The 243,793-nt window shown below is 43.5% G+C and overlaps 1 protein-coding gene and 1 long non-coding RNA gene across 62 annotated transcripts in view; both read left to right on the forward strand.

Moving 5' to 3' along the window:
* The window catches only part of Dst (dystonin), a 410,574-nt gene extending 369,905 nt beyond the window's left edge, over nucleotides 1–40,669 (forward strand). For 14 of the 31 annotated variants that reach the window (XM_074081831.1, XM_074081851.1, XM_074081852.1 and 11 more), the window contains 27 exons: nucleotides 45–146; nucleotides 992–1,165; nucleotides 2,059–2,214; nucleotides 4,613–4,810; nucleotides 5,103–5,231; nucleotides 7,665–7,835; nucleotides 8,705–8,860; nucleotides 9,037–9,243; nucleotides 11,970–12,089; nucleotides 13,769–13,938; nucleotides 15,432–15,591; nucleotides 17,808–18,002; nucleotides 18,492–18,620; nucleotides 21,747–21,890; nucleotides 22,448–22,636; nucleotides 24,207–24,336; nucleotides 26,579–26,742; nucleotides 27,364–27,526; nucleotides 28,548–28,702; nucleotides 28,876–28,950; nucleotides 29,828–29,845; nucleotides 32,510–32,627; nucleotides 34,386–34,457; nucleotides 35,341–35,540; nucleotides 35,907–36,017; nucleotides 38,836–38,959; nucleotides 39,695–40,669. In XM_074081831.1, the coding sequence (XP_073937932.1) occupies nucleotides 45–146; nucleotides 992–1,165; nucleotides 2,059–2,214; nucleotides 4,613–4,810; nucleotides 5,103–5,231; nucleotides 7,665–7,835; nucleotides 8,705–8,860; nucleotides 9,037–9,243; nucleotides 11,970–12,089; nucleotides 13,769–13,938; nucleotides 15,432–15,591; nucleotides 17,808–18,002; nucleotides 18,492–18,620; nucleotides 21,747–21,890; nucleotides 22,448–22,636; nucleotides 24,207–24,336; nucleotides 26,579–26,742; nucleotides 27,364–27,526; nucleotides 28,548–28,702; nucleotides 28,876–28,950; nucleotides 29,828–29,845; nucleotides 32,510–32,627; nucleotides 34,386–34,457; nucleotides 35,341–35,540; nucleotides 35,907–36,017; nucleotides 38,836–38,959; nucleotides 39,695–39,957 (3,993 nt within the window). In that variant the 3' untranslated portion in view covers nucleotides 39,958–40,669. The remainder of the gene's footprint in view (nucleotides 1–44; nucleotides 147–991; nucleotides 1,166–2,058; nucleotides 2,215–4,612; nucleotides 4,811–5,102; nucleotides 5,232–7,664; nucleotides 7,836–8,704; nucleotides 8,861–9,036; nucleotides 9,244–11,969; nucleotides 12,090–13,768; nucleotides 13,939–15,431; nucleotides 15,592–17,807; nucleotides 18,003–18,491; nucleotides 18,621–21,746; nucleotides 21,891–22,447; nucleotides 22,637–24,206; nucleotides 24,337–26,578; nucleotides 26,743–27,363; nucleotides 27,527–28,547; nucleotides 28,703–28,875; nucleotides 28,951–29,827; nucleotides 29,846–32,509; nucleotides 32,628–34,385; nucleotides 34,458–35,340; nucleotides 35,541–35,906; nucleotides 36,018–38,835; nucleotides 38,960–39,694) is intronic. The other 17 variants (XM_074081834.1, XM_074081846.1, XM_074081864.1 and 14 more) reach the window with 4 other exon arrangements.
* Nucleotides 40,670–101,223: 60,554 nt separating this feature from the next.
* Nucleotides 101,224–242,865, forward strand: LOC109684445 (uncharacterized). Of its 31 annotated transcripts, none has more exons than XR_012450602.1 (25): nucleotides 101,224–102,872; nucleotides 106,887–106,941; nucleotides 122,673–122,720; nucleotides 131,482–131,807; nucleotides 139,244–139,304; nucleotides 140,665–140,758; nucleotides 140,856–140,959; nucleotides 142,960–143,208; nucleotides 149,433–149,506; nucleotides 150,197–150,304; nucleotides 151,835–152,004; nucleotides 156,200–156,301; nucleotides 157,164–157,274; nucleotides 157,868–157,973; nucleotides 162,861–162,962; nucleotides 164,223–164,294; nucleotides 165,030–165,102; nucleotides 165,768–165,977; nucleotides 181,076–182,468; nucleotides 183,489–184,072; nucleotides 184,176–184,355; nucleotides 184,606–184,669; nucleotides 184,781–185,448; nucleotides 186,375–186,508; nucleotides 187,319–187,806. It is a non-coding gene; the product is annotated as an uncharacterized lncRNA (long non-coding RNA). The 31 variants fall into 31 exon arrangements; XR_012450596.1 differs by having other exon boundaries at nucleotides 101,229–102,872; nucleotides 181,076–183,598; nucleotides 183,959–184,072; XR_012450600.1 differs by having other exon boundaries at nucleotides 101,229–102,872; nucleotides 181,076–183,598; nucleotides 183,977–184,072.
* Nucleotides 242,866–243,793: the final 928 nt, after the last annotated feature.

Here is a 243,793-nt window from a genome sequence, read left to right on the forward strand (position 1 = left end):
GTTTCAAATGTGCTGTGCTAACAGTGACTGATTGTGTCTTTCAGGCAGTGTTTGACTGGATGGACATTGCAGGTAGCAAATTAGCGTCCATGTCCCCAGTGGGAACAGACCTTGAGACTGTCAAGCAGCAGATTGAAGAGCTGAAGGTGCGTATGGAGGACTGAGTGATTTATCAGAGGCGTCCTCGAGTTTGTAAGCTCTTCGGACACAAGACTCCTTACGTAAACTGATTTACTTTACACAATCGAAGTGTTACATTTTGATTTTGAAACTTGTTTAATATAGTGCCTACCTATAGTAAGCAGCAGATAAGTAAGTACTCATTAAATGAAATACTAGTTGTCGTCTCTATATTAATACTTGTTTATTATTAAAGTTTTTTTTAAATCCCAATCAGCAAAAAAGGAGAAAAACCAATTTTTCTAGGTCACTCAAAATGTTACTTACCCACAAGCAGCTACTCTTAGGATTCAGTGTATAACCTTCAGACACCCTCATGTTGGGCACAGCATGGAGTGTGCCTGCATGTGTGTGGGGGGGGTATGGGGTGTGTATGGGATGTGTGGGGGAGGGGTTTTAGAACAGGACATGCCAAGTGTCTTAGAGCCATTGCTTCCCTGGTTCTGTATCTGTTAATCTCTATTTTATTTTATTTTCTATAGTTTTCAAAACTCATTCTTTGAATATATGTAGATATTTGAATAAGATCAGCCTTGAAATTTGATGACTTTTTATTGTAGAGAACAAACAAATATGAACTAACCAGATAACAAATTGAAAGATCTTTCCATTACACAATTTAAAGGATGATTTCCCTTTTTCTGTCTATATTCTTTCATTTAGCATAAACTTTATGCCAGATTTTTGTTCCTTTTGCTCTTCCCAGTAGGAAATGCAGATTAAGAGTAAAACTCTAACCCATAGGATGTTTTTGGTTTGAAGTTGCTGATTGATTAAAATAAGATTCCCTATGTATCTTTTTTTTTTATAGCAATTTAAGTCAGAGGCCTACCAACAGCAGATAGAAATGGAAAGACTGAATCATCAGGCAGAACTTTTGCTGAAGAGAGTAAGGGAGGAGAGCGCCAAGCACGCAGTCCAGGACCCACTCACGGAGCTGAAGGTGATCTGGGATGGCCTGGATGAGAGAATCGTCAGCAGGCAGGTGAGCGCCAGACTGCACTGTCAAAGGATGACTAAAAACACAGTCAGGCGCTGGGGTTTGACCTCAGGGCCTCCACCACCGGAGCCATGTCCCCAGCCCTTTTGGTTTTCATGCATTTTTCAGACTGGGTCCTGTGCTTTTTGCTCAGGGTCATTCTCCAACCGGGATCCTCCTACTTCCACCTGTCAGCATGTACTACAATGCCTGGCTTTTTTTTTTCTTTTTGGTGGCACTGAGGTTTGAACTCAGGACCTTGCTCTTGGTATACCAGGCAAGTGCTCTACTTGAGCTACACCTCCAGCCCTTTTTTGCTTTGGGTTATTTTTCAGGTATGCTGCCTAGTGCCAGCCTCAGACCTCAGTTGTCCTACTTAGGCCTGCACAAAGCTGGATGACAGGCTTGTACTGCAACACCCAGCTGGTTTGGTTGTGATCAGAGTTGGGGGAGGGAGAGCCTCTCTAACTTTTTGCCCAGGCTGGCCTCGAACTACAGTCTTCTCTGTTCTCCACATCCAGAGTAGCTGGGATCATAGGCGTGATCTGTAGCCACTGCATCTTGCTGTGGTTCATTTGTTGAGATAGAGTCTCACTAACTTATTGGCTTGGCCAGCCTCAAACTATGATATCCATTTCCTGAGTAGCTGGGATTGCAGGCATGAGCAACCCCACCCAGCCCTTAAGTAAACTTTTGAAGCACGCACATTCTCTTATTTCATCGGAACTCCCCCTGCTTGGGCCATTTTTTAACCACAAACGACAGGCTGAAGACGTAGAAAGCTGTGATTGGGCTTCACGGGGTGTGCTTTCCGACTGAGATGGCATGAAACGATTGGATTTTGCTCTCGACCGCGTCAGGTTCATAAGTGCCTTTTCTTCCTCTCTGCTTCCCGGTAGCACAAGCTGGAGGGGGCCCTGCTGGCACTGGGTCAGTTCCAGCATGCTCTGGACGAGCTCCTGGCCTGGCTGGCGCACACCGAGGGCTTGCTGAGCGAACAGAAACCCGTCGGAGGAGACCTGAAAGCCATCGAGATCGAGCTCGCCAAGCATCACGTACGTACCGCACCGCTTCTCTCTGTGCTTCTGTGCCGTCTGTTTTGCTCTGGAGGCTTCTTTTCTTCTCGAGGCGTTTCTCAGGCTTTGGTTTTAGCTGCAGTTGATAGTTCACATTTATAATGGAGTGTTAAGCTACTTGAAACACACTTTTTTGAAGAGATTGCAATGAAATTTCTTTTTCTTTTTGTTCAGGGCAGTTATCAAACACAGCAAGGAGGGAAATTTACAGCTAAATTTTGATAGGACTGCATGACAGGCACTAAAACTTAAGTCCCTAATTTTACCTGTCATTGAATTAACTTTGGGATTTTTTCTTTTGGTTTGTTGGCAGTATTGATTAGGATTGAACTCGGGGGCTTGCGCTTGCTAGGCAGGTGCTCTACCACTTGAGTCACATGCCCCTGACCCCTAACTTCACCTGTTTGTAAAAGTTGTTGGGGATAGCCTAAAGAGATACTCCCCTCCACTCCAGGTTTTGTGCTTTTCCTGTGGCCACCATGTCTCTGTGTCTCTCTTAATTAGATGTTAATAATTAATAGTCTTCAGCTATTACTATACTTCTGTCTGTCTGTCTGTCTGTGCGTCCCTCATATTGTAGTTTGTCCTTTAGTCTCTGTGTTACTCTTATCTTTGGCTGTTTGCATTGTACTACTTTCTAAACCAGCTTTTGAAAATATAATATTTAAGAGTTTTTATGTGTCCTTCATTTGAGTTGAAGCTTATAAGTTGGAAGTTTCTTATCTTGAGATATAAGCAGAATAATTTGAATGTCATATTTGTGACACTGGATTGGTCATTCTTAGTAAGTCACTCCCTATCCCTAAGTCACTTGACTTAGGTAAAAGTTTTTGCCCAGCACAACACATACCCTCCCTTCCACGTGGTTCATAGACTTTACGTTCTATTAATGGTAGTATCTTCAAAGTTCCATCCCAACCTTCAGGAAATTTGCCTCGATTATCAAACAGAAACTGATTATTTGACATTTATTCACATTTTTTAAACTAAAAGGCAGATTTAAAATCTACAGTTTTTAACTATTCCTGCATTAGTTCTTCTGCCTTTATACTTTTTTCCACAGTAATTCTTCGCTAATTTAAAATTTTCTTCCTCTTTACCTGATTCTGTCCACCTGGATAGTCATTGCCCAGCCTTATCTGATTATGACTTTGCATTTATTTTGCATGTTGCATAGACGCACGCCTCATCATTCAGTGTTGTAAGTCGTGCCTAACTGGGTTGGAGTAACAAGGAATGACTAGTCAGGCTGACTCTGAATAAAAATGAAGCAAGATATTCTCACAGTACGGGTCTAAGATGCACTTACATTTCCAAGAACCTGCGCCCTTGGTGAGGCCATGAATTACATAATAGAGATTGGGGGCGGGGGGCGGGGAAGAGGCACCTAAATCCAGTTATTTTGGCTGGGGATGTGTAGGGACCCAAGGATCAAAAGTGAGAATTCCCAGCGGAGTTGCTGGGGGGAAGGAAGGGAATGTCTCTGTCCCTCTCCTGCCGTCCTCTCCTGGGCTCTGCCTGTGTAGTGGAACTCAGAACATTCAGAAGAAATCCTGTCGAGTTATCCTTTCAGCTTGAACAAGGAGAATTTTAAACTCTTGCATCTTCAGAGAGTGGTTCCTACCCTCAGCATATCAGGCTTCGTGCTTTCTTTAAAGTTAACTCCTTACTCCATTGGTTTTCGAAAACACTGCTTCACCAGATGCCTCTGAAAGGAGTGAAGAGTCAGAGAAATGGTGCTCCCAGAAGTGGCTGCTCTTCCCTGAAACCCTCCCTGGTTGGGATGCCCCCCCAGATTGTAGTGTCTTACTAGGACGAGGGTGGCTGTTCTCTCTCTTCATTGTCACCAACCCTGAGTCGATGAGCGTGGGGTAGGAGGATTACAGTATCGTGAACTCTTCTACCTGTACAGAAAAGATTCCTTTAGAATTAGCAGTTATTCTGGCATCCCTGTGGCTACCTTCTTCCCTTTCAGAATGCTAATTGCAGAATTTGTTGGTCTTAGACATGGTTATTTCATATTTGAAAATGCATAAAAAGGAGTAAAAATTCCTCTTAGTTACTCAGACATGAAAATTAACTTCAATTAAAATAAGCTTGAATCAAATGAAAAATATAAGAACCTTTTAATTATACTCTCTGGATATTTAGCATGTCATTGCAAGGTCACGCTGGTGGGAATGACTAGCCAGTGTCCTTACATGGTCCTTTCGGGGATGTGGGGAGACTAAGACATATGTAGGAAAGCTTTGAATTGAAGGACAGGAAGTCCATTTTAAAACCTGACATTAAAACTCCATTAGGAGGTTTTTTGTGTCAGAATACTTCACAAGCAGAAAATAAAACCAAATTCATTAACTAGCCGACACTTTTTCAGGTGCTCCAAAATGACGTCTTAGCCCATCAGTCCACAGTGGAAGCCGTCAACAAAGCAGGACAGGGTCTCATTGAATCGAGCGCGGGAGAGGAAGCGAGCAACCTGCAGCACAAGCTGGAGCTTCTAAACCAGCGCTGGCAAAACGTTCTGGAGAAAACAGGGCAGAGGAAGCAGCAGCTGGACGGCGCCCTGCGCCAGGTGAGCAGGACTTGCTGAGAGTGCAAAACCAAAATGGCAGAGACTTCTCGCACAGTTTAACTCTTACACGGGCAGGAGAGGCGGAACAGTAGCGAGAGGGGAAGGCCGTGCAGCCCACTTCTTAGCATCACGCGCTTGCCTGCTGAGCCCTCCTGGGGTGGGAGGAAAGCAGGCTCCTCTGTGCCGCTGGCTTTCTTACCAAAGCAGAGAGAGGCTGAGCAGCTTAATCCCGGTTTTCTGCCTGAAAGTGGCAGTGTCCTATGGCCCAGACTTAAAACTCCTCTCCCCTCAGGCCAAAGGGTTCCATGGTGAAATCGAGGATTTGCAGCAGTGGCTCACCGACACGGAGCGGCACCTGTTGGCCTCGAAGCCTCTGGGAGGCTTACCCGAAACAGCCAGGGAGCAGCTTAACGTCCATGTGGTGCGTACAGCATTCCCTGCAGCTCGGGCTCTGGGTTAGCAGGCTGACGTTGTGTGCGAGCTCTGGTGATGTGCAAATGCGAATGGCAGGAGACACAGTTAAACCATAGTTTTACAGCAGAAAACACCCCATGCGAGTGCTAGAAACATCGCGACTTAGTGATTAAACTTTTCACGTCAGAACCTGTGTCAAAGGTTAGTGCCAGCACAGGAAAAGAGGTTTTAGCAGTCTAGACTTCTTTGAGAAGCAAACCTTCCCCCGCAAAGTGATAAGGCTTGTAAGGGTAGTAATACCACATCGTGCAGGTTCTGAACTGTTGTACCTTAGAAGAATGAAGAAAAAAAAATCTCCAAAATAATCAGATTGGTCCAGGCATGGTGGCACACACTGTTACCCTCAGCGTTTGGGAGACTGAAGCCGGAGATCTCGAGTTCAAGGCCAGCATGGGCTATGTGAGACACTGTCTTCGAAAACAAACGAGCAAATCGGATTAGACTTAAAAACGATTGTCTTGATGCTGTCGTCTGGTTTCATGGAGAACTGGAAATTGCTCTTATTCTCTTAAAAGTATTTGTTTGCCTTAATGCTTTATCTTCAACTTCACACCTGTGCCTCCTGGCTCTGCCCACCCAGATCCTCTGGTGCTGTCAACTCTTGAGAATGACATTTGAAGCTGGCTTTCTTTCCTAGAAGTCTGACTGCCATTAAATTTAGAGCCTGTTGACTTATTTGACATTTCCTAATCATGTCAGCTCTGAGAGTTCTGAGACAAAGCAGGCCTTCAGATTTTGAAAGCTGTTCATCTGATTTTTACCCCTGTGAATTTGCATCTGATTTGTTTTTTTAAAATACTCAGTATTGATCATTATAGCTGGAGAAGTAGGGATTTGGACCAAAGCATGGGTACACGAAGTCTGCACTCTTTTGTAGAAGTCTAACGCTGTGACACCTTAGTAAAACCACACTTATTTGGGGAGAGTTCTGAATTTGGTAACTTGGAGAATGACCGTCTTAGTAGATGTTGTGAGAAAACAAAATAGACTATGCTAGCTAGCACTTACTCATTTCACAGTTAGCCCTGAACAGCTGGCGTAAGTCCTGTCATCCAGTGTAGAACTGCGTAGAACTCTCTTAAGGTATACTCATTATTTTAGAAAACTGTTACATGGGTTAGTATTTTGCTATCCATTTTATTGTGGTTTTCTGGTGCCACAAGAGACCCATTTGTTTCACTGACAAAGTAACGGACTAAATAATAACTCAGGGGTTACTGATGTTTGAAATACCATTTCAGTCATGTTCTTTTGATCTGGCTGTGTTAGAAATGAAATGAAAAAAATCTAAACCATTACAGCTTATACACATATATGTATATAGATACACATACATGCATATGTACATCCACGCACACACATAGACACAGAAAGAGTTTAGCTATACGTAAAAGGTTTGCTTTAGGATTTAAAGCTTTTAGTAGGTGATACTGTAAATTTGCTTTGAAAGAGACTAGATTTTTTTCCCAAAGACTGAAGAAATTACATGGTTTTGAAATAATGAAGTTGTTTTAGAATTAGTGGTAATAGTCATACAACTTTGTGAATATACTGAAAATGCTGAATTCTATAAAGTAGTGTGTTTTATGGCGTATGAATTATGTATCAATTTTTTAATTATAAGGATGAAAATATTAATAAGGCATAAGTATAATTTTTCAGTGGTAACTGTGGTTTGACTCACATTATAATTGAATTGGTGGAGTGAAACTGGTCTTAATTTTCTAAATGCATTATGATGGTTATTTCATTGACCTTACCTTTTGTTTAAGCAGTATTTTCTTACATTCTTTATAGAAGATACACACTGCATTCTGATCTGAGGCTTTGAAAATGCCAGAAACCAGAATGACAGTCAGCAGTACAAGTGCAGCAGCTCTTGTAACTGAGAGCGTGAACAATCAACCTATAAGTCTTGTCTTTCTATTCTGTATCTTTGCTTTCATGTGTTCTGAGCCCAGGATTAAGTTATATCAGTACATTTACTGCAGTTGCATCACAGTACAAGGAAGGAGTTAGAAGAACCCCTCAGCTTACAGGGGCAGAAATCAAGGTTCATAGTGGTTAAATTACTTGCCCAAGGTCACAGAGCTGCCTAATTCCTGTACAGCGAAACCTTTCTTGACAGTGTCTGATAAGCTCACTTCAAACCTGGGCCATCCAGAATGCCTTGACAATGAGAGCTCCGTTTCTGGGATTTCTCAGTGGACATGTTAGGCCTTACAGGTATAGGCATTGTTTCTACGGAGTGGAAAGTTTAACTGTGTGTCAGAAAGATAAATAGATACATCACGAGGGGCCTGGGGTAGATGGCCTGACAAATGGAACCCATAGATTTCGTTCTTTGAAAGTCCTGTAACTTGAGGGTATTTCAATTTAGGAACTCTGCGCTGCCTTTGACGTTAAAGAAGAAACGTACAGGAGTCTGATGCAGAAGGGCCAGCAGATGCTTGCAAGATGTCCCAAGTCAGCAGAGACCAACATTGACCAGGACATAAATAACTTGAAAGAGAAGTGGGAATCCGTGGAAAGCAAGCTCAACGAAAGGAAAGTATGTGCTCTGATTGCCATCATAGAACCAGCGTTTTTTGCTTGTTTTTATTTCGGAGTAGAACTTTTAAGAGTAGAACTTTGTAATGGTTCCTGTCTACACATGTTTGGTATACATTTGGGGTGTTTTGAAAATAGTAGTCTAACATGAGGACAGAGCTAAAGGGATCTCTTCGGTATAGATAAAGATGTATCACACAGATCACACAGATGTTATTCATGCATTTTTAAATATTATAAACCACTCAAATTCTATGTTGTTAAGTAATTCTATTCATCACACTTACTAAACAAAGAGGGAGAACGGGGGTGAGGTGGTAGTGATTACTTTATAAGCACTTACATAAAAATGATGAGAAAGGGATTCCAATTCATGTTACATTACAATTTTTGTCACTTTTTAAAAACCACAGAATAACAATCTAAGAAATCTCAGTAATTCTGTTTCCTAGTGTAAGAAAAAATTATGCTTGAAATTATAAATTTTAGGTCATTATTGGCTGAGCAGAAAATATATTCCATAGGATTGTGACCCCCAACAATTAATTGTATGTCAGTTTTTCTTTTTATGGGTTCTACTTAGTAAACTTGGGGCCTTTTGTTGTTAAATGCCAAAAAAAATACAGTTTAGTGAGCGTGAAGTATTTCGTGGCTGCAATGAGTTGCTCCTGAAGTCTCAAGGGGTTTGCTTTGCCCAGGGTTTGTGTTTTACTGGAGGTCCATTGCACTAACGAGCTAGTTGGTTAGTGTAAGAACTGTGCAGACAGGGGGAGGAGAAAGGAGCCTTCCAGAAATGACTAAATTGAAACAAAGACAATCGCCCAGACTCCCAAGTGCCGTGATTTCTTACTAAATAATCTGTCTTCACAGACGAAGCTGGAAGAGGCCCTCAGCTTGGCGATGGAGTTCCACGATTCCCTGCAGGACTTTATCAACTGGCTCACACAGGCCGAGCAGACCCTGAACGTGGCTTCACGGCCAAGCCTTATCTTGGACACAGTCTTGTTTCAGATTGATGAACACAAGGTATGCAGTGACTCACGTCAGGCCATTCCAGTGTCAGAAGCAGGAACTGGGTCATTTGAAAACTCTCTTTTGTCCTTGGAAACATGAGCCTTAAGACACCAGAAGCATTTTTTCAAGATTGATCCTTTTTGTTTCCTTGTTTCTAATTGTGTCCTTTTGGCGGGTGTGCTTTTAAGGTCTTTGCCAACGAAGTCAATTCTCACCGTGAGCAGATAATAGAACTGGACAAAACTGGAACCCACCTGAAGTATTTCAGTCAGAAACAAGACGTTGTCCTAATTAAGAATCTACTTATCAGTGTGCAGAGTCGGTGGGAGAAGGTCGTTCAGAGGCTGGTTGAAAGGGGAAGATCTTTGGATGACGCGAGGAAAAGGGCCAAGCAGGTGATCAGCCTTTTATAGCATTTCTCTCAGCTTGGTGATAAACCAGTTGTAGCTCTTGAAATGTACACCCATAAAGTACTTTTATTGCAGGTTGGATTAGGTGTCACCATCAGGAGGAAGATGTTTATTTCCTGGGAAGATGGGTTCGACCTTTGGGTGCTGACATCACCCCTTGGCTTGCAGCAGCCTCAGGCCCTGGGGACTCATCTTGAAAGACTGGTTGTTGTGTGACTTCATCCCTGGGTCATTGTCATGAAGCCTCCCTTCCTCCTCCCCTGCAAAGTTCCAAATTTTTCTGACTGAGTGTTCATTTTGCCTGGTCCGTTCAACCTCTCGTCTCGTGCTCAGACTGACATGACGGACTTTATTATATTGTTAACTTTTGTTTGCTTCCTAAGCAAATGATCAGAGCCAGAAGTCAGACAAGCAGCCCCCAACATGGCTTGCCAAGGGCCTGGTCTGGGTCCAAGTTGTTTGGCACCCCTCGCCTTTCTGAACCCTTGCTGACAGGCCTTCATTTTGTCCTGAAGATTTTGGCGCAGCTCCATGTCACTTTGAAATCTTCTGAATCTTTTGGGGCTGTTTGGTTGTTAAACCCAGAGTGTCTCACCAACCTCCTGAAGACCTTTCCTTTGTGTTTACCTGTTATTAACATTTCATTCTAGACTAAACACAGCAAAGGAGTAAATGATACATCTCTGTATATTCCCTGTATATACCCCCTTCCTGGGCATTTTACTTTGTTTTTTTTTTGAGGTTCTGGGGCTTGAAGTCAGGGCCTACGCCTTGAGCTACTCCACCAGCCATTTTTCATGAAGGGTTTTTTTCAAAATGGGGGTCTCACAAAACTTATTTACCCGGTCTGGCTTTGAACAGTGATCCTCTGATCTCTGCCCCCTGAGTAGCTAGAATTACAGGCAAGAGCCACCAATGCCAGGCATGATTCTTTTTTTTTTTTTATTGAAAACTTAGTGTAATATTGAGGCTGAATTTTATGATTACTCTTTTTGACTCACTCAGTTGCTTTTGTCTGGCACTGATGTTGTAGTGAACTGGGCTCACTTGGGTGATGCAGAAAGCTGTCACGGGAGCCAGACGTTTAAAGTCAACAGTATAAACTTTTAAGGGCTTTAGAAATGACAGGCTGCATTATTATAGGACTGTATCCCTTTTCAGTGGTAGGAATGACACCTTCACATTACAAGTGAGTCTCTGGAATCGCTTGGGTCTCTAGGGCTTCTTTGAGAGGGTCCATTCTACCCCTGGTGTTCTCCTGTGCATGTTATGTGGCACGGAGCCATCAGTAGAGCAGGTATTTCTTGAGCTATGGGCATCTGACTTGCAGAGGTTTCTTGGGTGCATTCAATAGCTTACCCTTTTCCTCCTTTCTCCACTTAATCCATTTTATTATCTCATTTTCACCAGTCTTTAAGGATTTTCCATTGTTTTATTGCAAATGGACAGCATTTCCTCTCTTCAGAGGGCTTAAGAATAGTTTTGAAAGGACGACCAGTCTTGGAACCTGTGCATTTGTACCACTGAAATGGCCACCTACCCATTACAGTGTCCGTTATTTAGAATCAGACTACCTAGCACCTGCTCCAGCTATTTCTTTTCTTTCTTTCTTTCTTCTGTCTCAGTTTTTGGCTCAGATGTTGATCATCGTTCTCTGATTTTGGCATTCTGTGTGCCTATCTTGGCCTTGCTTTTTTTCACACTTAAATTGACTAGTCCTGCTGGGATGAGGGGTGCTGGTCAGGGCAGGGAGAGAGAAGGTTTGTAACGAGGTGACCTCCAGCAGACCCTTGCAGCTCTGCAGTGCCATGCCTGGATCGTGCTGTCACTGTCACACATCTTTGTGTTACTGCATTATTGCTGTGCTGTGCTGCACAGGGTTTTATGCTTATTGCTTTATCTTTGATTATGCATCTCTTCATTTAAGTTTGCTTTAAGGAAAAACTTATAATTGATTTCACAGTTTGCTACCCAGAATCAGTACCCAGTCATTCTTCTGTAAGGTAAACAGAAAAGAGACAGTGGCTGAAATGAAATATTCACCCGGAATATTTGTGAGGCTCTAGATGGTAAAGAGAATTAAGTGTTACCAGAATTAAGTGTCATGGATACTTACTTGTGTGAACATGCGAGATAGTAAGCATTTGAGGATTTTTGATAGCAGTGAAGATACTGAACTGTCTTTGTATTAACAATGAAATGGCCTCTTTTTTGTTTTTGTTACTTTTCAAAAACAACTTACAATTTTTATACTCCTCCCTTCCCTTTGGTTCTTTTTTTTTTTTTTTTAAATGTAGGAGTTAAATACCTTATAAGTAAACTCAGATCTGTCAAGGGACAATAGTAGACCAAAAACCAAACCAAACCAAACAAATCTGAGAGTTTATGTTAATTATTGAGCAAAAAGAAAGGGAAGGAAGGGCAAGAATTCTCCCTGGAGCTCTTTAACTCTTTCTAGACTCATTCCTGTTGTTATGAAAGCTGATGTGCTGATGAATTACAGCAGAGGATGACAAACAGAACCACAGATGCCACACGTTGAAGCCTTATCAAGTCATTGTGTAATCTGCTGATGAGAGCATTGCTTTTTTTCTTCCTAAACAGAATTAATTAATGATCTTCTGCATGTCTGTTAAAACTAACTTCCACTTAGAAATTTCAAACAGTACACTTCAATTTTTGCTGGACAAAGATGTGGATTTCTTTTACAGTTCCACGAAGCTTGGAGTAAACTTATGGAGTGGCTAGAAGAGTCAGAAAAGTCTTTGGATTCTGAACTGGAAATTGCCAATGACCCAGACAAGATAAAAACACAACTTGCACAGCACAAGGTGGGTCTGTTCTTAAGAACAGTGTATGTCTGAGTGTGTATTTCAAGATCACTTCCAAAAACCGTTCCCCTTCACGTTGGTCAATAATGTCGTTATTTGTAGTGATTGCCTCATTCATTAATGATTCAGAGTTAATTGTTTAAAAAAAGTCAAACAAAATTAAAACTGGAAGTCTTCTCCAACCTAAAACACACACACACACACACACACACACACACACACACACACACACACAGATATATATAAAGGGTTTGTGGTGGTTTGAACATTGACATTTTAGTTTTTCACAGCAGCTGTCTTGTCAGACAATTTTTTTCATAAACCAAATACCACCTTGAAAAGTAATCCTGTAGTGAAAATGTGAGAGTCAGGTGCAGTGGTATGTGCATAGAATCCCAGCTTACTTGGGAGACAGGGACAGGAAGATCTCAAGTTAGAGACCAGCTTGGGCAACACCACAAGACCTCATGTAAATCAAAAATAAAAACTAACACAGATGTTTGTAGTAGAGGTTTTTGTTAGTTTGTCTTTTGGTGGTTAGGAGGGTTAGAATTCGGGGCTTCATGCTTACTAGGCAGGAGCTCTACTGCTTGAGCCATGCCTCTCACCCTTTTTGCTCTGGTTTTGCGATAAGGTCTTGCTTTTTGCCCAGGCTGGCATGTACTGTGATCCTCTCATTTGGGGCTGGAATGACAAGTGTGTGACACCATGCTCAGCTTTTTTTTCCAAGATGCAGTCTTGTGAAATTTTTTGCTCCACTGGCCTTGACACTTCATCCTCCCAATCTTAGCCTCCCAAATAGCTAGGCTTACAGGCATGAGCCACTGACACCCAGCTATAAAGATTCTTTTAAACAGTGAAGCAAGAAAAATAGATACTACATAGGAAGTGGTAGTGTTTTATATATATGTGTGTATGTATAAAATCCCACACCTATCCTGGAAGATACACAGTGGCTTGTTTGTGTAGACTAAAAGTATGTAGAAACATTGTCATTTTTTTTTAATGTTTACCCTTTTCTTTTCCTTCCACACGACATTCAGAGAGCATCCCCACCTACCCTCCAACTCTCTTGAATTTGCCTCACTCTATAATTCTGCTTGTAAAGTGACCACCAGTCGTCAGGGTGACCAAGTTGAAAGGACAGTGATTCCTACAAACAGTTTTACAGTTTTAGGACTCTACATTTAAATCACTGTTTGAAATGTGACCATTGGTAAAGGCTAGGGAAATGGGACGATGGACGAGTTGCCGTAGAAAACTGTAGCCCTCATCTTGACACGGGTCAGTCGCCTCCGCCTGTAGGTCTCTCCTTGGATGCTTGACCAGAGGATGAGGGAGGGAATGTACGAGCACCAGCTCTTTGGCCGAACAAGGGCTCAGGAATGGCTGGTCCAGCGGCAGCCTCTTCCTGTGAGCTGCCACATCCGGTCGTGGAAGCCCAGTGACAGACAACAGCTCCTGCCATACCTTCCCCTCTGATGGAAGCACATCAGCCTCCTTCTCAAAACAGAATGTCTTATTTGAACCTGAGCGTGGATGCTCCGTAGTCTTGTGAAAATAATATTGCATACTAAAGCTAGAGAAGTCTAGAAAAAGATTGCTCTTTTAACGCCTTTTATCCACGTGTTTATTAGTCCCAAGTCCAAACCTGTGCTGTTTTCTTGTCACTTACATAGGAGTTTCAGAAATCGCTCGGAGCCAAGCACTCTGTGTACGACACCACCAACCGAACCGGACGTTCTCTGAAGGAGAAGACCTCCCTGGCTGACGACAACCTGAAACTGGACGACATGCTGAGTGAGCTCAGAGACAAGTGGGACACCATCTGTGGCAAGTCTGTGGAAAGGTAGGGTGGCCCGTCGGGCAGCATGGTGATCTTGTAGACCTCCCCACATGCCTGGGAGTGGAGGAACCTTGAATACGTCCTCTCCTCCGGACGTCTGCTCACCCTAGATACCCCCACACAGCCCCTGCACTGGAAGGCTTCGCTGTGTTACTGTGACTCTTCACTGCTCCTCACAATAAGCGATGACACCCTTCTCCGAGCTCTGTCATCACCTGACTTGGCCAGCTGTCTCCCTGCTCTTACTGCCCCTTCAGTCAGACTTCCACATCCCTACTAGGATGGCTTTGTAAACCTAGACGGATATTTTTATGTCTCTGCAACATCCCCTTTAGTAACGTGCATTTGGGTATGATATGAAACATGGGCTCCCTACTGATCTTCCCCCAGCATTCCCTTCCAGCCTCCATCCATTCTTTTCCTATCTCCCTCCTTCTTACCATGCTTTTATAAAGGGGTGCATTCAAGTGTTTAAGAAAGTCCAATACTAATAGAAGAGCTCAGATATTTTATAAATGTTTTCAGATTTTTCATTGACCCTTACTTCTACTTACTTTTGGTAGAAAGGTTGAATATCCCTTATCTGAAATGTTAGAGACCAGAAATACTGAGATTGTGGATTTTTTCTGATTTTGGAATATTTGCATATATATAATGAGATATCTTGGGAATATTTGTTTCATATACACAGAGCCTAAAGGTCATTTTTATTTTTGATAATACTGTGCATGGAACCAAGTTTTTTTGGTTGGAACTTTCCACTTGTAGCATCATACCAATGCATAAAACGTTTCAGGTTTTGGAACCTTTTGGATTTTGGATATTTGGATCGGGATTCTCAACCCATATCAATATTAAACGGAACATTGTATTTAGTTCTAGGGAACTTCACAATGAGTTTTATGATGTTTGTTTTTGAAAAAAAAAAAAAAAAAGTCTTGACTTCACCAGTGTCAGAATTTTACATCCTTTTAACAATGTCATTTAAAGGATTTCAATTGTGACATTTATGTTAAAAAGCAAAAAAGTTCGGTGCCATGAAACACATGGCGGAATGCCAGAGGTTAGGGGCAGGGCGTGACTATGAAGAGGTACCAGGAGGGAGATTTCAGGAACAACGAAGCAGTTCCGTACCTTGGCTTACACGAGTCTATACGTGTGTTAAAATATTTGGAAAGGCATGTTTGTTGTCTGGCTTTTTAAAAACACTTGTAGTCTCTTTTTTTTTTTAATTAAAACGTGTTTTCATGAAGGATTGGTGATTTCCAAAGTTGGTAGTAAGGGAATTGTCCCGTAATAGATGCCATGTATCTAAAGGGTGAAAAGGGAAATTTGAGGCGTTTTGTTGTTTTCAAAGGAGAGCAGAGAAGGAGCAGTGAATACAAATCACTCTTCTTCCCTTTGAGTACCACCCAACTGCATAAATGCACGCCAGCTGATCACAGATGTAAGGGCTGCTTACTAAGACTAAATGCTTCACCTTTTGTTTCCTCCAGACAAAACAAATTGGAGGAAGCCCTGTTATTTTCTGGACAATTCACAGATGCCCTGCAGGCTCTCATTGATTGGCTGTATAGAGTTGAGCCCCAGCTGGCAGAAGACCAGCCTGTCCACGGAGACATTGATTTGGTGATGAATCTGGTCGATAACCATAAGGTATTGCTATCTGCACAGCTTATTTTGCCTTGGTGTTTGGTTATCCTGAGAATCGTGAAATATGTGTACATTTGAGCAGAACCAGGGAGCCAACTTTAAAAGTGATGGGGGAAAATTACTTTGGTTATCAGTGAAACACAGTTGTCTGTAATTACCACGTCTAAAACCATCTTAGGATGTGATAAGAGATTACTTTCTCTAGCACTTTAAAGCATGTGTCAAGAAGGTTTTACTGTCTTTAGCTATTAATCTAAACAATTACGTAATAAGAGTTAAAATCATTCATGCGGTGACCTGGAACCAGGTCATTGCCTAAGTGTATAGATTTCTGGTTTGACCCATGGAGGTCATGGTTAGATGCTCTTCTCTTCAGAAAACCATTTTAACTTTGTCTCTTGAGCTGTAGCAATTTGAGTCAACAGCCTGTGCTATGAGGGGTTTGCTGTTTATTTCAAGAAAATTGGTCTCCTTGCAATCTCCTCATGCATTTGTTAAACTGTTTGGAATGTCAAGGATGTATTTGAGGTGTCCAGATGTTAATAAGTCTGAGACTTAAAGTATGACCAGAGGATAGGTACAACTTAAAGAATAATAGAAACAACGAGAAGCAGGAAGCATGGTCCTAACGTAGAATGGATGGACCAGAGTTGACCCTATGTACAAGTGTCCTGTAACAGTCTACCTGAGTTCCTAATGTGTTTCTTCCCTATGATTTTTGAGTTCAGAAAATTTATTTCATTTTAAGAGATTCTCTTTACACTTCTCTAGCAATGCTATTTTGACATTACCTGATCTTTTAAAAATAGTTGGTCCTCTCGCACATTATTTTCTCTCTTCTGTTTCTGTTTTACAGCTATACTCATAAAAGAGAGTTTGTTATGCTTGAATATTAACAGACAATACAAGAATAAATAAAGAACATTGATGAGGGTCACAAAATTTCAATTTTTTAAAAAAAGTCCATTGCTGTGCTTATATTGAAACAAATGCTTTTGTGCATGATTAATACAAACTTTTCCATTTCCTGGCCCTCATTCATTGAGTAATGAATAGTGTAATGTTATTCTTTACATAAATGGCATTTTTATAAGCTCACTCTCTAAATATTTACCACCCTAGACACTTGCCAGACTCTTTTAATATATTAAAGGTCATGAAGAATGAATTAAACATTTAGCATTAGTAACACAATTGGAAGACTCAGGAAGTACATTGGAAGGTCTGCTCAGAGCTATGGGATGAGTCCTTTTTACAAATGGTCAGTTCAGATATTGTGCCTTTTGCGCACGTGTGTGTATTTTTGCATACGTGTGTATTTTTGCATGTATGTACATCTTATTTGATGCTGTTAGAGTGAACTTAGTCAAAGAATTCATCACATTTTGGATTATTTTGGATGCATTCCCTTTCATGATGATATTTTTTTTTTGAGAAAGAAATTATCTTTATTCTAGACAGAAGATTGGTTATTTGAACCATCTAGTTTTATGTACAGGCTCTTGGATCAGAAATGAAGAACCCCAGGCTCACTTCTTAGAGTAAGTCTATAGCCAAAGGAAGCCAGCTTTACTCTTGGCACGTCAAATGAGGCAGGGAAAAGCCCCCGACACTTTTCCGCTAAGACAGCAGATAAGAATTTGGAACTATGGATTAGTACCCAGGATACTATTGAGGTGAGGTACCTTGTAGACCTCATGCCAACTCTCTGTGTGATTCCTTGTCCTTGTGTCAAGAGCCCATGATGTACTGCAGGATAGTTTGTCTTTTCAGTGTGTCTGTTGGAGAGGTGTGGTAGCCAGTACTCCAGGCATGTGGTACTTACACTAGTGACTTGAGAGGAATTGGGACACCCCATTAAAAGGCTCATGTAATAAAAATGAGTTTGATGCCTTTTGTGTGTATGTCTGTGTGGAACTGATGTAAAGAAGTACAACCACCACTGGTTGAATCCAATGTGTCATTTAAAAAATAAGGTATTCATATCTTGTTCCATCATGAGAGTAAAAACTAAACAAATTTATATAAGACATTAACGTTGATCAACTAGGAGCAGTGGGTCATTTCTCACTGAAGATTCTGCCAGAAACATGGTCTTTACGTTGTAGGTCTTAGATGTCTGCATGTGATGTTTTCTACATGTTGTATTTTAAACAGTATGTTTTGTTGTTGGGGTTTATAATTAAAAGTTAACTTTTTAAAAAATATGGTCATCTTAGGTCTTCCAAAAGGAGTTGGGGAAGAGGACCAGCAGTGTGCAGGCCCTGAAGCGCTCTGCCCGAGAGCTCATCGAAGGCAGCCGGGATGACCCGTCCTGGGTCAAGGTCCAGATGCAGGAACTGAGCACGCGCTGGGAGACCGTGTGTGCGCTCTCTGTATCGAAGCAGACTCGCTTAGAGGCTGCTCTGCGCCAGGTAAAGCCCTTGGTGACAGCTGGGTGTAGCCAGAGAGGCACTAGGCCTTGCTCAGCAAGGCTGGCTCTCAGGAAGAACTGGGAAGTTCCAACCCAGAGTCAGGAGGAAGCAAGTTGTAATGAAATGGCAGCATCCCCTGGAGCCTCCTCCTGACTCCCTCAAATTTAAGTGACTCACAGAGCGAGGGCTGCTGCCTTCCCATGGAAATTCTGCCTGAGCCATTTTTCAGTTTGAAAATATGACAAGCTGGGCTGCCTTCCCCTAAACCCAAGTCGTTAAAATGGCACCTTAGTCTTCGTGCAGGCTGTTTTGGTGTATGACATGTCCTTACATTTGCAAAATGCAACACCATGTATCTTTACCTTTTTAATGCAAGTGATGTGCAGAATTTCAAGTTAAGACTTATGTCATGAAGGGGAAGAGGCCACTATTCGTTTCTGTGAACTTTGCTAACCGGCGTATTTCTGAATCTTACGTGTGAACTGGTAGGCAGAGGAGTTTCACTCGGTGGTGCATGCTCTGTTGGAGTGGCTGGCCGAGGCAGAGCAAACCCTGCGTTTCCATGGTGTTCTCCCAGACGACGAGGATGCTCTCAGGACTCTCATTGATCAGCATAAAGTGAGTAGTTTCAATAGACTCCCGATTACAAATATCAAATGCATGAGAAATAACTTAATATTTACTACATTTCAGAATGTATCTTTCTTCATACCTGTGTCCCCACAACCCTCTACACACATCTGTGTAGCTGTCTTTTTAGGGAAGGTGTTTATTCTAGAATTAGTCATGGTTTCCTATCTCTAGGAAGCACACTAATTTTTCTACAGGCTTATTTGACTTTTGACCAAAAGTGGTCCATTTTGTTGTGCTTCTAGGTAAGTTTCAAGAATGAAACATCCTTAATGAGCAGTTTGGCATTTACAAAATTGCACCAGTAGAACTATAAATTAATAATTTTGACCTTTATAGGCAAGACAAACAATTTAATAAACTTGAAGTCTTTATTTGTAAGTCTGTGCCATGTCTGTTTTTAATCAAGAGTCTTTTAAAATCCTTTTTAGAAGTAGCATATACTAGAAACTATAAATGTAAACCATGAATTCTGTAAGTAGATGCAACGTTGAATGACTAACCAAGTAAAAGACTAGCCATGGAATATTGAGGCCAAGATCTTTCCTGTTAGCAGGGCATGGAACTTGGGAAATCCCTTCAGAGGATTCTCTTAACACATGCTGCCCAACCTTTGACTCGAAAGGTCACAAATTTACAGTGCTAGCTGTCAGTGAGGAGGTGATGTCAGCACTTTCTATTCTAAAAGATCTTTTTAACACCACTAAATAACCTTGCTGTTCAAGGTCAAGTTGGAAATCCATCATTCATCCCAGTGGAGCATATATGACATCATCTGTAGAGAACCCTTATTTTAAAGAATGCCCTCTCTCAGAGAGGGGCTGGCTAACCTATAGTGATGAAATCCTTCTTTGTCATTAATAAAAGTGAGGTGAAGATACACTGTTACATACATCTATTAACATTCGAAGCTAGGCTATAGGAAAAGAATAGGAAAACCCCACAAAAAGCATAGAAATTTTTTTTTATTGTTACGCTGGTTAAGGGTGCATTGCAGCATTTACAAAGGTTCTTACAGTGTGTCATACTTCATAGTAAATTTTTGATTGAGCTCAGTCTGGCTTATTACTGCCATCATTGATGTACAGAGCAGTAAGTGTATCCCGCTGACACCCACCGTGCAAATCCTAACGCTCTATAGAAAGGAGCCCAGCCTGTCTGTGGCACCATCACCCTCACAGCAGGATCAGGAAATCCCAGGAGCCAGGTACTCAGAGCAGGGATAGTGGGGGGTTTTTGTTTGTTTGTTTGTTTGTTTGTTTTTTTAACAACAGACTATTTTTAAATCTTTTTAATTGGCATAAAGCTACCTGTAATTTTATAAAGTGTGTCTTTGTAATAACCTTTTGCTGTAATGTTATTCATTCTGTTTTCATTTCCTCTGCTTCCCTTCACACATCCACCAAAGGAAAACAAAATGTTTAATGTAATTGCTTAGCACCAGGACTAAAGGCTGATTAGTATAATCCAATTTCTTTTATGAAATCAAGGCCAGACATGTGGGACATGTCTTGCCTGTGATCCCAACATTCTGGAGACTGAGAAGAGGATCAGGAGTTCCAGGCCAGCCCTGGCTGCATAGTGAGTCTCTGTCTCAAAAAAAAAAAAAGAGAAAAAACAATCAAGCTTTCTCATGTGAATGCAAACCAACAAAGCGGTCACCATCAAGGGAGACGTGAAGAGCAGGGAGTGAAGTGGGCAGTTGGCAGTCCAGCCCATTGGGTTCTGGGCGTGGCCCTGGCTCCTCTAGGAGCCAGGAGTCCATGTCAGCTGCCCTCTGGGAAAGAGCAGCAGCTGTTATTAACCTGTCTCTTCCTAATAGAGTGTTGTTTGATTTATTTTTTTCTCTTTCATTTAAGAGGGTCTGTACCCAGGGAAAGGAACTATATAACAGAGCTGCTCCACAGAGGTTGTAAATGAAGGCCACCGTTTATTATAGTTAAAAGATCTAATTTAAAAAACAACAACAACAAAAAAAAAACACCCCTGTTCACATGGCCTGGGTATCAGGAATGTCATCTTTGTGTGTTCATTGTCCCTCTTACTGCAGAGTCCAGATAGACTGGTTGTCTCTGGATATTCTGAAATTCACTATGAGGTTTTGGAAACATAGCACATTTAGGGGGAGGAGAAAGGTCCCATTTTTAATCCCACTTTGAGAGTTATCTGTGTACTAAGAATGTAGTTTTGATGGTAGAAGCTACAGTTACATCAGTGACATTTGTAAGTAGGGTATTCAGAAGATCGTCCTTGGCCTGTTGTGGCTTTGTTCATCCGCTCCCCTAGAGACTGGCTAGAAGTGCCCCCAGCCGAGGAGAGGCGCTCTTACAGGGCTTTGTGAGGGACAGCTCCCACCCAGGCCAGCCTCCTCCTGACTGTGGGTCCTGTATCCCACACTTGTAGCTCCTCGTCAGCCTTCTCTAATTTGGTCCTTTTTTATAATACATATTTTTCCCTCACCCAGCACCGTAAACAGTATTTTAAGTACTGACTTCCTTATTTTTGTTGTGGTGGGGAATTTTTGTTTTGTTTTAAGTTTTAGCAAGGGTTTATTTTAGTCTTGCAGGATAAAGTAGGGGAAGACAGTTCCTGCTCCCCACATAGGAGATACGAAGTAAAGATTCCGTGTTTTGTTTTTTGAGATGGGAGTCTCAAAAACTGTGTTGTCCAGCCTGTTCTCAAACTCCTGGGTGTCATCGATCCTCCCAGGTAGCTGGGATTACAGCGCTAGCCTCCTTATCTTATTGCCAGAGCTTTATTTATTTGTTTATTTATTTTCAATCAGAATTGTTTCTATCTCTAGTAATACTGTCTGTCTCAATCCTGCCTCCCATTCATGGCACAATTACCGTGTATCTACATTTTAGAGCACTGTTTCATTTATTTTGAAGAATGAAATGTTTTCCTGCATCTGCACTTTGACATACATATTAAAAAGTACTTGACTTTGAGTTCCCATGCTTTCCCTTTTCCTCCCCAGTTCGTGAATGACTTTAACTATGACTAAACCAGTTGGAAGTTCTTGTTTGTTTAACAGTAAATGAACGCCATGAGTTTTGAGTTTTGTTTTCAGCTAGTGTCGACAGCTAACTGAAGACTTTGTTTTTGCTGTAGGAGTTCATGAAGAAACTGGAAGAAAAAAGAGCTGACCTGAACAAAGCCACCAGTATGGGCGACGCCATGTTGGCCATCTGCCATCCTGACTCCATCACCACCATTAAGCACTGGATCACCATTATCCGGGCCAGGTTTGAGGAGGTTGGTGGCCCTCCGATCTCAGAGAGGTGGCAGCTTTGAGAGTTGGGGGTGGGGCACTGTGGGAGGAAGAGACCCCTCTTGTGTGCGTTACCAGTCTCTGAGAGCCACTGTTCTTTGAACAGCGAAAGGAACATGCAGCTCCATCCCTGAAACCCCAGACAGCAGATTCTTGGGTCACTGGGCAGCATTTTGTCCAGCTTGCTCATGAGTTGTTATGTGCAGCCAGAATGAACTCTCTACTTAAGATCCTGGCGCTTTAAATTTTGTACCTAGTGCTACATGGAATAAAGCACACTTGATCCTTCAGAGAATGCATATTGAGTGTCACTTAGGGAACGAAAGGAAGCCTGGGTTTGAGGTACATCTTTAAACTTTGGATGGTGACAAACCTCAAGGACCCCAATAGCCTGCTTGGGCCAGGCAAGAAATCTAGAAAGACCAGACACATTGTGAGTTCTAATCCCGGAAGATCCCAACTTAAAACTTGTGCATTTTATGTTAATGCAGTTGTTCGCTAAGTCGGGAGAAATTCAGAGGGTCTTCTATTTCTGCCACAGGTGCTGGCCTGGGCCAAGCAGCATCAGCAGAGACTGGCCAGCGCTCTGGCTGGGCTTATCGCTAAGCAAGAGCTGCTGGAAGCTTTGCTGGCTTGGCTGCAGTGGGCTGAAACCACACTCAGTGAAAAAGATAAGGAAGTCATCCCCCAGGAGATCGAGGAGGTGAAAGCCCTCATTGCAGAGCACCAGGTGAAATTCGTTTATTCTTAGCCTTGTTAACTGTTGTCTCAGAGAATTTTCTCTCTTTCCCTCTGGTACTTCTCAAAAGATTGCTTTCCTTGTGTTACCTCCACACTCCCAGCTCCAGACAACTGGACTTCTAATTCCGCAACTGCCTGACACTTCTCTGCAGTACCCACTGGACCTTTGCAAATCTCATTCCTCCTTTACCACCTGTGAAGCCCTACTCAGGTGGCACTGCCTCACGCTGGCTTCTGGGCTTCTGAATGCCAACTCCAAAATGCCCTTCCTCCCCCTCTTTATCCCCAGCTCATCCTTCTCCTTCTTTTGCCAATCTCACTCTTCCCCATGGATCTGACTTGTTTTATTGTTTTTCCATGTTGGCATTTTTCTGTCCTCCAGTATTCTCCCCATATTCCAGCTATATCCTATCTGAAAGGGAATAAATACAGTGTCTTTCTCAGAAATTATTACTTCTCCTGTACATACTACCCTGCTTGAACTCTGAAATGACGGGCCTCACATGCATTCTGATTTAAAGTTTGTTTTCATGTGCATTTTTACAAAAGGAGCGATTGACTGTCAGCCCGACCGGCTGAGCAGTTAGCGTGGCCATTGTTAGATTTTAATGAAGACCAAGGTTTCAGTGTGTGCTGTGTCCCTAAGGGCTCAGAGCACATCCATGAGATCAGCGATATCACAGTGGTAGGAGTTTCCCAGTATGGCAAATACTCCAGCAGTATGTCACTTACCCTTTCACTTGTGTCAGCCTCGCCTCTTCCCCATCACTTTTCACCTTTCCTCAACCTTTGCCATGCACTCCCCACATAGAGATGCCTGGTCAGCAGTAGTAGTAAGCCAAGGAGACATGATAAGAAATGGTAAGATAGTCAAGCCTTTTAAATAGGGCTGTAACAAACTTTAACTTGATAAACTCTTACCCACTTGAAATAGCATGTTTAAGACATCTTAATCCATCTGCCACAGATGCACGTGGACTGTGCCACAGAGACCACCCCAGCTGTTAGTTCCTTTGCAGGCAAGGGCCCTCTAAACACTCTCTTGCAGAAGAGCTTGGCGTTTGAGCTTGGTTGTTGCTTGTGGTAGTCTCATGACTGCTCTCATGAGCGGTCTTCAAGCTAAGACAAATTACTGTTTTTAAATTTTTAACTTACTCTTTGCTGGCAACAGCATTTTGCACGCTATAGAAATCTGTTGGTGCTGGTTCCTGTTGCTTCAGGTATAGTCCACCTAAAGGTAAAACGTAGTCATTTTTCCTTCTTCAGAAACAACATAGTTAGGTGACGCACAACCTTAGTCACAGCACTCAGGGCGGAGAGGGGGCAGAGACGGGAGGATGTAACTCAGTGGTAGAGCACTTGCATAAGGCCCTAGGCTCAGTCCCAAGAAAAAGAAAGGAAGGGGGGAAAGAGGGAGAGAAAGAGAGAGACAAAAAGGGAGAGAGGGAAGGAGGGAGGAAAGAAGAAAGAGAGAAAGAACCCTCTTATCCTGTGTCTTTCATTCATCCCTGCTGACCTGGTACATTCTTACTGAACTGGCATCATTTCTCTCATTTCAGACCTTCATGGAAGAAATGACCAGAAAGCAGCCTGATGTTGACAAAGTCACCAAGACTTACAAAAGAAGAGCGGCTGACCTGTCTTCCTTACAATCCCATATTCCAGTCTTGGATAAGGGAAGGGCAGCAAGTAAGCAGTGGACAGGTTCTTTAAAATGGAGAGTCCAGGCTGGCAGAGTGGCTCAAGTGGTAGAGCACCTGGGCATAAGGCCCTGAGTTCGAACCCCAGTACTGCCAAAAAAAAAAAAAAAAAAACACTAAACTAAAGCTGAGATGCCTGCACAATGGAACTAGTTTTATTTGTGGCTACTGCTTGAAATTTTAGAGCAGTTAGTGATTCTGCATGAGCACCCCATCAAGGATGTTTTCTTGAAAGAAAACATGGCTGAGGTGCTGTAGCAGCTTGCTTAAAAATGAAGCAAACACTGTTTCCAGGTTTCTATATTTAACTTTGTTTGCTTGAAGCGTATCTTTCAGATTAGCTAGAAGAAACTGGGAAAACTTTCCAGAACAGGAACCACCACCCTCTTTGATGGCCTCATTTTCTTCTATTATATAAATAATCTTAAAGCTGAACATAACAAAAGTGACTGTGACCTGGGTAAGGTTCCCTAGTGACCAGCCAGCATAGGTTTTGTTATATTCACATGGTTTTAGATTCTTATTTCTCAGGCAATCTTAACACAGCAAAACAACCTTAAAAATAATAGTAGTTAACTGAGCAAATATTTTTAAAAGCACAGATAATACTTTGTGTATATATTTTTTAGTGGTACTGGGAATTGAACTCAGGTTTGCTAGGCAAGCACTCTCCCACTTGAGCTACACACCCCAGTCTTTTGTTTTGTTTTGTTTTAGTTTGTTTTTCAGACAGAGTCTCACACTTTTGCACAGGTTAGCTCCAGATGACAATTCTACTTCTGTCTCCTGGCTAGCTATGATTTCAGGTGTGCATCATCACACCCAGCCCCATTTTGTGTCATTTTTTTGGTGGTACTACAGTTTTAAACTCAGGGCTCCGTGCTTTAGGCAGGCATGCTTCTGCCTGAGCACTTTTTCCAGCCCTTTTGGCTCTGGTTATTTTGGAGGTAGGGTCTCGCTTTTTCTTCCAGTGGGCCCGCACTGTGATCTTCCTGTTTTATGCTTCCCACATGGCTGGGATGACAGACACGAGCCACCACATCCATCTTTTTTCCGTCAAGATAAATTCTCATGAACGTTTTTACCCAGGCTGGCCTAGAAGCTCGGTGCTCCTGATTTCAACCTCCTGGATAGCTTGGGATGACAGACACATATCTCTGAACCCAGCTATTGGTTGAGATGAGGGTCTTGTGAATTTTTTACTCAGGCTGGCCTTGAACTGTTTTCCTCCTGATCTCAGCCTCCCAAGTAGCTAGGATTATAGGTGTGAGTCACTGGCCCCTGTCTATTTTGTGTGTTTTTGAGTATTGTCTTAATTTTTTTAAAGTGAGGTCAAAGCTATTGTAATTGCAAGGTACTTACATGACCGAGAACTCTGGGGCATTCTCTCTGCCTAACCTTACCACTTACCAACTGGGAAACATAACCTTGCCCAAGTTGCTTAAACTCCTCAAGGCCTCTGAGTCCTCATCTGCAAGCAGATCATTTTAATCTCACTGGTCTGTAGTGAGGATTATGAAGGACATACTTCAGGCACACAGTTAAATCCTCAGCAGCTACCCATGTAAATCCAGCTTGGACACTAGCACCCTGTATGAGCTTAGGGTGATAATGTTTCTAGGCCATATGTAACCATTTAGTTAGATGAGGAAAATATATGCAATAATTATTTTGTGGAGTTACAGAAATTTGTGAAAAGCAGCCAGAAGAGAGAGAAAATTTTAGTGGCTTGGTGAAGATGGGTCTGAGACTAAGCATAGGCAATGCAGTCTAAGTGGAAAATGGACTTGGGAGAACAACTGGGGTCCTGTACTCCGGTTTCCTGTCTCGAATGGGATTTGTGAAGCATCTTACTAACTCCAGTGACTGCTCACCATGTCTCGCTCTTGCCCGCTCTTCTTTGGGCCATGTTCTCTCTATAAAAGGTGGCTGGGTTTGCTGTAGTCTGAGTTAGGAGATTTCTTTCTCTGGACAAGGAGGAGGATCCCAGGTCATGGAAATGGCATGGATTTTAGGCAGGAAAATGTTTTAAGCCTAACTGTATTGAAAGAGCTGTCCAGTATTTCGGTGCCCTGTCAAGGTATTTTTTTCCCTAATTTCTGTAATCAGTATGTGATTTGGACCTTGACGTGACGTTTTCCCTAAATTGGGATATTTCTGCTTACAGAAGTCTCAACACATATTAGAACCCTGGAAACTCTGCTGTCCTGACTGGAGTTGTGTTTTAACAGGAAAACGCTTCCCGGCATCCAGTTTATACCCCTCTGGGTCCCAGACACAGATTGAAACCAAGAATCCCAGAGTGAACCTGCTGGTGAGCAAGTGGCAGCAAGTGTGGCTCCTGGCGCTGGAGAGGAGGCGGAAGCTGAACGATGCCTTGGACAGGCTGGAGGAGGTTGGCAAAGGGCGGGTTTCCCTTCTGCAGGGTGGTGTTGCTTTTACAGAAGCAGACTCTCGCCCTTGGGCTGCAAGCTTTACTTCTGAAATGAATACTAAGAATATGTTCTTGTAAAAAGAGAAAAAACTTAAAAACCACACTGTTAATATGGGGTTTGGAGCCAGGGAATTGATAAAGTAAAAACTTACGTTTTTGTCAAGCACAAGCTTCCTGCTTAAAAAGCTCTAACTTGACGTGACATCGAGGGAAGGGAAGAGGGGTGAATAGATAGGGTGGAGGGGGCAGAGGGCAGGTTTGCTAAGAGCTTAGAACAGCCCTGTGCCTTTCGCCAAACACAGGGCTAGTGCTGGCTCTTCGGGGAGGACCACCTTTGTGACTTTGGTATCATGAGATATGATAAGTTTACATTTTAGGGATTTTATTTGTAGAGAAAGGTCAGTGACGTCAATGAAATAAGGTTTACAGAAAGTTGTTTCTGAGTCCTGTTTTCACCACCACATCTGTCTTTGCAATGGGGGAGAGGTGGGGAGGGCCACTAAAAGTAACTTTGCTCAGATCCTACATGCTGTAGTTTGCACACAGCTTTAACTCAGCCAGCACACCCTTTTCCCTTCCCAGCTGAGAGAATTTGCGAACTTCGATTTTGATATCTGGCGTAAAAAGTACATGCGTTGGATGAACCATAAGAAGTCTCGAGTGATGGATTTCTTCAGGAGGATTGACAAAGACCAGGATGGCAAGATCACCCGGCAGGAATTCATCGATGGAATTCTGTCCTCCAGTAAGTCCCACGAGACGTGACTTTAACTGATGTCATGTTTAAAGAAAATAAGCAGAGTTTGAAATTCTTGTGTTACTAAAATAGCATTGCCTTTAAACTTGGCTAGGAGGTCACCACATGAAGGAAAACAAAGTGTGTTTGGTAAAATTTATGGAGTCAGGCACAGTTACTCAGTAAATGTGTGACCTCGAATAGGTTCATTTCTTCCACTGAAGCTGGGTCCTTGTTAGTATACTAAAGTTAGCAACATCTGATTCTTAGGGGTTTTGTGTGGCTTGGTGTAGAATAGGAAATAAGTAACATAGGTCTCTTTAGCATTCTAATTATTGTTCTTTTTTTTTAATTAATGTTGTACTAGGATACATTGTAACATTTACCAAAGTTCTTATAATAGATCATAGTTGAATTCACCCTCCTTCCTTCTCCTTTATCCCCCACCCCCATTCCTGGAACAGTTTCAACAGGTCTCGTTTTTGCATTTTCATACATGAGTACATATATTTCCACCACATTCACCCACCTACACCCTTCCTTGATATCCTTCCCCTCGCCCACTGGTGCCAACCTGCAGACAGGACCTGTTTTAACGTTCTGATTTAACGTTCACGTTAACAGGACACTAGAGCCCTAAATGACCTTCTCGTTTGATGGTTCGGTCATTTACGTGTGATTTCGCTGACAGTTGTCGCTCAGTCATTCTTAATGAGAATTTCATACAGATTATTCCTTAAGGAGAGTAGTGGTTGAAGCATACGAAATTGCTAATTTTGAAAAGTTTTCAACCTAGAAAAGCAGCATTTTTACCCTAGTAATTAAAGATGAACTTGGATCACATATATAGGATCACACATCTATCTGTACATTTGTTGTGGTATAAAACATTTTTTAAAAAGAATCTTAACATGTTTGATCACCCTGCTGAACTAGCCAGCCCCCCTGAGGTTTAAAACGCGTTGTCAAGACTGTCTTGAGGTAGAATTCGTAAGGGATGGCACTTCTTACTTCGTTTTGTAAATTTTAGAGTTCCCAACCAGCCGCCTGGAGATGAGTGCCGTCGCAGACATCTTTGACAGAGATGGTGACGGGTACATTGACTACTATGAGTTTGTAGCAGCGCTGCACCCAAATAAAGACGCATATAAACCTGTCACAGACGCCGACAAGATCGAAGATGAGGTACTGGGCTTCTCCCACTGCCTGTGGCCACAGGCGTGCGCTCTGCCAAGAGTCAAGCGCAGTCCACGCAAACCATTTTCTTTGCTTTCATTTGAGTAGTTGTGTCAAAGTTTTAAGGCTTCCACTGTGAGATATGAACATTAAAGTGAATATTTCATCGTTGTTTTTGGCAGGTCACAAGGCAGGTAGCTAAGTGTAAATGTGCAAAACGATTTCAAGTTGAACAGATTGGTGATAACAAGTACAGGGTAAGTTTTTCCCGTGACTTTGTAGTTCCTTTAAAGGGTATAAATTGAAATTTGTGTACAATTTGATTTTGTTTTCTCAGGGTATTTACTTATTTTTACATCAGCTCACAATGTAAGAGTATATGAAACTTCAGCTTTTTATCACCGTAAATCTGATAAACACACCTCATGTTTTGGATATTAGGACATCTTTGATATTTACAACATGCATGGTACTTTTAAGGAGAAAATTGTTCTCCACAAAGCACTCAAACCCCATTCACACCACTTGGCTGTTTCATATTACTTTACAAGTAATATGAAATATTTTGCTATGATAAGAGGTGAGTTTCTAGATTTTGAATAAGAAAGCCACTACAAACCAACACCATAAAGTTAAAAACGTTGACTCATTTTTATAAATATGAAGAAGAGGCAGTGTTTGTCCTGCCTCTTTTATTCAAAATAAAATCTCAATTAACTTTGCTCACCTTCCAAACAGAAAAACAACGTGATGTCATCACTGTCTTTTTTTTTTTTTTTTCTCTGTTTTGGAACATCTCTCGCATGTGGTAGCTAGATAGAAAATGTGCCGAGTTTTCCAAATACAGTGTGCTAGTTACAAGTACACCTTACTTATTTCTCTGCTGTCACATTAAAAAATTCATCTACACACTCAAATTTTTAAGTTTGAAATCCTAAGATTTTCCAATACATTGGTAGAGGAATTTCTCCAATGTTTGTTGGAAGTGTGAACAACTGGGTACCTGCCCATTTCTAGGCTAGATACTATATCCTGAAGCCCAGAGTGTGAGTGTGTGTGTTCTCAAGCCATACAGAGTTTCCTGCTGAACTAATTGTGCCTTTCTCCATTTTTCATTTTTTTTTTTTTTGTCAGTTCTTCCTGGGAAATCAGGTATAAACCAGCGGAATGTGTTCTCCAGTCCCCAATGATTTTTAACCTTGATTCCTAGTCATCAAGCTTGCTCAGGGCCATCTTCCCCGTGCCCCCCACCCCACCCCCCTTGCTGCTACGTTGTTGGTTGGCGTGGTGTTTCTGTAAGCGCTAGCTGTAAGGATCCCTGATCCGGGATGCCTTTGTGCTTTGCCTTTCAGATGAGGAGGTTACTTTTAAGCAAACCAGATAATGAGTGGTAGCTCGATTGGCTACAATGATACAAATGCAATTTTTAATTCCCATTTTTTGAACAATGCTATGAGCACAGATTTTACGCAGACAGTCATTGGAACACAGATTTGATTCTCCATGTCTCTGTTATAACTTCTTAGGATTGTGACATACAGTAGCAGAGAAGGGTTAGCATCGGGCCGTGACATGGAGGGCAGAGAACTGAGAGGTCTCCATGACCCTCAGCCTGGGTCACTGACATAGGCGTCTCAGCCTCTGAGTAGAAGTGTTGACTCTGGAGGTTTGAAGTGATGTTGTTCCTTCTGAAGAAGTTGTCATCTGCAAATTATACAAAATCTGGAAGGTGCATCCTATGCCATCATGGCCTCATGTTTATATTGGCGTTTAAATGGCCCTGCAGCAGGGCCAAAATTTTAAAACTGAGGACAATACAAATTATGTTTTGATTCCAGCACCTCTGCATATTTTTTACTGTGTTCTTTTATAAGGAACAGCACTGCTGTCTGTAGTTCCTGACCATTCATGCGAGCTGTTACTCTTCTCCATTTAAGCCTTATCACATCCTAAGCTTCAAATGACCCCATTTCTGGCAAGCAAGTAATATATTTAAAATCATAAAATTCCATTGCATTGGGTAGATATTTCCAAGAAACATTTTGATATGCAATAATTGTACAAATTACATGTGCTATTTTGATGCATGTATATAACATGTAATGATCAAATCAGTAAATTTTCTGCTATAATACTTAAAATGTTACTTTTATTTTTATTTTCTTAGTCTGGGATAAATTCTTTTATTTGTGAGGAGAAATACCTCAAAAGACTTTCATTTTTTCTTGTCTCACAGTTTGGTTTTTGGGAAAATTAGAGAAATTCCAAAATCAGTGTTGTCTGGAGAATACCTTTCTAAATAAAATTTTAAAGTGCCCACTACTTAATAGAATTGAAATATTGTCTCTATGCTGTACTTTTATATATCCCCAAAACTGGTTTTGCATATAATCTTGAGCTGAAATCTTCTGGTCCAATTATCTGGTTCCTTAAGGGTAATTTTCTTTAAATCCCCTCCTTTCCCTCTGCTTACCAGCAGCACCAAATTTTTTCTAACAAAATAAATAATATATGTGTATGTATTGATTTTAAAATTTGCATTTACATTTCCGGAGCAGGTTCACTTTATAGGCATATTTAAATCTCAGTTTTTAAAGATCAGATTTAGAAATAGAGGTTCACACAGGTCTGATGTAAAACACCCGAGTGCTCCTGATGTGTTTCTCCTATCTCCTGGGTCCTTGTGTGTTTTAGGATGCCAAGTAGGCTTTGGCTGGCTTTGTGTTAGGCAACTCTTCCAAAATTCAGTGCTAAAGCTTACTGAAAATAAACAGTGTTTCTACTTAAAGTTTTCTGTCTATCACAGGATGCCAGGCCAATAGTCCAAGGCACAGTCATGTTCTCCTGGCTGTAAAAAGAAGTTACCTAGGTTAATTGACTGCTCATTTTACTCTGTTACCTGCTGGGTTGGCAGCCATGAAATTCAGTATGGTGGTTTTGATAAGTTGGACACGAGCCTGTTAGAAATAATTCCAAACTATAAAATCATTTCTCACAGGCTTTCAAAACAAATAAACCTGTGGTCAGAACTGCCTGCCGTGTCACGGGCTTGTAGAATTTGCAGCACGTCCAGTTGGCTGGACGAAGGAGCAAGGAAAAGATGAGTGCTAGTTTAGTGTCAGCAATTAGGGTCCATGCAGCGTTGAGAAAACCATCTTAGGTCTGAAAGCTGTGTCATTGCTAATCTGTCAGCAGCTGTTCTAATATTACAGTAACATGAAGTGGTATATTAATCCAGCCTTGAACAAGCTGGTTTACTGGACAGTTAGGGATGCAGACTGAGGCTAAGTATGAAATTTTTATTAGTCATACTCATTTGACGACTTTGTTCTCCACAAGTCAAAACTTTCTCAGGGAAGACAGAATGAGTTTCTGAAGCTCTCTCCCAGCGATTTAAGTGGAGTGTAGCTGAAGTGCAGGGGAATCGGAGCTTATTAACGTTCCCTCATACTTTGCACAAGCCCCAGGCGAGTGGGCCAGTGCCTGTTTTCATGGCTGCATTTAATCTCTAGAAACACTTTTCCGTTTGCTGCCTTGCTCCTCATGTTGTTTTTACTGTAAGAAAGAGAGTTTCCGTTTTTAGGATGAAGCTTCAGCTTTCCGCTCGGTGTTCTCCGTAACCTTGTCTTTAAACCATTTCCCTGGGGCTCAGTCAGCATGCAGTGCCTAACGCAGCCATCACCACCCACTCCTAAGATTTTACTAATCACTGTGAACGAGGCAAGAAATTCAAGTTGGTGGCGTGAGCTTCTGCGGGTGGCATATCCAGGGCTGTCACTGACCGTCCGAGGCTCTTTCTCTCTTTCGCCCCCACAGTTTGGAGACTCCCAGCAGCTGCGACTGGTCCGGATCCTCCGGAGTACCGTGATGGTCCGTGTTGGAGGCGGATGGATGGCACTGGATGAGTTCTTAGTGAAAAATGATCCCTGCAGGGGTAAGGCCACGCTTATTACGTCAAGGTGACAGCACCGTGAAAGCACACCGTGTTGCCCTGTTTTCCGGGCCCTTGAGCCCAGTAGTCAGTGCTGCACCCAGGTCTGCTGACCTGAAGTCGCGGCACGCATGTAAACCCCGTTCTCCTCGTTGGGTTTATTATTATTATTATTATTATTAATTATTACTAGTAGTACTTCTGGGATAAATTTGAGACAGTAGGCAGTAAGTACTAGACAAGATTGTCTTTATGAACTCGTCCTGTCTGCCATTTTCAAAATGAATACTCACCAAGAAAGGGACCTTGACTGTCATAAAATAGCAAGGTAGCGGAACGAAAATTGAGGTGATAAATACTGAAAATTCTGGATAGTAAAAGTTTAAAAGCCAGAGTTTTTATGAAATGGGGGGAAGTTATGAAAGCAATACTTATATTTTTTTAAACAATAATGAACTGTAACTTGACTCTTACTTATCCGAACACACAATCCCTCCACGTCTACCAGCTCGGGAGGCCTGGCTAGCTTTAATTTGCCTATTTTCAGATTCCCGCGGTCAATAGTTGAGTCCTTAATTGATTTATATTGCAAGTGAGCACTTGATTGCAGTTTCGAGTGAGGTACCATCTACTCAGCAGGCACATTTTCTTACTTTGAGAAAAAAAAAAAAAGGAACAGTAGAATTGTTACAACTATCTGTGAGGTCGTCTGCTCCAGGCATTGCCTGTTACACTACCAAATGGGGACCCAAGTGGACCCCGTTGGTCTCAGTGCTGGCACTGAGTGCCCAGGTGTGTCAGCGAGCAGGCCTGCCTGGGCAGGCCACCATGGATCGCTATATCACCATATACCTGATCTCTGTTGGCTAAGGACACACCTAAAAAAGAAAGCAAGAAGAAAAGCTTGTTTGATTTTTATCAGTCATGTATTGCTTAATGATAGAAATGCCTTCTAGTAATTTTGTTCTTCTGCAAACGTAAAGTGTGCTTACACAACCCTAAATGGTGTAGCCTGCTACACACCCAGACTATATGACGTGTGTGTATGTAGTCACATATAGGGCATGACGTGTTCCTAGGGTCATGCATGAGTAAAACTATGTGATAGTAAGTCACGTACAAGAGAAAATAGGGCAGCCAAGAGCCACAGTAATGCCAGGTGTATGTAGCTGTTGCTGGCATGGCATGGCAGAAGATTTTACGGTGAACGTTTTTTATACATAGGAGGAAAACACTCTGACAATAACAAAAAAGGCAGTACGTCAGGTATGTAGGTGAGCAACAGGACTGCCGTTACCGTTAGAGAGCGGGGTGTCCTGTGTTCCCCGTACTTTTACAGTGCAGTAGGCTGGCATCTGCCAGCATCATCAGATGGCCGCAGTGTCAGCTAGGTGGTAGGAATTTTTCTTGTGGGACCACTGTCATACATGCAGCCCATCACCGACCAAAGCACCACTATGCGGTGTGTGACAGAGCTTGGAGGGTACACCGCCGCCCTGCTTAGGAAACAACGAAATGAGAGTGTGTGCCGTTCTGCTGGGTTGCTTGGGAGAGGCAGCGGGACTGGGGCAAAAGTCTTGCAAACACGTTTTGCTTGTGGAGTCAGATCTTTGAGGGCTTCTTTTCCTGGTGTGACTCTTCTTCTAAAACCTGTGCTGAAGGCCGGATCTGAGCACTCTGCGTATTCAACCCCTGTACTTGTTCCTTCTTCTGCTAACGGTACTCTTGAATGTGACTGGTATCCTGTGTCATTTTTTCTAGTTCATCACCATGGGAGTAAAATGTTACGTTCGGAATCAAACTCTTCAATTACTGCTACTCAGCCTGCTATAGGTTGGCAACCCATCTCTTTGCCTCTCTGCTCTTTCCTTTTTCTCTTCCCTTCTTTGACATTCTTGCTTTAATCGTTTGTTTTAATATAATACGCTTCATTCATTGCGGATGGCTTAACTCATACCCAACTGAGCTGGTGCTTCCACACTTAAATCCTCTACTTCAGACACACTTGCGGTGGGCGTGTTGCTAGTGCAAGTGTCGTGAGTGATCCAACACACACTGACACGTGGCTATCGCGTTCTCGTGGCGCGTTCTCCGTGTGCACATGTGTTCGTGCAAGTGCTGGATCCTGGGATCTGGTGTTTGACGTTGCATGTTGGTAAAACAGTCTTTGAAGGCATAACGTTCAAATACTAGCTGCCTCCTTGCAGTGAAAAACCTGGAAGTTTATGTCGTCCTCCTGACTAACGAGCCATCTCTGAATCTGTGTGATTCTTTCGTTGAACGAATCCCAGTGTTAAATACTGACATTCTGAGCTCAATCGTACATGCAGCAGACACAGTCCCTACCCTCCCGGCTTGTCCTCTCAGTGTGGCGGAGAGGTCCTGGGCCTCAACAGCTGCTGGGTTAACAGTCTTTTGGCATGAGCTTTCCATTTTCATGCTGGCTCTTTCTTTTAAGTGGTTATTCTCGCTGGCGTCTAGTGTTAGAATAAGCACACTTTGCCCCACTGTCCCCAGACTCACTCGTATCAGAGAGGAATGCATTGTGAAGGAATGCATTTAACTTTTTGTGATGCTGAGTTGGAGTTGGCATGGCAAAAAGGCGTCCTTGAAATTCTCAGTGTGATCTGTGGTGTCAGCGGTCACGTTCTTTCCGTTGAGTGCCTCTTTTCCTCCTTTTGTGTGCATCCCTGTCTCGTGTGTGCACCTGATCCAGCTAAAGGAAGGACCAACATGGAACTGCGTGAGAAGTTCATCCTCGCCGATGGGGCCAGCCAGGGCATGGCTGCCTTCCGACCACGGGGCCGCAGATCCCGGCCCTCATCACGAGGCGCTTCGCCCAACAGGTCCACCTCTGTGTCCAGTCAGGCGGGCCAGGCGGCCTCCCCACAGGTCCCTGCCACCAGCACACCCAAGGTAGGACTCCGGAATGGAATCTTTTCCTCCTCCAGTGTAGCCCTGTGCTAAGTATACGTTTAAATGCTTTCAGTCCCTAGAATTCGTAAGACCTGCTGTCCCCATTTGTGTCCTTGTCACGATACGTATTTCTAATTCATGCTTTTCGCTCTTCCATATAGAGGTTGTCAACGGAAGGGCCTTGTTATCTTTCAGATTGATTTTTCTTTTTTATTTCTGGTGCGTGTGATCCGTCATCAGACCTTCCCGCTTACTTTCAGTAATTACGCTTTGCCTGTGACATGTGGCCTTCTGCTATGATTATCTTTCTGTGGCTTTGTTTGTTATCTGCTGCCTTTACATTTGATTTGCCATTGTTCCATACAGATTCTCCATCCTTTAACACGCAATTACGGTAAACCATGGTTGACAAACAGCAAAATGTCAACTCCTTGTAAGCCAGCAGAGTGCTCAGACTTTCCCGGGTCATCTGCAGAGGTATCGTAAGGCCCCAGAACCCAGCCTTAACAGACCTCTAACTCAAATTCCCGCCCACTAACACCGCCTCACCTCCCCTTTAACATACGGACTTCTGAGAACACACCTTTCTGTAGGCTTCTATAAAATGAGGGTGGACCTAGCACCTGGCAGTCTTAGAAGACGTGAGAGTAAGGAGCTAACCGAAAGGACATGTTGACTTGGCATAGTCACATGTGTGGGCTGTGGCTTTTTTATTCTTATTCCTACTTACTGCCCCTTGCATCTCTCGGAAGAGTAAAATACAGGAGGTCATACCCAGACCTGTGTAACCTTTCCTTTAAAACTGACGGAATGCTTTTGCTAGTAGAAATAATTTGGGCAAGAAACACAACTGCTACATCGAGATACCCCTCTGAACATCAATTTAAATATTAATAAAGAAAACCAGGACTGTAAAATAGACATGGCAAGGGGGGGGGAGGGGTACTAGTAGGAAGGGGGAAGGTGAAGGAAGGAGATTAAGGTGACAGTATATGGCTGATGGACTTCACATACCAATATGAAACAGAACTAAAAAACCTCTTGCAATTGCTTTTGGGTGGAGTAGAGAGGAGGCTGAGGGGAAGAGACGATGGGGGCAATGTAAATAATGCACAGTATAAGTCTGATTGGAATTGTCACTTTGAATCCCCCACCCGTATCATCAACATACCCTGATAACAAATTTTATAAAAAAAGAAACGCAACATGCATCCTTTACATGGGAGCAAGAACACCACCTAAAGGAAGAGGATTTCAGTGAGTGTTCCGTGTGGACGTGGTCCTTCTGATCGTCTGCCCTTTCTGTCCAACAGCCCCGCATGGATGTGGCCCAAGTTCTCAGGTGTCAGTGCAGGAGATCGGGGTGGGGTTGGGCGTGGTAGGCACAAAGTTATATCATTTCCAGAAGGTATCTTTATTAGATTTTAAGAACTAATATTACCTGAGCGTACCGTGTTCTCAGTGTGACGTGCTATATGAAGATAAGATATTTAGCAGGAAGAAAACTTGCCAAGATTAACTCACACGTCAGACTATTTACATTCAATTAAAAGTCAACCAGGCATCTTTTTAAGAAGCTGTTCTGTGAAATGGCAAACATAAGTACCAAATAATCACATTTTGATTAAAATCACAAAGATTAGGGGGAAGGGAATCCCTTCTTAAACATTCTTGAGATGAAAGAGGTCTTTCACCTTCCCAATTATGTATAACTTAAATGAAAGATGGTCCCTTTAAAAAGCCCTTTGTGCTTTTCAAAACACTTTCTTATCTGTCAGTCCATCCTCACAGCACTAATGAGAGGCAGGCAGAGGAAGCTCATTACCGGCTTGATTAAGTGGTGGGGTTGGGACGGAAACAACCCATTCTTCAGCATTTCCTCATCCCTTCCCCTTCGTTCACAGGTTACATAGAGGCGCCTGTCTGTCATTTTGACTCAAGTGTAGCAGAAACCAAGAAGGGTTTAAGAACTTCAAGACATACATTAACATTCACCTTAACTATTTAGGGCGCAGGCCAGGGGTGGTATATGCGCCTGTAATTCCATGGGGATTGTGGTCCGGGCTGAAAAATAACTAAAGCAAAAAGGGCTGGCAATGTGGCTCAAGTGGCAGAGCGCCTGCCTAGCGAGGGTGAGGTCCTGAGTTCAAGCCCCAGTAATGAAAAAAATGAATCTTTTTTTTTTTTTTCATTTGAACATAAGATATTTATGTTCAAATTTCTAAGAAGTAGAAACTCCCCAAAACTAAAGTGATGTATTCTTTGGACTAATACAAAACTGCGTTTCACATCAAATAACCTCATGAAATAAAAACCAGGCACTCAAGCAGAGTAAAAGTGTTTTCTGTGGAAAGGTCAGCAAGATCAAAACAACCAGGGTGTTCAGAGAGTGATTCTGGTCTTCCTGTTTTGTGCCCTGGCCGTGCTGGACCCCAGTCCTCCTGTTTGCTCTGGAATAATAAACACACCACTGCAGCCAGCTTTATCGGTTCAAATGGGGTTTTATGAAATTTTGCCTCAGCTGGCTTCACACCACAGTCCTCCAGATCTCTCCGTCCTGAGCAGCTAGAATTACAGGTGTGAGCCACCATGCTTGGCTTGCCTGCTAATGTATTTAAGACCCATAGAAAATGACAGTCAGGTTGGGCGTGTAACTCAGTGTGCCTGGTATGCACAAGGCCCTGGCTTTAACCCCCCAGAGCCATTAAACAAACCCCAAAACTAGAACAGGGTGGAGTCAAGAAGTGACGTGATAAAGGTAGGAAGTTATAAAACGTCATTCTTTTCTCCCTTTTGCAGTTGCTTGTTTCCGTGGTGGCTGTCTAGGCATTACTCACTCAGTTCTGTTTCTGTTCCTGAAAACATGGAAGGCGTCCAAGCACAGTTTTTCAGAGCCCCCATCCCCCTGTCCCCCTCTCTGCACCAGGTGTTCACCATTCTTTGGCAATGACTTACCGCTCTAACACTCCCTGCCAGTCTGGAAGATACTAATGTCTCACAGCCTCATTTGCGTGTCCTCCTCCCCATAACTTCGGGTATACTGTTGGGGACCCCCTCCCCCTTTTTGTGTTTCCTCTTCAACCATGAATGCATCTTCCTCAGAAGTTTCCTTTGGGCTGTGTGTGAGAACAGGAAGCTGGGGAGGAAGGCGAGTGAGAGCCCCATACGTGAATTGAAAATCTGGACACCCAAAGAGGTCTCGTAGAGGTTCCGTGCATTCGTACAGAAGTGGTGTCGGTGGAGTGTCACAAAACGGAAGCGACGTCTTACCATGTCTTTTCACTGGTCACTACAGGGAACACCAATACAGGGAAGCAAGCTGCGACTTCCAGGATATTTATCAGGGAAGGGCTTCCATTCCGGGGAGGACAGTGGCTTGATAACCACAGCAGCTGCCAGAGTCCGAACCCAGTTTGCTGGTGAGTGTGCCCTCTGTATTTTGGGGGTTTTTTCCCCAGTGGCTTTTGCAGCGTGAAGATCTGAAGGGTAAAGTCCCTCTCTTCCTTGTTGAGAAAGAAGTTTCGAATTGGCAGTGCCTTATTCTTTTGAAATGACATGCAACCCCAATCCCCCAGCAAAGATAGGGGGTGAGTGAGGAAGGAGCCCCTTTTAGACAGGACCAGGAAAGACGGGGTGGTGACTGTGGTGCAGAAGACACAGTCACAGCCCTCTCCCCGTGGAGCTGGGAGCCTCTTCTGCCAGCTCAGAGGTCACACGGGGCTCTGTTTGAGACGACTGGAAAAACCTGGCCATACCGAGCCTTCTGCCAGAGAAAATGCGGATTTCTCAGAGACTGAGTTGAGTTCTCAGCGCGCACACAAGGTTTCTTTTAAGTTTCAGGTGTGTCCTTTGGGGCAAGACACCTAAGAGCCTGCTGCCTGTGCCGTGTCCGGCCAGACTGGGGACAGCACCGTCTCCAAGGACGGTGTGTTCTTCCAGTCGCTCACTTTAAGTGGGGTGAGGCCAGGGTCACCTCTCGCGTGTAAGTCTAGCTGTCGCTGCTTTGGGGCTGTGTGATAGGACAAAGCCATGGATCCAGGGATTCTGAGTGCTCCTAAGTGCAGGAAAGAGATGTTGACAGACATCCAAGGTGGTGTCGCTGTAGCTGGACAGTAGTCAGGATGCCCATGACTGACCCCTGCTCCTCTCCTCAGACTCCAGGAAGACGCCCAGCCGGCCGGGCAGCCGCGCGGGAAGCAAAGCTGGCAGCAGGACCAGCAGCCGCAGGGGCAGCGACGCCTCGGACTTCGACATTTCGGAAATCCAGTCGGTGTGCTCGGACGTGGACGCGAACCCCCAGCCGCACAGACCCGCTCCCCGAGCCGGCTCTCGGCCCGCCACGGCCAAGCCCTCCAGAATCCCCACGCCCCAGCGGCGATCGCCCGCCAGCAGAGGGGACAGGTCCTCCAAGAGATAGTGTCGCTCCAGGCTGCTCGCTGCGTGTACATAGGAGGTGGAGATGCTTGTGAAATGTCGCAAGAAGCGAGTTTAAAATGCTGCAGATGGCCTTACTTGTGTACTTGTCTTTTTATTTGATCTGTATCATTTTCCGGTCAGAGTTTCTGGGGTTGCAGTCACAGCCTGTGTGACGGGGGAAGAAAGCGCTTAACATGAAGCCACCTGTCCACACAGCGCTGTGCTGCGTGTACAGGAAGGGCGGTCACCTGTCCAGGTAAGTCCGCGGCCTCTGATGACCACAGCTCCACGCCGCCCCCGGTGGTGGGATACCTCGTGACACCTGCTTGTCTCCGTGGGGATTGCAGACCGCGAAAGAAACACAGCGGGGCTGTCTTCTGAGATAGTTGCAGCGCAGACGACAATTCGGACGGCGGAAAGGAAACACACCCGCCCCGGGTTCTTGCAGCTGTACCTGACCGAACTCACGCAGGTTACTCAGCAGGACGCCCGAGCGCCTGCAGCATCTCTGTGCCATTGCTTTCGTGCGGCCAGAGGCGTCCTGGATGCTAGACCTACCACGCCTAAGACTGCAAGTATAAAGTCCATCCTATAAAACGTGAGGTTTTCTTTCGCTTGAGTGGACAGCAGCACCTGTATCATTTGAACTCATTTTGTAACAAAGCAATTTCGCTTGCAGAAAGCTATGAAATAAAACATATCCCTCAACTACACTGCTATGGAATTAATTGTTTTTTTCCCCAGGGAAAATTGGTGTATTTTTTTATGAGCAGTATCAATTTGGAGTGACCAAACGATACTTAAAAATGGGTTTATTTTGATTTCTCATTTAAAATAATTATGTTCTGAAATTATATCTACCTATATTTAATAAATCTATACATTTTAATTTATTATGTATACTCACATACTATAGAAGGATATTAGTATGCATTTAATAAAACATATTCACTTGACTATATGGAATACCTGACTATTTAAAGTGAACTTTTTTCTGTTGTTTGCTTGTTTATTTTAAATAAAGGTTCTGTGTATATGGCTTCTAGTAGCATGACAGGCTACATTCAGGGGACATCAAAAAAAAAATTTTTTTTCAAGTGCCCGTTGGACAAGTACTTTTAATGAGTACTATCCATGAGCTACCGTCGCTGACACCGGGGCTCCAGGGTTCCTGCCCTCATATAATCGGGGCAATCACTTAACAAATAAATCACTGAAGCACATGAACGGAAGCCAGGGGACGTGTGACAGGCTCTGTTATGGTCTCAGAGCGATACTCGTCTGGCCTTGTGTCCCTTTAAAATCAAATTATAGAACTTATAATTCTAAATTAGAGAATTTTCCTAAATAAGAAAATAGCAGATAGAGGACTGGAGGTGTGATTTGAGCAGTAGAGAGCCTGCTGAAGCAAGCATGAGTCCCTGAGTTCAAACCCCAGTACCCCCACACACAAAAAAAAGAAAAAGAAAAAAGAAATATAGACAGCAGGAGATAATCTGAATGAGAGTGAGAAGCTGGCAGGCGGTTACTTTGGGCATGACAGGTGACGAATACCTGTATAATCTTGTGGGTTCAGTTCCACGAACGGCAGCGGGGTATCCAGGTTCAGGGGAACAGAATTAGGGTTTTCTTGCATGACCTTTTTAATGCAGGCTGCTATTTAAGAGTCTAGAGTTTCCAATGACACAAATTGGTACCATTTCTAAGTGACAGCAACTTCTCCTTGGTCAAGGCGTGGGTCTCAAACGGGGGGTGGGGGGTGCTCGATAGAAAGGGTGCGAGTCATTCTAGCTCACTGTGAGACCAGAGGCTGCGGTCCACTTGTTGGGTTAGGAAATGGCCATCTGAGAAGGCAGGTGACATGGTTCTTATCCTTTACTGCTCTGGCGGTGATCACATTTCCACTTCAAGTACAAATTTAAGGGGGTGATTTTATCTCAACCTGTTTGAGTGCTACCCCATTAAGTAGCCAAGGATTTCCCTTTTCATAGTCGTAAAATAGGCTTTTTGAGAAAGGCGCGTAGTATACATTTCAGAGAAGTCCTGAGGACCTGCTCCCAGTTCTCAGCACCCCCTCATGGGAGCGTCTGAAAGCACAGACTGGAGGCCCCTCAAGAGTGATACGAACGCTCCTGGAAAGCCTGACCTGAGAGTCCACTGAGTGCGACACAAACAGCTCTTCCCCACCCTGTACGTGCTTTCTCTCTCTCTCTCTCTCTCTCCCTCTCTCTCTCTTTTTCTTTAAAGCACAGGACATTGAGCTGAGCTGAGGTGCATGCCTGTACTCCCAGCTGCTTGGGAAGCTGAGACTGAAATGAACCTCAGCCATCGGTATCTTAACTGGTGGGTTGGCTTTTGAGCATTAGGCAGTCGTGAGGTAGATGGTTAAAAAGTCAAAACAACTCATTCTGCACTGCTGCCTCTTTTGAAATGACAGATCTTTGACAGAGTTGTGGGAAGTGCCTGGACCTGGGCAAATCTCAGATCTGACGCCTGTTACGGCAAATAGAGGTGAAAAGGCTTAGGAAAAGTTGAGGGGTGAAGAGGTGAAGAAAGGACCTTTTGCCTCGTTTTGACCGTGTGAAATTGTACTGTGCTTCAGCTACACACTTGTCCAAGAGGTGCCCTGCAGACCACTCTTTATTGTCAGGTGGGTCATCTGACACCACAAACTGCTTTTGCAAGTGCTACAGCATCCCCACGTGTCTCCTGACACTGCCGCCTGGGGTCCCTCCAAGAAGGCAAAGACACCTCAGCTTTGTCCTTTGTATTTGTAGTCGTGTCAGGGTTTAGCAGATCATCAGGATCTGCTTGGAAGTGAATCAAGCCATTGACAAGGTGGTTTGCACATGAGATACTTCGTGTGACTATTTTAAATTTCTGACTTAACCTACCAGAATGTAATGCTGGTTGACTGCATTAGCCTTGCGTCTATTGGATATTTAGTAACCATGAGAAGGAACAAAAATACCTTTTTTTTCCTTACTGCTGCTTCCAATTGTGCTAGTTGAGAATATATGAACGGATGCGAGACAAAGTGTGTCCAAAGGAATTTCGCTTGGGTTGGTTTGGTCTTGGTTTTGCTGTGTTGTGGCTGAACCCAGGGCTTCACACGTGTTCTGTGACTGAGCTTTCTCCCCCGCATCCCCTGCCCTTCAAAGACATTTCATGTTAGTTCACCCACACCTTTGTTGTTCCACTTTACTGGAAATTAAAGACGGCCTAGGAGAGGAGAAAAGAGGTTAAGAAGTTTGCAAAAGTTTTCCCCAAATAAAAAACAGTTCTCTTACTCTGTTACTGTTCTGAAAGCTCAGCTTCTTTGCCCCAGGGCAAGACAGGATTTAGTTCCCACAGTTTTGGAATCTAACTTCTATGCCAGTGATCTCCAGATTTCCTTGCTGGCATATTCCCAGTAAGAACGTTTGAGCTATGCATGTATATTGATTTCTTCTAGGATATTGTTAAAGTAGAAGGTGTGGTTTCTTTCCTGGAGTACAGAAAAGGTCGTGGGTTATGGTCTTTAAGTTGAGCGAGAAGGTTTGGAATAACTGAGGCCATAGGTTTATACTTACCCTGAGCTCCAAGGTGCTGTGTGATGTGGGAACAGAGGGGACAAAAGTTCCTTGGCCTGGGGCTGGAGTCTTCCATCAACTTCAACAAGTAGAGCAAGGAATTTAAGCAGTGGGAGGAAACGAGGATGTAGGATGGGGTTTACCTTAGAGTCGGGTTTTACGGTGTTCAGAGGAAAGAATTGGAAGTCACACAACACATCAGGATGGCAGAAGCCTGGGCAGTAGGCATGAACATAGGGGAGCAGATGTATGACCAAGGGAGACTGCTACTGGGACATGGACTAAGAGTTGGAAGAATTAAAGATCTTTGGTGGCCTCAACACTCAACATTTTTTAAAAATGAGCCTCAGCTGTTGCAAGTGTTCGACGATTCCGCTTGTTACAGCATAAAGAAAGCAGTTAACAATCACCCCTGGAGCGGGGAGAATGGCGGAGGCTGCCTCTGAGCTGCAGTTGGTTGAGCAGCTCTGGCTTTTCAAGGAGTCTCGGGAGTATAGCATTTGGGGACATAGTAGACATGTCTCTGAGCTTGAACTAAAAACAAATTACCATACAGACTACATTTCTGAAAGGAGACCAACCAGGTGGGAAAAGCACATGGTCCTGTTTTCTAATTCTCCAATCGCAAGGGGCTCGTTTCAGAAGTAACCAGCCAGTGAACTTCGGTGCTTCTCAGGAGTCTAGTATACCTGCTGGAAAATTCAGAGGAATAAAACAGGTTGAAAGCAATGTCGTCTTAGACTTCTTGGTGACATCTGGTCACAAGTTAATTTTGAGTTGCTTCTCCTGGGGAGACTTGTATCTTAATTACTCGATTATGTTAATATTGATATCTTAAGTCTTCCATTTGTGTGTCAGTTTTGGTTTATAAAGCTCTCACCACATACAGCTTACATGACATTCCCAACCAGTCATTGGAGCAATGAGTAATTACTACTTGAATTTTGTGAATCATTGAAATGACACATTTAAATAACGCTAGGGAGACTGTTTTCTGTCCAGGACTACGTAGCGAGAAGAGAACTGCGTAGATGGGGGTTTCCACATGGGGACCAGCGGTCCTCACAGTGTACCTCACCATTACAGAACTGGAGCTTAACACCTCCTTTTCTAGAGGTGGTGACTAAAGACATCATGAAGGACTCAGGAAGCCAAACCATACCTGGATTTTCCAGAGTGCAAACATCCTCCAAACAGAGTGGTAGACTCTTCGGAGTGTTGCAAATGTCATATGTTCCATAACTGCACTGATTTTCCATCGTTTCATGTCTCATCAAATTATTTGGTTCCAAAAATGTAGTGAACTTGTAAATTTGATACGCTGAGTCACATGGTCTGATTTGAAGCAGCTAATATTTCATACCCTCTTCTGCTTCAGCCATTACACGATGCGTGTTGAGTTCCTCTGTGAAGTTACTTTATCACTTAGCTATCAGAGTCCTGAATCTTCCTGTGCCGACAAACAGTATCCTGAGTGACTGGCTTGAGCTAGACTTCTGGTTTTTTGTACCGGAGTTTGAACTCGGGTTGGCATTTGCACGGCAGGTGCTCCACGGCTTGGGCCAGGTCTTGAGTTAGACCTGTGACTGCCCCGCCTTCTGCTTCAGTTCATTGGCAGCCCCCACGGATAGATGCCGAGGTTATTCACTGACTGAGGCTCGGTGTAGTATTTCTCAGGTCAGGTGGTCTCCAAGGACATGTTTTCGGTGCAGAGTCATAGACTGTCACCTAACCAAAAAAGGTCTGACGGTATATCAATAGAAGCAGTGTTCAGATTTTCCTGCTTCATTTTTGGTTTGAATACGGTGATTTACAAGGTGGTCTTCATTTATCCTGATTCTATCACTCACATATATTTCAAGTTATGCTGGTGCTTCTGTGCGTGAAATCTTTGTCCACTTTTACTCCCAGCGCCTCTGAAAATGCATCTTTTGAATCTCAGTTCAATGCATCAGTGGTGTCAGGATGATTTGCCTTTGTGAAACAGAGTTTGAAAGGCAGCTTGTTCAGTGAAGAATTTTTATTCAAAACATTCCTTAGACTCTGTTGATTGTGGGGTTATTATACATTCAGAGATATATTTTATTCTGGACCTCTGATTCTAATTCTATATTGTTTCATTGTAGAAACTTTAGAAAATACATAAAATACTAAGAGGAAAATCAAATCACTTACCACTCCAATGCTCAGAATAAATCTGATATATCCAGGCACTATTCTTATTTTAAGGGTTTTTTTTGGGGGGGTGGCAGTACTAGAGTTTGAACTCAGGGCCTCATGCTTGCTAGGCAGGGGCTCTACCACTTGAGCCACTGTGCCAGCCCTGTTTTATGCTGGGTATTTTCAGATAGGGTCTTGTGAACTATTTGCAAGGGCTGTCTTTGAACCACAATCCTCCTGATCTCTGCCTCCCCAGTAGCTAGGATTATAGGTGTGAGCCACTGGCACCCAGCCCTTACTTTAAGCTTTTATATCACACTGTGCTTTCATTTTGGTATCCCCAATTAAGTTTTTAAACTGGAAAAGATCAGAGTCTATAAGGTAGTTATCAGTAATCATGCTAGTGTTTAAACTGAAAATAGGATGATACTTCTATTATTATTTTTTGTTGGATGACAGATTGCCCTAAAACTGGCTGACTTCAAATAACTTCCCTCACAGTTTTTGTGGTTTGAATATCTGTGTCCCTCTGCTTCAGTGATGTACACAGGCTGCAGTTGGCTCCAGTAAAGGTACTAGCCCCGGGAACATGGTCATCTCAAAGTTCTCCTGGGGCCAGATCTGCTTTCAAGTTCACTCATTGGTTGGTTGACATAAAGATTCTGCTCCTCCTGGGCTCTTGACCAAGGGCCCCAGTTCTTGCTGGCGGTTGACTAGGGCCGCCCTCAGTTCTGTGCTGCATGAGCCCCTCTGCAACACCGCAGCTTGTGTCATCCAAGTGTGCACACCAAGAAGGCAGCGGAGTCCACCAAGACTGAGTCATCATTTTTCATGACTTAAGTACAGAAATGACGCCCCATCCTATTATCCACATTCATTCACTTGCCGTAGTTTGTTAGTCAGAAGCAAGTCACTAGGTCCTGCCCCCACTCAAGGGCAAGGATCACACAGGGTGTGGTTACCAGTAAGCAGGGACCATTGAAGGCCGTCTTTGAAAACTGCCTACCACAACACCAAATCAGAAAAGCTGACCTCTGCCTCCTTTACGCAATGTAGAGACCGGTTTAAAAGGTCTGTAAGAAACATCTCTAAAGTCCCTTCCGTCATCAGTGTTTGAATCATACCGAAATTCAATGGCTAGTTCGAAGTAGTTAGGTTGAAAGGAACATTTCTTCAAAACTTCATCTTACTGAAGAAGTTTCTTACGATGTCCGACAACGATAATTCAGACGTCAAGGTAAGGCTTGTCTTTTCCAAGCCACAGAAGCCTGTCTGGTATTCAAAATACCAAGCTAAAAGGTTTAGAGTACAAATGGGCACCAGCTCTCACAGCGACAGTGGAAATCCAAACAGATGCTCTTCGAATTGCTCAGAGGATGGATGGGGTGAAGACCAGGTTGGGAACTCACTAGAACCCACCTCACCTTGTTTTAGTTAAATGCTGCCTTACCTCATTCTGCTTCCCTTTGTGACCCTGGTGGCTCTAGGTTGTTCCATGGAGACATGAGATTCTCCCCACCTTTTTTTTTTTTTGTGAGGCAAGTGCTCTACCTCTTGAACCATGCCCCAAATTAACTCTGGTGACTGGGAATACATGCCCATTGTTCCTGACACCTAAGTGGCCCTCTGCTGGCCTAGAAGTTCCACAGATTTAACTGGTCAGGGTTGATCCCGCCTTCAAATTTCCTTCCAGAGGATCCCTTATTTGTGGGACGCATATCTTAGTGAGGCAGGGAAGGTGAAGGACATTAGGTTGAGCCCTCCCTCTGGCCTGTCTCTCCTTGTATGCACGTTCCAGCTTGATTCAGCATTTGCACCAGCGAGGTCACTTTCCTACTCAGAGGGACCACTCCAAAACGCTCTAGAAGGCCAAAGTATACCAAAGACCGCAGGAGCAGGGCACTGTTTTGTGGACCTCGAACTGAAGATTATCCAAGAGGCTACACTGCTTAGAGACTGTGCAGCAGCCCTGAACCAGCCTGCCTAGTATTAGTTGTTAAACAATCGATACACAGTTAAGATAGAGTTTTCCATTCCATGCGAACACATCCAGCAGCTTTTAGCTGTTTTCCAGTTTTTATTGCTTCTCAAGAAAAGCCAAAAAAAGACTGAAGTCATTCTGGAGAATTGCATTCTTCGTTCCCCTGCCCCAAGCACACACCCAGCTGGCCTTGCAGGTCTCTCTGCGCTGGGAGCCACGCTTTCTCAGTTCACACTCAACACTTTGAGGTAGGAGTTATCCCAGGTTGCTGGTCAGGAACTTAATGAAACCGAAGCTGCCCAGTACGTAGAAAGTTCATGTTCACTTGCTCTGCTCTGGCTGAACTCAAAGCCCATGGTGGTCTTCCTCCTGCACCATGTTTCTTGTGCAAAGCAGTTAGCTTTATGGTTGACCTGTTTCTTGCTTTATCCCTAATTTGAGTGCTCTAGAGTCTTAAAGAAACTAAAACCACATCTTTCCACCCTGCTTCCCCCACCCAACAACAAAAAAGAGAGAAGACATTTTGTTAAAAATAGAATTCACCTAATTTAGGCAAACATTCCTTACTCGAGAGCTTAATAGGAGAGAGAAGGGAAGGCAGAAGGATTTAAAATGACAGTGGGGAAGCAGCAAGAGCTGTGGGTCTTTGATGTTCTGATACAAATGCGAATGTGGTCTTTGTAGGGAAATCCTTGGCTTTGGTGGATGATGTGTAGACACTGTTTAGGATTACTCCGAATGATGGAGCGCTCGTCCTGTACCAAGAACCAGTGATCTTGGCTTACACTCGCCTCTTATCTCTCTGCTAAGTGGTGCTGAGCCTCTGAAGATCACGGATGGCCTTTGGAGGAAAGTGCCTGTTTCTTCTCTCTGACAGGCAGAAAGCGGCTCCAAAACCAGATTTATGATTCTAAATGTCAGAGGTTCAGCGCAGTGTGATGTGTGCTGACCAGGTTTGTGGGCAAATACCAGGGAAGAATAATCACCTCTCTCTAGCACCATTCCAGAACACACACGTCTGAAAATATAAATTGTGGTGTTTTTTTTTTTAAACCAATCTCAGAATACCTCATAATCCTTCTTTCATTTTTGTCAACTCCCTTCCCTCTGTGACCCTCCTGTGAGGCTGATGCTCCAGAGCCACTGGTCACTGTGGTTACCAGGTTAGTTACCTGGGTGATGGCCATGAAGCAATGCTTCTCCCAGACAGCCTCGCAGTGAAGGTCGTCCAGGTGTCAGCTAAGATTCCTCAGCCATCTGGGTCTCAACATTTGAACTTCTGTATCAAGAAGCATTTTATCAATCCCTATCACTGAAAAAAATTTTTTCAAAGAGAGAGAAATGGTGACACATGACGATTTAGGAGAATGCACCAATAGTCTGGACAGGCTAGACTGATAAACTACAAATAAAAGTTAACGTGTCTAATAAGTGACTGGGCACTGGTGGCTCATGCCTATAATCCCAGCTACTTGGGAGGCTGAGCTCAGGAGGGTCATAGTACAAGGCCAGCCTGGGGTAAAACTTCACAAGATCCCATCTCAACCAATGGCTGGGTGAGGTGGTCCCGCCTGTCACCCCACCTCCACGGGGAAGTACAAATAGGAGAAACAGGTTCGAGCCCAGTCCAAGTATAAAACCACACCCCAACCCCCATCTCAAAAATAACCAATGCCAAAAGGGCTGGTGGAGTGGCTCCAGAGGCAGACAGCGCCTGAATCAAGGAGCATTTGATTGATTCCAGCACCAAAACCAAACGCATTTTAAAAATCAATAAGTGATGACAGAGGAAGACTTGGTGCAAAGATGTCTGGACGGGGTAGATTGAAAACCTACAGATTTAATTAACAAGTTTGATGCATTTGGGGCTGAGACAGTAAAAGGCAGGACATAAGAGAGTGTGTCCCTCTGTGAGCTGATGACATGGCTGTCAAATGGCCTGGCTTGCAGTAATAGAAACACAGTGCCCGACAGGAAGGCAGAGAAAGTTCTGTGCACCAGAAGAAGACGTGGGCAAGGGTCTGGGCTGTGGCTCGGGCACTTTCTAGCAGGTCAGCGGGGTCGGGAACAACCCTGACTTTGGTACACGGGTTCACTTAGGCTTTGAGCCAGCGGACAGGAATTACATTGCGACTTCCCCCACTTTCTCAGGAACTTGGTGTCCAGTGAGAAATAAGTGTCGAAAGCTCTGACGGGCAGGAACAGGACTGCTGATTTAGGAAACTGCCTTCCCAATGCCCAGACCCGGGATGAGGCAGAGTTAAGCCAAACTCTGCGGCAGTCGGAGGACGCACTGTGTCACCTTTTCCTTATATCCCTCCCTGTCCCCAAGAATGGGGTCCCACCCTCCTCAGGGGCTTCCCCTCCCAATTCCACTGGGACCACGTGGAATCGTGTCCGATTACAACCATCCCTGTAATAGGCACGAACTTGATGCGAATGGAGTAGTGGTTTCCCTGTAATACGGCTTGGTTTTATTGTTCCTTGGCAGTTCTGGGGTTTGAACTCAGGGTCTTGTGTTTGCTAGGCGGGTGCTTTACCACTTAAGCCATGTCTCTAGTTCTTTTAGGTTTTAGTTTTCAGGTAGGGTGTCGTGTTTTTCCCAGTGTCAGCCTTGAACCTTGCTCCTCCTACCTTTCCCTCCTGCCTAGCTGGGATTGCTGGAAAGTGTCACCACACCTGGCTTATTGGTTAAGATAAGGTCCTGCTAACTTTTTGCCCAGACTGGCCTTGAACTGGGATCCTCTTGATCTCTATGTCTAGTGTAGCTGGGATTATAAGCATTGACCACCACTCCTTGCTTGTAATATGGGTTTTAATATCCTAGTTTATTGAGGAGACACAGAGAAGTTGGCTAAACTGGCCCAATAGCAGAACTACATCCAAGTCTGTCTGCTTTAAAGTGGGTGTTATTTCATCATGAGCAAGAACTTTGTAAATTAATTACAGCAGTCCTAAGGCTCCCTGGGAGAGCCTAATTACCAGATAAAATAGAGGACACCCAGGTAAATAAGAATTTCAGACAAATGTTGAAAAAAGTGTAAGTATGTCCAAAATATTGCATGGGATGTTCTTGTGCCAAATATTAGGCATTGTTTATCTGAAATTCAAGTTGAATTGGTCTTCCTGTGTTTTATTTGCTGAACCTGGCGACACTATTTGGAGAACAATTGTTTCCAGGTGTCCATATCCCAACAGTAATGGGTGACAGAGACATGGCAGTGAGGACCTGAGTCAAGGACAGAGCTGGTGCTGTGCTGAGTGGGTTGTCACCTCCATGGCTTTCTCCTCTGAGTCCAGACCTGGGCTGGGTGCTGGGGGACAATGGACGACTGCGCAGCTCTCGGCTTTGAGAAAGAGAAGTTTTCATAGCATTCTTCCATCTTGTTTCTATTCTTTTAGAAGAATTTTCTCAGTGGTTCCCAGTCCCTCGTGCTACATGGGACAGTGGAGGATGCAAAAATGAACAGTTTGCCCCTTATTAACGTTTCTTGGGCTAGAGTGGTGGTACATACCTGTAATCCCAGCACTTGGAAAGCAGAGACAGGAGGATAGCATTTTGAGGCCAGCCTGGGCTACTAGGGAGACCCAGTCTCAAAAAAACCAAAAAGATTTCTTAGACCCTTGGAGACACATCTGTATGGAGGATGGAGAGCCTATCAGGGATTCTGGAATTTTCACCATCAAGAGACAGCCTGCCCAGTGGATTTTGCTTTGTTTAGGATAATTTCTGGAAGATCCTTCAACTTACTCTGCTGGTAAGTATATTTGGCCCATTTTCAAGTTGGTGAATCTGCTGCTACTTTGGAAACATTTCATAATATTACTGAAGAAAACACTTTGGAAGAATTCTTTTCTTCTTCCTTTGTGGTGCTGGGGATTAAACTCAGGACCTTGTGCACGCTAAGTGTGAATTCTCCCCCCAGCCCCCAGGGGAATTCTGTAGTCATTGTCTTTCAGCACACCATGTCAATGGCCTGTCACACGAAGTCCAGAAGTGGTTCCATGCTGACAATGGACCAATACTGAAAGGTCAACCGTGTCCCCTTTCCAATTCGGTTCTCCCACACAGCGCGATCTGTTTAGTGGAGACTGTTGTTAAGACAGGAAACACAGTCTCTGTGTCTGGGTGCAGGAACAGAACAGAACACAGGCTGTCCACGGCTGTGTTTCAGCGTATTTCTGAGGACAGTTTTAGCTCACAATCAGGAGCAATAGCTGAAACTGCCCTAGACAGGCAGGGAGAAACCCAGGTCTGGTGGAAGCAGTGTGTTAGAGAGAGCTCGTGCTCGTGGGGTGTTTTCATTGTTTGAACTGGTGGCAGGCTGCCTTTGTTCAAAATAAGATTCTGTTCATGTTCCCTCCCCGACAAGCCGAGGAGACCTTGCAGCTCTAAGAGAGAATTTAAAAAGCCTAACGGTAGCGTGGGGACGCATTTTTCAAGTAAGACACAAAACCCAAGAACCACAGAGGACAGGAAGGTAGCAGTCAAGAGGTGACACAAAACGGAAAGCCGGACGAGGGGAGGGCGTGCACCACAAGGCAAAGGGCAAGATTTTCCCAATGGGCACAACAGCGCAGTTCGTGGTAGAAGACTAAGTGCCCCTCTACTCAGACTTCAGGGCTACAAGGTCGCATTTCTCCCGCAGTATTCGGCAAATACGGAAAAGTCTGGTTGCACGCGCTGTGTTGGTGACATGGCGGCTCAGGTCTGTTTCCTGTAGTGGCGAGGAGTGCAGGTTGATGTGCTCTTCAGGACACAATGGGACACAGGTGCCCTGTGACCTGGCAACGCTACTTCTGGGAATGAACCAAAGATCCTGTGGGGCCCTAAGGCATTTTCTTTCTTTTTTTTTTTTGACATGAGTTTGCTTTTTTTTTTTTTTCCAATTTTTATTTTATTTTGTTTTATTTTTTAAATGTATTTTTTTTCATTTTTCTTTTATTATTCATATGTGCATACAAGGCTTGGTTCATTTCTCCCCCCTGCCCCCACCCCCTCCCTTACCACCCACTCCACCCCCTCCCTCTCCCCCCTCAATACCCAGCAGAAACTATTTTGCCCTTATCTCTAATTTTGAGGCATTTTCAAGGAAAAAGAACTTTGCCTCACCAGCATCGCCCGCGGAGGAAAGAGAGGGAACTGCAGAGCACAGGAAGGACAGCCGTGGCTTCACCTGTCGGGATGGCCGGTTAAGCTGACCTGCAGCGCAGAGCTAGAGGAAGGCTTGCAAACTCAGTTTCCATGGACGTTCTGTTCTATCCGGGTCACTGTGCTTCCGTGTGGAGGCAGGGGACCCCTGTGCACACTGGATCCTCTTGTAAAAAGTGACATCTGAAACACTCCAGGATTTTTTCTCTGTGTATGTTGTCCAATACTTAAAGTCCCTTATTTGTCCCTTTTAAGTCCTATGTTCCCTGCTCCTCCAGGCTGACACGACCAGCCTTTGCTCCCTCTTGGGATGGGACCATGGTTCCCTTCACATGTACTATGTAGTTCTTCTGGCACATTCCCACCCCTCCTCCATCCTCAACAAGATGCTGGCCTTGCTGGTCCCCTGCCGGGGTCGCCGCTCCTCTGCCTCCTGCTTTGGAATTCTCAGACTTTTGCAGCCTGTCTCCTAGGAGTGTTTCTCTTCACCTCCACATTTATCTCAGCCAGATACAAGTGGAAGCCAGAGACGCTTGGAATGAAGCCGCTGTGGGTGCGCCCATTAAACCCCAGGCCCCTCAGAGGCCCAGAAGCACCTGCCCTGTACACCAGAACCCCACCTTTGCCTCTCCTCAACTTGTCTTTGTAGTATCTTAATTGTGTTTAATGTTCAACTGTGAAAACCATAAGTAACACCCCCACCGTCCATCCCACTGCAGTCATTTCCCATTTGTTTTAATGGTTCCTGACGTGACTGTGGGGAGTGCAAGCAAATGAAGCAAAACATAACCCAGCTTATGGAGACGCCGCTCCCCCTTTCACCCAAACACGTTCAGTTCTCCAAGGTGAACTAAACTAACTGCACCTAAAACTATCAGATTATATATATTTAAAAATTTTTTAAATTGTGGTAAAATGCAAAGAACATAAAATTTCCCAGCTTAACCATTTTAAGGGTACTGTTTAGTGATATTATATTTATTCATTTGAGTTCAAACCATCACCAGCATCCATCTGGATAGGTCTTTTTATCTTGAAAAGCTGAAACTCTACATCCATTGAACAACACATAATCCCCCCAAATCATCTGGCAACAACCGGTCCACTTTCTGTCTATGAGTTGACTACTCTAAGTGCATACACACGTGGGGCTGTACAGTATTTGTCTTTGGGTGACTGGCTTATTTAATTCAACATAACATTCTTACGGTTCATCCGTGATGTAGCAGGTGTCAGTTTCCTTCCTTTTCAATGGTCTCTAATATTCCATTTTGTATACACACACATTTCATGTTCCCGTTCCTCTCTGGCTGAGTACTTCGAGCTCTTTTACCTCTTGGCTATTGTGACTATGCTGACTTGAATGTGGGTGTGAAAATATCTCTTTGAGATTCTTTTTTCAATTTCTTCAGGATATCTTCCCCAAAGTAGTTACTGTCCATATGATAATTCTTTTTTTTTTTTTTTTAAGTTTTTGAGGAAATTCTATACTGTTTTCCATAGTGGTTGCGTAAATTTTCCAAAATAGTGCCTGTTATTTCCTGGTTTCGTTTTGTCTTTGAGTAGCTATCCTAGTGGGTGTGGGGTCTTATTGTAGCTCTGATTTGCATTTTCCTAATGATCGCTAATGTGAAGAGTCTTTTCCTGCTGCCTTGTCATTTTGTCTCCCGCTCTTGTCAGTTGTACACCTCGAGAACTTGCTACAGCAGCATTGGGTTCCTTGTTTGGGCCGCGTTGTTCTCTGTAGCAGTGTGACAAAACTCCTTTCAGCTGAATGCTTCAAATCTTTGCCTGCTCTTCCTTGGGTGAGCCAAGGTGTCTCTCCCACTTCAGCTCCCCACACATTCTGCTGCCACAGGCCCCACAGTGAGTGGACATATGGTCAAGCAATTCTTGATCTGGTGAAAAGAGCCACTGTCTAAACAAACCGTGTTGACAGAAGAGGCTCTGCTCCTCAGGCTGAGATCTTTGTCCTCCTGCTGCTCTGCTGGCATGCCTCACCTGGATGATCCCCAGAAGGTGGTTTCTGGGCACATCCCCCTGTAGACAGGTGATCAGTACTTCCAATCTCACCAACTTTTGCACTCTAAATACCCAATAATATTTCAAATAATGCCTGTTAGTCGGCTCACTCCAAAGATGCTCCAACCAGTGGTTCTTGACTTTGACTGCATGTCAGGAGAGACTGGGGAGATTTTGAAAAGACCGCAGTAAGTTTACTGGACCTTGTTAAATGCTTTTGCTTAGTTGGCCCAACTGTAGCCTGGACACTGGGATTCCATTGTGCAGCTAGGGTTGAGAGCTGTTGACCTAGACGTTTGGAACTGCTAATCAATCTTTTTAATGCCTGTTATTCATAAACCTTACTGACTCCCATCTATCACTAAAAGACTTTGTGCAATTAGTAAGCACTAATCTAAGAAAAGAAACAATGGGGCTTGTTGGAAAGGTAAAGAGCAATTTCACAGGTGCCACTTTCTACTGCAGTAGAGGTAGATGGACATTTGAGAAATGGAAAATCACAGACCACCACTTCCTGACTCTGTCTCTCCCCATCATTTCTGCTCCTTGCAGCATTTTTCACTCCCCTGTCTTCCTTTAACAATAGAACTCTTTTGTTTATCAGGATGCTAGTCTCCCAGCTAAAGGTCACATTTCCTGGACTCCCTTACAGCTAGGCTTGGCCACATGACCAGGTTCTGATGTCATGTGAAAGCACTGTATGCAACCGTGTGAGCACAGGAAGGGCACAATCCTTTCTCCACTGTCCTGTCTGGAACATGGATATGAGTGAGCTATTTTGGAACATGCAGTTCTAAGAATGGTCATTCACAAGCTCAAAGGACCCTAGCTCCTTAGCAATGGGGAGTTGCTATATCAAGTCTGACTATTTATATTCAGTCAGTTACCTGGGAGAGAAAAATAAGATCACCTGCCTTGTTTCAGGCAATCTGTTTTTGTCTTAGAGTGATTGAATCTATGTCCCTAATAGATGGGTCACTTACTCTCAGTGACTTGTGTGGCTTTGGCCTCCCTTGGCTCCAAATTACTGTTACCAGCATTCCCAGGTGTCCAACTGACTCAGTCTTCTAGTTTTCATTTCAATATGGATGAGAAGGAATCCTGTTGCCTCAGCCCACATCTGCTATCTAGCCTGGTTTGATCACCTATGACTTGGGATCTGAGCGAGGAGGAGGGTCAGGTGATATAGAGTTGCCTATCCAAAGACTGTCAATGTTGCAAGTTCCACTAATAGGATGCAGATCTAACGAGAGTTATTGGCATGCCTGAAACCCTGAGCCTTTGTTGATGAGAAAACAAGCTTCCAGCATATTTTCTGGATCAGTGCATATTTCAGCCAAAGCCCCAAGGCCCTCTCCTTCTATTGTACTGTCTAGTAATAGCTGAATTAAATTAACATCCTGCACAAGTGAAGATCCCAATTCTCAAAACATGTTTCAATTATGTGTATTTATTGAAATAACAAAATATGCCTACAGATATTATAAATATTTTAGCCTAAAAAGTTATCTGAACCAGGAAACTCACTATATTCAAATTTAGGTTACTCAAGATTTCACCATCCCTGGTGTTGGTTACCTGTGACATTGTCAAAATCTCTTTATGACAATATAATTGACTTAGGTGTGATTTGAACATTTATAATTTCATACTAAGTTAAAGTGTTAGATTTAAACTGCAGACCAATTCAAAGGGCAGGGTGAGACAATCGGGGACACGGTCTCTGATAAGCAACTTGTGTTCAGCAGGGAAACCATTTTACTTCTACCAGCTTCTGCTAAGCCCATATGGCAGCAGTGTGTTCTGCAAACCCTTGGTTCTCATGGATACTCCAAGACAGAGGAGCCTCCATCATGAGACAAACTTGGAAAACAGGTTGCACGTTTTCGCTTCCTGTGGAGATTGCTAATGTCATGCACAGTGAAGGCCCTGACACGTGGGACCGCCATCCACCCTGGCTTAATCCCTGCAGGATGCTGTGTAGGAAGTGCAGTCACACCGGGAGAGGCAGATGCGATAATGGAGCTGTGGACACAATGTAAGAAATGGAGGTCAAAGTAGCTGAAGCAGAGATGAGGCTGACAAGAAGAACCAAGTTTTCGTTCTTTTAAGCTGTAAGGGGTTATATTTATTTCTATATTTATAGAAAAAAAGTAGTAAGAGATACGTTTATCAATTTTTACCACCAGAGATATGGCGATGCCTAAAAGGACAGACATTTGTATAATAATCCATCACTACAGGCTGATTGTATGTATACACACTTTTCCTTAGAACTTATTTAACCCCATGATATAAACCGTTCTGTTTTTAAAAATGGGAAAGCTGAATGTTAGAGTGATTAGGGACTGTGCGTAGGACACAATGACAGAGTGAGGAAAGATAAAGTGAAATTGGTCTGCAAATAAAGGCTGTCTATGTTTGGAGAGGCGTGGAGAGGCGTGATAAACAAGTGAACATTCTAAAACTTTATCACGAGAAACACCCCTTTACCTTTGATTTCACTTGGCTTGCCAAACCTATTTGCTTATAGGCCTTTTTAGGAGTAAATTTTTCCAGATTTATTTCCTATCAACTTTCTATGAAACACACTTAGAAAATAGCTGATTGAATCACTGGTTTCTCACTGGCCAAGATGAAAAGTCATGTCCAGGGCCCTCCCCTAAATCTCAGCCTGTAAACCAGACTGCAGACGCTGGAAAATGGAAATTGACAAGCGTTCCTGGAACTGGACTCAGGGTTACCCTCATGGTTTCCATGAAGAATGCCCTGGGTAATTAATCAGTATCAACGTGACTTCCTTTCCCACTACAATTTGCCAAATTGTTGGGTGGGACTCAGCTCACAGAAGGCTTTCTCTTGTTCATGCGTGCCTTTGAGAATTAAGCCAGGTTGATGCCTGCCATGGTTGCTTAAGGTATTTGGAATCCTATGTACCCTCTGAAAAATGAGTGGGAAATCTGGGCCAAACTCTAAAAATGATAAAAATAAACTGATAACCATACCCAGATGGAGAGTCTCAGGTGACGCCAGTGCAAATGCAATCCCTGTTGGTAGGCCAGCACCGGTAACGGTTAAACACTACCCCACTCCAGCTGAAAGCTGAGGCCCCTTGCTGGAGAGGGCCAGTTTCCTTCAGTGGCCATTTTTAATTGGATCAGTCTCCAGACAGTCTCCAGAAAGTCTCTGCAAGCACATCAGAGCACAATTCTGGCAAGGGACCCTTGGAGCCCACTGTAAGCATGCAAAGACACAAACCACCATCTTTACCTCTAGGGACATGCTCTCTGGGGACACACCCAACTCTGGGTGGGAGGGTTCCACTCTCCACTTCACACTTTTCTATGTCAATAAACTCTCCTGCTTTCCACTTAAGGAAATCTTTCGTCTGATTCATTTTCATCCCTGAGTAGTCACTCAGAACCGGGACTGTTTATATGCCTGATTTTTAAGTGTGTTTTTAAAATAAAAATCTATAGATCGTTTCTTGTGTTCCTTTTAGCTTTGATTTCTAATTCGCAGTTTTGATTAAAATAGTGTAACACTTTATCAACTTCTGTGAGCCTGTTTGCTCACACCTAAAAGGAGTCAATGGGCTAGAAAGGGTTTAAGGTCCCCTGGGCTCTATGATTGTCGTGTGGTCCCTGATCAAATGTAGGTACTGGACAAATAATTGTTGAGAACTTCTGGATACCCAGTCACATATTTTGACCTTTATCAACACAATAATTCCACCTGTCAGACCTAGGTAATACCCTGGATCCACGCTTCGTTTGTTCTGTGAACTTGAATAAAGTACCCGTTCCAGGCTCTGCGGCCATATTTATTACACGGATGAATAAGCGCCCACCTGTTGAGGTTAGCAAAGGAGCGATGAGATGGATTCCAGCCCTTGGCAGGTGCAATGCCTTTTACAGAGAAAGCAGGGGCCGGGAGCGGTCAGTGTTACCCTATCAGTAGGTACGTACAAGAAAAAGTACTTGTAAGAGTTGCTCAGTGGGAATTTCCGCAGGGCTGGACCGGTTCTCTTTAGGAGTGTTGTCTGCCTCCTGCCCATTACACTGGGGGGCGTGTGCAAAGCCATAAAGTTCTGGTATCTCCATGCTGCTCGGTCCTAGACAATCACCCGCCTCATTGTGAATGTTCCTGGGTTCCTTTTCTCCACCCCACATTCCCCATCTCCACCCCACCATCCGCCTGCGGTCACTTGGCCCATCCTGCCAGTTTGTATGCTGCCCGCTCCTGACGCTGGCACCTTCACACTGTCCTGCTCTGTCCCACTTGATGCAAATTGACTGCCTTGATTTTGCGTATGTCACCCTATCCCAAGCACCTAATAATAGGTGTACAACAAATATTTGTTGAGTAAACAAACAAATACAACCAGGCATCCTCTGATATTCCTTATTTTAAGAAAACTTGGTCCCAGATGGATGTTTTAAGATACAGAGACAGTCAGGTCTCAGTTCTTCTCATTATTAAAGAAGTTCCCGGATAGAGACTGTACAAGGGACATGTGGACTCTTAGGCCAGGTGCAGTGTCTCACATCTGTAGTCCCAGCTACTTGGAATGACAAGGTTCTGAGGCTAGCCCAGGCAGAAAATCACAAGACCCCATCTGAAAAATAACTAAAAGCCACGAGGGCTGGAACCCTTGCCAAGCAAGCATGAGGCCACGTTCAAACCCCAATACCACCAAAACTCAATGAAACGTATGGACTCTACAGCTCCCACAGCCATGGCTGTGCTGGCACATGGCTGCTGTTTGGGGGTATGAGAAGACAAAGCTTCATCTTACAATCTGACTCAGAAGCACTTGTTCAGGTTTTTCCATTTCCCTGCCCCCCTTTTTGGATATGACACAGCAATAGCTCTCTGTGACTAACGCACAGCCTGTCTGCCATCACCCTGCCGTTAAAGAACTGGAGGCAGGATAAGATTTGAACTGCAGAAGCTTTCCTCCTGTGTTGTAAAGAGACAGAGAAGATCTAGAGGTCATTGCGTCATCGCTTAGGTGAAGTTTAACTTGATTTTGCACTGTGTATAGACAGACTAGATGACAGAAAGTACCTGAGAGCAAACTGCAAAACTGATGGTTTAAAAAAAAAAAGCCAGGATTTTCTGTCTTTGACAAGGGGAAGGAATTTTGCTTATCTTTGTCTGTCTCTGACAGTTGTTAGACTGGCACTTTTGGAAAAGGAGTACAATCTTTGTTTGAAGTCACCTGAAACTCCTTTTAATCTTTGTGTGTGCCAAGTTTCCATTCTTATTATATTCAATAAATTTATCTGAAATCCAATTTCAAAAGAACATGTTTTAGCTTAGCTCGTCCTCAATATAATGAATACCTAAAAAATATCTTACTTCTACTAATGTCTTATTTTCAGATGTTATTATCTTTTGTAGCTATGTAGCCATATACACGTAGAGTTTATTAAACCTATTAAAATGACTAAGAAGATGTTCGTGCTGTGGTGACATTTTGTGACGCTAGAAGTCAGCGCCACGCCGAGGTGATTGTGAATTTAGGAGTAAGGGCAGGTTCTCGTTGAGAAGCAGTGATTCATTCATTCCCTCTTGGCTAAAAAGGCTGTGTTCTGTTAGACATTGCACAGTGATCATGACACACAAGTCACTCATTCATTAAAAATCATTTTTTCAGTAGTCATTGAATCTAGATGTGCCAGGCACAATTCTAGATGCTGTGGATAAATGAGTCTCATGATCCCTTCCATCAAGCAGTGCACATATGTGATGGAGAAAGATGGGAAATCGAGATGTATACCTCAGGCTAGCTCTTCAAAGAGCAGAACCAGGACAAACAGCTAAGTTTTCAAAAAAAAACCTTCCAGTCCAGAATTCTATATGCTGAAAAGATAGTTGCAAAAATTATATCAAACTGAAGCCATTTCCAACGAGTTAAGACTTGCTCAAGGTTGTCATTAGTGTTCCTATAATAGAAGAAAATCCTAAAGTGATTTCTTGAGGTTGAGAGAAAATAATCCCCCATCTGCAGGAAGGAACGAAGACTCCCCAGGATGGCGAGTGTGAGAAGACGTGTGCTCCATAAAGCAACGACACTGTCTTGTGGGATTTCATCAGTCATGGAAGTGAAACAGTTAAAAGCAATAGCCAAAGTCAAGACGATGGTAGACAGCTAAATTGCTTTGAAGTTCTTGCGTTATTCATAAAACTGAGATCAGGAGGGTCACAGTCCCAGGCCAACCCAGGCAAAAGTGCAAGAGACTCTATCTCAACAGAAAACAGCCGGGTACACCTGTCATCCCAGCTATGGTGGGAAAAGTAAACTAGGAAGACTTCAGTCCAGGAGGGCTTAGGCAAAAAGCAAGACCTTCTCTCCAAAATAACCAGACCAAAAAGGGCTGGAGGAGTGGTTTGAACTGTAGAGAGCCTGCTTAGCAATTGCAAAGCCCTGAGTTAAAACCCTAGTACCATCAAAATAATAATAATAATAATAATGAGATATTATAATCTTTACATTTTATATTCACTAGAAAAATAATGCAAAAAAAAGATTAACTGAAAAACTAACCAGAAAGATAAAATGGAATGCTGAAACAAACTTAAATACAGGTCAAGAAAATAGAATTAAACAACAAACACCAAATTGTAAAATAGATACAAAAAACAATATAATGGACATATTCTCGAATATTCAATAATTGAATTAAATATAGTAGATTAACCATTACACTTGAGATACCAAGAATAAAAGATTAGATTTAAAAAGTTATCTCAAGTACGTCCTGTCAGCAAGATATACATTAAACGTCCAGGCACAGATGGCGCGGTAACACTGACCAGGAAGATCTGGCATGCTGTATGACCACTGGAAGAAGTAGACCTCATCCAGACACATTCTAGGCAGAGAAAAAGAGACATGTCAGTAATTTAAAAGGATCAACTCAATAGGGAAACAGTTCTAAACGTATGCCTCTAATAATGTAGCCTTAAAACAAAAATCAAAGAACTAAGCAAAGCCACAATCATCTGTCAGTTTCAACATATCTTTCTCTCCAGACCTGATTTTAAAAAAGGAAAAGAAAAGTCAGTATCCCAAACTGCAGTATGCCTATTATTTTTATATCAGCCCTGGAAAAAAATCTCAAAAACTCAAAATTGTATCAACCTTGATGAGCGAGACCTAACTAACGTACTGATGTTAAGCCAGAGCTGAATCACGGGAATTTGATTATGGTAATACACTCTGGGTGTAACCTACGAACTAAGCTAATTTGGATAAAAACATAGAGACGAGATGAGGCCTCTTCCTCTATGACTCACCTAATGACACTCAGCACCGAGGCTTCCATAACCCTTCTTGTGTGCCAGGAACTGTTCTAGCTGCTTTCCCTGCGTTAGTACCTTCAGTCCCCCAAGGACCCAGTGAGGTGGGCGGTTACCCCGGTTTACTGAGGCATCAAAAAGCTAAGTAACTCATCCAGGTCAACACAGCCAGTACGTGGTAGACACAGGCATTCTGGTTCTTCTGCCCTACACTTCTTAACCCTTTTTGTCCTCTATGTGAGGCAGAATTTCCTTTCCCACCAGGATTTAGGGTTAGGTAGGCGTATTTTAGGAAAAGGAGATAGGGGGACACTCCTTAAAGATGCCCTAGGAACCCCTGTTTTGAGCTTGTTAAAAGCCTAAGTTCCCTGGGTAGCTAGGGCAAGAGTAGCCATGTCAGCCCCCTCTGTGGAGGGCTGATAGTAGGACGCGATCTCTAGACTCACAGCCTCCAAGAAGGTGGGTTCCCGAGCCATGCATCTGTCCTTCTTAGTTTAGCCATCCATCGTGTTTTATCGTAGATGATGTAGTCCCTCATTCTAGAACCTCAGCTTACAGCACACAGAGATAGCTAGCTAATAGATTTTCCTAAGTGAATTTCTGGGAGAGGCTGGAAATTGACTCTTCCGTCCAGCCCACCAGCACCCAGTAATTAGATTAATTTGATAAATGCCACTGCTGATTCAAGGAGGATTTTAAACTTGATTTTATTGTGCTGCGTAGGCTTTGTTTGTTTTAGGCTTTATCACTGCTGAGGTTTAATTTATTTTTCTCAACTTTACACAGGCCTTTCTCCTGAGGAGTCTGAGAGGGACTCCTTCAATGAGAACTTTTTGTTTATTTTTTATTTTTGGTACGGGAATATTTCTCTTATATTGTTGCTGCAGAGTTTTTCGATGTCAGCAGTACTGACATTTTGGATCATATACTTCCTTTGTTATGGGAGCTTTCCTGTGTCTTTTAGGATGTTTTGGTAGCATTCCTAGATGTACCTCTAACACCCTGATGTCACTACCACCCACATACCAGCTGTGACATCAAAATGTCTTCAGATAATGTCAAAGGGAAGGTTCCCCTTCTATTTCTTTAGTCTATGGTTCAGAACAGGACGAAAACCAAGTATAAAGTCCCAGAGTCTCGTTCCTATGTGACACCCCCCCTGCAAATAGTGATACCCATATGCTCCTATCACTGGCTAAGTAGGAGCTCTTTTCTTTTTTGTCAGTGCTGGGTATTGAACACAGGGCCGCATGCATGCTAGGCAAGTACTCTACTACTGAGTGATATCCACAGCCAGCCAATCGTGAGCTCTTGAGGGCACCAATTCATTCACCTTCTAGCCGTGGACCTGGCACAGAGTCTTCATATAATAGCTGCTTAATGAATGAAATCAGTAGAGTATGTGCTGGGTGGTACAACTCAAGTGATGGTGCCCCTACCTAACCAAGTGCAAGGCCCTGAGTTCAAACCACAGTACTTCCAAAAAAAACCAAATAGCCAAAAAAAAAGTAGATATGGCCACATAAACATTTTTCCTAATGCTAAGGCTGTCAAGGAAAGCAAATACTAAGCCTGGCTTGGTTAGCTTTACGTGGGATTGGCTGGCTTGCATTCATTCCATTGCATGTTCATCCTTTCTTTGACTCAGCAATCATATATGGTAATCTGGCTATGTAAGGCAGCCTGGCCTAATAGATCCTGGCACAGGCAGGTACCAGATTGCCTGGATGCAAGTCCTGTTATTACTGCTTATTGGTTTTGTGACTCAGGCAAGTTTACTGACCTCTCTGTGCCTTGTTTCCCTCATCTGCACAACTGTGAGATGAGTACTCAAGTAAAACCTCGTAAGTTACTACAGGATTCACTTACTTCATATGTGACAAGTGTTAGACTAATTCCAGACACTGAGTAAGTGCTTGGTACATTTGCTCTTATCATGAAAAGAAGTAAAGTAAAAGGTAGGCATCAGAAGAGTTGCAATTTGAGGTCAAATTTAATATGTATGGTAAGACAGTTTCCAACTAAACGGGAGCAAGCGAGATCACAGCCCATGAAAAGGAGAAGAACGCAGAGCTGGGTTTAGGATAAGAGATGTCCTGAGGATGGGTGGGTGGAACAGGGAACCACGCTGAGGGAGCATGATGAGGCAGCAGCAGAAGCAAAGGTGCGGGGACATGAGAGGAGCATCCTGGTGGTCTTGTCGAGGGGAGTTTTTGGGGATGGAGAGAGACAGGTTTGATGACACAGGTGAGGCCCTGACTGGAGTTGTTCTTCACAGTGCAATAGTGAAACATCTGAAACCCCCGGGGGCCTGACTCATTCCTAATTTCATTATTACTTACTGTGCTCTAGGCGTGCCATGAAATGCCTCCAAATCAGATTTCTAACTTTACAATGGGCCAAACAATGCCTGCCTCACAGAATTGTGAAAATTAGTAGAAATAAGGAATATAAAGAACTTTGTACAGCCCCCATAAACAGCATTAATTAGGTTTAGTTATTTCACTACTTTTCCAAAAGAGGGCCAGAATTGGGAAAGAAAAGAAAGAGAATGCTAAAATTTAAATGTAGTAAGATTTAAAGGAGGTTCTAGAACTGGGCAGCACTCCAGACCAAAAATGACTGGGAATACCCCATCCCACAGGTTATTTTATAGCCAGTGAAAAGAAGTGACATACAGAATCCACCTGATAGACTGCAGTTGGTGTTTGCCTTCTATGGGCATGGCATGATGAGGTGTTTGCCTTCTACGGGCATGGCACGATGAGGTATTTTTGCCTTCTATGGGCATGGCATGATGAGGTATTTTTGCCTTCTATGGGCATGGCATGATTAGGTGTTTGCCTTCTATGGGCATGGCATGATGAGGTATTTTTGCCTTCTATGGGCATGGCATGATGAGGTATTTTTGCCTTCTATGGGCATGGCATGATGAGGTATTTTTGCCTTCTATGGGCATGGCATGATGAGGTGTTTGCCTTCTATGGGCATGGCATGATGAGGTATTTTTGCCTTCTATGGGCATGGCATGATGAGGTGTTTGCCTTCTATGGGCATGGCACGATGAGGTATTTTTGCCTTATATGGGCATGGCACGATGAGGTATTTTTGCCTTCTATGGGCATGGCATGATGAGGTGTTTGCCTTCTATGGGCATGGCATGATGAGGTATTTTTGCCTTATATGGGCATGGCATGATGAGGTATTTTTGCCTTATATGGGCATGGCATGATGAGGTATTTTTGCCTTATATGGGCATGGCATGATGAGGTGTTTGCCTTATATGGCATGGCATGATGAGGTATTTTTGCCTTATATGGGCATGGCATGATGAGGTGTTTGCCTTATATGGGCATGGCATGATGAGGTAGCTGCCTCATATGGGCATGGCATGATGAGGTAGCTGCCTCATATGGGCATGGCATGATGAGGTATTTTTGCCTCATATGGGCATGGCGTGATGAGGTGTTTGCCTTATATGGGCATGGCATGATGAGGTATTTTTGCCTCATATGGGCATGGCATGATGAGGTGTTTGCCTCACATGGGCATGGCATGATGAGGTAGCTGCCTCACATGGGCATGGCATGATCACATGGCAGCCCAAGATTAGCTGAAGCTTGACTACTGTGATTGGCTGAGACTCATTGGCTTGGTTATAATTTATTTACTTATCATCAAGCCAAGGTATAGTTCACTGTCCACAGAGGCTGCTTTGGGCCAGACTTCATCATAGGTTTTGGCCAAACATTTCAGTTTAAGAAGAGAAATGGCTCAAGTACTTGGGAGAGGGCTTGTGAGTGCTGGTCAACTGGAGACGGTGTCTTTCAGTGCTTTGTTAGAGCCAGATGGTGTTGGCTAGAGCTAGAAGCCAGCTAGCACTTTCTTGGTAAAACGAAGTGTACTGACTGCCCCAGGCTAGACATCCAGTGCCTGTCCTAAAGGAATCCACAGGTCAGTGGTGGACACAGCCCTGACAATTAAAAATGGCGGCAGTGTGGTGTTACAGATCATTCTGCCCCATTTCCTGTAACTGGCATAGTAAACATAGACAGAAGAAGACAGGGATGAGGTGGGGAGAGAGGCGAGGACAAGGACAAAACTAAATACTCTTAAGATATCTTCCAGATGTACTTTGTATAATGCTCAGCTGTCACGTGACAATAATTTCACTCCGGGGGTGACATTTAGAAAACAGACCAGCAACAATGGCAAATAGTTAAAAGGAACTGAAGTCTTTCCCACCACCTTCCCTAAAACACTAAGAAAGCTTACTTTATCATCTTTTGCACTGAGGGCAACTGCACTCCTTGTGGGGTATTCCAGTAAAGGGGTATTAGAAAGGACTTAGGATAGGATGGAGCTTGTGTTAGGTGATTTTGGTAATAGTTCAGGAAGCATGGCTTCATTCTGGATTGGATGATGTCAAAAGGCAGAGGTGATTTTATAACATTTTTCTCTAGAAGCGCAGAAATGTAACTTTATAATGCTTTAGCCATCTGCCACCTAACACCTTGCTACACAATGCCAGAATGTAAACATCAAAGAATCGCTGAGCTAATTTATGTTGGGAGGTTCTTTAAGACCATCCTCATTTTGACCTTTATCCTATAAATAGAATGCTAAACAGAATCCAATAGACTCGTTGTTCAATGAAGTACCTAATTTTTCTTGTTGTACAGCTACTCCAGAAAATGATGAATTTCCTTCATGGGGTTGGCCACAGTCCATGCCTTGCTGGGTAAGTTTGGGTTAAGTGGGTGGCAGATGAATTGCTTGACAGGCCCAATTTTCAGGGAATGGCCATTTAAGAAAGCTGTGTGACTGTTCTGTCATCTTGGACACTTTGACCTCAGGAATGCTAGAGGGAGTTGCTTTGTCTCTGGCATCTCAGCACATCTTCCTCCGGGCCAATTCTTTTTGGAGAAACTTTCCTCTGGCGTGTACTTTGTTGTACGGCTCCTTTATGGACCACACTGCCAGCCTAATGCTCCCGAGGGTATGATTGTCCTTTAGCAAAACACTCATTATGCTTTCCACAAATAGATTATACTGGAGTGGTGTCCCCACACAGCTCGTGACCTCCTCTTGAACTCGGTGTCCAGTGACTTCCCTGCCTTTGCCTCACACAATTCTGCTGTCCCCTGACTGCTGGCTGATGGGGAAAATGGCTCTTGAAGAGGTTGCTCTACATCCGTCACCTCATATCCCTGAAGGATTATTTGCTATACACAGTCCTGACAAGGGTTCAAGGGCCTTCCTGGGCTGGTGGATGGACTCACAGACAGAAAACAACAGTCTTTTAAACTTTTGTATATGCTGTTATCTTTTGAAGGTTGTTAAATAAGTTTGCATCTTTTAAATAATGTCTAAGATGATTTCACAATTCTTTTCTTATCATCAGCCTTTTATAACAACAGATCGATCCCAGGTGACACCAGAGGAATCTTGTTGGCCTCCCTGCAGGATTCCTTTCTAGAACTGTAAGGAAAGCAGTTGCAACCAGGTCCTGAATGGATGCTACAGGCCATGGCTGCTTGGCTCCTGCACACTTGGCTTTCTAGAACCTCTCGGGTTTTATAAATAAAACCAGGGCTTATCTAGTATTCCAGCTTTCCGAGGAAATGGCAAATTGCCGACGGACAAGCAGTGGGGCGGGCCTGGCACCTTCAGTTCTCTGAGGATGAGAGCTCTCAGGCCTCTCCCGTGTGAAGATGAGACTGAAGCAGGCCATATGCAAACACAGAACTTTAACCTACAGTCTGCAGCAACCCACCCAGGAGGCCAAGCGTGGCTCCAGTGACCCCTTCCTGGGAAGAGGTTCTGACACCCCGAGGAGGCAGCAGGGCACTGCTCACTTGATCACTTCTGTCAGCAACACCAGAGCCAGCTACAAAGAAGCAAAGCCCTCCTATGAAGACTTCTGGGGGGTAGGGGTGGGGCTTGTAAGGAAATGTGGGCCCCAAAGTGACCCCGTGGAGAGGAGTGATCTGGCCAAGAGATTCTTTATTGCAGGGTGGGAGAGGGAGAGAGCCAAGGGAGAGAGAGAGAGGCAGGAAGGGCAAGGGCTTAAATACCCTCAGTGGGACTCAGCATGATCTGATTGGTTAGGATCTTATGGTTCATGCTGATTAGAGGTTGGGGCAGGAGGAGGATTCAAGCTGGACTTGAGGCAGGACTGTGACCCTGGGAGGCAGGACCGTGACCCTGGAAAACAGAAGCTTAAGGGTGCAATAAGAACCGAAACCTATTGGCGCCATTACTGCCAACATTCTTCCCTTTTTTGTTTGTTAAGGAAGGGGGGCGTTGTGTTCGCTCTGGCTTCTTCGAGCTGGCAAGGGGCGGCGTAGGGGAAGAGAGGGTCAGTTGGCAAACAATGTTGGGGTGCTGAGCCTCTGATGGCGTACACCCAGGCTCCGAAAATGAAGATTTCCTCTTCCCTGAAGTTGATGAAGTTCCCTTGCAGCCACAGGTCATAAAGAGTCTCGAGCCAATCCTCCGACCTCCGCATGGTGGGTGTCAGCCAACTATCCTCGTGTTTGAGAGGTTGGTGTCCCTGGAGGTTCAACTGGTTAAATTTTTGATTAGCAATAGCAGGCATGTGGTATGATGCAAGGGAAGAAGCTTAAGAATAGGACAGCAAGAACATAGGCATTAGGATGGGCATTGGCCAGGAGAACCACTGTGAAATGTTCCCTGGACAATTTCAAGAATCCTCCAACTCCCTTCTCCATTTTCTAATTGTTTCTTGAGAGGTGCCGCCATTGGGGAACCCATTGAGCTTGACAGCAGTGGGTGTTGTGAGAATGACCAGATGAGGGCTGGTCCATTGAAGTCCCAATGGAGAGGGTAGAAGATCCTTTTGGAGAACAAGATGCCCTGGTTTAACAGAAATTGTTATAGGGTGGGGCAGGATCTGGATTGCATGCTCTCTGAGAAGTTCCCTGAGAAGGCAGGTAGTCAGCCAGAGGAGCAGGGTCTGTTGGAGTCAAGTTTTTCTAAGAGAAATGGGTGGCCATACATTATCTAAGACCCAAATAGGAACATTAGGAGGAGCATAAAAAGGTGTCTGTTCAGGGACTGCATACCTAGGGATCTAAATTCTGCAAAATCCTATAACTGCCAGGAAAGCTGTAAGCTGTCTTATGGTATAGGGGGTTGGGAAACAGAAGATTGGGTTGATGCATTTATGACTCAGGGAGTGAGTCTGTCCCTTTAAGGCCACACCTAGGTAGGTGACCTGTGGGAGGCAGGGGCTGTCAGGACTTAAATGTAACACTCTTGGATAAAAGAGAGCTTTAGCTCATTATTTTATATAAATTGACACTTTTAACCTTTTAAATGTTTGTACCATATTTAGATAAAGTATAACATAGCACTGTTACAAGATGGTCATGTAAGGCACATAAGCAAATATGTAAATGAACTCTGATTTAGTAGTACTTAAAGCTTGACAAGATCAGCAGAAAACACAAATAATTTCTTTGATAAAATCTTTCTCTGTAACGGTTTTTTGTAGATGTTACTCAGAGCAGAACAATATTAAGATAACCTTGTTATTTCATAGACATAGAGGATTTGATTTTAGTTTGACATGACCCTAAAAATCTTTTAGGCAACTCTTAGATTATATTCAACTTTAACTTTATCACACACCGAAGCTTTTATTATACACTTTTAAAACTTACTTAGACCTTTATATAACATACTAAACCCTTTGATGGCTTGTTTTTATCCCTCCTATTTGAAACAGTCTTTAGGATAAACCCTCTTTTTACAAAATCCTTTCTCATCCAAAAAACCCATTCCTTTTTCTTTTGGGGCCTCTGCAGACTGCCAGTCCCTGCTCAAAGAGTCCCATGAAAACCCTGTCACTGACCATTGAAGGTGATGCCTTTGAACTGAGGTGTATCTGAAATAGCTTTCTGGGTATCTATCTAGCAGGTCCATATGACAAAGTAAAGACATGGATACGAGTCTCCTGGATAGGAGTCTCTCAGATCTGGCAAATGTTTTAGTAATTAAAATAAACCTAAGAGAATGGAAGCCATAGGACAATTTTGACAAAGTTTTGCCTCATGGAGGGGTAGGAGAAGTGACAAGAGTACTAAGGTTAATTCATTTTGTTAAGATTATTGATTTTTTTCTCCCAAATAGAAGAGCCTATTTCTCTTCTTCTGCCTCAACTGTGCTTCATCACCAAAGACACTCCTGCATATAGGTTTTGATGAGCATTGCACATGGAAGGGAACAGAGCCATGGGTTTTGCATCTCTGAGGTTTCCCATTACTGCCTATGACTCTGTCACCCAGAAAGGATGTAAGATAAGGTAAGAAGAGCGCAAGCCCCAGAAAAATGACAAGTCAGTCATATTTGTCTTTGGTGATTCCCAGCCTTGTCTTGGCTGTCCTGAGGGTGGGACTTCACCCTTAACTGGCCTGTCACTGGGACCTCAACCTTTCCCACATAAAGGGAGCATCCTACATTTTCCAAACCCTACTGTTCCATTTTTAAAGCAGCAAGTGGCTCATGGCTGCTGCCCACTGGCTCCATTTTTGTTACCCAAGTTAAGCGTGTCTCAACATGACACAGAGTATTCTAGCAGTGGCAGTCTAACATCACGCGTGCAGGGCAGACTGGACGTGATAAACCTGCTGTGAAGGTATCAGTCTCTCTGAGGAGATTACACTTCCAGCTTTGACTGTTACCTCTCTGGTCCTCCCATTTTCTCATGTTTAAATTTGGTGACATAATGACACATGACATTCACTGAATGCTTACTCTTTGTCAGGTATTGTTCCCAGCATGTCGTGTCTAGGAATTTACTGAATCCTCACAATAAACTCATGAGATAAGCTAACTGAGGCACAGAAAGGTTAAATACTTGCACAAGGCCATTCAGCAAGCAGGTAGACACAACTGTCATCAAACCAAGGCAACCTAGTTCTGGGACTCAGCGCCTGACCTTTACACATACCCAACCCCTCACTGACCTTCCACCAGTGATCCAAACACCTAGAACTGTACCTAAACCTTCCTAGCCAATCTTTCCGTTCTTATGTTCCCTGGGCAATCTCAGCTCTCCTTTGGTAGGAGATGCATGGTGGAGTCCAGGACTTTTTAATAAACATTAACACAAACACAGTCACTATTCATTCACCATTCCAGACTGGATGATTATACCATGTTGGGCACATTCCAGGATGAGGACTTCTAGTCCCAGGGAAGGCATGAGACAAGAATGTCAATAAACCTAACATAAGATTGGGTGATAAATATCTCAGAAGGTTCACAGGAAGCACATGTTAGAAGGTCAGTGGAAAATGAACTTGGTTTTCTTCTTATTTCTTCAGACTTGGAAGTTTAAGTTCATGTGTATCGTGGTCCTCCAGAACGGCAAGAGATGGCGGGATAATCTGGTCTGCAGCTATAGAAGCCACATCTGTGATGTGACTCCGCATTGTGTGCGTGTGCGCGTGTTCATCTGGAAGTTCTGGGTAATTTTACTGACTTGAATGTTGATGTGAGTTCTCAAGTGAAAAATGTAGCACGCTGAGCACATCAGGAGTCTGTGCGATGAGTGGCTTTAAGAAGTACTCTGAGGTTCACTGTTCTTCTCTTGAGTGAGAAATCTACTTTCTTCCTTCAGAAGTACTTACTTCAAAGAAGCATGGTGGTTATGTTTTTCTGCAATGAATGAACAAACGTTCCCCATATTACACAGCAGGTGCTTATTTCAATGTATTAGTGTTTGTGTCTTGCTCCTTCAAATATTTCCTCAGACTCCTTTCAGACTTGGCACAGCATGGAGGAGCTACGCTATGGGCTATTGGTGAGTCCACCTCTGAATGGAAATGGTTGGACAATTCTGTGTTCAGGACGATGGAAGCCCACGAGGACAACGGTTCTGTTTCTTTTCTCACACTCTTCTCAGAGTTTAGAACAGTACGTGCACACGCCGGGGAGGGAGTGCTTATTGAAGGTGTGAACGAATGCACCCCATTGCTGAGTCACCCCTTATTCTTGTAGAGCTGTCAGAAGCTTGTTGAGGTTGTTGTCTACCCACTGAGTTCATGCAAGTGAATTAAGGCACGCTCTTGATCAGGTGAATCCCATATCAGAATCTTGAAAATTATAAAGTGTTACAGAATAAGGGTTGCTGCTTTTATTGCCTTCTAGGAAAGTGGTTGGAGGGGAAGAGGTTCTGTGGGGAAAGTCAGACTTCGTAAGATTTGTTCTGAGTTTATTTACAGAAAATGCGTGTGAGCAACAACTGGAGGCCTGTATTCTATTTGAAAATTGAAAAGAGCCCAAGAAGCCAAATGTGAGGAAAATCTGGCTTCTCCGATGCTTTACGGAGTGTGTGGCAGATGTGCTTGTAATTCGGCATAATTGTCCCCACCGAAAGCGAACGCTAATCTTTTAGCAGCTTCTTCCCACATTAGCTCCAGTCTTTCACTTTCTATCAACTCCATCTGAAGAGTCAATGTTGTCTGTTTGAAAGAAAGCAGAGTGACATGCACCCAGATGTTCCAGGAAAATGCAGGCGGCCCATGGGACCTGGTCCTCCACGCCTAACGTGGGTGCCGGGGAAGTTTAGCAACAAGCAGAAATCCGGGCCCTGGCCCCACGTGTAGCTCATCTGAAAAACCTTGTTATCAAGGGAAGTCGAGACACCTGGCTCTCTATGCCCCCCACTGTCCAGTAGCCTGCTTAAAGGAGCACGAATTGCCGACTTTAATGAAGACAGTGTACAGCTGGTGGTGACGTTAGTGGCCTTATCTATTGACGACTTGCAAATGCCGTTACTTAAAAGGGAAATCTCTGGAGCAAGGTATTTTAAGGTTCCTTGTTGGACAGAGCTGGTTCTGTGTGATAATATTTGCTTTTCTTTTCTTGTTCAAATTGTACCTCCCTTCTTTACTCGTGTTTCCGTGACTTCTGGATAGTTCTCTTTCGCATTCTTTTGTTCATTTTATGAACTGTCACTTCTTTTTCTTTAAATCCCCACATGAGTGGAAGTAATTGATGGCATGCTCACTCTAGAGGCGCCTTCTCTAGTTGTGATGTTTTCAAAGCTGTATCTGGAGGTTTTCGGGAAATCTGACCTAATGACGTTAGGGAGGCTGAGTGTCCTGGCCTACAGTTCCTTTCCCTGTGGTTTATCGCACTGCTTATTAGTGGGCTGGGGCAGGAATTGTGAGAATGCTAGGAAAGAAGGAGCACAGAATGGAGCAAAGCTGTCCAGGTTTATCCTCTGAGTGTTAGGCAGCCATCTGGTCATCTACTTTTGTTGTTGTTGTTGTTTTTTTTCTTTTATTCATATGTGCATACAATGTTTGGGTCATTTCTCCCCCCTTCCCCCTCCCTTCTCCCCCTGCGCCCTTAGAGAACAATTAAGGGGAGACTGTTGAAGGACAAGAAAGGTAAAGTGGGTTCTTGACTTGTTCTGAGTGCTCATGTGTGGTCCAAAAGGCAGAAAGCAGTCTCTCTGAAGTTTGAAGTAAAGAGGAACTAGGGAACACTAAAGCAGAGCTTAAATGAACTTTGATGGTCATGCAGTCCAAGAGAGAGTTCTAGCTCTAAAAGGTTTGGAGCCCTGGTCTATCTTACAGTGAGCAGCCAGCAGGTAAGAACATAGGCGAGAAGCTTTGGTGCTCAGTGAGACCAAGAGTTAGGAAGAGTTCATCTGGCTGGGCCTGGTGGCAGCTACTATAATCCCAGAACTAAAGAGGCTAAGGAAGGAGAATCATGAATTCAAGGCTAGTCTGGACTACATAGTAAGACCTTGTCTTAAAAAAAAGAAAAAAGGAAGGGAGAAAGAAAAAGGAAGAGGAGTTAGAGGAGGAGGAAGAGGAGAAGGAGAAGGAAGAGGACAAGGAGGAGGAGGGGAGGAAGAAGTAGAGCTCCTCTGTTTCTTCTCTCTCCACTCCCCACTAATTAAGCATGTTGAAGATTCTTGCTAATTACCCTATTCTGGGTAGAGAGGTGGATTAATTAAAAGGTGACTGGAAGAATCCAGATGGGTGCTGCGGACAGTTGTCCTCATCTAATTCTGAAGGTCATGGTGACTGCAGGCCATGGGGACTGGCCAGAGACACTGTCTTCTGAACTGTTAGAAGAGCCAGCTCCTCTGTGGTAACAGCCTGGTGTTTTGCTACTTCCCTACAATCTCATTACCTGTGATTAATGTATAACTTGTTAGATTTTCTTCTTAATTCTTACTGGATTCGCTTGGGGCTCCCTATTTTGTTCAGTGAGGGAAAACATGGAAGCAGAGGCCCCTTAACTGATAGTGAAAAATAATTGCATCAGATATTCCCATTCACAAGGCTCTTTTTTGGAAAAAGCAAAGAAACTGAAAAGGCTGTGGTGAAATTCTCTTGGATACAGGCCCAAATATGGAAATTTAGTACTTTGTGAGGTAGCCTTTTTTGTTTCCAGGAAAAAAAAAAATTGAGAGGAAGAGGTGCTTTGTAATTAGCCAGTTCCAAAAATGCTGAGAAATAAATGAAGTTTTCTTTCTTTCTTTCATGTCTGGCAAAACCTAACTTCATTTCTTTCCTTCTGGTGGGCAGATCTGCCAGCATAAAAAGAGACAAATTTCCTTTGCATTTTGTCACTGCTGTCATTGGCACCTTGTTCTGAGGCAGATCTGTATGTGAACAGCAGCTTCTGAGGGGTAGCAAGTAAAGTCTTACTCAACCAACAGCCATGGTCAGCCATTCACAGCCGGGAAAGCCCACAGGGTTAAAGTGCCCTTGCTGATGCCGTACCGGGAACTCTTCATGGAGACTTTTCCTTTGCATGACTTCTATAAGCTGCCTCAAAAACCCCAACATGGAACCCCACAAGTTACTCAAAATCTGGAAACTCTGCTTTGCCTCGGTAGTGTTTTGAAGACGTTCAGTGCTAACTGCAAACATTCATATACCAAATTCCATGGGGCCTTCATCATTTTTCATCTGAAAAGAATCTGGTTTTGGTTGCTTTAATCTTTTTTATGGCCAAATTGGGTCCAGAAGGTGAAACTGTGGACCTGCATTCTCTAACTAAACAAAGCTCTGCTAATGGAGGAGATGTGTGGAGATCCCTCATGGTCAATCTCCAATGGATCCCTTCTTTTACTCCTGAAATAAAGACCTATTTAATGCAGAGGGAAACGGTGGCTTCTGGTCTTAAGACTACTGAGAGCAGGAAGTAATCTCAGAAACTCAGAGCCTGGCTTTATTTGAGAACTACTTGGAACAGCTGCAAGGCTCTGTCCTTGCCATGTGGTCAGAGCCAATTCTATGACCTACTCAGGTGAATGAAGACACCATTGCCAGGTGGCCCATCTCAAGACTTTGGTATAATTATTATTTTCCCCAAAACAAGGTTCTTAAATATACAATAACTTAGTGTGAATTAGTGTGAGCAGGCTTCAGGAAGAACTCTGAAGTTTTGACTCCATTTTTCTTGGTAAAGAGGTCTGAATTTGCATCTGATTGTGAAAGGAGTCACTAATCACTGATGGAAGTTTGTTACCAAGACAAACTCAGCCCCTCTCCCTGTGTGCAGCTGACTCTTAGGCAGCGATTAAGGTTGAGTTCTGAATGTATTTTTCTGAGATTTTCAAAAACGTTTTGTTTAACAAAAAGTTAAATATGTACTTTTTATTTTTTGGCAGTACTGGGATTTGAACTCAGGGTTTCACTCTTGCTAGACAGACCTCTTATCACTTGAGTCATGACGCCATCCAGTTTTTGCTTTAGTGATTTTCCAGACAGAGGCTCAAGTTTTTGTTCAGGGATGGCCTCAGACCATGATCCTCCCAATCTCTGTCTCTTGAGTGTACCACCTTTCCTGGCCTCCTTCCGAGTTTCTTAACTTTCTTTTGGAATTTAAATCTGTATTTCTAGATAACATATTATATTTCTAGTGTTGGAGCTTGCAGTATTAGCTGTTATCTGTTGATGTACCATTTAGAAAAGGTAAAGATTTAGCTCTTTTAACTTCCTTCCAATAGGCCGGAGATACTTTGAATATGTACACAAGCACACACACACTCAACTTCCCCTCCCCCACTCCTCTAATATATTTGCATAATAATATGTGGTAGCCTTGCTTATGGTACTTCCTTGTTACGTTGCTATTCCTACGCAAACTTTACTTATAGCTAGGTCACATAGTATACTGATTATATTGCTTAATTTGTGCAACATTGTTTCTCTTGGAGCTAATAATTGGTGTTCTAGAAAAATATTTATTTGGGGGTGTCTCTTCTAATTCTTCCTCAACCTTTCCTCCAGATCTGCAGACCTTCTTAAAATGTTCTTGTCCATCCGTCTGTCCACTGGTAGCATTCATTATTCCCTGGAGAAGAGTTCCTGTGTCCATGTCCTGGGGTTCCTCCCTTTGTCGTCCGGGGCTCCCTTCAGCTCTCTTCTGGTTGGGTGTCTGCTTGATGATTTCTCCCTTCCTCTGTTTTGATTTGTTCCTCTCTGTGGTTCGAACATATTCTCTGATCACTTCCCGAGGAAGTTTGCATGGGCAGCAAACTGGGAATGTCCTGGGCGGGGGATGAGCACAGGGTAGAACAGTGCTTGCCTTGCCGGCCAGGGGCCCTGGGTTCCATCGCCAGCTCCACCAAAAAAAATAAAGGAAAGGAAGCATAATTCTACCTTCACAATTGTTTGGTATTTTGGCTCCTTTTCCCTCAGAATTCTTGGAAATATCCCAACAATAGCATTTTGCTGATAAAAAGTTAGGTCGGTGGGTATAAAATTACTGTGTAAAACACGTGTTCCCAAAATTCATCTTTCTAAGTAGAAATTAACCTTCTCTTGGTAAGGAACATAAAATCCAACACTGTTGGCAAATTGGTATTTCTGCATCTGGGTGCCAAAACAAATATTGACGGGGAAATGTACCCCGCCCCCCGCGATATGATCAAATGGGACCATCCATTGAGGAAGAGCTTTGCCCAAACAGCTCGGGGTTTAGTTTATAGTGGTAACTTACAAATAGATTTTTAAAAAAACTTTCTCGAATATGATTAACAAATATCACAATCAAAATAAGAATTCCTAAGTGGTTCACCTGTAATCCTAGCTACTTGGGAGGCTGACATCAGAAGGATCATGGTTCGAGGCCAGCACAGGCAAATAGTTTGTGAGACCCCCATCTCCAAAATAACCAGGGCAACATGGACTGGAGGTGTGGCTCAAGTGGTAGAGCGACTGCTTTGCAAGTTCATAGCCCTGAGTTCAAAACTCCAGCCCCAATTAAAAAAAAAAAGAAGTTAAAAAAACCCAAACTGTCTTTAGAGCCCTGTGTGGTGGCTCACATCTGCAATTCCATTAAGGATGCTTACAGAATAATCAATGAAAATTAGTATTAAAATTGGTGGTTAAGTCGGAAGGAAGTGGAAATAAGAAATCCACACCACTAATAAAAACTGTAATATTAATAAGTACTTTTTAATAATAAGTACTTTTTAGAAAAGGTTCTTTCTAAAGATAACTGGCACAGTGATTCCCCTTAATGTTTCTGAGAATTTAAGTTCATTTTAAGAGGTGAAATGATGGCACAAGCCATCTTTTCATTTATATTAACGTCCCTATTCTGAGCAGAATTGTCTAACTGAAATCATATAAATATAGTTTTCTGTGACTGTTCCTTCACTTATATTATTTTACAGGTTCATCCATGATACAGATACAGTATCTCATTCCTTTTCCTGGCTGAATAATATTCTAAAATAGCACTTTTGTTCATTCATCACTTAATAGACGTTTGGATTATTTCCATTTTTGGCTCTAATGGAGGATGCTGATATGAACACGTGAATACATGTTTTCGTGTGGGTATATGCTTTCAGTTCTCTTGGGAATATACTGAGGAGTGGAATTTCAGGTCATGTCGTAGTTCTGTTTTAACATTTTGGAGAACTGTCAAGTTGTTTCCCAAATGGGCTGCACTGCTTTAACTCCTCCCAGTAAGGTACCAGGATTTCAACTTCTCCATGGCCTGGCTGACTCTTGGTATCATCTGTCTGTTCTGTGACGCTGTCCTATCATGTGGGAAGTGGCCAGCCTGTAATGACAGGGACACTGAGCATTTTCTCCTGTGCCCATATCTGTGTTGGAGAAATGGGTATTCAAAGTCTTTGCCAGTGTAATGACTAGAGTAGTGCTGGAGAAAATTGTCCCAGCTAGATGTTGATATCTTTGTACACTGGAGGGAAGTGAACCAGAGATGCAGAAGAATGCAACCAGCAGGGGTAAATAGTAGAGTGTGAATACCTGAGCCCAGAAAAGCCGAGGGTAGTGAGAGGGTGACCCGCCTGTCCTCCAGACAGGCGTGGGGAGGTGGGAGAGGACACAGCCACTACTGGACCAGGACATGTGGAAAGCATCTGTGACTAGTTTAAGGGTGTGTGTGGACATCAGCTGCCATTCTGTCTTCATGCAAGGCCTACAGGTGTAGACGGAACAGCAATGGGCGATCAGGGAGGGTGGTCCCTTGCCAGGAGCCCCCCAAGCTCTGAGCGCTGCTTCTCAGTTCCACCTGTGTGGTGGGGATGTAGAAGGCATCAAGGAGGGCGCGGGGAATCTCTTGCAAGGTTGTTCTTGCTGGAAGCACAAGAGACTCCGAGGGAGGGAGCCTAGGCCAGAGGAGAGGCAGTGTCGCTGGAGAGGTGGCTTCATTTTGGATGTCTCTCTCTCTCTCTCTCTTTCCTCCACTGTCCGTATGCATCAAAGTTCTTCTTTCTATTTGCAGGATCTGTGGCAAGAATGCATATGGAAACCCACACACTTATGTTCATAAGCATAAAAATATACATAGATACGTAAAGTTTCTTCCCCCCTTCCACCTTGACATGTACACCATAGTAACTTAGACAGCCAGGATCCAATATGGAATTCTCAGACTCCTGACTGGGGAGGGACCTGGGGACTCACCTCCCGGTACAGACCAGAAGGCCAGCATGCCACAGAACTCTGTCCTTGCCTGAGGTGCCTGGGCTCCCTATGCACAGTCTCCTTGTCCACACTCTTCAAACACTGCACCACCGTTCTACCTGAGTATCCCGAAGCCTGTCCCCGCCATGCTTTGGGTCAGGAGGCAGGTGTGCACATCTGCCTGCTCTCTCTCCTTTACCTGGCTCTTCCGTTTTCAGCCTCCTCTGAGCTGTGCTCGATGTGCTGACTGTTGAGCCTTCTGTGATCTGGCTTGTTCCTGGGGCCACTGCTTCCTCCTCTGGCAACTCTGCTCTTGTCCATCTGCTTCCCAGTTTCCAGAGTACTTCTGCTGTCATCTCTTCTATCACTCTTTATGCTGGTGAATTTATGCCTAAAGAAAAAATTTCTAGCTAGGTGGTGGTGATTGGGAGGCTGACATCAGGAGGATTGCAGATCCAGGCCAGCCCTGGCAGAGTGTTCTTGACACCATCTCAACCAACAGCTGGGCACAGTGGTCTGTACTTGTCATGCCAGCAACAGGAGGAAGCTTAAAATAAAAAATGATCCTGGTTATCCTGGGCAAAAAGTGAGACCTATCTCAAAAATAACTAGAGCAAAGATGGATAAAGGTGTTGGCTCAAGCAGAGTGTTCCTGCCTAGCAAGTACAAAGCCCTGAGTTCAAACCACAGTACCGCCAAAAAACCAAACCAAAACAACACTTTGCTGAGTTTTGGGAACACATATGGGTAGATGTGTGACTTTAACTGTTGATTTATCCTTTTCTTTCCATTGGTGATGATGACTACAGTATACCACTGCTTTGGTTGCCAAAGGCTCTGCATGTATGATGGTAATGTTTGAAAAGAGAAATGCTTGAAATCTTGATATCTCAGCACAGGACAAGTTTCAGATGACTAGCCCTGACCTGACTTGCTGATGGAGCCATTTAGCTCACCACGCATAGTCACTGGTGAAAGGCCAAGAGCCAGAGCTGGGTTTGGGAGATGCTTGATTCTCCAAACCGTCCAGGAAGCACAGTGGACTTTGATGCTATATACCTGCTCAGAAGGCTTCCCCTCTTTTGGCAATAGGTTTTATTTTCACATTGGGAACCATCCCCTACTGTTCTTTGCCCAAGTATTTTGGGGGGCCTGACCCACCCTTGGATCCAGGAAGTACACATGACCTGGCCCATTCAATGAGCAGATTACACTCTCTGGCCACAGTGGCTGGTCAGGGATAAACATTTGATCCAAATAAAGCAACTTTCTCTGGAAATCTGGAGGAAGAAATTCCCTGTCTTTTTGTGGTCCCTGAACTGGCAGCTGAAAGGTCAAAGGTGATGATGACCACAAAACCCTATGCAGGCAAAAGCTGATGAGGGAATGACAGGAAGGGGGTGAGAATTAGGCATGATTATGTTGCTTGTTGCTAGAGGCCCTGAGTACATCAACCCCCAAAAAAAGTGTAACCTGCACTTTTTGGTTACATGAATTTTCAATGAATTTTCTCTTGCTTAAATGAATTTGTGTTGGGTGTATGACTACAGGAGTCATAAAAAAGTAAAGAATACACAGGCCATATGGTGTGTGTGTGTGTGTGAGTGAGAGAGAGAGAGAGAAAGAGAGATCCAAAGAATCATTCATCATTGATGCTGCTCCCTTCCTTAAGTCTAAATATAATTGAGCTTTCAGAAATAAGCCAAGTTAGATTGTTGACATGAGTTTGTACTTTTTATATGTGAACAAGATAAGAAAGGATGAGGCTGGAGGTACAAGTGTTTGATGAAGTTCTTTTCAGAGGCTTTGGGGATGATTTCATCCAATGCTAACAGCTCACAGGGGAGTTTCAAAGGATAAGAAAAAAGTGAACATTACATGATTCTACCAGATGTGGGCCAAGGGGATATTTATAGAATTTAAATACCTAAAAGTGCCTCTAATGTTTCAGTCTATGCAAATTATATCTTGTAGGCTGCACTGCATGATATGGCCAATGTGTTTGTGTGGGGGGTGAACCTTAATTGAAAGCAGAGGAGAGGGGCTGGGGGCATGGCTCAAGAGGCAGAGTGCCTGCTATGCAAGAGCAAAGCCCTGAGTTCAAAACCCCAGTCCCACAAAAAGAGAGAGAGAGAGAGAGACAGAGAGAGAGAGAGAGAGAGAGAGAGAGAGAGAGAGAGAGAGAGAGAGAAAAGAAAGCAGAGCAAGCAAACAAGCAAGAAAGAAGAGCAAGCAAGCAAGAAAGAGAGCAGAGCAAGAAGAAAGCTGGGGTTGAGAAGCACAATCTCCAGTTCCAACAATAACAACAAAATGTATATTGCATATTAAGAACAGTCCATGATTTTAAACAAAATCACAAATAGATAAATAGGAAAAAATTCATTCCAGAGAATAGGAACAGATTGAGAAACAATAAAATCCTGTATAATTTATAATCATTAAATTGTAAGTGAAATTATTGTGCACATTTTTTAAATTGCTCATAGAGAAAGGAATTAAATAATGCTAGATTGAGAAATGCAACTAGTATGAAACACTATCAGAACAAACACCATCTTGCTTGAAATGTTCCTGTGTTTCTAAGTTACTTTTAATCATATTTTCTGCAATCTTTGTATTGGATTCAAACATAAATGCAAAAATGTTGACAAATTCCTAAATGAGGAATTAAAGACATTTGGACAGAATTACTCCTATCAGGCAGGTGAGGGCATGGATTTCATTCTTGTAGGTTCTATATTTTATATAGTTTAGATTCTTAACTACATATTTTTAATACTACATAGAATTCTATAATATTCTATTTATTATACTTACAGGTCTATAAATAGATTTAATGCATTATATTTAATATTTTCTAATGCTTGCAACATGCAGTCCCTTTCTATGTCTTTCTTTTTGTATTAAGAAGTACGCTGGAGCTACTAAAGTTAACATGAAGCAAGGAAGGTACCACTGTGAATTGGTGTTTGGGAGAAAAAGTAATGAAGAATTCAGTGCATCCACTCGAAACAGCACACTGAGAAACAGGCAGAGTCTCTACTTTGAACCACGGCAGCCATGTTTGTGATTTCATAATTGATGTCACTCAATGGCTGGATTCATGATTGTGGCAGCTAAAAACAGGACTGTAATCATGAATTGAAATTGCACGGGCAAGTCTTTCAACTTTTAACCTCTTGATCTTTTGTGATGAGCTATCGAGAGCTCCAAACTTGAGTTGTCTGGTTGGGTCTTTTACATAATTGATTTTACTGAATCAAGACTTGGTGTGGTGCCATTATTTATGTCAGAGATCTGTTACAAAGTGGCCCCGGGGTGACCTGCCAAAGTGTTTACCACAAGACTTTCATGATCAGCAGAGCTAATGGCTCGTGACCGCCAATGACCAACCAGTCTCTGGTGGGTCACCCAGGCAGGGTGTCATCCATCACTGACCTGTGGAGAGTTCCAGGAATTGTTCTGATCACCTTAATCCATACTTAAGTCATTTGGTCTCACTGTGGTTCTTGGTGGTTGAGGCTACGGCCCCTAGTTTTACAGAAGAGACAGAAGTGGGTAAGTCAGAGCCAGTGGGGATCCTCTCAGGAAATCTACAGTGCAAGTTCCTCTCCATTCTTAGGAGCAGGAATAGCCAGGTTTCTTCTGAGATGCCAATTTGATTTCACTTTAAAGGCATTCTGGTTCTGTAACATTTGTTATTTTCTCTTTTAGTTTACACCTTGGAAAGCAGTGAGGCAACTTGGTGGCCTGTCACTAATAAGAAAATGGGACTCTGTGGTTCTTTTTTTGAGGTATTGTGAACTGAACTCAAGGTCTTGTGCTTGCTAGGCAGGTGCTCTGCCACTGAGCCTGGCCCCAGTCCTTTTAGTTTTACGTATTTTTGAATAGGGCCTTTCATTTATGCCTGGGCCAGTCTAGACTGCCGTCCTCGCAATTATGTGTCCTGAGTACCTGGGGTGAAAGGGGCACGCCACCATGTCTGATTACTTTTTTTAATGGGGTCTTGCGAGCTTTTTGCCAGGGCTGGTCACAATCTCTAGCTCCCAAGTAGCTAGGATGACAGATGTGAGCTAATGTGCCTGGATTCTGTGGTTTTCTTTTTTTGAATGATCTTCATTCTGACTACCATTTTTTTCCTGCTCTTGATACACAGGGTAGCCATAAAAATATAAAACCTTAGATAGCATTATTTATCATGTAGTGCATTATGACACCAGTAACACTTGACACGTATTTGCGTCTAGACTTCTATTGATATTCCACTCTGTATTTATATCTTGGCTTACCAGGCATCTTCATGAATGCTCTTGCAGTAGGCAAAAGGACATAAAAAATCTGGGACAATTTTGCAGTAGCTACTCAGAAACCTCAAAAATATATATCCCTGCCACCTGGAAATTTCATGTCCATGAATCAGTTGAAAGATAACAGAACCTTGTGTTTTAGTGTATTAATCATAGAACTATCTGTACAGCAAAGGAAATGATTCAAACATCTAATAATTCAGATTGATTAGGCCAATTATGGTATATCTGCAATGCAAGGTTTTAGATATATATATGCTGTAAAATACACACGGATCAGGAAAATATTCATGACATCTAACTTCATTCAGCCACAAATGCTCATTGCTACAAATGGTATGCATTTTGTTTAATAGGTGTATTTCAAGAATATGCTTCTGAGGGGTAGCACACTTGTGTGAAGTCCTGGGTTTGATACCCAGCACTGAGAGAGAGAGAGAGAGAGGGAGGGAGAGAGAGACTGAGAGAAATAGAGAGAGACTGAGAGAAACTGAGCGAGAAGGAGAAGACAAAGAGGAGGCGGAGGAAGGGGAGGAAGAAGGAGAAGGAGAAGAATAACATTTTATAATCTTTCTTGAAAGTGATTCATCCTTCCCTATTTATTTATTTATTCAACTATTGATTTATTTGCTAAGTTTCCCAGTGGTTTTAAAATAAGTTCAGGAATTCTGTGACGTTCTTCCTAACGAAGAGGGTTCTAGCTCCTCCTCCCCACGAACCTGAACTGGCCCTGGAGGCTTTTCCAAAGGGTAGAACAAAGTGAAATCATTCTATGCTCTTGCAAGGCAAAGTCACAAAAGGTAAAGCAGGTTTTCTCCCTTTCTTTGTCAGTACAGAATCCTTGGGATTGTGACATGTAAGGTGACATATAAAAAGCGTGGTCCACCTGGAATTTTCACGCTGGAAACAACAAGAGAGGGTGCAGAGAGAGCAAGAGGGAGCCAGAGACTCAAAGTCATCCCTGTCCTGCTCTTCGGTAGTCAGGCTTAGGCACCAGGCACACAGGAGAGGTGGCTGTCAGATGACACCAGCCACTAAGTTTTGAGGTGGTTTCTTATGCAGACTTAGATCACTGGAACAAATTCTACTAACCCACACCTGACAGGCAAGTTACAAATAATACAGGAGATCTCTCTCTTTCTCGTTTTATCTCTGTTTATGAATTATGAGAAGTCACTAGAAGCACACGAAACAAGGCATGTTGGTAGGGTTGCCTTTGGGAGGTGGAATTATGGGGAGTTTAGGTAGGCTATTCCATTGTGCTTTCCTGTTATCTACAAGATGATACATGGATTATCTCTATCACTAGAGGAGAAATAAATAATGAATAAATAAACAGGGAAGGGTGAATCACTTCTGAGAAAGGTCATAAAAGTCTTTCAACACTAATCACCTGGTGACACATGGTAGCATCTTATCCCTGCAATACACCCGCTAAAGGAAACACACACCTTTGTGACTGTGTGCTGAGCATCTGTTTTCATAGATGCTGCATTCTAGGAAACATGACCTGGAGGAGACGTCACCACCCCAGATGGCTGCCCAGTGACTTGTATCCACCAGAACTGTCATCGAACTCATTTTCATCGGTATTAGCTGCATTTTGAGAAAATCACTGGACTGTCTCTAGGCATTAATCGTCACGTTCTTCGTCCTTCACAGAAAGAGTCACAAAAAAGGGATCTCCACCAGGCTCAGGAGATACCTTGTTTATGGCAACACACGCTGACCGGGTCTGAAACACGTTCACCTAGTGCTGGAGAGACCACAATTGCTGCACACACCTCGGATGTTCCTTGCAAACACGGGAAGGTGGAATTATGAAAACAGCTCTAGCCTGTGGGCTGTGTGTGCTGAGACTCTGCAGAGTGCCTGGTTGGTGGTGACACTTGCTTTCTGTTTCTATTCAAACAAGGCAGCCAAACACGTTGGGGAATCTGCTCTTAGTTTTTTTAAGAGCAGATTTTTTTCCTCCCTGGGGAAAGACATCATGGACACAGTGGGCTCGGACTTGGTCTAGAAACACTGGGCAGTTCTGGTCTAACCTGTGAAAGCGTGGTGCATATCATTACAGCATCGTGTGGGGGCGGGGAGCATACCAACAGGAGTGTACGATTATCTGTGGTTTCACAGCCCTGGAATGTGTCCCTTTTAATAATGCTTTAGGCAACACTGGACTAGTTTCCCAGCCCAGCTATAAATAGCTGGTGCTTTGGTTTGAATTCAAGCTGCAAAAGGTCTTTGGGCTTGCTGACCAGCTGGGCCCACCCTCCCACAAAACTGCAGCAATCGTTTCCCCCTTTTGTTTCCTTATATTATCTGTAAAAATGTCAGCAGCTGTGTGACATCAAATGCCCCTAGGGATGACAGCATTGGAGTTTACTTATTTAGAGATCGCTGTGTGCCAGGCACTAAGCACTTTGTATACATGAAGTCCTCACTTAATCCTCACGATAGCCTTGTAGGGTAGAAATCCCCATTGCCTTCACTTTACAGATGAGAACGCTAAAGCAAAAAGCACACAGAGATCACCCAGTGAGCATGTGGCAGAGCCAGGGCTGCAAAGACAGAAAAACAAATACATGATTGCTTCTCGAGCACTTCTTATGTGGTAGGCTCTGTGCTAAACACTTGATGCATTTTATGAAAAAAAAATCCAAAATTTAGGATTACTACAAAATGATGCCCGTGTGTCTTGATGGAACAATGTCTATCTGGTCCTCCCAAGGGTTATGCAATTCTTTAAGAATGCATCTTTGCTTGGTTTTCTGTTTCTTAATATTGATCCAGGCCCAGAGCCTAAGAAGATGCTAACCTGTAGAAGATAAATATATCTCAAGCAAAATTTGGATGATAGAGTGCAAATAATTCCTGTAAGAAAGACACAAATGTTAAGTTTCATTACTCAGTAGGGCATTGACCATCTTTGTAAACACTTTTGGATCGTGTCACTGTATCTCCTTTCACCTACTGTGTGTGTCAGTCTGTCTCAAACTCTTTTGAACCAGAATTGTCATCAAGCCTCTTTCCTCATTAGTGAACTATCTTTTTGCTTACTATAGGTTTAGATGATAGGCAGGTTTTTTTTTTTTTAATAAATACTGGAGTTTGAACTCAGGGTCTCATGCTTGCTAGGCAGGTGCTCTACCACTTGAGCTACACCCTAACCCTTTTTGCTTTAGTTATTTTTCAAATAGGGTCTCACATTTTTGCCCAGGTCTGCCTGCTTCAAGATCCTCCCATTTACACTTCCATGTGTTAAGACTCTATTTTGAACAGCTATTGGTCAAGATGGAGTCTCACTAACTTTTTTGCCTGGGCTGGCCTTGAACTGAGATCCTTCTGATCTCCACCTCCTGAATAGCTAGGATTACAGCTAGGCCACTGTGCCTGGTTCAGTTAAAATGCCATAGACCTGGATTCTAGTCATTCATTTTCTGGTTAGATTCTGTTCAATTCTCTTGTTTATTTAAAACAAAAGTGATGACATTTGCCTTGCAGACAATAGAGAGCTGTAATAAGAATGCAATGATGCTGATCAATCTCCCATGAAAGTTGACAAGGGCCAGAAATCCCCCAAGAATGAGTAATTGAGGGTCAGCCTTGAGTCATGTCTAAAAGGTGGAACTAATGCTGGGTTTAGAAGGAATTATCCAGGCAGGAGGCCAAGAGCTACTTCTATAGGAATCCATTTGAGTGATTCAACAAGTATCTTTGCTGGCAGAAGAAAGAATCAGCACACTTAAAGGTGGACCAGAAGAGATTAGACAATCTGAATAACAGAAAAAATGACTAGTCTTAGAGAAAGGTAGGACAGCACTGAACCCCCCAAAATATGTGGAATGGGAATGTCAGGGAAAGGAGAGTGGATTCTAAAAAATATTCAAGGATAAAAGGTTGAAAATCTCCAAAACTTTTAAAAAACATTTTTATTAATGCATAACAGTTGTACAGGGGATTTTGTTGTGACATTTCCATATAGATATGTGATCTATAAAGGAGGGAATGATTCATCGGCCATATTCACCCTCCTCTACCCTCTTCTTTTATCCTCCCCCTCCTATTAATACCCTCCCCTTCACATCCCGTCCTTCATTGTCTTAATGTCTGTTCCTTGTTCAGTGGGGTTTTGCCTTGGGATTTTACCTGTAAATACATTGTACTTTAATCAGCCTAACCCCTCTATTTCTCTTCCTTCCCTTTTTTCCCTCTTCAACAGTTTTCAGTGTATAAAAATAAAAAATAAATTAACCCACCTCTCAAGAAGGTCAGCAAGCTCCAGGAATGGTGGTACACACCAGTAATCACACACTTGGGAGGCAGAGGCAGGAGGATTGCAAGTTCAAGGTTAGCCTGGGCTACAGAGAAAAACCTGTCACAAAAAAAACCCCAAACGAACAAAACTAAAACCAAAAAAACCATACCTGTGCAAAAACGAAAACAAGCAAACAAAAAACCCCCAATGAGTTCCAAACAAAAACATCTACACTCAGACTCATCATAGTAGAACACAGAGAAAGAGCAAATCTTGAAAGCAGCCAGGAAAATGACCCATCACTGTCAAGTGATTCTCAAAACAATTGGCAGCTGATTTTTTTTGTCAGAAACAGTGGAATACAGAAGACAGTGGGATAACATATTCAACATGCTTAAAGAAGAACACCCAACAAAGCTGTCATTGAAAAATGAAGGCAAGATAAAGAATTCGCAGGTAAGCAAAAACTGAGACAATTCCTTTATAGCAGACCTACTTGATAAGAAATACCAAAGAAAGTTCTTGAGGCTGAAAAAGATTAAACTGGAGAGCAATTTAATACACTTGGAAAAATGAAACAAGGAGTGTTGATAATTATATAGATATCTATAAAATCGTTATTTCTTCTTTTCTTAACTGATTTAAAAAATACATAGAATAATAGTTATGAAATTATATTTTTGGTCTTGTATGTATAGATGTGTAATATATTTGACAATAAGTTTGACCCAGAATGGAGAAGAGGGAATGAAACTGTGTTGAGATAAATGGCATGAATGACAGAGAGTGAATGACACTGAAATGCATCACATCTGTGCAGGAACAGGACACAAAGAAATGCACTGAAAACCATTGAACAATGCAGGCTAGAAGGAAAGGATAAGGTAGAGTAGCTGGGAGCGTTGACTGACTGAAGTATAATATGCCTACAGGGAAAATATCAAGGCAAAACCCCACTGAACAATGAACAGACACTCAAAGAAGGACAGAGCTGTAGAGCAGTCATGTTAGGGGGACGTTAAGGGGGGGATGGTAAATGAGGAGGTAAAGAGGGGTGAACATGGTGGAGGTGTTTTCTACACATGTGAATAAGGAACACTGAAACCTGTTGAAGTCATTTTAAGAAGGGGAATGGGGAAGAGGGAGGGATAATGGGGGAATGAACCAAAGCGGGGTAGAATAAATGTGTATATGGAAATGTCACAATGAAATCCCCCATATAACCATCATATACTAATAAAAACAATTTTAAAAAGAGATGACATCACATGGTAACTCAAATCTACAGGAAGAAAAGAAAATAGGAACTCATTAATTAGAAGATTAATATAAAATATTGTATGAACACTTTTTTTCTTTCCTCTTAGCCGCTTAAAAGACATAAGATCACACAAAACTTCACATATAACACCGTGCTTGTTCTTAAGATTCATAGCATGCATAGCTTCCATCTGTCTGACAACAGAGCTGGGTGTGGTAGTGCGTGCTTGTAGTCCTAGCTACTTGGGAAATTGAGGCTGAGGGTAATGAGCTGGAAGCCTGCTTGAGCAACACAATAATACACCACCTCAAAAAAACCCCAAAACCCAACCCTACACACATGCACACACATACACACATTCATGCGTACACACACACCCCTTCCAATAACAGCACAAAGACTGAGGGAGTGAAAACAGATCCATATTGAAATAAATGTCTTCCAGGAATTGTCAGTTAATAATTTCAAGTAGACTCTAATAAGCTAAGATATACATTCTAATCCCTAAAGTGAATACTAATTCACTAGCTCAAACTTACAATCTAAAAGTCATTTAAAAACTTAAATCAGGCACTAGAAAATGTCCACCTAATACAAAAAGATTACATGCAGCTTATTTCCCCCATATACAAATATTTATAATTTTCTATGTCAGTTCTCTAAATTTGAGACACCATCTGGGTCTCCAGCAATTCAGTCCAGTTCTGCTACTATCATCTTGGAGTTAGCATCAGCTCCTGCACATTAACGGGCTGAGTCTCAGCCACAAGTAGGGCTCACCAGTGACTCAAACTGCCCAGCCAACAACAAAGCCAAGGCCTTCTAATCCCGTTCAGATTCTGTAATTTCTAGAACAGATCACAGAACTCAGGAGAGTGCTGTACCTATGAGTACAAATGGACACAAATGAAGTGCCTTGCAGAGAGGTACATGGGGCAGGGTCTGAACACAGGGGCACCTGTGCCCCTGGAGACCAGGTGCACCATCCTCCCAGCACTGGGACATGCTCCCGAATTTGGAAACTTTCTGAACTCCACTGGTCGGTCAAGTTCAGTCTCTAGTCCGACTCCCTTCCCTGGAGGTGCAGGAGAGAGGCTGGCTGTAGTCCTGTCACCAGCTCCCATCCTGCAGTCACCCCATTATGACTCCCAGCATGAGTCATCCCACTAGCATATAGAAGATGGTAAATTCCAGGGTTTTAGGAGCCCTAGGGAATGAAGAGCAAGTATTTATTTTTTATTATGTCACAGATGGAGAAAGATATTCCCTGCAAATAGTAACCATAGCAGAGCTGGAGCACCTATGCTAAGATGAAACAAAATAGACTTAAGGCCAAAAATGTTCTAGAGACTAGGAGGGAGGTTTTCTCATTCCCACTGTCCTGTAAAGAGGAGCTGGCAGGAGGAGGAAAGAAGGGTCATATCTGGTTAGGGTGTTCTCTCATTCCTGGAGGGTTGGGTCAGACTGGGGCAAGCCTCAGCTTGAGGACAGCCCATTAGGGTAAAATGTTCCAGGCATCTGAGTGGAGAAAGACAGGGTGGGGGAACAAGATACATTCCAATCCTTTTCCTCACCAACCTCACAGCTCAACCTTTAACCTTTAGCCCTATCTCCCTATGAGCCCTCAGTGAAACTGATTTCATGAGCAAGTTGGGTTCTAGAAAGACAGACTTGTATATCTCATTAGGGTAAAACTGAGAGATTAGAAGTCACTTGGTAGGATGATAATTCAATTTAATGGTCGAATGGAGTGTGTGCTTCCACCAGGCTCAGGAAAAAGTAACTGTGATGGATGGGAGAAAAACACTTGAGAAAAAGAATATTTTAATACAGCTTTAAGGACAGATCCTTCCACTCTTCTGCCACCCTAATGACCTAGCAAACCAAAGAATTCATCAGTCTTTGCAAGAAGATAGGCGTCTTACAGTGATTGTCTGGGTCCTAGCACATAATCGCATGTCACCATTGTCAGTGGCATTTATTTAACACTGCCACACACGATGAAACTGTCATTTGTTTTTTGCAGTGCTGGGGGTCTTGTGCCTAACAGGTAAACACTGCCACACAGCTATACCTTACCCCTATTTTTATTTTTGTTTTTGAGACAAGGTCTCACTGTGTAGCCCAGGCAGGCTTGAATTTGAACTTCTGATTCTCCCGCCCCAGCCTCCCAAGTGCTGGGGTTACAGGTGTAACCCACCATGCCCAGTTCCATTACCTTATTTTTTAAAAGTAGGTGCAGTTCTTGCTTGTTGAGATCATGCCACTTAAATTTATCCCACAAATTTAGATTTATTCCTAAATTTTAAGAGAATTGTGTAATGAGCAATTTTCTGTTCATTCAGTTGTAGCTTTAAAGAAGTGTTCCTACTGGAACAGTTTTGGCTGTAGATAGGTCAGGTCTAAAGTAAATTTTGAAATGAGCCAGTTTTAGCATTTTTCTTTGAGTGGAGAGACTCAGAATCCCAACCAGAGAAGCAGTGTATTGCAAATCTTCTGATTCTGTTGTAACACGGCTCTTCTCATGAAGGAGCTGTGTTGTCTTAAAGTGAAACATGTATGCCTTTAACTGGGAATGAAACACCGACATAATCCCATTGCACAGACCTTAAATAATAATCCCCACTCGAATTCCTCTGCCATTCTCATGGCCAGTACAGCTAGTACTGGTGTGTCCTTGGCCCTTGTGAAGCATCAGGTAAAATAGAATGAATAATGTTTAGCAGTAACGCTGGTTTAAATTAATTAAGCTAATTAACAATTAACTGCATCGTTCCAGTGGAAACACTGTCCTGTCTCCATTGTCCATGCAACACGAGGCCCGTGCTGAGAAGCAGCTACTGTGTCTATGGAGCCTGAGTGAATTTCACCTGATGGGCCTCCTGACACTCGTGGGGTGAGGCCACTCTGGAAATGAATGTCACCTGGCCCAACCCATTCATGTTACAGGTGACAACAGGGCAGGGCTTGGCCTCTCTCTTTTCTCCAACCCCTCAAATTTAACTGGCCCCAAATCCTTTTTACCTTCTAAATTTGTCTCTTCTCTTTCCCTACTTCGACAGGTTATTCCTGGTATCTTCAGGTCTAATCTGAAGACTGGTTTTCTTACTTTTTGCTTCCTTTGCAATCCATCTTTCCTACAAATTCTGGATTCAGTTATTTATAAACAAGATCCTGAAATGATTCTTACCACACTTAGTCATTAGGGAAATGCGGGCGGCTACCGCCTCACACTCACTAGGCTGGCAATAATACAATCAAAATAAACAAACAGGTGTGTGAGGAGTCTGGAGAAACTGGAAACTTCATACACTAGTGGTAGGAAAAGGAAATGGGGAGCTGTTGTGGAGAACAGTTTGGTAGTTTCTTCAAGGGTAGCCATGAGGCCTGGCGCTTTCACTCCAGGGCTGTACTAAAGAAATGGCCAGGGAATAGCTCAGTGATGGAACACTTGCCTGGCATGTGTGAAGCCCTGGATTCGATCTCCAGGAGCAAAGAGAACACCAGGCATTCAAACACCTGTACACAAACGTGCACAGCTGCGCCAATCACCTTAGGCAAAAGGGGGAAACCACACAAATATGCATTGCCAAGCGAGCAGATAGGCGTAACGTGGTATGTCTACACGGCGGGGTATTGTGGATTCATAAGAGGGAGTGCTCGGTCTTCCACATGGTTGAACTTTGAGAGTGGAAGAACTGAGGCACAAAGACTAGGTGTGATATGACTTCGTTGATGTGAAATACCCAGAATAGGAAAACCCATAGAGACAGGAAGCAGAGGGGAGGGAGACCAGTGCTGGGTGTGGGGATTTTTTTGGGGTGATGAGGATGACTTAGAGCTTCACACAGGTGGCGGTCACACACTATGGATATACTACAGCCACTGAAATGCACACGTTACAATGGTTCACAGCACGTGACTTTCTCCTTAACAAACAAAAGTGCAAAACAGAGTGGATGAGGAAGGTGATCATCAGGGTGCACCGTGAGAAGACTGAACTCGCCAGTGCCGGCCGTGGGGAAGGAGGAGGAGGCCCTGAGCTAGGGAGCATGGCAGCCTCTGGGAGCCGGGCACCACAAGGAAATTGACTCTCCCGAGAGCCTCCACGAGGGAATGTGACCCTGGCAGTACTGGGATTAACCTACTGACAACTGTCATACTTCTGACCTACACAACCTACAAATTTGTGATGCTTGAGCTGCTAAAAGTATGCCAATCTTTTCACATCACCCTTCTGCCAAAGCTGTGACATACCCACTGCTGTGGGAGAGTGCCGGCTCTTCGCCATGTAAGACATAGGGCACAAAGACCCCAGGTGCCCACTGTCTCTCCGGCGCCTCGTCTTCCAGGGTGGCCCTTCTGTGATCTTGGTACACTTGTTTCCTCCTGCAGGACTCAATTCAGGCTGCTCCCTGCTGGCCACGTGAAAAAACCCAGTCCTCAAAACCCCATGCCACTTGGCTGTGTCTTCCTGTGTGCCTTTGTAACCGTCGGTGCATACACCAAGCTGTGAGCTCCAGCTAAGACCTGTACTTGAAGGTCCTGAACCTGTACCACAGTCCTCCCAATTCCTGTAGTGCTTATAAAGGCTTGTTGAACGACTAAGTGGACACACCTGAGTCCAGAGGCGGAGCTAGGCAAGTCTTCTTGGCCACTGCTCTTACCAGCTGCCAAATACTACTTGGGAAGGAAGTTTGTCTGGCAGTTCTGTCAGACATTTCTATCCAGGACCTGTTGTTTGTGGACCAGAATAATCTAAGAAAATATTATGGCTCCCACTCCGACCCTGTATTGTTCCTTTCTGGTTCTATAAGTGTTCTTTCTGAGAGAGTTTTTATCATTGCATTGGTAAAAAGATTTCTCTTCCTGCTTTTGTTTACCCAAAGCCTCAGCAATGACATGTTTTTGCTAAACTCTTGTGGGGTTTTTTGTTTTGTTTTTGGCAGTACTGGGGTTTTCGACTCAAGATTTCCTACACTTAAGCCACGCCCCCAGCCCTTTTCTGCTTTAGTTATTTTTCAGATAGAATGTCACATTTTTGCCTAGGCTGCTGTTAAACCTTGATCTTCCTGCCTGTGCCTCAGAAGAAGCTGGGATTACATGCATGTCAAAGCTATGCTTGGCCTTTGCTAAATTCTTATAAGGACAAGTGGAGGGGAGAGATTTTTCTTCTCAAAATAAAAGGGTATATATGTATTTTGAGAAGGTGGAGGGGGAGAAAGAAAACCCATGCACCAGTCCATGGTCAAGGCCTGTACAGTTGGAAAGACCTGGGAGACAGAAGTGTGGTGTGAGTGGTGGTTGTGACTTAGGCACTGACCCTTGCTCGTGATGTAGAAGCAAAGAGATGCCCAGCCAAGGAAGCACAATGGACTTGGCTAACAAGGGTGCCAAGAGTACAGAGAGAAGCTGATGGTTGTGTCTTTCCTGCAGTTTGTGTGCATTACATAGCCTGCTGGACTCTGGTGTGCCTGTGTGCTGAGAAGGATTTTGTTGATAGATGTCACACCAAGCTAGCAAGAGAGGGGCTGGGAGTTGCATTTAGTTTACTCTAAGGGAGAAATCAAGTCTATATGTCTTGCCCCTTTGAATTTATAGATTAAGATTTATACTCACTTTAGTAATCAATTTAATAATCAGAGAAGTGCACCATGGGAGACTGCTGACTTGGAGGCCCTTTCCCCACAGCTGTGGAGCAGCTGTGAAGGAACAGCTTGCCTTCCATGTGAACTCTCCAGGGCGCTGCTTCCACTCACTCTTCTGCCATCTCCAGAATGAGCTGCGTGCTGTCATTCCATCCATGTCAAAATTGCTATGAGGGACTTGGATGGGCTGCAGGAGATCTGCTCTGTCCCTATGTGCCTGGGTTGGAAGACAGAGGAAACAGAGTTGACCCATCAGGTCACAACCAGACATTGACACTGTAGCATGGACTGGTTCAGGTCACCCACCACCTAAGAAAACCATGCTTGCAGTGGACTGTTTGGTCCTCCAAATGTGTGGGGCAAACCTAACCCCAATGTGAGAGAGCTCAGAGGTGGGGACTGGGAGGCAATTAGGTCACAAGGGTGGGGCCCTCACAATGTGAGTTAGATCCCTTATGAGAAGAGGCTAGAGAGCTGACTAGCTCTCTTCCTACCATGGGAGGATCCAAGGACACAGTGGTTGCTTGTAACCTGGAAGTGGGCCCTCACCAAAGCCCAACCATGCGGCACTCTAACTCAGACTTTCAGCTTACAGAACTGTGGGAAAATAAATGCCTGTTGTCTAAGCCACATGGTTTACCGTCATTTGTTATAGCAGCCCAAACTAACCATGACAGTTCTGTAAGAGAACAGGAGCTAGGAGGGAGAGAGTTTGGTGATTGGGAGTGGGGAGAGTTACCTGGAAGGATTAGGACTGAGGGTACCATGGAGGTGGGAGTGGAGGCATAGGAGACTGGTAAGAACCAATATGGCCAAAGCCCCAGGCCCTTTGGATTAGGGAGAGGTTGTGTCTTAATGTGTGTTGTCATAACAAAATACCATAGTCTGGGTGTCTTGAGCAATAAATACTTATTTCTCAGAGTTCCAGAGGCTGGAGGTTCAAGTTCAGGGTGCCAGCACAGTCTGGTTCTGAGGAGGGCTGTCTTCCTGGCTTTTAGACAGAGACTTCTCACTGTGTCCTTACATGAACTTCTCCTGTTTCGTGCACTTGGAGAAGGAGAAAAGGGAGTGAGGAGAGTTAGCAGATGGAAGAGAGGAATGGGAGGACAGGAGAGAGGGAGAAAGCGAGCTTCTCTTCCTCTTACAAGGCCACCCATCCTATCAGATTAGGGAACCACTCTGTGAACTCATTTCACTTTCATTGTCCCTAAAAGCTCTGTCTCCAAACATAGTCACATTGGGAATTAGGACTTCAGCATATGAAATAAGAGGAGAGGAGACACAGTTTAGTCTATGCCAGGCAGGGGAGTGGGGTGGGGAGAAGAGAACCTATTTCCAGTGTCACCTCCCCTACACCCACTGCTCCATAAGGCTATCTTCTTTGAGAACAAATCTGCCTGGTTTTTCTAATAGAATCATGGGTGTTTAGATACAGTACACTTATTTCACATGGAAACAAGTGTTTTGGAATAACCAGTGGTAAAAATAGAAGGGAGGACTTGAACATTCCAAACACAGTTCTAGAGCATGAAAACCCACAAATGCAGGATGATACACAGTGAGACTTGCCAGCTCTGGCTGGTGTAACCTGCTTGCTGCCTTAGTGGAGGTAAAACCTAATGCTTATCAAATTGGATGCCTTCATCAGTCCTTTTTACACTTTGGATCATGTCATTGGAGTAATTTGCATGTAGGTCACAGATTCGTATCTGTCGCTGAAGTCAAATTTCTGGCAAAGAGGATCGTGGGCAAGGAGAAGCCTGAGCCTGGTGCCCTTGTAAGGGGGTTGCTATCAAGGTCTGAAGTCAGGCATCACCAGAGCTTTGATAAGCTGAGGTGCCATTAAGTGTCACTTCCAATTTAGCATCATTTTGTCACTCTCCTCTTTGTTAAAGTACAATTTGGGGATTATCTTGGCTGATAGTTGACAGAATACTCTTCCTGTCCCACTGAAGGTAGGTCCTTATTCATATCAGGGTGACCCAGTCAAACTCAACTAAAGAGACATTTTATTTTATGATTGCCTAAAGCAACTTTTGAGGCTCATGTGGGTGAAAGTAAATGTGACACCAAAAATATAACATTATCCCCACTGAAAATTTTGTAGAACAAATTCCAAGTGGTTTCAAGCAGTCAGTCTCATGCCAGTCATAAATAAACATTTCAAGGACAAAGTGAAACAGTGAAGGACAGTCATATTATCTCTCTTTGCCTCTCTACTAGGTGGATTTTATGAGAGTGGATAGAGAGACACCTTGTCTCTGCTTGGGTGAAGCTTCACAGACCAGGCAGCAGCTAATACCTGGATTCAGTGCTCATTTCACTTATTCGTTCTAACTAACTTACTTTGTAACTAATCCCTTTGTAATGAACTCACAATAACCAGAGGTGTATGGTAAATATAACTGCATAAAATTGACCACATAAAAATTATATGAACATATGTATGTATATTCTTGCCCCTAAACAAAAGACAAATGCAAAGCTTACAAAATAATTGCAACCCTAATCAACAAAGAGCTAGTCTCCCAAATACAGTTGGTTGTCATTGTTCTTGGTCGTTATGTTCCATGCAGTCACTGTGAACTCCAAATTAGCAAATACTGAATTGTGCCTAGGGAAAGTACACTTAGTTTCTTGTGAGACCCCTGGTCCCAAGAGTTTTGTTTAACCAGTCAATACATAACATTGCTCCATGTGTACTTATGTTTAAAGACACCCTGATTAATACAGTCATAGCCAACAGTGCTGTAACCCATGCCCGAACAACGCTAATCTGCCCAGGGAGTTTTTCATCAGGCACGTGACATGTCTTCTTGCTCCTAGACACATTAAACAGCACTTCAGCCCTTGATTGGCTTATGGGCTTTAAAATAGCGAAACCCCCGATGAATACACAAATAAAGAAAGTGTGTCACTCAATAGACAGGAGAAGGACACTTGCTGGCAGTATGAGAGCTGAAACAAGAAGGCAGGGTGTGGCGTACTCACCCCGTTGGGACTGACGTTTGTGCTCTGTGCAGGTCTTTGGGTGACAGAGGCTCTGTGAGTATTGATTTGGGGATTCCAAATACCTTTCAAGAAGTAGGTGAATCTGCAAGAATGGAATTCATGAAAAGTGAGAGGACTGATTGCATAGAAAGAGCTTAAGAAAGGCAACACTAGAAAAACCAACTGCCCAATAAAAAAGGAGCAAAGGTAACAACAGACAGATCTCAAAACAGGAAAAAGAACCCCAAGAAGACCCCATCTCTCTCATAATAAAAAATGCTAATTAAGTCAAACTTTATTGTAATGTCATTTGAAACCCACCAAAGCAGCAAAGATAAAAACTGTTTGGTAAAATACTGTGTTGGAGAGGTGGTCAGGAAATAGGCACTCTCTCGGGCTTTGCCTTGGGATCACAAGATGACCCGATGTCAAGTGTTAAGCCATTTCAGCTGTCCACAGTTCCTGTCACCCTATTCCTATTTCCTGAACAGCCTCATCTGACAGTGTCTCCTACTTCTGACATGTGAATGACTCCTAAGCCTCCCTCTGTGAACAGACCCCTCCATCCCCATGTAACATGGAACGTTGACACATGTCAATGTCCTCACTCCCATTCTGCCTGCTTTCTTCCTGCCTTTGAACTCACCCTTTGTTCTCCTCCATGCCCACCTCATGCTACATGTGGTCAATCAGTAAGGTTTCAGAGAATATTTTGATTTTTGCCTTATCACAGTCCCAGCAGGATCCTGATGGCGTGCTCAAGTGGTAAGACTAAGTGTGGGGACTGATTACAAAGTGGGCAGTGAGGACACCAGGGAGGAGTGGTCCTGTGCTAGGGACAGGACACCCTAATCCAAGAGGGCAAGGAGAAGAGGCAGCCACCAGAACCTGGAAAGGGTGGCTGCACACAGACAATGGCCTGGTGTGAGCTGTTGCCTGCCAGGAGGAAGCAGGGAAGCTGAATCTCAGACTCACTTCCCTCCCACCCTCCTCCCCTCCACTGGTCCTGACCCCTGGCTAAACCCCACCGGAAGCAAGAGAACAGGAGCTGACTGATGGGGTCCACATGGTCACAGCACAGCTTGAGAAGCAAGAGAACAGATCTGGGGCCCAACAGAAACTCCAGGACAATTCCTTCTGCAGGCCACAGCAAGTGCTCTGTTGACCTTGTCACAATACTATACATGTCTCTTTCTCATCTTTAGCATTGCTTCTTTCTCATTCTCTCTGAACCTGGTTTTTTCCCACTTTACTTTTAAATTGGCTTTGTCTCTTGTAGAGCCCGTGTGTCCCAGAAATTTTGGTATCATGCAAGAGTCTCAGGCATGCAGTGGATCCCTGCTCTCTGAGGCACAGTGACCTGATGGGACAGTTAACACTGTTCATTTCCCTCAGCAAAGACTGGGTTCCTGGCAAACGTCTGTAGGATTCTGAAGAAAGTCACCAAGTTCCTCACGGGTGTGAGCTGATAAGCAAAATACAGTGAGGTGGAGATTTTGCCTGCAGGCCAAGGTGCCAAAGTGTTTTCTCCAGACTTGCCAAGGTTTGCAGGCAAGAAAACATAATTTATCTTACTTCTAAATTTCACACACAACATTTGTTCTATTCATCACATTTCTTGGTTTCTTTACTTTAAGATATTAAATACAAAGAGGCTATCAAAGAGATATCACATCTACCGTTACCCGGAAAAGAACTGATTCATACCTTTCAAAATTAACATAATTTCAACTTAGAATTCTCTTCTCAATCAAACTACCACAAGACTATAAGAATAATAGCATTCTCATGACAACAAGGTCTAAAAAATGAACACCTTTTTTGAATAGGATGTGCGACAGCAAAAAGAGGAAGTAATCTAAGACAAAAAAGAAGACATGGTGTGGCACCCATGAGAAAAGAGATCTAATGAGGAGAGTAATCAGTGAAAGCCTGGGATATGAGACTGCACAAACAGCCTGGAGAAAAACTAACTCTAGTCGGAGACAGAGGACTGTACAAGGGGAAGAGGACTTACAGGTTATCTGATGTGTCGGCATGTTTGAAGAACAATATTGACTGGTAGTCAAGAGATCTACTGGCATCTCTGGAAAATTTTAGCAACGAGTACACAAACAGTCACAAATTTTCTTAAAAAGATGATTATTACCCCTAGGAAAACAAAATAATATATGAGAAGTTAACTTAATCACAGTTCACAATTTGGCCCAGAGGGTAAATGCTATTTACACAGTCAGAATAATACAAATACTGACCAGAGGTGTAACCAAAACTGTGAACTGGTTATATTGAGAGAATAAGAAGGGAATGAATGAAGGGTGGAGTTTAAGGGCTAAACTGCAATCAACTATGTCAGAAACTTAATACGAAATATCTAAAGCTGTCTTAAGAAATAGTAGCATGAGTGTATTACTTTTTAAATATGTGAAAATACCCAAAGTGACTGCCCCTAAAAAGCTGGGCTTGGGAAGTCAGAACCAGAGGATGGCTTTTTCTTTAGGACACTTTTAGTTGTGTTTTACTTTGATTAAAAAGTACTAATAAAAATAAAACTAAATTAAAAAACAAACAAAAAAAGATTTATTTTATCCTGCTGGGGGAGGCAAAGCTACAAAACAAGACTTACTATTTCAATTCTTCACAGTTTGGCACATGTGAGTTTCGAAAGATCAATGAGCATCAGGGAGAATATTCTATATGACATGAAAGTGCTTCTGGTGGACATGTGTTTTCTTTGGGAAACACCACCTCCTCCATTCCATCAGCAGATCTTTGAGGTTGTCTTTCATGAACTCCACTGTCCTTAGCCACAGGTGTGGACATTTCACACAGGTTAGGCCACAAACAAAATTCTATTTCTTGAGCAACATGTTTGGGGTAGAATGGAGCTGACCCCCCAAGAGATCAATAAGAATTCTTGCCTGAGCTGGGTGCAGTCATTCATGTCTGTAATCCCAGCTACTTGAGAGGCTGAGATAGGAGAACTGAGAGTTCAAAGCTAGCCGGAGCACATAGCAAGAACTCTATTTTTAAAAAATCCTGGGGTAGAGGTGTGGTTCCAGCAGTACAGCACCTGTCTAGCAAGCATGACGTCCTGAGTTTGAACCCCAGTATCATCCTTTCCCCGCCCCGAGAAGAAATCCTTTCCTGGATTAACATGTGCACAGAAGACTGGGGTTGCCAAGCTCAGATGGTGTGCGCAGAGGGGCACAGCTGTTTGTAGTCAGGTTCTCAATTGCAAGTGATTTAAGCAGAAATTTATTAAAAGGTAAGTGAGTAGCAGACACAATCCCGGGACGACTGAAGAATCGGTGCTGTGTTCAACAACTGGGAATATGTCCCCAAATCATGTCTGAGGATGAGCCCACTGAGGACTGTGTTGCCATCATGGCTGTACGCGAAGCTCCCCAGTCCCCAGGGCTGACCCTGAGGACGGACCTGGACATCACCACAGAGCTGCTGCGGCCAAGGACTGTGAGCTTCCTGGGGAGAAGTCCACATCTCTGCTTCTGCCTGGCCTCCCCCTTCCCCTGCTTTATAATTCCAAATTTAGGAAGGCTGCGTCTGGGCTATCTGCCTGAGCCCCAGCTGCAAAGGAGTTTGGGAAATGGGGCATCTGACATTTCAGCTTCTATCTGGGAGGGGCATGTGCCCCACAGACTTATGAGGTAGGAAATTCCCCAGATGTACAGAGCAGTTCCAGATGCTCTAGAGCAAGAGTGACGGGTACCACCTTCCCCGTTTGTGGGAGACGGAACTGCAGAATAGAGCCAGCACGCAGGTGGAAGAAAACCCCCCAAGTGACCAGATGGCATTATGTGCTGGACCTTTTCTTCTGGCCTGTTTATGTAAACTGATGAATTCCTCTTTTGGCTAAAGTTACAAACTTCCTTTTGAGTTGAGCGTCTGTCACTTGTAAACAAGACACTCCTACCTTATATGGTGCTGCTTTCATTATTAGTGTTGCAATCATAGCTCTGCTTCTTTATTGGGGCATTTTTCCAGAGTCTCTCAGCATGTTGGTACACGGACAGGCCCGAGTGAGGAGGGAGAGAATTACCCTGCCTGTCAGCTGACCTTGAAGACGAGCCAGCCTCTGCCCTGGCCTGGGTAAAGTTTGAGGTCCCCAGAGTCACTCCAACTTTGCCGGCCGCTCCTGTGTCTCAAAGAATGTTATTCTCGGCTGAACAGATCATGACGGCCAGGCTCTGTGCTGACTGATGGCAGGGTTGAGCTGTCTGCTTTGTCTCTATTGTTTGTGGACTTGTACAGGGAGCCATTTGTAAGCACACGGTCAGGGTTGAATCCTTTCCCACCAGGAGCTGGCAGAGATGCTCTGGCTCCGGGGAATGAGCTCTCCGGTGCAGGACACATCCCAAGGATTTATCCTCTGCAGGAATGAACATCTGGCACTGTCCTCTCATTGTTCAGAGGGGAAGGGTCATCAGCTTGTCCCCTCCACTCAAGCACCCCTGGCTTCCCTCTTCGTGGGTTTGTCCCAGTCACAAAGTGACACCCCATCACGTGGAGCAGAGGCCCAGTTATGGGGTCTAGGCTCTCCTGCCTGTCTGTCTGATTGAATTCCCTTCTCTGATAGCCCAGGTGACCAAGGCCTTTTGGAGTTAGCCCAGGAGAACAACTGAGAGGTCAACTGTTCCAAGCAATGGAGGAATGAGAAGTCAAGTGTCTTCTTAGCATCCAAAAGGCATCCATTCTTCTCGCTGGACTGAGACACACCTGTGGAGATAGTGCAGCTGTCCTCTGATGTTACCGGGAGGCTGCACTACAGATGCTGCAACTCTGGTACTTTTTGGGTTTGTGAAAACCACCGCTCTGCCCAAAGCACCCTTTCCTAGAGAGCTCTTCCAAGTTCCAGATTGCCAAGAGCTGGTAAACAGGCAGAACAGGAAAGACCTGGGATGGTCAGGCAGAGGGGGAGAACCTAGTTTGGAGGCTGACCTCTCCTCACCTGCTAGCCCCTGAGATGGGCTGGGCACCTGACTCTCCTGCCCTTCAGCTGGTGAAGCAAAGGCTGTCAGACACAGTAGATTTCACCGGCATCCTTTGTCGTTCAGAGGACCTGAGGCCAGAGGAATCTAATCCGGTGTCAGCATACAAACTTAGACTCTACATCCTCCTTCTGCTTTAGGATTTGGGACCTGTCTATCTACCGAGGAAATAGCGGGAGAGCTGAATGATGACGCATCTTTAACTTTCCTAACAGCAATGTAGATGGCATTTGATGTCCTTGAAGCTGCCAGACTCTGGAGTGTGTCATCCTTTTCTCTTTGAACCTGGAGTTGTGAGTAACTGGTGAGTGGGGTTGTGGTCGGCATGTGGTGAAGGCCCTTGGGCAGGTTTTAAATGACCACTCAGGTCCTCAAGGCCTTTCCTTCTCCTCTAAACAGTTCGCACATGGACCCGACTGGGAACAGGTAAATGAGCTGCTTCCTTCGCCTTGTTTTCCTCTCTTGCCTGTGAAATCCATTCTTTCTCTGGCTAAGGAAGGAAGTGATGTAATTGTTCTGTGTGGAAAACAATGCAGAGCTTTGGTGTCCCTGCCAAGGACACCTGCCAGGGCTCGTTTTAATTGTGAGTAATGGTTTGGGCCGTGATGTGAAGAAGCATCAGAGAAAGGGAAAAAAAAAAAAAAGAACAGCGTTCAGAATATTGTGCTGCGTCTGACTCATGTTCTGGAAAGAACGCTGAGCTAGGTTTTATGCTTAGGCCTGTGACGGTGTCACAGGAGCAGCTTTGCCATATAAGCACATGGAGCCCGTGTGTACGGCTTCCCTTGACAAGGTCCAAGCAAAAGCATCTGAAAACCACGGGAGCAGCCCTAGCCTTCGGGTAAAGTTCGGTGTCAGTCGTGCAGCATCCTCCACGAGGACCAAAGTTATGTAAGCTGGATGTTAGCACCACTTATATTTAGCTGCTGTGTACAAGTTTATGGCTTAGCTTTCATGTATTTGACAAATCTCACATTTTATAGAAAGGCTGTGACTAGTTCTCACGGCGTGTGCTGGGAAGGGAATGAGGCCGGTGCAAGTTGTCCCCTGTGAGAAGGCTGGGAACAGAGGCTTTTTATTTTTTTCAGATTGGAGTCTGAATCATGCAAACCAGGAGCCATGTCCTCAAGTGGCCGCTGCTGGGAGAGTGAGGGGAGGCAGGGAAGGGCTACAAAGCAGACTCCACATGGGGCATTGGTTAGTCCTGTCTGCTGATGTTAAAAGTAACAGACAAGTGTAGGAAAGCACGAAAAGAGGTGAAAAATAACCTAGTGTCTCACTCCCTAGAGATAACTCCTGCAAGGGTCCCGGTCTTTTTCCATGCGTTTGTGTGCTCATAAGCATATATTGTAATACACTCCTGCAGTGAAAGTGCCTCACACTTTCCCTTGCTTTTAACTCCAGCAAACAAGTCTTAGTGTCTTAGTTCACATACGGTCGGCCTGTTCTGAACATCAGACGGATTTGTAGAAATGTATATTATGCTAACTTTTATTGTGTTTGTTTGGATATCATTGAGGTTGAACCTTTTTTTCACATTTATGGCCATTTATGTAATCCTTCCTTGGTGACTTGCCTCCTTCTGTGGCCAGGAGCGACAATGAATTCATCCTGATTGACTTGACAGATTGCTCCCTGCTAAAAATATTAACTCCTTATAGCTTGGAAAAAGGCTCTTCAGTTGTTCTCTTTCACGTTTCTTTTCAAGCAGTCTCAAGTTGTTTTTTCTTTGTCTCTGTCTGCTTTGATGCCCAGCAAAGCCTCTGGGCTTCAACATCAGACACTAATTTTTTACGAGGTTTTCCTCTTGTTCTTCCATGATCAACGCTCCGTCTAGCCCCCTCTTAGGCCTTGGGTTTCCTCAGCTGTGTGACGTGTAGCGTGGTTTTTGTCTGTGCCTGAGTGTCTGGAGTACTGTTTCTGTTTTGAATTGACGTTTGTCTTTTCTTGCACTGTTCCCAGCCTGCTTAAACTGCTCTGATTTTGCAGTAGGGCCACATTACCCATTGCAGAAAGCCGCCCATTCTTCTTTAGAATTGGCTTAGCTGTTTATATCAGTTTATCTTTTCTGATAAACTTGAAAATCGTTTTGTCAAATTTTGTTTGGAAAGTTTCTCTTTCGAGAACATCCTGTGGCTTTCTGTTCATCCTTGATTTTTTTTTTTCTCCTTGATATTTTTTTAAAAATCAGTTTGGGATGAAAATAAAACAATAGCTAATAATTTCCCATTCCACAGGTTGCTTGTGCACTCTTGAGCTGTTCTCAGCACTTTTAGCAGAACTGTTTCTATCGGAATAATATTAAATTGGGAGTTTTAAAAGATTTTTTTATCAGATGTAGCAAAAATGCTCAGATATTTAAAGCTCTCTAAAATTTGTGTTTACTGAAAAATTTTAGGAACTTTTTATCTTTTGATCCTGGCATAAACAATCAGAAAGTGAAAGTAAACTTTCTGTTAACAGATCCATCCCTTGTTACAAAACCACTGATGATTATGGTTTTATTTTTTACTCAGTCAAATGCATTCAAATGAATCACGGCATCCATTGGCTTTAGTTAACAGAGATGACCAGAGCAGCTTTTTCTTGATGCTCCACTCAGGGTAGAAACGCTGGGTTCAGACCCAGTTGCCTTGATTACCAAGCAACCGCTGCTCAGCCCAGCTTGTCTCCAATGATGGAGGGGAAGTGGTGCTGCCCCTTCCACAGCCTCAGCAGGGCGCACGTCAGACCAAGTTAAATGAAGTGAATGTGGTCTTGCATACCCTTAAAGGTCACTGTGGAGAATTAAAAAATGAGAATCCATTGAGAATTCACCACTGGCGACAAGAGGAACAGGAAATGCCCCAATCGACACTTGCTGATGGGGATTAATGGCAGGAAATGACCTGGAAGCTTAGCTCCCAAGAAGTATAAACAACTTTCCCTGCGGGCTGAAGGCAGATAACTCTGAACAAAGGCAAGTGTAAGTGAACTTTAATGGGAGTGAGAAGAGAATGGAATAGTGGGCCTGTTCCAGCCATGACCCATGGGAACTCTAATCAAATAGCAAAGGCGTCACTGTGTGCCCACCACCCCACTCCTAACCAAGAGTTCCCGGTGGCCACAGATAAGTCAAGCCAGTGAGCATTTAGTATTTAGCACTAATGCATAAAGCTGTATATTTCCGCATCCATCTAAAATTACTATTTTAAAAAGTAACCTTTGCATTCTTCTGGATTTATCAATATATGTTAAGACTCTTTGATGTGAGCACACGCAGACATGTAAATTATTATTTATGTCTGGCCCATGAATTACACAGTAGAGATCATCAAATGATGGGGTGATTGCAATGGCTCTTTTAGAATGGTTATTTTACATTTTAGAATTATTTATGAAATGCAAAAATACCAATATTCTTCAAATGCCACTTCCCTTTTGTTGAGTCAAAGGAGAAGTGGTTGAACAACTCCTGGTTAGCATGTTACCATAAATTAGAAAAACTTGATTTCATTGCATAGTTGCTTAATTAAAGCAATCATACCTAAATATATGTTGGTGTTTATGATACAGCCTGAAGAATTATCTCAGTTCTGATTCACAATAGCCAAGTTATGGAATCAGCCTAGGTGCCTGCCCATCAATAGATGAATGGATGGATAAAGAAAATGTGGCATCTACACTCTGGAGTATTATTCAGCAAAAAAAAAGAATGAAACTATGTCAAGTCAAGGAAAATGACGGAACTGGAGCTCATCATGTTAAGCCAAATAAGCCAGACTCAGAAAGACACATAGCTTGTTTCCTCTCCTATGCTGGATTTAGATCTAAAAAACAGAAAGGACATGAATGTAAAAGAGGATGGGGGAGGAGGAAAACAGACGATGAGAAGACTGTGATCGAAGTATTTTGTATGCGTGTTTGAAAATGTCATAACCCGTTTAAAAACTTTTTTCAAGAAAGAGTAATGGAGGAAGTGATTACGACCAAAGTACATTATTTGTTTATATGGAACCATCACGATGAAATTCCTCATTTTGTGCAACTAACATATGCTAATAAAAATGATTTTTAAAAAGAATTCTGCCAGTTCTGAGTAATCAAAGGCCCTGAATGTTTTCTCTTCTCATTTAACATGGAGTTTGGAGGCGATCACGAGCAAATCTAGTCGTTGGCTGTATCAATGGGTTCTCTCCGGGAGGGGGCGGAGTGGGTGGTAAGGGAGGGGGTGGGGGCAGGGGGGAGAAATGACCCAAGCGTTGTATGCACATAGGAATAATAAAACAGTTAAAAAAAATACAGAAAAAAAATGGGTTCTCTCCGCTCCGCATTTCAGGTGCTGGGAAGGACTGTCATCTCCCTTACTGGCCACAAACATCATTTTTTAAAATGTAAGTATTTCCCTTTATTTCTCTGTTTTGAGGAAGAAGTGCCCAGGAGACTTCCTTTCACATGTCATTGGCCAGACCTGGGCCATGCGCACACGCCTACACTGGTCATTGGCAAGGGGAATAAAATGACCATGTGGGTTTTGACCAATCAGGGTTCACACTCTGCGTCACATGGGGAAGGTGTGACCTTGCAAACAGCATGGGGATTCCACCAGCAAGGAAGAAGGGGGCTGAGACCTCCACAGGGCTGTTAAACCACAGCCAGTACTAAAGCATAATTCCAATATAGCATGTGTGCAAACCAGTTCTAAATTTTAAATAAAAGAGAAAAGCTAGGGCCTGGTGGCTGGTGCCTGAGCCTGGCACTGTGGAGGCTGAGGCAGGAAACCCACTTGCGCCCAGGATTTCCTGGCCAGCCTGGACGGCACAGCAAGACCCCAACCCCATGTCCAAAAAAAGGTGTGTGTGACTTACTAAATTTATATCTTTCTGCTGTACCATTAAAATTTGTGTTGGTTTGTAAAATCACAATCCTTACATAGTCTTGAAAGTTCAAACTTCTAATCCAAGTTTAACTTTTTTTTTTTTTTTAGTGGTATGGAGTTTGAACTCAGGTCTTCACATCTGTTAGACAAGTGTGCTACCACTTGAGCCACACCACAAACCCTCCTTGATTTAGTTATTTTTCAGACAGGGTCTTGAGTTTCTCCTGGGCTGGCTCACCCACAGTCCTCCTACTTATGCCTCCCATAGCTGGGATGACAGGCATGCACCATCACAACCAGCTTTTGTTGTTGTTGTTGTTGAGATGGGGTCTCATTAATGTTTTACCAGGTCTGGCGGCAATCCTTCTGACCTCTGCCTCCCAAAAAGCTAGGAATGCAGACATGAGCCACCACTCCCAGCTTCAAGTTTAACTTTGAAGAGATTGTGTTTTCATTAGGCAAATTAAGTGAGTGTTGATATAGATGTGCTTTTTAAGGATGCCCCAAAACCTTAAATGTACACTTGTTCTTTTATGGTTGAGCACTTGTTAGGACCCGGAATCCTATTCCCCCGAGAGACAGAGAGCCAGGCGTGAATGCAATCAACAAAGCAGAGTTTATTGGACTGGCTAGCCAGGGTCGAGCTCCCACACGGACACGCAGGACCGGTTAGGAAAGCAAGACCCTGAGCCTCTTAGGGGGAAATCTTATATAGACTGCAGTGGCGTGCATATTTTTGTTATCAACATTAGACAAGCAGGCAGAGCACATCCTGCACGTACTTCACATCTTGCTCGTACCTCACATCTTGCTCGTATCTCACATCTTGCTCGTATCTCACATCTTGCATTCCTCACATTCTATATGCCCTAACTGAGCCCTGCCTCATTGCTTATCTTATCTACATGGGATGTTTGGTACTGGTTTCTCCAACAAGGGGGTTGGGGCCCGCTGAGACCTCATATTCCTTTCATTCCCCCCTTTCTTATGGCCTAAATTGAGGAATCATCCTCGAGAGGATGAAGAGCCTGATATTGTTGGCGGAGGACCAGAAGTTGGATAGTATTAATTCGACTTTTGACAAAAGTCATAAGTCGGTTTAGAATCCAGGGTCCTATGGTAACAAGTAATAGGATGATTATTATTGGCCCTGCCAGTGCAGATAAAAGGGTAGCCAACCATGGGGACTGGTTAAACCAAGACTCGAACCAGCTTTCCCCTGCCTCTTTTTCTCGTTTTCTTTGTTCCAGGCTCTTTCGGAGTTTAGACATGGAGTCACGAACAACTCCGGTATGGTCAGCGTAAAAACAACATTCTTCCCCTAGAGCAACGCATAGTCCCCCTTTTTGGAGGAACAACAAGTCCAGACCTCGTCGGTTTTGAAGTACTACCTCAGACAGGGAAGTGAGGGATTTTTCTAGGTGGCTAATGGAGGTTTCTATTCTCTCTATGTCTTCATCTATGGCTGCGCGCAGTGAAGACATCCCTTTATGTTGAGTAGCCAGGGAGGCTATGCCGGTCCCTGCCCCAGCCACCCCTAGGCTAAGTAGGGTAGCAATGGTTAGTGTAGAAATAGGCTCTCTCTTCTTTCTCTCACCTGTTCCTATATTCCAGTATGAATATAGACTTTCCTCCGAATGATAGAGGATGCGGGGCAGCACAACCACTATAACACAGAATTCTTTAGAGCTGTTAAACACCTTAGTTGATAGGCATGGGGTGAGTCCGGACTGCGAGCATAGCCACCACCCATGGTCCTTTGGAATTACCCATTTAATAGCATTTCCCCAGGTAGAACTGGCGTTAATAACAGTACATAAGTCCCGTCTGTTCTTTGGCACTTTTCCTAAGCAGGTTCCTTGGCCGTTTACCTGCTGTATGGTCAGACCTCTCTTACGGTCTCCCCAGGAACATTGACTAGGGTTTTCCTCAGATGAGGTATCGTGAGTGGTGTTTAGCCCTATTGCCTCATAGAATGGGGGCCTCACATCATAACATAACCAACAGGAGTTAGTCATGTTAGGGTTGGTGTGGTTTAACGTCAGGAAGGCAGCACCCACTAGCTCCCAGAGGGGGTCTTTAGATGCGGTCATGAGACTGGGCCTCACCAGGGGAGGGCTGGTTTCTGATGGTCTTGGAGTTGTAACATTAGCCCGAGCTATGGTTGAGGGAAGGTGGTGAGTTGTGGAAGGTTGGGGAGATGGCTTTACATTGGGCGGCCTAAGTACCTTATTGGGGCCTACTGCTGTGGACGGTGGCCCTATGGGCTCAATTTTTAATCTGACCACTATGGTCGAGCCAGCATGTCCACCATATTTATAAAATACAAGTCCCCATACCTTACCTTGTATCCACCCAGGGGTGTCCTTCTTGCCAGTTTCAGTGAAAGTGACCTTGATTCTATCTAGATCCGTGGGCTGGCATTTATGGGTGGGTATTGGAATTCTGTGCCCCCTTAATATCCCATTTACAAAGGCAAATTTGACTAGGTCTGATTTTGATATCCCCCATTTCCATTCACTATCATTGGATGTGACACATGCCCATGACCTACAGAAGGAGTATTGTATCCCCCCACATTCCTGGTTCTTTTTGTGGCCGGGGCAGGCATAAAACCCATAACGTCGGGCTGACTCCGGGGCAGTAGACTTGTAGGCAGGATTGATGTCTCTGAAGCAGAACTGAAGCTCCGGCCACCAAGTTCCTATGGGGGCAGTGCGAGTAGTCTCGTTGAGGGTGGTATGAGTCTCCCCATCGGTGAGTATCCAGGTTTGCTTATAGGGCTGGTGAGGGTTGGTTTCTGCGAGGCTCCCGCTCTGGGCATTGAGCAAGATTAGAGCGATCAGCCACCCCATCCGTGGCTGCTCCTGAAGGCTCTGCATGTTCCCGGGGCCACAAAAGCTTTAGCTTTAATGGGTTGTCTGGGTGCCGCCGTACAGTCCACTCCTTGACCCCTTCTTGTTTTTGATGATTGGCTCGACGCACGTGGGAGTGGTGGATCCAAGGTCCGATGCCATCAACCTTGAGGGCGGTAGGGGTAGTAAACAGTACAACATAAGGTCCTTTCCATCTAGGCTCTAGGGTTTTGGACTGATGCCTTTTAACCCATACCATGTCACCCGGGACTATGCCATGTTCCGGAGCCGGGTCCCTCTTAACAGCGTGGTATGCTTGAATTAAGGGCCAAATCCGTTGTTGCACTTTAGCTAAAGCCTGCAACATGGTCAGGTAATTTGGGGCCAGATCACCTAGTTCTGGGCTTAAGGTCCTCTGAATGATGGGGGGTGGAGCCCCATACAGGATCTCAAAGGGAGTTAGCCCATGGACATAGGGGGAGTTCCGGACTCGGAAGATGGCCAAGGGAAGGAGCGTCACCCAATCACCGCCAGTCTCCAGGGCCAATTTGGCTAAAGTCTCCTTTAGTGTCCTATTCATCCTTTCTACTTGCCCTGAGCTCTGGGGGTTATATTCACAATGTAGCTTCCAATTGGCCCCCATAGTCTGGGCTAGTCCCTGCAGGACCTTACCAACAAAAGCCGGACCGTTATCTGACCCAATTGCCTCGGGCACCCCATATCTGGGTATGATTTCCTCTAGCAAAGCCTTTGCCACTACCTGACTCGTCTCCTTCTTTGTAGGAAAAGCCTCCACCCAGCCTGAAAAGGTATCTATGAATACCAGCAAATATTTGTACCCAAACTTTCCCGGTTTTACCTCAGTAAAATCCACTTCCCAACTTCTTCCCGGAGCCCTCCCCCGTTCCCGAGTACCTGTATGGTGCCCCTCCCTTCGTCCTGGTTTCATGATTGTGCAGCTGGCACAATCTTCCACAATTTGGCGGACTGCTATGGTCTGGTTCGGAAATCGGAGCTGCGCAGATGTCAACAAGTCTAGTAATTTTCTCCGCCCCAAATGGGTGGACTTATGTAAGTTAGCCAACAGGAATCGTCCGAGTTTTTCAGGCAGAATTAACTTGCCTTCCAAGTCGCTTTTCCATCCATCTTCCCCTTCTCTAAAGGGGGAGTGGGCTCTCATCCAAGTGAAATCCTCTGTGGAGTATTCTGGTCGGGGGGGTAGCGGAGGGAGCTCTGGGACCGGCACGTCTATCGCCGCAACCGTGGAAGGTTGCCCTGTCTCCATGGGAGGACTCACCATTGCTACTCTCTTTGCTTCTTGATCTGCTCTGTTGTTACCGACAGCTTCCGGCGTCTTGGCAGACTGGTGGCCTGGGACATACATCACTGCCACTGCCTTCGGTTTTTCCACTGCCATTAATAGACGCTGGACTTCGGCTAGGTTCTTTAGATGTTTTCCTTCTGCTGTGCGGAATCCTCTTTCGCGATAGATGGCCCCGTGGACATGGATGGTACCGAAAGCATAGCGGCTATCGGTGTAGATATTGACTCGCTTTCCTTTTGCCCTCTCCAGGGCCTCTGCCAAGGCAATTAATTCCGCTTTTTGGGCTGATGTTCCGGGTGGGAGGGCGCTGCTCCATACCGTATTTCCTTCTTGGTCGACTACAGCTGCCCCTGCCCTTCGGGTTCCATCTTGAAAAAAACTGCTTCCATCCGTGTACCAGTTTAATTTGCAGCTGGACAGGGGGGTATCCTTTAGGTCAGCCCGTACCTGTGTAACTTCGGAGAGGAATTCTTTGCAGTTATGGACAGGTGTCTGCAGTTCCGGGTTAGGCAACAAGGTGGCAGGGTTCAGGATTACGGGATCTGTGAATGTGATCCGAGGGGAATCCAACAAGAGCCCCTGGTAGTGGGTGAGCCTGGCATTCGTCATCCATTTCCCAGGGGGTTGTTTAAGGATTCCCTCCACCGGGTGAGGGGCCGTTACCCAGAGGGCCTGTCCAAAGGTTAGTTTATCGGCTTCTCTCACCAGCACGGCAATGGCCGCTATGATGCGGAGGCAGGGGGGCCATCCTGCCGCTACTGCGTCTAATTTCTTGGAAAAGTATGCCACTGGTCTCTTCCAGGGACCTAGCTGTTGGGTCAAGACTCCTTTGGCTACCCCCTTTTTCTCATCTACAAACAGAGTGAATGGTCTTGTAGGATCTGGCAAGGCTAAGGCAGGGGCCTGCAAAAGAGCGTCTTTTAGCTGATCAAAGGCCTGTTGTTCTCTCTCTCCCCAACTCCAATCTGGAGCTTCTTTGGTGGCCTCATATAGGGGTCTGGCTATTTCCGCAAATCCTGGAATCCAGAGTCTACAGAACCCCGCGGAGCCCAGGAATTCTCTCACCCCCCTAGTGGATGTCGGGGATGGGATAGCCAGAATAGTCTGTTTCATGGCATCAGTCAGCCACCTTGCCCCATCTGCAATCCGATAACCCAAATACGTCACTGACCTTTTACAGATGTGAGTTTTCTTGGCACTTGCCCGATACCCCAGCTCACCTAATTCCGTTAGCAGGTGTTCAGTAGCCTTGATGCACTCTTCTCGGGTTTCTGCCGCTAACAGTAAGTCATCAACATACTGTAATAGAGTGACTCGTGGGTGGCTCCGACGAAAAGGTTCCAGGTCCTGGCTCAGGGCCTCATTAAACAGGGTGGGAGAGTTTTTAAATCCTTGCGGCAGTCTGGTCCAAGTGAGCTGTCCGGATTGGCCCCCATCTTCTTGCCATTCGAAAGCAAATAGCGGCTGACTAATTTCTGACAATGGAATGCTGAAGAAAGCATCTTTCAAATCAAGGGTTGTATACCATACTTGCGAGGGGGGTAGGTGGCTGAGCAAGGTATAGGGATTTGGAACGGTGGGATGAATGTCCTCCGTCCGCTCGTTTACCTTTCGTAGGTCTTGCACAGGCCTATAGTCCCCGCTTCCCGGCTTTCGGACGGGGAGCAGAGGAGTATTCCAGGCAGACTGACAAGGTCGCAGTACTCCTTCCTTTATTAGCCTGTGGATATGAGGGGCTATGCCTCTTCGGGCCTCCTCAGGCATAGGATACTGTTTCACCCGAATGGGGAGAGCAGAAGCCTTCAATTGTATAACTACGGGCGGGAGGTGTTTGGCGAGGCCGGTTCCCGCAGTCTCCGCCCAGGCCGTGGGAAATCTTTTTACCCAATGAGTCATGTCCCCTCCTGGTTCCTGTTGACTCTCAAACAGACGATGCTCGTCAGCCAATGATAGGGACAAGACATGAATCGGGCTCCCTTCTCGATCAGTCACAATTATTCCATCTGGTTCAAAATGGATATGGGCCCCTATTTTGGTGAGTAGGTCCCGTCCGAGCAGGGGAGCGGGGCTCTCAGGGACGACCAAGAAGGAGTGTGTGACCTGGTGTTTTCCTAAGTTCACCTTTCTTTTGGTAGTCCATGTACATAACTGCGTACCGGTGGCCCCCTGAACAACACTTGTTCGTGCCTTGTTCAAAGGTCCATGTGCCTTGTTTAAAACCGAATATTGGGCGCCGGTATCCACCATGAACCCCATCGGCTTCCCCTCCACATGCATTGTTACCCAGGACTCGGGGAGGGGGTCTGAGCCCCGTCTCCTTCAGTCCTCTTCTCCGGCTAGTAGGACTCTGGCCTGCTCTACTGCTCGTTCCCTTTCCCTGTTTTCCCCCGGTCTCCTTCCAAACCCTCTTCTTCCCTTTAACTTAGGACATTCTCTCTTCCAATGCCCCGTTTCCTTACAGTAAAAACAGTGTTCCTTATCCGGGGTCCTGGCGTGGCCCCCTCCTCTGGGTTGGTCCCGGACACCCGCTAGGAAAATACGAGCCATTTCTCTCTGTTGCTTTCGGTTTTCCTTAGCCTGGAACTCCCGGTCCTCCTTTCTCAATTTCTCCTGGGCTTCCCTGTCTTCCTTTCTCTGTCTTTCCTCCCTTTCTTCTGGAGTTTCCCTAGCGGTAAAAACCTTTTCTGCTACCTGTAGCATTTCCCTTATAGTCATCTCCCCTAAGTTTTCCTGTTTATTGAGTTTTCTCCTAATGTCTGGGGCTGCCTGATTAATGAATGAGAGTACCACAGCAGACCGGTGGAGGTCCGCCTCAGGGTCAATCGGGGTGTACTGACGGTATGCCTCATAGAGGCGCTCTAAGAAACCGGCTGGGCTTTCGTTTTCCCCTTGAATGACTGCTTTTACTTTTGCAAAATTGGTGGGCCTTCTAGCGGCCGCTCGGAGACCGGCCATCAGAGTCTGGCGGTAGATCCGAAGACGCTCCCTACCTTCTGCGGTCCCGAAATCCCAATCAGGCCGGCGTAGGGGAAAAGCCTCGTCTATGGCCGGTTGGAGAGTTGTGGGTCTCCCATTATCCCCCAAGACATTCTTCCTCGCTTCGTTGAGGATGCGCTCTCGTTCCTCCGTCGTAAAAAGAGTATTGAGCAGCTGATGACAGTCATCCCAAGTGGGGCGGTGTGTATGCATGATGGACTCCAGGAGATCTATGAGACACTTGGGGTCTTCAGAAAAGGGCGGGTTCTGTGTCCTCCAGTTATATAGATCACTGGAGGAGAAGGGCCAGTACTGAAACTGTTGCCCTCCTCCCGGTCCCCCTTGGCCCACCATCCGGACTGGAAGTGTAGGGACAGTTTCCTCCCCCTGTGTTGATGAGGGGGGCCCATCTTCCCCCTCCCTTTCCCGGATCCCTCGGGGGCGAAGTCTTCGACCCATTCCTCCTCCTGCTGCCAGTCCTGTTGAGGAGGATGAGGAAATTTCCTCCTCCGGGGCACTGGCTTGGCCAGGGGGAGTCACGTATGGAGGCGGCCGATCTTCCTCTGCCCCTGCGAGGGATGGGTAAAGGGGGGAACTCTCTGGTAAGACCGGAGATGGTGAAGGAGATGCCCTAATTTGAGGACCGGTCAAGGTGGGAAGAGGAAGTTTTTCCTCCTCCTTTATGACCAAGGCGGGCGTGACTGGGGTTTTAGCCCCGGGGGCCGAACTGGAGGGGTGGGTCAGAAAAACTGTTAACCAAGGGGGAGGGTTCCTCACCAGATCCTCCCAAACCAAAATGTAAGAAACTTGGTCTGGATGGCCTCGATTGTCTGGCTGAAAAATGACTGCTTTAACCTTAGTGATCAGGTCTAGGGAGAGGGAACCTTGAATGGGCCACCCGACTCCAAAGGTGGGCCACTCTGCAGAACAAAAGGTGTCGAACTTACCTTTCTTGATGACCAGACCCGCATTTAAGGCCCTTTCTTTAACTTCTGGAAAGTGAGAAAGGATCAGAGACTTTGGGGTTGTTTGTCCCTGTCCCATTGTGGAAGGAGACTCAAACACCAAGAGAGATAGAACAAAAAGGGTAAAGGCAACAATAATTCCACACACACACAACACTCTCCAGCACTCGCTCGGACCGGTCCTTCTCTCACACTGGTGCGCACCCCATTCAACCTCCTCACCGTCCAACTGGGATATCAGGCCGAAAGGCGTCCACTTGACGGGTGGTCGGTCGACTAGCTCAATTAGTTCTTCACCTGGCGCCAGGGTTCCTAAAATGCTCGAGCCCAAATGAGAGGAAAGCCTCTCCCAATAGGACCCTGTGGTCCTCCTTGCGAGATTCCCAGAATGAATCTCCCTGGGGATTGGCCGAATCCCTGCCGCGGCCCAAATGGAACACTCAAGTTCCTCCAAATGAGGGTCTGGGATCCCCTCCCAACGCCTAGGACTTGGGATCGCCCCTGCTTTCTCGCAGGCAGGTTCTGTCTCTCGAGAAAATGAAATCTCGGTGGGACCTCCAAATGTTAGGACCCGGAATCCTATTCCCCCGAGAGACAGAGAGCCAGGCGTGAATGCAATCAACAAAGCAGAGTTTATTGGACTGGCTAGCCAGGGTCGAGCTCCCACACGGACACGCAGGACCGGTTAGGAAAGCAAGACCCTGAGCCTCTTAGGGGGAAATCTTATATAGACTGCAGTGGCGTGCATATTTTTGTTATCAACATTAGACAAGCAGGCAGAGCACATCCTGCACGTACTTCACATCTTGCTCGTACCTCACATCTTGCTCGTATCTCACATCTTGCTCGTATCTCACATCTTGCATTCCTCACATTCTATATGCCCTAACTGAGCCCTGCCTCATTGCTTATCTTATCTACATGGGATGTTTGGTACTGGTTTCTCCAACAAGGGGGTTGGGGCCCGCTGAGACCTCATATTCCTTTCACACTTCTCTCGCTAAGCAGTCAAATTGCCCCGGTGGGAGGTAAACCATCTCACAAGCGATGGCGTCAAGAGTTGCAGAGAGCACAGTCTTGCTCCTTTTCCTACTATGAAACAAAGTTCCATCCATGGAAGGGTAGAAACGCTCATCCGTAAGAAACCCAGATTTAAGGGGCATTGGCCTGGAGTTCAAACCCAATCGCACTAGCCCAGTTGTTCCTGCCTCATGGCTCCAGAGTAAAGAATACTCCCTTTGTTTGCAATCTGACAGCGTGAGCAGAGCTTTGCAAGATAGATTGCTTGCAAGGGAAGAGAGAAATACGACTTAACATGACATCCTCCCCCAGCCAGTTCCTTTTTGGCTTACTTGGTTGTTCATTGGGATGTTTCTGCATTTTAAAGACATTTCTTTTCAAACGGGAGTGGCCCATTCTCATTTCTGTCTCTCAGCATCTGAGAATTGACTTGATCCCAGGCAGACACTCGTCAGATTTTCCTGTAGTGGGATTTGGCCATCAAAGCTAAAAGTCAGTCCGATAGAGAGCCAGCGGTGACTGTAACTTCAGGGATGGTGTCACAGGAGCAAGGCGAGCCCCACACAGCCTGGGCCTTGGCCAGGTTGGGTTGCAACCAAGGTTTTGTATGTTGAGTAAGACTGAATCACCTTTAATCCCTTTTGCATTTCCTCGTCCCCTCTCTCTGGGCTTTCCTGCTTCCATCCTTTTCATCCTTTCCCTTCTATCAAAATGTGATCTCAGCAAAGGAACACAATAAACCCAAGGACATTCAGAGGGCGCCAACCACTATGAGGATACAGACACACTTGCATCAATCTCCCTCGAATTGCAACTCGGACAAATCTCTTTTTTTTTTTAATTTTTATTTTTTTATTATTCATATGTACATACAAGGCTTGGGTCATTTCTCCCCCCCTGCTCCCACCTCCTCCCTCTCCCCCCACCCCCTCAATACCCAGCAGAATCTATTTTGTCCTCATCTCTAATTTTGTTGTAGAGAGAGTATAGGCAATAATAGGAAGGAACAAGGGTTTTTGCTGGTTGAGATAAGGATAGCTATACAGGGAGTTGACTCACATTGATTTCCTGTGTGTGGGTGTTACCTTCTAGGTTAATTCTTCTTGATCTCACCTTTTCTCTAGTACCTGGTCCCCTTCTCCTATTGGCCTCAGTTGCTTTTAAGGTATCTGCTTTAGTTTCTCTGCATTGAGGGCAACAAATGCTAGCTAGTTTTTTAGGTGTCTTACCTATCCTCACCCCTCCCTTGTGTGCTCTCGCTTTTATCATGTGCGCAAAGTCCAATCCCCTTGTTGTGTTTGCCCTTGATCTAATGTCCACATATGAGGGAGAACATATGATTTTTGGTCTTTTGGGCCAGGCTAACCTCACTCAGAATGATGTTCTCCAATTCCATCCATTTACCAGCGAATGATAACATTTCGTTCTTCTTCATGGCTGCATAAAATTCCATTGTGTATAGATACCACATTTTCTTAATCCATTCATCGGACAAATCTCTTAAGTCAAAGGACACACATGTAATTGTGGCCTTGTTTTCAACAGAAGCCAGTAAGAAAGGCTTTCTTTTGGGGGGATTGATTCTTCCTAAGAGCCTTAACGTCCTCCCATATGCTCAGGTGGCTTCTTCCTGTAAGAGGGGGCTACAATGACGAAAGCAGATTTGGGAGAAGTGACAGAGCTGAAGTGAAGGTTCAAATCCATCTGATCAATGGCAAACCAGCTGGCCACCTCCTGGTCTGGAGGCACTGACATACTGACTATGGGAACATTATACTGTCGTACTAGAACCAATATTCTGGAACCTGCGCTGGCCTTCTGACCTCAGTGAACTAGACTATTGAGAATATATTTGAAATTAAGAATATTTTTAAAAATTTCAGTCCATATTTATGTGCTACCTACCTACAGCCAAAGCAAAGAACAAGCAACTTAACATGAAAATATTTCAGGTAATAAAATACTAAAGCCATTAACAAGAAGAAAAAAAAAGATTCAAGAAATAAGAAATTAGAGTAGGTTAAATGTCTGAAAATATTTCTATTAAACTATACTTTGGAGCATACAACTTAATGTTGACCTTAGAATCAAGAATCCATTAGGCTTAAAAAAAAATCCTAGCTCTCAATCGAGGAAGGAATCTATCTTGTAGGGTTTTATATGGGGGAAAACAAAGCAACCCAGAAGACAAGAGCAGTTATTACTGAGGAGTCATTTGAGTCAGGCGTAGACAGCTCTTGGAGATTATTTGAGGTTGGGGAGAGATTTGTGGTGAGCTGTAATCGTTTTTTTTCCTGATCAATTCAATTTCTGATGATTTAGGACTCTCAAGTTTCTAGGAGGCAGCTCGTTCTTTTGTAGAATCTTCAAGGATATACCTTGTGGAGAGCCGGGAAAGGTGGTCACTGTAGTAAAAAGACTTTGTAAGTCTCTGAATCTTTTCTGAGATCTCCAAAGACAAAGATAACATCCAGCAAATTAGGTAGAATAAGATCAGCGCTGCTCTTGCTGTGTTGTCTTTATCCAGGGAAAAGCATATTGCAGCTCCAAAGCCAGCTCAAGAAAAAAGGGCACCACGTTCAGGTGTCTGAGAGCCAGTCGGGGCCGTGGTGAGGCAGTGCAACACAAAGCCCTTTTCACCAGCTGCCTGAGCGGCTCAGATGGCTGCTATGGTTGGAGATAAGTTGGATTTATGGGAGGGGTCTCCCCAAAGGGTCCAGCACACAATCCTCTCTCCTACTCAAACAGGAAACCTCATTCATCTGCGAACAACACCCAGGAGAAAATGACGTTGAAGATGCTATCTGTGAAAAGGCTTTGTTCACTGCTGAAAGAAACCATTTGTTTCCATGGAGGTGGCGGAGCACACCTTGTGTACCTCCTTTCTGGAAGGCCGCTGCCTGGACTTTCTCCTCCATAGCACCTGACACTGCTACTTCTGCCAGGACCCATTAGTGCCGTCTCAATGGCTCCCTCTGCCATTAGAAAGAATTTACCATTAATGAGGGGTCCAACTCAGGAGACAACTGGGAAAGAAACCTCCTCCATCAAAGATGTAGATGTTTATTCTTTCCATTCTGATGAAATCACAATGCATTCATCATGGCATCCAACCTATTTAATGTTTGCTGATTGCATTAACCATATGTCTGCTGTCCAGTACAACTCTGAGTCAGTCCAGGCCAGACTGGTTCAAATGAACTTCCCTGTCCCCATTATCACCTTCCTATTGGATCCTCATCTATGAGTACTCTAGGTATTCTTGCTTTCAGGTTGGAGGTCCTCAGGTTCCTGCACTGGTTCTCATTCCAGAGTGCATAGTCTTTATGGGGTGTTTGCTAAATGGGTGGGGGCAGCATTTGGGGTATCTCAACCAGATTGTAGCAGGGAAGGCTCAGGGATGCTAAGCCTCCTGCAAGGTAAGCCCAAATTAGGAAATATTACCAGATACCTATCTCTCAGTCCTGGTTGGCCGCTCTGAGGAATCCTACCTAACTCCATCTGAAGCAAATCTCCTGCCACACTATCAGCTGGTTGCCACCAGGCAACTGACAAAGTGGCAGTTTTGAGATGCAGTGGGATCCCTTATTTGAGTCAAAAGTTATGGATTCAAGTCTCACTCTACCACTTCCTAGTGGCGTGATCTCTGCTGATGGTTTATCTGCCATAAGCCTCAGTTTCCATGTTGGAAAAAGGAAGGAATAAACGCCTACCTCACCCAGCAGCGGGCACTGAAATAGGTGAGTGTGCAGTTGCTTTGCGAATAAGAAACTCTGATCTCCTGATGCCTGTTACCTCACCATGGCCTGCTGCCTCTGCTGTCTGAGCACTGGGGATAAATAGGCCTAAGCCTGGTCCCCAGATGGTCAGAGAAGGGAGCTTTGGTCTCTGAAACCTGCATTTGTTTGTTAGTTCAGGGATGACAACTTCTCTCCCATTTCAAGGGTGTATAGGACACAAACTTTCAAGGATGCACGTGACAGATGTCAGGTATTCATTTCTCTAGAAAGAAGATCCCAGGGAAGTTACAAGCTGCTGATGCGGAGTCTCGAGCCCTTCAGCCATAGAGATTCAGGACAGAGAACTTTCAAAGAAGTTGGGAGAAAGACCTAACTGCGCTGCCCGCTAAGGGAAGCGGGGGTCACATGGGGCTGGAAGCTGTTGGGGCGCTCTGCCAAGAGAAGAATCACAAAGCCTTTGGAAGTTTGTGGGTTGGAATCTTTGTTTAAAGATCCAAACAACTAGAGGCTTCTCAGTAACTTCTCAGTCCTTCCAAGGCCCTGGGTAATGAATGGGTGGCGGGAAGAGGAGGAAGGGGGTGGTGGTGCCCCGTGTGGAGAGCAGAGAATGGTGTCTTTATGGCGTCTTTGTGGATCAGAGCAGATGCATGAACCCCACATGAGATGGAGGGGGGCAACACGGATTTCCATTAATCCCAGAGCCATTGCTACTTTCAATAAATCCGGTAACATGTATTTGAACTAATATGAAAGTTTTGGCATTTTAACCATTCTATCTTTTGCCTATGCTGGTGCATTTATAAAAAATAAATGGGGAGGGCCCTCAAATTATCGGCTTGATTTAATTGACAAAGTAACTGTTACTCATTTTTATTTAAACTATCTACGCTTACTGTAGAAAATGTAGATAAGCAAAAATAAGAACATTTCATAGTTCCACCACAGAGAGATAACCATGATTAACACTTTGGTGCATTTCCTCCAGATATTATTTTTCTTCATTTAAAAAATAACAGATGATATCATGTTTTGTATAATTTTTTAATATACTATACTGTTTGTATCTTTCTATTTTGGCTGAATTTGCCACTTGGCAATGGTTTGTTATCTGCTGAATTTAGAGGGGACTTCCAGGTGGGGTGGGTGGTGGAAGGGTCAGGGGCTGGGTTGGGCCAGGGGCCAGGAGCCAGTGCTCAATGTGTTCCATAAACCCGGAGATCTGATTCATATCCTCTCGGTGACCAGGAAGGTGGCTGTTCTTGATGAGAGGCCAAGCAACACTGTGCCAAGGGAAAAGGTTACATCTGCTAGAAAACAATGCATGATGTCCTCATGGCTGAACCTAGACACTAAGCTCTGCCCCCTAGCACGGTCAGCAGTAGAAGCAGGACTTCCCAAATCTTTTTGAAAGATGTTGCTTAGTCAGGTGTGGTGGCACATGCCTGTAATCCCAGCATTCAGGAGGCTGCGTCAGCAGGATCAAAAATTAAGGCCAGCTTGGGATACATAGCAAGATTCTGTCTCAAAAAAAAAAAAAGGTATTGATTGTATTAGTGCTTTTGATGTTGTAGAAAAGCAGCACACACCACTTGATTCACAAATCACAAGGAGCTGGGTTGACTTTTTTATAGTTATGCTTCAATCTTCGGGGGTTTCGTCTTGTTCTGTTGTAGAGACTGAGTCTTGTTGTGTTGCACAGGCTGATCTCAAACTCCTGGGCTTCGGAGTGATTCTTCTGCCTCAGCCTCCCAAACACCTGGGGCCACAGGCACCTGCCACCAGGTGCTCTTTATTTAGAAAAATCCTACCAACCAGGAATTTGTATCACTAACTTTTTGGTGTCACTATTTCTTAAAGAAAAGTGTGGTCACTATGTTTTGCATCTTCTCCCCACCCCAGTGGGACCTCCCATTGTCCCCAAGGCAACGGCTAATCAACATCACAGCACAAGGATGCCTGACAGTCCCTGAAGGATCTGATAATGAAAAGGAACTCTCATCGCTGAGCACTGAGGTTATTTCCAGTTTCAGGCATGTGTTCAAATAATGTTTACATATTAAGAACAAACTAAAAGCCAGCATGGTGGTGCTACCTGTGATTCCCAGCCCTTGAGAGGCAGAGGCAGGACAGTCACGAACTGAGGCCAGTCCGGGCAGGTGATAGTGAGTTCAAGACCTGCCTGAGCTACACAGAGAGACCCCATTTCCAAAACCAAATCGCTAACACAAAATAAATCAAATAATTGTAGAACTGGTAAACAAAATCATAATTAATGAGTACCATGGCAACTCATTTCTGAGGTGGAGCATGGGCAGGCTCTGTCTGAAGGATGCAGTTTAAGTTTCACCTCTTGTTTTAAACTGTAGGAAACTGACAGACAACAGGGCTAAACTGCTTCTCCAATCACATAACAAGTAAGTAATTAAACCTATAGTCTCCAACTTCCCGTCTTATGCCCTTTATCTGGTTAATATTTAAAGCCAATATTCTTAGATCAAAAAATATAAGTAGAGCTGGGGATGTAGCTCAGTGGTAGAGGACTTGACTAGCATGTGTGAAACTGCATGTGCGCTCCAGTTCTGCAAAAGGAAAAAAAAGAATATAAAAAAAAATAAGAAAAGAAAAATATAGGACTGCTGCAACAATTCCATCATTCTATCTGATGTTTATAGAAATATATTTTTATTATTCAAATATATTTCCATTTATTTTTTAAATGATGTCCTGAGAAGGTGTCATGTGTGTTTGCTATCATCAACCTACACTGTTCTAAACTTTTTCTTTCTTTTGTTGCAATGGGGTTTGAAATTAGGCTTCATGCTTGCTAGACAGGTGCTCTACCCCTTGAACCATTCCACCAGCCCTGTTTTAAATCTTTTAAATTCATGCTGCCCAGTTTTTGCCGAGGCATCTGACCTGTTGCTTGTGGTATGCCACCTCCTGCCATTTGGGTTCTGTTTCTATGAACACTTGCTGCGTCCTCATTGCTTTGAGCCAGAGTCTCCTGCTCACCGTGCTGACTAAGACCCAGACCATTCCTGCATCAGTAAAAGGCCTGCTGTTTTTCCACGAGGCTTGCAGTAGTCTGTCTCCTGCGTGTCCTGAGTCACGGCATCTGCTCTCTTTGACTTTGCAATTTTGAATTCCATTATTGTAACCTTCAAAGTGGTCCCCATCACCACACCAGTGTGAAGCCGAAACAGATGCAGTGACACAATGCCACGGGCTTTATTCCCGTTCTGTGCTCAACCTATTGTGTGCTGGTTGTCACGCACACTCTCCTGCCCCTCCCTTGTCGTTATGAGTCTTTTTGACTTCTCCTTTCCCATCACCGTGGTATCTATAAGGACTTCCCACTCTAGGAGAATGATTTACAGGCTATGAAAAAGAGTCAGAGCTACAATGCTCTATTATTCAATAGAAGCAGGACGAACAAAATAGCTATTAGGTGATGTTCTGCGCACATCACCTATCGGTGGTTCAGAGTTCCTCCGTTTGTAATGACTCCATGCTGACAGAGGACCACAAATCAGATCAGAGAGTGTGATTTAGCTTCTTTGATGTAGGATCCGATAGGGCTTCAGAGGCACCAGCCATGCTTTTCCGTCTTGCTTGTTCAGACTCGCATAATAGAACGTCAATCTTGCAAGAGATGCCTTGCCAAAGTCACCGAGATTAAGTTAATAAGTGACTTGGTTAAAACTGAAAGCCTTTCTTTTCCATGCTCTGAATATATCAGTCCCGAGATGACTAACCAATGTGAGTATTTGGGGATGTGCTCAACTAGATCTCCTTCAGTGACAGCTATTCCTCCTGGGTTTTGGCCTTAAAGAATGTAACTCCACTGAGTAATGAAGGCAAGATACAAACGGGAACCAAAACCAAACCAACTCCCCTAACCCTGGCGACCTGAGCTGCGGCCAGCACCGTGAGGTGCTCTGCTGCCCTCTGGTGGTCGACCCTCAAGCCATGGCTTAGCCACCCTCTTGGAAGAGGCCCTGGGATCCAAGCCCTTGACCTGCCTGCCGCCCTGGAGCCACGGAGGATGGTCTGCGGCATTCCCAACAAATTCCTGCGTAAAGACACACAAGTACTTTGCTGCTGTATTTGAAGTCGTTTTGGAAAGTTATCAAGGACATGCTCCCGTGATAACCGTTAGACAGGGTGTTATGTTTTGGAATTGAATTAGTGATTGATTAGAAGTCTTACTGAATTCTGTAGTAGTCATAAGAGGGATATTTAGTATCTCATAGGTAAAGAGCTTGATGACATTGAGAGAGTATAAGATTGGTGCGGTTTAGGGCTGGGGGAGCTCGAGTGGTAGGTTTGCCCCTGTGCAGCTCGGGGTTCAACCCCAGCTCCCCAAACTAGAGAACTACTGGGCTCTAGCCAAACATCTTTTTTGGTGGGACTGGGGTTTGAACTCAGAGCCTTAAACTTCCTGGGAAGGTGCTTGATCCCCACTTCCAGCTTTAAATGGAGGTTTCCCATCTTGGGGAAGGGACAGCACCCTGACTTTTACTCTCCATTTTAGACAAAAGTTTCTACAGCAAGACTGTACTTCCATTTCCCCATTTGCCATAGCAGCTGTTTTCACCCAGCTTAAAATGCTGCTATCACAGTGACTTATTTTTCAGAATTTTGGAGAATTTAGGCCTTTTCTTTCCTTCGTATTATTTGCATATATTTCCTGACCATGGTGGATGAAATTCCATATTCAGATGTTATGCTTTTCTTCTGATCTAAATTTAAATGCATTCAGGTTTGAGTTCTGGGTGTGTGTGCCTGTGGGTCAGAGCTGCTTTAATTTCTTGTTCTCATCCTGTCACCTCCTTGTGCTGTGGAGGCTTCACCTAGCTAGGAAAGATAGCTAGGAAGGGAGAATAAATTGCACTTTGCAGTGACTTCTTGAAGATTCCAATTCACAAATGAAATCAGTGACTTAGACAGGACTTTGACACTCAAGTTTTAATGCAGCATTAGCTGTCTCACACCTAACACGGGGCTTTTTATTTATTGTTTTTACAAATTAAAATGTCAGTTGGCTCTTGATTCCACCAGATTTGCCAGCTGTGACATCCTACAGCAGCACCCAGTTTTCTGGGAAAGGACCGTGTGTCTGTCCTGCTGTGCTCAGTCTTCTCCACACTTACTCCCTTAAGTCTCAGACCATATCAAAGTGAGATGCACCATGTGCAATAAGATATTACCTATGCTTTTTGTCCTGTAGACCTTCATTTTTATGTCAAAAAAGCCATCAAGCTTAGCCCTTAAGCTAAGCACCGAGTGTTTCACCATAGAAGTGAAGCAAAAGGGAAATGCAAATATCAAGACATTCCTAAAGCTTTTTTGCATTCAGTTTCTCGTTACTGAATCGCTTGGTGACTCAGAGTTGTGGAGGCTCTGGTTTCTCTCTGTGACATTGTCCTATGCCCTTTGACAGCGGGTGCCCAGCGTGTCAAGGAAGGTGCTGTCATGGTGCCTGGGATTTCCTCCCACCCCTGACACCAGTTCTGGGTGGATTGGAGAGGGGCTGTCTTAAGGTGTCAACAGAAAGTGCTGATGGGACCCGCAGTCCTTCCCCTCAGGGTTCCGAAATGGCCTGTGGGCTGCAGGCTGAGGAGCCAGTCATGACAGCAGCGCTATCGCCAGGTCTGTGCATGGGCAGGTGGTGACAGCCAGCCTGTGACCGTGCTGGCCATGGCAGGAGGCTGTTGATCAGGGAGCTCACTCCGTTCTGGAGGTGCTTGGGACTGGGGGGAACATTCTTTTTCCAAATCAGTGAAGTACAGTGTGTCACCCTTTAGTTCCACCTGCATTCTAACCCCATGAGGAGGTATGGGTATCTGACTTACAGATCATTCCATCAAACGACAGCTGTCAAGGAAAGTCCAGAGGACAGGGCTGGGAGCGTAGCCCAGTGTTAACACACATGCTTAACATGCACGAGGCCCTGGGTTCAACCCTCAGCATCAAAAATGGAAAAGAGAGTGGGAGGAGGGGCTCAAGCAGTAAAAGCACCTGCCTAGCACACTCGAGGCCCTGAGTTCAAACTCCAGTGCTGCCAAAATAAACAAACAAACAAAAAAATGGAAAAGAAAGGGCTTGTGAAGTGGCTCGTGGTAGAATGCCTGCCTAGCAACCTTGAGGCTCTGAGTTCAAACCTAGTACCACAAAAAAAGAAAAGAAAAGAAAAAGAAGCCAGGTGCTGGTGGCTCACGCCTGTAATCCTAACTACTTGGGAGGCTGAGATGAAATTAGGAGGATCATTGTTCGAGGCTAAACTGGGCAAATAGTTTACAAGACCCCATCTCTGAAATAACCAGAGCAAAATGAACTGGAGGTGTGGCTCAAGCAGTAGAGCGCCTGCTTTGTAAGCATGAAGCCCTGAGTTCAAACCCCAGTTCCAACCCCTGACCCCCACTCCCCCACCCACTCCCACCCGCCAAAAGAAAGAAAGAAAGAAAAGAAAAAGAAATTGAAAGGATATAAAGACAGACTTTGCAAGTAGAATGTTTGCCTTGAGTTAGGCCTTTCCTAAGCAACTAGAAGAAATGAGGAGGGTTTGTACTGGCTCACTGCAGCTGGTACCACTCACCCTATTTGCAAAGAGGCAAATTTATCCTATAGGGCCTTCCATCCCCTCGTACGCTTTGAGGAGCTTAAATTTAATGCCAAAGATGACACAGAAAAGATTCACAGGATACTGGAGACTTTGCACAAGCACTGATAAACTCTCCGTGGCCTCTGGTTGTGATTTCTGGAAAACAAATAAAGGTGAGTTGCATTCTGTGTTTCTCTGCATCCCGTACCAGAGCCGTGGACCCTGCCATGACTGGTTTCAGACTTATGAAGACTGGGCGGCTGATGCAATTTTTGTGCATGGCCTCAACATTCTTCCAAGGAGAAATCTTACTATTCTCAAGCAGAGATAGAAAAGCCTCTTTAGAAGGAAGTGACTCACAGGAGGAATCGGTGGTGAAGGGGTTCATCCCATTGAAACAAGAATGTGTCAACAAATTTTCCGAGGCCCGTGCCAAGAAGCTGCCAAGGAGTTTGAGTGGCTTGCAAACCATCAACAGCTGGCCACAAAGGACGCCTTGTGTGAGGAAACCACACTGCTACCCCACAAGGCAGCCAGCAGTCTACAGCGGCCACATCTCATGTAACCCACCCTCCATTGTTGGCACGAAGGCGCTGGCGAGAAGCTGTACCTTTTAGCCCCCACCCCATGGGACCCTTGGCGGTGTCTGTGGACATTTGTGATTTTAGGACTCGTGGCTGCTGACATGCAGTAGGCAGAGGCCAGGGATGAGGCTGAGTGTCCCATGGTTCATAGGACAACCCCAAAACAAAGGGTATCTGGCCCAAAATGTAGTAATGCTCAGACACTGGGGCCAAAAGTCCTTCACCTCCTTTCAAAAACCCCTCACCTGGAAAGCCATGCTGAGTTGTCACCTAAGGACGCACAGCACCCTGTGCACACTGCCTACCACAACTGAAATCAGCTTCACTTCCTTACCCGTGGTCACGTTGTCCCCAAGTTCTATGGGGACACAGACTGACTTTTGGTCTTTATTATGTCTTCAGAAACTGGCACTGTGCCCAAGTACGTTAAATTCATTAGCAATGAATGAAAGACATCTAATTAGAGCCAGCTTAGGCAAAATGAAGAATCTGGGGAAATGTATAAAAGCACAACTTCAGCAAGCTCGAGGACATAGCTGGAGTCCAGGAACAAGTGGAACCGAGCAAAGTTGGCGAGGCTCGCTCTGTGCCTCTCTCTGCAACACTACTCCTCTTCATGGCACACAGGCCATCAGCAGAGTCTGAGATTTCAGCTGGTAGTTGCCTCCCCTGAAGGGAGATAGGCCGGTCTGTCGGAGTCTCTAGTTCAGAAATTCTGAGGAAAACCTCCTCACTGGCTACCTGGGCCCAGCTGTCTACCCTGAACCAATCGAGTGCAGAGAAAGCTAAGAGCAGGGGCAGTTCCTAGCAAAGAATGGACTGGCCAGGTGCAGCCCTGGGACACAGCAGGCACAGCCCTGGGACACGGCAGGCACTCAGGGACTATCTGTTCAGTGACTGAATACTGAAAATCCCAGAGGAATGGAATGTGCGCCAAGCTATCTGGAATGACCTCCAGAGGTCACTGCTTTTAATGGGAGGAGAGATTTCTGATAAGAGATGATCTAGTTTCTTGAGGAGTCTGCCTGAGGGAGGCCTCCTGTTTGTTGGGGGTCTTTGACTAAAAAAATGAGTAAACCCTACTGAAATTAGCTCAAGTACAGCAGGAGATTTTTGGTGCCTGTCACCCTGAAGTCAGAGGACAGACTAAGCTGCAGGCACAGTTAGGTTCGGGCTCTCAGCCAATCTTTACCCCGTCTTTGCTCAGCCTGATTCTGTTGCCAGCTCTGTCCATGTATTAGGGAAGACAGACAGACACAGGAAGGCTGGACTCACGTCATCCCAGTTTCCTCTTGAAAAAGAGAACTGGCCCCATGTCCATTTGAAGACTCTGACTGACTTTTCTTGGGTCACGGGCCCAAGGTCGAGCTAAGTATTGTGTTCCAAGTGTGGGCACTTGTGACGGATGCACCTCGTCTCATCCGCTCCTACGCTGGCAGTCTGCACACCCAGTGCCAGCCCACTAGTGGTCACCTAGAGTCACAGAGCAGTTCCCGAAGGGACCAGAAGAAACGAGATAGCAGCAAGAGAGAGAAATGAAGGCGGTCCCATAGTCCACTGCGCTGCTCTTCCACTGAAAACTCCAGAGACCTTGGAGACAGAAACAACCCGAGGCCATGATCACCAAAGCGAAAGAAAGGCCACTTACGAACCAGAAATGACGCCATGAGCTAGAGACACTTGGCAATACTCAGTCTAACACAATTAGTTCCATTTTACTTTGGCTTTCACACAGGTTTTCAAGGTGAAGATCCCTGTCACAGATAGGCCAGGAGGGGACACAGCCCCCAGTCCTCATTCTCGCTCAGCTTCTGCTTCTTCCTCCCACGCTTTGAGGCGCTTAAATTTAATGACAAAGCTTTGCCTGAGGACTTGTATGTTTAGGAATTCCTTCCCTCCCTCCCTCCTCCCTCCTCCCTCCCTCCTTCCATCTCTCCTTCCCTTCCTTCCCTCCTTCCTTCCTTTCCTCCCTCCCTCCCTCCTTCCCTCCTTCCCTCCCTCCTTCCATCTCTCCTTCCCTTCCTTCCCTCCTTCCTTCCTTCCTCTCTCCCTCCCTCCTCCCTCCCTCCTTCCCTCCCTCCTTCCATCTCTCCTTCCCTTCCTTCCCTCCTTCCTTCCTTCCTCTCTCCCTCCCTCCTCCCTCCCTCCCTTCCTCTCTCCCTCCCTCCTTCCTTCCTTCCTTCCCTCCTTCCTCCCTCCCTCCCTCCCTCCTTCCCTCCCTCCCTCCCTCCTTCCCTCCCTCCTTCCCTCCTTCCTTCCTTCCCTCCCTCCATCCCTCCTTTCTTTCTTTTTGGTGTTATCGGAGTTTGAACTCAGGACCAAGTGCTTGCTAGCAAGTGCTCTAGCACATCAGCCACACCCCCAACCATGTTCTGCTTCAGTTATTTTTTCAGTAGCGTGTCGTGTTTTTGACTGGGGCCAGCCTCAGACCATGACTTGCCTACCCATACCGCCCTCATAGCTGGGGTGACAGGTGCATGGCCCTGTACCAGTATATTGTTGAGATGGGGTCTTGCTAACTTTTTTGCCCAGGCTGGCCTTGAACCTTCCAAGTAGCTGGGATTACAGGCAGAAGCCATCATGCTCGGCCTTTTTCTTTCATGACCATAATACATGATATAAGAAAAGGCATTCATAACAAGAAAATAGAGAGCACGACAGGTCCCCTTTGGACCTAGCATCCTGTTCCAATAGGCATCAACTCCTGGCTTATCCAGCATCATTCCTACTGCCATCCAGTTCCCACATTCTTTCCCAAGCCTCTGAGCACATTTTATCTATGAAAACTGTGTGTATTTCTGAAAGACAAGAATTCTGTTTTTAAAAGTCACAATATCATTAGCATACCTTGAAAATAGTGATAATTCCTTAATAACATCAAATATTCAGTGGGGTTTATAATCCTCTGATTTTATAACTTTATTCATTCATTTGTTCATGAATCCATTCATTGTGTATTTTACAGTACAGTAAGACCCTACATTACTAGGGGTGATATGCCCCTTGTGTCTCTTTGTCTACAGCCCCCCACCCCTTTCTTTTTTTCCTTGCAATCTCTTCATTGAAAACTGGTGATTTGTCCTGTCCTGTTCCCCAGAGTCTGAGTCTTAGCGATGGCATCTCATGGAATTTTTTAATCAGCTTCTCTGGTCACTCTGTTCCTAGACCCTGGCCATTACATTTAAAAGTTAGGTCAGACCCAGATCGAACCCTGTGGCCACACCATGCCTTGGGTGCGAGTGCTGCTCTCTTAGGAACCACTGACTCCTTAATTTGTTAGGGACTGTGAAGAAATGATGTTCTTTCATTCCTTCATGATTGACCAGCTGCCATGATCTAGAAAGAGAACCTCCGAATCAATATCCCTCTGAGGTTTAATTTACACAGGAATGGTGGGAAAGCCTGACTCTTTACTTAGAATAATGACTTGGTTGCCTGTCACTGTCCAGCAGTGACCAGTGAGTGTGGAATTGAATATGTTACAGATGCTCTATTCCACTGCATTTATTGTATTTATTACTCTTATGTTGTCCAGCTTGTGGCCAGCAGAGTCTGTTCAAGACAGCTCCTGGGTCTGTTTTTAATTTCAACACTGATATGATTTTATTTCTAAGATGGACACTTTTTTGTCCTTAGTCTTACCTACAAATATGTGGATTTTCTCCTTCAATTTTTAAATACTCTTTTTATTAAAGTATGATGTACATGTGCAAACCCATGATTTATGAAGAAGTAGCTTGAACTGCTTGAGGTGAACAGCGCTGCATATCTAGTGTGTCAAGAGTATGACCAGTATGTCTTATGACCTTCAAAGGTAACCACGCTTGGCTTCTGGTCCCATGGGTTCACTTAGCTTATTTTGACTTCATACAAATTAAATCATGTAGTACGTACTCCTTCATGTCTGATTTCTTTTGCTCAACTTATGTTTGTGAAATTCATCCATATTCTTGTGTGTACAATAGTTAATTCATTTTCTGTTATCAGATACAGACCTCTTGGACCAATTCTCTACTCTTTTTCTTCTGGTGGTACTGGGAATTGAACTCAGGACCTTCTGCCAGTGCACCACACTGAAAGTTCTGTGCACTCGTGGGGCAGGAATCCTTTTCAACTTGTCTACTAGAGCTGTCCTGGGAACCTGTGGCTTCCTCAGGTGCCAGGAGACTCTCCGGAGGCTCAGAACTGTGGGACTCTCCTTGATAATTCACAGCTGAGCAATTCAAAGATTGTTGGGGGAGTGCTGAGAATTGAGCCTGGGGCCCATGTGCCCCCACTATCAAGCAACACCCAGCCCCGGATCAAGTTTGAAGGTGGGTATTGCTAAAGGAAGGTCTCCCTTGTCTTTCTATGGATTTAACCTTGGGTTGTTTTCAAGATGGCCCCAGGAAAGTGATGTTTGCAGTCTTGGGACCTGACCCTGGCATCCCCTTTACCCTCGCTGCAGCCAGGCAGGTCTTCTAACAAACCACTAAATGGGAGTCCTATGAGTTATGGTTGACATTTGCATTGAGGGGTAGCTGTTTCCCTGTGCGGGTTACAGCCAGCCGGGTCCCATGCCTGAGAAGATATCCCTCCCCCTCCCCAGCCTGTTCCCATAACAACCTCCAGAACTTCCAATGTAATGAATGCCAGGCTTTCAAAACCTGCATGCTGCTCGCACATGGAGGCAATAACTGTCGGTCTCCATTATAGCCTGAATGCTAAAACTCTATTTTTGACCACATGTGGCTTTCTTGCTGGGAGAACTGCTCTCTGCTCATTGGCTGGGATGGAGTCGGTCTCTTGGGCCTGCTTCTGCTCCCTCTGCTGGGGAGCAAAGTCACCTTCCCAGTGACAACTGAGAGAGTGGCCGGTTATTGAATTTGACTATTTTAGCCAGTTTCCTTGTAAAGAATTCAAATTTGCTTTCAAATTTTTCTTAAGTTCTGTTTTTGTGACCTAAGTTAGTCAAATGCAATACATTGCTAGACAGTGTAAAAGGAGAATTTTTTTCCCTGTGGCTGTTAACAAAAGGCAGCTAAATTCATGATTGACTAGCAATGTTTCCCGCAGCGTGCCTGCTATCACATGAAGTAGCATTAATCTCTTAAACTACCAAAGTATCATAATAATCAAAATACCAAAAAAATTTGTCTACTATCAATGTTTCCAACAGAATCACATCTTCCCTGTTTTCTTTCGTAACAATTCTAAATATATAAGAAAAAGAAAGATGCTTCACAAATAAATGTCATGTAAAAAGATCCATAAGACTAAGTTCTTCAGATATTTCAGTAAAATTTTAGGTAGCAGTTAGCTAGCTACAAAACAACTTTTTCTGAGCATTAAATGGCTAACAGTATATTATGGTATGTATATGTTATATGCATTTTTACGTAATAGATTAGGTTCCTTAACTGGACAATGAGCATGGTGGTGCACAGCTGTAATCCAAACTACTTGGAAGACTGAGGTGGGAGGAACACAAGTTTGACTCCATTCTGAGCAAATGGCAAGTCTCCATCTTAACAAAAGCAACTATTCCCATGGTTTGTTCAAGTAAGTTGGACCAGGGTTATTTATTAAATAGATTTCAAAGTCATCCATTCATTTACCCGTGTGTGTCTTCTGCACCTGAGTCATATGTCAGGCACTGTTCTGACTCGGGATGTAATGGAACACGAAACTAAAACACCCCTCAGGAAACGGTCTCTGTGGTAGGGTATTTTCTAACATTGTCCTTTGCCTTTTCAATATCCGCCTCCATTATTCCAGTTGAAGCTGGGCTTTCAAAGCAAGCCTTCTCTGGGGCACCTCGCTACACAACTCAAGAGGGTGACATTCTCCACAGGTACATGACACAGTAGTCCCACGTGTGGTTCAGGTGTAGGGCACCTCACCTGAAAGCATTTGCAGTGGGTTCGACTAATCCCTAATTGTACCGTGACCTCGCCTTGTGGTATTCAAGCACTTGTCTAGTCTTCTTTCACATGAATGTGGCAGAAGTGACATTGAATGGCTTCTGGAGTGACCTCAGAAAAGCATTGAAGCTGCTGCCTGCTTTCTTGATTGTTTGCTGTAGGAAGTCAGGCACCCTGCCACGAGGATGCTCATGCAGCCCTGTGGAAAGACCCCATGGGGAAGATCTGAGGTCACCCACCAATGGCCACAGCTGGCACTAACTTGACAACCGTGAGTACTCGGAAGTGCACCCTCCCACCCCAGTGGAGCCTTCAATAGCCTGTAGACACAGCTGACTCTAACTTCATCAGGCACTCCAAGTCAGAACCACCCAACCACACTACTCCCAAATCGTTGACTCATTGTCTAAGAGAGATAGATGATTGCTACTGTTTTAAACCACTAAGTTTTGGAGGAGATTTGTTACACCCCCAAATCTTTCCAGTCCTCAGACACTAACAACTTTTCCCATAAAGTATCTATTGGAATATCTTCTTCCTAAAATCAGGGAATGTTCTCTGGCAGTTAATAAGGGGCTGATCTGATAAACTGGTAGGAATTACTGAGTAAATCTGTGAATATATTAATAGTGTATCTTCTCTCTGCTAAAAACATTTGTACTTTTAAAACATCCTTAAAGTTAGCAGACGTTAAGTGCGTACTTATATAAATCACGGGGCTGGACTTCTGCAGGTCCACAGGTGGACAGAAAAGGGTCTCTTCCTTAAAGACTTTATCAAGAAACCAGGGAGACCAAAGGCAGAATGTAGTTCACGCTGATAATGGCTATAACCTCATACCTTACAAAAAGCAACATCGATTACTTCTAGGAGGAGTGAACAGGAAATGGTATTTGAGTTGGGAGAACAAGAGTAGAATTCCAAAAGAAGCAAACTGAACTAAGGTCCATGACTGATAGGGGTGGTAGTTGGGAAGTGAGCTTTTGCACGGTTATAGGAACAATAGTGGTTAGTGCCCCTCTGTTCAGAGCCTATCATGTTCCCAGCACCATGCACACATACATCTGTATCTGTGAAATGATTAGCAATATATCCATTTTACAGATGAAGAGGAAGAAACAAGAGTTTCCAAAACTGGCTTTCCCAATATAACCAGGTAGGAGATAGAGAAGTCAGGGGCTAAACACAGCTCTTTTTAAATTAGCATATGCTAATTGTACAAAATGATGGGATTCATCGTGACATTTTCATACATACACATAAAGTGCACTCAGATCTTTTGATGTCAAAGCCAGCGTCCCTCCCACTGCCCCACAAGGAAATGAAGTAACTTTCCCAAGGCTCAGAACATGCACACGCGTGATCCCTGAGTCCTCCAGGGCCACTTATGTCACCCATCTTTCTTCCAAAAAATGCCATTAGGATGTGTTGACAGCTAAGCTTTTATTTTAAGGGAGCCAGTGTGTCTTCGGACAAATCAATTCCAGGAGGAGAATTCTGGAAAAATGCTGTGGTTATATAATGGCACCTAAAAATTTCCAAGGGAGAGAAAGAAGTTGTCAAAGGAGGCCCAGGGGCTTTTGGGTGAAAGCACATTTCAAGTCTAACTGTCCGTCCGCAAGCCCCCGAGGGTTTAGGCACCACTTGCTCTTCAGCATTTCGTGGTTTTACGGTCTGACAATTTAGCCCAAGTTTTTGGGTAAAAAATGAGTACGGCTGTTTCCTTTATTTGTTTACCTCCTACATTCTTCTTGTCAGTACTTTTTGAATGTCAATCTATGTGTGGTGAAGTACACACCTCTTAAGGGGGTGCTCAATGACATTTTACATCTGTGCACGTCTGTCTGGCCACCACCCAGATGAAGATGTAGAACCTAGTCATTACTCAGAAAGGTCCCTCAAGCCTTTCAGGCAACAACACTCACCCTCAGCAATGACCAAAGTTCTGGCTTGTGCCATTACGGGTCGTTGTGCTGGTCCTCAAATTTGTGGAAGCAGATGCATGCGGCTTGTGTTCTTTTGGGTTCGGCTTCTTTTGTTCCTTGCTTTCAGGCAGATGGCACATGTCAGCGGTTTCTTTTTTATTACTGAGTCCCATTCCACTGTACTAAAAAGCTACTCTACAGGAAATAATATGGAGAAATTATTTACATCTACTTGGTCAATATTTAAATTCACCCTTTATAGTCTTTGTAGCATGTCAAAATTTCTCATACCAGGCCCCAGTCATTAAGACGTGTTGCTTCCGGGGCAGGCATATAGTTCAGTGGTAGAAGATTTGTCTAGCGTGCATGGGGCTCTGGGTTTGATCCCTAGTGCCACAAAATAAATAATAAATAAATAAATAAATTCTTCCTCTTCTGAACACTTCCACACAAGCTTCAGGACTGTTTATCTATCATCAGGGTATAAAGATATGCTCTTGAAGGGGTATGTCTTTTCTGTTTTTTTTTTTTTTTTGTGCTGGGTCGGGGTACATTGTGGCATTTACAAAAGGTCTTACAATGTACCAAGTATGTCCTACCTGAATTCACCCCCTGGAATATATTTTTCCATTCTCCAACCTGGCAGGGCAGAAATGAAGGCTGGAAGATCTTGAAACATCTCAGGATTGTAATAAATAGTAGTAGCTGTTATTGTTATTTTATTATTACATAGAGGAGTCCTTAAAAAATCCATTCTAAAAAAATAAGTTAATTGTCCAGGAGAATTTTAGAACTGGGGATGTCTTGTAGCTGGAAATATAGCTTAAAGGCATAGACCTGGGTACATCCCCAGCACCAAAATCAAGCAAAAAACCAACCAAACAAAAGTTGGTACTGGGTTTGGTTACATATACCTCTAGTCCCAACTTCTTGGGAGGATGAGGCAGGAGAACCACTTGAACCCACAAGTCTAAGACCAGCCTGGGCAACACAGTGAGACCCCATCTTAAAAACAAGACAACAACCACCCAACTGGTGATGTGCAATCTTGGACAGTATCAGCCACCGAGGCTGTTATTTTGGTCGTTCAAGAAAAGTGTCCAGGAAAAATGAGTTTGGGAAACACATTCGAAGAGACAAAGATAAATCTCTCAGAAGAGTAAGCTAAGATCTGAACTAGTCACAGTTCTATGAAATAACCAAGGGTGTCAGGGAGGAGTCAAAGATTTCAATGTGGAAAAAGGCGCAGAAAGTATTCACTCAGTCAAAACAAAGAATCAAAGCCATATTGGTTTTGCCACAATAAGTGGGTGAAAGTGATCCCCGTCCACGCACATTGTTTTGGGTTAGATGGTACCAAGTCACTGGTTTGGAAGATTTCTTTTTCCCCATTGCATTAATCATAATTTTGGTACTGGGTAGATGCAACCTAAATCACAGGGTAGGGAGAGATGCCAGAGGCTCATTCACAGGCACGTCTACTGGTCTAGCTAACATTCCTGGCAGGAACTTGAATATGAGCCGCTCCTCACAAAATGTACTCATGTAAGCGACCATTTGGTTGAGATTCATGCCAGTTTGTGTCCTCAGCAATTCGCTGTTATATAGGCTTGAGGGAAAACGGGTTCCTGGGAAAAATAATCTTTGTGGTTTTTGAAGGAAATTCATCTAATCCCTAAGGCTGCTCCTTCTTAGGACTCTGGGGAAAATTATTTTCAATATTGGATTATTTCCTTTTCATGTACTTGTCACTTTAATTACTTAAAATCTCACAGGACAGGTAGTGTCTACCTGGACTAAAGAAAACTGGAAACTTTTCATATCTTCTCTGATAATTCAAGGCAACCCAGCAAGTCACTGTTATGATTTGAACACAGCCTTTGTAATTTGCTATAGGTATGATTTGGGCAAGTCACTTAATTGTCCTGTGCCTCAGTATTCTCATCTTAAAATGATATGGATTAAAGTAAATTAATGAGAGCTGGGCATTATAGTGCATGTCTGTAGTCCCAGCTACTTGGGAGGCTGAGGCAAAGGATTGTTTGAGCCCAGAATTCAAGAACAGCTTGGACAACATGGTGAGACCCTGTATCAAAAAACACAAGTAAAATAAATAAGCTAAAAAGGAATTAATAGGTGTTCAGTGGCTCTCAAACTTATGCTGTACCAAAACCGGAGCTTAAAGTAGATTGGTAGGTTGGGGTGTCGCTCAGTGGTAGAGCTGCATGGGTGAAGCCCTGAGGTCAATCCCAGTGCTGCCAAAAACCAAAACCCAACTCAAACACCAACACTATACAACCAAATTGCTGTGCCCCATCCCAAGGATCCTGATGCAGCCCATGGCATGGGAAAGGGACCGAGATTTGCATTTCCAGCCTTCCTGGTGGAGGCTGATGGCCTTTGAGGGGCATTTGGTGAGTTATTTATGTAACTACTGTGCACCTCAGAGGACCTGGCACATGGGCACACACTAGTGTGATTGTTCTTGTCAGTGTCCTCTTCATCATCATCAGAGTCATGGTGTCGTCATCATCTAGGTGACCATGTGATAGCAAGGCAACTCTCACAGTTATTACAATTCATACAAATGGAGACTCAGCATCCCTGAGCAATTCCAATGGAAAGAACTGAACAAGTGTCCCTGACAGGACAACCCATGAGCAGTGCAGCCTGTCTCACCCAGACAGCTGTGAAACAAAGACCAAAGAAATGGGAAAGCAAACTAGCAAAGGCGTAGGCCATCGTCACCTGTGTGTAGCAGAGACTCAAAGACAGGCAGAGCAGTGGGAAGGCTTTGTAGCAGAAGGTGAAAGGCTTCAGTGTGCACTGACCAGAGGCTGTTGGGGGGAAGCTGTGGGCAGGCTTATTGGAAGTGGGGCACCTAGTGTGATTGGCTAGGGGTGCTTTCTGTACTTTCTCTGATTAGACCAATTTAGGAGGTTGGGACAAGACTTAGGGAAGTTCTTAGTTTGTTGTGGAAGTTGTTTACTTTACTGGATTGTCACTAGAGTGACCTGGCTGTCCACAAGTCTGACTCACAGCAGGCTGACTTCCTAGGTGATTTGTTGCCATAGGGGGTTGGTTTCCTGGGCAGGTTGTTGGTCAAAGTCTGATTTTTATGTGTGGTCTGGCGATCATCTGTATATGGTCAGTCTTTCAGCTGACACAGACAATTCACAGGGAGACGAAGTTCTTTTCACTGGCCAGTGATCCAAAACATCAGTACCTATGGCCCTTCTTACAACTCAAAGATTGACCTGCTTCTGCGTCATCTATTGTGAGCCTAGTGAGTGTTTATGTCTGTGAACAAAGGACCTGTCCTCGACACTCTGGCAAATCAGCCAAAAAAAAAAAAAAAAAAAAAACCCACAGGACAGATCCTGTAGTTTACTGAATCACAACCTAGTGCCACATGGCACACCTCTTGTTGGCCATGAACCATTCTTCCAGGGGTGGCGACCCAACCCCAGTGTAACTTACACTGAACTTGAGATTTCTGTACTCTGTACAGCCCTGTAAGTCAGCACATCAAGGTCTAGAAGTAATAGCACCAATTATAATACTCAAAATTATTGTGCCATCCTTGTATGCCAGGCTGTGGTGTGCAAAAGCACTGAATCTGCACAGAAAAGCTGCAAGGTGGGGAGTGTCACTGTTGTGCTAACAAGTTTCAGACCTGAGGACTTCGGTATCGAAGTTCCCAGTGATGCTGACGCTACGGATCCTGGGGGGGGGTGTGTGTCCCACTTTGAAGCCAGTATTATAGAAGATCAAGTGGACAGGTATGTATACAACTGGAAAAGAAACGGTGACAGAATTTCCAAATAATAGAAGGGATCAAAATTTGATTGAGTAGTCACGGAGGGCTCTCTAAATAAGCAACTTTCTGACTCGTCCCTCTTTTTTTGATTTTCTCTGTAGCTCTCTAAGATCTGATGACTCCACTATCCCTGGCACTCCAAATATTATGACCTTGGGTTAGGTAAGTTTCTTTTTTTGAAGATATGACACTAAAAGTGCAGCATAGGAAAGGACAAATAAATGAAAGGACTTCATCAAAATTACAAACATCTACCTCTTCTATTGCACAGTAGGGTAGTGACTGGAGATGGCAAAAATGTACTTATTTTAAAAAAATGAGAGGAAAGGATTTTGAATGTTTTCATCACAAAGAAATAAGTGAGGAGATAGCTATGTTTACCCTGAGTTGACCCTTACACAATGTATACATGTATGCAAACATCACAGTGGTATTCCACATGTATGTACAATGCAAGAGCTGATTTAAGTAAATAGATAAATATTTCTGCTGGTCTTTGTGTTTGAAATAGGAAAGAAGAAAAAGAGGGAGGAAGGCAAGGATATGATAATATGTGTCTCCTAGAGGTCTACAGATCAAGTTAATAGGAAATAAAGTTACACAGCATTTGAATCCGATGACAGAGGAAAGAGGAAGTTGAGAGGTACAAGTTTTGGAGGGTGGTGGAAATATTCTAAAATGAGGTTTTAGTAATTTGCACAGCTCTGGGACATACTGGAATTGGTGACTTATGTGAAACATAGCTCAGTGAAGTTATAAACAGAACAAACTTGCGCCTTTTCAAAAGACTGATGAGTGAATGGGCTCAGGCCTCGTGCTGGTGCATAATTCTTGAAGAGTGTGTGTCTGCCTGACACAGGACCTGTGTTCCACCCTCTCCCCAAGGTGCAGGCATCCAGGCTGAAATCCAGACCATCGCATGAAAGGCTGTGGTCCTTTAGCCTGGAAGTCAAGGTCTCACCCATGTGCTGTGCCCCATTCTGTCTATAGCAGCTCTTTAGGCCTCAGGGGCCCCATCTTCATAGATGCGCACCATCTGTCCTGGTCCTCTGGTTTCAAATGTGGCCCCCGCCACCATGGGCCATTGAATTCCAACCAACCTGCTCCCTCCAGGAAGCCGTCCTTGTCTGCAGCTTTCCTTCCTTCCTGTCTTTCCCTTTTGGCTCTAGGACATGTACACATTGATCCTAGTTACATAGATGGTTAGGGCTGTTCTTGATTGGACTTTTGTGGGTCAGTCCTGAATTCTCCAGTCGAGGTGCTCCTTGATTGAGGGACCACACAGCCCTGGGCCCAGAGGGAAGGAGCCGTCCCTTCATGCCCTTTCAGGCCCAGGCCCAGCTTAAACGTGGACGAGCACGTGCTGTCCACATGCACTGAATGTCAGGGTCTGTCTTCAAGCCCCCACTCCTGAAGCTGTGAAGTGGGAGCAGATGGCCTGGGTTATTTGATTCCTAGAAGCCTTTACCAGTTTCAAGGATTCGGATTTCATTCATGCCTCTCCTTCCTCTTTCTATGCCAGCATCACCTGAGGAACTTTTAACACTAGCACTGCCTGAATATAGCATTTGCAATTGGCTGGAGGTGGATCCTGCCCACCGGCAATTTTGTGGCAGGTGTGTGCACCTGGGGTCCCCAGTTTGGCAGGGGAGGCTGGCCACCTGAGCAGAGCCTGCAGTTTTTCATGCACCTATGCTTCCCCCTGCTGTCCAGATCACACACGACAGGTAGATCGATGCTTTTAAGAGTTTCAAGCTGGGAAAGGAAAAATGTGATGAAGAAGGTCGAAGAGAACCCAAGGGTTCACAGATGCTCAGGTACTCACCCTTCCCAATGTCCCTTCAGCAAGTGACGTTTATGTCTATATAAAAATGAAGAGACTAACTCCCGGGGACAGTCACACCACATTAGCGTGAAAATGTCTCTCTGAGCCCACGGCCTGGGTGGAAAGGGAATTCAGGGGTGCATCTGAGGCAGCAAAGCCAAGCAAGACTCCCGAGATGAAGAGGTACTGAGTGCAACATGCTTGGGAAAATGTGCACTCTGCATGGTTTCGTCATTAATTACCTGTCATGGTAATGTTGGGTGAGATAATTTGCCTGAGCCTTGGGGATCACCGCCCACCACACAGCTCTAGTCTGACAAACATGCCAAGGGCCACAAATCCTTAATAGACTCATTAACAGACTTTCCAAACTCCTGCCCGCTTGATTTGTGTGGTGTTCCCCAACCTGGCTAGGAGTCTGCAAAAGTAGAGAGCTCACTTTTTAAGCATAAAATAAAAGAGTGTGCTTTAAAATATTACTTTATTGTCACAATGCAATCTACACAGCATGTTCACAAGACAAGCTCATGAAGGGTGGCATCACAGACCACTGTGTGGTGTCCACACCTGGACCATGAAATCTTGGGTTTTGGGATCATTAATCGCGCCAAGTCTCATTGCCTCAGGCCCCAAAAAGGGGAGATACTGCATCCTGGATATCTGATTACCTCATGTGTGGTTCTGCTGTTCCCCACTTGCAGTGCCTTCTCACCGAGTCAGTCCTCCACCTGGTTAATTACACCTTTCAGATCCTACATCAAGCCTTCCTTTCCTGGGGAGGCCAACCTCCACACCCACAGCAAGTAAAATGCCCCAGTTTACAAGTACACTTTTCTCCTTCAGAGATCACACTGTTTTTCCAGAGCTGGGTATCAAACCTTGCGTGCTAGGCAAGGACTCTAACATGGAGCCACACCCCAGCCCCAGAGACCACAATTTAAATTCATTCAAAAAATGTTTGGGGGTCAGTATCCCCAAAGTGAATTTGACTCTTTAATGGTGGGATGGTGTCTTTCTCTCTGCTGAACCCAGCACCACACCTGGCCCATCGCAGAGGGCGCAATAAGTAGTTGAGTGAGTCCTACCCTTGAACAAAGCTATTCTGTCTTTATTTTTTTTTTGGAGGTACTGGGGTTTGAACTCAGGATCTCACGCTTGCTAAGCAGGCACTCTGCTCTACCACTTGAGCCATGTTGCCAGCTCCTTTTGGTGTGGGGTCTTTTTGAGATAGGGTCTTGCTTTTTGCTCAGGCTGGCCTTGAACCATGATTCTCCTAATCTCTGTTTCCCAAGTAGCTAGGATTACAGACATGAGCCACGGGCGATGGCCAACACTGTCCTTTCTGAGCATTCCTATTTACTTGTCATCCTAAATTTTTTTTTTTACCATTAATTGAGCAAAAGGAATTCATTTCGGTGTCGTCAGCATGGCTGCTTTCTATGTATCTCATAAAAGAAGTAACTTACTTCTGTCAGAAATGAATATTCCAACTGAAGACACAGGAACAAAGAATCATCTCAGCAATGCAAAACCTTACTTCTGTCCAGAAGGATGCCAGTGTGCACGTGGGCAAAACCAACACAAAGTGGGCAGGCAGTCTGTACCCCTTATATTTCTGACACAATTAACCTGCCTTTTGATCTGGATTGGTCCAGATCAAAAGTTTACAATCTTCTCAACTGGCTGAAATTCTAAATCTACTTGGGGGCAGTGTTAAGACACACAGTATAGTGGTCAATTTTTGTGGGCAAAGGGGGCTCAGCAGGAATCCAGACAAAGAAGCCAGAAATACAGGCAATTATAATGGAGACACACGTTTTGATAGAAAAGACTATTTTCTCACACTTCGTAAGATAAATTGAGAACAGACAAGTTAAACACTAGAAGGAACAACAAAAGTAAAGCCCTGGCATATATTTGATCTCTACTTTTTTCAGCAATACTCTGTTCTGACTTCTACTCCTTGCCAGCCTCTACTCCTTGTCTTTTCAGCTTTGGTTTTCAGAGGAAAACCACTGGATTGTGGTGTGCTCACTGTGCAGAGCAAAAGCCATGCTTACCTTCAGAAGGTTCTGTGGACATAGACAATCCCGGTCCAGGTGTGAACTGTGCTCCTTAGGCTGTGTTCATTACAACGAGATCTTTGCTGCTCGAAATATGTTCCCAGACCAGGAATACATTAGCACCAATGCAGAGCTTGATAGGAATGCAGAGCCTCAGTCCCAGCCAAGGACAAAGAAGGTGTGTTGGACCCAGGTGTGGGGGACATGTCTGTAGGCCCATGCTTGGGAGGCTGAGGCGGGACGATCACCTGAGCTCTGACGTTTGAGACCAACATACTGAGTGTTAGGAAAACGCCACACAAAGAAAACGCACGAGAAAACTCACGTCCAAGGGCAGGGTTTAATGGCAGGTGCGGGGTAGTGCAGGAAGAGGAAAGGACAAAAGGGAAGGGGTTCAGGCCAGGCATGGCCTTCTGTAGGAGAGGGAGGGTAAGGGGTTGGCGCATACGCCAGGGGTCCCTGATGGAGGTGGAGCTTGAGTGGAGCTTGTTTTTGGGAGCACGGGAAACCTTGTTAAGGGGAGGGAATGGCTCCATTTTCCATGAGGTGCCGCTGATCTACAAAATGACGGCATTATTGTTCTATCATTCCCCCATTTTTCTTTAATAATAATGAAGATAGGGGCTGAGGATCAGGAATTGGGGTGAAGCATCAATCTCTTTAACTGCTTCCTGCTGGCAGAGGGTGTTGTGTGGGGCGGGATCCTCAGGCTCCTGTGGTGTCCTGGATGGGGCCGTCACAGTAGTTTTCTGGGTGGTTTTGGAGAGGTTGGTGTCCCTGGAGGTACAACTGGTTAAATTTTTGGTTAGCAATAGCAGACATACGGTCTAAAAGAAATCCTTGCATTGTTCTTATGATACGAGGGAGGAAGTTTAAGAACAGGAGAGCAAGAAACACAGGCATTAGGTGGGCATCGGCCAGGAGAACCACTGTGAAATGTTATTCTCTCGAGGATTCCCAGAGTCCTCCAGTTCCCTTCTCCGTTTTTCTAGTTGTTCTTGGAGTTGCCTAGTTTTATTTTTACTACTCCCGACTGGTTAACACAGAAGCAGCACTCCTCTTGTAAAAATAGGCAGAGACCACCCTTTTCTGCAGTGAGCAGGTCAAGGCCTCGTCGGTTTTGGAGTACAACTGAGGCTAGGGAGTCAAGTTGTTTTTGTAGGGTTAGGATAGACTCGGCTACCGTTTGAAGATCACTTATCAATCCATTAGAGAGTTTTGTGTAGTAGCGGATAGAAGTTCCTATTCCCGCAGCCCCCGTTCCCATGGCAGCCGTTATTCCCAGGGTGGCTAACAAGAGAATGGCCTGGATTGCCCGTTTTGATCGAAGATGCGCGGTGAGGGGGATGGGTAGGTCCTGATCTTCTGTAATAATGTCCATGTCAGGGACCAAAAATACCAGAGTGCAGATGCCCTTCCAGGCTGGGGGTAAACAGGGGTATACACTCTGACCACATAGAAAGAGAGTCCCAGGAATGAGGGGGCAACAGATATTGTTCCCGGTTTTGTTGGCCGCCCTAGTAGTGTGACATTTTTTTGTCACCAAGGAACCTACCTCGACTATCCCTGAGGAACTCTGTAGGCAGAGAGGGGCTGGCTGGAAGAGGGGAACTGGGGAAAGGGTGGAGGCGGTGGGCCTTTTGGTGAAGGAACAGTTTAAGGTAAGAGGTGTGGAAATATTTATGGGGCTGGCGATGACCTGAGAAGGGCCAGTTCACTGACACATCCAACAACACGGGCTAGAGTAGGATTGGTGTGGTTGAGTAATTGATGAGTGGTATTTATGACCTGGAGGAGAAGGGTTTCAGAAAGAGACAGTGTTTGTAAAGGAGTTTTGAGAGGCTTTCTGGTGGGAAAGAATAGGTTGTCAAGAACCTGAGGTACCTGGCTGCGGAGGACCTTCTTGTATGCATTTCACACTTCACTGTTCCACTCCGCTATCTGGAAGGAAAGGGGATTCCCATTATCAATGCTGCCTTAATAGACCAGGTCCTAGAGGCTTCACACCTCCCTTCCCTGGTGGGCATTACTCATTGCAAAGCCCACCAAACTGACTCCTCCATAATTACCAGAGGAAATAACCGAGCGGATACAAAGGCCAAGTGAGCAGCCCTCCAAACTGCACCCAAATTGGCTATGTACCCCCTTACCCCAGCTTCCTCCCCTCCTCTCACTAAACTTTCTCTCCCCCCTTCTGAAGTTAAAACTCTTCTCTCCTATTTACATACGCTTTTTCATCCTAACCTTCATGCTTTTTACACCTTTCTCTGCCAATCCCTTTCCCTAGCTCCAGGAGACATACATACCTTAAACAGATTACCCAATCCTGCTCAATTTGCCAGCGCACAGACCCCAACTCCAATATCAGACCCCCTCCCTTTCTTACCCACCAAGCCAGGGGATGCCTCCCTGCCATGGATTGGCAGGTGGACTTCACACATGTGCCTCCAGTGAAGAGGATTAAGTACCTTCTGGTATTGGTAGACACCTTCATGGGATGGGTGGAGGCCTTCCCTACAACCAATAAAAAGGCCCCCACAGGAACAACGATTTTAGTCACAGACATCATCCCACAGTTTGGTCTCCCAGCCTCTATCCAGTCAGACAATGGGCCTGAGTTTGCTTCCTCCATTTCCCAAAAATTGGCACAAGCCTTAAATATTCACTGGAGATTTCCCATTCCCTATCACCCCCAATCTTCGGGTAAAGTCGAACGTGCCAATCGCACACTAAAAACTACTCTCACCAAACTCTCCCTCGAGCTCCACCTAGACTGGACAAAGCTCCTACCCCTAGTCCTTCTCCGTCTCCGTGCCCTCCCAAAAAGACCACGCATGCTCAGCCCCTTCGAGCTCCTCTATGGCCGTCCACTCCTCCCTATCACGGTTCAGCCAGAACCCCGTAACATTCCCCCCACTCTCCTCATCCTCTCCTCACTTTTCTTCGCTCTCTCCTTTGGTCGCTTGCTCATGATCAGTTGCCACAGCCCTCTGACCACCAAAATAACTCCCTCCCTCCAAATGGGGGATCTAGTTTATCTGAAAAGTACAGCCACACCCAGCCACCTGCAGGAAAAGTGGAGAGGCCCATTTAAGGTCGTCCTCACCACACCCACGGCTGCTAAGCTAGCAGGACTTCCCTCCTGGGTACATGTTCAAAATCTAAAATTGGCAGCCCCACAAAAGACCTACCAATCTCTTCTTACAGGACCAACAAAAATAAAGCTCTCCTGCCTCCCCAAGATCCCAGAAGACAGAGACACACTCAAGGAGACTCCAGGGCATAGGCAGGAGCCCTATGCCTGGGGACCTGGCATCTCGTCTACTCACTCTTTATACCTCCCCCTCCCATTCTTTCCTGTCAGTTCCTGCCCACGCTTTTACTCTTTCCTATACACACTATACTCTGAGGTTTTAGAATTCCCACCCCCCAGTATAATCAGCCTCCCTCCTTTTTCATACCTTCATCTCCCTTACTTCATAGATTGGATAGCCTACCTACCTCTCCAAGGTACTTGCTCAGACTTTACTCCTGAAGAAATCTACTCATTTTCCAACATACTCTTCGCTTTACTGTAAACCACTCCACCTATGCTTCCACTCCATCCCTTCCTGTGGGTAATTCTTGTCCTTGTCCCTTTCCTCCTGAGTATTGGCCTGTGGGTAACTTCTCCCCCTGAGTGGAGATGGCCCCATCGCACAGCTCTCTGTTTTGGATACCTCGCCCTGTGCGCCTTACTCTTTGTGCTCTCTTCTTTCTTATGACCTGTACCCTTGTGAGCCCCAAACTTCCCCCCTGCCCGTGCACCTCATCTTATTCATACCAGCACGGGGCTTGCTACGATACAGCTACTCCATATACAATGTGGGGCAAACCGCACTGGACTGCAAGGAGTAAAGGCAGCAACGTGGGCTGTACTTGCTTTGGAAATCGTGGGCAACAAGTGTGCTGGACTGAGCTCACACATTATGGTATGTCTGACGGAGAAGGAGTCCAGGATCAGGCATACAAGAAGGTCCTCCGCAGCCAGGTACCTCAGGTTCTTGACAACCTATTCTTTCCCACCAGAAAGCCTCTCAAAATTCCTTTACAAACACTGTCTCTTTCTGAAACCCTTCTCCTCCAGGTCATAAATACCACTCATCAACTACTCAACCACACCAATCCTACTCTAGCCCGTGTTGTTGGATGTGTCAGTGAACTGGCCCTTCTCAGGTCATCGCCAGCCCCATAAATATTTCCACACCTCTTACCTTAAACTGTTCCTTCACCAAAAGGCCCACCGCCTCCAGCCCCTCTCTGTCTACAGAGTTCCTCAGGGATAGTCGAGGTAGGTTCCTTGGTGACAAAAAAATGTCACACTACTAGGGCGGCCAACAAAACCGGGAACAATATCTGTTGCCCCCTCATTCCTGGGACTCTCTTTCTATGTGGTCAGAGTGTATACCCCTGTTTACCCCCAGCCTGGAAGGGCACCTGCACTCTGGTATTTTTGGTCCCTGACATGGACATTATTACAGAAGATCAGGACCTACCCATCCCCCTCACCACGCATCTTCGATCAAAACGGGCAATCCAGGCTATTCCCTTGTTAGCCACCCTGGGAATAACGGCTGCCATGGGAACGGGGGCTGCGGAAATAGGAACTTCTACCCACTACTACACAAAACTCTCTAATGGATTGATAAGTGATCTTCAAACGGTAGCCGAATCTATCCTAACCCTACAAAAACAACTTGACTCTCTAGCCTCAGTTGTACTCCAAAACCGACGAGGCCTTGACCTGCTCACTGCAGAAAAGGGTGGTCTCTGCCTATTTTTACAAGAGGAGTGCTGCTTCTGTGTTAACCAGTCGGGAGTAGTAAAAATAAAACTAGGCAACTCCAAGAACAACTAGAAAAACGGAGAAGGGAACTGGAGGACTCTGGGAATCCTCGAGAGAATAACATTTCACAGTGGTTCTCCTGGCCGATGCCCACCTAATGCCTGTGTTTCTTGCTCTCCTGTTCTTAAACTTCCTCCCTTGTATCATAAGAACAATGCAAGGATTTCTTTTAGACCGTATGTCTGCTATTGCTAACCAAAAATTTAACCAGTTGTACCTCCAGGGACACCAACCTCTCCAAAACCACCCAGAAAACTACTGTGACGGCCCCATCCAGGACACCACAGGAGCCTGAGGATCCCGCCCCACACAACACCCTCTGCCAGCAGGAGGCAGTTAAAGAGATTGATGCTTCACCCCAATTCCTGATCCTCAGCCCCTATCTTCATTATTATTAAAGAAAAATGGGGGAATGATAGAACAATAATGCCGTCATTTTGTAGATCAGCGGCACCTCATGGAAAATGGAGCCATTCCCTCCCCTTAACAAGGTTTCCCGTGCTCCCAAAAACAAGCTCCACTCAAGCTCCACCTCCATCAGGGACCCCTGGCGTATGCGCCAACCCCTTACCCTCCCTCTCCTACAGAAGGCCATGCCTGGCCTGAACCCCTTCCCTTTTGTCCTTTCCTCTTCCTGCACTACCCCGCACCTGCCATTAAACCCTGCCCTTGGACGTGAGTTTTCTCGTGCGTTTTCTTTGTGTGGCGTTTTTCTAACAGCTATCACTTTCAAGTTCTTAGCAGGTTTTTTAGGCATGTTGGGAGGTCACAGATCATCAGTTATTCAAACATGCATTAACATGGGAAATAATGAAAAAGATTCACACTTAAATACTCTTAATATTCAGTATAAATTCAAGCCAATCTATCTATCCCTCAGTATTAGTTATGGATTGAAAGGTTCAACTGCTTGACTTCCAACAAAATATTCACAGACTATGTTATCCCAAATACCCAGAATATCCACCTTTGAATTTAGCAAAGAAGGTGGAGAATAAAAGACATTTAAAAACACTGAATCAACTTCCTAGATTGCTTGCAAATTTGTGCAGGCTTTTAATAGCAAATGCAACTGGCCAAGCCAGGAGTGTAAGAATGAACGGGGCTGTCTTGGACAGCCTGCTTCTGAGCTCTGGGAACACAGGTGTGCAGATGGTTCAATAAGCCCTGTCAGTCACTGCTGTTTTGTAGGAGACTGAGGAATATCTTATTGCCCGCCCCCCCCCCCCCCAACTACTACTATTGCAGCAGGGAGAAGGACCAGAGGAGAAACAGGCCTGTGTTCTAACAGAGTAGCGGTGTGGGGGGTGGGGTGTGTTTTGGGGGGAAGGGATAGCATAGCGGAGAGGTAAAACCTAAAGAAACCAAATGTGAGGAAGGTCTCATAGCAGTAGGGGTAGAAGGGCACTAGCACGCGGGTGAAGTAATTGCATATAACCATATATGGATTAGACCTTGCTTTTTGCCTCTGTGACCTGCTTGCAAGGGTACATAAGGTGAGACCCCTTTCTTCTCAGGGCTCGGCCTTTGGACACGAGTCTGCTGAGTCTTGTCAGCACAGTAAAGCGTTCCTTCCTTGCCTCCCCTCCAGGTGAGTTCCATGTCTCTGTTTCCTATAACACAGTGATTGAAGTCACACATGTCTCTGATCTGAGCTGGGGGGTTAGATTGTCCCAATGTGTGTGTGTGTGTGTGTGTGTGTGTGTGTGTGTGTGTGCATGTGTACTGGGGATGGAACCCAGGGCCTCACCACTGAACTCCACCCCTCAGCCACATATACTGAATGCAGCTATTGTTGGAGACTGATATTAGTTTAGAACTTGTAAAGAAAGTTGGTCGTTTTTAAGTTACATACTTGGGGAACAATGTGTGACATAAAAGACAATTTCTTGCCTTCATAACTCATAAATTGAGATGATGTGAGCTCCTGATGGCTTCAACAGTCTGTGGTCCTGGATCCCCCTTCCACCCCACTGCAGCCAGAGTATCAGGGAGGGTGCCAAATCAGCAAGCTCCTGGGGCTTGGCACTCCACAGAGCACTGTGGTCCTGCTCTGTGAACTGTAGTGTTGTTAGCAGGGCTCTTTATCACCTTGACTTAACAACTTCACGTGTCCATCACTTCATGTGTACAGCAATTGGAGCTGTATTACTGGATCTCATGTGTGTGCCTCTGTGTTCGGGGGGATGAAGCTGGATGGCTGGGGAGGGAGCGGTGTTTGGGAAGGGATAACGAATCATTAGTATAGGGGATGATTTTTTCTTTCTTTTTTGTTGCCCAGGCTGGCTTTGAACTGGGGATCCTGCATTCAGCCTCTCTAATACCTGGGATTATAATATGCACCACTGCCCCGGGCTAGGTTGATGTTTTGTCATCCTGAATGACACCAGTGCGTACATTTTCCTTTTGTGTTTGGCATTGTGGGCTCCCATTAAGACTTTTCACCTGAGGACACGGGTTTATGGGTTTAAGGCTGTCACTTATGTACCCAGCTCTCCTTCCTTTAAGTCTTGTCGGGGAGGGCCACTTTTCTGTTTGCTTTGCCCCCCTTTCTGTGCCTGAGGGTCCAGGATGTCAGCCTTCTCTCTCCCTCCCAGATATTTTTATTTGTTGGCATATAATTGTTGTTTGGAGGATGTTTACATATGTGCTTACAATGTATCATCGATAGATTTACCCTGTCCAGTGTTCTTGCTCCTCCCCTCCCCTTTCTTGAAACAATTTCTGCAGGTTTCCTTCTATTTTCATAAATGAATACACGATATATCCAGTGTGTTCACCCTTACTCACCCTTTCCTTGTGCCCTCCCTCCCATTGGTACCCAGCTGCAGAAAAGACTTGTTTTTCCCTTCTGCCCTTTCTTTTTTTAAAATAAGTATATATTGATAGTTCAAGGGGGTTTTGCCATGGCATTTCAGCCATGTATGTATCATGCTTTAATCAGATAATCCCCCCATTTACTCTTTCTCCATCACCCTGCTCCCCTATTATTCAACAGCTTACAGTTACATTATTATATTCGTATATGGATGGGCTTTTTCAATATTTTTCATTCTCTAACATTCTCTTCCCTCTCCCCAGGATTTTATTAAGCTTGGAACTTGGGGTCCCTCGTGTAGAAAATGAAATTGCCCTATTCCCTACTGCTTTACCCAATTATGAGAATAGAGGGTTATTTAAAAATTCAAATGGTGCAGAATGGCATCAAAAAGAAGGCAAACAATCACCTGAACTTGCAATATAAGGTGACTGTACTTTTAATGTTTGGATTCCTTATGAGGACAACCTCTGCCTACTGTGTTTAAACCAGCAGGTCTGCAAGTGAACTCACATGGTGCATACTGCTGTTCTCCTCAAAACCTCGTCCCAGACATTTTCCTGTCAGTAAATATAACAATAGATAATAAAGAAGACTTTTAAGCAATATTTCAGATATACACAAAAGCAGACAACTGTAGGAGAGAAGGTGTGACTCAAATAGTACAATGCCTGCTTTGCAAACCCTGAGTTCAAACCCCAGTTCCATCAGGAAAAAAAATAAATAAAAGGAGGACTGTGCTCTTGCTCCTTGTCAGTCCTGGATAACTGCATGGCAAGGACAAATTTTTCATTAAATAATGACTAAATATTCTATGTGTATATCTCAAAGATAACTCTAAAAATGTCCAATCAACATTCATTGTTATTATAGGCAGTGTTCAGATTTTCCTAGTTACCTTAAATTTGTAATTATTTTTGACTCAGGCCCTAGATACTTTTTCAATTGGTGGTGGTGGTGGTGGGGAGCATATATTCAGATGCTGAATCCCTGTCCCCTAGTGATGGTGTTAGGAGGTGAGGTCTTGGGCATGTGATTAAGATTGGAGGAGGTTGATTAAGTGGGTAGAGCCCTCATGATGGGCTAAGTGGCTTTCTATAGGATCGTTGGGAAGGAGCTGGACCTTTTTCTACCTTGGGAGGACCTCTGCAACCTCCAGCTTCAGCAGCAACCCCCGACCTCCGCATCAACCCCAGCCTCTACATCAGCCCTAGCCTCTGTATTGGGAAGCTGACTCCACCCTTCAAAACCCAAGAAGTTAATCTTCTAAGGTACCAAGCATTCTTGCTTTGTCAGAGCCAAGCATGGTAGCGTGTGGATGTGTGGGTTGGGTGCGATAGTTGGCCTTTGTGTGGCAGATCTGTGATAAACAATTGGGCTTGGCTTCTTCTTGGCAGGATTCTTGGATGTGAAGTTACCGTGTTGAGGATGAAAGACTGGGAGGAGAGGGTGGGAGCCCCCGTGGTGCCAATGGTAGGGTTTGGTAGGCCTCGTAACATTGCCAGTTCAGTAGTTGGTGGTTTTCGCTACTTTTCTTTCATCACCAATGTGGTGGGAGGTGCGATTAACCTGTTTTTGCAAGTGTGTTTTTTTATTTTTTGGTACTGTGGTTTGAACTCAGAGCCCTATGGTCTATACACTTGAGCCAGGCTAGACTCTAGCCCCATTTGTGTGTTTTGTGTATTTGCTATTAGGTGCTTTTGTGCTTTTGTTTGTGTTGCTGGGATGAACCCAGGACCTGTGTGTGCTGTGCCACGGAGCATCGCCCTCAGTCTCCTGTGTTTATCTTTTAGTGATTTGTGGTTCTTAGAAAAAATAGGGTTTGAGTCTCCTTTTGGGTAAAGTTTATTTTTTAAAGATGACCTTTAGGACAGCTGTACCATCTTTGTACTTCGAATATGGATTTATTCCTTGGTCTTTAATATTTAAAAATTACTATTAATGAATTTTCCCCTTTTGTATTTTGATTATTGCTTATAAATTTATAACTTGAAAAAGCTGTAGTGAGTGATTAAAGGTACATATTATTGATCAAAAAAACAGTTGAGGACAGTTAAATTTAGCAAAGTTTACTTGAGTAAGAGGTTTTATAAGTAAGATTCTGGAGGCTGGGTTTTGGGTTGAATGCCCCACCACTTCAGCAGTTTGCCCTAATTTGGACATAATTGGGCACCCTTCAGCCTGGGATAGGCTGAGGATTTGGACGCTGTATGATGGCTGTGGCTGAGACTGAGATGGCTTGATTAACCTACCTTACTCTTGGGGTGGGCTACAACTTGCAGATGGAGCTAGGGTGCAATTTACTACAGGTGTATTGGGTCGCATTTTATCACCTGAATACTGAACACAGTTCAGGCCACATTTAACAATACAAAATGTCCACATATTAAGTATCCAGCTAATTTGCACTGCTGGGGATTGAATCTAGGGTCCAGGGAAGCCCTTTACCTCTGAGCTAAACATTCCCAGCTGATTTTTTTTTTTTTTTGATGGTACTGGGGTTTGAATTCAGGGCTCCATGCTTTTGCGCTACCACTTAACCCACGCTTCAGTCCCACGGCTGAATTAATTTTAGAAAACATACACTTGTTGATACCAAGCAGTTGATGATATAGGCCACCCAAGGCGGTGCTTTCTCTCACGGATTCTCACAAGTTCACAAGTTCAGGCCCCGTCAGCAGCTCACAGCTATCTGGTTTCCAGAATATACGACCAGCTATCCATGACATTAGTGGATACTTAATTGTCTCATGTTTTGGTAATTATGGGCGTACAAGGCTTTGAACATCTTGTGCAAATTGTTGGTGTGTATTGTGTGTTTTTCTGCTGAGTATTTACTTGGAAGGCATCCCTGTGTCCAAGCAGGGTTGTTGGTTTTAGTTGTTCCTTCTCTGTCTCTCTTGTCTCTCTCTGTGCATCTCTCTCTCTCTCCATGTCTCTCTTGTCTCTCTTTCCCTGCATGTCTCTCTCTCTCCCTCCTTCTCTTCTTCTGTGTCTCTCTGGCTATGTATGTGTCTGTGTCACCTAGAAGAACTGGGGCATTGGCACTCTTAGTTTGATTTTAGGGCGTCTTTATTTTGGACATAGTCCTGGGTGCTACAAATATGGGGAGGTCCGTTTGTGAAGTGTTTTCTCAGCCATTTTTTCCCCTCCTTGGTGCCCTGGGGGTGAACCCAGGGCTTCCCCCAACACAGTGCAGGGGCTCCACTACTGAGCCACACCCCCACCCTGTTTGCTCATTTTTTGTGGTAGCTTTTGATGAAGAGAGGTCTGTATTTTATCAGTTTTTGCCCTTATCTCTGCAACTATTGCTTCTGTCCTGCTCTCCTCTTACACATTTCATCAGCTGTTGCATGGGACACTTGCCTGTTACTGTTTCCCCTCTTCTCTGCTTTAAGCGGGATGTTTTCTTCAGCCGTGTCTAGCACACAGTCATTATACTTTTTTGTTCCTTTAGTTCCAGAGCTTTCTTTTTGGTTCTGGCTTTTCTCAATCTTTTTTTTTTTTTTAAATGGAGTTTCACTATGTTGCCTAGGCTGGCTTGGAACTCCTGGGCTCAAGCAGCCCTTCTACCTCAGCCTTCCAAGTACTTGGGGCTATGGGTGCATGCCTCTATGCCTGGCTTGAACTCTTGGGGTGGATTTTTCTTGAACATATTAGTCAGTTAATAGTTTATTAATTTTGAGGAGCATGGGGGTGGGGATTGATCCCATGGCTTTTCACACCAGGAAAGTACTCTACCACTGAGCTATACCATCAGCCCCTTTTTTTTTTTGAGATGGGGGTTGACCAGGCTGGTTCCAAACTCATGTGATCCTTTTGCCTCAGCCTCCAGAGTAGCTGGGGTTACTGCCCTTGGCTATTATGTTTAAGGTTTTCTTACAGTGATTTCATTATCCTGGTCTTTGTGGGTCTGGTTCTGTGGTCTTAGTTTTTGACTTACTACCTTCTATATTGCATATTTTTCCCTTTCCTGTTGGGGATTTTATATCAAAAGATATAAAGGAAAGTTGAGGCTTCTGGAGAGTACCCTCCTTCAGAGGACTGAGTGGATTTCCTAGCAGTTGAGCTGCAGACAGTGGTGGTATCAATGCATTAGTCTTGAGTTTCCCAAGTCTGTGCTTCTTTCTTGGTGAGTGTCCTCTCTTTTGTGTCCAGGTCTCTTAAGGTGTGGTCATTGGGAGTCCCAGCTCTTGGCCTGGCTGGGTCTGTCTCTGGAGTCCATCTACTTAGTGTGGCCAGAGTGGGTTTAACTCTGGGTTTGGTTTTCCCAACACCTATAGTCTCAGTTTAACAGCCCCTCTTTTGCTGCCATTTTGGAGTTGTTGACCTTCAATTGTGGAAGAGTATTCCTGGCTCATTTTCTTATGAGTTCTGTTCCCTCTTGGTTGTGAATCTGGCCCTTTATTCCTATTCCTTCCCTGCCACAGGAGGGCTCTGATCTCACCACACAGAGGTAAGTGCATATGTACTTACTGACTTATTTTGTAATCATTTTTGTTTTGAGCAGGGTGGATCTGAAGCTCCTTGATTGCCAGATATGGCATTGCTACCTTTCTTATTCCCACATAATTCTTTTTTCCACTTGGAATAGGTTTCTGTGATGAACCTTAGTTCCACCTCTGGTTATCTCCAGACTTGACATTATCCATCTGTATCCCATTGCTCTGTAATAGCACTAGTGAACTCTTTCCTCAAGTGGAGGCCATATTGGCCTTTGTAACACAGAGGGTCTAGAGGTGGGTGGTCACCCAGCATCTCTCAATCTCACAACTTAATGACTTGAAACTCAACATTGATCACCTCATAGATTGTCTGTTAAGAGCCTTGGTTCCCAGCCCAGTGTGCATCCCATGCTGCAGGTAGGGTGTGGCTGGCTTGTAACAGGTGGTGGTTCTGAGCTCACTTTCTTGTTCCTGGCAGGGTTGGATCACTGCAGGCTGTTGATTGGAGGCTATCCTCAGTTTCCTGACTGCCAGCCCCTCCATAGGGCCCCTCACATCATGGTGGCTGGTTTCCTTTTAAGCCAGCAAGCGAGAAGTCAGTGTCTTGATCAAATCTCACCTTTGCCAGATGTTGGTAGAAGCCAGCCAGTAGGTCAGCCTTACTTGGGAGGGGCTAGACAAGGCCATGAACTCCATGGGTGATACTGTTGGAGGTTAGAGGACTGCCCACATCATCTGGCAGTTGGACCTCTGCCAGGCACATGCTCCTTAGGTGCCAAGAGGGTTACTGGTGAGTGTAGACTGGGGTCCTAAGGTGTATTGGATATGGTGGGAACAGGAGGTCAAACAGATTTCAGGAATCATAGTTTACTGACACTTAAGTTCACAGTGCTTAAGGGGAGAGAAGAATGTGAATGAACTGTGTGGAATATACCCTATAGACAAGGTACACGAACCACATAGTGAGTGGTTTCCAAAATTATTAAGGTCTAGTTGCTCAATTTGTATTGAATTTCCATAGGCTTCTGTGGAAAGCAGTGTCACTGAAATGTGAGATGTGCCTTTTCACAAAGGAGTCTTGACCAATCTACTAAATCGACCACAATGGCAGGATCTGCAACAGGTAAGGCCCCTTGGTGCTAGACAGTGTAAGGGTGGCAAGTCTTCAGAGGACAGGGTGTGGCCCTGACACAGCTTGTGCACTCAGTGTCTGTCAGACTCTTGCATACGTGGTTTGAAGTCCAGTAGTTTGGGGTCAGTTAGGTTGAGGAAGTCTGATAAGGTGTCATGTAACAGTCTCAGAAGAAGGCAGGGTTCTCATGAGTGAGGTCAGATAAAAGAGAGGGGGGATTTACATACTCAAAAGCAGCAGTGATGTAAGTGTTGGGAAGCATTTTAGACAGGTACCTAATAGTTCACCCTGTGATTTTAAATCACTTACAATCCAAGTTTTATGTTTATAGATATTTGACTTAAAGCCAATTTAACAAGAAATATACCTAGAACTAAGCAAATGAACAAGACAGCATTCTCTTTGATATGGCACTATATGTAATCAGTAAAGACAAAACTTTACTTGTTTTTTGAGCCATTTGAGTCAGATGCCTCAACGTGACTAAACATGCTCAGTATAGAAACTAAATTCAGTTCTCATGGGAGAGGGTTAAAAACATGCTCAGTTACCATGATGCCGGAACTTCGAATGGCCATAATCGTTAGAAGAGTGTGAATTTGTTCCTTTCTCAGTGCTAGTAAATTCTGGGTGATGTTTTCTGGACAAAGTGTTCTTTTTTCCAACTTCATCTCCCTAGCTTGAGGTTTTATTGACATCTATCATTTTGATATTGGGTATTTTAATATGGAATATTTCATTTGTAACCTTGATTCCTTTCTCTTCAATCACCGTCCGTGGTAAGGTTTATGGTGATGTCCAAATTTCATGCAACTGTATAATTCAAAATCTTGGTTGTTTTTCTCTATTCCAGTGTGTATCATCAGTAGAACATTTTGAGATAGGAACCACGGTCCAGTTGCCAAGATGATGAGTGCCAGGAGGATCAGGCATTAGTGCCATAGTCAAAGGTGCTTGACCTTTGGTAAGTTCAGTGGGTCTTGGGGTTATGTAGTTGTCATGTTCCATGAAATTAATTGATGTTCTAGGATATGACATAAATCAATTACAATATGAACCTGAGCTGCCACTAAGTGATTGGATTCTTTTGTTGTTGCTGAGTATTGAACCTGGGGCTTCATGCCTGCTAGACACATGAGCTATACCCCTAATCAGTAAGTGATAGGAGCCTCATTTCACCTGCATTAGGGGATACACTAGGATATGTAGAGTCAGACAGGAGTAGAAAACAATATTCTTGTCTGATCACTGTTTGTTTAGGGTGTTCTGCACCACCCCCATAACTTGAAACTCAGGGTGTCTGACTTTCATTGCTAATGAACAGATCTACAAGGTCTTTCTCCAACTGCTTATTATTCATAGCATTTTCTCTAACAGGTATATGTTTTGCTTTTGTTTTTTTTTTTTTTTTTTGGAGGTAGTGTCTCCCTGTGTGATGCAGGCTGGCCTAGAACTTGAGATCAAGTCCTGATTGCTGGGATTATAGGCATGTACCATCATGCCCAGCTCTCTGAACATTTTAGGAAGCATAAACAAGGCTTTCAGTTTCTTTTTCAGGATTTTGGCTGTTGTAAATCCAGTTTGAAATGACATTTGATAAAAGTTCCAGTGCCCGATGAAACTGTCATTGCATGGATATTACAGTTTCTCTGATTTTTCAAAGGTGAGATTTGGTGTTAATGTGGGGTACATTTTTTTAATGAACTCAGAGTTTCACTGAAGACTGGCTATTGTGTGTGATGGAACTGTTTTGAGTATTGACATTTGTGCTGCTATCAGCAGTGTCTCCTGGCTCATGATTGCCATGTATCAGAATAGTCTTGTTCTAATGTGGGCCAAGCATGCAGTTACTGCCTCATGGCTGTGTTCTTTAGAGGAAAGATGCCATTCACGTTATCTGTTACCAAGTTCAGATGTGATGGAAGGAGCACTCATTGTTTCCAAAAGGTAGAAGATATTTAAAGAGCTTCCTCTTGTAGTCAAACATTGTTTCACAGCACCAAAGAATCCTCAGGGTGTTCCATACAGTCTCATGTTAATTGAATAATTGGGATATGGTCTGAGAAATGCATCAGTAGCCATCGTGTCCCTTTGTAAATATTACAGCATACTCCCAAAGACTAGAGGGGCTGTGACATCACAGTGTCACAGAATCGGATGACATCATCATCGTGTATGCTAGTCATTGATTGCAACATGCAGTGCACGACTCTAGGCAGAGTATTATTTTCACCAGTGAGGTGAGAGATTCTTCAAGGCATTGGTTTCACACTCTTACAGCAGGAGGAGTTACAGTGATGCAGGCACAGGGCTTTGGATAATGGCACAAAACTTGCTTCAATTACAGTAAGGTTAAGAAGAGGCTTCCCTGTGGAATCCGACTAATGTGGTTGAACTCTGCCTGGTCAAGAGCTGAGATTAAATATTTGCCTTATGCTTTAGCAGTGAGGCCAAGGGGCTAGAACAATAGGAATAGTAGAAACCGTGCTGCTCTCGTCAGGACCAGTGAAGCTGAGTTTCTAGTAGTGTAATTAACTTTCAATAGCAATAGAAAACTGCTCCAGGTACCATTTTGTAGATATGCATTTTTGGCAATGTGTAGGAATTCCTCCAGGATGCAGTGTGGCTCTTGGGCATCTGAGCAAAAGCAGCAAGTTCATGCTGCTGCATGACATGTAGCTGAGTTGGTTGTGCCCCTTCTGCATAAAGGATTCAGCTATTACATAGCATACAGAAAATCAGGATGAAATTCATGGTTGTCTTGAATAGTTAGCATCCAAAGTTGTGCATCTCAACAAAGCCAAATTTCAGAAAAGTTGTATTGGACAGTACCTGGTAATTGTAGGTGAACAGCAGTAGGTTTCCCTAGGAGAGGATGGAAATGAATTGTAGCTTACATTCCCTGTCCTTTTTCAGATGGGGGGAACCTCTGCTGATTGAGTGGGTTCCTCAGGTTCTGGAGGACTATACATCTTATATAAGAAAGGTTTCCTATCATCGCAGAGTTGGTTGTATGCAGTCCAAAGAGGACAGATGGCACTGTTGTAGTCTCTCCGAAGTGTAACCTCCCACTCCACAAAGAGTAAAGCACTAAAATGTCACAGCAGCTCTCAGCATTGGTACATATTTAAAATTCTCGATTTCTCTGTTTATGCTGATGCTATGAAAAGCAAGTCCAAAATACTTACTGGTAGAATATATTTATTGGTAGAATTTGTAATTGCAGCAAATGCACCAATACTGGTTTCCTTAAATGGGAAAAGGAGTCGTTGACTTCCAAGGTGTTTCGATAATAATTTTCAAAGATGAGAGTGGCTTGCTTGCTGTGTATCTGTGAACACAGTATATTTAAGTCTTTAATTGGCATAAGAAGTCTTTTCCTTTGGTCACCCAATGAATTTTATTACTAGGAGGGGCATATTAATTTCACCTGTCAAGTATGTGGGTTTTCTTTTTTTTTCCCCCCTAGTACTGGCGTTTGAACTCTGGGCCTAGCCCTTCCTAGGCAGGTGCTCTACCACTTGGAGCCACTCCACCAGCTTAAGTAGGTTTTAGGTTTTGAACTGAAGATTTCTCAGGTGTTTTATGATGCTTGCTGTGGTAGTGATGTTTCTAAGGAGGATAGCCATGGGGCCCATGCTAGCAGGGTTGTGTTTTGCCAGCCCTGGAAGTATTCGGTAGAGCCAGAGGCAGTAGTATCAGAAGGAACGTGAACTTTGTAAGGAATAGCTTGTCCACTAGCCAGTAATTGTATGTTCTCTGGGAAGCGAGTACCGTGACGGACTGGAGTATTCTTGGGCCTGTGTAACACGCCACAGCTAGTGTTTTAATGGCAGCTTCTGGCCATTTTTCTTGCAAGCATATGGCAATCCTAGTCCTGACCAACGGGGGGCATATGTGAGCCGTGTTCCTGGGTAAAGGAAGAGTAGCTTACAATCTTAGTCGAAATGTAGAATCTGAAACGATCTGACCACCTTGTGTTTAGCAGAGTAGGTAGAGATTTCTAGGCTTTAAATTGTCTGTCGCTTGTATATCTTTTGATGTTGCATGGATCTGAAGTAGAAGGAACTTTCCAACCATACCTTGTACCATGGATACGGGCCTTCAAGTCCTCATGCTCCCAGTCTGTCTGCTGGCACTTTCAGTGTCCTGACTGGTGATGTGATCCATGAACGAGAGTATTGGTTAATTGTGTTTCTGGATTGGCTCATTGGATTTCCTTTTGAATTGGTCTGCTCTGTTATTATATTTAGTTATAGGAGAAATCTGTTTGATGTTCTGAGACATGGGTGATAACAAATTTTAATTTCCTACTGAATCTTTCCCCTACATATCTTTTTTTGAGACCAGGTCTCACTATGTAACCCAGGCTGGCCTCGAACTCTCCAGCCTCAGCTCCCAAGTGCTGGGATTACAGGCATGCAACACCATGCCTGTCTGCAAACTCTTTACTTGGACACAGTGGATAATGACTTTATGAAACCGAGGCAATAATTCATGCCTCGATTCCTGATGTGTAGAGTTGTGGCAGTGGGAATTATGGACTTACTAAGTGTACCTGTAAATATTCTCACATGAGACTGGCTGTAGTGCCTATTCAGTGACATTTTATGTCTAGATTCCACTTTTCAGTGAAAACATTTTGCTTTGGCTAATTTGTTCAAAATGATGACCTCCAGTTCCACCTACTTTTCTGCAAATGACAAAATTTTGTTATGCTTTATGGCTGAGTAATACTCCATTGTATTCATGTAGCACATTTTCTTTATTCATTCATTCGTTGTGAGGTACCTAGGCTGATTCTACCACTTGGTTTTGAGAACAGTACTTCTATGACATGGGTGCCCCAGGATCTCTCTTGCTCGTTGACTTACGCTCCTTCAAGACCCAAGCATGGAACGATGGGGTAATAAGTAAGGTGGATGTGTTTTTAGTTTTTGAGGACCCTCCACACTGACTTGTGCAGGGGCTGCTCTAGTTCACATTCCCACCCACAGTCAAATGTTCCTTTTCCCCACATGCTGGCCAGTATTTGTTGTTTTCTTGATGATAGCCATTCTTACTGGGGTGAGATGGAATCACAGTGTGGTTTTGGTCTGCATTACTTTTTGACTAAAGATGTTGAACTTCCCTTGTCATTATTAGCCATTTGTACTTCTGAGAACTACTCATATTCTTTCCGTATTTAATTTTTTGAGGTCTTTGTGTATTCTGGGTATTGATCCTTTGTCTGATGAATAACTGGCAAACGTTTTCTCCCATTCTGTGGAATGTCTCCTGTTTCTGGTAATTGTTTCCTTTGCTGTGTAGAAGCCTTTTAATTTAATGCAGTCCCATTTGTCTGTTTTTGCTCTTAATTCCTGGGTAGTTGCAGTCCTATTCAGAAAATACTTGCCTATGGCTATATCTTCCAGAGTTTTCTGTTTTCCTATAGTACTTTCAAAGTTTCAGGTCTTACATTAAGATTTTCGATCAATTTTAATTGATTTTTTTGTACAGGGTGAGAGCTAGGGGTCTAATTTCAGTGTTCTGCAAATAACCAGATTCCAGCACCATTTGTTGAGGCTGTCTTTTCCCCAAGGTAGGTTTTTAACACCTCAAAAATCAGACAGGTGTAACTGGGTTTACTTCTGTGTCTTCTGTTCCACTGGTCTTTGTGTCTGCTGTTTTTGTTATGGTGGCTCTGTACTATAATTAGAAGTCTGGTGTTAAGATCCCACTGTTGGCTGTTTTACCCAGGATTCTGTTTGCTACATGGGGTATTTTACATTTCTGTATGTATTCTAGGATTGATTTTTTTTCTAATTCTGTGAAAAATGACATTGGACTTTTGATGGGAACTGCATTGAATCTGAGGATCGCTTTCGATAGTATAACTATTTTCACAATATTAATTCTGCCAATCCATGAACATAGGAGGTCTTTCCTCTGGCACCTTCTTCGATTTCTTCAAGGTTTCATGATTTTCATTGTAGAGGTCTTTCGCTTCCCTAGTTATGTGTACTCCTAGTATTTTACTATTTTTCGAGGCTATGTGAATGGAATTTTTTCTGATTTCTTTCTCAGCCTGTTTATTGCTGGTACAAAAAAGAGCTAAGGATTTTTATGTTAATTTATGTCCTGCTACATTGCCAAAAGTGTTTATCAGATCTAGACATATTTTGGTGGAATGTTTAGGGTGTTTTAATTAAGTATAGGATCATACTATCTCCCAATAGAAAAATTTGACTTCTTCTTTCCCTATTTGAATCTGTCTTATTTTTCTCGTTTTACTGCTCTGGCTAGGAATTCCAGTGCTATATTAAAAAAGAGTAGGAAAAGTGGACACCCTTGTCTCATTCCTGACTTTTGAAGAAAACTTTTAGTTTTCCCTATTTAGCATTATGTTAACTATAGGTTTGTCATACATAGTCTTTATTATGTTGAGGTATATTCCTTCTATTCCTAGTTTTATCAGAGCTTTTATCATGAAAGGATGTTGAATTTTGTGATAGGTCTTTTCTGTATCTGTTGAGATAATTCTGTGTTTTTTGTGCTTTTTTTTTTTCAGTTTATATGTTTATAATGCATTTAGTTGCATATGTTGAACCATCCTTGTATTGCTAGAATGAAACCAACTTGATCATGATCTTTTGCAAGTATGTTATGATTTGTAAGTATTTTATTGAGAATTTTTGCATCTGTATTCAAAGATGAAACCCAGGCAGATGTGTATAGTCCATCACCCCATGCACAGAGTTCTGAAGAGGATCTGGCTCTGGGAGGGAGTTGGTCCCATCTTCAAGCAGGAACAGGAGGAGTCGCTCCATCTTTACTGCTCTGTTTGGGCTCCTTGGGAATGAAGTGGAGATTAAGAATGAGTGGTTCTTTGTAAAGGTGGACACACTGAGAAATGGATGACATGTGTTAGGTTTTGGACTGGGGAACAACTCACTAAACCTAACCTAAACCCACAGAGTGGGGTGAATCAATTGTTCCCAAGTCGGAATGGAATCAGTAAGATAGTGATTTTCAGGGACGCCTAGGATAATTTCCTGCTACTGAGTTGCTTCAACGTTGTGAAGCAATGAGGTCTTTATTAGACTATTAAATTTTCTTTTGGGGTTAGCTTCCAGGAAAGAGGATGGAGTTTCCAGAATATGATTTTGAGAAGGCAAAGCTGGACTATTCTTAGGGTCGAGGGTGATACAGTTCTTACAGGTGGCAATGCCAGTGAGTTTTCCAGATGGAATATAAACTGGATTCTGTGGGATTCAAGAAATCTCTGAAAAACTGGAATCTGTGATTTAACTTGGTTGATGAAAAGAAGCTACATAAAGCTTAATCATAATTAAGAGAAAACCCCTGAATTGATAATTGTCAATTCCTAGGAATTGACAGTTCCTAAAATGACAACAGACATTATTGTCCCAAATGGTTTCAGGGGTCAGGATTAGGGAGTGGTGTGGTTGAGAGCTTCTGTCCTGTGATATCATGAATTACACTCAAATCTGCAGTCATCTAAAGGCTTATCAGTGAGTCTTCTTGCAGGGCCCCTCTCCCACTCGACTGGGCAGGGGCTTCAGTTCCTCAGCACAAGGGCGTCTTCACAGGTCTACTTGAATGTCCTCACCACATGGCCACCAGCTTTCCTCAGGGAAAGCAATACAAGAGAACAAAGAATGCCTGGCTTCAGAAGTCATCTTCTGTATGGATTAACAGGAAGTGAATTCACTTAAAGGAGAATGACAGACAAGACAATCAGGATGCAGGAGTTTGTCTTAGTTTGAAGGCGCACCAATAACAAAAATACTAGTTTTTACTAAAAATACATGGTATAAGAACAAATTCATTTTCTCAGTTCTAGAAGCTAAAAGTTAAAATCAAGGCAACATGGGTTCAGTGTCTAATGAGTCTGAATCCTGATTCATAGATGGTGTCTTCTCAGCACCTCTCTCCACCTGTCGTAGAAGGGACAGGAAGTTCTCTGGAGCTAATACCATTTGTGAGTACTCCACCTTCATGAACTGATTACCTCACAGAGACCCTATCAAATACCATCACCGAGGGGGGTGCCATTTTAACATTAGAGGTGGGGCATAAACATTTCGACCATAGCAGATCCCTCCTGGGGGGCTGTTTTTTCTCAACCACATCTATGGAAGTGCCTGCTCAGGTATACCTTTCAAGGTGAGGTCTCAATAAGAAAAGGTGGTCATCCTCCAGTGTTGGCTTGTAACTTTGTGCTACTGTTCTTCAGAGTAGCTGTGAACAAAAGAAATCTGGGTGGTATTTTTGTATTCAAATTCACTTGATGGAAAGGAGAGCTTACATTTCCATTGTGATTTCAGACACATTGTGTTATTTTCTGTGCTTGTAAAACTGTGAGTAAGGTACTTTAGGTCATATTTCCTGTCTTCTATGTCTCCGGTTCCTCCTTGAAAGTTAAGGCTGAGATAGCCAGTTGTATATTAGCTCTGGAGAGAGTATCTTGCTTTACAGTCTGTACCACCTAGAAATCATTGGGAGCCAGAGGCTCCCAGTGGAGGGCGAGTTTGCTCTGGAGATGTTTGTCATGACTCGAGGGTGATACTGACACCCAGTGGGTAGAAGCCAGGGGTGTTATCTAATCACCTCAATGAGGAGCAGTGTCCCCAGCAGAGTAATCCAGACCAATGTTAGTAGCTGGTGTTGCTGAAAAAGCCAGCTCTGATGTGGACTTTATCCTCTCTCCTGCTAGGACATGTTAAGGAAGGGTGAAATCCCAGAAGATGCAGCCAGGACTGGCTTCTTCATCCTTCCTCAGACTTCAGGTAAGGTTGCTGGCCAGTTACCTCTGGGCAGCTGCTGTGAGAATCATGTGACTGAAATGAGGAAGGAGCACTTTCCAGAAGGAAGGGGGGCTGTTCTTGAAACCAAGCTCTGGGGGTATCTCTAAAGGAAAAGCCTTGAATCTTGCCTCCTGCAGTAGTGGGGAATGTGGTCTCTGAGACTGGGTTTCTTGGTATTGGATTGCCGTGTTCAAGTTGACATATAACCAGAGCCAAGAACTCTGAGAGGCAACCTACCCTGCAGCTGGAATGCACAACTCTGGGCATTGGGGAAAGAGGAAAGACCACAGTTGGACAGGGAAGGTGTGCAGCTGGACCATGTAAGTAAATGTGAGCATTGGGAGGAGGAAAGGCTGCAGACCCTGTACTGAAGCCAGGGGTTTCCACTGGGCGGTGAGTGATGATTCTTTTTTTGCGGTGCCTGTTGGTAAGTATCAGAAAGAGATTTCTGTGATGAGGATGAAGTGTGATATATAAGCGCAGTTGGCATTACTGCTCTCCTTGCTTTGTGCTGTTGGAGCGTGTGGAGCGGGACTTGCCATGGTGACAGGACTCATCAAGGGGCATTAAACATATGTCTTGGTGGTCATATTCTAGAGGATTGCTTCTACTTGCACCTGCATTCCCAACCGTGCACCTTTTTACAGTGTCACCACATCAGCTGTAGAGGTGAAGGACTGTAACGAGGAGAGCCAATAGCAAAAGAATCTCAGAGCACCCTTTCTATGGGCAACCATTGGGAAGAGCTAGGAGCACCGACGGTCTGCAGAGGACATGGGACCAGACACTGTTGAGCATAACACCAAGCAAGCGTGAAGGAGGTTGTCCTCCCATAGCTGCTGCTTGCTCAGTTAAGGGTGAGTTCATTCCAAATGTCCTGTTAGACTAGACATTTGACTGTTAGACACATGACAATGACAACACCAGAAGAGTACTATCAGGAAGTAGTGATCATGCCATGTACTGTACGACCCTTCACTGTTAGCATATCCATGTGAACTTGAGAAAGCTTAGGATTCAGAACATTACGTCCTTAACATCTCTAATCACTGAAACTAGGACTCGGGTTTGGCCCAGACCTGGCCAAGGTCAACCTGTAGTCAATATCCACCTGACCTTACTATGCTGGCCATTGTGACCTGGCAATAAGCACTAAGCCTTTCCCAACTAACCTTAAACCTGTGGCCCTACTTACCCACCTGTCCTCGCCCTCCAAGCCTAACTCAACTGTCTTACTCACCTACCTTTACTAGACTGGCTTTTCCAAACTATGTTATGTTAAGCTGCTTACTCACCTGGTCATGTTCTCCTTACCATCTGGTATGGTATTGAGTCCTAGGTGTAAACTTCTCAGCCTTACCAACCTGCTACACTCGAATGGCCTTACTCATCTACATCATTTTTATAAAGCTCCTGTTCTTAATTTCTTGGCCTCAACATCATGACCTTTCTCCATGGCTAGAGCTCCCTTATAACTACCTGTACCTACCTGGGTGTGTCCACCCGGCCTCGTTCACATGGCCTGGCCCACATGGGATATCCATCAAGCATTACCAACTTTGCTTCAACCTCTTGTGTTATTTAAGACTTCTCACTTATCACCCTGGACAGAGTTTCCTTACCTGTTTCCCTTTCCCTTTGTGATACCCTTTCCCCATTGACTTTACCGACCCAGTCATACCGTTATCCACCTTTTGTACAGACCAGGTCACGACCCCATGGTCTTACGTCCCTTTCTATCTAACCATACATAACTGGCGTTATTCACCTGGCCACGTCATCTGATGAGAAAATCTGGGTTTTCATTTGTTAACCATATCAACCTCACATAAGCACATTGTCTAGTGTTAATCTATTGGTCTTAGCCTTACAGCCAAACCCTTCAGACTAGTACCCCTGGTCAGACATTCTGACCTTTACAACTGCCCCCTGAACCTAAAGAACTCTTGGCTTTACTCGGGTGGTTTTAACTATCCTGGCTTTGCCTACCTACCTTATTCACCTGGCCTTACCCACCCTGGCCGTTACCCATGACTAAGTAGCCTGGTCATACATACCAGGCATTACCTTCTATCCAGACATATATGACCTTATATTTATAACATTTGCCCTCATCTTGCACACCTGAACTTGCTAACTCAACAGTTAGTTATTCCCCCATACTCTTGTCCCTCACCCTAGACCTTGGCCTCAGGCATGCCCTACCAGGCTTTGCCCACCTGACATTTGCCTTCTAGCCTTAACATCCAGGCCTCAAGCTCTCAAAAAATTCCATGGTTTTATTGGACTGGCCTTGCTCATCTGATAATAACGTCCAGGTCTTAATCTGCTATGCCTACAAACCTGTCACACACCCAGCATGATTCGACCCCGCTGGCCTGGATCACTTCACTGTATTATGTTTACCCCCAGCATAGAACCTCCTGGACAGAACCCCTGGCAAGACCCAATTGCCTGTATACACTAAAAAATTCCAAAAGCCATATTCATCTGGTCTTGTCCAGCTGGCGCTGCTGATGGGAATTGATGATCTCATAGCCTAAACTATGTTGTGTTAACCTTTTTCAAAATACATGCTTCTCACACCAGACCTTGCTACTCTGGCCTTGAGCCCCTGGCTCTATCCCACTTGGCTTACCCATTTGGCATTAGAAGCCAACCTAACAACCCCACCAAACACTGGGCCTCCCTATAGCCTCCCAGCCTTACCCTTTGTCTCTGACCATGTGTAATAACCTTCCTATTAGCTACCTTAATTAATTAACCTAGGATCCCACTTGACTGTCAACCCCTAGGTTTAAATTTCCGGCATAATCTCAAGGCTTTACCATCTTGGATTTACTCCTGGCCATATTCCTTATCCCATACCCTATAGACCCTTAAATGTTCTCCAAAACACATGCTCATTTCCCTTGGCCTTGTCCACGTCCACCAGCTCTTGCCAAAGTGGTCTTAAATGACTTACTAGACTTAGTCACTGGGTCATAACCATTTTTGTTATGCTAGGTGGTTTCATACCTAGCATAGCTTTCTAGGCCTACTGGGCCAGGTCTTGATGTCCTGGCCTCATCTGTTCTTGTACACAACCTCACACAAGCTACAGAAAGACCATGGGCCATCTGGCTTGTACATTTGGTTATAGCCTGCTACAACCCCAGGTTTATTAACCTATCATCACACATTCTTAGTCACGTAGACATATTAACATATTAACTTGGAGCCTTTATCCATGGCTTCAGTATCTGGTTGTATCCCGTGGGCCTAACTCTCATGTCCACCCCCTTACCCCATAGCATACTCCATGTCTTGCCTGAACCTCAAGACCATTCCACTGCTGGACTTAGTGTACTTGGTCTTGTCTACTGGTCTTAATGACCTGGAATACTCCTTTTGGTTATGCCCATGTAGCATTTCATACATAGTTTTGCCCCCACTTGACCTTACGCACCTTGCCTTGTACCCTATTTCATATCCATTTGACCTGACCCATCACACCTCTATAACCAAGACTCATTCATCTGGCATGTCCCCCTGGCACCACACCTGTAATATCTAATACTTTGCCTTAACCTCCTAGGAGGAGACCTCTAAATCCACATGTTCTTACCCACTTTGATCTACTAAGCCCCTTTTTCTTTTGCCCCCACCCTATTGGCTTTACCCAGTTCATAGAGCACCCTACCCAGACCTGTTAACCAAACTCATTTGTCCTTAACTCCTTGAAAAAAATCCCCCACATCCACCCCCATGGCCTTGCCAAGCTGCCATGTCCCCCACTGTTCTGAAAGACTTACTTGCCTTAGTCACCAAGTCTTAATCCTTTTGGTTATACACACATGCCATTTCAAACCTGGTCATTCATTGACCCTTCTCCCACCACCTCACCAGCTTGCCTTGATTCCCATGCCTTATCAATTTGCTTGACATACTACCTCCATCCCCTGCCCAAACTGTACCCAGCACTGGTAACTATCAGGCCTCATCCTTGTGATGCTAACATGTTTTCCTTACTTAGCCTCCTAGGTGTAGTCACCTAGATCCAATATGGGCTTTCACTCAGGTTTAGTAAACACCTGGCCTTTATCTTTTAACTTTACACATTGTCCAGATTCCATGCCCAGACCCCACTGCCCAAATCCTCTCCCTTTTAACTTCAGCCAGTCCCCCACTCACCCTCGTGGCCATGCCCCAGTGGTCTCAATAACCTCCTGGCCTTAGTTACCAGGGTGTAATTCTTTCTATGCCCTCGTGACACAAGGCTACTATGCCCAGAGCATCTGGCTTTGGCCCCCTCTTAGCTGACCCAACTATCCACTGGTCTTGTCTCCAGGTGTTGAGACCTTATGCATGTCTCACTTAGTCTTACCACATGGTCTTATGCAAAAGTCCTGGGCCCCACATCCTCCTGGTCCCTTGTCCCTGTGTGAATAACATGTTGCTTACATGCTTCTAGACTGGTTGACCTGGTGTCCAATGTAGACATACCCATTTAGCTTTCATATTATGGCCTCAATTTCCTGGTTGTGTTCTCTGGCACTAGCCCTCTGCCTAATCCCCAATAGCTAGGTCACTTGTCCGAATACTGAAGCCACTTCGTCCCCAGCCTTGCATACCCACCTTTGCCCACTGGCTTTAATGACTTCTGTACTTACTTGCTAGCTTGTAATACCTGTAGGGTTAAGCCCACCTGGTATTTCAGAGCTTTTCCATGGGCTTACCTGCCTTGCCTTGTTCTCACCATACCTTTTCTATTTGGCCTGACACACCATACCCTCTCAGAACAAGGTGTGCCCCTCGTGGGTAATAAACAGACACTATTCCTGCAATCTCTACTCCTTTCTTTAACTTCTTAGGTAAATTCACCTATATCCAACATTGTTTTAGAATATTACACTTACTAAATACCTGGCCTTGATCTCTTGGCATCACCTTATTGACTTTACTTCTCAGGGCCCCTGTCCTGACCCCACTGACCAAAACCACTTGCCCTTACTCTGCCCAGTCCCCCAAATCTACCCCCATGGATTGAGCCACCTGGCCAGGCCCCTCCCCAATCTCCCTGAACCTGGCCTTAGTCACAAATCTTTTAATACATTGGTTATGCCCACCTGCCATTTGAGACCTGGTCTGTTCCCTACCTCCCAGCCTTATATACCTTTAGCATATATCTTTGGCCTGACCTACCACATGCCCTCAGTCTGAGCCTACTGCATTCTGCAAAACCCTCAGACCCTAGCCCTGTGATGTTAACCCCTTTGCCTAATGACCTAAGTAGAGTTAACTAGATCCAACATGGCTATACACCCTTAGATCAAACACCTGGCATTTGGTGAAGCCTGGCCTTAGAGTCTTGGCTCTACTCATTTCCCAGAACCCTCTACCAAGATGCAGTGAACCGAACCCACTTGTCCACTCCCTCACATCCACTCCCATGGTTTTGCCTACCTGGCCACACTGGTCTCAATGACCTTGACTTGGTCAACATTTCTAACCCTTATGCCCACATGACAGCTGGACTTGATGTGCCAAGCACCTGGATTTTGTCCCATCCCAACTGATTCTACCATCCACTGGCCCTGTAAAAAGGTCAGGTCTTGACCTTTTGCCGTATTTACCTAGTTTTACTTACTTTCCCTTATGTAAACTCCTTGGCCCCACATCCTCCTGGCCTATAGACCACAAGGACCTTACCATCTGTAATTAACACATTTGTCTTGCTCCTTGCCCACCACTTACATCCTTCCCATTGGCCTTATGCACCTGGCAGCACATGGATATTTTAATGACCTCCTGGACATATTTACCCTCCATTGACCTTTTACCATCTGCACAAATACTTTGGGCAGTGGTCTCAGTGATCTATCAACCTCATCAGGTGTTAATACTTTGTTATGCCCACATGCTTTTTCATGCCTGACCTGCCTCATCTTGTTCCTCGTTCCTTAAGAGTTTGGCCTGATCCACCACAGCCCCTGGTTACAAACTATAACCATAATCAGTAAACACCAGAACCTAGCCTGTGATAATCAACCCACTTGCTTCAATTTCTAGGTGTAGTCACCTAGATCCAATATGTCTTTATGGTCTTTGGTTTATTGAACCTAGTGGGCTTGTTCTCTTGGCCTCAGCATATTGGCTTAACTCACTGCTTAGCCTTCTGACCAGACCCTACTGACCCAAGCCATTTGCCCTTACCCCTGTACAATCCCCCGTCCATTCCCTTGGCCTTACCAACGTGGCCATGCCCCACTGGTGTTAATGACCTCCTGACATTAGTCACCATGTTATAATTCTTTTCTTATGCTCACACGAACCTAAAGAACTTTGCTTTGTCCCCACTATCTCTTGGCCTTTCCCCCATGCCTTGATCAGCTTATGTTTTAAGCTCCTCACCTAACACCTGTGGAAGTATGCAAAAGTCCTTGGCCACACGACCTTCTGAGGCCTTACTGTTTTGGCAAACTCATGCTCAGGCCCCTCTGCCCAGACATTGCTGACAAACCCAACTCTTCTTATCCCCTGCCCAATCCCCTAAGTCTACTCCATGGTTTGGCTTCCTTGGCCATGCCACACTGGTCTAGCTGACCTCCTGGCCTCAGTGACCACATCTTCATCGAATCTTTTGGTTTATTGGTCCACATGCCTTTTTACACCTGGTCTTACCTCCTTGGCCTTGCCTGCCTTGCCTTATCTTCTGGGGCCTATTGATTTGGCCTGACCCAACACACCCCCTCTGCCCAAGCTGTACCAATTACTGGTAACCACCCTGTGATGTCAACACCTTTGCCTTAATCTCCTAGGTGTGGTCACATAGATCCAAATGGGCATCAACCCTTAGATGAGTGAAACACCTGGCCTTTGTCTCTTGTTCTCACTGGCTTGACTTTCCTCACTGCCCATTGCCCATTCCCGGTGCTGCAAATCCAACCTACCTGCCCTTTACTCCCTGCTCAACCCCATGTCCATCCCCTTGACCTTGCTCACCAGGCCATGTCCCACTTCTCTTAATGATTCCTGACTTTGCTCACCAGGTGATAACACTTGGTGGTTATATGCAAAGCACGGGGCTTTGTGACCCCTGTCCCACCATCCTTTGGCGTTGACCTCTGAAGTCTTCACGTTATGTGTTACCTATCTAGTCTTACCATACTAGAATTACATAAAAGCTCTTGACCTCATGTCCTCTTGGGCTATACACCATATGGCTGTGCATGTGGTATTAACATATTTCTCTTACTCTCCTACCTTGGGGACCTTGCCTCCAACTTGACCTTATCCACCTAGAATTATTAGGCTCCTGCCTTTCACCTCCTGGGTCTGTCCATGGCCAATTCTTCTGCAACAAGACCCACTTGGCTGTACATTCTCCCCAAGCCCTGAACCCCTTTCCCCTAGCATGTGTATGTACTGTTGCCCACTGGTCTTATTGACATCCTCCCCTTATTGACTAGATCTCACTGCTTTTAATTAAGCCTGCTTGCTGAATCACATGTGGTCTTGACCCTTTGTTCTTAAATACCTTGCCTTGTCTTGTTTCCCCACCAGCCTATCCCTTTGATGTCAGTACCTTTGCTTTAACCTCCTAAGTGGTGTTGCCTAGATCCAATGTGGCCTTACTGTTTTAGATTTAACACCTGGCCTTTATATCTTGGCCTCACCATCTAGGCTTTAATAAATACTTCTTTTTTTTTTGGCAGTTCTGGAGTTTGAACTCAGGGCCTCATGTTTGCTAAGCAGGCACTCTACCACTTGACCCACTTAACCAGTCCATCATCTAGGCTTTATGCACTCCTCAGAGCTCTCTGCCCAGACCTTGTTAAACAACCCCACTTGTCCTTATCCTTCCCCCAGCCCCCACATACAGCCAGCTCCATGGCCTTGCCTGTCCGGCCCTGCCCCACTGGTCTTAATGACATCCTTAATCATTAGGTCCTAGTCATTCTGATAATGCTCACGTGACATTGCTGACCTGGAATTGCCCCACTTGGCCTTACTCTCCTTACCTTTTCTTTGTCCCTCATGTTTTATCAGTTTGTCTAACTCAATATATCCCCTTGACCCATCACAGGTACCTATCTGACCTATCCCTGTGACCAACCCCTTTTCTTTAAACTCCTAGGTGTAGTCGCCTAGATCCAGCCTGGTCTTAGCCTTTAGATTTCTTAAACATCTGGCTGTTACTTCTTTTCCTCACCATCTTGGCTTTACTTACTGGCCAGAGCCCGTGCCCAGACCTCATTGACCAAGACACATTTCCTTATCTACTGCCCAATACCCTTGACCTCACCCACCAGGCCATGCCCCACTAGTCTTTATGAGCACCTGGCCTTAGTCATTGCTTTTTAAACCATTTGTCTTGCCCCCATGATACCTGGTCATTGCACATATAGCACCTGGCTTTGCTTCTCACCTGACTGTCCCCAACATCCCTGGGCCTAGCCCTTCTAAAGTCATGACTTAATGCCTTATATACCTGGTTTTACCCACAAGGTCTTACTCAGAAGTCCTTGGGCATACAGATCACATGACCCTGTCTATCCAGAATTAACCTGTCCTGCACCTAGGATCAGTGGCCTAGCATTAGACATGGGCATTACTGCCTATACTTTAAAGTTCTGGCCTTAGTCTCATGGGCTCATCTCCCTTGATGCATGACCAGTGCTCCCTTGCCTTGTCCTGTCCATCCCCAAAGCCCATTCCACTTGGCCTTGAGCACCTATCATTTCCCACTGGCTTTAATGACCTCTTGGCATTTGTCACCAGGTCTTACTTAGTCCTTTGGTTTAAGCCATGTCATTCTACACCTGCTCTTGTTGTCCACCCCCCGCAACACACACAATTGGCTTCATCTGTCTTTTGCCAAGTACCCTGTACCTTCATTTGGCCTGACTGACTATACACTCTGGACCTAAGCCATACCTACTTGGCCCTGATCTGGCATATCCACTTTGTTGCCTTAAACTCCTAGTGCAGTCACCTAGAGCCAACATGTCTTACCCAGTTTGATTTGCTAAACTTCTGGCCTTGGTCTCTTGACCTCATGGTCTTTGTTTAACTCAGTTCCCAGAGCCCCCTGCCCTGACTCACTGAGCTATCCAACCCCACTTGTCCTTAATCCCTGCCTAATACTCCACATCCACACCTGTTGTGTTGCCTACCTCACCATGCTCCAATGGTCATAATGACCTGGCCTCAGTCAGTGGGTCTTAATCCTGTGGTTATGCCCATGCCATAGCTGACCTTGCCTTGTCCCTCATTCCTTAACAATATGGCCTAATCTACTGTGGCGGAAACCATACCATTCTAATGTAACCATCTGGCCCTATCCCTGTTATGTCAACCCCTTTGCAGTTACTTCCTAGGTATAGTCACCTAGATCCAACATGGTGTCATATCCTTACATTTATAACGAACCTGCCCTTATCTCACCATATTGGCTTTACTAGGTGGCCAGAGACCATTTAAAATGAACCTACATTCCCTGCTCCATTCCTCTCATCTCCCGTTTTCTCACTCAACTGGCCCTGCCCCTCAGGCCTTCATGACCTTCTGACTATGGGCATCAGTCCTTAATGTGTTGTTATGTCCATAGGCCCATGGCACAACTCACCTGGCCCTATCTCTGGGGCATCTGCCACTTTGCTTTACTCCTCTGTAGTAAAGCATGTCCTCACCTCACTGGATCTACTAAACCCCTGACCTTGTTCTCTCGGCATCACCATATTAGGTGTACCAAGTGTCCAGAGACCCCTGCCTAGATCCCTCTGACCAAATCCACTTGCCATATTCCCTCCTCAATTGCCCACATCTATCCCCATGACCTTGTCCACTGGCCTTTATAGCCTCCTTGCCTTTGTCACACAAAACACTTGTGCATTGTACCTTAAGCACCTGGTTTTGGTCCTCAACCAAAACCAAATCCCTTGCTCTTGCCCTTCTAGGTTTTGACCTGATGCATTTCCCAACTTGTCTTACCAAGTGGCCTTATTCAGAAGTGCTTGGCTCCATGCCCTCATGGCCTGTAAACCACACATTCCAGTCCATCTGGAATTAACCTCTTTTAATGTTCCTAGGTTTTGTGATCTGGTCTCAGACGTGGCATTGTCACCTAGACTCAGACTCCTGGCTTTCATCTCGTGGCTTCACCCTCATTGATCTTTCCCCTTGAACTGATTCTCTGGCTACAGCCAGGCTAGGCCAGTTGTTTCTTACCTCCTGCTCAAATCCTGAAACCCATTAACTATGGCCTAGGCCACAGGTCTCAATGACCTCCTTGCCTTAATCATTTGTTCTTGCTCTTTTTGACTTTGCCCATGTGCCATGTCATATCTGGTGTTGCCTCCTTGGCCTTAGCTAGTTTGCTATTTCCCCCCCATACCTTATTGATTTGACCTGACCCATCACACCCCCACCACCCAGGCTATACCAATAATGAATTATCCTACCCCATCCTTGTGACACCAACCCTTTTGCCTCATCCTCCTAGGTATTGTCACCAAGATCCAATATGGCCTTTACACCCTAGTTGTATGAAACACTGGGCCATTATCCTGTGGCCTTGCTATTTTGGCTTTAGTTTTGGTGGCCAGAGTCCATGCTCACACCAGATTGGTCAAACCCATTTGTCCTCACTCCCTGCCCAATCTCCACTCAGACCACCTTGGCATACCCCACTAATGACATACTCCACTGGTATTTAGTCACCACTTCTTTACTCACTTTTCATGGCCATGACACCTCAGTTACACCCTAAGCACCTGGATTCAGCTCCCACCTGACTGTCTCTAATATCCCTTAGCCTAGCCCCCTAGGTCATGTCCTTAGGCTCTACGTACCTGGTGTTACCTCACTCAGGTCCTCAGATCAGTACTTTTGTGGCTTATAAACCACATGGCCGTATCCATCCAGAATCAACGCCATCGTTATGCTCCTTGGATCGACTGCCTGATCTCAGACATAGCATTACCACCTACACTTTAATTAGAAGTCTGGCTTTTATCTCATGGGATCATTTTCCTGGATGTATACCTTAACTCTGGCCTCAGCCAGGCCCATTTGTCCCAGTCCCAAAGTCCATTATGCTTGGTATTGAGCAAATTGCCATTTCCCACTGGTCTTAATAACCTCCTGGCCTTAGTCACCTGTCTTAATCCTTTTGTTGAAGCCCCTGTCATTTCTCACCCCACTCTTCTCCCGCCACCCCCAGCCCACTGGCTTTACCTGCCTTGTCTTGTATTCTATGCCTTATTAGTTTGGCCTGACAAACAAAACCTCTATGCCTGCACCATAGTCACTTGCATCTCCCACTTTACCTTAAACTCCTGAGTGCAGACATCTAGAGCAACTTGTACTTCTGGCCTCATCGCTTGGCCTCTCCATTTTAGTCAGGACCCAGAACCCCCTGCCCAGACCAAACCGACCAATCCCACTTGACCCTACCCACTGCCCACTTGACTCTACCCACCGCCCACTGCCCAGTTGCTTATACCCACCAACTTGGCTTCTCTCCCTTGGCCATGCTCTACTGTCCTTACTGGCCTCTCACTTTAGTCACCAGGTGTTAATCCTTTGGCTTATGCCCATGTGACATTTCATGCCTGGTCTTGCCCCCCTTCACCTTTGCTTATCCATTTGGCCTGCCCTATGGCACGCCACCCGCCCCCAAGACTTGCCAACCACTAAGCCTCCTGTCCCTACCATTGTGATGTTAACTGCTTTACCTTAACCTTCAAGGTTAGTCACCTACATCCAACATGGCCTTCCCTTGTGAGATTTATTCAGCACTTGGCCTTTGTATCTTGGCCTCGTCTCTTGGCTTTTCTCATGTCCAGAGACCTCTGCCCTTACTGCCCTCCCAGTGCTTCACATCCTCTCCACCCACCCCACCACCATGTCCTTGCCCAATGGTCATACCATAGTGGTATTTATGGCCCTTTGACATTTGGTTCTAATTTTTTGGTTAAGCCCACCTGCCATTTCAGGCATGATTTTGCTCCCCTTGACCTTCTTTACCTTACCTTATCCCCTAAGACTTATCCATGTGGCTTGACCCACCATATCCCCTCTGCTGAAGCCATACCCATCCTGACAAACCATCTGGCCCTGGCCCTGTGATGTCACCGGCCTTTGCCTTAACATCCTAGATGAAGTATTCACCTAGATTCAACATGGCCCTGTACACTTTGATTTATTAGATACCCAGCCTTTATCTCTTGGCCTTACTATCTTGGCTTTACTCTTGCCAGAGTCCATGCCCACATTTTATCGACCAAACCCACATGCCCTCCCTCCTAGTCCAACTGTCTTGCCCACTTCCTTGGCCTTTTCCACTTAGCTGTGCTCGGTGGCATTCATAGCTGCTGGCTGTAGTCACAAGATCTTGATCCTTAGGTTTTGTCCACATGACACCTGGCTGTTATGCCTAAATTATCTGGCTCTTGGCCACTTCCAGGCTGTCGCCGCCATCCCTTTCCTTTGCTTACCTGGTCTTGACCATATAGGTTACTCATCTTGCCTTCTCCATGTGGCCTTATACAAATGTTTCTTTGCATTGTGTCTTCAATATGATGTTAACTACCTAGACTCATTAAAATTCTAGCTTTCATCTATGTCCTCAAACCCTCTTTGTGTGCTTGGTCTAGGTCATATCCCCTAGTTGTACCCTCTTCCCAGTTCAAATGGCCAGAACTACTTGCCATTACATCTTGTCAAACCCCCATGTTGCTATATCCCTAGCTTGTACATGTGACTTTCCAACTGGTCTTAATGACACCTTACTTTTAGTCACCAGGTTTTAATACTTTTGGTTGTGTCCACATTTTGCACCTAATCTTTCTCCAATTGGCCTTGTGTAGCCTGACTTGCCTCTTGGGCCTCATCCATTTTTTTGTTTAAACTAACTTTCTACCCCTTTGCCCCTCATAACTCTATTCCCATCTATGCCATCTTGCCAGGGGCACCTGGCCCATTTAACTTTGTAGTTTTTTAAACCTTGAATCTACAAGGCTTTGTACCACTACAGTTGATAATGTCCTGGGTTTTATCACTTGGCCCTTCTGTGTTGCCTGTACCTCCTGTACAGAGCTTCTGCCCACATACAGCTGGCCAAATGCATTGCCCCTATACCTTGCACAACCAGTCCCCTTCCAGCCCTGTGTCCATCACTATTGACCTACCTATTGGCATTTTCTCCTTGGCTGTGATGATCACCTATCCTTACTGACCAGGTGCTAATTGTTTTGGTATTTCCAAGTGATGTCACCTAACAATGCCTTTGGCCTTATGCCACCCTGGCCTCAACACCCTAGAGAGATCTAGTCCCTGGCCCCAAACATACCTGGCTGATAGACCACTGTTTTTTTTGGCCTCTCCCTGTACATCTAGACCCAGGTGCCCATAGACCCTGCTCAAGCCCCCAACTCTCTATCTACCTTGTTCCTGGACTTATCCCCTTGGTCATACTGTTTATAACTTTGCGATCTTAATCCTTTTCTATACTTACTACCTTAGTGTTACGCACCTAGTTTTAGTTAGCTTGTTTGTTTGTGGTCTATACTCCTGGTCTTTACCCTTCTGTCTTTTCAACTTGGCCTTAAACTTCTGTATTTATGTACATGATTTTTCCTACCTAGACTGTCCCAGTCTGACTCTACTAGTGGCCAGATCTATTGGACAGAGTCCAGTGTCCTTACTGTCCTGCACATTCCTTTATGGCTTTGTACCCCTGTCCTTTAAGCCTTAGCCTTACCTACCAGGCTTTTCCCAACTCTCCTTACTTAGGTGGCTTTACTCCTCTGGCCATAAATACTTCTCTACTTGGTGTTAACTACCTTAGCTTTACTTAGTGGCCATTCTAGCCCTACGTTCCTAGTCATTTGCTCCTGGTTGTATACCAAACCCTAATCCCATTGGTCATGCCCTACCCTGGGTTAGACTCCCCTCCTTTAGTTCATCTCCAATGTTCTGTCCTTCTCACCAATCTGGGTTAAATTTATGCCCTTAAATACTTGGTCTTATTGACTTTGGTGTTTACCACCTAGCTTCATACAGCTTAAAGCCATGTAAATAAAGTTAAGGCCTTAACTTCCTGTCGTACACACTTGGGCCTCCTCGCTTGGCCTTATCCACTTCTGCTTACCCTTCTAGCTTGATTCTCTGGGTTATCTCTCTAACCTTGACATCCTAGCATCAATTTTCTGAGCTTACTCTCCTGAGTTTATTCACCTGGTATTATCTACCTTGCCTTCTCACCTGGCTGGGTCTTGTGCCTTGTCCTGGTGACTCGTTTGTATTGGATCTCATCCTGTTTGGAGCACCCTCATGGGTCCAAACAGTGCCAGAAATCTTTGCCTGTGTGACACCCATAGCCAGTGATTTTCAGTAGTGCAGTCCCCACCACTGTTACTTGTGCACCAAAACATTCTTTCACTTACTCTGTTTGGTCTTGGTGCCTTATTAGATGTGACACTGTTAACAGCTGCCATTTGGTATGTGTTCTTAATCCAGTTGTAATTGCCTCCCAGACTCCTAAACTCTGTAAGTCTGTATTCTATGCCACTGCTGACACCAATGTGATGGAGATTAACAGATGGCACCTGGACCTGGTCTCTCAAAGTCCAGAACTTCATGCACTGTGGAAGGGTGTGTTGGATGGCCTTTGCTCTCTGTAGTAGGTGCCTAATAGGTCAGCATTAAGTTTGCCTTCACCTACCTCCAATCAGGTCTCATGGGAGGGGCCTGTGTGAAGCTTGTAGCACATCAAGCCTGTGAAAAGGCTGAACTAGTTTGGCTGTGTGACTATCCTCCCTGCAGGTCTTTGTAGAACACACAGGATCTGATTCTGTCCATTGAAGAGCTTTGTTGTGTAGGAAATAGTTTGGAAGCAGTCCAGGGACTTGCCCTAGTGGCCTTTCTCTGAGTCAGGTCTTATGTACCTGACTTGTGTCTGCTGTTCTTTACTCTGAGCCTCTTAACCCTAATTTCTCTCTGGGGTTGCTGCTGGAGACTAAACTAGATACCACAATTCTTCCATGGAAGAACGCAGTGGAGAATACTTGAAGTTTTTGCTTCAGTGTTAATGAAGTCAGCAAATTGCACTGTTGCATCCTAGACCCTCTGTCTGAAGTGGTTTCACCTGGGTGGCCTTGGGTGTTCTCTGGTCTTCAAGTTGCCAAGTGTACCTGTAAACATGTTTTCCCAGAGCCAGATGGAAGACTTCCTCTTGTGATTCGGGACCCTGCTGGAGGGACTGACATTTTTGTTGAAAACAGGAAAAAAATAAAAGAATGAAAGGTTTCCATTGATTTCACTGGAGAAAGGTGCATGATGAAAATTCTGAAGATTTCTTTCAAAATGCTTTTGGCTACACGTCTGTACTGTGCATCTGTCACTGAACATCTAATTTGAGATTCTTCCTGCCACTAAGTATTTCTGAGTTTTAATGTTTATAGGAATTCTTTACAGATGTTTCCTTGTAGCCACTGGCATTTTGGGTACTGACAGTAATGAAAACATAAAAGCACTCCTAATGCCTGGGTGTCCTGGCTGGTGCTGGAGTTTGTATCTCATTGACCTTTTTGTGATGGTCCTTTATAGAACACTTCAATCAGGATAATTTATTAATAACTTAATATGTCTTTCAGTTTCTGCATTTTCTTTCAACATTTGTGCATGGCAGTATAGTAGAAAACAATGTAGAAATAAAGTTTTTATAGAGTAGAATCACAATCCTAGATAAGGTAGGATTTTGCTTCTAAACTCAGTAAGTTCATGTTTATCAATTTGTTGATTTTTGAAGCCCCTTGTTAACTATGATACCCCCAACATTGGTGCTTTCTTGCTCTATAAACCCTCAGGGGCGGAATTGAGGTTTGAGAGCACACACACACACACACACACACACACACACACACACACGTGCGCTTTGTGCATTTGGGGGTTTGGTTTTGTTTTGCAGTGTTCAGCACTGAAGCCAGTATGACGCCCAGGTTGGCAAGTGCTCTACCACTGAGCTGTGTTACTTCCCCAGCCCTGCTTTGTTTTGACTGGTATGCTTCATATACTGTTCTTAGACCTTCAGAAAACGTAGAAGGCCACGGCGACTTGTATTCCCCAGGGAATGGCCCTGAACTCTGCGTCCACAGCATGGACACTTGTGGGCCTCCCCCATGGGCTGCCAAGGGGTGAAAAGAAAAGTTAGGTGTCAACAGGACAGCAGTGTGCCTCTCCTGTAAGGGGGCTCTTCCCAGGTCTGAGCATGTCACTGATGTATTGTAGCAGTCCTGGGGGAATTGATGCTTTTGTGCTCCTTGAGGGATCCAGGGGAGGAAGTTATGGTGGGATTGAATTTGAATTCTTAACTCTTCAATGACCCTGTATTTTGCAGAATTTCTATTTTAGTTTTCTAGGTGATAAACCATGCTCATCGGTGAATTCCTGTACTTGCCCTGTTACTTCCTCAAGAAAACCCTCTGACAAAACTGCTGGATCAAAAGGATAAGCAGGTTTGAACAGACATGCTGTGCCTTGCCCACCACAAGGCTGACTATGGAGTTGTGACAGTCTGTGCAGGGAATGTTCGTGCAGTGTGTTATATAATGCTGCCAAAAGATAAACTTGTGGAAAAGCTCAATTTGCCACGAAGACACATTTGCTTGCAGAAGGCCAGGATTGGTCACTGTGAGTGCTCTAAGCTGTTACGTCCAGATGTACTTGGGGCTAGAAGTGTTGACGTGTTAGGACTTTTGGTTCTGTTTTCACATTACAAAATGTTTCATTTAGCAACAATTCTCATCAAATTAGCTTTTTAATTCAACTTTGGGGCTAATGAGTGTTCTCTTGATGGTTCCTGTAAATCTGGTGCAGTCTTTAAATGGTGTCTAGGTTCCTGTTGCTCTTGTGTTTCTACCCTGGCTGGGACCAGGGTAGCACCATGTTCAGGGATGTCCTGGTGCCCTGTGTACCACCAACGTTGACTTGCAATGCTTTTTGCTCCCAGTTTTAGAGGCCCTAGGCCACAGCTTACCATTTTGACTTTCTATCACTCATCCATACAGAACAGATGCTTTGGGGCTCAGAAAATGATACCTTAATGTTTGGCACCTTGGCTTGCTAAGCAGTGTTGAAATAAAAAACTTTGGGAAAACCTTAGACACCACCTAAGAGCTAAGAACTTTCTAACCTATTCTTTTTTTCTCCTCAGTGCAGGGAAAGATTGTATTTCCTCTGTCTGTGAAAGGACAAAGGAGAAAATGATTGCCTTTGGTTGCCTTCTTGAGAGTTGGTTAACTGACTTCATATTGCAGGAAGGAAGACGGATTTCAGCCCACCTGTTCAGACTTTGTTATGAGGTATTTCTGTCTCCCAGCCTTACCCAGCTTCTAAAGCATAAATATATAAATGGCAGTATCTGTGGGGGGCCCATTTATCTTCCCCTAAAAATCATTTATTATACTTCAAAAGCATTTCACTCTACTCTGAACAAGGGCATTTAAGCATCTGAGTCTCCCTGAGTTATTTGGTACTCACCTTCCCCTGATAGCTTCTGCCCCCAAACAATTATCTGTGCCTTTTTTCCTGCTATGTATGTTGTCACTTCAGTTCAGGAATCCTACAGTCCCCTCTCCTTCCACTACTGAACACAACTCTTCCCAGGCATCTTTTTGTGAATGCATGTACTTTGCTCTACACTCCTGCCGCCCCCAATACCAGCCCTTGCAAACTGAACTACTTGTAAGTATAAAAACAGGCTTATGGGTGCAAGTTCGATACCAGACTGGTTTGAAAGCATGCTCCAGACTTAACTGGGTTAGGGTAGTGAAGAAAATTCATTGCTGTTCCTTTTGTAATATATTTGAGCACTTGCTGTCCTAAGGATACAGTCCTCCAAATTTGAGTTCTAGTGGGGAGAGATCTGAGACATTGTGTAGTGTGCCTTGTGGTCAGTTTCTGGGGGAAAATGAAGAGGGAGTATGGTTGTGAGGACAGCCTCTTGGATGTTACTCTGTCAAAGGATGGAGTGAATTTATGCTAAGACACAGGGGATGAAAAAAAGAAGCAACGTGATGGCTGGAGGAGTGACTCAAGTGTTAGAGCACATGGCTAGCAAGCACAAAGCCCAGAGATCAAACCCCAGTACCACCAAAAATTAAAAAATGAGCAACACGAATCTTTGTTAAGGTCACAGTAAGTGGAATTGGTACCTGATTGTAGTCATGTAACTATTTTAAGGAAACTTGCCCCCAGTAATCTGGTACATGCTTGCTGTCTCCAGTCACTCCTCACCATTGCTCCCTGATGAAATCACAAGTGACCACTGGGGAAAGAGTGCCCGCCCTCTTCTTTCCTGTATTGCTTCCTATTGTCCTCAGGCTTGTGCTGTCTGGAGGATGAGGTGGAGACTGGAAGGATGAGAGAGCTGATGGTGCTCTGGAGTAAGATCCGATGGAGGACTTCCCTGCCACAGTGGGGTGCTTTGAAAGTAAGGAGACACATTCAACATGGTTTTCATGGGGTAGACTTGGAGTGGGAGTCCAAACATAATATGACATCGGAGTGACTCCTTGAGGTGCTCAGGTAGGTTGCTATTGGGTGTTGAACCTGAGGTGGGTGTTGCAGCATGTGTGATTTGCCTGGGCATTGGTCTTTGTCAGTACTGTGTGATGTCTTTCACAGCTGAAGATTCTGTGTAAGGTTATCCACCTCCACCTATTCTAGACTGTCCACACACTTAGTGAGACTTCATTAAGGTCAAACTAATGGAAACGAATAACACATGTTGAATACTTTGTGTTCAAATGGAACTCCATTTTAAAGTGGGTCTTTTTTGTTCTGATTTAAGTTCCTCCCATCCTTCTAGAAGTTCTAATCCTCCTAGGCTCACTGAGGGGATCACATCACCTGAATCTCTACTTCAGTGGAGTAGGTTTGTTTCCACAAGAAAAGTGCCAAGAAGGTAAGAGATGTGGGATAGTGATCCACTGGTGGTGGTGACCAGGACAAAGCAGCCTGGCCTTAGAGTAGGTCCCGGTACAGCCCATGCCATCTGTTTTCTGCAGCTCTGTTCCTCAGGATGTGTCTGAAAACCAGGGGACCAAGAGCATCAATGTCAGCCGGAACTTGATATCCTACAAAAATCTCAGCCCCACTCTAGACTGTAGCAACAGAACCTGCGATCAGCCATATTCCCAGGTGGCTAAACAGCATTTGAGAAACAAGAACACACTAGAAGGCAACAGGTTTGTGGGGTTAAGGGTAGAGTGACTTGAGGTTTCTGCTTAGATCATCCTTTTTATAAGATGGCTGTACCAGGCTCGCTTACGTTGCTGGATTACAAAACTTGTGGCTGTTGTAGAAGCAAGTATTTGTGAAGTATCTCTTGTGTGGAATGCAGTGTGACCTGCGGGAAGTGGGTTGACTTTTCATGATGGAGGCAGTTTTGCGAATACAGGATAAAATTTTCCAATTAACCGTATTGACCTTTCACAGGTGACTAGCTTCAAGATGACCAGACTGATCCGTTTCTGAACAGCAGGACAGGTGGTGACTGCCGGTACCCAAACCTTGAGAAAGTTTTTATTCGCCCTTCCATCTGGTGGACATGGGTTTACTTTGCTGTGCAAATTTAATATGAATTCTGTAATTTTTCTCTTGTTTTTTTTAGGGATAAGTTTTCCTTATGTTGCCCCAGCTGGCCTTGGACCTCTGGACTGAGGTCGTTCTCCCATCTGAAACTCAAGGGGGTGTTTGACCACAGTTTTGTACCACCACACCTGGCTTCTGCAATACTTAATCATCCAAGCATCCTTGGAATCTTATTTCAATTTGTTTCCATCTGAGTTTCAATTTGTTTTTCAATTTCTGAGCAGAGGTAAGTAGAAAATACAAGGGAAAGCCAGTTTATTGATTTATTTTCCTGAAGGCAACAGTTGGTGAAGAAAGTGATGAGATCTGTAATGAAAGAACAAAACGGGTTTACACTTAAGGTTTGTAAAACTCAATTATTTCTTCTCCCTCTGATGTCCATGCAGTGCTCATGCTGGGGAGGGGGACAGATAGGGGGAGGAGAGAACTGGCCTGTCTTCCTGGAGACATGTTCGGTTTAGCCTGCTCTCCCAGGCTATCCTTGCTCATTTATCTTTTCCTTGCTTTCCAGCCCATTTTTCTAACTGATTACATTCCTCCCCATCATTCAGAGTGGACAATGTGGTGTGGGATGAAGCCATCAGGGCAGGTGATGAGTATGGATCAAGTGAATGAAACTGTGAATGTCCACTCAACCATTTGCTGTCCTACACTGGCATGGGCAGCCTCTGGACCAAAATACTAGAGGCGAGTCTCATTCCTTCCAGATTCACTGGTATAGCCCAGTGGAATTTCATGCCTGAAGTTGTGAAAATACAGAGATTGAAAAGCAGTGCTCTAGGAATCTGGGAATAGAGTCCAGGCAGAATTTATAAGTTGTAAGTTTAAAACCCCAGACTCAAATTAATCTGAGGCAAGCCCTGGAGGGTCTGGCAATGGCTTCCTTCCCGTGCTTGCCTCACGGGTTTACCTTTTGTCAAGATACCTGTTCTTGACAGGTTTGGTGGTGCATATCTGTAATCCCAGTACATGGAGCTTATGTCAGGAGGATTTTGAGTTCTAGATCAGCCTGGGTACATAGAGAGATTCTATACCAAAAAAAGTGAAAGAAAAAAGTTTTCTTTCAGTATTATAACCTGGAGCTATATATGTCTTAAAAGCAGCTAGATAGTCTCCACCTGGTGAAATGAGACACTATTTTGTAGAACAGGGACCTATGATTTTACTGTATCTCACTTACAAAATGTTAAATATTTTTATATGGACATTGAAATGGGTGAAAATCTGCATAGATGCACAGTTGATAGTTGAGTGATATAAGGAAAAATTTTCACTTCATACAATTATTTGGGTTTTTGAAAATGAGCTCCAGCAGCATGTGGCTAAATACAGAATAAAAAAATTTCAAAGGCTGATCAGAAAGATTAAGGGTTTCTAGTGTCTTTGGAGTTGACAATGTGGCACTTTTAAACCACCACATTAATAAAGACTTACTTCTGGGGAGGGGGGAAGATAATGACAATTCATCTTTCAGATATGACACTCCACTCATACTCAGATACAGAATAACACTGCTGCTTTTTGTAATATGGTCGTGAGCATTTTTGCACTGTAAATGGCTATACATGATTGAACTGTTGAGGAACCAATGAACTCCACCTCTGCTTTCATAGATGGATCAAAGGCAGCCAGGGAGAGGGGAGAAGAGTTGCCATGGCTAACCTGGAGCTGGGGATTAGTGACACTGACAGAACCCAGGAGAGTACAGAAGATCTTCTGTAAGTTCAGGATGCTGAAAAAAAAAATGGTAAGAAAGGAGCAGGATCCAGCCCAGTATTTGTTGAACTGCTTGATAAGATGTCATCTCTATTGAAGTGCGATGAATGCTGCAAGGTGAGTAGGAGATCGCTGTTGTCATTTACTTGAAATCATGCTGTGTCTTCAGGAAGAGCAAAAGTCTACTACCAGGGCTTCACTTAAGCAGCCATAAGCTTGGCTCAGAGAATTCTGAGAATGCAGCAGTGAGCACCTAGGCTGCCACCATCCTAAGAAGAATTTGTGCCTTGGAGTCAGGAAAGGGTGGCATCCAGTTCAAGTGATAGCTAGCCTTGTGGATATAAGCAAACTCTTACCTTCCCCCACCCTAGTCCAACACTTGTGGTGACAATGTTAAGGCATAGTTAGAAAAGGTCACTGTGGTGCTTGAGACTTGACTGGTAGCATGGGTCTTTTGGGCCATCCATGGGGTGTGTGAGTTGGGGTGAGGTGAGGACAACAGTGACTGGCACCAGTGAATTTCAAGTACCACAAAGAGGAAAAGAGAAAGCAGAGCTCAGAGGGCTGGAGGGGGAGTGGTTTCAGGTTCTTTTTTTGTGGTTGGACTTAGTTCATTGTTATAATTGTTATTTGCCCTTAAGCCAATTGGAAACTTTTACTATATGTTATCACAACAGTTGACAATGTTAGCATTTCTTAGAATCCATAGTGAGTCACGGAGGTTTTTATCTGGAATTCTACTGAAATTTAGCTACTTATTCATTAAAGTATGTGAAAGTACATAAATGCCCCAGAAGGCTGTATCAAATTCTGTTTCCTATTATCTGTGGGTGCTTTTCAGGTTTAGTGGAGGAGCTTTCTGGATGTCTTGGGCCACTTTTTCAGGAGGGCTACTGAAGTCTCCTCTACTCTAGTCTTTGGATGAAGAAGTGTCAAGCCATCAGGGGCCTAATTATCTTTCATGCTGAGTTCCTGTGTTTGCTCCCCACTGCCACCCGGGTTCAATTTGTCTGCATTCAAATTTTGCGTACTTTCTGAAATTAACAGGCCACAAACCCCATTTCTTTACTTTCATCATGGGTCTTTTCATTTTAGTAGGAGGAATGCTACTTATTCAAAATACTTATCTTCCGGTTCTGCTAAAGCTGTCTTTTGAAGATTTGCTCCAGAAAATAATGGACTTTATGACTAGGTTGAAAAATTGCTTTTGCTAAATAACTGTCTCTATCCCAACATCATGTGTGTGGTGACACTTTTGTTATGTTTAAACTTAAGAAATCATAAACAAGGATGCAAGGAAGAAAAATAAATGCGTGTGGTTTGACCGTGCCCCTGTGTCCTGTTTGTATTATTTGCTACAAGGCATATTCAAAGTGCCTCATTTCTTGTTTTGATCCCAGCTGTCTGGTGCTTGGACTGAGGCTGAGTGTCAATCAGGATAAACTTGTTCAGCCAGGTATACACACTGATCCGGACATCCTGCAAGACCCCCTGGCCCTTTCACAACAAGTGATTAGAATGTCCTCTCCTTTGGTGATGAGGAAGTCCACTTTGTGTTATTCTGTATCTTTATAATGAAAGGCTTATTTAGGGACCAGTCCTGGAGAGTCAGGGCATGTCACCGACATCACCTTGGCCCTTGTAGACAGCTCATGGCAGATACAGCATGGACTGTATATCAGAGAAAGATCCCACAGAAAGCCAAAGAGTGATTGAGGGGGGTGGGCTCACAGTCCTAAGAACTCACTCTTGAAATAATGCAAGATTCCAAGAGAACTCCCCTAATCCTTCTGGAGGTAATCACCTAAGCACACCCCACTACGCTCTGCCTCTTAACTTCTCCATACTGGTCACCAAGCTCTGACATAGATCTCTTAGAGGAGTAAACACACCCAAACCATAGCAGAAAGAGTTTGTTTAAAGCTAGGTGCATTCATGTTAGTTGAACTTGGAGCCTTGAACTTGCCAGCAGTGCTGTGCCACTTGTGCCTCACTGCCCATCCTTTGTTTGAGGTGTTTCACATAGAGTTTCCCTTTATGTTAGGGCTGGCCCATACCTCCATCCTCCTGTCTGATCCTCCTGTTTACAGTTTTCTTGTAGCTCAGATGACAGGCATGTCCCATTATACCCCACTGCGAGATGGAAACTCAGACTTTCTGCCTGGCCTTACCTTGGACCACCATGCTCCTGGTGCTGCCTTCTGAGTAGCTAGGATTATAGGTGTGAGCCCCCTCTCCCAGTCCTGTGCTGCTTTCTTGACCTGGTATCTTTCTACACATCTTGAGGGCCCATTTGGCCACTGTTGTATTTATGCAAAGTTTCCTCCCTTGTTCCACATGTGGAAGCTTGTTTAGGAGTATGATCTGTTCTCTCGCAAATGTGGCTTTGAGCGGGGCCAAGCCTACTGCTCACTTCCTGGAAGTCATTTGGGTGAAGGATCACAGTGCTCACTGAAGACCTCCATCCCAGATGGGAGGCCAGGGATTTACTGCTCGTATTGGAGGTTTTAATGACAGGAGCCCGTGGCCTCCCTCCCACATACCATGATTTGAAAAGTTCTGACAATAACTCTAGCTACAATTGCAAAAATAGAACTGCTGGGGCTGAGTTCCAAGGTTCCTCTTTTCAGATGGAACCTGGAACCCTCAGGGTACTGACACCTAACTTGTTCCAGTCTGTATCCAGATTAGTATTACGCTTATTAGTCAGCCAGTTTCATTCTGCACTCCCCTTTTGCTGTTCTAACAACTGGCTGGAGTCACATTTTCAGAAAGAATGCTTTACGCTCTCAGTGCTTTCAAGCTAACACTGCATGGGAAGGCAGGTGCAGGAGACTCATGAGTTCAAGGCTAAACTGTGGGCTCCTTTTAGTTTTTTTTCTCCAACAGCTGTAGGATAGGGGTTGGATTAGCTCAGTGAGTATAAAGCTTTTCTTACCTGCATTGGTAAGGGACTCAAAAGTGTAGCTGCTCTGGGGAGTTTTGAGGGTCACTGAGGAGCCTGGTCTGTTCTCCTGGGCAGCCTGGAAGAGAGCAGATGGGATGAATGGGCCTCTTGAGGCTGTCCAGGAGTGTGTCTGTAAGACATCTGTCACATGGTCGAAAGCTAACCACTTTCTAACTCTCCAAGTGGTATGTGGTGTTGGCCTTTTGGTTTTGAAGGATAGTGACCACATAATCATAAACCACTTTATTTTAGGTGAAGAGGCTCGGGTGGGCACGGAGGGGCACAGCTGTAATCCCAACTACTTGGGAGGTACAGCAGGAGAATTGGGATTTCAAGTGCAGTCTGGGCAAAGCTGCGGGTCCTGGGTTCCAACCCCACTATTGCTAAGTAAATAAATAAGGGCGAATTTTGGATCTGCTCCCTATCCCCATTACAAATGTGTCTTAAGTATTGTGGTTTCTAATTTTTTACTTTTTATTTTTGTAATTGGAAATAACTCCCAAAGAGTGAGGACATCTGGGTTTAATCCTGGTTTAGAGCCTTAGCTTGTTGGGTTACTTACAGAAGCACATCAGTCCTGCGTGCTGGACTGTTGAGCTTTGCTATTACTCAGACCCTGCTCTGCCCTTTCTCCTCCTGGCTACCTGGCCTGGAGTTGGCTCTCACCACCTGCTCTGCCCTGCCACCCTCTGCTTGCACTGAGGGCAATTGCAGAAGGAGCCTCGGGTGGCTTGGTCTGCACACTCAGAGCCTAGCAATGCTATAGGCTAGGCGGGGTGGGGCTCCTTAGTAGCCAGGAGCAGGAGGACTGGGCTCCTGTATGTCACCCCAGCCTTGTCCTACATCCCACCGGGTGCATCAGGAGAGCACGTACAACCCAGCATGGTGACCTCACTGGGTCTACTGGATACCACCCTATGCTTTGGAACCCACCTGGTGACAGGTGACAGCCTCGTCTTCGAAATCAGAGGTGCTGTGGTTTGAATGTTCTGTCCCTCCCCAAACACCCTGTACTGCAAGTTTAATCACCAGTGGGCAGGTACTTGGTGATGGGTCTAGGGAAGGTAATGAGGCCTGAGAGCTGTGCCTCAGGAGTGGGTCTCTGTTCATCTTCTCTTCTGCCATGTCAAGGCACCTAGACTGGTCTGGGCCTTGGATTTTCCAGCCTTCAGATATTCCTCCAGAAGCTGTGAGAAGTGAACAGTTGCTTGACTTCTAATCTCATTCCAGTGTGGTCAAGAACATGCTTGCTGTTATTTCTGCCTTTAAGCTTACTGAGATTTGTTTCCTGGTCCACCTTGCAGAACACTTGAGAAGTCTGGCTCTTATCTAAATCTGTCTAGCAGGAAAGTCTGGTATTGATGTTTCCAACTGTCATTGTTAAACTTCATATTTCTCTCTTTAATTCTGCCAGGTTTGGCTTCATGTGTTTTGGGGCTCTGTTGTTACATGCATGTTTATAATAGTTCTGACTTCCTGATGGGTTGATTCCTCTATTTTAAAGTGCTTTTGCCTCTAGTAACAATTCTTAAAATCTTTTATCCATTATTAATATAGCTACTCCAGGTCGTTCTCTCTGTCTCTCTTGCTCTCTCTCTCTCTTTTTCTCCTTCTCCCTCTTTCTCTCCCTCTCTCCTATTTCTGTAATACTGGAAATTGAGCCCAGAGCTTGACACATGCTAGGCAAAGGCTCTGCTACCGAGTGATACTGCCTTTGGTTGTCTTTTACATCCTACAGCTTTTCTATGCTTTTATTTTCAACATATTTATTTTAATCTAAAGTGCTCTCTATAGTCAATTTGCTTTTTGGGAGTTATTTTTTAAGTCCACTCTTGTTCTCTGCCTTTTAATTGTGATGTTTAATCCATTTATACTTAATAAAATAGTGATGTATCAGCATTTATAACTGCCAGTTTGCTGTCTGTTTGCTTAGGTGTCTTTTTGTTCTTCCAGCCCTCTTATTTCACTTTATCCATGTCATCCCAGAACCGTTTACTAAACTGTTCTGCGTTAAACTGCTGTGGTACGTATTACACAGCACAAGCTCATATCAGTGTCTTCATATGTCTAGTGCTTTTCTAAGTTACTGTATTATATAGCGGTATCATTTTTTCTGTCCCTGGCGATACTACCCTTCAGTGATTGCTGAAACTCTTGTCACCCTATTCATTTCCACCAAGAGTATTTTGACAGTTTTTAGACCTTTGTTTTTTCCATATGAGATGAGCATTCAAAGAAGCTTGCAAAGCTTACTGAAATGTCTGTGAGGATTGTATTTTTATTGCTGAATGTTCAGAGCCATCATTTGATCATTTGTGTTTCCATGATCCTCAGTCTTCTTATAAAACCATTTTTAATAAATGTAAAAAGTAAAAGCCATTTAAAAAAATCTTCAATATCTTTTATTAAAGTCACATAATTTTCTCCAGTAATTTTTGTACATGCTTGCTGCATTTATTTCCAGGAGCTTTCTTTATTATTGGTTATACAAAATAATGGGTCTCATTGAAATGATCATACCTGTTTACTATGTGTTTCAGTCATAAACACCCCTCCCTTTACCCTCTTGTCCCCCTTCTTCCTTGGCTCTTCTTCCCCTACTCCTTCCTTGTAGTCCCCCTTGTACTTTGATGTCTTTTTAAAAAAATCTGGATTCTACATATGAGAGAAAATGATATTTGTTTTTCTGAGTCTGGATTATTTTGCTTAACATGATGATCTCCAGTTCCATCCATTTTCCTACAAATGACACAATTTCAGAATAATTTCATTCTTCTGAATGGCTAAATAACACTCAAACACATGCACATACAAATATATGCCATGTCTTATCATCTGTTGATGGGACAGGTTGATTTCATGACTTGACTATTATGAATAGTGCAATAAGCATGAGCTTGCAGGTATCTTCAGGTGCTTTCTATTTGAATCGCTAAAGTGAGTGTTTTCAAATTTCAGTTTTCTAACTTTAAGAATTGTAATTTTTTATAGTGCTAGGGCTTGAACCCATGACTCATACATGCCAGGAAAGACATTGACCACTGAGCATGTCCCCAGCCTTATAATTTTCTATGTTGATTTTATATTCAGGAAACTTAAGCCACAGTCATTCTAAAATTTTTCATATCTTTTTAAAAACATAAGTGTACAATCTTCAAACCATGACCGATTTATTTATTCCTTCCAATATCTTTTACCTTATTTTATTGCCTTATTTCACTGACTAATGCCTTCAGTGGAGGGTTGAGTTGAACAGTGAGAGTGGACATCTGTGTCTGATTCCCAGTCTGAGGAAATATTTTCAATATTTCACCTCCGACGATGCCAGACCCCAATTCTATACACCATGAGTCCACGTGTAGACAGTTCTAGGATTGGTATAGCTTGTGTACAGTGAGCAAAAGCAGATTAGCAGTTGGTTGGGCTTGGTGGTTGAAGAAGGACATTTAGCAAAGAGGTATGAGGGAACTCTCTGACGGTAATGAACACTTAGAGTGGATTTTTGCATTTGTCAAAACTCAGGGAGCTCAAGGAGTAATTGTGTAAATTACAGCTCATTACATTTGATTACAGCACCATTAAAAGGTGAATTCTCTTACTATACATACCAAATGACGTTCAGACCCTTACTGCATATGTGTGGGCTATTTCCAGTCTCTTCCTTTGTTCCTTTGTTCCTTTGATCTGGCATTTCTTTCACTGGTACTGAACTGACTTGATAAGTGTAGCTTTTAGGAAGTCTTGAAGTTGAGGAAGTCCTTCCAAATGTTTTCTTTCTGAAGATTATTTGGCTGTTCTACTTCCTCAGTTTGTGAGTTTCTACATGTGGCATTTATTTTTGATTTACAGATCAAATCTATTGTTGGTTTTCCCTGTTGAGGGTGGGCAGCAGCACAGTGGAGCAAAAGGAGGTGCTTTGGAGATGAGACTCATTCTGTTTCCAGCCGTCCCTCTTCCCGGTCTGTGTGTTGTGTCTCTTGGCTTCTGAGACTCTCAGCTTCTCTAACTGTAAGATTTAATGAGAGTGGAAAGCTAAGTCACCTTTTTCCTAAGGAAGCTGCATTATGATTGGAGTTGCTTTGGTTAGGATTTCTTTCCTTTTGCCTCTAGCATTGGGTTGGGCATTACACTCACTCATGTCGCCATTAGTCAAGATGTTAAGTCACACTCCCTTTCTATTTCCCTTTCCCATTCCTCAATCGCTGTGCCATGCTCCTCCACCCCCAACGGAGCTGCTGTCCCATTCTTAGGACTCTTAGGGCCCATTATCATTCAGAAAATTACCATATGATATTACATATCTTTACTTCTATAGCACTTTTAGGTATATCTTTTTTTTTTTTTTTTTCAGTTCTGGGGTGTGAACTCAGGGCTTTCACCTTGAGCCACTCCACCAGCCCCATTTTTGTGAAGGGTTTTTCAAGATAGGGTGTCATAGAACTAGTTGAGTTTGAACTGAGATCCTCATGATCTCTGCCTCTTGAATAGCTAGGATTACAGGTGTGAACCACCACACCTGGCTTAGGTAGATCCTTTATTACTTGATTTTTCAATTTTATGTATAGTTCAGTTTAATGAATGGTAGACATATTTTCTGTCCAAATAGAGTAGAAACATCTTTGTATTTTGCTGGCAAGTTTTTATCCTCTTCTTTTTTCCCCTCATTACTCTTATGCTCTCATGCTTTTTAAATACTTGCTATGTGAGTGATACCCTTCGGAGTCAGAGGGGCAATAAAAATGAATCTTGCTAGAATAGCTATGAATACTAAGCACTAAGTATTATTGAGAAGCCATTTCAGAGGTCCTAAATAAGATCCACTAAAATAGAGCATACTTTGCAGTTGCCATGTTTTAAAACTGGAGGAAATTGTCACCATCTGTCTCTTCCTCTTCCTCTTACTGTTATCTGGCGGAAAGTGAGACCCAGAGAGGCGAGTGATTTTCCCCAGGTCACGCACCAAGTGCCCAGATGGGACTGTATCTGGATCTTCTAGCTTCCTAGCAAGCAGGATCTGTTGCAGGCCCTGTTGAAACCAATTGTCAATCAGTCAATCTAGTGTGGAAACCCAGCCTCGTCAGCAGGGCAGCCAGTGCCCTCTAGAGGAGCCAGGAAACCATGGGCGCTGGTCTCAGAGACCACAGCAAATCTAGCAGGGGTGAAAAGTCACACTCCTGAACCGTTTTAGCCATTTGCTTCTAAAAACCTTAATGGCTTCCTTCCAAATTGATAAAAACTACCAGTATTGTCATAACCAAACAATGCAAATGTGCAAGAAGAAAAGAGTCATCTTCACTCTTGTTTTCCTCTCCCGCTTTTTGTACACCTCTCTGCCTCTCTGTCCCCAGGAAGGCAGTGTGAGCAGGTACGGTTTTGTCTTCCACACCTTTCCTATGCCTTCACAAATACACCTAGTGGGAGGGTCACAGTGTTTCTTTCTCCCAAATAGAATCCTACTGAATTTCGATGTCTGCACGTTGAAAGCACTCATGCCAACAAAGACACTAAAAACATTTCTTCTTCTGAACCCATGATTTTGCTCTCTTCCACTCCCTGAGCCAATTTTTTTTAGTCTTTTGTTAAAATTTACTAAAGACCAGGTGGCATAAGTTTTATTTTTATTTATTTTCATTTAATGAGATAATGTTTTATTTAACTTTTATATTTTTGAATATGTTTTATCCAATAGTGTAATGTTATCTTTAAGTTTTTATTTGCTATTTTAACATTTTGTGAGTTAATAATTGTTCTATTCAGATGTATGTATAGATTTCTAAACTTTAGAGCTCAGCTAAAAACAAGTTGGTGAATTTAAAAATATTTAGAGGGGCTGGTGGGGTGGCTCAAGTGGTAGAGTGCTTGCCTAGCAAGTTCCTGAGTTCAAATCCCAGAGCTCCCAAAAAAATTAAGAGTTTTAGAGCATTTGAAAACAGTATTTTCTATTAACAGATGGTCGCGCAAAGGACTAAATCAAGATGACAGTTTTATGTCACCTTCTGTAAGCTTATATCACGGGGGCTTATATGACAAGGAAAGACTCCTGCCCTTCCCCTTTGCAGAGCACTTCCTGAACTGTGATTGGGATGTATGGATTTCCCCTTCCTGTTACGATTTCCTCTTACTGTGTCCAGCCAGCTAATGAAGTAATTTGGGGGTAGATTTAGCTATGAAATTTAGGAATGAAATCATTCCTGACTTGCACACTATAGTTCCTACGTAGGCAAGACAGAAATGAGTAGTGTTTTTAACTGAACAGGCATGTTGGTTTTTGAACTAACAAGTCAGTTTATTAAAGGTTTACAGAATCTCCTTCCTAATCTAATCTGAATGGTCACTTGGCTAGAAATAATGTGTAGAATTCCAAGAATTGTTTCAACCGATTACCACGTAAGATTGTAATTGTCAGTCGCGGAGGAAAACAAGGCTGTCACTTTGATTTGTTGTACACTATTGTGACACAGTATCACTCAATTGCAATTAGATTAGCCTATTTCCTCTGGTGAGATGGAGAGCCTAATGAAGTTAGGACGGAGGTAGTTGTAGGGAGAGAAATGGGTGTGCCGGGCCTGCACTGCTACTTCCTGAAATGGGAAGTCATGACAATCCTGTTGCTTCTGACTCACTGTGGTTTGGTTTGCTTGAATTAATATATGTGGAGTATAAACTGCATTTTAGTATCATAAATTTAAGCTTACTGAAGAATGCAGAAAGATCATGACATTCTTAAAACTTATCTTTTTCATTTTGTATATGTGCAGTTAAAACGTGTGAAGAACTTTGATAATAAAAAGCAATGTGTTTTGTCAAATGTGATGTTAAAATAGAACTGGGCATTTCCCCACATTACCCTGGTTTATGTGCTGCAGTTCCAAATCAGTCATAACTAATATTAAATCTTAGCCACTTTTCCTCTACCTGTCTTTGGTTCATGGCTGAGGCCCCTACACCAGAAGACAGATCAACAAGAGAAAAGCACATGAGCTTGCTGGCTGTGTTTTGTGTGATGTGAGGACTTCCACAAGAAGTGAAGATGCAGAAATGGGCAGACTTGAGTATTTTGGTGCTAGGTTTGGGGAAGAGTGGAGAGTCTTGAGGAAATATAACTGGGAAAGAGGGTGTGATGTAATCGTGCTAAAACCAGGAACTTGATGGGGTTTGCTTATTATAGTCATGGATGACCCTCGCCTTCAGAGATACGGATGGTCCCTTCCTCCAGCTATTGGAAGAATACCTGTCAACAACGATCTTATGATCTGCTTCAGGGGACGGCCAAGCATTTTTTTTTCTGGGGTTTCTGACTTGCTTTAGGGAAGAATGTGGGGGAAAGGTCAGAGAGACTTTCCTCTGAAACACCTACAAGCTGAAACCATTCAGTATGCCTGTGCCATGGAACACAGGCTGAACATACAGGTATGTTACTGGTCAATAAAAAACAAAGGCTGAGCACAGTAGTGTATTCCTACTGCAGCCCCAGCATTTGGGAGGCTGAGGCAGGAGGATCAGGAGTTGAAGGCCAGGCTAGGCTACATAGTGAGAGGCTGTCTCTAAATTAATAAATGAAAAGAAACTGAGAAGGTCTTGGTAAAGCAATCACCAGGAGTGTGCGTTCCACCCTGCCATTTTCTGAAGCACTGTTGACAAAAATCATACCGAAGGGGTACAATGTGATATTTTGACATGCATATTCATTGTAAGACGATTACTGCTGTTGAGATAATAAACTTTTTTTTCAGTGTTGGGGATTAAACTCCAGTCTTCCTACTTGCTGGGCAAGCACTCTACTACTTGGGCCATGCCCCCAGACCTTTTGCCTTTAGTTTTGTTTTCCAGTTAGATTCTTGCTACCTTTTCCCTGGGGTGGCCTAGAATGGCATCCTCCTACCCCTACCTTCCAAGTAGCTGGGATTACAAGCATGTACCACTATACCTGGCTTCTTAGTTACCGTGTGTGGGGGGGTGCGGAGAGCCCTTGAGATCCACTCTCAACAAATTCCAGGCCTACAGTGTATTGATATTAGCTCTGGTGTGTTTTTGTCTTATTTTTCAGAAGGGAAAATGCTGCCTCATGGGGTTTGGCCAGTCTATGTGTCACCTGCCTGTGCGGGACCCAGCTAGAGTCAGGAGCCTAAGGGTGGGGCATGCCCTCACAGATGGACACAGGCACCCTGCCCAGCAATGAGTCAGGTACTCTACAAGAGTTGATGTCCCTTAAAAAGGAACAGATGTAGTCACCTGTATCTGGATGAAGATCTGAGTTTGCATTTGTGCATTTGCTTGTTTGTGGATGAAAATGTCTGCAGCATCGATCGTGCTGCCGTTAAATCATTCCCAGGTGCACTGCTCTGTTAAAGTCCTGTGGTCTGTGGTAGTCCACCCATAACTCAGTGAGTGTTCAGATTCCAGTGACTCTGGTCCAGAGCCTGGCACACTGTTGGAGGAAATCTGTCACCATTCTGCCACCTGGTGGCATTTAAAGTTGCTGTGCTAATTCAAGTTGTAATTTTATTTCTGTTCCATTTAGAGAGTATACTGAGAGCCATAATATCCAATATTTGTGTTTCTTTCCACGGGAAAATCACCAGGACACACATCAAATTTAGGCAGACAATTCCAAGTTCTACCCGAGGCTGTGGAAGCTGAGTGTTTTGAACCTTAGAAACTTTTTGGTGTTATAAACCAGGACATTCAAATAATCTGTCAAAAAAGGCCCAGTTTATCCCAGCCAACTTAAGTGCCCTCTGTTTTAAATCTATGGTGAGAATAACTCTGAATGACCATTCCACTTTTTGTTCTGTCTCTGCTTATTTTAAGCCTTTCTCTGCTTATAAAGACAAACTCTCCTCAGCTCATGGAACATCCATTCTGTTTTGTAAAATGGGTGTTACCCAACTTCATAATTGCTAATAAAGGCCAGTTATATCGTTAAATTAAAAAAATCCTATATAATATTAGGAACTTAGTGAAGTTTAAGATCACTGTTCCAACCCAATTGTTTTATAGTGGAGAAAAAAGTCTTGAAGATTTAAATAATTTTGCCAAGGTCCTGCAGATAACTTATGGTAGAACTGAACCTGGAGTCCAAATTTCCTGGACCTAGAAATTTTTCGGTCATACAATACACATCTCACGATTACATTTACCCAGGGAGGAGAGGGCCCAAGGTCTGTTGCCAAGAAAAAAAAAAAGTGCCAGAAAGGAAAATCAAGCTGGGAGCCAATGGCTCATGCCTGTAATCTAGTTAGTTGGGAGGCTGAGATAGGAAGGGTCATGGTTTGAGCCCAGCCTGGGCAAATAGTCGCAAGACACCCCCCTCCCCCATTTCTAAAATAACCGGAGCAAAATGGACTGGAGGTGTGGCTCAAACAATAGGCACCTGCTTTGCAAGTGTGAAGCCCTGAGTTTAAACCACAGTCCCACCAAAAAAAACCAAAAAACAAAAAGAAGGAAAATCACTCACTCAGCTGCTTGAAGGAGGGAGAGGATACATGCTCTCTCTTTTAGGAACATAACATGATATAATTAAAAAGAGATTGTTATTAATCCCAGAGCATCATTTCTTGGCAAGGCAGAAGAGAGCAGAAATAGGTGGAGAGGCAGAGACGGTGGGGGAGGAGCGGCAGGAAATGTCTCATCCGTGTTTCTGGCCTCATGTTCTGTGTGTGTCTCACTCAGACACCAGGCTCTGGGGTGACTTTGGGCTGTGATGTCTGTTGCCTTTCCACCAGGACTCAGGATGGCTATGTTCTGGGTGGATTGTGTCCCCCATAGGAATGTATGCTGAGGGCCTAACCCCCAGTGTGACTGCATTGGAGACACATTGGAGGAAGTAAAGTTTAAGGGAGGTCATGTTTTATTTATAAGAAGAGGAAGGAAGGGAGACCTCCCGCTGCCTTATGAGGACACAGCGAGAAGTCCGGCCCTCACCAAAAGCCACACATCTTGGACTTCCAGTCTCTAGACCTGTAAGAAAAGAAACGTCTGTTAAGCAACCAAGTCTGTGGCATTTTGTGATAGCTGCCAAGATGGCTATAGCCACACAGTGGTTCTTGTCCTCCCTGATTGTCCCATCTGTGTCCTTTTAGGATGACCTTCACAAATGAGGAAGGGCTGCTCTATGCAAGCTGTGTGTGCAGTTGTGTTCCCCTGCTAGACTCTCTGGAGAAGTGGGCTTTCCTCTTGGGTTACACTTCTATCATATCCTGGAAGCAGTATGAGGGGATCACAGGAATAGGTTCTTTAACGCCATCTTTCCCAGGCATTCTATGTGTGGCCCCTGACCAGGGCTTCTGCCTCTATTGACAACCTACTTTAGGTGCTTGATGTCATCATTTCATTTTGTAAATTTTGGAAACAAATACTCGGAGGGCAAACCGCCATCCTTGTAAGTGGTGGAGCTGCAATCAAGTCAAGGTTTGTGGGACTCGGAAACCCACGATCGGTCTTCACGCTGAGCTTGGCCTCTAAACTGCATCCTCCTCCCCTGCCCCACCCTGAGAGCTGATGGGGATTTGTGAAGCATGACGGGTAGTCACAGTGGTCAAAAGCAGCAGCCTTTCCAGTATGGAGGGCTGTGGAGTCAACCTTCTTGCTGCCATCTCTGGTACTGTTTCTACTGGGGACTGTCCCCTCCCCACAAAGCCCTCTTCCCTTGTTTTCTATGACATCAGTTTCTTCTGATTGGACCATTATAATGGGTTCCACCAGCATTCTTCTCAATCTTCTTTTTCCTTTTCATGGTTTATCTGATTAAGGAACTAGATCAGGTATTAGTACAAGTAGGGTGGCAATGCAGGGGCCCAGGTGACTCTTACCCCCCAGCGCTGTGTGTGTGGGGGCTTGGACCTGGATGGCTTCCTAATTCTATGAGGAGCACATGTTTTCAAACAAACATGTATGTATGTAATGAGTTACATACTGGAACTAGTTCCTGCTCCTACTGCAAGAATTGTATTCTCTGCCTTTTTCTTTTGACTCACCAACTTTGTGCATTTGTCCTGGCTATGGGAAGAGTTGCTGTGTTCTGTACAGCTAAGCTTGGTGGACTTATATTAGTAATTTTGGAAACTTTCTCTGTGGAAATGGTGCTTTTAAAATACCTTGGCATTTCATTGCTAAACACATGTCTTATCTTTTAAAATCAGTAGCTGTTTATTATTCCTGGATTTTGTGAGTTGAGTATTGATTTGCTACCTCTGGACTAGGAACTAAAATCCATGCTTTAGATCTCTGCTCTTCAAGTGTGCTCATGGGCCACACAGATTTCCTTCATAGAAGGAAGAAGACATTGATCTAGATATTAATATATATATATATTTTGTATGCCATATTTTGAATATTATATGCTAATGTCATAGATGTTAATAATATTTAAAGCATAAATATTATGCTTATTTTGTTCTGGATATTCCCCTTGGTATTGGATGGCAAAGCTTTTGGCTAATACTCAGCTAGTCACAGTTTATTTTGGCTGCAATCATGTCTTTGTAAATGGCCTCTAGGTAATTTTTATAAAAAGAAAAAGAGCTTTCTAAAATCAAAGTGACTATATTTAAGTGAAATTACTGTTCAGCAAGTGTCCTATTAAGTATGAATTACAGAGTCAATGGTGGTGACTTTATTTCTACTTTGTGGGCCCCTCACCTTATGAAGCATCAGTACACCCTTGGAAGAGTGGTTCTCGATCTGGGAAGGGTTTAGCATCATCTGGGAAATGTTCACAACACTGATTACCAGAGACTGTAACTCACGTGACTTGGCTGGGAGCTTGGCTATTAGGGTTTATATGTCTCCCCAGTGGTCTAACATGCAGCCAGGGTTGAGACCTCCTGCCTTCAGTCTCCATGCAGTTGTGGCCAAAAGACAGGCACCCAGCAATTCCAAAAGTCCTGCAAAGGGAGCCAGGTTGTATCTGCAGGAATCAAGTCTTGTTTTTCTCCGTTTTTTTCCTTAAATTCTCTATTTTTTTTTTTGTCTTTATGGTTACAGATGTTTGGTTTTTTTCCACCCTTTCCCTTCCACCCTGGCCAAAGTAACAAAAGTGCATTATATCCCAGGGGAGTTGATGGAAATTAGTCCTACTCTGACAGATTTTTCTTTTTTTTTTTTTTTCATTTTTCTTTTATTATTCATATGTGCATACAAGGCTTGGTTCATTTCTCCCCCCTGCCCCCACCCCCTCCCTTACCACCCACCCCGCCCCCTCCCTCTCCCCCCCCCCAATACCCAGCAGAAACTATTTTGCCCTTATTTCTAATTTTGTTGTAGAGAGAGTATAAGCAATAATAGGAAGGAACAAGGGTTTTTGCTGGTTGAGATAAGGATAGCTATACAGGGCATTGACTCACATTGATTTCCTGTGCGTGGGTGTTACCTTCTAGGTTAATTCTTTTTGATCTCACCTTTTCTCTAGTACCTGTTCCCCTTTTCCTATTGGCCTCAGTTGCTTTAAGGTATCTGCTTTAGTTTCTCTGCGTTAAGGGCAACAAATGCTAGCTAGTTTTTTAGGTGTCTTACCTATCCTCACCCCTCCCTTGTGTGCTCTCGCTTTTATCATGTGCTCAAAGTCCAATCCCCTTGTTGTGTTTGCCCTTGATCTAATGTCCACATATGAGGGAGAACATACGATTTTTGGTCTTTTGGGCCAGGCTAACCTCACTCAGAATGATGTTCTCCAATTCCATCCATTTACCAGCGAATGATAACATTTCGTTCTTCTTCATGGCTGCATAAAATTCCATTGTGTATAGATACCACATTTTCTTAATCCATTCGTCTGACAGATTTTTCTATGATGACAGACCTGCTCTCTATCTACCTAACCCAGCAGAGTATCTACCCACTACATTGAGCCAATTGAGAACTTGAGATGTACTTAATGAAAATGAGGAATTCAATTTTAAATCTTAGTAAAAAATTTTAATAGCTTATTGTAGGAAGAACATGTCACATGAGCTCTATCATCTAAACAAGTTTTTTGGGGTGGTACTGGGATTTGAACTCAGGACCTCATGCTTGCTAGGCAGGTACTCTACTGCTTGAGCCATGCCCTGAGCACCTGAACACAATTTTAAGGAAATGATATATTATTGCTGACAATAGATACACTGAGGGGCAGCAGATCTCTACATGTATTCATTTTGCTTGGTTGAAACTTGAAGCAATTCTCCATTCCCCTTTTCCTCTAACCCCTGGCAACCACCATTCCATTCTGTGAGTCTGTGAATTTGATTGAGTTAGACTCAATCATACAGTATTTGTCTTTTATTATGCTTAGCAAAATGTTTTCAAGGTTCATCTGCTGTCTTAGTCCATTTGTGCAACCATAAGAAAATACCACAGGCTAGGTAATTTATAAACAATAAAAATGTGTTTCCCACAGTGTCTTATGAGGGACTTCTTGCTGCATAATCACATGGGGCAAGGCAAGAAGTGTTTAATCTAGTGACCCCCAGTCTTCCCATAAAGCACTAATGTAGCCATGACCCTCATGACCTAGTCACATCCAAAGGCCTCATCTCTTCATACCACCCCAATGGGATTGAATCTCAACAGGGATTTGGGGTGTTAAACCACACCATCCATGCTGCACATTGTACAATTTGCTTCTTTTTAAAGACTGGCTAGCGTCCTATTGTATTTATGTAACTACGTTTTTTTTTATTCATTCATCCATTTTTTTCCAAGAGTCCGTGGACAGTTAGGTTGGTTCCACAGTTCAGCTATTGTGAATATTTATTTTTAACTTAAGTTTAAATATGTGCAAGTGGTTAGTGGCCACTTGCTAAAGGATGTTTTTTGAGACAGGTCCTCACTATCTAGTTCAGGCTGGCCTAGAACTTAGCATCCTCTTGCCTCAGCTTCTTGAGTGCTGAGATTATGGGTGTGTACCACCATACTTGGTTCAGACTTCTGTCATATTTCCATTTCATCCTCTCCAGAAACTGTTCCTGATGACTCTGGTAAGAAGTAAATTTTTATTTTTGGCAGTACTCAGGGCCGTGCATTTGCTAGGCATGATTCTTCCACTTGAATCACGCCCCCAGCTCAAGAAGCAATCTTTTCCTCTCTGGGTTTCTTTTCATTGCTGTAACAAATTACCCTGAACCTAGTGGGTTAAAGAACACAAATTTATATCTTATGTTCTGGAGATCAAAGTCTACAATGGCTCTTACTGGATAACACCAAGGGGTTGGTGCTCCTTTCTGGAGGTTGTAGAGGGTCCATTTCCTCTCCTTCCCACCCTCATGGGAATGCCTGCATCCCTTGGCCTGTGGTCCCTTCTTTCATCTTCAGAGCTAGCAACATTACTACATTATGTGATGAAGGGAGTGATTACTTTATTATTTATACCTAATGAATGCACAATTTACCAAGGCTTGTGGAAGGCATTTGTAGAGAACATAAAGTCTTACTTAACAAGCTGCAAAGTTTGTCTGCACTTTGGGTGTAGTGCAGTTTAGAATCAGTGAGCTCTAGACCTCTGGACTGTAGGTTAACAGCTGCCACCAACACCAGGACGATGTCTATATGGACAAGACTGGTAAGGCATGCAGCCAAGAAACGCCCCAAATGGCATCCAATATGGCGACACTCATGCTACGACATGATGATGTCTAGAGCAGCCTGCCATGGACCTCCCCCCCACACATAGGTTATACCCAAAGGTGTAACCAATCAGCAGAGGACTGAAAAAGGGCACCTGCTGAGGACCCAGCAGGGTGCACTCTCCAATGTCCTCCAAACTCATGAGCAATGTAGGCCAGCATCAAGGGACTCTCTCCTGCATGCGCCTCTCCTTACCAGAGGATCTCTGAGTAAGAGAGGTCTCGCCCTGTAGTAGCTCTCCCTCCCCAGCAGAACAAGCTCCCAGCAATCTCAGCCCAAATGAACTGCCTGCTTGGTAGGGCTCCTCTGTGGAACACAAGTCTTACCTGCCTCGGAACCCCTCGAGGTGACCAACCACATGCTGGGACTCCCTCCTGGACCTTGAAAGTGTGCATTTGAATCTGAATAAATGTTGTTGCATTGATCCAAGTGTCTGAGTGGTCTTTAAGGGACACTGCCATGGTTTCATTGCCTCCACCCTAAGTCTGCCTTGGGCAGTGTCCCAATCCCACCACAGGGCTACTCGCCTGGGTTCAGGACATAGATAACTTCTCCCTTGTGGGAAGAAGGACGAAGTCCTGTTCAAGACAGCATTCTAGGATGCAAAATGTCCAGTTTCAAATACTTTTAAATTAAGCATTTAATACCATCTTATTTTCTAAATTTAAGTATGCACAAAAAGAAAAGCAGATCATATATCAAACCCTGGGTAACCATTGCTCACTCAGCTTAAACTGTCCTCCCGTGTCTGTCTCATTCAGACCTGCCCTCTGCTCTTCACTCCCTAAGCCCATGTCTACCTCACCCTAATTATTTTGAAGCAAATTCCAGAATCACATCATTGTGTGTTTAATCATTTACAAACACATTTGGATGGATGTGTTAATGAATTTCCTCATATTCACATTGGCTTCCTGCACAGTTTTGCTTTAATAGTCTTTCTGATAGCTATCCACTGTCTTTTCTCTACCTTGTATGGAGTTTTGTACTGAAGGAAAAGCCCAACAAATAAATATAGAAAATACTAAGTCAGACAGCCCTGTTTGATTTTTCTCTGACTTTAATTCATATTTTAGAAAATGGCTTACAATGTGGACTGAATGATACTGTAATATTTGCATTCTTATTTGGGGGAAGAAGAGGAGTTTTTAGCCACAGGGGAAATATGAGTGAAAATATCCATGTTCCCTTGTATTTTATTTTAGGAACATATTAAATAATTTTGAGGTAAGCTGGACATGTGTATCCAGTTTTAGAAGTAGCTTATGGAAAGTGCAGGATTACGAGATTTTTCTGAGGGAAATTATCTTTTGATAATTAGGTGAAGCCAGAACTCACACTAAGAAGTAAAATATTGAAGATGAAAGTCTGATCAGAAAACATGAAGCCATATAGAATAGGGTTTCATGAAACATTATTCCCTTTGGGCACTAAAATACTACCTTTTAGTACATGGCTGTGTGCAGTGACTATAAAAGGGCTCCCTGAATGTATTAATGTATTAACTCAAGGGCACGATATCAGTGTTGACTGGCTTGGGAGATGATATTACTATTACAAAATAAAACGTTGTTTATGAACAATTGTTTCTGTCTCTCTGCTCATTTTAATCACTAAGAGCCAGCTCGTTGCCCATTGCATGGGTGCCAATCACAAAACTTTATTCGTAAAGATATGAGTTATAGTGTTTGGCAAACAAGTGAAATAAAAATTTCAGACCTAGATTTGGTACGTAAGAATTCATCAAGCTGAAATTCCCTACTGTGCCATTGTTCCAAAGCAACAACTTTCTATTCATAGACTCACAAGGACTGTGAGCTGGATGGGACCTATGAAGTGATCTAATCCAGACCTATGGTTAGGTCCTGAGGTCCCTGGGTTAAATTTACCACTAAATGTCACACAGCTGGCTTAATGTGCCAGCTCAGAGACACGAAGACAACTTCTCTGACTTCCAGGTTAGTGTCCGAATCCCTCCCATTAAAAAAAGGTTTTTATTCCAAGTGACAGTTGAAGACAGCATTTGATTGTCTTACGATGGTATAGAAATCTGTACTGGATAATAAGACTTGGCGTTCAAGTTGTTTGAAGGATTTATGTGACACTGAGTGTTCTTCAAGTGCTAAGATGATGCATTTGTGAGAAGAGGTCTTGATCTGCATTTTGTAATAGAGTAATAGCTATGCTAAATATTTCTGGAAGAATAAATGGAAATTTAGAGGAAAGAAGGACGAGTTAGGACTGCTGCTAGCCTGTGGCTGTTGATGGTGGGTGATGGTGAAGTGGGTGTAGCTCCGCTGAGCAAGAGTTCTGATGACAGCAATCTGCCTACGCTCAGCTAGTCCTCTGAAAGCTTCTTCCCCTCTTTTGAGCAAAATGCACCGCAGGACAGAAATCAGAGAATGGCACTCAGTACCTCCCTAACTCACCCCATTCGGTGAAAGTCAAAATCTATTTGCTCTAGAATACCTGCCTAGCAAGCACAAAGCCGTGAATTCAAACCCCACTGCTGAAAAAAAATTTGACTTCTTTTCCCAGTTAAATATGTCTCTAATTTGTTTGCTTACAAGTCAGATTGCTTATATTACAACAGATTTACAAACTCATTGGCTTACATTAGTTCTAGTCACTGTCATCTGTCACGAACTATGGCCGCAGCCTCCCAAGTGTTCTCACTGTTAATCTTGGCTCCAAGCATTCATTTGCTTGGTGACAGCCTTGTGCTAGTCTTTTTATTTATTTTTTTCTTTCAAAATCCATATTGCTTTCATTAAGAAATAGTTGAACCTCAGGGGGAAAAGAAGCTCTCACACTAACATAGTGTTTTAACATTTTTAGTATTAAAGTGTCATTTTCTCCCTTCCTTTCTTCCTTTTGATCAATGGGTGCTAGAGGAGCAAGAAGTTCTGGTGTGCTGTTGCACAGTAGAGTGACTACTTCCTTCCTCCTTCCTCCTTCCTCCCCACCCTTCTCTCCCTCCTTCCTCTCCTTCCTTCCCCCCCTTTGTTCCTTCTTCCCTCTCCCCAGCTGCTGGGGATCATATCTGGGGCCTGTCCATGGGGACTGAACCATGCTAAGCAAGTGCTCTGTTACTGAGCTACACCTCCAGCTCCCTCTATATTTTTAACTGATACCTAAAACATAAAAATTATGCATATGTATAATTGAAACATGTATGATGTTTCAATACATGTGTATATTATGTAATGTTTAAACCAGGTTAAACACATCCCTCTTTTTAAATGCTTATCTCTTCTTTATGGGGAAAACTTTGAAAATCCTTTCGTACAGTTTTCGACATGCACAGCACATCATTGTTACCTGTGCGAGAGCACACCTGAACGACTTGCTCCTAGAGCACCCATTGATCAACCTTTCCCCATCTCCTCCCCCTGCTCCTTCTCTCCCTGGCCTCTGGAAATCACCTCCTTTGAGAGCCATATATAAGTGAGGTTGCACAGTACTGTCTCTCTGTGGCTGTCATATTTCACTTGGCACAATGACCTCCAGTTCTATTCATGTCACCTCAAATGACAGGATTTCATTATTTCTAAGGGCTGAATGGTTTTCGATTGTGAACATCTACCCTGTTTCCTTTATCCCTTCATTGGCTGATGGACAGTTGTTTCCATTTCTTGGTTGTTATTAACAGCGCTGCAGTGAACGTGGGAGTGCAGAAGTGCTTTGACATACTGACTCCATTTCCCTTGGCTGTATACTCAGAAGTGGCATTGCTGGATCATATGGCAGTTCTATTTTTAACTTTTTGAGGAAACTCCATACTGTTTTCCATAGTGGCTGTACTAACTTACATTCCCACCAACACTGTACAAAGATCATCTTTTCCACATCCTTACCAGCTCTTGTTCCATTTTTTTTTTTGTGTGTGTGTGTGTGTATGGGACTGGGGTTTGAACTCAGGGCTTCGTGCTTACAAAGCAGGTACTCTATTGTTTGATCCATACTTCCAGTCCATTTTGCTCAGGTTATTTTGAAGATAGGGGGATCTCATGAACTGTTTGCCTGGGCTGGTCTCAAACCACAATCCTCCTGATCTCAACCTCCCAAGTAGCTAGGATCACAGGTGTGAGCCATGGGCACCTGGCTTCTTGTATTTTTGATAATAGCTATCCTTACTGGATGGTGTGATAGCTCATTGTGGTTTTGATTTGGTGATGACTAGTGATTTGAGCATTTTCCATGTATTTTTTTGGTCATTTATTTGTCTTCTTTTGGGAAAAGTGTATTTAGGTCTACTGTCCATTTTTAGTTGTTTTGCTATTGGGTTTTTGGAATTCCTAATTTATTCTGGATATCAACCACTTGTCAGATTTGTTTGCGAATATTTTCTCCCATTCTGTAGAGCATTTCCTTTTCTGTGCAGGTATTTGATTTATAGATTCCACTTGTCTATTTTTGCTTTTGTTTCCTATGCTTTTGGGGTCTTGTTAAAAAAAAAAAATCTTGCCCATTCCAATGACTTAAAGAGTTTCCATCTAATAGTTCCAGAGTTTCAGGCCTTACATTAAAGGTTTAACCCATTTGAGTTGACTTTCCTGATGGTGAGAATTAAGAGTCTAGTTTCATTATTCTGCAAGTGGATATCTAAATTTCCCTGACCATTTATTGAAAAGACTGGCCTTTCTCCATTGCATGTTCTTAGGGCCTCTGTTGAAAATCAGTTGGCTGTGGACGCATGGCTTTACTTCTAGGCTCTCCTTTCTGTTCCTTTTGTCTCTGTCTGGCTTTATGCCACTCCCCATCAAAGAACCAGCTCTTTGTTTTGGTGATCTTCTGTATTTTTTCAGTATCATCTTTATTTCTGTTCTCATCCTTATTATTTCTGTCCTTCTCCTAACTTGAGGTTTGTTTTTTTGTTGTTTTTCTAGTTCCTTGACATACAGTGATAGATTGTTTGGCTGTTCCTGCATTGAAAGAGTTATAAACTTCCTTCTTAATGCTGCTTTGCTCTATACAATAGATTTTAGTATGTTGTGTATCCATTTTCATTTTTTGCATGAAATTTTAATTTTTTCTCATTTCTTTCTCAATCCATTGGCTGTTCAAAAGTAAATTGTTTAATTTCCTGTATCTTTATAGTTTCCAAAGTTTTTCTGGTTATTTTATTTCTAGCTTCATTGCTTTGTAGTCAGAAGAGGTACTCACTGTAATATAAATTTTAAAAATTATGATTTTTTTCTTCCTTTCATATGGTCTGTCTTAGGGAATGTTCCATGTGTTGATGAGGAAAATGGCTAACACCGCTCTTGAGTGTTCAAGCCAGACACTCTGATTTCATACCCTTTCTGCGTGTCTGGGGATATGTGCCCCCTGAAGAGTGAGCAGTGGGGAATTAAGGCCCCTACTGAGGAATATAGTCACAGCAGGCTCTCAACTTTGCAATGCTAGCTGTAACACAACATTCAGTCATTTGAAGGACACATTCTCAGTCACAACAATGTCATTTAGAAGCCATTACTTCACAGGGTTGTGCCTTTTGAAAACCCTCATTTCACTGTGTACAACTTGTTTCTACTTTCCAATATCTCCTTTTATTATTGTTGTAAATCATTCTTATTTTTTAAAGACTTTAAGTTTTAGATCGCCATAAATTTAAAAACCCAAGTTATTCTTTGATCATGGTTATAACAATTTCCTATGAAGTCAAATTAAAAGAAATTGCAATCAGCAAAAGAACATAGTAAGTATTCTTAGCTATTTTTGACCATGCTTTTCCCAGCTTAGAATTATTTCCCAATATGACAGAACATTAACCAAAGTAAAAATACACATGTTGGCTCATATACAGGGACCTGCCTGTCTTTGTAAGGCTAGATGGCTACTGATCAAATTTTAAGGTCAGTGAAAAATAATCTCAAGTTTCACCTGAATCAAGCCAAGGAGAAAGAACAAAACAATGAAGCGATTAGAAGGAAATTCTGAGATTTGCAGGTTTTGGGGGAATTTACTGAGATGACTTTGAAGGACAAGGAATCACAGAAGCTAGTTTGCACTTGTCGATGTTTTTTATTCATTCTTCATAACTCAAGTGCATGGTAACTTGATCTGTATCCAGCCATTCTTCTATCAAAACACTTCTCTCCTTTTGTCCTCTTAATGCCTCTCTTTTCAAAAATGAGAAAATATTTGGGCTTCATTTTGATCTTTTGGGAGATTAGCAATTTAACACAGCAATGGGGTAATATAAGGCAAACATTGATGACTGGACATTTGGTGAGTAGGTAAAGAGTAGAGGAAGCTCCAGACACCTCATGAATGACAACAGCTTGGTGGAGTTCTCCTCACGTTGCTAGACATGCTAGACATCTCAGTGATGAAGAATCTTAGGACAACAAGCCATTCCGGAAACCCATCCTGACTTTGATAAAACCATACCATACTTCCATCCTGTAATCTGTTTGGCATGTTTAGTGCCCGGGGTAAAGCATTTCTCAAGTGTTCTGTGGACACTTGTGGGTTCTCTTCTAGGGACAAAATGTAAAAACTTTTGTTCCCAAGACTCATGTTTGGTTAGAATGGAGACCTTTGTTCATGAAGTCTTCTAATGCACCATCTACGCGTTTTCTTTTCTAATACTGGTTTACCCTAATGAGGACACAGCACACATATTGTCTTGGAGAAAAGATCATCACAACGTACAGAGTCTCTGTCAGTAATCCAGAGGCAAAGAAACAAACGACAAAACTGCCTTTGGGTGTTTAGCATTCATGGTCCTTCTAGGCTTCTCAAGACAGAATGACAGGGGACACAATAACACTCTTAAAGTATCACTACATGTATTAAGGCAATTGGAGACCCAGCTAAATATCGTGGGCTAAATTTTAAAATCATTAGTATATACAATACTTCAAAGAAGTGATGGCGATCGGAAGAATTGGAGGGTTATTTTGCCTTAAATACAGCTTTCACTCAAGACTGGAAAGTACAGATGCTACCTAGCTACGGCCATTGGAAGTTGTTGGACTGGCCACTTCTGATTTTCATTGAAGGTGTGCTATGTACTGGATACACTGTTTCTTTAGAACTTCTAGGCTAGATAAGAAAAGATACATATTACCTATCATGTTTTTCTCACAAGCTAAATGTGTCACTTAATTTTAGAAATAAGATTTACATTCACATGGTTGAAATACAAAAATATGAAAACGGGGAAACAATGAACATGTCTCTACGTGAATCCCCTTTTTCACGCTCACACCTTTGCCTCTACTGCTATTGTTAGTCATTTCTTGAATAAGATCCCTTGAATAATTCTTTGAAATTATCTTAAGCTTATGTAAAATACTACAGGTATATGATTTAAAGTTTTCTCTTCTTTTGTATAAAAAGGTGACATATTGTACATATCATTCTATAGCTTTCTTCCTTATTCTTTTTATAACTAGGTTACTTTAATGACATCATCACCTACAGCATCGAGGACAAGGATCTTGTTAAGTCTCTTTCTTACAGCATCTCAATCCTGTAAATACTAATAGCAACCATAAATGGTAGACACTATTTTTTTCTTAAACACATAGATTTTTTGTTGTAATGTTAAGAGGGTTCTAGTAGACCAATATGTTCATTCTTATGCGTGAATATTAAAGAAAATTTAATAGTCTCCTTTCTACTTTCATGCCTTTAAAATATCTGGATTCCACATAGGAGATATTTGTCTTGTATCTGGTTTATTTTGCTTCACACGATTTCCAGTTTCGTCCATTTTCCTGAAATGATATAATTTTTTCTTTATGGCTGAATAGCACTCCATTGTATATGTACAAACAGCACATTTTCTTTATCCATTCATTTGTTGATGAGCACCTAGGCTGATTCCGTAACTTGGCTTGTGTGAATAGTGTCACAGTGAACGTGCCTCTATAGCAGTGAACTGGTTTTGTTTCTTTTGGCTATATACCCAGAAGTGGTATGGTTAGAACATATGGCCCATTTATTTTATTTTCTGGACTATTTATTATTTTTGTTTTCAATTCCTTGAGTTCTTCATTTATTCTGGATTTTAATCCCCTGCTAAATGAGTATCTGGGAAACATTTCCTCCCTCCCACCCTATGGGTTGTCTCTTCACTTGGTCAGTTGCTTCTTTTGCTGTGCAGAAGCTTTTTAATTTGATACAATCTCATTTGACAAGTCTTGCTCTTATTTCCTGAGCCATTGGAGTTCTGTTCAGAAAACTGTTGCCTATACCTATACCATGAAGTGTTTTCCTCTAGTAGTTTCAAGTCTTGCATTAAGGTCTCTGTTTTTGAGTTGATTTTTGTACAGGGTGGGAGACAGGAATCTAGTTTCAGTCTTCATGTGGGTTTCTAGTTTTTCCAGCACCATTTATTGAAAAGGCTATCTTATTTCCAATGTGTATTTTTGGTGCCTTTGTCAAGAATTGGATGGCATTATCTACTGGGACTTATTTCCAGGACTTCTAGTCTGTTCCATGAGTCTATGTTTTGTTTTTTGGGTCAGTACCATGCTATTTTTGTTACTATGATTGTGTAGCAAAGTTTGAAGCCAGGTATTGCAATCCTCCAGCATTATACTTTTTGCTCAGAATCGCTGTGGCTATTCAGGCTCTTTTGCCTTTCCACATGAATTGTAGGATTCTTTTTTCTAGTTCTATGAAGAATATCATTGAAATTTTGATGTTACCTTCCACGTTTTAAAATTTTATTTAATGTTGAAACATAGTGACATTAACAGTAAAATATATCAACACCTCAGCAAATTAAAGATAGAAGGAAACTCCTCCACTTGATAAGAATATCTACAAGAATCCTGTGACTAACAAACATCATACTTAAGGGTTAGAAACTAGATGCTTTCTCACTAAGATCAGAAGCAAGGCAAAGATGCCCCTTCTCACTTCTATCTAACATTGTCCTGAAGTCCTAGCTAGCCAATAAGACAAGGTAATAAGTTAAAGGTATGCCACTTGGGAAGGAAGAAATAAAATGCTTTTTGCTTGAAGATGATATTTCTTGCCTATGAAGAAAATCACAAGGAATCAACACAGATTTGTGGAACTGATGAGCAAGGTTGCAGGACACAGGGTCAACATGAGGAAAACTGTGATGACAAAAATCAAATGGAAAGATATTCCATATATATGACAGGCAGACTTAAAATTGTGGAGACGTCTGTCCTACTCAATTTAATTTACAGATTGAATGCAAAGCCAATCAAAATATCTATGAGTTGTTTATGGATAAATAAAGTGATTTAAAAGTTTTTATGCAAAGTCAAAATACCCAAACTAGCAAAGAAACTTCTGAAGGAGAAAAACACAGTGGACTGACATGACTGGACTTCAGGACTTTGTTATGAACCTATAGCAACCAAGACAATGTTGAATGGTGAAGGAACAGAAAAGCAAATCAAAGGAAGAGGGGAGGAGCCCTGACATGGATTCACACAAATAAAGTCAACTTATTTTGACAAAGAACAATGGCCATTCAACTGACAAAAGATAATCTTCAGACAACAGTGCTGGAACAACTGGACGTCCACATGCAAAAGTTACAGAGATTATAGACACAGACCTTATGTGTTTCATGAGAATTAACTGGCACAAAAACAGACATGAAGACCACTGGAACAGAATAGAGGACCCAGATATGAATTGACACAGCTATGCCCACTTCATTTTTGACAAAGGTGCCAAAAATATATGATGGAGAAAAGACAGCCTCTTCAACAAATGTTGCTGGGAAAAGTGGTTACCTGTCTGTAAGAAACTGAAACTAGATACATGTCTATCACCCTGTACTAGTATCAACCCAAAATGGATCAAGGACCTTAATATCAGACCCCAAACTCTGAAGTTACTACAGAAAGGAGCAGGAAACACTCTGGAACAAATAGGTATAGGAAAGGACTTCCTCAATAGAACCCCAGCAGCCCAGCAACTAAGAGAAAGAATGGACAAATGGGACTTCATAAAATTAAAAAGCTTCTGCACGACAAAAGAAATGGTCTGTAAACTGAAAAGACCACCCACAGAGTGGAAGAAAATATTTGCCAGCTATACATCAGACAAGGGACTGATAACCAGAATATGCAGGGAACTTAAAAACTAAACTCTCCTAAAATCAATGAACCAATTAAGAAATGGGCAACTGAACTAGACAGAACTTTCTCAAAAGAAGGAATTCAAATGGCCAAAAAACACATGAAAAAATGCTCACCATCTCTAGCCATAAAGGAAATGCAAATCAAAACCACACTAAGATTCTACCTCACCCCTGTTAGAATAGCCATCATCAGCAACACCACCAACAACAGGTGTTGGCGAGGATGCGGGGAAAAAGGAACCCTCTTACACTGCTGGTGGGAATGCAAGCTAGTGCAACCACTCTGGAAAAAAATTTGGAGGCTTCTTAAAAATCTAAACATAGATCTACCATATGATCCAGCAATCCCACTCCTGGAGATATACCCAAAAGATGTGACACAGGTTACTCCAGAGGCACCTGCACACCCATGTTTATTGCGGCACTAGTCACAATAGCCAAGTTATGGAAACAGCCAAGATGCCCCAGCACTGACGAATGGAAAAGAAAATGTGGTATTTATACACAGTGGAATTTTACTCAGCCATGAAGAAGAATGAAATCTTATCATTTGCAGGTAAATGGATGGAACTGGAGAACATCATTCTGAGTGAGGTTAGCCAGGCTCAGAAGACCAAAAATCGTATGTTCTCCCTCATATGTGGACTTTAGATCTAGGGCAAAGGCAGCAATGTTGTTGGACTTGGATCACATGACAAAGGGAGAGCACATGCGAGAGATATATAGCACTGTAGCACTACACATGGAAGAAAAGTTGAGACATTAGCCTTCATTAGAACTAAAAACTGCTTTGTAGAAGACACTTTTCAGAGAATGAAAAATCAGGTACCAACTGGGAAAAAGTCTTTGCAAAGCACATATCTGGAAATAGAGATATATCTCTCTTTTACTATGTATATATCTATATGTACATCTGTATCTATGTATATATACATATATCTCCAAGCTGTACAAAAAACTCCTAAAACTCAACAGTAAGAAAATATGTAACCCAATGAAAAATTTGCAAAATAACTGAACAGATACCTTACCAAAGAAGGTAAACATACAGGGAGGCTGGTCATCTTTTGTCACTCAGGGAATTGTAAATTGCAACAGCGATGTGATATCAGTACACACCTATTTGAATGAGTAAAATCCAGAGCACCGATGACACCAAGTGCTGGTGAGGATGTGGAGCAACAGGAACTTTTATTATTGAAGGGAATGTTGAAGATGGTTTGGAGTTTCTTACAGTTAAATGTGTAATGATTATCCACATTGGAAATACAATTATTATATCAACATCCACACGCTAACTTGTGAAGATTTTTGACTGGAATCACGTTGAACCTATAGTAATTGTATATAGCAATCTTACTCCCTGATGCTTACGCAAAGGAGTTGAAAACTTATGTCCACACAGACTCCTGCACATGAATGTTTGTAGTAGCTTAATTTATAACTGCTACAACTTGGAAGTAGTCATGATGTTCTGCAATAGGTACACTTACACAATGGGAAGTTATTCAGTGATAAAAAGAAATGAAGTATCAGCCCATGAACAGACAAACCTTAAATACATATTGCTAGGGAAAAGAAATCGATATGGAAAGTCTACATAGTGTATACTGTATGGGAAAGGAAAAGCTATATTGGTAGTGAAAATATCAGTGGTGTTTAGAGGTACAAGAGAGGGAGGGAGGAACACAGGAATTTTTAGGGCAGTAAAACTCAACTATATGGGATGGTAGACACAAATCATTATACATTTGTCAAAACCCAAAATGTATACAACACCAAGAATGAACCCTAATGTCAACTATGGACTTCAGTTAGTATTGATATGTCAATAATGCATCATCTGTTAAAAATAATCCACACTAATGTAATATGTTAATAATAGAGAAACTGTTTTTTTGGGAGAAGGTGATAGGTGGGAATTTTCTGTACTATCTGCTCTTCTGTAATCCTCAAACTACAAATACAAAAAAAAGCAAGAATGTAAATTAGTTTTCACTTGAAGATAGGGTAAATAATTTTTTAAGATTATGCATGGTTTCTTGATCTTTTAACACTTCGTGTTCTGTGGACTTAACTGATTGATTTAAGCTCTCACTCACCGCAGTAAACTCACAAAGATAGCACAGAGTTGCTACTTTATTTAACTTGGCTTTCTTTGCAGAATCAAAATATAATTGTAAATGATAGCCCTGTTAAGTGAAGATAGAAGTTTGGTATAATTATGATTGGTAAAGTAACATAACAATTTGGTCTAGTTCTGGTACAACAAAATTGCCATTTAAATCAATTTCCAGTTGTACTTTGATTGAGCTTGACTCGCTACATGCAGTTTTCACCATGTGCACTTCGCAGTGAACCATGATAAGCTCCAAAAGGAACCAGCCCACCTCAGTTGTTATAGCTCAAGTTCAGTCGAAACTAAACACGATAGCCACCTCTCCCTCTAACATACCGTGCCTCTTGGCTGGGTGTCTTTTGTATAATTAGCTAAGGGTTTAGAAATCATCATGTTATCTCTTTTAATTAAATTTAAAAATCAAAATAGTCATTGGTTTTCATGCATTTTATCCTAAATTTTTAGCCTTATTCCAGTGGCTCGTGCTTGCAGTCCTAGCTACTTGAGAGGCTGTGATTGAAAGGATCATGCTTGTAGGTCAGCCTGGGCAAATAGCTTGCTAGACGGCATCTCCCAAAATAACCAAAGTGAACCGGAGGTGTGGGTCAAGTAGTAGAGTGCCTGTTTTGCAAGTGAGAACTCCTGAGTTCAACCCTCCAGCCCCACACCCCCCAAATTTTTTTCTTAGTGATTCTGAGATTTCTCTGATTTAAACTTTTTAAATCATATAAAACATTTCTATAATGTATTTTTAATTCAACTGCCTCAGAGAGGCTGAGGAAGTGAGACTATCAGCTTTTTCTATTATTTCAGGTTTTATTTCTTTGATTATCAAAAATTAATATTAAATGTATAAGGTGCTTTAACACTTTGTTAGCATTCTTTTAATATTGAGTTGGTCTTTTAATACAGGAAACCAAGTGTTCTGGCTTCTACACAGTGAATGTATGATTATTATGAAGTATGCCTTCTGGTTGCATGAAGGAAGTGATATGGTATTTTATTAGCATATTTACCTACCAGGTTATTCATCCACACTCAAAAAAAAACCAAAAACCCAAAAAAACCAAAAAAAAAAGAGATGTCAGATTCCATGAATCACAAACTTGTGAGAAAAAGAACACCATATACAAACAAAAAATTGTTTGGAAAACCTGTAATCCATATGGGAAATTTCGAACGAAAACCATTGGCACTTTTTATGCTACTCAATTTTTTTGTACTTCTTGTAGAAATTGGGAGAGAATTCAAAATACGTTTGGTTGAAAACCGAGCATGGACTCATATATGGGAACTTCTGCTTTGACTGCAGGTTCAGTGAAATTCCCATGGCTGTAGTGTGTGTTTAAAGTATACAGATTTGAAAACACTACTGTGTGGTTTGATATGAGCTGTTTTCATTGTAACAGCCTGTAATAAACTTCCAATCATATAAAATTAGATATGTACTCTATATGTATATACTTCACACTAACCCACATATGTGAGTATGTACCGTTTACATGAAGTTTTAAGACATTTATTTAAAAGACTGGCAATCTTCAGGAATCGGTATGGTTAAGCTTTCAACAAATTGCGAATGTGGCTTGAATGTCGCAATCACAGGAAACGGGAATAGTTTCAGATCATCCACTAGAGAGCAGAAGCGTACCAGGAGCGGTCAGCTCGAGGGCCCCTGTCCTGGGAGCGCGCTTTCTGTGGCCGGTGGAGGACAGGGCACGCACTTGTCCAGGTACTTTCCTCAGCTGTGTCCATGCGTTGGCACTGGGCTGCTGTGCTGTCCCAGCTGGTGGCCCTTGTGGAGAAGCAGCACTTGCCCACTGCCTGGGAGGGAGAGAGAGCTGCTCCGGCCTCTGAGTTGAGGCACCTGCGTGGGAAGGAAGGGGGCTGACTGGTCCCAGGTGAGGCCAGGGGTCCAGGCTTTCTTTGGAGCTCCCTGTTGTGTTGACATGCGCTGCACAACTGAAGTTTATGGATTTTACTCAGCCATTTAAGAAAGGATTAAGAAAAGGTTGACAATTTGCAATAAATTTAAATAAAAAGGGGGGAACAGACAAGGTGAAATTTAGCGTTGAAGAGGCACACGTGGATCGAATTCAACTTTTCCATTGAAAATCCTCTTTACACGTAAGATGATAGGTAGTGGTTTGCGTCACTGGGTTAGGAAGTGAACTATTTTTAAATGGGGAGGGGTAGGACTTGTTTGGAAGTCGGCATGGAGTGGCCTTCCTGGAGCAGGACTTGTCGCAGCGCAGTGTGCACGGAAGCCCCCTGAGGGTTTAGATGTGGATCCTGGCTCAGTAGCTGTGCTGGTTATTAAGCTGTGCTATTCTTTCAGCACACAACCTGCTCTTCTGAGTTCTGCTATGTCTTGCTAAGGCTGGGCCGCAAACCCGCTAAGCTTTGCAGACTGGCCTTGCTGGGCATCTTCAGTAGGGAATGCTAGAGAGACCATAAGGCCAGAGAAGGGAGAGGCGGAAGGAAGTCTGCCTGCTGCTCCTGGGTGCCTCACCCCAGCACTGTAGCTGGCGCAGTTCCTTCCCCTGGCAGCGTTCATTATCCCACCCAAGGTATCAGTACTGCCAAGGCTGAAGAGCCCTGATCTAGAACACTGGCAAGTTCAACTCTACTCATCTCGTCTCTGTAGGAGTTGATGATGCTGTGCATTCAGGGAGCTTCTACTGCGTGCTCTTCTCCATGCTGGGAACTATGACAGGATCGCACAGACGTGTGTTACCAGGCAGCCTCAGCGGAGAGAAGAGGGCCCCATCGTGTCTTGTTGGATTAAGATGCAGACTTTGCTTTTTTTGTTACTTATTTTAGGTCCTGGAAGTTGACTGGAGTTCAAGGCTTGGCAGTGTATGTAAAAGCTACAAGGACTTACCTGGAACCCTGAAGATGTTAGGATTTTTTTTTTTTTGTCTTATTGTATATTGCTGGCAGAAACTCTGGTGTCTCTACCAGGGTGACAGTTGAAGTGAAGAGAAAGCAGAAATATTTCCATGAACCTACTTTTAGCTGCTAGCGAATCCTTAAGAACTAAGGAATGGGTCAACTTCAGCAAGAATGAATAATAACTGCCCCTGCCTGCTCCTGCACCATGTGCCAGGTGCCTTGTTAAGATATGTCATTTTTAACTGTGTGAGAAAAAATCATCTTAGTTTTAGAGAGAGGGACCACAACTTGGAGAGTACGAATAACATCCTGAGTGCATATAGCTTGTAGGAGTCAGAGTTTGAATCACTTCAGAAAGCTTTATCCAACTTCATGCATTCTCTTAAGAATACTAAGAATGCACATATGAATAAACGATAAATTTATTAATTTATTTTTGAAATAAATAATTAAAAAAAAAGAATAGTAAGGATTTCCATCCCAACAGTGCCTGTGCGTTTTACGGTGGCACAGCCTTGTGATCAGATGCAGAGCTATTACCTTATTGGTAATGAGCACCAATAGTGCTCTGTTGTCCCCGTGCTGTCACTAGTGCCTCCCATGCTGGCGTCACAGTCTCCTTGCTTCTGTACCTCCACAAGGCATGGGAGCTGTGGGTGGCAGCTGATCTGAACTGGTGCTACCAGTCCTCAGGCAGCTGCTTTCCTGGGTTACTTGGCTCTTGGCTTCCACATTACACTGACTCCAAAACAGAGAGAGAGTGGCTCTTGTGAGCACCTGCCTCTTCAGCTGTTCTCCTGGTATTTCACTGGCTCTTGTCTTCTGTTGCCCTTGGCACTTGATGTGGTGTGCAAATGGAGTGTTTGCAAAGTCAGCAAATACTAAATCATTTAAAAATTCATCTGTTTCTTGAGCGTGCATGATTGCAGGGACCATTTTGATAATTTCACTGAAATCATAATTTTTTCCTTACTGATATTTAAAGTATACCAGAGCAGTCCTTTCTTATATCCTCTTGGGCAGTGTCTTCCAAACCAGAGCCCTATAAGACTCTTTGGTGGGTCATGTGGCACATAGCCAGCACTTCCTTATTGTTCTTGTTTTAAATGAAGTGTCTGGAATAGAATAGAAATATTGGAGAGCACTCCATGCAGCAAGACACATGTGATTTCATCTTGTACGTTTGCTGCATGGATATGTGTCTGTAGAGGTTTATTTTAGTTTTGTGTTATTGCTGCAACAAATTGCCGAAAATTGAATGGCTTAGAACACACACCTGCGTTACCTTTTAGTTCTGTTGGGTGGAGCTAGACATGGGCCCCGATGGCTGAGGTCAAGATGGGAGGGACTGCACTCCTTATCTCTGGGGGAGCAGCCTTGCCCTGGGCTCTTCCAGTTTCTGGAGGCTGGCTGTATTCTTTGGCAGTGATGGCTTCCTCTACCCACCTCCTTTTCTCTCTTCCTCTTCTACTTTGAAGGACCTTGGGTCCACCCAGACAAACCAGTATAGTCTCCCTGACTTGAAGGCAGTTCATTAGGAATCTTATTTCCCCTTTGCCATGCGTTCATGTATTTTGAGAACCACTATTCTTGCCACCAAAGGGCTACAATATAGAAGAGTTTGAAAAATACAACCCTGTGATAGAGTATCCTGCTTCAAATATGTCAAGTGGTATCGAAGCGCTTACATTTAGTGGCAGAACAGGTTCAGTGTTGTGCCTTCCGTCTCTCTAAACTTCAGTCTGAGGATCGATTGTTTCTGGTTTCTATTAACATGGCAATCATCCACAGACCTGAATATCAGCAGTGACTCTGCTACTCTTTATTGCTTTCCTAAGAACAGTTAGTTTGATGCATGAAACACTCAAGTCAAATTGGAATTATCTTTAAACAAAATAAAAGGCAAGAAGGAAGCAAAATAATGCTACTGTTTTCAGAAAGGTAGCACTCCAAACTCTGCCTGGAGTTCGTGCTACCTCCCTCTGAGGACATTCTTTACACCCTTTCCTTTTTACATAGAATGCTATGAGATTATGGCCCCTTTCCATGTTTGCATATCCCTGTGCCACACATGTGCTCAGGGCTCATCAGGTTTGAGGACCACCTTATCTCTTGGTGGTAAGCTGGGGTCATTACCCAGTTTTCAGTTGGAAAACAAGGATATCAAGTTATGTAAATGAGGCCAAATGTCTAATAAGTGTAAGTAAGCATACCAGCTTACAAATTTTCACAAACATTTTGAGTTCACTTGTATTTGTTGGAAATTAACATGGACTTAGCTTACTGTGAAGTCCTGTGGAAATATAAAAGCAGTAGATGACATGGTACTGGTCTCATGGAACTTAGAATCTCACTTGAGATATAAGATTAAGTGTGTACATGTGAGAGTGTGTGCACATGGGAATGTGCACGTGTACAATGTATGTGTTAGTGTGCTTTGCGTGTGCACGTGTGAGTATACGTGAATGTGTGTACCTGGGCATACACTGTGTGTGTATGTGTGCAAATGTTAGTGATCATGTACACGTATGTGTGCATTGTGTTTGTATATGTACGTTAGTGAGTGCATATTTACGTGTGACTGAATGTCAATGGTTGTAGCATGTTCAGGTTAAATCACATTGACCTCTTCTCAATTCATTATTTTTTGGATGTTCTCTAGCAAGGTTTAAATATGCTCTGTTTAGACTTTGCATAAAATCTTACCATGACCTGCTTACTGGCCTGAACACGAGGATGATTTCTGATTGGCCAGTTAATTAGGACTTATCAAGGGAGACTTTAGGCCTTTGCTCTTTTTTGACTTTTCTGTTTCCTGAAAGAAATTGAGCTAGAAAAATCCAGCTAATTAATTGCCACCATAAAAGAATAAAAAGAATAATGTACAGAGGGAAGAGAGGAGTAAACAAACTGTGTTTTGGAGATTAGCAAAATTTATTGCAAGGAGCCTGTGGTTAGATAATGACAAGATGGGCTGAGGAGGGAAGGTACAGGGCCCTGAGAGAAAAAAGGGACTTGGATTTGTTCAACGGAGACTGGGGAGCTCCAGGAGGATAGTGGCTGAGAAAATTTTCATTTGAATATTACATTACACAAGTACTTGAGAGGACTTTACTCCAATTTTATGCATGTCACTTTTTGGGGGGGAGGGGTCATGTTTTCTTCTTGTTCTAACAAAGGAGAAATGAGAAGCATCTATTTTCCCTTCAAACTTTATGTGTATTTTTCTGTGAAGGAATTGTCTTACATTTATAAGAAGACCATCATTTGCACTGCATGAGATTAGTACAATAATAAAAAGAAGTAAAAGCCTACCATGTTTTCAAGTGCATTGCTCTGTAAGAAGAACCTGTTAAGGTGTTGGTTAAAATCAGGGAAAACCTCATGGTGATTTTGGTGAGATGGAGCACATTTTGATTGAGTTTTTATTCTATGTCAGGCTAGGCATGAGATGGAAAGAAAGGAGGAAAAGCTCTGACATATGGTGAACAATTCTTGCCCATACAGGCACCTAAGGGAAGAGAAATGTCTTAATAGAGATTAGATAAATGCTTCATAAGATGCTTCTGCACCTTTGAATCACTGGAGAACTTAAACACTAATGACCAGATGCCATCTTAAGTGAATTTGATTTAGTTGATGTAAGGCAGAGAAATAGATCAAGGGAACACTATACCCATTTGCCCAGGAAGTTGGAAAGGGAAGGCATATTTGTAGAAGGCTAAGTGTTTGGAGTGTGTGAAGTGTAGGGTGAGTTGCTCATAGCCAGAAGACAGATAGGTTGGTTGAGTTCAGCTCCTGATCACCTGGGTTGCCATGGTAATCAGATGGGTTTTATTAAGTAGCCATCTGGGAGCTAAGAAAAGTATAAGAAGAGCATAGCACCATGTGTGCTGCAGAATAGCAATTCTGGTGTGGGTGGAGGTCAGGATTGGGGAGGAGATGCTGCTGTTAGGAGACTCTTGCACCTGTCCAGGTGAATGAAGGCACTGACACTGGGGTGGGGAGGGATAGGTGTGTTTGACAGACACTGTGGGATAACAGCTGGCGTAGGTTGGTGAGGCAGAGAGGGTCCCAAGATTATGGTAAGGTGTCCAGTTGTGCTTTCAAATATAAAGAGCACTTTTTTGGGGACAAAATTTCTGTAAGTTGTCCAGGCTAGTCTTGAATTCATGATCCCCCTTCCCTCATTTTCTCCAGAAGCTAGGATTACAGGAGTGTGCCACTGTGCCTGGTATAAAAAACATTTCTGAAGAGATCCAAGCCATAGTGACTGAAGTTTTAGGGTGTATTGATTGAGAAAACTGCCCCCCACACTCAGAATAGATGATGGGTTTGCTCTAGTTTGGCCACTCCTGTTGTCTCTGACTGGGGGGTGGGGGGGAGAGAAAGAGAGAGAGAGAGAGAGAGAGAGAGAGAGAGAGAGAGAGGAGTGGTGTGTGTGTGTCCATGGGTGCAGTCTCATCCAGGTGCCCTGCCTCCCTGTGTCTGGATTCCCCGTGTTGGAAGTTTCTAGTTATGTCACATTACTTAGCAAGGTTTGTTTAAGAAATTGGCTCCTCTTGCCTTTGGCTACTCACAGGTTTCTGTATAATTCCATTCATTCTTTTGGAGATGTTCTTATTTCCTTGTTTGTGGTCCTCTTGAAAAGGAATGATGGTCTCAACCATCATGTCTGTTTTTCTGTCACTGGGCAACAATGACAGAAATATTTACTTTTGGTCTATGTCTTCTTTTTTTTAAACCCTCCTTTTTGCTTTTTAAATTTTTTATTGTTTTTATATTTATTCATATGTGTATACAAAACCCTCTTTTTTAAGGCAATAGTACACGTTCATTATAAATACTTTCAGAACATAGGAAAGCTGAAGGAGAAAAAGGAAATATTCGTAATATGGCTATTTTACACTGTTAACGTCTTGGTGTACTTTGGGTATGTGTTTGGTCTTTGACTAAAGAAATTTGGAAAGTTAGAAGAGACTTTTTACTGAAATTTTATTCTCCTTTATTGCTTTATCTTAACCTTATTTTATGAGCCTTTCTTTATGATTACATATTTGCAAAAAATTTAATATTATTCTAATACATGGATTTATAATAATTTTTTGAACACACTCTATTGTTGGGCTTTGGTTTTTTTCCCACTTAAATAAATAATGCTATAATGAGAACCTTCACATAAATCTTTTCACAAGTCCTGGTTCCCTTAGGGTAGATCCTTAAAGGGGGAATTACTGGTTTAAATTTTGAGGATCTTTTACATAGATTGATAAATCACCTTTCAAAAATGTTGGGTATGTTTCCTGAGTGTTAGAATGTATTTTGAATGTTTCTCTAACTCTGACAATCATGGTAGAAGTTCATTGTGAACTACATCAAACGTGCTTTAAATAAATGAGGATTAATCCAAATAAGAAAGTAGTGCTGAGAAAGCCAGGGGAACTTCCTAGTGAATAAGCAGATTATTGACCCAAATACATTATAAGAACCAGAATCCTTTAACTCTGCAATAGGCTTGCAGCATGGTTTTGGGTGGCAGGGAAGGAAGGTTCGTTTCTGTTGGAGGCAATGTATCCTCCAGGTAACTTGTACGTAGACAGTGCCCTTTCCTGTAAGATTGTTAAAATGAACCCATATTTCCTTGGAGGCCTTTCTATATTGGAAATTATGTAGGGCAGAAGTGTCTGGCTCTGGTTTACTTAACACAATACAGAGACAATGCATCTGGAAGATGTCTTCATTCTGTGCTGTGTTCTGTGTGATGCTGTGACTACAAAGGAGCTTTTCCCACCATAACCTTGTGCTGTGCAAGCTTTGCTTCATTTATATGTTGTATCTGGCATCCAGGCCTCTCTCTCTGCACATGTGCCAGACTAAACTAGCAAAAGAAATGTAGTGCTAGGATTTATACCTTTGTTTGTAGTTTTTTTTCTGGGAATATTTGCTCTAGAATTATTTTCTCTTATTATGAAAAAATATATATGTAAGAAAAGGCAAAAATTGTATTTTAAAATGATATTTACTACCATTCTTCAAGAATGATATTTCATTTACTCTTTCTGCTTTAATGTTTTCCATTTTTCTTCTTTAGGATTCTATCAAACCCTCACATTACCTTCAAATACAATAGAATGCTGATGGTAGCCAGTGTAAGGCTCTCAGAGCTATGTCTCTAGTCTGGAAAAACAGACTTTTGAGTTTGACCCCAATCAACAGTTGCTTATTTGGCATGCCTAGAACAGTAATTTGAAGACACCAGAACTTTTAGAATTCCTCCTAAAGGATTTAGGATGGAAAGTTGCTTAGAAGATAGTAATTCTAAAACCCACTCCGGACACATTGTCTCTCAAGACAATCCAAATTATTCAGTATTGAAGAAAATTTCCTAAGAGTTTCTAAAATTCTGTGTATTCCCTTTTGAACTCTCAGAATATTTCTTTTGATATCTTTCTAAGACACTTGATTTTTCTTGTGTGTGACTGGAGTTATTTAGCTATAGACTTCATCCTCCATGTCCTGTTGCCACCTGACAGTACAGCTGTGCTCAGCTTCCCACATTGTTTGGGCTCAGTTAATACAAGGACTGGGCACTTGTCTTACTTCTTAATTTTTCAAGACCCCCAACTCCAGGCCCTAGAGTTTCTGCTCTAGATTATCAATGCAAAGTTAATTGATACACAGAAAGATATGGACAAGTTCACACAGTAATAGTGAAACGTTCATTTCTTACATGACAAGGAAGGATATTGACAGAATTTGATATTTCATTTTCTATAAGGTTCTGAAAGTATTCTTGAAGTCTAGATCTCATGTAACATTTTGTGCTGGTTTGGGTTGCTGATGATGACATTGTGGTGGTTGGAGTGATGTTAACTGCTTCCTCCTTGTGTTTCCTCTTTACCTAACTAACTATATGCAAAAACATCCCATTTTTAGTCCTCTTACACAGTTTTTACTGTGCCTGAATTGAATGTGAAATAGTCTTATACACTGAGAAACTTTCTGTTAGCTGAATTATCATTCTCTGTGAAAATGTAACTACCTTCAAAGACTCATGAAAGTTTTCTTTTGGAGCCAGGAATGGTGGTGTGCACCTGTACTCCAAGCATAAGAGACCGAGGTAGGAGGAACATAAGTTTGAGGCTAGCCTGAGCAACTTAGTGAGAATGTCTCAAAAGAAAACAGAAAAATTTTAAGAGGAAGTGGCATTGGTACTTAGATGGAGCTCACTGGTGGAGTGATTGCCCAGCATGCGTGAGGCTCTGGGTTCAATCTCTATCACCACGCACACACACTCACACTCACACTCACACTAGCACATTCTTCCTCCTCTGTTCTCTCTCTTTCACCTAATGTGCCAGGCTGCGGTCCTGTTTCCCAAGCCTTCCTCTCTGGAAGTACCTGGTTTGTGAAAGGTGGAGGGAGCTAGACAGATGGAGGATGGTATGTTGAGCTGTGAGGATTGTAAGTGGGAAAGTATAGAAAGTAGAAAGGACATTGGCTTTGTAGCCAGACAGATTTGGGTAAGTTGTTTCAATCCATTTCCCCATTCATAAAATGATGAGAATAAATGTCTTTCACACATGGTATCATATGTTAAGCTCCTTGCCTGCTCACACAGTTTGCAAGCCACAGATGTCCCCATCTGTCCTACTTTTTCATATGCCCGTAGCCATTGACTGGACCTCTTCAATAGTACTTCACCCGCCATTGTTTATTGTGGCATCCTACACAGGCGAGCCCCACCGAGGGCAGGGATGGTATTGGTTCCTGGTTCCCACTTCATCTCCAGGGGAGAGGTCAGCGCCAAGCTGGGAGTGGAGTGGTGAAGGGGTAGTTACACCAAACTGCCTTCAACTGTGCAGAGAGCCCATGACAAGATGAGGAATTTGGAGAAAAAGAGGAAGTTGGAAGGAAGTGGAATAGAGTGATAAAAGCCTGGTCCTGTACCATCCATCCAGACTTGTCTCTTGATAGTTTGGGATTTAGTCAGTACTTGTTAAGTGAATGATGTATATAAGAACATCTGTAAATGAACTCCACATGAAAGGTTTGTGGAACTGAGTGCTTGCCATGTACTGGCCATGATAAATACTCAATGATTCAATAAAAAAAGATGAAATAAATCATGGATGCTAGTTAAGTAAAACAGACTATCTGGAAAATAGTGTTTGTAGTAGAAGAGGGTAACCATTTGTATTCCATCTACATTGTGTGTATATGTATTTATGACGAAAAGAGAGCAGGGGAAGGAGATGTAATCATTTGAGCCACTGATGGATTTATCAGGCTTAGATTCCTTTCATGGCTAAATTAAACATTGCCTTAGACAAAGTGGTCCAACACACAAAGGGAAAGTTATCCTCTGAGTCTTATGGTTGAGATGCAAAGCTGCCTGACACTGGTGGACAGAAGAAATGGCACCTAGATGTTCTGGCTAGTATGTGTTTCCGGCTTACCCGTTGAAAGATAGCATTGTTACCACAGTAAACTAAGGCACGTGAGAATCTCACTTAATTTTTAAAACACTTAGATGAAGGCAGCTTTTATTTTACACCTGAGGTTTCAGAATCACCCTTAAGTATTTCCAGTATTTTTTCCTGAATGATTCTGGAGTTATCAAATTGAGTAGTTCAAGCTAAAGTACTCTCCTGAGGGCTTTATCAGAAAGGAGTGGTCCTTTCTTGATTGCAAAGAGAAAGAGAAAGACACTTTGACCCTTGCTATAGCTGTCAGTGATCCAGGAACTGCAGAGGACACAGGCAAAGCTTCCTGGCCGCCAACACCCCTACAAACAAAAATAAGCCATCCACTCAACCATAGCCCATTCTGGTTTAGTTTCTAGCTCAGGCCTAAGGTCATTCTTACTCAGGAGCATTATTTACATCAAGATTAGGAAATTAGAATATTTAATACCATTAGAAGAGGGAAGGTCTCTAGAGAGTTTCTTAGATATTTAGGAAGGTGTTTAGGGAGGTATGTGAAAGCTCTAACCCAGGTCCGAGCATTCCAGGCATTGGTGTGATATGGGGAAATCACTGTCATCCGTGGGCCTTGATTTCTTCATCTGGTTGCAACCATGCTTGTAGAGCTGTTCTAGAAATCAGTGAGAACAGATGTGAAGGGACTTTGTAAGATACACAATGCTATAGAATGCACAAATATGCATATTTTATGTTGTATAGATCTTGAGCAAGGAGAAAAAGGGAATAGGGAGAGGTAAACCACTGTAAGTAGTCTGCCCACTGGGGCAATTGTGGGGGGATTCTGAGTCCTCAAAGGGTAACAAATCACAAAAGAATGAGAGGACAAAGAGTGACACACTTGTGCAATGGAGCTTCTTTTGCTCTCCTTCCAACCCCTGCTGTTAAACCTCCTGCTCCCTTTTGGCCTCTGCAGAGGGATGTGTCAGCTGGAATGCGTTTTGAGATCATTAAATGTAACCCCCAGGCAGTTATTTCATGGTTGTTCAAACATCCCACCATTTATTTTAGCCTATTCTCATAAACTGAGAAAGGCGGGCGAATGCTCAAGGGAGAGGAGAGAATGGTAGGAGTTCTCTGGGAACGGGAAGATGAGAGTTTCTGGCCCTTATTCAATTCTGTGTTAGCCAAGTTGAAAACATACAAAGAAATTCCAGTCTAAGTGGCACAAAATATCCAAAGTTGTTCTGAAATAAAGTCCAGATTTGAAGGAAATCATTTTTCACTTTGAACCATATTATATTTTTCAGTGCTCCAACCAAGAAAAGATGTTCCAGAGAGCTTTAATTTTGACTGAAACTGTGTAAAAACTTGTGAGAATTAATGAATTATAAATTTAGCAGGATTTCTGTTGTTTGGGGTAATTTGTGTAAATATTATTCCATTTTTAAAGAATATAAACATAAGTTTTACTAATTCTGTCACCCCGCTTTCACTAACTATAATTGACATTTCTATACTTTGCATGTTTATTTGTAACTTACTTAGTATTCCAAAATTTTAGCAAGTGTATTACTTTCTGCAATGATTTACTCAAAACTTGAGAAGATAACCAATAGTGTATTCTAAGATCAAGGAATTAATGATGTTAAGAAAACCTGCTAGACTGTAAAACCTCTACATGAGTTGGTATATTTTTATAAATTACTGTGCTGATCTTAATAGAAATTGCTAGTTAATGAATATGGTATCTGTTAGACACACACAATAATACTAATAAAAAGACTCCTTGATTAAACAACAACCTGCTACACCTATGACAGCTGTAACAAACAAGTCTCCAAATCGACAGTGGAGACTAAATTTCTCAACTACATGAAGTCCAAAACAAACTGTGATTGGGGTTCCAGGGTTCTTACATCTTGGGGCTCTTACATCTTCAACAGTGGTTTCCCAGGTGGCTGGGCTCATCTCTATGAAGTCAGTGAAAGGAGAAAGAGCATGGAGGTTGATAACACAGGAATTTGTGGACCAGGAACAGTCCACTGGCTAGAACTCAGGTGTGTCCTTAGGAAGAGCCGACAGACTCTGCTCTACTCCCTTGGAATGGTGCTGGGTGCATCATGAGCGCTCCGTGGGTGTTGGCTATTATGATGACGTTGAATGTCAACTCACAAAATTTCAGAGTTACTTTGGTTTAGGTAACATGAAGGACGGAGCATATTCTAGTGAATGTGTGTCACATAGAGGACCAAGGTAGTAATCTAGAGCCCTGTTTGGAAGAGGAGTTGGAGAGAACACTCACGATCTGTTCGTTAGACTCAAGTGAAGCTTAAGTGGACAGGACTTTTATTTTATTTTATTTTTTTTCATTTTTCTTTTATTATTCATATGTGCATACAAGGATTGGTTCATTTCTCCCCCCTGCCCCCACCCCCTCCCTTACCACCCACTCCGCCCCCTCCCTCTACCCCCCAAAAAACCCAGCAGAAACTATTTTGCCCTTATTTCTAATTTTGTTGTAGAGAGAGTATAAGCAATAATAGGAAGGAACAAGGGTTTTTGCTGGTTGAGATAAGGATAGCTATACAGGGCATTGACTCACATTGATTTCCTGTGCGTGGGTGTTACCTTCTAGGTTAATTCTTTTTGATCTAACCTTTTCTCTAGTTCCTGGTCCCCTTTTCCTATTGGCCTCAGTTGCTTTTAAGGTATCTGCTTTAGTTTCTCTGCGTTAAGGGCAACAAATGCTAGCTAGTTTTTTAGGTGTCTTACCTATCCTCACCCCTTCCTTGTGTGCTCTCGCTTTTATCATGTGCTCAGAGTCCAATCCCATTGTTGTGTTTGCCCTTGATCTAAGGACAGGACTTTTAAAGTAACCATGCACCATCAGGCCTGTGCTGGGTCAGTATGAGCCTGATAATGTTCAACTGCACGAAGGAAAGAAATGGTAAAATTATTTGTTTAATGGAACTTTGTTCGAGGTAGATGAACTTCATCAAATACCATCTTAAACGAATACAAATGGGAGCTGGGGAAGGGGCTCAACCATAGAGCACTTGCGTAGCATGTTTGAGGCCCTGTGTTCAATCCCTCAGCACTGAAAAAATACAAGAATAAAATGATTCTTAAAATGAGATTAGAAAGTCACTTTCAATGTCCTTTATTCATTTCCTTCAGATGCCATGAATAAAATATTACTCTCTCCCCATCCTCCCTTTCTCTTTCTCTCTCTCTCTCCCTCCTTCCCTCCCTCCCTCTTATGAAATGAATGATATCAGAAAAGATTCAGGTACTTAGGACTTTTCTTTCAAAGTATAACAGTCATCCTGGCATAACTGGAGATTTTGCTTTGCAAGTTAGCAGGAGTCAGCAGATACTTGCTATAAGGTGAAAGGTAGTAAATACTTCAGGCTTTGCAGATAGTATGGTCAGTTGCTGTTGTAGTGTGAAAGCAGCTGTAAGTATTATGTAAACAAGTGATCATGGTTGTGTTCCAATAAAACTTTATTTGCAAACAGTGGCAATGGCCTGGATTTTGTCCATGGTCTGTATTCAGTTTGCCAAGACCTGGTCTAGAATGTTCAGTTGTACAGTATTCATTGTACTTTCTACAATGATTAGATTTTTCTAACTTTATGTTAGAAGAGTTTGGAATTTTACTTTCATTTTGATTTCTGATGGGAAGACTGACCATGACCTGGGATAACATTGACTAATACACTATGTCTTTTGTCATCAGCATTAAGGAAGCTATAAGTAATGAGGCTATGTGTTGGCATATTTCACTGGATCACAGACTTATAGTGCCTATTGGTTGCCCATAATAAAATACCTCTTTAAAAGCACTGGAACACAGGCTTCAGTAACCAGAAAACAAGTTGTAAATGCCCCTTTGCTTCATTTTCCTTGTCATAGATGGAATTTGATATTCTTTCTTCAAAGCTTTTGCTTTACAAAACTCCAGGTAGTATTAATCATTTTGTTCTTTGTTTGCTTTGAAACAAAGGGTATTTCTCTCTAAAGTGTTTTTATCAGGAAGTATTGCTAAAAATAAATAAATACATAGCCCTCTTGCACCTGAAAAAGCACATAAAGAAATCTAATTTGAGGATGTACATAGAAGCAAGCTTATGTCCATTGAATTGAGATAGGATGGTTTGTCACCCACGGGGACAAAGGGCTGTAGAGGATTGTTATGCAAAGAGGTTTTGAATTATGATACCACCAGCCAGCATTTGTTTAGGTTACAAATATTTTTGAAGGAGATATCAGACTCAGCTTGTAATGGGGGCAGGGTGGATCACTGTCTGTCCTTCGATCAAGCCCTTCTGTTAAGTAGAGTAGGGAGAAGGAAGGGAAAGGAACAGAGTCTCTTCCTTAGTGGCTTTGTACTGCTCCTTGAATTTTAGTTCCATTGTTTTCTCCTACAAACACTGACTAGCCCTTGGTGACTTGTGAAAAAGACATCTAAATTCTGGCTCTTCATGAAGAACTAGCATGTGTCCTATTACTTCTTCCAACCCCACTTTGTATCAGCCCTGGGCAGTCTACTCCAGAGCTTCTTGTGCCTGGGGTTCCCATTAAGTGTTGTGGGACATCCACTTGGTCAAAACAAAAACTCACACATTCTTGATTTTCCAAAGTACATGGCAGAATATTCCACTCCCAACCCTGGCTTAACTGTGCCATCTCTCTATAACTGTCTTCTCCTCCTGTTCAAATGAGCACAGCAGGCAAATTCAGGCCCTTCATGTAGACACCGCCCATCTCTTCTAGTCTCTGCCACACTGGCTTTCCTATAGGTAAGAGGAAAGAAAAGACCCTTCTTCAAAATCTATTGTCTACTGCTAGGCAAAAAGAAAGCCCCACTTCATGTGGGGCTTCAGTATCTTGGACTAGGTTGACCATGGTGGTGAAGAATGGAAGTGGATAGATTAGAAATATTTAAAAGATAATATTTATGGGACTTGGTGAATAGATTACATCAGATTAGACATAGGAAGGAAAGGAGAATAGGGTGAGAGGGAAAGAGAACATCAAGGTCAGATTCAAGGTCTATGCACCATAAATTCAGTTGTTGTTGTATTTGTTGTAGGTGATTTTCAGATGGAAATGCCACCCTGGCAATTAGTTATATGGGTCTGGGCTCCAGAGGTCAGATCCTGAAGTGGATATAAATTTGTGAGTCACATGAATAAAATCTGCTAGTAAGACATCACAGAATGAAAAGAAGAGAGCGTGTCTAGGACTGGCCTTGGAGTGTCTAGGATTTTGACATTCAGTGGTCCGTGGAAGGGAGTAAGCGTTCAAAGGAGAATGATTAAAAAGCTGCCATAGGAAAGCCAGGACAGGGTTTCCAAGGTGGGGAGATGCTTTCCTCTGAGAGAAGCAGTGGGATAAGAAGAAGCGGCTGAACAACTGACTTTGGGTTGTTCTGTTTCTGTTGATCGCTCGGACAGACGCACAAGGATGTTAGCCAAATGGAAATGCCAATGGAAGGCAAGCACCATGAGGCTCTTTCTTGAGGGTGTTTTTGGAATGTTCATAGTGCTAAATAAAAATCTATGTCAGCAATTTTCTTCCCCTGTATGATATAATCAGTTCCAGAGAGACTTCATTTATCATAAAGACCATGCATTCTGAATCACAAGGAAAACACTATAAACAGAGAGATTGTTCTGTAAAGCAACATAATTTTATTCTTTATATATTTTTTCAGTCCTTTTGTGGGAGTGAGTGTGTGTGAGAATGGTTCTCTTTCTAGAGCCAATATTATCCTTTGTTCTTTATTCTGAGATTTTCTTATGGTGTCTTCTCTGTGCTGGGTTAATGATCAAATATCAGGCAAATGTATAAATAACTGCTTGAGTTGTGTGAAGCCTGTTGTGGAGAGAATGTTGAACAGCTGTTTTCCATTTCTCTTGAGCGAAAACAAGAACATAGCTTCATCTTAAGCTTAGAGAGTTTGCTGACAACAAAAGAGAACTCTTATTTAGAACATAATGAATGATTGTGAGTTCTGGAGTACAAAGTAGAACACAGTTTAAGTGAGCTATAATTTGGGGATATTCTAGACTGTTCCCTGGCTGTGGACATTAATACAAGTTTGAATTTCTTTTGGATGATTACAGTTCTTGACTTCTCTTCAACTTCATCAATATCTACCTTGAAGATGCAAGCTTCCAACATTCAATGTCAAATGTACTTCCCTCCTGAAATATGCTTTTGAAATCCTACTGCCCTCCTAGTTCATCTGCATTCGTAATTCATGGGGTATTTCAATACTCTCTGCAGTAAACAATCTCCAAATATGGCCCTGGTGTCATTAGACAATCTAGCTCAGATGTCATTTCTGCTGTGGAACATATGACAGTATCCCAATAAAAGGTAATCTCTCCTTCCTATTACTTTCTTAGGCCTTTTCTTGGAATACCACTTATGCAGAACATATTCCTTCCTTCATTCGACAAATATTCACTGAGTGTCTACTGTATATCAGACTGTGTATTTGTGATGGTGCTAGGGATAAACCGGTTCTTGATTTTATAGGGCCTGTATTCTTGCAGCATCATAGTAGCTTAGACTGTAGATTTTAGGGCCACTATTCCTTGATTTGCATCCTGATTATGCCATTTTCTCACTATATAATCATGTTCAAAGTTTTGTATTTCTGTGCACTAGCTTTTTTTTTTTTTCACTGAAATCTGGTAATAAATTACAACTACTTGAACCAAAGCTTTTGGTTTTGGTTTTGTACCACCTCAGACCCATGTCCTCACTAGATGGAGCAGACTATGTCAGGAATGTCTTGTACTCTCCCTTGGTATAGAGCCAGGCTGCTGCCATTACTACAGACTTTGGGCTGCAGGGTGGCTGTTCCTAGTCTAATGAGAAATGGAATGGTCTTTCCAGAGTCACAGCAGTAACTTTTCTGCCTCTCTGAACCAGCTAGCTCTGAACCCCAGTCTCTTAAGTATGTTCCCTTTCTTTCTGACACATGGCTTTCTTCTTCCCTCTCCTGCCTCCTGGCATTGTCCACTTAACCAAGGGCTAGCATATATTTTAGCATATATGCTTTTAGTTCAGGCTCCATTTTTTAATGAGTTTGGACTCTGACACCGCTCAGTGATTTACTGTGAGGATTAAGTATAAAGGGCTCACAACAGTACCTGGCAAAGAGTAAATATTCAATAAATGCTAGTGGTTGTTATCGTGGGAAAAGTAAGCAAGAGCTCAGAGGAGAATCTAGGGTGAGGGAAATGTCTCAGAAGAAATGCTCTCTCAGTAAAGACAATGTGGAGTGGGATTTAGTGAGAGTAGGGTCTCTGTTAAGGGTGCATTTGTGGTGACTGTGCCAGGCAGAGGAACACATTTGAAAGGCTGGGGTCAGAGACTGCCTAGTCTTAAGGAATTGGATGTACTCACAATGACAATATCCTAGCTGTGGAGTTCAGTTGTGCTTGATGAGTTTGACAAAGACAGTAGCGATCAAGTAGCCCCTTTCCTTTCCATACTTCACAGTCCCCTTGCAGTTCTGGATCAGGGAACGAGAAGGAAGTGACACATGTCTCTTCTGGGCTGAGACTGGTAAAGTCCAGATTCTTCCAGTTGATGGGACACAACATGGCTAGGCAGCTGGGTATGATTCTTCATGTAATGAGGCGGAGCAGGGGTTCCCACTGACTGACCTGCAGCGAGAATGAGAAATAATCCTTTGTTGAGTTGAACCCACAAGAATTGTGGGATCTGTTTGTTACTGCAGCATAAATGTCTTAGTCAGTTTGAGTTGCTGTAACAAAATGCCTTACACAGGGTAGCCTAAAAACCATAGAAAAATGTTTTCTTACCGTTCCAGAAGCTGGGAACCCTCCATCAAGGCGTCTGGTGAGGCTTGTCTTCTGGTTCATAGATGAAGCCTTCTGGCTGAAACTTCACATAACAGAAGAGGAAAAGAGCTCCCTCAGGCTGGTTATATAAGGGCACTAATACCTTTTATGAGGGCTCTGATTTTCTCCCCAAGGGGCCTACCTCGTAAAAACATCACTGTAGGTTAATGAACTTTGTACCATAGCATCGACTTATCCTAATACACTGCTTGGTCTTCCTGACTACAGTGTTAGCTTCTGGACTAGGAGCACAGCTGTGAGTCAAGAAAGGGGCTTAGGGAGCAAAATGGAAGGAGATGTTTCCTCTGTGTGAATGAATGGCAAGGTAACTAACACAGAGTGAGGGGAGGAAAAAGTGAGAGGGCAGGAAATGAGGCCTGAGGGGCGGCCCCTTTGAGGACCACTGCAGATAGCCAAAGTTGGGTTTGTAAGAATTATTGTTAGCTCTTTATTTTTAATACAAAGTGAAGGCAAAGAAACTTTTAGGAAACAGAGTCAGAGGAATTCATTTAGACGTTAAAACCTGCCTTTCAGGCCAGGCATGGTGGCTCACACTTGTAATCCTAGCTACTTAGGAGGCAGGGATCAGGAGGATTGTGGTTTGAGACTAACCCCTGGCAAAAAGTTCTGGAGACTCCATCTCAACCAATAAAAAATGAGTGTGTGCCTGTGTGTGCCTGTCATACCAGCTATGCAGAAAGCGCTAATAGGATTTCAGTCGAGGCCAGTCCAAGCACAAAAGTGAGACCCTATTCAGAAAATAATGAAAGTAAAAAGGGCTAAGAGTGTGGTTAGGCACTTGCTTAGTAAGGCCCTGAGTTCAAACCTAGTACTCCCAAAACAAAGGAAATCCACTCACCTCTCAAATGTTGGTATTACATTTGAATATGTACAAAGAAGTTTGAACATCACCTTTAGAGGTCTCACACACACACACACACACACACACACACACTCTATCTATCTACCTCAAGCAGAATTTACTCCCAAAAAGGGCCTTCACAAGTTCTAAAAAGTCTTCACTTTTAGAGTTAGAGTTCCTCTCAACGTTCACTGAAGTGTTTCCATTTAAGACACTTTCATGAATCAAGACCATGATTACAGAAGAACCATTCTATCAGGGTTAGGGTTCATTCTTGAGGAAGGATAAAAATTGTGTTGCAGATGTGACTCAGAGGAAGAGTGATTGCCTAGCATGCACAAAGCCCTGGGCTCAATCCCCAGCACGGCAAAAGTAAGAAAAAAAAAATCAACTTAAGCCTAATTCCTAAATGATATTGTCCTGTTAAAAATGAACGGGTCGTTTGGTTCTAACTCTTTATTATTCACCCCCGTTGAGTTTGAAACATGCTCTGTGTGTGTGTGTGCACCCGCACATGTTAGGCAGATAGTGGGTCATGCCAAAAGTCAGGGTTAGAATCCAAATGCTAACGTGAGAAAGTAAGTCATGCTTTTTCTCTTCGATAAAGAGAATTATCTGAAAGTGCCCAGAGTGAATCCAGGAATCATATTGTGGCTGGAAGCCGACAAACTCTGAGCTGATCATTGTTTCTTTAAGCTCTAGTTATAAGGGCCACATATTTGAGATCTGAAATAATTGGTTTTGTAAAAGATATCCTGAGCAGCAGCATTATATTTTATGACCTTTGCAGATTGAGTGTAGAAATTTGCTTTTGGGAAAAGTACGTGTTTTTCTAAAGCTATTAATTAAATTAAAGTTTCATGCATAACTGTCCCTGGTGATTGGACATTTGAAAGAGAGAGCCAAAAGAGGAACAATGAGATACATTCAGAGAAGACTGTGTGTTGGATATGCTCAATTCTTAGAAAAATAAATGCAGGAACATCTAATCTCATCACAGTTGGATGCATATGCTTTTGCAGATGGAATGTATTTCTCTAAAAATGTCAGCTGTGTGTGTCTCAGAAATACTGAAAACATATGCTAATTTTTGGGCGCAGTCAAGAGACACTATGGTGCTTTTAATTCAAATTTAAGTACATAATTGAAGAGTAAGTGCTGGATAATCAGGGGAATACGCCAGAGTGACAGCACCTGTAGCATGGGATCAGAGAGATGCTGGGAAGGAAAAGGTGCAAATGGAGGAGGAAGTTAGTCTATGCTGAAATGCAAATGGTGGCATTGCTAAACCCACAGGGAGAAGGCCCCAGTCTTGGTTGGGTCTGAGTCACCACAGTGCAACACAGAGTGCTTTGAGGGCTTCTAGAGTGCAGTATCCCCTTCCTTCCTGAATCAGCTCTTCTTTTTGTAATGGTTAAAAAAAAAAAAAAAAAAAAAACCAACCAAGCGATGTTTAGAATGAGCCAGCAGGACTCAGTTTAGATGATCCGAATTTTGTTGATAATGTCTAAAATATCATAATCAAGAGCCGGTTGGATGTGTGCCTTCTTCTCTCTACCAGGCTGATGGTATATTGACTTTGGCCACATCAATGTCATGGGGCTTCTTCATAGCCTGTTTGGCCTGGTGCATGTTGGCCTTGACATCACAATGAACACACGTGTGCTATGGTCTTCTGTCTTTGTCATCCAGTCTCAGTGGCAGGGGAACTTGAAGATGGCAAGTGATTAAGCTTGCTTTTCCTAGGATGCTCTTCCACGGGTGTTCGGCCTGCCTCTGCAGCCATGGTGTACGGGGTCACAGGAACATGGGTGGTGTGGGTATCATTTTGTGGCTGTGAGCACCTTCCTACATTGCCTTCTCACCCCTTAGAGCCTTTGCTTTGCTTCATCTTCGGGGTGGGGCGGGGGCAGGAGCTTCCCGTCTTCACATTTGGAACCACATTGATGGAAAGGCCCAAGTCGGCTCTCCTGTTGGTCAGGTCAGTGTGTCACCAAGGACATTCTGCTTCTGCTGGATGCTCTATTCCTATTCAACAAAGGGGGAGGGAAAGTCAGAATAAGTTTGGGATATAATGAATTAAACAAAGCCAAATGGCTGTCTTTACGTTTGGACTTCTCAGAGCCTTTACTATGGCAGTATGAATCGTGAGTCTCAAGAAGTGGAATATTGTATGTATGCAGCATCTCTGAAAATGATCCGAACACAGATCGAATTCTTTTCCTTATGATAGCTCACAGGGCAAGCATTTATGAAATACACTTGGTAAATGCTGGCTTAGCTACCTAAAAATTGCCCCTCAGCTAATTATTCAATTGAGTTAAGACATTAAAATTCCAAAACTTCTTTCAAAATAAATATCAAAATATTTCTGGAGGTCCTTCAGAGTGAGCCTTTATCCGTTAAAAACACCCAGCACTCTTGACAAGAGACTAATTCTTGTTGACTGATGGTGAGCTGATGACAGGTAAGTGAGACGTGGGGACTGAGCACATGTGGGTGGCTGTGGTGGCATCTGAGGTAGAATGATGCCTGTGAGAGACTGCGGCAGGTGCACGAGATGGAGTGAATTGGAGGTGTTGCAAGGTGAGCAACAGGGAGAAAACGCACCAGGTCTTCCTTGGAAGGAGGCCGAAAGGTTCCTACAAAAGAACTCGGTCTGGGAGGAAATTCAAAACGAAGGAGCCAGACTCTGGCTTTGCAGATAAGATCTAAGCATTTAATTTTAAGAAATATTTGCCTCTGAAAATAAATGAACTGCTAGCTCCTGTTTTATTTTAAAAAATGGTTTAAAAAAGTTATTGCTAAAGAATAGTGTGAGTGTTGTCAAGAATTTCAGAAAGTCCAAAGTTTCTGAGTAATGTCTAAAGAATGAGAAAGAAATGAATCTTGGGTTGGGGTGTAGCTCAGTGGTAGAGAGCCTGCCTAGCAAGAGTGAAACCCTGGGTTCAGCTCTAGTATCAAGGGAGAAGGAGAGGGAGGGGAAGAAGGGAGGAGGAGAGAAGAGAAAAAAAATTAATATTTTGAGCCAAAAATTTCCCTAAAATATCAAAATAACATATACTTATTTTTTAAAACTCCCCCAAATATATAAGATAATGAATAAAAGAATAATTATTTATATTATCTATGATCTTAATTCAGAAGTGAATATTCTAAATCTTTAGGAATATTATCTCACATTGCCTGAGGAACATAAAATTTTAAAAATAATATTATAATTTAACTCAGAGGTAGACAAACTGGCTTGTAAAACCTGCCAGTTGTGAATGGTTTTTACATTTCCAAATTGTTGAAAAAACCCAAAGGGATAGCTCATGATTCTTGAAAACTACACAGGTTCAGGTTTTAGTGTTCACTAACAAAGTTTCACTGGGAGACAGTGGTTTCCACTTTTTAAAAAACTTTTCTGAGGCGCTTTCACATCCCACCAGCAAAGCAGTAGTTGTGAAGGAAGCATGGTCTGCAAAGGGAAAAGTATTTATTATCTGGGTTCTTACAAAAAATATCTGCTGACCCCTGATTTAACCAATTCACATCTTGGGGCCTTTGGGTTTTTCTCTTTTTTAGTTTGCTCATTATAATTGATATCTTGCATATCATGTTTATCCGTTTTTTCTGATTATTCTATCATTGTGTCAAAGGGAATGAATACTTTAAGTCTCTTTCTGCATAATACAGCAGTTCTTTCCAGAAACTCAAACTAAGCTACACTCCCACCAGGATTACGTGAGAGCTGCAAAGATTTTCTTTTGGCCCTGTAAACTCCATATTGCCTTGTCTTAAACTACGTTAGGTTTAATGATAAACCAGAGTGTTAATCTTGTCCACCCTTGCTTGTAATGAGGGTGTTTGGGGGGAGTTATTGTCACATGCTTTGTAATTTTTATTTCTCCTTTCAGTATAGCTCTGGATCCATTCAGAGCTTCTACTCTTTTATTTTTTACTGGGGCTGGGGTTTGAACTCAGTGCTTAGCACTTGCAAAGCAGGAGCTCTACTGCTTGAGCCATTCTCCAGTCCTCATCTTCTACTCTTGACACATCCCATTGTGAGACTTCAGAGAACTTGTTTATGTCCTACATATCACAGATGAAAAGAAATGCCTCTCTAAATTGTGGGGAATATAAGATCCATTAGTGTCTGTATCTAATTCTGTGAGGAGCTGAGATTATGGCTCCTTTGCCTGGCTACATGAATTTATTTGTAATTTGAATGATTGATATTTAGGTAAATTCTGACTGAATCTGCCACATTCATTTCTCCTCCCACTGATAAGTACATTTGCCCCTTGAACAGTGGAGCGTGGATAATTTCACCCGCATGGGAGACCATTAAGGTTGTGACTGTGCCCTTGAAAAGGACTAATAAACCTCTTTTTAAAGTTTGCTTTGGCTGGAGGAGTCGGAGAATATGTGTTTAGGGTTCACCATGTTAAGTCTAGAGTTTACCCCCTCTAAGGTTAAACTCATTTGTATTACGTAGGGTCCAGTTTTGGATCTCTTCCTGTTTGAAGCTTTACCTGTGACACTGCACAAAAGTTATGTTGTCCTGATTCTGAATATTTGCTTATCAAGTTTTGAAAGATCTTATTTGATACAATTTTTTTCATTCATAAGGAGAATATTTTTGAAAGTAAGAATATGCTACAATGCTTGTTGGTTATGAATGGATCCTTTTCATCCTGGATTACATCTCTAAGTCCGCTGGAAATGAGGGGCTGGAGCTGAAGCCATGTACCGCTCTCCTCAGTTTAAGTTTTTCAGGTTCCCAAGAAAAGCATGGTGAGGGTGACTGGGGCTGACAAGTGTTGTGAGACCATTGAATGGGCTGGCCTCAGGCTAGTTGCCATCTGGGGACCTCATTCCTTCATCCATCAACTATCTAAAGGTTTCAAGTCTCTATTAAAATGACTTGAGAGCTTCTTAACTTTTCATAAGAAAAAAAATCCGATCGATTCATAGGGAGTCCCCAGCAGCGTCCTCTTGTACCCTTAGATTTCAGCAGTGTCCCAGGATCGTCCTTCCGAGGGGCCAAGCAGACCCCTGCAGCAATGGCAGCTCAGGTCTGGAAGACCTTGAGGGAGCCTCCCTGGAGTCCCCAACTCTCAGACATCAGTCTGCACTGTGAGCCTGGTGAAGCTTGTTTATCAGGAACGTGTAGCTTCCTTGGAGTCAGGCTGGACTCCAGCTTTTGGAAGGGCTGAGGGTGAGGTTGGATCTGTTCTGCACAGATTCTAGCAGATCTCTCTGCCTCAGAGAGAGACGGCTCTGTTTAGAAACTTGGCATCTCTGAAAGTCCGATGTGTAGTCAGCCAAGGCATTCATTCCTACTCTTTGTTTCCTAAGCATGTTTTCAGCTAGGGAAAAATCCCTGTTTCTAACAACAGATGCAATGAAAGCAGGTGGCCTGATTTATGAAGATGAGTTCTAGGAAGAGCATCTGATTTTTTAAAAAGGCATTCTTATTGATAAGAGATTAGCACCACAGGGCTCTTTGCAGTTAAGCTGGGGAGAAACCCATGTAAACAGCTAGCACACCTTCATTTCCTCTTAACAACAATGCTTGGTTTTGAAGGAAAGAAATATGTTATCCAGACTTGCAAAAGAAAGTTACGGGTTTCAAAGACAATTATTTAATTAGCTGTGATTTACAGAATATGGGAAGTAAGAGAAAACATGTTTGTTGTAAAGCATGGTTGTAATTCTGACTAGACTAATCCCACAGAGGTCTGAGCACTTCAGAGCTGGAAAGACAGTATCATTGCATCATATGACATGTGATGAAGTACCTCTTCAATATGGTCAAAGTGACCTTTATAAAAAAGCAGTATTTGGAATTAAGATTTAAGGGAAGAAGTGCTGAGTCATCACCTGGGAAAAAGTACAAATTGGATAATAAAGTGACTTATGACAGAAAAAAAAAATCCAGGATAACTAATATGAATTGTGAAGTTCGGCAGTATAGGATTTTTTTTTTTCTCCTTTTTAAACAGGTGCATACTGAGGGATGTCTTCTTCATGTGGTCATCATTGAGTTCCTGCATGACATATTACCCTGGGTCCCGAGGAGAGGAAACCTGGGAGGATCACTAAGGAATGGTTGGAGTCACAAAAACAGGACCTTCAAGAAAGCTAGGGAACTGGAATTGTATGACTTTTAGAAAAATGTATTACATAATTTCAATATCTCCCAATATTTCCCATTTTCACCCACAAATCGATTCACTGGAACTTGTGAATAATTATTTTGTTATGTGTTGATATGCTAACTTCAAAATCAATGGAAGTTTGACTTTAAAAATCTAGCCTGTTAACTATTTCTATAAAGAATTGACTGTATGATCTCACTCATCTGTGGAGTGTAAAAAATCTGGATCTCATAGTAACAGAGAGTCGAATGGCGGTTACAAGGAGCTGGGGAAAGCAGGGAGGGAGGCTGGGGATCAATGGACTCTTGGTTACAACCGGAAAGAAGAGCACGTGGTGACTGGAGCCACCTTGTCCATGGATAAGGTGGTTTTTATAGACAACAATAATATACTGTCCATTTCATAAAACTAGAAGAAAGGATTCTGACAGCTTTTACCATAAATAAAGTTTTTACTCAGAATGGCAAATGTTTGGGTAGATTCACTTAATCTGTGTAAACATTACAAAATATATACAAGTGTTGAAGTATTACAGGATACCCCATTAATAGCAAAATTTTTGTGTTTTTATGTAATAGTTAAAAACAAATTTAAAAAAAGAGTCCCAGATTTGTAGAAATCTTAATGATAGGATTCTATTTCAAGTTTTTACTATTACAAAAGAAAATACATCATTTCACTTTAGATACAACATTTCAATCACAGATGAATTCACCCACAAAAATATATCCTCTTCATACTTTTGAAAATGCTGTAGAGAAGTCACTTTCTTAGGTAGACCTTTCCTCTTTATTGGGCTAACCTCAATGATGCAGGCCTTGAAGACTCTAGGAAGAGGCCTGAGAAGAAGTCACCTCCATAGCTGGCTAGAAATAAGACAATTTTTCGTGTTTATGTTCTGGTTTAAACATGAGAGAGTTGAACCTCCCTTTTAGCCTTAAGATAAAAATATAAGAAATGTGACCCAAACCCTAGGAACACGAGTTCATTAGTGTTCTCTTGGCCAGAACAATTTGGGACTCTGAAATTGAGAAGGGAGAAGTCATGAAATGGAAGAATTAGCTTCAAACACTTTCTGACCACACTTCAGCATGCATTTGTGATTTTCTAAATCTTTATCCTCCAGTTTGGGCTCTCCCAAGTAGATCTGAGGACATGCCTTCAGAAACAAGTCCTGTAGATTAGTCAGCCAAACTAGAAATCAGCCTACTTCCTTGAACTTTGGGGCTTTTAAGAGAACTTAAGATAGTATTCTTGATGCCAGGTTCTTTCAAGCACTGATGTTTAGCATTGAGGCTGCACCTTTATGCAGGACACAAAAGATACTGTGATTTTGTGTAA

The sequence above is a fragment of the Castor canadensis genome, chromosome 8, assembly GCF_047511655.1.
Source record: "Castor canadensis chromosome 8, mCasCan1.hap1v2, whole genome shotgun sequence".
NCBI lineage: Eukaryota > Metazoa > Chordata > Mammalia > Rodentia > Castoridae > Castor > Castor canadensis.